The sequence below is a fragment of the Sinohyriopsis cumingii genome, chromosome 5 (genome assembly GCF_028554795.1).
Source record: "Sinohyriopsis cumingii isolate HCF-2022 chromosome 5, ASM2855479v2, whole genome shotgun sequence".
NCBI lineage: Eukaryota > Metazoa > Mollusca > Bivalvia > Unionida > Unionidae > Sinohyriopsis > Sinohyriopsis cumingii.
Window position 1 is genome coordinate 9659108 of NC_142965.1, and position 278344 is coordinate 9937451.

General features: G+C 36.1%; 2 protein-coding genes and 1 long non-coding RNA gene across 3 annotated transcripts; 2 read left to right on the forward strand and 1 right to left on the reverse strand.

Moving 5' to 3' along the window:
• The first annotated feature begins 6375 nt into the window (after window positions 1–6375).
• LOC149798612 (uncharacterized) lies at window positions 6376–28058 on the forward strand. The gene is made up of 3 exons (XM_089957439.1): window positions 6376–7268; window positions 19634–19786; window positions 27678–28058. The coding sequence occupies exons 1-3, from the start codon at window positions 6896–6898 to the stop codon at window positions 27989–27991; spliced, it is 840 nt and encodes a 279-aa protein (XP_089813565.1). The 5' UTR covers window positions 6376–6895; the 3' UTR covers window positions 27992–28058.
• Window positions 28059–47918: 19860 nt separating this feature from the next.
• LOC149798613 (uncharacterized) lies at window positions 47919–211001 on the reverse strand. The gene is made up of 11 exons (XM_089956951.1): window positions 210064–211001; window positions 178224–178330; window positions 162647–162825; window positions 146495–146634; window positions 141983–142223; window positions 138136–138285; window positions 101462–101604; window positions 99014–99104; window positions 58166–58300; window positions 57225–57429; window positions 47919–49288 (listed from the first exon to the last, which is right to left on the reverse strand). The coding sequence occupies exons 1-11, from the start codon at window positions 210241–210243 to the stop codon at window positions 49147–49149; spliced, it is 1713 nt and encodes a 570-aa protein (XP_089813077.1). The 5' UTR covers window positions 210244–211001; the 3' UTR covers window positions 47919–49146.
• LOC149798614 (uncharacterized) lies at window positions 70295–81544 on the forward strand. The gene is made up of 2 exons (XR_016420998.1): window positions 70295–70376; window positions 74659–81544. It is a non-coding gene; the product is annotated as an uncharacterized LOC149798614 (long non-coding RNA).
• Window positions 211002–278344: the final 67343 nt, after the last annotated feature.

Genomic DNA, 278344 nt, shown 5'->3' on the forward strand with positions numbered 1-278344 from the left:
ACAGTATTTAAAACTAAGTCCTAAATTCTCAAATCCAAATATATGAAGTGCCAATTGAATTCTAGCGTTATTCCAAACAAATTACAATAGTAAACGTGTTGATGTCCCCGTAGTCTTGAACGTTCTAATGGCCTGGAATGCGGTGATGTGTTAACAGTCTTTTGATGGATGATAATAATATAATCCAAAGATCCTTCACTGAATTGACTGTAATTTCAATTTAATGTTTAAGTCCAAGAATATTACTGAGCAATTTATAATTCTTGTGAACAATAATTTGAACAAATATCCACCCAAATTAAAAACTGAACGCAACAATAAGACTGATTTTGCTTGGAATGTTTGGGCAATAATGAATAATCCTTAAGAAAACACGTTTAAATAACCTTCTAATTAACCTAGGTTTTAATTACCATTTTCTAGAAATATGGATGTAATGGAAAATTTATTTTCTGGAACTTCTAAGGTCAAAATCAAGACTGCATTTTTAACCAAACTGAAGTAAACATGATGATCTGAATATTTATATAATCATAGATGAATAGTAATAAAAACATCTCCTGATTAAGAACAAAAATCAGATTTATACAATAAACTTTTGTTTTACACATTAGTGAAATATAAGCTAAAATTACACAAGATCATGTCCTATGAATGACGCAAAATATACATGAAGTAATTTAATACTTCTATGCACTCGAAATTGCATCTGCAATTAGATTATCTTTTCCTTTGATCTGTCTGGTGTTAATATTCTATTCCTGAAAATCAAACTCCACCTTAATAAACTCTGGCTTTTGTTATTCGTCTTGCTAATGAAAATGAAGGCCAAGTGATCACTGAATGCAATAATTGGAGAAGGAGCTTATTAAAGTAACACAATATTGCAAAACCACACATTCCTTCTCGATTGTGGAATATTTTCACTGGTGCTTGTTTAATGTTTACAAAAATAGCACACTGGATGATATACACAAATTTTGAATTGTTGAATCAATTTTCCACTAACTAAATCACATGCATCAACCGACATTTTATATGCATGACTGAAATTTGGAGTTGAAAGAACGGGTACACTCTTCAATATGACCTTTAACTTATCAAAAGCCGCCTGACGTTTTCCAGACAAATGAAACTTGTTTTTCGTGCTCAACAAATTGGTCAGAGTTTCTGCAGTTATGGAAAAATTCGAGCAAAACTTTTGATAATATTCATTTATACCCATAAATCACATCAGTTGCTATTTACTGATCGGCACAGGGAATTCAGAGACAGCGATGATCTTAACTTCTATAAGTTTAACCTGGCCGTGTCCCAGATAAGTCCTATAATTGTAATACAAGCAAGGCACAATTTACTTTTGGCTATATCGATTGTCAAATCTGAATCGCAGAGTCTATCAAAGAATTTTTGAATGGTTTCCAAATCATCTTTCCATTTGTCGTCGTAAAAAAGATGACGTCATCGATGTAAGCGTTACCATTATCTAGATGAGATATAATCATGTTCATTAAACGTTGAAAAGTATATGGTGCACCTTTCATCCCAAACGGCATCAATTATATTGCTAAGGTCCATCTAAAGTTAGGAATGCCGAAAGTTCCTTTCCTCTTTCCGTCAGTAGAAACTGACTGCATGTTTGACAGGACTATCTTTATGAACATGCTCTTTAACATAATTGTATGGCAAGTTGTTTTAGTCTCATGTAATGCTTTATTTCGTTTCACTATATTATGATCTCTATAGCAAGCATAACGCGGTCGTATTTGCTCTTCGATGCCTACTTTGCGTGTAAGCTCGCTGTCAGCAAGAACGCGTCTGCCATAATCCGGCTCACGACTGGGATGCAAACCCTTGAGACCTATTGGTCTTACGCAGATATTGATTGGAAAAGCTTTGGTCATACTTGCACGAGGGATACACAATATTAGTTCGAATGATACTTAACAACATCTTAGTAACGCTCAAAAGTATGATGGCGGGCGAATTGCGATTCCCACTGACACAAGTAATTTGTCAGTGGAATTACTTTATATCTGGAACCTTGACGTGAAGATATTCACATCAGAACTTAATTATGTATTTCAGAACATGAATATACTACGCTAAATAGTGTAAGAGGACTTTAAAGTGGCCAGAACACAACGACTCAATGAAACAACTTGGACTACCATTGACAGTGGGAGACAAACCCTTACGAAGTAAGTGCCAATCACAATCACCCAAAATGACAATATAATTATCATTTAAAGTCACTACTCGTAATATTAAAATATTTTTACAGTTTTTTTTTATTCTGCCTAGCGACCCTACAAATCCTTTATATCCATGCATGTATTAAAATGTAGCCCATACTGTTTACCATTAATATAGACATACGAAACACTGAAAGTTAACATTTAATGCTGAGACTTGTGAGAATAATTTTTAAATGAGACACACACTATGTATATTGTATAACTCCAGAATTTATTACATTGGACACCAGATCTGCTCCACTTGAATTTAGGACCTGCAAGATAGTATAGGAATTCTTTTAATGAAACGTCTACAGCTATTCATTCAGAAAAAATAGTGATAATTTTAAAGATGACCAATATGTGATAATTTTAAAGATGACCAATGTGTGATAATTTTACAGGTTACTAATATGTGATAATTTTAAAGATGACCAACATTTGATTATTTTAAAGATGACCAATATGTGATAATTTTAAAGATGACCAATATGTGATAATTTTAAAGATGACCAATATGTGATAATTGTAAAGAGAACCAATATGTGATAATTGTAAAGAGAACCAATATGTGATAATTTTAAAGATGACCAATATGTGATAATTTTAAATATGACCAATATGTGATAATTTTAAAGATAACCAATATATGATAATTTTAAAGATGACCAATATGTGATAATTTTAAATATGACCAATATGTGATAATTTTAAAGATAACCAATATGTGATAATTTTAAAGATGACCAATATGTGATAATTTTAAAGATGACCAATATGTGATAATTTTAAAGATGACCAATATGTCAGACACATTATACATCAGGTCGATAGCATGTTCATTTAGAATCATTAAGGAATGGCGGACATCTGAATGTCAGCATGAGCCTATCTTCAACTCGGAGCAAATACACATCATAAGAAGTCTTTTGATGAAATCTTCATGTCAATATGACTTTTCGTTTAGGAGGGGTAGTGATTACAGCAGAACAGAAACCATGGCTGCCATGTTGGATGTCTGAGTGGCACCATTTTCATTTTCGACCAACTTGATCAAGGGATGTGTGTGCAAAGTTACATAACAATCCTCAAAGTAGATTATGGAGGAGTAGGGATTACAAATGTGTGCTAACGGATCGGCTGACGGACAACAGAAGACAGATTACCGACAAAAGCCGAATGATTAACATTTGTTGCTGTCAAGGTGAAGTTTGCTCATCTTAAATGAACTGAAAAGGTAAATAAATCAGTTTTTAAATATATCAGTGAAAAGGTATTTGAATATTTCCTTGTTTATAAAAAAAAGCTTGCGCATGTGCTTCTTTCATACGTTTAGGAAATCTCAAGTGATTCAATAACCATTGTCTCTATGCAATCTCTTGACATGTTGGTAAGTATCCTTGTCTACAGACAAAATCTCTTCATCTATAACGCAGGTCATTTCATAGGAATATCTACGTTTAACATCAATATCAGTTTATGTCAGTAAAGTCATTTTAGATGTATTTAATTATTGATCATTAAAGAGATGAACGGTACCAATAAACGCTAATGGACTTGAATTGTATTCTTTATTTGCCTGGTATACAAGCGATGACCAAAATGACATTTAGCTTAAGGTTCTGTTATAATATAAAATTGGTTGTCTCATGTGGATCACTGTAATTTTTTTAACAATACATTTAGCACAGAATGGTATTCTATTGCAAAATGTGACGCCATGAACACTACCATATGACGTCATATTAATATAAATTTCAATTATCGGTTACAATTTAAAGTTTTGAAATGCTAATTAATGTTTTGCCGTGGTATTCTCTGAACAACGTCTTTTCTGAAACTTTGCACATTTTGGGGCCCAATCGATGCCTTATGGTACCAAACCTCTCTCTCAAAAAGTTGACCCAAAGTGACCTTTATGCTGTTTAAATGAACTAATTAAAGTCACGTTTTGCTCATTGAAAGTACACTTTCGTTGATGTGTATCAGCTTGTTAAATTGTGTTGTGAATGACTCGGGTTTGTTTGTGCATATTCATTCTCTCTCTCTCTCTCTCTCTCTCTCTCTCTCTCATTATTTCTCTCTCTTTCTCTCTCTCTCATTCTCTCTCTCTCTCTCTCTGTCATTCTCTCTCTCCTCTCTCTGTCATTCTCTCTCTCTCATTCTCTCTCTCTCTCTCTCTCTCTCTCTCTCTCTTAGCATTTATGAAATATACCAATATTGGCAGAAACACACCCAATTGTATGTCATTTTCCAACTCAAATTACTATTTTCGGCCTAGTCAAACTTATAATCAGTGATCATAAATTCTGGCCCCAGATGTTTCTTATAGATATTTTAGTATAAAGCGTTTTGCTTATCCACCATACAGGTCTCTGACTCATCGAATCGATGCGACACATTTTCAGAGTTTGTGATATTTCAGTATGATCAGGTTACCTTTGGAGATAAGCACATAAATTAAAAGTTTCGAGGTCACAAATACTCTTACCTGGAGGTGTAAATGACTGGGATTTTGAGATATTGATAAATTTATTTTGACATACAATTGCGGGTCAATATTTTCATTTATGAAGTAATCTTGAATTACAAATCCAAACAAGCAAACATTACAAATAGTATTTACAGAAACCATGACAACAACTCAAACTCTCCTCATTTAACGGGGCTCTGTGTCCTTGACTGACTCTAACACTTAGTAAGGTAGGCAAGATGTTCATGATATTGATCGATCGATTGATTGACTGTTATGTTTATTTCCTTCATATATAACAAAGATAACAATCAATAAGAGATTTAAAAGAAAATCAGTATAAAGATGGTTTTTCATATTTTTAAGTGGTCATTGCATATTTTTCTCACATGTTTAATTGGTCATTGCATATTTTTCTCACCTGTTTAAATGGTTATCGCATATTTTTCTCTTACATGTTTAATTGGTCATCGCATATTTTCTCTCACATGTTTAATTGGTCATCGTATGTTTTTTCTCCCGTTTAATTGGTCATCGCGTATTATTTTCACATGTTTAATTGGTCATCGCATATTTGTCTCACAAATTTAAGTGGTCATCCCATATTTTTGTCACATGTTTAAGTGGTCATCCCATATTTTTCTCACATTTTTAATTGGTCATCCCATATTTTATCTCACATTTTTAATTGGTCTTCCCATATGTTCACCACATTTTTAATTGGTCATCCCAAATGTTTCTCTCACATTTTTAATTGGTCATCCCATATATCTCTCACATTTTTATTTTGTCATTTCATATTTCTGAGACAGAACGGTGCTAAATAACAGTTAGAATCTGTAAACGTTGACCGACAGTACTTGTGCCCACCTTTCCGGAAGCAATCAAACAAACAAAAACCAAAATGAAGATGACATTTTCTCTGCAAACCGACCAAATGTAATAAAAAAAAAACAAATTTCAAAAGAAAAATGTGCATATAAGCTTGGTTGCTATTTGAATTTCCCCTGAATGACGTGCATTATATACAAATCATCTGCAGGTACAGGTATGACATGCATTAGGTGTAAATCATCTACACGTATATGCGTGACATACCTTGGATGTAATTCATCTATACGTATATGTGTGACACGCAATAGATGTAACTCATCAACGCGTATGGATGTAACACGCATTAAACATACTTCATCTACGAGTGCGACATGCATTATATGTAAATGACCTACACGCATGTGTGTCTGACATAAATGTAATTCATTTACACTTATTGGTACCAAGAATCTGTCTCGGCTTTTGTGTTTGTAATATTGATGTAATTTGTTTCTTTCGTTGAAAAAGAGTTTGTCTAGCTCGAAACGCTGAGAAACCGTTTTGAATTTGCGCCGTTATCAACGTGTGTGTGAGTATATATATATATATATATATATATATATATATATATATATATATATATATATAGTTCAGTGCATTGAGCTATCTTGAGGGTTTTAAAAACTAATAAAAAATATTAAAAACTGTAGTGAAGCTAATTAACTGAATATATCGATGTACAGATATATAATATTTTCCAACGTCGTGTATACCCCCAGAGGTAAAACCGTTCAGCTCTGTTGATTTTAAGATATTGCCCCATCTGTACTTCATAACAGCAATGTTGGCCTTGTGGACATGTAGACATTTACCTGTCTACTCGCTAACTCATTTCCACGCTTGACAAAGCTTACGTTGTGAATATTAGGATTTCGTGATATACTATTATTGTACAGTTCGGAACTCGCTTTACAAGAAGCCCTTAATCTTTGTATCGAATTTCTAGTATTCATCAAAGGGAGAGCATGAATTATATTCATCTCACATGGCTTCAGTAGCATAAAGTGTCAGGTAGGTTATTATAAGAGTGACTACCGTGCAGAAATAAAAATAATAATTGTGTTGACAGCTTCTAAACACGCTGACGAGCCTACATGTATATAACTGTTTCAAATTCTGATGAGTGCGTCATATTACTTGGCATGGACTTTTCATGAGTTTTGCGTGTTTTATTTTACTCAGGACAGATTATTGCGATATAATCCCATGATTGTTGTTATATGTTGATATATAGACATGTGCGATAAGTACTGTATACCATATACTTAGCTCCAGTGCGATCGTACCCGTAGAAATTAGATGAAGTGACAGAATGGTATCCTACGACGTGCATGGAAGGAACTATGACAGGCACGTGTTTAAGCTGATTCTAGTGCTGGCAACAATTTTCCTGACCGTCTATATTCTTGGAATAAGTATTCCATATTGGTTCGTTTTACAAGAGAACGTGGCAAATTTTAGCAAATGCATTAGCAGCCACAATTACAGTGACTACAACTCGATTCGAAACGGTAACAATGACAATGAGATGGACGATAACGATGTGATGCTGACAGTGAAGTCAAGCCTGTGGTACCTACTTATCCACGTTCGTAGCAACGGTGGCGATGCTTCGGCCTTTGTGGTGTTCATAGGCATTCATTCCTCGCCATATACAAAGCAAGAGGGGGTGATATTAGTCAATGGTAATCTCTCTCTCTCTCTCTCTCTCTCTCTTCTTCTTCTTCTTCTTCTTCTTATTCTCTCTCTCTCTCACGTTAAGATACTAACTAATTTTGGTATGTAGTTTTATTTTCAAAACATAATTGTGTTGTGAAGTTTTATTTTCTATGTTTAAACATATTCTAATTTATATATTTTACTGCTGGTATTATTTTATTTATTAATTTGCTGTTGGAGGTTATTCACTGGGCTTCATAAGTAATGAATTCCCTGCTTTCGTGATTTTATTTTTCCGTTGCATTTGTTTAATTTATCTTAAAATCATCAGAAAATAGAGGAATTAAAGAATATCAATCAACCAATCTCTCTCTCTCTCTCTCTCTCTCTCTCTCTCTCTCTCTCGTATAGGAAAACAATCTACATGGTATTCCAATAAATTATTTTATTTTTATCTTGTATACGTGAAATAAAGACTTAAGATTCCAAAGATTCACCCAATAGATAATCGTCTAATCAAAGAATGCGATTCCACTAGAAGTTTAGTTCAGGCATTGTCTGGCTCTTTATTTGTCTGCTCATCCGTCAATCTGTCTTCACTTTAGTTTCTCATAATACAGTTTTGACACTGAACAATATTGGTTAATCCTAATTCGTTCTTCGATTTATTCAGCTCCAAGTTCCATTTAAACAAATTAAAAAACGAAAAACAAATTAAACATTTAAGCGTTTGGAATAAATATATTTTACGTTCTGACCTTTAAATTAGGCTGACACAAAGATTTCTCACCTATATAGATTATCACCTGCATAAAAGGTATATTCAAATATCGATGATTTATCTTTCTGTTACCCTCATTGAAAGCCACACATTTGCATTGAATTGAATTGATAAAAAAGTTCGACAATTGGCATAACTCGACTGTTCCGGTAGACTGGTTAGCTTTTAAAATGCTGGTCACATAGCAATTTTCAGTTATAATAAAAGCTTTCACAAAGCGAAACCAAATACAGGCACCAGGCCAAGGAAATAAAATACGTGATGTGTATCGCAATATCTTAAGTCTAGAACTAAATAAAATAAGGAGCCATGGCAGTAGAAGAAAGATTAAAAACACAAGCCTTATTAAAATATAAATATATTTGGTCACAAATACAGGATCGTAAAAATGTGCAGAGTTCAAACGAAATTGATTAAGCTAGTCGAACAATTATTGCCTTTTACATTCCAAGGAAAGGAAGGCTAGGGCAATATTAGACGAGATTAATAAATTTCATTTAGAATGAACACTAATGTTAAATTCTATTTTTCAGATAACAAAATCTATTGGCTATTATTGGCAAATAAAACATAATGTAGTCAAATGAATCCGAAATAATGTTGTACATACGTCACCATTTGATTATGGGAAGTCGGATTATGGGAAGTTGGTTTTTGGGAAGATGTTTCTCAACTCGAGTAATTACCCAATTTCAAGGAGCAGACGACATAATCATTGACTTTGCAAGACCTTTAGTCTCGTGAATTGCACCATACTTTCTTAACTTATGGAATTATCTGAATATTTCTAGTAATAATTGTTTATTAATTCGAGAAAGGACTCCTTGTTTTGCATTATATGTTTGGGTCGTGTTTTGTATTGCATGCCGTGAAGTATTAATATTCGGCTCCAAGAGTCTGAGTAAAAATTCATACAAATATGAAACAACTTGCGACTATGAAATTAGGGTTCCATAATGTGTAGGCATTATTTGATCAGATAAAATTAATGTATAATTTGCGCGTTTAAGAATCGTCAGTTGACAACGACAGTTGTCTTGAGGCCCTTGGAAACAGGGGAAACTTGGACTATCAAGCAAGCGTTTGATTAGCTCGGTATGAGACCCTTTGTCTGTAATAATTCACTGGGAACTCATGGTCACTTAGCATATATGCCAAATATAACGCTATGTGTAACTTATATATATATATATATATATATATATATATATATATATATATATATATATATATATATATATATATATATATATATATATATGTATATATTGCATCTTCCGACAGCCTCGGATGCGAGATGTCACGGGTTCGACACACCGGCCGAGTCTTAACAGAGACTTATAATGGTACGACCTCACTAGGCGTTCAGCATTAAGAGGTTAGCTCTAGTAGGACTGGTCGGAATGGTGTCGTGTTAATGTGACTGGGTGGTACATGATGCTGCATATCTGCGGCATGATGACCCAGTGCTAGACATCGCTATAAACAGCCACACTGCAGCCACATATGACTGAAAAAGTGTTAAAGCTACGTTAAAAATCCAAATCACACACACAGACACACTGCATATTCCATATCCCTTCCCTACCACCCAGCATTCATCCCTACCCACAGTGACCCAGGGATAATATTGCAATATCCATCATACACATGGCACCTCTTCCTTCTATGAATGCTAATAATAAGTTTTGTCCGAAAATACTTGAAAATGTCCTTGTTATTGAATTCTTTATACTTCTTATCTTAAACTTTCTCATACCGACCATACGGAAGGGAACCAAGGGAGACAATCCTACTGCAGATGGTTACAATAAAGGGCAACATAACAAAATTTTTTGTAATTCTACCCAACGGTTTGGAAACTTTTAACGAACAGAAGGACGGTCTTATAGACGAGTGCATCAAAATTAAACACCATTTAAAGTGTGGTGAAAATTAAATATCTTTTTGGACATTTAATGCATAGTATTGTTTTAAATTAGAGAATAAATGTTTTATCATGTTTGACCTTCTGATCGTGTTGTTACCATTTTAATATACATGTTATGATTTAATATTTTTAGGAATTTTTATACAATGCAATTTTTTAAAATTAAAACTGAAACCTTTATTATTTTCAATAAAATTAGATTTGTAAACTGAAACTTTTATTATTCTCAATAAAATTAGATTTGTAGTACTTGAATACTACAGTGTTTCACATTGTGGAATAAACATTAGTGATCCCTCCTATAATAATTTAATCATGCTGTCAATCTGAGTTACATTGCATTTACTGTGAGAGAAAAAAAATCATCCATGGCTGATGTACACGCATGCAAAATGGTATGCTAATATTTTCTCATATGGTGTGTATTGTAACATGTGTGTAATAAAGAATTTGTCTCGTCTTGTCCTGTATGTCACGCTGTGTAAGAAACTTTTAAGTCAAGAAAGCTGCATGTATCATCAGCTGCATTCACATCATACGTTACTGAAACCATATAATAATGTTAGGAGGTCGTGGATTCTGAAGTCAGGTGGCGTGATATTTATCTAACAGACAAAATTGCTGTGGAAATGAAAGGCATATTTAACAGACTATGCCCTTTATGGAAGAGAGATGCACATTTCAAGCCTTCCAAAATTGGATTTAAAAAAAAAAAATACACAGCGCAAAGAGCTCGTTTAAGTTATTACACTACTGTGGCTTCAAAATTCTGACTTTCTTTTGCAGTTCGAACCTAGTACTTCTCCTTAACCCCGGGTGATGTAAACAAACACCTTCACCCCCCGGCGGTACATCTCCACAAAAGGAGGCTAGAATGTCATATTCTGTCTTTCTCTTTCGCTCTGATAGAGCCCATCAATAAATGGGAATGAAAAAGGGAAACAACCTAGTAATTGGTAGAGAAACTAGACCATAACACCCAGTATCAAAGAATATAACTCCAAAATCCAAACATAACAAGTCAAATCACAACATGACCGCTCTGGTGGCCTAAGTGGTTTAAGCGTCTGATTCGCATGCGGGAGATAGCGGGTTCAAACCCCGGTCGAGTCATATCAAAGACTGATACAATGGTACTAGCAGCTGCCTCGTTTGGCGCTCAGCATAAAGAGGTTGGTTTTAGGATTGGTCGGTCTGGTGTCAGGATAACGTGACGGTGGGACATGATGTTATATGTCCGCGACATGATGCCCCAATGCTAGACATCACTATAAACTGCCACACGGTAGATATCATAGCAATTGTTAAAGCTACATTCAAAATCCAAAATCAAACACCCAACCCACCAAAACACAACATAAAATATATATATATAGTGTAAAATTATTGATAGAGATAATGTGCTAGATTTTAATATAATTAAATGCGTTTTGTTCTGATTACTTTTAACTTCCCAAACATTCCCTCAATCCATGTAAAGGGGCATCTAGATTTGGTTATGTCCATTCGTTTGAACGCTTCCTTCCATTCATTTCGGGTTCTTGTCAGTACTATTACAGAAAGGCTACTAGATAAAGTCCAATAAAAGTTAATAAGTTTATTCTGTTCCTTTTAAGCTGAACGGTTTAGTTTTGTGCTGTTTGTGCCATATTTAAAGGACAGGGTTGGGTTGTTGTGTTCATTCTTTGTGTTCAAAGTCTTTTCTTTGGACGTAAATCTTTGAGCGATTTAGTTCTAATATCAATAATAATAATAATAATAATAATAATGAGGACTTTTTATTGCGCCTAATCTTCAGAAGCTCTAAGAGCTTTACAACATTAGACAACACCTGTAACATAAAAACATATATAATGATATTATTACAAAAAAAACACCATGAAATTAGAAAACATAAAAACATGCTGTAAATATTTAAGGTAGGGAACATTATTAGGTCTTGAAGCTTTTTCTTGCAGTCGAAATAAGTGGGTTTAAAGAGCACTTTTGAATGGGATCATTATGTCTTTGTGTCTAAGTTCATTCCACGTTGCTGGGCCCTGGTATGCAAAAGAACGCTGTCCACATGACTTTTTCATAGTGGGAATAATGAGTATACGATTGTCAAAAGAGGAGCGTAATTATCTTGCTGGTGTGTACACATGGGTGAGGTCGGATTGGTATGTTGCATTGGAGTCCATCAGTGAAACGTAGCACAGAGAACACATTTTGTATTTGATTCTGGATCGAATGGATAGCCAGTGTAGGGTACAGATCAGCGGGGATGTGTGCTCTGATCGTGGTACTCTAAGTATGATTTGAGTAGCTGTGTTTTGAACTTTTTGAAGTTTCTGGAGTAGATATTGAGATGAACCAGACAGAACTGGGTTACAATAGTCCAGTCTTGAAAGTACTAATGAACATACAAGTGTTTTAGTGGCATCAACTGAAAGATATTTGCGAATGGAGCTGATGCGTCTCAGCTCGAGATATGAAGTCTTGCATACGTTCATGACATGTTGGTGCAACGCGAGAGTACTGTCCAGAGTGATACCTAGGTTTCGTACTGACTGTGTGAATTTAATGTTATGTTAGTGATAATTATTGTCTGATGTAAAGGATGTGACTGAGAAAGTCTGCGTTGTGATCAGAAGGGTTTAAGTTTTATCATCATTCATCTGTAGCTTGTTATATGTCATGCATGGTTTCGCATGGCAAACCCTCTTCTAGTAGGCAAATAAAATGAAGCAAATATGCTTATAGAAATAGTAACAGAACTTAATTGGATTTTTCCCCCTCCATTTAAATGGGAATGTGTATTTTTAAGCAAGGTTTTATGACGTTTGGATTTGCACTACTTGAAAGCATGATTATGTAGAAACTGCTTCACCTAAGTACATGCGGTTGGTTACATGTTTCTTTGCAATATATCCATAAAATGTTTTATTTGATTTTGCCATTTAAATACTTTTTGTGAGGTTTATTACCTTTCTGCTGCTGGGCAATATATATATATATATATATATATATATATATATATATATATATATATATATATATATATATATATATATATATATATATATATATATATATATATATATTATTAGTTATGAACTAGTTTTATGTGGGTGTTTTTAATCATGTTTTGGGTTGTTTTAGGGATTGTCGGAGGTTTCATTCTGGAACTATGAATGTTTCATCTAATATTTTTTACTGTTTGTGAGAACACACTATATCTGTTTGGTAATACAAAAAGTATACGATGTCGAATAAAGTTGTACATACTGTTTGTGAGAACACACTATATCTGTTTGGTAATACAAAAGTGTACGATGTCGAATAAAGTTGTACATACTGTTTGTGAGAACACTCTATATCTGTTTGGTAATACAAAAAGTATATGATGTCGAATAAAGTTGTACATACTGTTTGTGAGAACACACTATATCTGTTTGGTAATACAAAAGTATACGATGTCGAATAAATATGTACATACTGTTTGTGAGAACACTCTATATCTGTATGGTAATACAAAAGTATACGATGTCGAATCAAGTTGTACATACTGTTTGTGAGAACACTCTATATCTGTATGGTAATACAAAAGTATACGATGTCGAATCAAGTTGTACATACTGTTTAAGAAGAAGACTCTTCCATACAATGGGTATTTAAGATCATCTTTCGCTAAACGTTAATTTGGCTCACAGAAGTTGTTACTGGTGTATGACTGTACACCTATGAACTTACTTAGAGTATTTGTTCATCTTATGCTTGTGGGTTAACGTCATTTAACCCGGGAAAATATCGGAAAAGAACTACCGACCCACGGCATGCTATTAGCAAACTTTCTTGCCTACTCGTCTTGGCCGAGTCTGAGACTCGAACCTACCCTGACATATGTGAGATAAGCGAGCAATCTGAGAAGGCTAGCGCCTTAGAACACTAAGCCACCAGGGGCCTAGACTTAAGCAGACTAATTAATTTGAAACGTTTAAATATGCTATCTAATTAAAGTTAAACAGGTTTATGCATACTATCTAACAAAATTTAAACAGGTATACATAGAGTATCTAATTAAATTTCGGTGATAATAAAATATTTATCTTTTAACATTTATGGGCCGCTATGAACAATAATATCTTGAACAAGTTCAACGCGTAATTTTCTGAGCAATGCTCACTCCCAAGGTCGTATATATATATATATATATATATATATATATATATATATATATATATATATATATATATATATATATATATATATATATATATATATATATATATATATATATATAATGTATGTGTGTGTGTAATTATAGATAGATAGATAGATAGTGTGTATGTGTTGACAGTCACGAGCGCTTTAGGCTAGTTAAAATCTAGTTTTGTTCTGTTTGTTGTCAGTTTATTGCAGTTATCTTGATCTTTCACCAGCACGCACAATCCAATGTTGTTTCCAGTGCACTCGAAAGAACTTTTGTTCGCCATATATTCATTTATATAAAAATACATGTATCAAGTATGGTAGATAAACAATATTGAGGTTAGGACGATACATTTTCCAAAGGATTGAATTTTCTTGATTGACGGTCGATGTTTGATCTCAAATTTCATACCAAAAAAAAAATGATTGCACGATTTCAGGTGCTCTTGCTAATTTACTTCCGTGGCGGGGGGGGGGGGAATGTAATGGTGAGCTAGTAAGTTTTACGGATGTAGGCCAAAACATGTTTTTTAGAGGTGAAATCCGGAAAGGGGGGGGGGGGCTCGTCCATACAGGCTTTTGCAGAATGGGCGAAGTAAATTAAATGATAATAAATACAGATGTTGCCTCAGAAACTCTAATGCATAGACTCATGTGATAATATCTCCTTTAAAATTCTCTGTTTATAACTGCTTGTTTATTTTTGTAGCAGTTGTTGTCTATTATCTGAACATCGACTAATAATGCACAGATAATAGCAGGCACAAGATGTCGAAAGAGAATGTTTATATCCACTAGATCAGTGGTTCTCGAAGTTTTTTATTATTTCGCAAGCGACTTTAGCATTGCTAACAGTCTCGGCGGATAACTTAATGATTGGTGAGGGTCTCGGCGGACCACGAATAGTCTCATATTTCTAATGCGATGTATGAGCCTGTTTTTGAACAAAGTTCAGGTTCTCGATTTTTCCGCAACCTTTCCGCGGACCACCTAAATGAAGTTCGCTGACCTCGAGTGAACCGTGTATCACAGTTTGAGAACCTCTGCAGTGATACAAATTACTGTTACAATCTTGTATGTCGAGTATTGCAGGCGCGTGTATTTATGCCAAAGACTTCAATATTTATAGGTGTCTTTTTTATTTATGCACGTTCCAAGCTCTGACAGGCATGTACTCTTTTTCAAATATCACGCAAAGTGCCTTTTGCCAGCAGTAAGTGTGACCCTTTCTGTACAGAAGACCGCCTTTCAACGTCACCATCTGACAAACCTCACTGTTTTGTATCATACCCGCCAATGATACATATGGAAGTAATCGTAAGCATGTGTCCCCAGTGGGGATCAAACCCAGGTCTTCTGACATTGTTTCAGCAACTAGATCAGCAATTTATGAAATCACCGCATTGCACCACAAACATATGCTAATGAAATGACGTCAGCCAAACATTTTTTATGACGTCTGTTTCAGATTTAGAAGTTGATATGATCAGAAATGTTATCCACTTCATATTGATTTTAGTGAATTGAATAGCTAATGTCAGTAATCTGATACTGATCATATCAACTCATCTTGTTTACTGTATAAAATAACATTGAACACCCATAGCATTTGCAGTACTGTAACGTGATGGGTTCAGTAATAAATCCATAAAACAGATCTCCTATTTATACGTTTATTTACAATTAACACTATGTACACTCCTGTACCCTTGTTTTCCATTACACAAGAAAATCTCTGAATTACAATCTATATCTTAAAACTGACGGAGAAAATCAATTAACTGAAAGCTAAATAGCCCTCCTTCCTCGCAAGTCCTTGAGTCAAATAAAACCACTTTCCCGGTCCATAATTCAGCCTAGTTAAAATCTGATGCTTGACACACGAAATCAGCAGATAAGGATCTTCGTGAGGGTCACTGCCCTTAGCAAGATGATCCAGTTATAGTGTATAGCCCTAATTGTTCAATCCATTGCTATAGTGAAGACACAACTGCCCCATCATTAAATCATCACACTCCATGAGTATCAAATTTCATCAAAATACTATTGAACTCTCGTAACTGTACTAACCGTAACTGTACTATAATTTTAACTGCAAACATAATTATCTCCCTTACTTGTGATAATATCATCCGTAAAGTCAATTACTACGCTAGCCGCAAATGTAATAAAAGTTACCGTAAATATAATAATCAGTCAGGTACTGAACATTACACAACAGTGTTATAAAATGATCCAGTACTTATTACTTTGCGACATTTATTTATATAGAAAGTTTATATTTGAAGTTTTCTTACCCATGTTCTGCCATATTTTGATAATTATTGTCAACATCAATTTTTAATTCAAACATGTTTTCAATTCCATCACATTTTTCGACTGCATTATTTTCAACTTCTTCCTTGACACAAGTAAATTTACAGATGGAACAATGACACTCAAATGTATGCCCATTGCATATAAAAATGTGTTCATAAGCATCTCTGACAAAGTTCCTATCAACTTTTTTTTATTGGCGAAAACACCATTACGTGAACTCTTTTCAAAACTAGTGAAATATTTTAAGAATAGCTATAGAAAGTGTGGACAAATTACAGAAAGATAGAACACTAACGCTACGTTGGAAATTAACGATTGTTCTCTTATTAAATCATTTATGGTTAGGTGTTTGTATATAGCGGGAAGAAGAGCAAGACCGAGGAGACGGATAATGGAATTAAAGAATGAAACTACAAGTTGAGGACTTCAGAATTAAGGATACAATAAAAGCACACTCCATGATTTTGTGCTACAGGCCACTCTGAGTTGAGTGACTTTCAGTGAAGATTGCATATATATATAACACAGAATTCAACAGGTATACAAAAGTATAGTCAATTTATTACTATATTGGCTGTAATAGGCCAAATGGGTATCTTTATCGAGCGAATCCATCAGTCGCGTGAATTCTGCTTTTAGTCATTTGTTTCCCCTTATTTCCAATGACTTCCCGACAACAACCGTTGTCTAATGGAAGTTATGATAACGCACCAAGATTATATTAATTTTCCTCTAATCTCTGAATGACCACAAAATATCCCAACTTCACATTTGCATCCCAACTTTCTCCTTATTAGATTTTTGCAACGTAGCGTCATTACTTAAATACAATAAAATACAATAGATACGGGGGGGAGAGGGTACCTTCCTACTCTATCCCTGGGTCGGTCGAACCACGATTTCGAGCCTCATGTCACAGGAGACTTTACACCAAATTTACCACCATACCAGTAATGAAATGTCTCTCCAGATAAAGTTACAATCCCTTCTCAATTATTCCACTGTACAAAATATCAGTCCCTATCACAATTATTTCACATGGAGATACAAAATCAAAGAACACAATAAGATTTTAATAGAATCTGCTTGGTTTCATGCCCACGCTTTTCCGCCTCCTCTGACCTGAACTCAACCACGAAGCTAAATCATGCATGAAATCTCATCAACACTGCACTCTGTGATCTTTGCCCCTAAATACTGGCTAATTAATCGGGCTGAGGAATATTTCCCTAACACAAACTTCCCATAATCAAACAACCAATCACTAAAGACTAATAAATCTAAAATTAAAAGAAGACAGAAAAACAAATGGCAAATACCCTAGGTTTGTTACAGGCATAGCTTCACACCCATGCGCAGACGCTGCTGGTGAAATGAACGAAACACTATAGTCGAATGATCGAAAGAACAGAGGGCGCCCCTGGATTGTAACGGGGGATTACAGCCAAGAGCGAAGATATTTCAAATTAGCGCATGACGTATGAGAACAGGTGTTAATTAACGCTATAATGCTTCTCAATGAAGCGGCACATTTGTTATCACGAAGGAGGCTGCTACCGACCATTGCGACGTCCCCATTGCCACCATCAGATCGCCCCTGCCGACGACTATAAAATCCCCCACGTCACTATCAGGATCGCCACTCCAATGGACTCACACTTTTCTGTATGTCTATAAACAGGTGTACACATTAAATTATCATGTGCTGAGATATCTGGTTACAAGACAAATTAAAACAAATGTTTATATTGGTAGAACCGTGTAACCTAACTGTCTCATCGTTTTACGAATGAGATGTGTTTTGTAATTTTGACGGCTAGAGCGTTCCGCAGAATGTTTAGTTGATCATTTTAAAGTGTTTAACTTTTTTGTTACAATTTTTGAAATATACAGATCTTCTACATTTGTGGCTGCATTCAATTCAAATGTTGCAATAGTATTAAAGCATTTATGAAGTTTAAATGCAGGTTTTCTTGTAGTTCCTGTCTTGCCTGTCTATTCTCCATAAGCAGGAATATGTTTTATCGTTGTAATAGCAATGGTAAAGCTTGGTAATGAAACGTTTGAAAGTTTCATATCTTGTACATAAATTGAAACGATAATATGAATGAATGCTAATAAATCTGAAATGGACAATACTTATTAAAACAAGTACTATAGACTGCTTGTTTCATTCATGTAAATACCATTTACTTCGTTTGGCGTTTGCTTGTTTCATTGATATGTTGTTTGATTCTAAAGATATTTGTCTGTTTTTTTTTTCCCTCGTTTTTTTTATATGGGTATTGATCTTGTGTTTAATTTCGTTTGAAGTTTGATTGTTTCATGAATATTTTCTTTATTTTAGTTGAAACTTGTCTGTTTCGTTTGTGCATCCATTGTTTTATTTGAATATTGATCTTATTGTCCGAGCTTTAATATTTATATTTTACAAGCATCTTTGTTTCATTGTAGCTTTTCTTGGTTTATTTTAAAGGGTAGGGGCAGATAAAATGGGTCCCAAAATCCAATTATTTTTTTTTGGGGGGGGGGAAGATGGTGTTTTCTGATTTTTTTCTCGGGTGGAAGGTGGGCAGAATTTGAAGTTACGCCGATGACAGCAGAGGATTACTTAACCTGAATATCTTTTTATCGGTTTCCAGCCAGTGGAAAACTTGAGAGCCGTCGGCAGTCTTTATTTAATATCAGGTTATATCTTGCAGTGTGATTCAAAAGGAACTGGGTGAAATAACGCGGAGGGATATATAGATCACCAGTCACATGACTCGCACCTAAAAATAAAGTGAAAAATAATACGTTTAGCCACGCCATTTATTACAACAATCCACAACCGTTTTTCTCCTCTAGATATTTTTTTCCGGAATATAGTGTCTCGCTTCCTCTTTATGCCACGTTTTCTTCTACAGAAAAATGTTTTTTTTTTTTTTTTTTTTTTTTCTGTGCCATATCGCAGTTTACAGCTTTTGAAAGTCCATTTGTAATGCGCCCTGATTATACTGAGTTTTAGTTGTCAGTTATGTTAACATTGTTCCCGTTACCGTTTTCTACGCATGACACATGTCATACGTCACGTTTTCTCGCAGACGTTTTAAAATATTCGGACCTCCAATTGAAATGTGTATTATAAAAGAAAGCCATTTCACATACCACTGCCTGTGTTTCCATTCCAGATAAACAGATTGTCACCAGTGAACAACCAAATAGTCTTGTATGTTTGATGATGTTTATTCTTCTCGCATTTGGACTCGTTTTTGGATGGAGAGCGTCGATGAAGCCTTCAAGACGCATTTTCTACGGAATCTCTATCATCTGTATTGTTTTAGGTATGATTAGAAATTTATTAATGTGTCAGAACATATTTGCTTTAGAAACAGGAAGTGAATCATTTACATGCTAACTTCAGGAAATAAGGGCAAAACACATGCACGAATACACTACAAACACACATAGGTTTAGGGGGTTTTATTTGCCTCGTTTATCAAATTGATATACCTCCATCCATCCATGCATGGTTTAATTTTTTTTGTCGGGGGTATTTGTTTTTTTATTTGTTATATCGTGAAAATGAAACACCAAGTCTCGTGAAAACTCGTAAGGATTAAACATGTAGTTTTTTAAAAATACTTATATGAATTTAGTTCAGTTCCCACTAATCACTTTGTAATAAGGCCTTTGTATTTATTAAATATAAAGCTGAGTACCAATTTATTGAACCTTTCACTGTTAACCTGCATATGAATAATTTGTTGCATACACTGAATACTGGCATATACATAAATGCATCCCCTTATTTAATATTATCTAAATAAAATGAAACTAACGTTGTACACAAAGTATGATCATTCGACTTCATGTGTTCAAAGGGGCGCATGCTCCAGTCACTCTTTCATGAGGTGATTGTGACACTATCTTTTGCCAGTTTTTTTTTTGCTCCAACAAAGTCCGCTCTAAATAGGATGTTTACAGTGCAAGTTATAAAGCAGCTAGATTATATTTAACATTACCACAATAAAAAATCCGATGCAGAGGCGAAGGAGCGCCAAACAACCGGAACGTTTCATAGACCACGTTTGTTTACAGTTTAGATGGCTAAAACTATGCAGGATTTTAAAGGTGTCCCCCCCCCTCAATCTATCCCACAAACCCCATCCCTACTTGTTTAACACACACACACACACACACATACACGTTATTTTTGGATCCGTTACCAAGATGCGCATATGACAACACTATGGGAAGCCGGGGCTAGCTGATACTGGAGCAAGTTGATACAAGCGGTATTACTTCCTTAGTTATTTTCAGGAAAGCTCTATCTTGTATCTATTTTCAGATGCACGCGAGATATCTACGCTGCATTTCTGCAAGCCGTAAACCTCGTTGGTCTTCGAGTTATCGGATGTTTTTAATTTGCGAGTTGCGTTGAAAACTTTTTGAAGATTTCTTGCTAGCATTTTGCGAAAACACGGTAAGCACGACAAATATAATTTTAATACTATTTTATGCATAGATGTTTTCGCTTTTAAACAGAAAAGTGTCGTTCAGTTCCTGCTCTTCCATGTAAAGTAACAAAGAAATTTAGCATGGCCTACCTATCGGGGCTGATTGATACACATGTGCCGGGGCTAGTTGATACTGTGTCAACTAGCCCCATAGGCTTAAATGTGTACATTATTGCAGGGCCTACATGTGTACATTAAAGCATTTCATTAATTTATAGAAATAGGCCTATGTTTGATGTGCTTCAACGTGTTTGATGAATTTGATGTGATTTAATTTTCATATTCAGATTCAAATTCATACTCGAAATCCACCGTGTTCATATTCGTATTCTTAATCATTCATATTCATATCCATTTATTTGTGTTAATTTATTTTATCTTGAGTGTTGCATACATGTATGCCTAATGTGAACATGAATATGAATATGCATGGTACTTGACAGTTATTTACACTTTACTGTTTTAGATGGTACGAACGTATAAGCGGAAAACCACTCGAGGAGCTGGGCTAGATGTTTTGGAACGTGCTTCCGATGAAGTTTTGAACCAGAACCGACCTCTGCGGCCAGTCGCTGATGCATTTGGAATAGATAAGATGACGCTTTATCGATTCTGCAAGAAGAAAAAAGAACTGGCAGCTTCTGGAGAGGATGAAATAAAGTGCGGCTATGCTCGGCCAAGACAACTGTTGTCCGACGCTGAGGAAAAAGAGTTTGTAACATATCTGCTTGATGCATCTAAGATTTTTTTGGCTTGTCACCAAAAGAAACCAAAAAACTGGCTTATGAATTAGCAGTACACCTCGGCAAAGAGATTCCAAACAACTGGAAAGCTAATCTGTCAGCAGGTGATGATTGGTTTTCAGGGTTTATGAACCGCCACAGCAGTGTTCTGTCAGTGCGTAAACCGGAAGCCATCTCCATCGGTCGTATCACCAGTTTTAACCGTACAAGTGTAAATTTGTTTTATGACAATCTGGAGAACTGATACAGGCGTTTCCATTTTCAACCACAGGCCATATGGAATGCTGATGAGACAGGCCTCACAAAAGCATAAAATCCTGGCAAAATTTTAGCACCAAAAGGTGTTAAACAGGTGGGAGCTGTAACAAGTGCTGAAAGGGGGACTCTTGTAACTCTGTGTTGTGCAATAAATGCATTGGGCCATGCCATTCCTCCGATGTTCATATTCCCAAGGGTGAGGTACCAAGAGAGACTTGTTGATGGCGGTCCACCAGGGTGCATTGGAAGCTGTCACAAATCTGGTTGGATGACAAAAGAAAACTTTCTTTTCTTTCTTCAGCATTTCGTTAAACATACCAAACCATCCATTACCCAGCCAGTTCTTCTATTATTAGACAATCATGAATCTCACATCTCCGTTGAGAACATCCATTTTGCAAAGGACAATGGAGTGCACTTATTATCTTTCCCACCTCATTGTTCTCACCGGCTTCAGCCTCTTGACTGCACAGTTTATTTTCCACTGAAACGCTATTATAATGCACAGTGTGACACCTGGTGCAATGCCCATCCAGGACGGCCCATGCAAGCACTGGACATTCCATCTCTATGTGCTCCTGCATTCAAGTCAGCCATGACACCAACAAATATTCAGGCAGGATTTGAAGTTACAGGAATTTATCCCTTTAATCGAAACAGAATTTCAGACGACGCTCTTTTGCCATCGTCAGTTATGGATAGACCAGATCATAGCAAAGTATCAGAAGGATTGATGTTGCCGATTGAAGAATCATCATCACCTGCGTCGGCACCAACTTCTACCGCTCGACGGTCAGCTGCTGAATCTTCCACCGATGAAGGCCAAGAAGTGGTAGGCCAAGGTCAACCTGCACAATCTGAAGAAGAACCACATTCGTCAACGTCAGAAATGGTCTGTTCGGTTGAGGGAACATCAATACCATCAACGCTGCATGTATCAAATGACCACATGGAATCATTTGCTGAACCAGCTGCAGCAACCCCTACTGCGACTACTAGTAGGCTTAATGATCCAGAACCATCAGCGTCTACGAGTCCAGGTTCTTTGCATATGATTCGTCCACTGCCTAAAGCCGGGCCACGGAGTGAGAAACGGACAATTAGGAAAAGAGGTAGAACACGAATTCTTACTGACACTCCAGAAAAACAACTGATCGAGCAGGACACTGCAGCGAGAAGTTTGACTAAAAAGTCCAAGCAAAGCACAGGTCTGAGAAATAACGACAGTCAAGCAAAGAAAGATGGTGGCAAACAGAAGCGAGATAACAACCAGGACAAAAAGACAGCAAACAGGCGTAAAAAACAGCAGTAGAAACAAGAAAAACTCAGACTGTTATGAAACAGCAGTCTCGCAAGAGATGTCGTAGACCTTTGTTTCAGAGTGAGAGTGCTAGATCTGATTCTGAATCAGAAAATTTCTGCCTCATTTGCACTGAGCCATATGGCAACAGCAAGTCACGAGAGCGTTGGGTTCAGTGCATTGTTTGTGAGATGTGGGCACATGAAGCATGCACTGATGGAAGTTTGAGCTTTGTCTGCCAGAACTGTGACTCTAGTGATGACATGTGACTGTGCAGGCCTAACTGATCTGACAGTGACAAACATGTTTTTAAATTTCATTCACATTTTTCTGATTTTCATAACTTTTCAGTTTCTTGCACTGGTAAGGCACAGTGCTGAACATTTCTTGTAAGGCATGGTGACTATCAATCATGAATGTGTTTGATTTTCAGCTATCTCAGTTATGTAACAGGGTGCTCAATTGCAGTGGTTAATACGACTAATGATGTCTCAACTTGCTCCATGTACTGTATCAACTTACCCCAGCATGGGACATGTTGATACGAATCGGAGGGGGTTACTTTTCACCAAATTTCTTCTTTATTTGTTTACTGGAGAAAATATTGTTATAGATTATAATGCCCATATACATGACTGAAAAATGCAGTTGTCAGTTTAACTTGTAATATTCTTTGTTTCACATTTATTTTTATATAAGTGAAATTGGTATCAACTAGCCCCTGTCTCCCCTATTATAGATTTTAATGCAAACAACAGAAACGTTGTCTAATACAAGTGTTTCTTTGCAGTTTAGATGGTAAAAATTATGCCCTGACCGCTGTATACAGGTTCGCCGTGTAAACTTAATTTGTCCCGATTATTGTTATTATTATTATTATTATCATTATTATTATTATTATTTTCATCATCATCATCATCTTCTTTTTCTTCTTCTTCCTTTTCTTCTTCTTATTATTATTGGGGACCCCGAATGGCCGAGTGGTCGAAAGCGCTCTCCGTTACGGATCACTGCCATCTCACCTCTGTCTGCGTGGGTTCGAGTCTCAGATATCGGCCAATGCGGGTATGTGAGAAAGCTTGCCAGTAGCTTTTCGTGGGTCAGTGGTTCTTTCAGGGGTTTTCCAGGGTTCTTCCTCCACCATTAATACTGGCCATCATGTGTAAGCCTATCGTGTGCTGAAAAATGGCGTTAAACACCACCACAACATTATTATTGTTATTATTATTATTATTATTATTATCAAAATTGTTTGATGTGCACTGTAATGCAATATCGTAATTACTCACGATTATTGTATCCGGCTAACTTTAATCTATCGTATAAGTGAAATCATCGTAGACTTAAAAATATACACCGATCATTGCTTGTTCACGCTGTAAAAATATACACCGGCCATTGTTTGTTCACGCTATAAAAATAATATCTGGGTTAGTCAGTTGCTAAAATAGTCAAGTTCGAAAGATAGACTGCTTATGAGAGAAGCCTGTTATGAACTGAAAAATGAAACGAAGCCGTATGGCTGGCTATTCTTTGTAACCGATGTGAAACTTCACCTGCGTTTACATTCACGTTTTGAAATTTGAATGACACCTGGCCAAGTGAAAATCTATGCAACTCCAGTTTCTTCTCAAAGACAATTTTTTTTCATCAGATGTAACTTTGATTCAGAGGCAAATAGATGAAGATATCCAACTATACCTATCACACTGGCACAAATCCAGCAATACCTATCACACTGGCACAAATACAACTATACTTATCACACTGGCACAAATCAAACTATACCTATCACACTGGCACAAATCCAACAATACATATAACACTGGTACAAATCCAACTATACTTATCACACTGGTACAAATCCAACTATACCTATCACACTGGCATAAATCCAACAATACCTATCACACTGGCACAAATCCAACTATACCTATCACACTGGCACAAATCCAACAATACCTGTCACACTGGCATAAATCCAACTATACTTATCACACTGGCACAAATCCAACTATACATATCACACTGGCACAAATCCAACTATACATATCACACTGGCACAAATCCAACTATACTTATCACACTGGCACAAATCAAACTATACTTATTACACTGGCACATATCCAACAATACCTATCACACTGGCACAAATCCAACTATACCTATCACACTGGCACAAATCCAACTATACCTATCACACTGGCACAAATCCAACTATACCTATCACACTGGCACAAATCCAACAATACCTATCACACTGGCATAAATCCAACTATACTTATCACACTGGCACAAATCCAACTATACATTTCACACTGGCACAAATCCAACTATACATATCACACAGGCACAAATCCAACTATACATATCACACTGGCACAAATCCAACAATACCTATCACACTGGCATAAATCCAACTATACTTATCACACTGACACAAATCCAACTATAACTATCCCACTGGCACAAATCCAACAATACCTATCACACTGGCACAAATTCAACAATACTTATCACACTGGCACAAATCCAACTATACTTATCACACTGGCACAAATCAAACTACACCTATCACACTGGCACAAATCCAACTATACATACAACACTGGCATAAATCCAACTATACCTATCACACTGGCACAAATCCAACTATACCTATCACACTGGCACAAATCCAACTATACCTATCACACTTGCACAAATCCAACTATACCTATCACACTGGCACAAATCCAACTATACTTATCACACTGGCACAAATCCAACTATACCTATCACACTGGCACAAATCCAGCTATACCTATCAAATTGGCACAAATCCAACTATACCTATAACACTGGCACAAATCCAACTATATCTATCACACTGGCACAAATCTAACTATACTTACCACACTGGCACAAATCCAACTATACCTATCACACTGGCACAAATCCAACAATACCTATCACACTAGCATAAATCCAACTATACCTATCACACTGGCACAAATCCAACTATACCTATCACACTGGCACAAATCCAACAATACCTATCACACTAGCATAAATCCAACTATACCTATCACACTGCCACAAATCCAACTATACCTATCACACTGGCACAAATCCAACTATACATATCACACTGGCACAAATCCAACTATACTTATCACACTGGCACAAATCCAACTATACCTATCAAACTGACACAAATCCAACTATACCTATCACACTGGCACAAATCCAACTATACTTATCACACTGCCACAAATCCAACTATACCTATCACACTGGCACAAATTCAACTATACTTATCACACTGGCACAAATCCAACAATACCTATCACACTGGCACAAACCCAACTATACCTATCAGACTGGCACAAATCCAACTATACCTATCACACTGGCACAAATCCAACTATACCTATCACACTGGCACAAATCCAACTATACTTATCACACTGGCACAAATCCAACAATACCTATCACTCTGGTACAAATCCAACTATGCCTAGCACACTGCCACAAGTCCAACTATACCTATCACACTGGCACAAATCCAACTATACCTATCAAACTGACGCAAATCCAACTATACCTATCACACTGGCACAAATACAACTATACTTATCACACTGGCACAAATCCAACTATACCTATCACACTGGCACAAATTCAACTATACCTGTCGCACTGGCACAAATCCAACAATACCTATCACACTGGCACAAATCCAACTATACCTATCAGACTGGCACAGATCCAACTATACCTATCACACTGGCACAAATCCAACTATACCTATCACACTGGCACAAATCCAACTATACTTATCAAACTGGCACAAATCCAACAATACCTATCACACTGGTACAAATCAACTATGCCTATCACACTGGCACAAAACTATACCTATCACACTGGCACAAATCCAACTATACTTATCACACTGGCACAACAGGTGACTTCAGTTTCTGCTGCAGTACAACGAATTGTTTCGACATTCTACTCAGATAAATAAAACTTCATCACTTCGAATTTGACATATTTATACCTCTGAGTTACACTGCAGAAGTGACAGGAGTTAGTTACAAGTACAAACGAGTTCAGAAATGTTTGTACATCGATTCACATACTATTCCTTGATCTCAGCAATACTTTCCACATGGAGCTGAACGGAAGACATATATACGTTTACATATACACAACTGTTTCTTGTGCCATAATTTATTGATTCCGTGCGACAGTCTGAAGTACCAAAGGGAGTGAAATTGTTTAAGTGGTAATGGGATTCATGAAAGGATGAAATTTATATTGCTATTTTAATTTCCGTTTTAATCGAAGAAAACAAATGTCTTAACTAGTGATCTACACTAAAAGAAATCTTCAACTATGTGTCTTTATTTTATGTTTTCTTTATACACAGGCACAACGATATGGATAACTGTTGCCATGCCAAACGGAAAAAATAGCGTCATTTTAGTTGCTGTCGAACACTGTTCTTATAGCGGCCAAGTCTTGACTGCGCCATTTCTGCACCTTCTAATGGGATCCTTAGGGATACTAGCCCTCGTATTCGGGCTTTTACTTATTTATCTTTCGACTTTGACAAGTTTTTCTATCCCTGATTGGACTGAACATTATCCCCACATCGTTGGAAAGTCTCAAAAGAGTGCCGAGGGCACTGATGTAAGGACTGTTCACATAAATATTCCCGAGTATTTCTATAATAGTAATTAATTAATGCAGCTGAGAAATATTTTGTTTAATTATTAAATTGGAAATTATTAAATCAGTACTTTTGCTTCGTTTCTTTTATACTGCGTTATTTTTATATGCTGTAGTTTATGCAAGTATATGTATATATCACAACATTGTAAGATAATGTGCCGTACGACTCCGGAGTGATAGCTTACATAGATCAGAATGGGTCGATGTGCGTGCGAATTTGCTACGCACGAATGCCTATATATATATATATATATATATATATATATATATATATATATATATATATATATATATATATATATATATATATATATATATATATATATATATATATAAACACATTCACTAATACGGGGTAACCTCCTTCAACAAGCATTGCTGGAACAACCTGGACAAGGAAACAGTCTAACAGGTGGGCCTACCCGGGTATGCATCATTGTAAATATATACTGTAACGGTATGAATGTTGAAGATGCTTGTAATGCACATGTGTCAGCGTGACGTTTGGTGAATTTGATTTTACTCCGACAGATGGCATGGATACGGCAGACTAATGAGGACTTGATTGATTCTTAAGGAGGTCCGTACGATAAGTATGCCAGGTGAATTGGTCAGGATGAGATGAATTCGCTACGGTAAAAAACAAAATGCCAAGGATTAATATGTTGCAGAAACAGCGTTTGTACTTGCTGAATATTTATCCTAATTTGAAACTTTCCAAATATTGGTTTATTAAGGGAAACTCAAAATATGTGAAATTTCCAAACTCTGGATGGGCGTGTGTTAATTTAATCCTACCACCGGACCAGCCTGGGTCAGGTATCTTGGTGTGTCCTTTGGCAAGGCACTTTATCTAATGTTGTTGTTTTGGGTTTAGGGACATGTTTCAGCGATTTGCTGGACATGGCGGCCAGTAAAACTGGTGGAGGAAGAACCCTGCAAAAACCCGGTAAGAACCACTGACCCACTGGAAGCTACTGGCAATCTTTTTGCATTCCCACAATGGCCGTGCTTGAGACTCGAACCCACAACTCGAAAACAACGGTTGTCTACTGGAGATTCAAACAATACGCATCGACTATAAATAATTTTCCAATAATCAATGAATGTCCACAAATATCACAGCTACACATTTGCATCAACTTCACAAGAGAATGGCAATCTCAGAACTGCACGGCTGTCCTTGTTTGATTTCCGTAACGTTGCGCCTGTACTTCACTTCGAAGAAATATAAATACAACTCAACACCAAATACAGGGAACTATTTTCCCACTCTACCATCCCATCGTCAATCAAATCATGATTTTAAGCCACATTTCGCATAAAACTCTACACCATATTTACCATAATAGCAAGAATAAAAGGCATCTCCAGATAATGGAACAATCCATTCTCAATCATGCCATTGTACAAAATATCAGGCTCTATCAAAAATAGTTCACACGGAAATACAAGACCAATCAACACAATTAGATTTTAATAGGAACTACTTGGCTAAAGCCCCACTAATGCGGATGTGACCTGAACTCACCACAAAACTAAACCATGCCATCATGAAATCTCAATAACAATGCACTCTGCGACGTTTGCCCATAGCAAATGGTTAATTACTCCGGCTGAGAAATGTTTCCCCAACACCGACTCCCCCTAATCAAACAACTAAAAAAATTCTACTAAATCCTTAAGATGGAGACGTAAATACAAATGACACACACCCTTGATTTATTACATTATTATCTTGACACAGTAACTGACCTGGTAAAGGTTCGAGTCTCGGATTAGGCTAATGTGGGCATGTGAGAAAGCTTGCCAGCAGCTTCTCGTGGGTCGGTGGTTCTTTCTGGGGTTTTCCCGGGTTCTTCCTCCACCATTAATACTGGCCGCCATCTATAGCCTATCGTGTGCTGAAAAAATGGCGTTAAACCATACAACAACAACAACGACGACCTGTTAAAGAGAATGTCACCTTCCACTTTAATTCGTCACAGGAAAGTCAAAAATTCTATTGTGAGAATGTTTATGTTCCGTTTGTTGGCCTGATACTCATTCGCTGCTAATTCTCTTCCTTCCTCATTTACTTCTCTTCTTCCTTCTGTATGTCGTGCTTCTTGTTTGCACCCTGGAAGTTTTCAGGTTTCCTTCGCCTCCTCATTTATGTCCCCGTCCCTACTCATTCCTTCTTATTCTCTCGGTGTCGTCACTACGTCCAACCTGGGAATCTTTCAGCGCCGTCTCTCACGAGCACCCTTGGAGCGTCCTAAAAAAATTATAAAGGACGTACACTCTTGGCTCCTTTCGAAATCTACCACGCTCCCACGGACCATCCATCAGACCAATGGGCGAGAACTTTACCAGGCCATTTTACACATGCTAATTTTACCAATCTTCTACATACTTTGCTCTCTACGTACCTATATTATCAATGAATCGTTTTGTAACACACGCACACATCATCGAGATGTTGATATGTTCATCTACCCATCGTTAATAAGTAATCGTTCCTATTGCATGCATACTAAGAATTACATAAATTTTTATACATATAAATACATATGCACATAAATCCGACTCAGTCTAATGTCACATAGTTCTCAGTCTACAATCTGATAAATGTAAGTACACGTCATTATTCAAGTTCTGATAAATTCAATTATACGTTATGATTCAGTATTTTAATAAATGCAACTATCTACCAAAATCAAGGACAAAGGCCCAGCCAAGATACTGTCTTACCTTTACAATCTTGTTTTACCCAGTTCAAATTCCCTTATTTCACGAGTTAAGTCGCGGAGTGGCTTGTAACTAGAATTCCCTCATATTTCCCCTCTACTTCAGACAACACGTTTCTATCCTCTGAGAATTAACAGCGCACTAACGTTTTTCTGTGCGTTTAAGAATAAAAATGACGCACTTATCTGCCAAAAGGACCAGCACCTCCCACCGGTAGATTTAACTTCTCACATCCTAATTAGTCGACACGCCGATCGTTTGATTTTCTTTCCGCTTGAATCCAGGTTTTTCACTCTTTTTTTGGGCGCCACGGGCTATCCGACCTGACTATGCCCTTAGCAATAGCCCTGCTATTCAATGGATTTAAGAGCTTTGAAGCCAATTTCGAGATACGTTATCATGTAAGACGTTAAGCCCACATGCAATGACTTCCGCAAAATTCTGCCCTTCATTTCATTACCCAGAAAACACATTGTTTTGGCAAATATGATTATTATCTCTCTTTGCTAGAGACCTGGGTGACCCTGAGAGCACCATTTTGTTTGTTATTTTATAACCAAAAGCGGTTTACATTTGTGTCATCGCTTCAGTGGTCTTCTTCTCCAAGATCGTCGCAAGACGGGTCCGTACAGTAAGACCCGCTTTAGAAACCCTTGCCTCTCCACGTTAATTCTTCTTTTCCATATTTCTGTGTCTGTGATCCTAGAACTGGACTGCGATGCCCTTACGTACATGTGGTAGTCTGGGTTGACACTAGTCCACATCATTCTTGAGTTGTCTTGAGAACAGGTGTAACCATAGTAAAATGCACTTACATACGTAATCTGGAGTAGATTGAAATAGACTGAAATGTTTAACCAGTCAAAAGGGTCATTTGAAAATTCAGAGAGTGGAGTATCTCTTCCAATCAAAAGGGAATGGTCGCGTCACGTCACTGTCAAGATATAGGCGCACCAGCGTTCCTTCGATTTACCATTGCTGAACAGTTTTAATACCATGCCTATGGCCGAAAATATGAAGACAATGTATTGGGGTACAGCTGCTAAAGGTACATCGAACACCCTGATAGATAGTACTATGACTACGTCTGCTAATGCAGTTGTAACCAGTATTCTTCTTCCAGAAGAGGATGACTTCAGTTTAGGTATAGCTTATTGTTTGGCGTCTCCGCAAGAATTTTTGCTTGCAACTGTATTACTACCTACACCTTCTACTCAGTTTATGCCATGGGTGGATGATTTTATAAAGAGACAGAAAGGAGAATAGGAGAATGTTTTGCAAGGACAGAGATAAGAAGAAGTATTTATTTAACAACAGCATGAAGTGCAAAAATGAAAACAAGAAGAAGTAGAACAAGAAGAAGAAGAGAAAATACTGCTATCATTACCGCAACAGTAACACGAACAGGAGGAATAGGACTTGGTCGTGGAAAGTTATCAATGCAGTTAAAGCTGACGATATAAAATCCAACATTTATTTGTGATTTAAAAAAATAATAAACGCCAACGGTTCGTTTCATGGCCACTTAAATTCCTTTCCCCCATGATTCAATGATGTTGGTGTGTGAGTGTTTTATCCATACAAAAAGTTAAACAAAATCATGACAAAGGCTCAGAATCACAATGAAAATTTAATAACACATCACAAACGTCCATTGCGTTCTTTATTTCATTCTTCCACTGTCAGTTTCCTGTTTTTTTTAAAACTGTTTTCGCTGGCATGGATTTGTCCTCTTCATTGTAGTTGTATTGCCTTGTTGCATTTTTTGGCGGGTAAGGGTTCGTCATCTGTTTGTAACTCTGTATACGCCTTCTACTTGTTCTCTTTTTTAGGGGGGCCTCGAGTGACCGAGTGATCTAAAGCGCTTACATCCTCTGCTACAAGACCAAGAGATTTTAGATCCACCAAAAATGAAAGTAGTTCTTTAACTCCCGAAGATTATTTTCACATTCTCGTTACACAAATTGATTTCCAGAAGAGTTAAAACACCGACTTTTATATGCAAGGTGAAATTTATAGAGTTTAAATCTGAATTATCACCCGAGAAAAGTAGCAATTTTTATCACAGATTTGTGGAATATATTGTAACTGACATTGAAACGACAACGTTAAGTTAAAGACACGTTAGTATGAGACTCTCCTTTACTCGCGAACGTTTGAAGTCGTCTGTCTGGATCGAGTTAGTATACCGGTAGAATTAACACCCTTCAAAAGCAGTGGATAAATAATATCACGTTCAACAATCCAATGATGTGTTTGACATCTTTTATGGAAACGCCTTTCCTCACATGACCCGCTTTTCACCTCCTAGATGTAGCAGACCACGCAGAAAAGTGTGGTGGACGAAATTTGCAGTACCAAACTCAGTATCGTCCAAACCTACAATTTAAAATATCAAATGTGCTTAGAACTTTTCATCCACCTTATGTGGAGAACACTGAGACCGCAGAATGGAAAATATCATTAAAATTCCTTCGACAATTGGTAGAGCCTAAACAGAGAACTTCTTTTGAAGCAAGCAGGCTTTTTTTCAAAAGAGACCTCGTGTGGCGTTGCTGAAGTGCAAACCATCAAGACCTTTTGTGTCCTCGTTATATGTTGAAAGTATACTTTCACATCGTTTTCTGAGCTCTCGACTTTTTCGAGAATCAGATTCCCCAGACATAAAATACTTTCATCAAGAGCATTTCGATGCTGTTGTCAGTATCATGAGTTGGCAGACATGCTTTAGATCGTAAGATATCAGTATCATGAGTTGGCGGACATGCTTAAGATCGTAAGAAACGTGACCAAGGATTGACCTATCAGGACCAGCACATTCATTGCGGAGGGAAATGTCGGGGTTACTTAACATCCAAACCATGTATTCCGAAAGGAAAAAAAAATGAATTCATTCCTGTTCTTGCATGTGACCATTTGTCAGTTCCACATCGTTCGAACAACATCGCATAAACCAAGAAAAAATTGTTTGCGACTTATTGAGATTGTGTTCCACTCATAGACATCTTATTTGAACCAATAACTCGTGTACACACGTTTGTCCAGGAAAGAAAATATGCCTTTTTACCAAATCGTAGACTTTGAGAATCACTGCTACATTAAATAATATGATAATGGAATTGAGGAAGTCTTCTAGTGACACTAGTACACGAACAAAAGAAACAAGTGGATTTTTGTCGGTTTCGACTTTGAATATACTGAAGAGACTGGTATATTCATATTTCTAGTGTCTGTGTAGCTCATTCTGCTAGTGATAGTGCATAACAGAACATACACTATTATGTATATCTATATTATGTATTTAATTTCTTGTCCATGATTCTAGATTGCATGGCTCGTTTTGTAAGCATCATTACATAGATCCATGTTTGTGGGTTGCACTTTATGATAGTTTGGGAAAACATGTTTACGTCGCCTTTTAACCTTGAAAGTTTCTAGAAGTGATCTTGTTGACGAATTTGATTAGAAAATAACCCTCATCTTGGTTCTCTTATTGTGTCTTATTTTTGTATATAAAGGTAGTGATAAACATAATTATTTATCCCTATCTCAACATTTGTTGCGAAATCAGTATTTTAGTTACGTTAAGTTTTAAGAGGATTTATTTAAATTATTCACTGGAATTAGGAAGTGCTCAAGGGAGTGATCAAGGGAGTGCTCATTGATACTTAAGACTAAATCACTATTTTTGAATTATGTGACGTTAGTTAAACACATGCTGGACTAAATCATTGTGATAAATCAAGATTGTTAGCATATTAACAAATTCCAGATTGTTGGTATATTAGTATATTCAAAAGTGGATTCCATTCAGAACACTTTATACTACTGAGCTTTTGATGAAACATTTTTGACTATTGTGGTTATAATTCGCAATGCACGAAGTTCTATTTAAATTTTCACTTTTTATTCTAGGGAAATAATTAATTTGTTGAGTTATTTACAGTAAAATTTTAGAAGAAAGTGAAAAGGACATTTGGGGACCCCACACTCTAGCAGTGTATCTTGGTGTCCCTACTGATGACAGTTTGAAGGGACGTTCAGCGTTAAGGTGACTTTCATTGATATGCCACAATAATGTGTCACAATAGCTCGGACTATGATAGAGAATTTATTTCGAAATACTATTCAAAACAAGGCCCCGAATGTCTTACAGTTACTCTGAACGGAGCCCAACATATCTGTTCAATAACGAAGCTAATCAACACGTAATGCAGTCCCATTTGCCTGATGTTTACGATTACGACCCTGACGGATTGCACATGAACAACGAGAAGGATTCTGTGCTTAGTACCACTCCCACTCTTAAAACCCGTTTGACCCTGTCCACAAATTGAAATATTGCCGATCTGATGTGGACATTTTGTCGTTTCGACAATTATGTCTGAACTCTGAGGTATCGATCCTTTGAATAATGCATTTAAATTAATGTATCGAAAGGAACAAACCAGTAATGATACCTCCTCAATCCTATCTCTCTGTCAGCGGTCAAGACTCCGCCAAATCTTTACGCAGGCTGCATTACTGTCTGAAAGTGAAGACAAATGGATACAATGCGCGAGTAACCGCAGGGAAAAGAAAGCTAGAAAAACCCTAGAGTGTCTACAAATTTTATGAATGTTTATTTCACGGATGCCTTATTTCACGGATGCCTTATTTCACGGATGCCTTACGTGGGTTTTTTTCAACGAAACTTTAATAGCCATTCCTCAATGTTCACTACATTTTAACGATCAAACATAACAACGATGACTGAGATGAGAAAGTCACGGATATCAAGTGATAGAAACATAACAACGATGACTGAGATTAGAAAGTCACGGATATCAAGTGATAGAAACATAACAACGATGACTGAGATGAGAAAGTCACGGATATCAAGTGATAGAAACATAACAACGATGACTGAGATTAGAAAGTCACGGATATCAAGTGATAGAAATGTGGGAGCACGATTACGATCTACGTTTCAAACAGGATCAGAATGTAGACGCGATTTCCCAATGTTAAGTTATGACAGATATAGAATCTTCGAATCATCGCGACTCTTTGTATAGGGAACGAACCGATGTAACACGTTTGGTGTACGACGTGGACGAGTCTAGAGTCGATTAATTTTTTCTGGCTATGGCAATGAATTTCTCAAACTGAAGATATAAAAAGCAAGTGACTAACTAACGTCTTATCCAAAAGCAACAACGGTACGATGCATAACCTTGGAATGAATTACCTTGGAACACGTGGGAATGGACGAAAGAAGGATCGTGTCCAAATTTTTGTCAAATTGTTTGTATGGAAATCTGGCGCAGAATCTGATATTACCCAAGGGGAAATACTTGGCAGATCCAAACCGCTACGTTTAGTTAGTGGGCGACAAAAGGGTAAACTAATGAAACACGTGGAAATAATCTGTGAAAATTTGACCTTGGCAAATACAGAATAAGAGACAGATTTTGTACTCTCCAACGCGTTTGAAAATGTCATCATTACAGCGTACTTGACACTCAGTACTCGTTTGAAATTGTATGATGCTTTGGAACGTTTATGTGATCGAGTCATCTACTTTGACACTGACAGTTGCATGTGAATCAATCGCCCGTAAAGCCATCTCCCAAATATCCATGGGGGCCGACTGGGTGCATGGATGGATGAACTCCAAAGGCATTAGTGCAAGTTTTGCTATACAGGGAGGAAATAATAATATATACAAAGCCAAAGGACTGACACTCAACAATCGACTGGGACAATTAGTTAACTGATGGCTTGAAAGATGATTTACAGTCCTCACAAGATGAAGACATTTACTTGAAAACGTTGTTGTTGTTGTAGTAGGGTTTAACGCCATTTTTCAGCACACATGGCGGCCAGAATCAATGGTAGAGGAAGAACCCGGGAAAACCCCGGAAAGAACCACCAACCCATGGGAAGATACTGGCAAGCTTTCTCACATACGCACATTAGCCGAATCCGAGACTCGAACACACGCAGACAGAGGTGAGATGAAAGTCTCCGTAACGGAGAGCGCTTTAGACCACTCGGCCACTCGGGGCCCCCACTTGAAAACGTTAGATACTCACAACATCGTAAGTTTGCAAAACGACCAAATCGTCAGTCATCCTTTGGAAAAAGCGTATCAAATTGTGTAACAGAAACGAGTGTGACTTCCAAACCACAACACTTTACCGTGCGGACGTAATGACCGCCAGTATGAAAAGGAAAGTTAAAAACTCAAATTTCATTACCAATACAAACATCGACCGTGAACGATGATGAATAATTGGACACTGCAACCGAATGAGGGACCCACAGTAAACTACGAGTTCAGTTTTGAGCCAGCACACTTTCACCGATACTGACAAACTCGAGTGAACGGCCTACAGCGTACAAGTACTTCGGTAATGAACTCCTTTGCGATGCTGCGCTTTCCGACCAGAGTCTTTGCATTACCCTCCAACATCAGCGATCGAGCACGACCTTGATGCTACTCTTCCACAATCAAAAACCATGCCTTACAGCTTTGCTAGCGAAAATGCTGCCGTTCGACATTTCTGCCCTACTGGAATTCGTGCGTGTACCTATATATGGCTCTCATCCATGCACTCGCAAACCACTTTGGATACCACTAGCTCATGGAGATGTACAAAATCATAGGTTTATACACCTTTCCTGTGGCCTTCCATTGCTAATGGGTCTTTGAAAGTCGACTCAAGTTGTTAAAACAATTTTCTAAAGAACTGGATGAAATGCACATGCCGGATTAATCGACTTGGGACGAGACGACCAAATACATTGTTTCTGTTGTGGTATTATTACAAATCTGTGGTCTTAAAATGAGTAAATGAAAAGAGTCAGAAGCAATACATTTTGCAAATTTCAATAAATAATTTATTTCCCTAGGGCACCAAGTGATAATGTAAATAAGGAACCTTCGGTATAGCGAATTAAATCCCAAATAACACTAAACTTACATACATAAGTCCTAATGATTAAAGTTATGAACAACTTTAGAGTAAATACAAATTGAATCCAACCATGGAAGTGCTTATTTATTTGTGGTGGCCCATGTAGTGGTGAAGTGCCAACGGTCTTTTGTTGAATCACAATAATATAATCCAAGAATATATCTTTATTTGAAATTTCACTATAAATGCAAGTCTCTATTTCAAAGAATGTTATTTTTGAAAAAACATTATGTATTTACAGTAAGCATATACATTTAAATAAATAAAATTCTAGCCCAAATGAATTACTGGACATGATAATAATATAATTGATTTTACTAATATCTGAAAGCATGAAAGAATAATTTCTAGAAAAACAAAGACTTCATAAACTTCTACTTGACCTCAGGTCACAATTAACATGTTCTAGTATGAACTTTGACCTAATGACTCAATTTGCCCACGACGCTGCTTGTCAGTAATCCAAGAAAAGAAAATAACTTAGAAGCAATGCAAAACGTGAAAATAAAAATAGAGAAAATATTAGAAACTGGAAGAAGAACCTAAAACAGGGGAAGAAATAGCACGTAAGTATCATTGTACAAATATAAAAGAATGAGAAAGAAATTACATTCCAGGAGAAATTTGAGACAATAAGGCAAGGAGCGTATACATAATCTTCATTGGAAATAGGTAAATTGTGAATACTTGCTTATATGCAGCTTTGGTGATTTTAATTGTTGTGCCTTGTTGATGTACGGAGATATTTATGCATTATGTATTTTCACGTTTTAATTATTTAAATGTAAATATGTTTTTGTGCCTACACAATTAAAAAAAAGAAACATTAAACGTGTATCACATGTATAAAATGCCATGTGTCATTGATTGTATTCTCAGAATTCTCAACACCAAAATTAGATTATTATAGTTTAATGGCATTGTCTCTTCGTCACCCCCTTACCATGTGGATTGCTGGACCATGTTGACTGCTTGACCATGTTGTTTACTGGACCATGTTGATTGCTGGACCATATTGATTTCTGGACCATGCTGATTGCTGGACCATGTTCATTGCTGTACCATGCTGTTCACTCAAAACCGAAATTGTCAAACACTTAATGGAGAAAAAAAATCACGTTTTTTTGATCGTCCAAACCAACATAACGTGTAGCGTTGAAATGAGTAGCAATCAGCTAACATTACTAGAACGTTAGGGAAAATCCATTTCGTTTGTAGAAGCATTCTTCGCGAAGACGATCTGTTCATTTTAATTAACATGTTATGAGAAGACAAAGAAGATATTAAACTTTGGTCTACACGAAACAAACATCAACATAATTCCAGTATCATTTACAGTACACAAAATTTCTTTCAACAAAAAGCGCATCGCACAACTTTTGTTAATTCCATAATGTTTTATTGTTGAAACGCACATGAGATAAATCTCAAGTGCAAGTCTTATCCAAACAGGAATGTCTCGGCTGATGCATGCGTTTACGATGCCACTCAGCTCCACGTGCGAATTTACTTATCCATTTGACGCCGATCACTCCCGATTATTGTATTATATTATCACTCACTAGAAAATGCACAAGTCCATGCACATTTGTTAGAAGTCAGTCTGAAAGAAGTATTACAAGGTTTACTTTGACAGTACGTCAATATTATACAAGATGTCATTCGCATACAGCATCAAACAAAACGCTTTTCTGAGAAATATCAAGTAGCATTGTCACAACAGGCAGATGATGGACGAGGTTTATAATTTAGTCATGCTGCGAAAACCAAATATAAAATTTCTCGATTGCCAGTTGTGCATCAGTGGTTACAAGAACAATGGACGTGCATAAACAGAGAAATTCTAAAAAGGATCTTCTTACTTGCTTGAGTTACTAAGAGTGACCAAAGCGAAGACGTGTTTGATCTCGAAAGCATTCTCAATCAAAGAAAGTGGGCAAACTTCGGCATGGGGAAAGTGCGTTGTAATGGATATCCACCTAGTTTTTATTCTTGGATTGCTGCTTTACAAGTCGTCGACTATAAAAAGAATAACCCAAGATCGTGTCAATAAGCAAATCAACTACTTATTCTTCTCAGAGTTCCTTTCTTCATGAACCACAAAACCAACCTCTGTGGATGCAGGACGTGATCCCAAAATTCAAATCGTCTTTTTGTCCCATATCTTTGTGGTGTATTGTGTCATTGTAACAGTGATTGCCAACATGAGTTAAAAAGGGACAAATAGTTGTGGACAAGTTCACAACGTTATTGTACTGATATTTCTTCCCTGACATCCTGAACGAACAAGTTCAAGTACACTCGGACAGAACTTATCCAGTCATCCATCGTCTTTAATTGCAATTTTTGGACAGTACAATAAAGTACATCACCTTTTGTCGCGTTCTTTTTTTCATTCTGGATGGACACAGTGCCCTCTCTCCTATGAAAGACTTTACAAAACGATCTAATTTACAAAAACGATGGGGGGGGGGGTCGAGTGGCCGAGTGGTCTAAAGCACTTTCCGTTACGGATCACTGCCATCTCACCTCTGTCTGCGTGGGTTCGAGTCTCTGATTCGGCCAATATGGGTATGTGAGAAAGCTTGCCAGTAGCTTCTCGTGGGTCAGTGGTTCTTTCCGGGGTTTTCCCAGGTTCTTCCTGCACCATTAATACTGGCTGCCATATATAGCCTATCGTGTGCTGAAAAATGACGTTAAACCCTACAATAACAACAACAACAAAAACGATGGAACGGTCCTGTCGAATTGAATGAAAGACTGAATTGATTATTTGTGAACTCTGTAGCTGAGTACAACTTGGTTGAAAACACAACTGCCCTGTTACTCGGACTCGTTCTTTTAGAGTGGAATCTGTCATTACTGCTTACGAGGAAGGTGGAAACACGTATCAAGTTCACCGTGAATTTGTAAAGCCTCATTATATTCATGTCAGTATGTCTTATTTTAACAGCATCAATATTAGTATAAAAGGAGCTCTTGGAAAAACTATGACATTCTCGAGACAAAAAATCAGGTTGAAACACCAATTTTGTAAAAGATTCTCCAGCGAATTGAGAATAAAAAGATGTATCCTGTGGAAGAAAGAGTCACTCGACAGCGAGGACCTAGTTAAGGAGATATATTAAAGCCAACTTGTAGTACGGAACCAACCATCTTAAAAACCAGTCTTAAAAACCAGTGGTGAATCAATGATTGTATGTTTTAAAAGATGCTGCTTTAACGCAATGAAACGAATTTCATCAAACGTCCTCATTGACAAAGTCCAAATGAAGCCTTCCTTAGAGCAAGAAAATAATATATTGCTTCAAACTTTAAAAGATTTTTTCGGTCTTCAAGACATTCCTATAGATTCGCTTCACACTCCTAACCAAGGCAACGCTTATTTGTCTACGCCACAGCAAGGACGATGCAGAAACAGACGTCGAAATCCCTTCAGATTTCATAAACGCGTTCAGTAAAAGATTAGAAAAGAAGAACTGGAACTGACATATACTATTTTGATTGCTAATAGAAAACATGAAAAATGATGAACCGAGATTCTAACGAATGTTTCAAGTCAGAACTCGATCTGTTTGCCATGCCACTAATAATCACAGTAGGTAAATTTCATCTTGTGTTGTCTTTGACTATCTCAGCCTCTGTCGACTTTGAAATAAAAGGAGAAATCGAACAATACATCTATATGAGTAGCAGTTACTTGTACATGAAAGTCAAAGTTCTCAAAATGGACAACACCAATCCAGTCGCCGATGGCAGAGTAGCTTCCGTGAACAATATACTGCATTCGTTGTTCAATGAAGAGGATTTGAACTTGTATAAGAAACTGATGAGCATAAGCATGGATACTTAGCGAGTGTACCTGGAAAATCTCTCGACCTACGGAAAAGAATCCAACAACACCCATATGGATGGCTCCGTGGTATGGAAACCTGACACTTTAGACAAGTCAAACGACATAGCGTTTTTTTGTAAATGATTATGCAGACCACAATGTTGGATCTAACGACCTTCGAAAGAAATTTAAATGGTCCCAGTTTAGATGGATCGTTTTCATTTGGACATGTAGTTGCAAGACAAGGATTCGTTTGAACAGAGTGGATGTACGTCTGAGGCTGAACCGAGTTTTATCCGTTTTCTAATTGATGGCTAATGCTAACGAGCTCAAAAACATCATCAAAGACGCCAGACTTGACCTGAGCCGTGTGGATGTTTTACTTAAAAAGGGAAACAACATCAGTTACACTTTGAACAGAACTACAACCTAGTACTCATTAAAATGAGTGATAATGAAAACCTTCTCCATTGCCTCTGGACTCTGATCCAAGATAGAAGATCATGATTTCCAGGTACAAATGTTTGCTTTTTTGTATCGTCAGCACAGCCTCAACGGAGCCATCAATAAAATTTCTTTCGAGTTGCACTACTTCAACGTGTCCAAGATAGAAGTCACTTGAGATGACCATACCTTTATGAACATAGCGTTTTCCCAGACAAATTAGTTGCGAATTTACTCGACACGGTTTGAAGCCACATGACAGTTAGGTACAAATAGCATCCACTCTATTTAGTACCAGGATTACAGAAGAAAATGTGCTTGTAGGGCTTTGATTTAAAACAAGCCAAGGCATCGACGAAGGATATTTGAAACGTATAAAATCGGGTCAACGTCTCGATGAACTTCAGTTTGCAGGCTAACAAGGTCAACGTCATGTTTATGCAGAATTGACAACGCTGTGATCCTAGACTATTAGAAAAGATGGAACTCAAACAATCTATGGACATTGGTGAAGATCATGTTTTTGATCGAGAAGAAAAAGACAAAATTATAATCATGATGTCAAGATGATATGAATAAGATAAACATTTAATCACCTGTTTTACATAGGACTAGACTGAAAGAACTCGACTTTTAAACAGTGAACATTACAATAGATGTCAAAACTGATCATCGTTGTCAGACACAACACGACAAATGCGCGATGACATGATGATAAGTCAAGACGAAATGTTGGACGAGTATCTAGAAGAGACATAGACTCTGGTCTTATGAGAGAAGATTTTGAGAAAATGGTATAAATATTTGTGTAAGGATGCAAATTTATGTCGATCGATGAAGAGCGCATTAATATGGGACAGAGAGCAATTAATTAGATTTATGGAGACAGGTGCTTGTTAAATCGCTATACTGCAATGATTTATAATGTCTGTGTCAGGAGAGGAAGTGATTCTTAATTAAGCCTTTGTTTGTTTAACCGTTAGACGACTAGAAAAGAGAAGGTTATCTTCGATTTTATATCGGAACTGTCAGATTTGAAATTTTCCAGATCTGTTGTTTGGAATTCTATAAGTCATGCTGACCGCAAATTTGGCGTTTAGTTATGAAAGGCGGTAAATATATTTAATCCTGATTGTTTACGCTAAATAAGGGGCTTGGTTCCCACGCGAAATTTCTTGGGGTTAAATTGCCCTCATCGAAAAAATCGATTCAGTCTGCAATTTTCCTGAAAGAGTGATAATATAAGGATTCCGAGAGTACATTTGGAAGAAATTTTCTCGTGAAACATTGGTCAAAGGGACCGGATGTCTGGAAAGTCAACGGACACAATTTTGGCGGTAGAAGCGAACAAAGCTTGAAATCACAAGGTATTTGCGTCAATTTCATGTCGTTCGTTGATACCAATATAATGATTTGCTTGACTTTATATTTGCATGAATTTGTTAAAATCTTTAGATCATTTCTCTTGATATGAGTGTAACTGTTTGAGTTCATCTATCTAAATTAGTACAATGGTCTTTATATAAGTTGACGAATTGTTTGAATTTGTCGCTTTGATTGTTATAGGAATCTAAGAATTTCATGTATTACTTTAATTGGTATGCGTTACGAGAATCCGTTGAATTCACCGATCTTAGATGATTTCATGTATGCTAAAGACTTGAATGTGTGTATTCGCTGAAAATAACGTAGTTAAGGCTTGTAATGAATTTCATTCATTCATTATGTAATAGAGACGAGAACGGAACTGTTATGTCTCCTGTAATGTTAATGGGAATCCGTGATGAAATAGCCATTAGGAAGTACATTAATCCTGTGAAACTAGGTTTGTTTATGGTCTGCTACGTTTAGCTTGACCACGAAGCCTTTGGTCTGTTTAAATTCCGATAGAACGATATCTGACATAACGAGAGGCGAACAATGATCTGTTCCCAGTAGGACCAATAACAGAAGATTTAGGTTGCTTCTCGGTTTATTTGAAAGGGGAAATAGCTTCACGGACGTATCCACATACCTGCTTATCCAAGTATATACGTACTTACGTATCCTCCTACCCACACAAAGTTTGAGGGCCGAAAAGAGGCGAGACAGTAGGAAGGTCGGAAAAGGGAAAAAGCGAAAGGATCTGAGGGAACCACCATAGTGAAGTTGGAGTGGACCGGAATAAGCAGGTTATGATGTTGTACAAGGCAATGACTTCAATAGTTCACTCGATTATATGATGAACCAATTCTATCATTTAAACAGATCGGCTATTTAGATAAATATATTTGTGTTTGAAATTCGGTGAAAGATTTATTCCAAAAAGAAGTGTATATTCCTAATGTAATGTATTATTCCAGTTGTTAATGTAATTGATTATATTTTTGTTTTTCCATGTACAAGGGGCTTGTGTCATTCTGTTCTATATATCTGCTCAGATCTCTATTTATTCGATCTATAAGTTTCACACTTTATTTTAATATTTACTCGATCCGGGCAACAATACCGGGTGCGATCACCCTCTGGATAACGACAGCCAAATAGAGCGTACACCTTGTAAGAAGGTACAACCTTATAATACCATACCACCTGTAGCAACCGCTACAATTTGCATGACCACTTAATACATATATTGACTTCTTTGGAGACCACACGTATCGAAGCTCTCTTGCAACAGAATACACCGACTACTCGCTGCACATCGACTTAATTGACAGAACATTCCGAGGAAAACGACAGATGTGAATTGATGACTTATTACCCAAGTAAAGGAAAAAGAAAATGAATGGATAACTTGTTATCTTCTGAGTCACTGTTTGTACACACAGCATCGTGAAATGGTATAGTGTGTGCTAAAGATGAAACAAATGATAGGGAACTTCGAAACTCTAAAGATGTTTAAGCTCTCATCAACACAGGCAATAATCGTCGACTAGGAACCTATTGGAAAACGGTCTACTTTCTTAACGATCACAGTATGGAATACTTTGATTCATATAAATTATCTCCTTTGTAGATCGACCGAGATTATTGACTTTATGACAAGAAATGTTGCGTTAGTTATAATGTGAGATTACAAGGGTCATATTCCATGGTGTGTGCACACAATTGTGTGTTTTGCTTCTTCACGAATTTCCCTTAGAACATTTAGTGACTCTAGAAATGATGATAAGCTATAAAGATGGTTTTGTGAACTTTGTAGTTATCTCTTTTCTTTGGTTCAGAAACAAAGTGTGCCATTGATTGCAAAATTGAAAGTCAAGTTTGACTTCGCAGAGTTGTCATTGATGTAAATACGTTCATGTTTAATGTTGTTTCTTTGTATTCTGGTTTTGTTTTTGTTGAAACAAATGGTGTTTTCTTTTTTATTGAAACATAATTGTATTGACACCGTCTTTCATATTTATCTATATCTATCTTGGTCATGTTTTCTTTCACGTCTGCGTAACGAATAGGAGGGATGCTTTTCCTTTACGTCTGTGCTTTTTCACAAATAAAGCGATGCGTTCACCAGTCTTTCGATTTGACCTTGCACATTTGACTCCCTCACTTGCACTACTTGCAACAAAAGTACCGAATGATACCGTTCCTGAAATGACTAAGAATGAAATAAAAAAAAGCAAATGAATTATATCGCTTGATTCCGGAAATATACTTTATTAGCGTTCAGAGAGAGAGAGAGAGAGAGAAAGAGAATAACGACGGATAACCCAATATGTATGTATGTATGTATGTATGTATGTATGTAGAACCGCTCCGGTTGCCTAGTGGTTAGAGCGTCTGCCTCGGATGCGGGAGGTTGTGGGTTCGATCCCCGGCCGAGTCATACCAAAGACTTACAAAAATGGTACTAACTGCTGCTTCGCTTGGCACTCATCATTAAGAGGTTAGTGTTAGGACTGGTCGGCCTGGTGTCAGGATAATGTGACTGGGTGGGACATCATTCTACATGTCTGCGGCATGATGCCCCAGTGCTAGACATCACTATAACACTGCCAAACTGCAGACATCGTAGCGATATGAATAAAAAAAATTGTTAAAGCTACGTTAAAAAAATCCAAATCACGCTCACACATGTATGTATGTATGTATGTATGTATGTATGTATGTATGCATGTATATGTGTATATATATGTATGTGCATGTATGTATTTATGTATGTATGTATGTATATGTATGTATTATGTATGTATGTATGTATGTATGTATGTATGTGTGTGTGCATGTATGTATGTATGTATGTATGTAACCTTATTAAGACATGGCCAATTTCAACATATTCATCTTCAGATATGCAGCAAAACGTTAACACTCTTTAATTCTACTCCGATTAAAACGAACACTATTTGTTCCCCTCGAACATTAAGTCCGTCTAGTTACTGTGTATTAAGACAATTGCTATAGTCAGATACGTTGTGAATTCGCCAGTACGAATGACTTTATTATAATATTCCCTAAAATATTATAAGACATCCACTGTATACTAAAATTCAATCGGGAAAAAATCACGGCACGGCGCATGCTACAGTTAATTAGTATTATTCTCCATAGTCATTACTGTCATCTTCGTCATGGTCATCTTCTTCTACCCTTGGAACACAAGTTTCACTGCCCAGTAGAGCTATTTGTCCACCCACCAGATCCCTGCCCCTACCTCGAATATCTTGTATACAGTAACAAACAATACCTATCACTTTTATTTTATATTTTTACTTAATATTTTATTGTTCATAAGAAACACTTCATAACGTCAAATCCCTTTTCTTTGACATGTTCATACAGTACGTACTAAACGAAGAACATTACACAGATATTTATTCTTCAAAATACATTTAATTCTTGCAAATTTTTATTTATTAGATATTTGCAAGATTTGTGTCTGAGATACTTCTAACAGCATTAATCATTTTTCAGTTGCATTGCATTCTTCGACTTGAAAGCAGTGACATCGCATATTTCAATGTCCACTATACATAAACAGTCAGGCGTAACTACACCTCTTCATCTCCACAATAAAACGTCAGCGAAATATTTAATATTGTTCATAAACATTAGGTTCCTAATTGTTGCTTCCATACACGTCTGACTTATGCAAATATATTTTTAAATGAAGAAAGGACATATAATATCATACATATCCAAAAATCATTTAAAATCGAAATCACATTTTTATTATTTGGTTTTTCTCTTAACTCGATTAATGATAAAGGAAAATAAGACAATACACATATATCAAGCAGAATGTGGCAAAAGACTATTAAAACATGTATTATTTCAGAATAATATTCAAAGGGCTTTTTTCCTTTAACGGGGTTTTATTAGAGCAGTTTTCTTGAGAGTTATTATTAATAACTTTAAATAAAATATGTCTTTTATGTTATTGTTTTATTGGTAGCTAACCAAAACGGATCAGAAGCTTTACAAACGCCGAGATCGCCATGATATACCGAGAGCAAAGTTGATGGTTGATGTCGTTGCCCAAAATGTGCTCCAGTCAATATATTTACTTGTCTCTTTATTGTATTAGCTTTGATATTAAATAGTATTCAGCTGGGTTATATGTGATAACTTTAGTCATTCAGATTTCTTATATTTCACTAAAGTTACAGATTTGACGGCAGTTCAAATGACCATTATTCAAATGGCTTTCTAGCATCTGATAGAAAAGACCGTGGACATTCCGATTGCCAGAGGCACCAAACGGGTAGTGAATGTCCCCAACTAAGAAAAGCGACACTTACACTGTAGGAAAATAAATCAAATTCTTTTCTGCCACCTTTCTTTAGTAAATAAAATTAACATTTTCAAAGAACGATATTCTCACAAATTCAGACAGAGTAGAAAATACGAGAGTAAAGTTTTGTCTGGCTAAAGCAATAACACTGTCAATAATCGTTATGTGGCAATGACGTAAACTTAATTACAAGCCAATTAGATTCTACTGAAGTTCTGCATGTATCTCCCCACCCCCCACCCACCCGCCAGATTTCATAGAATTATGTTATTTGGAATGTGTCGGTCTAATTTTATTACCGCAAGAGAATTTTTTATGTTAAAATAACTTGAAAATTCTTCATTTTATTGATCTTCTGCTGTAAGAAGGACAAATGAAACGCATTGAAAACGGGAACTACGATGTTTCAATCTTCTATGGCTTTAGTGCAATCTTTTCCACCGTCCACATTTAGAATATTAGTATACACTCATCGTTTTAGGTAGACAGTACCACTTTTGACACATCTTTCCCAAAGACTTCAGCTATGACTAGCTTAACGTATTAACCCCTGGAGAGTTTTGTCATTTTTGCACGAAAGGCGAGTAGGAAACACTCTTTGGGGACCACTTCTGAATACATCCAAATAAATCTGCTTCCAAGAGATTTCGTTTAGTCTGATGCCTAGTTGTGCTAGAAACGTCATTTTTCATTGGCTATTTCTCTCGCGCATGTGAAGAAGGTTAAAAGTTGGAGTTGTTTGTTTGTTTTTGTGTTGTTGGGTTTTTTTTTGGTGCTTATTGGACCCATCATTTTCGTGTCCTGGCCACTTTATACTCCAAATCCCCAGCTTATCCTACTTTTTGCAAAGATTCGCCTGTCTGTGTGCAGTTCAGACCGGTTTGCCTTAGATCTGAGGCCAGAAAGTCTAAAATCAGGACACATGGTCCGATTCTGACAACGGGCGAATTTTGGTATAAAAGAATAGGGTCACAAAAATAAGTTTTTCCCTCTCTATTTTGTAATGCGAGTAGAAAGTCTAGATTATCTGGTATCATTGTAGAGCTACTTCTATCTGCTTTTCTGTAATACCACCCACTTTGGTGTAACTTCATTGACCTTGACATTACAGAGCTCTGAAGTAAGGTACTACCTCCTGACGCACAAACGTAGAGCAAAGGATGAATGAGTTAACACTGACGAATGAATGATACTTTTTTTGAAAGAAGGGCAATCCTCGCAGCTTTCGCTACATTCAATTAATCACTCGTGACACTTTGGAAACGAGAAAAAAAATTCGAAGGAGACAAATTTTTAAACAAATACTATTATACTGAGCCGAGTGTTCTAATCTGTCAATTATACAGTCAGAATAACACTCAGAATCCTAGTACCGTAAAAAAACACAGTCTTAATAACACTCGGAATGCTAGTACCGTAAAATAACACAGTTGTAATGACACTCGGAATCCTAGTGTTGTAGCTGGAATAACTCATTTCAGAAGAGTGGCTGCTGTATTGGGGTCTCAATACTGCTGTTGTCGTAGCATAGACTAGTAGCCTCCCATACAGCGTCGGCGCTCTCGCTATGATGTGTTTGGTGCATGATTGAGTTCGTCCGTCCCGTCTCGATGCTGGGACTGAATAAAATATAATAACACGTATATATGTATATAGGTTCAAACACGTATTGCTATACATTATTATTATGGCTAGGGTCAGTATAATATATACATTTCAGCACACATGTGAACAGTTAATAAAATGTTCTATAGGATTAAAAAAGGGCTTTAATAAATAAACTTCTTACAAGAAGAAGAAACAATCTGGATGTATTCATGATATCCATGAAACTATAGATTAATAAAAATTGATTTAATGAAAGAGATATATCTTCAAAGCTGAATGTACAAATCTAATCAACAGAAGTGACATAGGTAGCCATGAGAAACTTCATTTAATTCCTTTCGCTACAGCATCTTACACAGCTTTATTTACAACATCCCAGAAAGATTTCTCTACAGCATCTTATACAACTTTCTCTACCGCATCTGACACAGCTTTCTCTACAGCATCTGATACAGCTTTCTCTGCCGCATCTTATACAGCGTTCTCACAGCTTTCTCTACAGCATCTTATACAGCTTTCTCTACCGCATCTTATACAGCTTTCTCTACAGCAGTTTATACAGCTTACTCTACAACATCTTATACAGCTTTCTCTACATCATCTTATACAGCTTTCTCTACAGCATCTCATACAGCTTTCTCTTCAGGTTCAAATAGCACTAGTTGAAATGATACTTTTCCTTATAACTGAGAAAATGTCAGGATGACTGCAAACAAAAAATAAAATCTGGCCACGTAGAGTTGATGTTAATCATGACTATAAGGGCACGCATTCTTTGAGACTTAGTCTGGTCTGAAATAAATTCTGATCATTCTAGAATGTCCCTTGGCACACAGTGGGCTCGTTTGGGGATGCAAATTCACACTACCATAATTGACAAGGATCAAATAATCTGATGGCCGTTAACTACTGGTGTGCAGCAACTTAAAACAGCAGTGTGTCTTATTTTCAAAGAATTACTGACCGACAAGCACAACCCAAGAGGAGACTGTATCCCTTTACGTGAGAATATAATATTATAAAAGTACAGAGGGTATATATAATGTCAAAAGCTACACCAATTGATACGCATAGTAATTTGAAAGGACTAATGAGTGTAGCTAATGCTGAAATTAAATTGCCTGAGCAATGGTGTCTTTGAAACATAACAAAAAGATTATATAACTCTTTCGTCTTAATAGGTCCAAAATACGTTATGTAATGTTTCGAATACGCACCCCGAAGACTCGGAATAAATTATTCGAGTTAGGGATCGTGTTTGAAAATAATGTATGTAAATTCGTCGAAGCATATAACAAAAAGAGAGAAAAGTCATTATATGATAGTGTGCAAGAAATGTTTAAGTCGCTGACCTAGTGATGACCACATTGTAATGACAACTGACATTGACATCGAGAACAGCAATGAACTTCAATCAGAAATATACTTTTGACAATAGTATAGAAATGTCATGGTCCGCACCTTATGTGCAAGAGGTATACTAATAATAATGGTAGTCTCTCGAGTCGAGGAAGACAAGTTGTGCGATCTCATTCAACGGTGGACGCGCATGTGGCTCCTGAATCCAAATTCCGATGCACACAGGCGGTTGCAGGTGGGGCATGGGACACCGGTGGTTGGTGGTATTTGTGATACAGTTCTGTGACGTCTCTCCCGAGTTGCAGCAAGACGCTGGCGGCGGTCATCCTCAAAGGTGGAACAGGCTTTTCTGGTCAGCGCTCGCCAATGGCTTCTATCTAAGGCAGCGAGCTCGAGCTGGCGGGGTTGGAGGTCTGTCCATTTGATGTTCATCTTGAGGCTGTCTTTATACCTCTTATGAGGGCGGTCTTGGTTTCGGTTTCCATGGGCTAGCTCGCCATAGAACAACTGCTTTGGGATTCTGCTTTGATCCATGCGGATGACATGGCCAGTCCAACGAAGCTGGGCCTGGATTAGTTTGGCTTCGATGCTTGTTGTGTTGGCTCTGTCAAGGACTTCCTGGTTGGTGATTCGGTCCTGCCACTTGATCCGCATAATGGATCTCAGGGAGCGATGGTGGAATTGTTCCAACTGACTGATATGTCTTCGGTAGAGTGTCCACGTTTCACAGCCATACAAGAGAGACGTGAGGACAACTGCATTGTACACTTTCATCTTTGTTGACAGGCGTATGTCCTTGTGCTGCAAAACCTTGGTTCGAAGTCGTCCGAGTGCTTGACTGGCTTTTTGGATCCTCGCAGTGATTTCTTTGTCCAGGGAGCCGTCACTAGATATTGTGCTGCCAAAGGTATTTGAAACTGTCCACATTCTTCAGCTGCGTGTCGCCAATGGTGATACAGGGTTGTGAGGGGACAGTGGTTGGGGCGGGCTGGAAGAGGACTTCTGTCTTTCCTAGGCTGATTGTGAGTCCAAATAAGTTGGAGGCTTCAGAGAATCTGTCCATGATTGCCTGTAGGTGAGTCTCTTCATGGGCCATGAGGGCACAGTCATCTGCAAAGAGTGCTTCAATGATGAGTCTTTCTAGCGTCTTTGTTTTTGCAGCTAGGCGACGGAGATCAAACACTGATCCATCCAGGCGATACCTAATGTAGATGCCAATGTCAAGGTCACGGATGGCATGGAACAGTACCTGTGCGAAGAAGAGGTTGAAGAGTATCGGAGCAAGTACACAGCCCTGTTTGACACCATTAGATATTGGGAATTTCTCAGAGGGTTCACCGTCTGAGAGAATCTCTCCAGTCATGTCAACGTGGAGGAGCCGAATGAGGTTGGTAAACTTCTGAGGACAACCAAGTTTCTTGAGTACTACCCACAGTGCGTCTCTGTTGACTGTATCAAAAGCCTTTGTCAGGTCCACGAAGACAGCATACAGATTCATGTTCTGCTCAATGCACTCCTCTTGGACTTGTCTCACTGTGAAGATCATGTCAACGGTGCTGCGGTCTGGGCGAAAACCACACTGAGACTCGGGGAGGTTATCTTCTGACACTGCCGCAATAAGCCTGTTGAGGATGATGCGAGCAAGTATTTTGCCAGCTATGGACAGCAGGGAGAGGTGTACAAACGGATCTACAACACCGCAGAAGAGAAACAGTGCAGACAATGGGAGAAGTTCTCCGAAGCCGTTTCTAAATCCTAATAATCAAAAACCACAGCTGAGATATACAAGCACTCGAAGACATTTGCTATTGCAGGATACACCCATACAATATCTGGCCGTATTCGAGTGGATGCATTAGGCATTGACGTGTCATTTGCGTTCATCTGAGCCGACACCAATTTGAAAGCAATCCTATTCACACTCCCCCTAAAAATGGTTTGTCGCTTGACGAACTCCGTAAAATCCTAATATAAATTCTATATTTTGGCCTACGGATTCATATACTGTCGTATGCCAATGAGAAGATAAACCGAATGCGACTGGAAAAATGGACCAGTTTAACAATGATGCTCGTATACAGAAAGTTAATTGGCATTCGGACACAATTATTGCAAAAATGTGTGCTTTGAAAACGTGGTCTCTGCTGCAGAACATGCCATATATCGATTTATTCATTATATACGTCTATATAACACCAGTAAATCAACCCAAACAATTCGCGCAAGAGTGTGGAATAAACATATGAAACGGTATGAGAAAGGGAGTTATTCTTGCACTATTAGGACTCTAAGTTGATCCGCATCCAACCATGAAGTAACTTCGAAAAACAGCAGCGATGGGGTGTTATTGGCGCCGTAATCACGCGTGAGGTTGTTGATGTACGAGATCGCTGTCGTATCTCAGCTGTTATCGCCTTCGTGAATGATCGTAAACGATTACAAGTCCCTGAGTTTAAGTTACACAAGCGAGTATGTGATTTCTTTGATTTTCGGGCATATATCCTACAAGCGTACGAACCAAGCAGCAAAGCCATGAAGCACATTTCAAACATGCGTCTGAAAATCATATTAACATTACGGCAGGCGGGCACCTCCAGGTTCAAATGAACGTCACTATTTGCTTTGTGGACTTTATTGTGCCGCTTTCGCAGGTTACAAAGATGTGTTTAATATTATGTGAGGACACCTTTACAGATGTGCCCGTGTGATCTTGAGCCGGCAAGAAACCGAGGCCATCAGTGATTGAATCAACAAAGGATTTTCAATATTCTCAGAAAGTTTGACGATTGCACCAAGAAGGTCTGAGATAGACTCTTTCTTGCATGTGTGGAAGTTCACGGTGCTATTTGCCTGTTTAAGATTGATCCGGTTAAACTCCAACGGTAGCTCCTGTATCCCACATCTGGAAATCTGAACGATTAACCATGATATCGTTGTTTATGGGTTTACTTTAAACAGTGGTCGTCTGCTGATTGACTATCTACACGTGCAGGCAAGCAGACTGGTGTATCCCCTGGTCTTGTCACTCGGTCCAGAGACGTGACAGACCCGCTAGGTTTACTATTACATGTGGATAAAAGAGTTTCCCAGAATAGTGTACCGGCACAGCATCTGCGATGGTAGGAAATTTCCATTTTACGTTATATGCATGTAGTCACAACGTAACAGCTGTTTTACGACCATAACTTTTACTGGGCGGAGTCAGTGAGAAACCTTAGCGTAAATTGATGCCAGAATTCGGAAAGATTATTCTGAAAGTCCCTGATATCATATGTGCGGCCTTCAGATACCTGAATGTTCCCTTGGAAAACCCCATGCATTTTTGCTACATTATTCTTAGATATGACGGAGCAACAGATCCGCCATTGTTTTGTTGCTTTAAGGATTCAGTTGAGAATATTACTAAATCTTTCTAGATGAGAACAAGATGGGTTCGACAACAGCTCTCCTCGCCCAAAGACACGATTATGAACCACGATGACATGCGCTACTTTTCTGAGGTCACTCATTATTCGATCTGTGAAGGAGCTTTCAGTTCCACCTTGACTTGAAGTTCCAAAGATTGTGATCACTGCCACAACACTGGCACAAAGGAGACGCACAAAGCCCATGCAACACACAAATATGAATTGACTCTAACAAAAGAATTCTGGTTGTGCTTCATAACCTGCGCTGGTATCATGATCACTTTATCATGCAAAGAATCGTAACGGCATCAAACGCTGAAATGAGGGCCGTTCCCAACAATATAGAAAAATAAAATACATGACATTTCAGTTGTACATGGACAATCTTGTCAATACTCTTTCGGCGGAAGTCCACATTCGCTATATCGATAGCAATTAGTGGAGCTGGAGGCGCTGGTGAAACTATGTCATTACGACTGAATTAACCAATACGTGTCTATTCGGATGTTAAAACGATTACAATGGCTGAGTTAGAAATGGCGCTGACTGAAATAGAAAATCATCGATGACTCCGCGCATAGACAAAGAACCGGAGCTTTACCGACCCAAAACAGGTAGCTAATTTACATAGTGTATTTATCTGCGGTATCGCGATACAGGGCGCCTCATGGATTACCATCGTACGGAAAACCCCAAGTAGTTAAAAGTCTGGTTATAGAAGTGGTTTATGGATTGGGAGCTGTGTTAGTCAGCCAATATTATACCGCTAGTATCAATCTCCTCAAGTTTTATCACATACATACACACACCCATACAGGCAGTGGAGAGAAACGAGTGATCTGCAAAGACATTTGCCAAAGTCCACTCCGATACCTTATAATATTATTCCAGAATTTTTAAAGACGACACTCTTTCTATCATACATGATTGTAACAAGCTCTCAATCACAGAAAGAAATGCAGGGGTAAAGAAAACATTCCTTCAACCCCTTCGAAAAGAAATACACCTAAAGATTTTCTTAATGTGGTTTTTAACAGCACAATAATACACGAATTTTAATTAATGCCAGTGCAATCAATCTCCGCCCATTTTGTTAGTGATGGACGTTGTGTGGGTCTGATGTCACCGGTTTATTAAGATGTGCAATTTTGCTGCATGCAGATCTTTCCGGAACGTACCTGTATAAAGTTTAGACGATTACCGGTGTTTGGTAACAGCCATATCTAGTGCGAAATTCAAATCAGCTACAGCACCACATAGGGTTGTGCTATTCCACGTGGCCTTAGAAGTCGGCAAACAGAGGATTATCCGAAAATAGTATCTACACATCTCCAAAAGGACCCTTCAGCCGGCGGTAGCTTAACAGCTGCGACAAATACCGGTAAATGTTCATCGATGTATGCAAACAATATTTTCTACTCATTTTTGTAGGTTTTATAGAAAAAGCGATAAAACACCAATGTCATATAGGTGTGGGGTTAATTTATCGGCTTAATACCGCGGTAGCTAACCCGGATTAATCTGATGATAGGACTTGAACTGCTACCCCTTTCGGTCGTTGGCATGGCACGCTTCCTAAAGAATAAATAGGTTGAATGTTGGACTAATCTTGTGTGTTTACCTAATTATATTCTAAATAACACAATATGTTAATTGCAGTTTAATTATCTTAAATTGAAATTTTCCTGCGTACCCTAATTATATCTTTCTGTAAAACAGAGTTTAGCTATTTGAAAAAAAGAATCTGCAATGGCTTTCATTACGTAAGAAGAGTTTAGAGATAACGCAGATCTTATATGTCAGAGTGTTACAATTCAAAACTCTTGCGACGTTCAATATTCAAAGTACATGTGTGCGTGTGTGTGTGTTGTTATTGTTGTAGGGTTTAACGCCATTTTTCAGCACACGATAGACTATACATGGCGGCCAGTATTAATGGTGGAGGAAGAACCCGGGAAAACCCCGGAAGGAACCACCGACCCTCGAGAAGCTACTGGCAAGCTTTCTCACATACCCACATTGGCCGAATCCGAGGTGTGTGTGTGTGTGTGTGTGTGTGAGAGAGAGAGAGAGAGAGAGAGAGAGAGAGAGTATAATACTGAAGCTTTCAAACAACTTCATGATATTTTTAAATTTCCTTCAGTACCTTATAAGATTACCGTTTATCTCGGGATAAAAACTAGATAAAAGGAAAAACATTTGTCTGTAACACGATGTCAAATGCATGTTGAAATAAAAACAAAATGCCGATAGCCTTCAACATAAGCCTTAAACTGCTTAATAATACCGATTTAACTTAATACTTCATATGTATGGACATACGTTCATTCTTGATTGTCCATTTTTATCAAGTGTACCAAAAGAGAAATACAGTTATAGGTAACAATACTTTGACACCAAGATCGTCGACGTACCAAATTTCAGGCTATAAATATAAATGTATATATATTTAGCTGCATCAAATTTTACTCAGAGTAAATATTGCCACCGCAAAGTGCAATCCTGCCTTTGGTACGGAACTGGAAGTACAAAAGAAATTTGTTGGTAATGGTCTTTGATTCGCCGTATTCATCAAATTGACATGACAATGAGGGTTACTCGGATCTTATTGTTGTAGATTCAGAAATATAATATGGAAACGGTTTGTCAGCAATCTTGTTAGCAACGTTGAGGCGTTGCCAGATTTCATATTTCCTTTGCATCTGGCTCCGTAGTCATGCCAGTGAGAATTTTAATGCACAACAAAAAGCTAAGATTCGAAAGTTCAAAATAAAAAGCAAGTTTAGAGACCCTTAAGTCAATGAAATTTGTATGCTTGTACAGATACGAACAATATGATAATGCCGAACTTTCATTGATTCTAAATTAACTTGAAGCACAGTTATAGAAGATTAAAATGTTGCAGTTTGAGTGTATTCAATATTTGTTCTGAGAAACTTTCTTGACTGCAGGATCTGCACATCAATGTTTTCCCTTCAAAGTAAACAAACCAACAAAACCCAAAACATCAAAACGCTGACTAAAATATAGGTAACTTCAAACTTGTACCTGTACAAAGTACATTACATTTTCCTGAAATCACACAGTGTTTGGTTTTAGATCATGAACTATGTTGCTGTTTGTTTTTTTTTTAAAGAAGAAAAGCTTCATATAAAATCCAATGTCAGAAAATTGTACTTGCCATGAACTTAATCTATGTTGACGGTATCTCAATCGTTTCCATGACAACTGCTTGTAGGTCTCATGCATTTTGCAGTAGCAACCAGTGAGTACGACAACAACTATCAATATGGCAGCACTGAGCGTACCGGCCACGACGTAGAGGTTGTGTTCATGTCTTAGTCCGGTCAGCTCACGACCTTCCAGAGGAGGGGCAAATATGTCCACTGAAATATGACAAACATTTCGTTAACATAATGAAGCTTATATTTCTGAGTGTCCATCCACTCTCATGCAACATATTTATTCATTTGAAAAATGGTATGCATACACTCGAATAAAAACATCTCATTCGTGAAAATTCAAGTATTTGATACCAAATTATAATAGTCTGAAGTAATATTTCGCCGTTTGGGAACTCATCAGTGGCAAGTATAAAGAAGTACAGATTAAAGGAATGTAAGAAAGAAATCACCCTTAATATAATTATGTTAATCTGTAGTTATAAATATGTACCGGCATCAGCCCAAGGTTTTACCTTTCATGAACATGCATAGCGTCAAGTGGGAATAATGCACTTTGGATAGCTTTAGGTCAGGAGGTATGGGAAACAATTCAGCAATATGTGCTTATTGTGAGCTTGTGAAAATGTCAATCCTGAGCCGCTGTTCCATCTGGTGCAAATGTTGCACTGGAGCTGTAGCGATACTGTAAATATTTTTCATTAACCTATCATAAACAAGCACACACACACACACACAAACACATTTTAAATATGTTAACAGTATGTTACACCTAAATATTTCGATACTTTATTACACTTCTCATCTTCATCGTTATGCTATCGTCGTTATCTTAATCAATGTTGTCATTATCACTGCAAGTTATTGTCACCACTTTTACCGCCAACAGGTGAGAAAATCGTTACCATCGTCATTATTATCATCTGTACCCTTTACTTACACATATATTCGCAGTGGACCCCAGCGAACGTGATGGGGCATACACATTCATATCCGTTGATGAGATCCAGACACGTTCCGTCGTTCACACAAGGGCTGGAGTGACACTCATTGATATGCTGAGTGCATGTTCGACCTAAAACAGAGAAGAAAGAATTAAGTAAGTAAAAAGGAGAGAAAAATCCAGCAACACCAACACAGCAGTCAACAGCTAACTGAAAGTGCTAGACCAATCCTAATTTGGGAAATTATAAATCTCGTATCACAGGAATACTCTGATCCCTGCAGAGTTTTTCGATATGGTGCTGTCTTTCACCTTGATATAAAACGGGTATGAAAACAACCAGCTAACTATATTCACATCGTAAAGATTGGCACAAACATACATTATATTTCATTAAACAGCTGTCAGAGAGGTGATGTAAATATTAATGATTTTAACGTGAAATTAACAATATCTGTAAAAAGAGATAATGAGTATTTGTTTGCAGGTTTAGATGGAGTAATGTCTGGTCACATAAAGATTTGTTATAAAGAGAACACGAGAGAATACAGACGTTTGATTTTTTTTCCAGCATCAAAAGAAATTTATTTATAGACATTTTAATAGTGAGAAAGCATGGAAATATAAAATTTGATGAGGGAAAAGAGCTTTAAAACAAATTAGTTAAGGATTTGTTGGTAAAGGAAAGCTTTGGACTCTTCTCATCTTGTCAAAGCTAATTGCGAGATATAATAACTCTCATCACAAATCAACACTCCTGATTCCAGCTGAAAACAGATCAAGAGTGTGGATCAGTGGAGAGTGTGGATCAATGGAGAGTATGGATCAATGGAGAGTGTGGATCAATGGCTGCCTAAAAACTATTACTTTTAAAACTCCTAAATCTGTAATGGATGAAATAATCAGACAATATTTGCAAACGACTGCCTGTCTAACTTTTCCGAGGACTAGTCTAAATCAAGTAAATAATACCAGGTCATCCAAATTTTATGATGCAACATGGTAGAGGGAAAAATTGCTAGCAAGATTTATCTTTGTGTATGACAAACAAGTTGACATATTCGAAGTCAAACAGATTTTGAAAACAACGGACGGAAGTCGTAAAGCAAAAAAGATATGATGAACAATTTACGAGTTGGAAACGCGCTATCGTTGAAACTCCGGCCATTAAATGAACAAGCAGTCATTATAATGATATTAACAGTGTCATGACCTGCTATGATTTTACTGTTGAAATAGTTTAAGAATTTTTATCGTCACTGATACCGTGTCTATATCTTTGATCCAATTTGTTAATAACAAATTCATTAATGCCACAGCGTGATCAGACATGAAACGAACAATTTGGTCATTACTGTTAAACAACCATTGTATCACTCTAACCATATTTGTTTTTATTAATTTCTAACCTGAGAATTTGTACCTCTTTTTTCCTAGATACTTGTACTGGTTCCCTTTGTACAAATAGAGGTTCTGTCTCTTTACCAGGGCGTACGCCTGCAAAAACCGTTGCTTTTCTATGTGTCATTTTCATTTGCCCAAAAAGTAAAGTTTCATTTTAGAGCTGATAATATAAAGTACAAATCCCTTACAAATCATGTCGTCAGAGACCGCAAAATGATCACATTTAAAGAACAACATGGCGATATTTTCTCGGCATACAATCCAATCCTAGAAAGGCTTTAATTTACTTTCTGGCTTATCAATATAATATACGAAGAGGCAAATGTCGATTGAAATTAAAAGCACGCAGTGCTCCTACTGTTGCCTACAAAGGCTACTGAGATTTACAAGGGTCAATCATCAACAAAGGATATTAAAAGAGTTGTAAATCTAATTGCAGTTGACTTTGTAAATGCACGCGGACATCTACCTGATGCAATTGGTACTCAAGAAATGCTGTAGCATCTGCAAAGTAGAATTGCACGGAATCTCTAGAGGAGAATGAATGCGCCTTCGGAGTTACCTTTTTTGAGAACTTCTGGACCAGAGAATAATAGCAGTTTTGCGTTGAAATGCAGGTATACAAAATTGTATTTTAATTCAAAAATCGCGTCGAATATAACATGTAATAACATTACAACCTACAAAAATTAAACCTGTTACAACTCACGAATCTAAGTTGTCATTGTTTATATATTAATAGCACATCTATATATGAAAAAGTACCAAGTATTCCACCTTGCGCTGGGTGTCCTGTGCTTACGTCAATGAATACGGCAAGAAGAACTCCCGAAAAAAGATCGGCAAGTGTGATGTTGCACACACTAGGGACAACACCAGTTACATCTTACGATGCTTATAGACAATAACGGTCTTACGTTGAGCTGCAAACATCTGACAAAATGGAACAAGAATCCGTAAAAGATTAAACGAGAATATAAATTTGTTGAGTGCGAGATCCAAGTTAAAAACAAAACTTTTAAGTATAAGATGCTTAGATTTGGTCTCACTATGTTTCCTTGACTAAAGAACATGCATATATGCACACACCTTATTAGTCCCTTTTATGATAAATGGAGAGCTATATGACATCCCTGATACACGAGCGTAGCACCATGGCACAGCTTGTGCATATCCCGGTCTACAGGCAAAATGCTTCCGAAATAAACGTAGTCAACCTTTACTGATTTTGGGTCACTGAGACGAAAGTGATGCTTAAAATTGTTGATTGGCTCTAGTTTTAATGATATGATACTGAGTCATTATACACGACCCTGGACTTGGAAATGGCGGAAGATAAGTGAGTTTAAAGGGAAGGGATCTCCATTTAAACCAGAAATGACTAAAATACATCTTTGACTTGATCTATGAATAAATCTATAAATCTATGACTGGGTTTGGAAAGTACTTGCTTTTAGGCAAAATATTGAATGACGCTATCTGTAGCTGGTATTGCATCATACATCTATGAACTGCATCATGTTATTCCTAAAAGTAATTGATGATGCAATCATAACTAAGCTTATATCACTCTGCTAAACAAATTGCCCAATATCAGCTTTAGAAATCATACAGTGTTGTGATCTCTTATTTGTCAGTGTTTGATTTTGCAAAGGGACACATTTATGTTTAGCCAAAGTGAGCAGAAATGCCCCGTACTTGTGTGAACAATGCAGATAACTTCTGCAATGTTCGTGGTGAAGAGACTTTTGCATCACAAAAGAGCAGCATAACCACTATGGTTAAGAAAGTGCATCACTTTTATTTTGGCTGCAGAATTGTAGATCAGGACAAGAGGTGGGCCCCACACATCCTTACAACACTTGTGCAAGAAATGTTCGCCAGTGGTTGAACAGGAAATGGAAATCTAAGCCCTTTGCAGTGCCAATAATTTGGAGATAGCCAGCAGATAATATCAGCAGTTGTTATTTATGCATGGTGCCTCCAGTTTGGGAGAGGTGTGTCAAAGAAGAAAAGGTAGACTGTGCATTATCCAAACATTCCATCAGCTATACGCCCAATACCCCACGGAGAAGAACTGCCGGTTCCTGATGCACCATAATCATTCTCACTTGAGTCGTCAGACGAGGAATAGGAAGAGGATGACACTTCTAGTCTTGAACCATCAATGTCACATGACCCATTTTTTCTCCCATCATCCTCCTCTGAACTACACATCATAACACATGGTGAACTGACTGTCCTTGTCATGGATTAGGAACTATCAAAGAGTAAGGCAGAGCTTTTAGGCTCCAGACTACAACAGTGGAATCTACTGGAGGGTTATGTTAGGGTTTCCATGTTCCGTGACTGTAAAAGTGATCTTGTCCCATTTTCCTTCATGGAAGGTGATCTTGTAGCCTGCAAAAACATCGATGGTGTGATGGCAGCCCTCAACATCATTCATGATCCAGATAAGTGGAGACTGTTCACTGATTCATTGATTACGAGTCTTAAATCTGTTTTGCTGCGTAATTGCCATATTTTGCTATCAATTCCGGTTTTTCATGCAGTCCATATGAAGGAACCCTATGAAAAAATGAAACAACTTTTGAGGTGCATAAATTATGATCATAATCAATGGCAGCCTTGTGGCGATTTGAAGGTTCTTGCTCTCTTGCTTGGTCTGCAGACTAGATACACAAAGTACTGCTGTTTTCTCTGCGGATTGGATAGTCGTGCGAGAGATTCCCACCACATCGAAAAAGTCTGGCCACACCCACAGTCATTGGAGCTTGGGAGGAAAAGTGTTCAGCATCCATCACTTGTTATATCAAGGAAGATTTTGTTACCACCCTGGCACATCAAGCTGGGTCTGATGAAGAACTTTGGCAAGGCCATGAAAAAAAACACAAGCAGCTTTCAAGTACCTCGGCGGAAAATTTTCAAGGTTAACTGAAGCTAAGATAAAAATAGATGTCTTTGTTGGTCGTCAGATTCGTGAACGTCTTCGAGATGATTCATTTGACCGTGCACTTCGTGGCAAGAAAGACTGCATGAAAATCCTTCCAGTCAGAGGCAACAAATTTTCTCGGAAACAACAAGGTAGACAACTGCAGCGAACTGGCGGAAAACCTCCTCAAAGCATACAAAAGCCTTGGTTGCAACATGTCACTAAAGATACATTTTTGCACTTTCATCTAGATTTTTTTTCTACCGAACTGGGGAGCAGTGAGCGACGATCCGGGCGAGCGATTTCACCAGGATATTTTAACAATGGAGACACGCTATCAGGTCAAATGAAGCCCATCAATGCTTGCATACTATTGCTGGACAGTGACAAGAGATGCTCCATTTAATAAATGCAAGAGACAAGCAAAGAAGCGACGAGTAAACACTGAATAAGGACTAAGGTATGTACTTATAGACACGTAATAGTTTTTTGCCTTTTGTTTCATAATACATTTAGTTATATAACCCTTATGCTGTTTTTTTAAAGTGTTATATAAACATGACAGGTGCAATATTATCATGTAAAGCCACCATAAACACATGAAAATACCTAGGTTTACAATTTATGATTAAAACTCTGCTATCTATACACTATACATAGACGTAAACTCTAAAAACTTAAATATCTTGGAAACAGTAGCCAATCGGTTGTTTTGATTATCATATTTGAATTCAGCGCATCAAAATCCATTATAAATTGCACATTTTATCTCCGAAGCTGACGACATCTAAAAGAGTGTAGACCAGTGAAAAATGGAAGCATAATGATCAGTGTTACCACATACTCTCTACCTCAGAAAAAAAAGAATATTTTACTGATCCATTTTATAAAAGAAATGGGGAAAATAACTCGATTTCTTTGCAGAAAATATATTTTTTGACGTTGATATAACTTCATTTCAGATGAGTACAATACAAGATATTCTACTGCATTAATGATAAGCACGAACAAATAGATGTTTTAATATATAATGTTTATTACAAGCTCGAAATATACTTGTACAAAGTGTAAGAGGGAACGAAATCAAAATGTGACAACAAAGTCAGTGTAGATGTTGAATATTTAGACACATTTTGCGATGTACATGACGAACCACAACGGATTAAAAAAAAAGATATATATTTGCAAGGACCTACTTAATCTTGTATTCTCTATGCTTGTTTGAAACCATCAATGTATACATTTATCTCAATCGACACAATCATACACACAAAAATAACTCAAAGGTATATCATTCGTGTTTCCTGGAGTCTTAACCCTTTAAACTACATTTCATAGCCACTTTCTTTCTAAGAATATTAATGGCAATTACGAGCAATTACAAAGCGGTTCATATAAGATGGAAATGTCATGAACGTTCGCAGTATGTACGGTTTTTGAAAAGATATACGGAAAGATTTCACGAGTCAGGTAGAAAAAAAAACACATTTCAAAATGTTTCGACTTCACACCTTTCTGTTATCCATTGTTTTCAAGCACGATTGTGATGCGAGTTAAAACTGCTGCTTAAAAATTGTTCAATATTTAATCACGAGTTTGTTCTACCTAAGAAATGTGTACTCATTCTTATAGAGTATTGCAGGTATGCAGTACTGTGGAGTGACACATAGCAAAACGTCATGTTAACTAAGTCTCAAGAGTTTCCAAATTTCATGTACAAAACTAAAAATGAAAATGCTAATACCTGAAGTAAACTTTTGGTTCTTTGAAGTTCGTTGATAGGCATTTCTCGATGGCAACTCTAGACTGCATAAGCGTACACTAGAGGGCCTACAATTTTATAAAAGTGTAATATCTGTTCATCCTGACGAGAGAGAGAGAGAGAGAGAGAGAGAGAGAGAGAGAGAGAGAGAGAGAGTAAAAGAAAATGGCATAAATATGGAAATACGGGTCTGGTTAACATAACAAGCGTCATATATACTTCCTACGTGGAAAACGAAAGTAGCTCCAAGCGTGATATCTCCACTGTTGATATAAAGATGTTATCGCCTCTGTGTTTATATAATTTTTTCCCACTGATATATTTCAACATATCACATGGAAATATTTAATAAAATATCATATCTGATATAAAGCATTTTGACAGATATGACGATATCTATAAGAAGTCCTTGTGAACTAGATTTGGCTATGATCGTTTAGACAACAACCATAGGAAACCGATACAGCATTATGTCTAACAAATAACACTGTATTAAACCTCGTCAATAACATTATTAGAAATCTTGCAGATTCGGGACAGAAATCTTACGCAAGTAGTATAAACTGTGTAAGTAGTATAAACTGTGTACAAAAACGAGTTAATACTCAATCACGTATGGCAATAGAGCATAATAACATGAGTGATGTTAAAACGTGGAGGTACAAATTGACAATAAATTATCAGCTTTTGAAGAGAGTAGTAGCACAAGAGCGAACATAATCTCAGTAAAAACAGATAGAAGAAAACAGGAGTAATCTTTTCTAAGCGCATTAATTATTAAGACAGAAATTCAGTAGTTCCATTACTGCTGTCGAAGACTGGCAACTTTTATGGGAAAAAGCAGATGAGATACAAACGTTCGACAGTATATGCAGCCAATTGGGAATAGGATAAACAGTGAGACAGATGCTTTGGACACTGACATGGAAAATGTATCGAAGAATATTACATTTATAATCACGGCTTGAACAGTTCTAGGGAGATTTCAAAAAGAAAAGTCAACAAAATCACCAGAAAATTAAAACGGCAATGCAAGACTGTGGCAAAAATAATGATATTAAGGTCTTTAAAAAAAATTACTTTTACTAAAACCTTGTGAACGATGCCAGCTAAAATGAGGATTTGACAGAGAAGACAAATAGAGAGAGAGGGCGTCAGACATAAAAATGAGTATTAATGAAAGCACGATTAGATCAGTCAAAACTACTTAAATTTTCTTCTATTAGAGATTTGACTGAAAAGATCAAACAGATAAAAGATGTAACCTTAAATGACTTTTACAACAAATTACTTGCTCAGGCTGAACAATTTAAAACAGATACGAAGTAATAATGATATTTTTTTTCCTTTAAAAGAAAAACATTGGTTCAGTGCATTTTAGCTATCTCAGATTAGAGAAGATGATGAAACAAATTAGAAAGATTTCATTTTTTGTTACATGTAAAATAGACTCTTGGTTATATTTACAGAACAAACATCTACAAAATAAATAATAATACAACTACCAATGGGATATTTGAGTAACCTTTTTATTTTGGTTTTATTCTAGCCAAATACCAGATCTATGCAAAATGATTAGATGGGCTGGCAGTTTGTTTCTAAAGATCACCTTAATTTTTAAAAATATATTGCAGCCAAATCTGAAAAACAGGAAACATTTATGCTGATGTTGTAACCATTATTCTACCAGTAATTAAGAAACGTGTGTTATAATTTAAATGCACGTTTTACAGCATGATGGGTATTATAGTTGATATGCGTTATGTATATTTAATTTATTTGTTTGCTTGTTAGTTGTTACGAGTCTATGCTCTTCAAATAAGTAACAGAAAAGAATGAAAACAACAAGCTTTGTAAAATTTAACAAATAATTTATTTCCCTAGAATACAAAGTGAAAAATGGGAAAAAAGAACTTACGGTATAGCGAATTAAATCTAAAGTATAATCCAATAATTAAAGACACAATTCCTATTAATAACACGTCCTGAATTAAACTGAGTTCAGTCCCGATGAGATTCAAAATTGAAGGAAATGACGCGTCTGTTATGGTCAGCGAAGTGCTGATGTGTCAACAGTCTCTTGTTGAATCTCATAAATAGTATTCCAGGTTTTAATTCAGTATAAATTCCAATGAATGTCTTTATCCAAGAATTTTGTCAGAAAACTTTTGCATTTTCAAAGAAAATAATTTAATAATTTGAAGAAAATAAAATTCAGCCCAAACTGGTCACAACATAATACAACTTAAAGTGTCAGATGTTACAGCACGACAGGTAAAATCCTTACAGTCACAAAATAATATAGTTCTCTGCTTGACCTCAGGTCATGTAAGCATTTTCTAAAAACAACCATTACCTAATGGAAAATAACCTTCTAGAATGATCTTAATGAGCCTTGTTTACTTACAGCACAATAACCTTTTAATTCAAAATGGGAATCTCCAAACCCCTGACCCCGATCAACATAATTACTCCTTCTTATTACCTGAGTAATAGTTTGGTTAATAAGCCAATACACATAGAGAATAAGGAAGCCATTTTAGTTGTTTACGTAAATGAAATTTAAAAAAATACAAAAGTCAATCAGGTCAATCGGAAATGAACTCGGGTTTTTGACAAAGTCAAGTCCAGCAAACAATGTTACATTGCAATAACACGTAATGATATAAAAATACTTTTGTAAATTTACAGACAAACAATTAAATTGAATATACATAACACTTTCCCTCATAAAGGAAAAGATCTGTGCAATAAAGTTTTCTTTTTACAATTAGTCAAATACACATGTGGTAGAAACAAACGATGAAACCTTATGAATGAAGTAAAGTATACATGAAACAATATATTTCTATAAACGTGAAAGTGCATCTGCTATTAAATTGTCTTTTCCCTTGATATGCCTCAATATTATGTTCTTGCAACAACAAACTCCACTTAATAATGTCTGATATTTCTTTTTTTTTTTTCTTGCCGATGAAAGTAAGGGATTGTGATCACTAAACACAATAATCGGAGAAGGAGCTGAACTAATGTAAATTTCAAAGTGTTGTAATGCCAATATCAAAGCCAAACATGCCTTCTCGATTGTGGAATAATTTCTCTGGTGCTTATTTAATAACTTAGAAAAATAGCACACTGGATGATCCACACCATTGTTATCTTTTTGAAGCAATACTACTCCAACCCCAACGTCATTTGCATCAACAAACAATTTAAATGATTGACTGAAATTTGGAGCTGTAAGAACTGGATTCACTCTTAAACTTGGCTTTTAACTAATCAAAAGCCTCCTAACATTTTTCAGACCAATGAAACTTGGTTTGTTTGCTCAATAAATTTGTCAGAAGTTAGGAATTATAGAAAAAATGGAACAAAATTTCCAATAGTATCCAGTTTTACACAAAAGTTCATCAGTTGTTTTTAACTGATAGGCACAGTTTGTCTTGACCTTAGCATCTATAGGTTTAACTTGTCCATGTCCCGAGAAATGTCCTTGAAATGTTACACTAGCACGGCAAAACTTACTTTTGCATAAATTAATTTTTAAACTTGCATCAGTGAGTCTGTCGAAGAATTTCCGAATTGTTGCTAAATGATCTTTCCAGGTGTCTTTCTAGATGGTGACGTTATCGATGTAAGCATCACATTTATCTAGACCAGATGTAATCATGTTCATTAAATGTTGAAAAGTACTTGGCGAACCGTTCATCCCAAACGGCATCATTTTATATCGATAAAGTCCATCTGGCATCACGAATGCCGAAATTTCCTTTGCCCTTTCCGTCAGTGGAATTTGCCAAAAATCTTTCAGAAGGTCAAATTTGGTGACCTACTTTGCATTTTCAATTTTAGCAATGCAGTCGTCGATTCTTGGTAATGGAAATGAATCTGTTTAGTCACACTGTTTGCCTTTCTATAATCAGTGCACATGCGGAAGGTATTATGTGGTTTAACATCTAGCACTTTCAAGTTGTATTATGTTGTGACCAGCTTGGGCTGAATTTGTTTTCTTCAAATTAATGAACTCTAGTGATTATTTTCTCTGGAAATACAAAAGTTCTCTGACAAAATTCTTGGATAAGGACATTCATTGAAATTTATACTGAATTCAAGCCTGGAATAATATTTCTGTGATTCAACAAGAGATTGTTGACACACCAGCACTCTGTATGCTTTGACAGATATGTCATCGCCTTCAGCTTTGGATCTCTTTTTGGATTTAATTCGCAATACCGTAAGTTCTTCTTTTTTCTCATTTTCACTTTGTATTTTATGGAAATAAATTATTTGTTAAATTTTACAAAGCTTGGTGTCTTTCACTCTTTTTTGTTACTTATGTTAAGAGCGTAGACTAGTGACATATAGTAAATCAGACACCATTACCCCAAATCTGTATCGATACTGATGGACGATTGTGTTGGTCTGATAGCACTTATTCATAAACTAGAGGAACCATTTCTTGACAAATCTGTTCGCATCATATAGGTATAGAATTTAGACCCGTATCGGTAGTTCTCATGTCTCTTGAGTTGCCGTTTATTGAAGGGTTCTTTTAGTAACATATACATAACATTTCAAGATCAAATTCTATGTTTGACGACTTGTAAATCCACGTGGAATAGCACAACCCCATGTCGTGTTGCCATTCTGAATTCGTGTTAGATATGGACTCGGGTCACAATTACTACTTCAGGCTCAGTACCCTGTCTACTTTTATAAAATGTTCTCCTCTCATTTTTCAACGAAGAGTTAGATATAGGAATTCTTCGTATTGATTTAAAGGTAATTATTTATTCTTTAGAATTTGAGCATTATAGTGTGTATTTCGGAGACAGTGCACTAAGCGACGAGGATTTAAAGCTGACCCGGAAATGAAGTTCTTGACCCATTACACATTGCTTTGTTTACAGTTCAGCCTCTCAAAAAAATGCCAGATAACCTATAACAAGAATTTCACCGTATGTTTATCTTTGAAGGTATTTTATACTAACATATGATGCTTGAGGATTTGGACGCAAGGGAAAGTTCATTGCTAAGAAACAAATGTAGGGATCATATAAGAAATCAATTGTGATCTGAGTCCATATGGCTGTTACCAAATGCCGATAAGTGTCTAAACTGCATGCAGGTGTGTTCCGAAAAGATTTGCTTGCAGCAAAATTGCACATATTAATGAGCAGGTGATATCATACCCATTAATAGATCAGCAGCGGTAACACATATTTGGGGTTCTGATTTATCATACTACATTATAGTGTATAATGTGTTTTTAATATATAATGTAACGTCATGCTTGATCAACTGATATCATCACTGATCAACAGATCTCTCTCTCATCTTCTTTCATCTTAGAGTGACAAGAAATTATCGTCTTGGAAGATATATATATATATATATATATATATATATATATATATATATATATATATATATATATATATATATATATATATAAGCGTGAGAAATTTATAATAATAATAATAATAATAATAATAACAACAACAGACAGACCTATTAGACAGTTCAACAATATACAATTATTTTCTTGTTGCCAAGATGTAATACAGTAGTTTGTCTTGGAGTTCTCATAATTGAGTTTCAGAGGTGCACATGCGAAGAATGAAGAGAACGCCAGACAAAAGTACTATTAGCTCAATCTGGTTAAAATCAGATCTCCGCTGTCCTAGGCGAAGATCTGACAGCAACTGCTTAGGGGTCATATTCTGGAGACCTTTAAATTAACCAATGGAAATGCAGGTTTCAGAAATCACGTTGGACAGTGGAGATCTCGTTTTAATCAGATTAACAATCAGCTATACCTCTTGTCCATTTGGTTTAATTCAGAACTAAACCGTATTACAAAGTCAGTCGATAAAAGTGAGAAGACTGATCTGAGATCAGCAGAAGTTTTTTTTGTGTTTTTTTTTTTAACTCCCCCCCCCCCCCCCCCGATTTTTACATACAGAGTCTACAGTGTTCCGCACTGGTATTGTAGTCTTCCGTTGGTGTGTTCAATACAATAGAACTTCGTCCGGAAGTAGTCGTTACGTCAACATTGGTGCTGAATTATCGACTGTACAAGAGACTGTATATTCTATTTAATTGTCATGGTATATATTTCAAAATTGTAATAATTGTTCAGTTTCATATATCCAAAGCCACAATTCATGCATAGTCAACGCTGTCACTTACAAACTGAGAAAGCCTCCAAAACAAATAGCAAACGACTATTATGTACATTATAACTTGATCCTTCAATCCACCACTTCAAAATTCAAACTTTTTATGACCAAACAGTTACCAAACTTTTTATATGTCTCTCAGACATATTAGTTATTAAAAATTTGTAGGGCATCTACAACGTACACTATGTACTAGATTTTTTCCGATTGTTAGGACGTAGGAAAAGTTTACAACTTGGTTTGATTTGACCCAATTGCACAGGTGACTAACACATTATTGGCTAGTCCTACATGTAAGACCTGACTATGTAGGATTAATTATTGGCATGTTTTATTGTCCATTAGTACAACTAGACTAAATTTGACTAAGTACAGGCTCGCGTTCTTGGGAGTGCACTACATCCATGGCTGGCTTGCCCAGTTCCTTGCCTCTTGCCTCTCTCGGACATCGTATAACGGCGGAGATGCGGAACAAATTCCACCCGCCTAAAGCTAGGTGCCTCGATGTGACGTCATCGTTGCGACCAATTGCAACGGGCGTTACATACTGCTTGGTTCGACACCTAGTACAGTGAATAACGGACTGAAATCAACTCTTTGTTAACATGAGTGTGTGTTGGGCACATTCTCACTCATGAAAGCCCTTCATTCAGGTCGTTAGGGACATATAGTCCAACGACCTGACGGCTAAATTAGCAGTGCTTCTTGAGCACATAAACGCCTGGGGGATGTGGCACTAATTCCTTCCCCCAGGAACATTTAGCATCCTGATGTGCGGGAATAAACCCGTCGCACATGCCCTTTTGTAGTTTGGGTTGCATGGCTCGCTTGGGCTTTCATAATCATGTCATGGAGAACCAAACCAGGGCCAGAAGAGACAGTAAAAAATAACAACAACAATAGCCAAATATGGGAATAGAAATAAGGCACCACATGTTGTGGGGCGCTGTCAAAGGCTAATTAAATTGACAATGAGAAACAAAGCATGCAAAAATGCCATTAACAAAGGTAAAATGTATTTTTTATAAGTAATGAAGAATATTCTAAATCATTTATGGGCATGTTAGCCAAGCGTCTTATATACTTACAACATTCTAAAGTGATGGGAGCAAACAAGGCCTTTGAAATTCTATAAAAGTAGGAAGAAAATGGCAGAATACCAGCATAGGATATAAGATAAGATAAGAATTTTTTATTTCAGACTGCATTGGCCACACATCTAAATTAAAATATAGATAAAAAGTAAAAACATTGTAAACATAAAAGAACATTTGTGTCATATGTACAAGTATACAGATACAGTCCAAATTAATGTATTTCATTTCTATAGCCCGATGCATAAACATTACATCTTTTCAAAGCTGTACGTAGAATAGGCTGACATATCGCAAGTAATGAAAACACAGGGATGGTATCCCATGTCTCCAGAATTAATATTATTTTGAACATAATATTCTGGTGACCATTGCCTCTTTTCAAATGGTATGCATTGCAGTATTTCATTTTTGTCAATCGGTTGAATTTGGTATGTGTTTTGCTTCAGTATTGGAGATCGAACCCTTACGTGCGCAGAAATGCCAGACAGCATCGTGTGTGTGTATGTATATACATATATATATATGTATGTATGTATGTATGTATGTATGTATGTAATCATCCATCAGTATCAACACTGATTTGGTGTCTGATTGTTTTGGCTCAGTTTTCAGCCATTCAGAACATCAATGTTACAAATCATGCATTGTCTAAAACAATGCAAGAAACAAAGCTAATCATGCATTAGCCATGGTAGCATGGTTGTATTGTTGGAAGTTCCAAAATAGTCCAGTAAAACTCATTTTAAATCTTACCTGACAAAATTTAAGTTTGACTCCATTTCCAAAGTCATATTGTAGATTTATTTATTCATTTGTCTAGGTTAGGTATGGTTTGTACAATATTTTGAATGGTGTCAAAAATATTGTATCCTGCATCATTATCCGCTTAGAGACATATATATATATATATATATATATATATATATATATATATATATATATATATCCCCCTCTGGTGCTTCACCATTTTCTAGAATTTCAAGGGTCTGTGGATCAAAATTTCTTTGCCTCATGTATATCCCCCTGTGATATTCTGCCATATTCTTGAATTTCAAGGGCCTGTGGATCAAAATTTCTTTGCCTCATGTAAATAAACCAACAAGGATGCAGTTTTCACCAAATTTTACCCAAGCTGCAAGCAAATGACATCATAAAGAACACCATTACCTGTACAATGCATCAGTTTGATTGGAATCAAGATCTGATATGTAGATCTGACAGGTACTAATTAAAGCTAATGTTCTGGTGACCTTGGGAATTCCCAGTACACTTAATTTTAGTACCATAACAAAAATAATGCTGCAATTCATATTTTGGAGTCTTATTGCTAGAAATGTTATGTCCTAATTGACTATTTTACTTTCAAGAATGTGGAAGCTGTACTATGATTGGTAAATAACCTTGTTTCTGTGTCTGTCAGATCTCCATTTTGTTAAAGATCTCAGTTCTAAACTGATTGCACAAAACCATGGTTTTGAAATGTACATTTTTCTCAGTGATGGATGTTGCTGAAAAGATTTATAATGACAGTACAGGATCTGCTAAATTAGGCATTGCATTTTCTGTTTTAGCTGTTATCTTTGAAAAATTCTTGCGAAAGCAGTGTTGAATTGATCAAATGCATTTCTACAAGTTTGTAGTAGATTTCAGTGTGTGGTGGTAGTGGCGTATATCTAGGCTCTAAGGGAAGGTAACTGTGAGGAGTATACATGTTAATCAGACTGATATCAGTAAATATTGTCAATACTGATATGATCTGGACAGACTGATACATACTTCTGGACAGACTGATACATAAATCTGGACAAACTGAAGACTGACTGATACATAAATCTGGACAGACTGAGACATAAATCTGGACAAACTGAAGACAGACTGATACATAAATCTGGACAGACTGATACATAAATCTGGACAGACTGAAGACAGACTGATACATAAATCTGGACAGACTGATACATAAATCTGGACAGACTGGTTTTGATGACCAAAGGTGAAGTATTTTGCCAAATAATCTTGTTAGGTTGCTAAGTGTTATAACCTACAAATACTTCTGGACAGACTAATACATAAATCTGGACAGACTGAAGACAGACTGATACATAAATCTGGACAGACTGATACATAAATATCTCTGGACAAGGTTGCTCAGGTGCTTTCTAAAAGTTCTGCTGAAAAAACATTTTACCAAACTGAAAATGATAAGTACAGGCCTTAGCAACATGAAAACCCAATATTTTTGAACAAGGAAATGAATTTCAGTTCTTTTAAGAAGCATGATTTATAGCAGATAATGGCATAATCAGAAATTCCTGTACTGATCAGCCATTATTGCAAGTCATAATGTAAGTAATCTTCTGTACATCACTGTGGGTAAAATTGATATTATGTTTTATTTAAATATCATGTATGTATCAGTGAAAACTTGTTCATATAATAACCTGATACCAGCCATACCCATAATACCTTGAAGGAATTGCCCACAATCACTTTTGTAAAGATGGCACCAATTCACTTAGAAATCTCTGTTGTTTTTGCCGTCATCTGTTACAAAAATGCTTCTTGCTTAAATTGAAACCAATTTGCTCAGAATAATTGGGACTCTCATGTTGTCAGGGCTTGTAGTTGTCATTTGTAATTTTTTTGAAGTATTATTTTGGCAGACTTAAAGGATCCGACTCGGAGAAGGTTTTGATACTCAGAGAAGGTTTTGATGCATGTTGTATAGTCCAGTGTAATTGCTTTAGGATTCAACCTATATTTAAGGTTGTGTGGTTATTCATTGAAAGCAAGTCATGAGATTAGAATCTTCCAGCTAACTTTGAAACTCAGGAATATTGATAACTCTCGGCACTGAAATTATATTGAAAATTCAAAATGAATTGAAGTATTAATTTTCAGATGGTGTAGAATTAAATTCTTACCCTGTGAAATACAAGAATAGACTTTGTTAAAATTGTGAAGCATCTTTTGCAAAGATTACAAAATTATTGTTCATTTTTTTGTGGTTTTTGAGATTTTCTTATCATCACAAAGTTTTAGGAAACCAAAGATTGGTAATTGAATTAATTATCTGTGACCTTTGTATAATATTCTTTAAACTTCTTTTACAGTGACCTTGATACAGCAGACAAAGAAGCTGACACAAGAAATTCTCTTAATCAGTACTTTGGAAAGTAAAACCAGCCTAGAAGTTCCACCAGATGTGATTTTTTGAGAAAATCGTATTTTCCAGCAATTTCTTTTGCCACCTGAAACCAGTTATTTTGATTGAAGCCAATTTTAAGTCATGAGGCAGCTGAAAGGAAAGGTGAAGGAGACTCGCAAAGAGAAGAGGGAAAGAAAACTTGAAAACTTGAAAAACAAAGAAAAAGTGTTGAGTGTTGTTTTGCCTGTATTGATAAGTCTGGCAGTACTTATAGCCATCTACGTTTATATTAGTGCAAACTCAAAGATTTAGAATCCTGTTTGCAATAAGAAGAAAAATATGTGCAAGATTATTCAAGCACTACTGTCCAAGGTGATATTTGTTGGTACAAAAAAATGTATGCATGCATGAAAAGTTTACAGTTTAATGTTTTACTTATCCAAGAGCTGTACTACTTGATATCCTATTTTCAAGTTAATTTTGAAACTCATATAAATTTAACATGGTTCAAATTGTTTACATACAATGCATATGTCTGATTCTTATTATTATATAAGGGTAGGTTATTATGCTTTACTTATCTATAAATAATATCTGTCACAAAAATGTAGAAAACAATGGACTGCAGTAGAAAACAACAGACTGCAGTAGAAAACAATTATATAAGGTAGGTTATTATGCTTTACTTATCCGTAAATAATATCTTTCACAAAAATGTAGAAAACAATGGACTGCAATAGAAAACAATGGACTGCAGTAGTAGAAAACAATGGACTGCAGTAGCTGCAGCAGTTCAGTCCTCCAGATTACTTAAAATGTTTTGGGTATTTCACTCATAAAATTAAAATTGAGTAAAATTTAGTTTTTTGCAAAAATAATTTGGTATTTTTCATTTTTAAATGATTTTTAAAGTATGTGGTAAAACAATCAATTCAGCACACTCCTTTCTGTCATGTTTATTACTTTGCTTTTGATGGGTCTCGGTTACTTCCAACCAGAGCAGTCACTGTCATCAAATCTTTTTGATGAGACCTTGTTTCCATTGTGCTTTTTTTTTATTCAACAGGGGTCAATTCAACAATTATTAATTATTGATAACAATTATTAATTATATTGAAGAGAATGCTTATACTGTTGATGTTGATGATGGATTGTCAATTGGCTGGGAAAGAAACTAACAATTGTATGCACTTTTTGGTACAAATACAGTCTATGCAAATATTCTTCATTACATTATTGACATTTTGAGCATCTGCTATTATCTGCAAACTTGATTTTATGTAATAAATGAGAAAGCAAGCAGCCTGGCATTTACAGCAGTAAAAGTTAGACTGGTTTATCATACTTGTTGACATGCTAAAAATGTTCTGTTGTATAGTTTGTTTCATTGATAATTTGAGGGACACCAGACAAAAAAATTGACAGGAAGTTTCAGTTATAAGTTTTTTTCACATATATGCACAGAAATATTCATGTTTTTAGGGAAAGATAGAATGCTTGCATATCTGGTACCTGTACTGGAAGAAAACATAGGTATTTTACCATTTTAATTGAATGAAATACATGGATACAGTGCTTATCTGGGATATTGTCCATTATAATATGCATAACACGCAATGCAGTTTTCAAACACAATATTGCAGTGTCAGTGTATCAAGGGACATAACTCAGTCAAGTAAAGAAAGAATTTGTTACACCAAATGTAGAAACTCGTGTTTTGGAGAAAAGATGCTAGTTTCAGGATTAGATGCTATATATTGGAATTTAAGTGTTTTACTGTTTAAAACATGATGCAGATGTAATGCAGCATGTAATACTTTGGACAGCAAAATGTGCATTAGAAAAAGATGTTCATTCATTGCTCATTATGAGTGTTTTTTCAGTGTAATGTGTTCACTTATATACATGTAACATATATTTTTTATTCAGGATTAACAGAATACATACATATTGATCAGATATTAGGTATAATCACTCTTTTTAGATGTTTCTTTTTTATCCCTATGTGCTTTTATGTACAATGGATACTCATTACATGTTGAGTCCAACTGCATACAACATAGAGCCTTTTCTGCCATTGCATACTGTGCTAGCAGATGAGGGTCTGTGTTATTTGTCAGACTGCAAGGACCCAGATCTGTCAGCACATTATGCCGCAGCAGATCTGAGATGTGCAGTTTGCAGTTGAGGTCATCTTATAAATAAACAATATAGGATATATACAGGAATCAATGGATCTGATGACTTGGATGTAAGGCAAAAAAAGGAGCCAGCTTCTGTGACTCTTTCTCGGATTTTTCATCTAGCAACTTTGTAGTAAGCCATGACAGCAAGATGCCATAAGTGAAGGAAAATATATGTTCTGGGTAATTCAACCATGTTTCTGAGGTGGACATGTTCATGTTTTTATCATATCCATGATGCCAGATTCTGTGACAGTTCTAATGCATGAATAGTTCTTTTGTAGCACTAACTGGCCTTTTTTTAAAGTTGTCTTACAAGATAAATACTTGATAAATGAATGTGAGCTATCTTTTTTGGGGGTTGAAATGATAACACTTGCTTGTTGATTGTTGGATTTATTACAAGGTGAAATGGTATGAAATAAACCTAAAACAATACAAAGCGCATACTTAGAATACAAGACAAATACAATACAGAATATAACCGACACAAATACAATACACAGTATACAACCCACCCATTGACATTTATAATTTTATCACACAAAAATATAAATGATACCTTACCAGACTCGAAAGGTATAATTTTTCGAAATTATATTCAATCCCTGGTCTTTCACTTGCATGAAAGACAAGTGCTCTTCATCTTCACAACTCGTACTGCGCGAGGTGTTGTCCGTCTCAAAAACTAGAGTAGGAATGCCAGAAGCTTTTGTTAGTTTGGTGGGGAATTGATTTTAATGCTCATTAAGCACGGGAATCATGCACCAAGATCAATCACTCATTTGCTCACTCATGACAACCACGCACATTGGTACACGATGCAAGTCATGGGCCACATACTCCCACCCTATGTGTAAATGTCTCCTGACATTTAGCAAATTTGTGCTTGCCACGTAAAAGGTACAAGAACAATAACCATTCAGAACTATCCTTCAAGTCTTTTACAAAAAACAAACAAACTATTAATCATACCTGTGAAATGATTACAAATACAGAGCTTAACAAGTTTACAAGCTTATCACCATGCGACAAATAAAATCTATTTGATACGGTAGTCACTGTGGACCCACTATCAATAAGGGCAGTAACTGGAACATTGTTTAGATAAACAATACTAGTGTTGGAAGAACCAACCAAGTGCTGAAATAGCGTATTCTGGCCTTTAGTATGGTTACCGGCCCCTGTATGACCATCTACAGAGGCGGTCACTCTTTTAACTGCTGCACTCTTCTACCATAGTCATGCCCTCGGTTTCTGTTATCTCGGTTACAGTTCCCCCCAATTTCCTCAGTAGTTGTCATGGTCCCTATTGCTATTGTGGCATCAGTTGTTATCTCGTCATTTAGGCCTGTCTGTTACTGTTATCCTGCCCCTTGTTAATTCCAATCAGTCCTCTGAGGAGTAGCGACTGTTCATGCACCTGTTTAGCAAGAGCATTGATTTGAGATTCTAATCTCTCCTCTGTTTGTTGGATCCTTGAAGTCAAAATCTCTCCACCTTGCATCTCTCATGGCCGCTTTCTACCATGGGCTGGTGGTGTACTTGGGGGGATTGGGCTAGCATCCTTCGGCGAGTTCAGCTGCTTGTTGACCATCCTAATTTTTTGCAGTAGCTCTTAATAGTTAGTGATGGAGTCGAACTTATGGTGATTGTGGCTCTTGAGGAGTTCACTCCTCACTGAAGCCCAAAACTTCTGTCTGAGGAGGCCATCCTTATCCTCTTCTCTGATATGGCCTGATTCCCCTTCTCTCTGGAAAGAGTTGAAAAACTCTTGCATAATCATACCTTGAGTTGACATATCTCCAAAGGCAGTATCTAGGTGCTTCAATATGGCTTCAATGGATGCTTTCTCGCCTAATGCTATAACGGTATGTCGCGCCCTCCCCCATAGAGACCGTCTAAGAGCCTGAATCATGATCGTTTTGGGATATTCAGGTATAAGACATTTTACCTTGAATCTCCACTCGTAATATGTAACATCACCTTTCTGTGTTGGGTCATCCCCCAAAAAGAAAGTGATCTTAGGTACTATGGCAGAAAATGGTTTGGGGTGTTGGTAGCATTGGCTGCAGGGGTACCACCAGATAGTGCTCAAGCACCTACGTGAACCTTGGGTTTGATGTACACCAAACCGCATGAACGAGCCCCTCCCAATTCCTGCAACTGGAGTGTTTTGTGACCAAGGGGTAGACAGGGGTATATCTGGTTTGGCTGCGGTTACAATGGGTTTAAGTGGGGCCCCCACAGCTTACCAACTGGCATTCAATGCCTGTATCATTTCCTTATCTGTCATCGGGTTCGTACTTGTAGCCATCTAACTACTGCAAACAAATTGTACGTCATCGGTCGATTGTATAACCACGATTCAGGAAAAAATCAAACTACTTACCAACTCTAAAAGAAATCAATAAAGGCATATGTCTTCTTTAAAGTAGATATTAATATCACTTCAGAGTTGCTTTATATATCGAAATATGCTGGCAATTCTAAATAGCTCCCTAGAAACCATCTGGTAAGCCTGAAAATATCAAGCGCAAGCTTTTACATATAATAAACACATAATGGTGTATACATATATAAAAAAAAAACAAATATAAACAGTACTATCACCTAGCTTTCTGCCACTTTCACTCGGGTGTTGAAGCGCTGTAAAATTTTGTTAATGGGGTTTAAATCATAGTGGTATGTTAGATAAGGAGGTCAGAGAATTGTCTTGTCAAATCAACAATCAGTGATCTTTAAAACCATGTGGTGGTCAGATAATCTAATCATAATTCACACCAACCTGTACATTTTGCAATAGACTAAACTGATCTACTCTCTCTAAATAATGCAAACAGAAAGGAAACCTGCATATTCATGGTAATTGCTATAAATGTCATTGCAATGTCCATTGAATTAATGCTGAATCATATTTTGGTAACAAGCCAGTCCTTGCATTTGCTAAAGGTTATGCCATTCGCATGTTATAGCCAATAGGTCAACAGGCCGAATTCCTAACAGTGACCTTAACCTTGATTTGACACAGTGATTTTTATGTCACATCTAGCAAGTGGGTCAAACTGTGCTGCTACTATGTGTTGAACTAAACGAATAGACTGTTCATGCAATGTTAGCAATAAGCTCAACTATAGAGTTAAAATGTCAAAACTATTGTATGCAAACGACAAATGATATTTTGAATAAACCAACAAAAATTGATGGAAAATAACACAGCATTTCCAAATCCAAGAGTCCTCTCTTTCAAAACTATAACACTAACTTAACAAATAACACATAACTCAAAACACGCTTTACTCTGCTTCCTATGTATACTCAGTTAAATGTTCATTAGCTATGAAGATAATTGTCTCGAATGTCATCAGCATTCGGTTTTCATCTCCCGAGAAACACTATGAACATAAAAAGTATGTACACAAGTTTCCTGTTTGGGCCCAGAAAAGAACACTAAATCATTTGGAAGCATGCATTAACATCCTCCAGTATGCTGGCACTTCCCAATGCAGACTCCTTTTCGGGATCCCTTGGAGGCAGCCCTTTGGTCTGGTTTACCCATCAAATACGATCTCCCCATCCCATGTCCCACGGTGGTTGCCAGATGTGAGCTGTCTTTTATTTCATACCATTTCATCTTGTAATAAATCAATCAATCGACAAGCAAGTGTTATCATTAAAGCCCAAAATTATACATATCTGTCCAGTTTGATTTATTTAGGCCGTTCATTGCAAAATGTTGGGCTATTTACTTCATGACCTCTGCCTTATAAAATGATTTTGATTATTATGACGTGTCTTACAACATTATTTATGTCCGTTTTATTGATGTCAGTATTATTGATGTCAGTATTGTTGATGTCAGTATTATTCGTGTCAGTTTTATTATTGATCAGCCAGTGTAGTGAAATCTAAATTGTGACTTTTTTTATATAATGAAATAGACATAAAAATATACTAGATTTATTTAAATTTGAAATTTTGATTGCATTTATTTTCTTTGCTTTGTCAATAGAAACATGTGTCAAAACTACATGTGCTAGATTTGTTTTTGGTAACAGAGTGTAACAATAACACAAAAAACCTTTTAACATTATTGACTTGGTTTTACAAGCTTATATTAGAAAACTTTTTCACAAATTGAAAATGATTGACAGTGGTAATTATTAATAATGACATAATTACCCAGTAAAAGAAACTTTTATGCATTCAAGACATTTGTAAATTTTATATATATATATATATATATATATATATATATATATATACATACATACATACATACATACACAGTGGAACCACAATATATAACACAATGATTGGGGTCCAGAAAATGATATTGTATTATGTACCATATCATGCTATAGCTGAACAGGTCAGTTGGCTGTAGAATATGGTGCATACCTCCACACAAAGGAATATTGTGTGTAAGGGGGAAATGGGTGCAAAATACTATGGACTTCATTTACATACCTATCAACTTGTTCTATATTACACAATAAGTACTTAAAACAGTTATTGTGTATTTAGCATTTATTTTTATGTATACGAAATCTGCAACATAAGCATAATTAGTGTAGTAGATGTAATCTCTTTTTATCCATAACAGTAATTTCGTAAAAATTGGCATAAATAAGCATACTTTATATAATAAAAAATTTGCTTGATCTATTCAAGTCTTGACATTTAATTTCTTGCTAATACATTCACACAAACTTATGAAACCGGTGGTGATTTTCCACAATGTTCATATTTACTGAACATGAACAAAGAGTATGATTTCAGACTGACAATAAAATGCAGGTGTATACACATGTAAACTGCCTGAACCCAGTTTGAGAGTAAACCATTCTGTTGTATGGGATCAGAGCAAATTCCCTCAAAATGTTGAGTCATTCTCAAAAAGGACAGGAGAAAAAAAAATAAACTCGGGTGTCATTGAGTCATTTGTTTTATAACTATGACTTTGCTTTACTGCAGAGCAAAAAACAGGGAGTGGAATGTTTGATTATAATAGCCAATCTCTCAACCCCAATAACTGAAATGGTTTGTTCCAGCAAGTGTTAACACCAGAAGGACAGTTTTCTGTTTATATGGAAATGACTTTAAGCTAGGAAATAACAAGGAGTAAGATTAAACAGAGTGGAGGTTGTTTTATATTTGTATGCAGGGTTCATACAGTCTTTGACAGTTTTGGGAAAATGAGGTAGCATTTTTAAGGCTTTGAAAGTTTGGGAAAATTGAGCAGATTACCCTGAGATCTTTAAAAGTCTATGAAACTTGAAATAAACCCAGACATTTTAATTTCTTCCATAATCACAACTAAATTTGTCCAAGGTTGTCAGATTTGAATGTAGTCCAGTTTTCCTGGTTTCTTTCTTTTGATGACCCATTCAATTTCATTTCAGCTTTAAACAGTATTGTGATATTTTTGCAGTCGTTGTTTTCTCATATAAGATAACTTATATACAAAATGTTAATGAAAATAAGTCTTGAAAATCTATGTTTGTGGTCCTTGAAAGTTTGGGAAAAGCTTTGAATTTATCATACAGAAGTCTGTATGAACCCTGGTATGGCAATGTCCAAAATTGCTGACAGTTTCATCAGGTTTGTATGATGGTTAATTGAGCAGGCATCAATAATGAATTGTTTACCCTTAAAATAGTAGGTAAATTAATTGATGTGTAAATTTGGGTTACAAAAGAAGCTTCTTTAGTGCACACATTGTTTGCTTGTCTTGTGAACACTAAACCTCAGGGCCATGCACAGTCTATTGTGTGCTGAAAAATGACATTAAACCCCAACAACAACAACAACAAATCTCAAAGTCAGTTGCTTTTATTTTTACCTATGGACTTAATCTTGCCTGGGGCTTCAGACTTTATGTTTACTGTAAAATCTTCACATTTCTGTCTCCCAATATCTGTTGTATATACCCACTAATTAGGACTTTGTCCCCTTTTTGTTTTGAACAAATGGGGCAAGAATAATTGTTAAGGAACAATGGTGTCAGTTTTATAAGAAGTGCAGAATAGTATTTATTGGTCTCAAACTTTTTTAAATTTTTGTTATAAATCCTATTCCATAATGACTACAACCTTTAGTAGTGAAATTAACTTTGATGATTAGTAATTACTGAAATTAATTGATTTTATTTTATGCTAAGCAGTGAATTACTTGATTTTCTAATTAAAGTAATATTGATATTTCACTGTAGTGAAAAAATAATAACATTTTTTCACTACAGGAACTACTTTTTGGGGTCAGAACATACTTACCTCCCTTTGATTTTCTGTCAGTGAACTACTTTTTCCTTATGTAATGGTTGTTTTCTTATTAATAATCCCTGTCTGTTATCCTTGAAACTTGTAGTTTGTTATTTTGGAAATATCAGTTTATTTTTATCAATCTGATGTGGAACTAATTTTGTGCGCAGGTATACATAGCACAGCAGAACATGTACGGTAAACAGCTGACATTACCGTAAGAAATCTGCTAATTCACTGTCACAAACTTTAGGTAGCCAACGTGTGTGAGCATAAAATAAAAAGAATATTTGGTTGAAACGAGTGAATAACGGATACATTTCATCTCGTGGGTGAAAAACTCTAGTATTTTCATCCACTCGATGAAATATATCCATTATTCACTCGTTTCAAGCAAATATCAGATAAATTGGGATGGGAATCTTTTCTTTCTGTTGTGCAAAAATCACGTACAGAATGCATTGAAGAAAAATGGAGAAGACTTACTTGCATTATTGTTCATACTGTAATATGATTAGACGAATCAGCTTTTTAAAACTAAGCTCTGATGAAAGGGCAGTGATCGACTACTGACACATGAAGTTAATATTTGCAAATAAAACTTTGAACATCTTGATTCTTATAAAGCACATGGTCTTTTGCATGATAAATATATTACGAAAGATATGGGCATGCTTAAAAGCATACACTTTGTTAGTCCATTTTAGAACTGAGCTATATTACAATTGATAGACTCTCAGAAAAAGAAATAATTCTCAACAATCCAGTTGACAACAGGAATGATACACTGCATTACCTAACATATTTTCCTCTGTTTACCACACAGTTTCATATGAATTTAACAGCTGTATCTTTTACCTAATGACAAGATCCCAACAATGAAAGTTAAATAACTATGGATGTTTTGCAACCTCGAAATGCACATGGATATATTAAATGGAATCACTGCGGATGGTGATACCGAATTAAACGTAGATGTTGAATTTTTTAATCAGAGCTAAGAAGTTAAAATAACAATAAAAGTTGTACAGAGTACACGTGGCTATACAAGTACCTAATGACTTAAAATTTGGTAGAATTCGATAGGCACATGGCTATACAAGTACTTAATGACTCAAAATTGTTAGGACTCGATAGGCACATGGCTATACAAGTACTTAATGACAAAAAATTGTTAGGATTCGATAGGCACATGGTTGTACAAGTACTTAATGACTCAAAATTGTTAGGATTCGATAGGCACATGGCTGTACAAGTACTTAATGACTCAAAATTGTTAGGATTCGATAGGCACATGGCTGGACAAGTACTTAATGACTCAAAATTGCTAGGATTCGATAGGCACATGGCTGTACAAGTACCTAATGACTCAAAATTTGTTAGAATTTGATAGGCACATTGCTATACAAGTACTTAATGACTCAAAATTGTTAGGACTTGATAGGCACATGGCTATACAAGTACTTAATGACAAAAAATTGTTAGGATTCGATAGGCACATGGTTGTACAAGTACTTAATGACTCAAAATTGTTAGGATTCGATAGGCACATGGCTGTACAAGTACTTAATGACTCAAAATTGTTAGGATTCGATAGGCACATGGTTGGACAAGTACTTAATGACTCAAAATTGTTAGGATTCAATAGGCACATGGCTGTACAAGTACTTAATGACTCAAAATTTGTTAGAATTTGATAGCCACATTGCTATACAAGTACTTAATGACTCAGAATTGTTACGATTCGATAGGCACGTGGCTATACAAGTACTTAATGACTCAAAATTGTTAGGATTCGATAAGTACATGCTATACCAGTACCTAATGACTCAAATTTGTTAGGATTCGATTGGCAAATGGCTATAAAAGTACCTAATGACTCAACATTTGTTAGAATTCGATTGGCACATGGCTATACAAGTACCTAATGACTCAAAATTGTTAGGACTCGATAGGCACATGGCTCTATAAGTACCTAATGACTCAAAATTGTTAGGATTCGATTGGCACATGGCTATACAAGTACCTAATGACTCAAAATTTGTTAGAATTCGATAGGCACATGGCTATACAAGTACTTAGTGACTCAAATTGTTAGGATTCGATTGGCACATGGCTATACAAGTACTTAATGACTCAAAATTGTTAGGATTCGATAAGTACATAGCTATACCAGTACCTAATGACTCAAATTTGTTAGGATTCGATTGGCAAATGGCTATACAAGTACCTAATGACTCAAAATTTGTTAGAATTCGATTGGCACATGGCTATACAAGTACCTAATGACTCAAAATTGTTAGGATTCGATTGGCACATGGCTATACAAGTACCTAATGACTCAAAATTTGTTAGCATTCGATAGGCACATGGCTATACAAGTACTTAGTGACTCAAAATTGTTAGGATTCGATAGGCACATGGCTATACAAGTACCTAATGACTCAAAATTTGTTAGAATTCGATAGGCACATGGCTATACAAGTACTTAATGACTCAAAATTGTTAGGATTCGATTGGCACATGGCTATACAAGTACTTAATGACTCAAAATTGTTAGGATTCGATAAGTACATGCTATACCAGTACCTAATGACTCAAATTTGTTAGGATTCGATTGGCAAATGGCTATAAAAGTACCTAATGACTCAACATTTGTTAGAATTCGATTGGCACATGGCTATACAAGTACCTAATGACTCAAAATTGTTAGGACTCGATAGGCACATGGCTCTATAAGTACCTAATGACTCAAAATTGTTAGGATTCGATTGGCACATGGCTATACAAGTACCTAATGACTCAAAATTTGTTAGAATTCGATAGGCACATGGCTATACAAGTACTTAGTGACTCAAATTGTTAGGATTCGATTGGCACATGGCTATACAAGTACTTAATGACTCAAAATTGTTAGGATTCGATAAGTACATAGCTATACCAGTACCTAATAACTCAAATTTGTTAGGATTCGATTGGCAAATGGCTATACAAGTACCTAATGACTCAAAATTTGTTAGAATTCGATTGGCACATGGCTATACAAGTACCTAATGACTCAAAATTGTTAGGACTCGATAGGCACATGGCTCTACAAGTACCTAATGACTCAAAATTGTTAGGATTCGATTGGCACATGGCTATACAAGTACCTAATGACTCAAAATTTGTTAGCATTCGATAGGCACATGGCTATACAAGTACTTAGTGACTCAAAATTGTTAGGATTCGATAGGCACATGGCTATACAAGTACCTAATGACTCAAAATTTGTTAGAATTCGATAGGCACATGGCTATACAAGTACTTAATGACTCAAAATTGTTAGGATTCGATTGGCACATGGCTATACAAGTACTTAATGACTCAAAATTGTTAGGATTCGATAAGTACATGCTATACCAGTACCTAATGACTCAAATTTGTTAGGATTCGATTGGCAAATGGCTATAAAAGTACCTAATGACTCAACATTTGTTAGAATTCGATTGGCACATGGCTATACAAGTACCTAATGACTCAAAATTGTTAGGACTCGATAGGCACATGGCTCTATAAGTACCTAATGACTCAAAATTGTTAGGATTCGATTGGCACATGGCTATACAAGTACCTAATGACTCAAAATTTGTTAGAATTCGATAGGCACATGGCTATACAAGTACTTAGTGACTCAAATTGTTAGGATTCGATTGGCACATGGCTATACAAGTACTTAATGACTCAAAATTGTTAGGATTCGATAAGTACATAGCTATACCAGTACCTAATGACTCAAATTTGTTAGGATTCGATTGGCAAATGGCTATACAAGTACCTAATGACTCAAAATTTGTTAGAATTCGATTGGCACATGGCTATACAAGTACCTAATGACTCAAAATTGTTAGGACTCGATAGGCACATGGCTCTACAAGTACCTAATGACTCAAAATTGTTAGGATTCGATTGGCACATGGCTATACAAGTACCTAATGACTCAAAATTTGTTAGCATTCGATAGGCACATGGCTATACAAGTACTTAGTGACTCAAAATTGTTAGGATTCGATAGGCACATGGCTATACAAGTACCTAATGACTCAAAATTTGTTAGAATTCGATAGGCACATGGCTATACAAGTACTTAATGACTCAAAATTGTTAGGATTCGATTGGCACATGGCTATACAAGTACTTAATGACTCAAAATTGTTAGGATTCGATAAGTACATAGCTATACCAGTACCTAATGACTCAAATTTGTTAGGATTCGATTAGCAACTGGCTATACAAGTACCTGATGACTCAAAATTTGTTAGAATTCGATTGGCACATGGCTATACAAGTACCTAATGACTCAAAATTGTTAGGACTCGATAGGCACATGGCTCTACAAGTACCTAATGACTCAAAATTGTTAGGATTCGATTGGCACATGGCTATACAAGTACCTAATGACTCAAAATTTGTTAGCATTCGATAGGCACATGGCTATATAAGTACTTAGTGACTCAAAATTGTTAGGATTCGATAGGCACATGGCTATACAAGTACCTAATGACTCAAAATTTGTTAGAATTCGATAGGCACATGGCTATACAAGTACTTAATGACTCAAAATTGTTAGGATTCGATAGGCACATGGCTATACAAGTACTTAATGACTCAAAATTGTTAGGATTTGATAGGTACATAGCTATACCAGTACCTAATGAATACGAGACTGCTTATTGTTTTCTGAAACCTAAGCATATATGCAGTTATCTCGACCAAATCATGAGCACAAAGATCCTTTTCCACGCTAACCATTTTATTTTGGTACAGTATTTGCTTATTAAAAAGGTCATTTTTCATGTCTTAATTTCATAAAGTGTTAATAGTCACTACCAAAAAGAATAAAGTAGGGGTACAATTAACTGATTTTATATAAACATGAAAAGATGAACACAAACAGTAACAGATTTCATGGTATGCCTGCAAAGAATATTTTGCACATAAGATCAATGACATTGTGGAGCACAAATGCGATATCTTCAAATGGTCCCTGTGAGTTTTTATCTTTAAACATTGATGTTAAAACGGACGAGAAATATGTTGTATTAACTCAAATAATAAACATCGACCTGAACAATTCTACATTACCAATATAGCAGATTCTGAACAAAACTAAAAGTAAAGTTCTTGCCCTATACTGTGAAAAATCCAACAAAATATCAGATCTGCAAATAAAACGATTGATGAGTGCATAAAAATAATTTTAGATACTTTATTTTCAGATTTACAAGGCTTACAAAGAGTAAAGAACAGATGACTCAACACAAGTCGTGCAATTTATACAACCGATCGATAAGAGATTAGACCCTGAAAGACTCGCTTTAGCAAGAAGCATGGAAAAAATAATGCAGAATCAATGGAAGGTCTTCGTACTCTCCATTCACAACATAAACATTTACGTAAGACTCCAATTATAAAAACCAACAAACCGATAAAGAAATTAAAAATGCAGTAAGTGATATTAGCAGAACAACGACATTAATGACTTGAACAAGGTAGCTGATAGCATTAATGCCCCGTCAGAGCTGTTGAAAAAGAAATGGGGACCGATAAATACGTAATGGATTTTGATGATAGAATCAGGTCGATGCATTTATGTATATTGATCTACGATTTTGCAGTGCACCTAATAATAAGTATGTAAATAGCATGGTAATTAAACGCCTAAAAGGTGAAATAAAACGTTATAGAAAGAACACCGTTAGCACCTTTTAGTTTACATGTTAGCGAAGAAACAGCAGGATAGTTGGCCATTTTTAAGTCTGAAAATTTGTCCTATACAAAGATCAAGCATTGACTATGAACCATCACGTTTTGCTGCATGGATGTTTTGTGTAATATATGCTTTACGGAAATGGCATTAAAAAGACAACAAAATTACAACAGGTTTATACAGTTTATATAAAGTTTTGTTTAAACTTGTTTGATACCAATGGTTATATTGTTTGATCATACATACATTTATATTTAGTATTCCAGGAAAACAATCAACGTACTATCTGTAAAATAAATTTGCGTACGGAACATTAACATTCTTTTAGATTAAACGAATCAAAACCGTATTACCTGAAAGAAAACAATATGATGTAAACATTAGCAGACAATGTTCTCGTCTTATGAATCTTTCTTTTCGTTGTGTCCATTTGAAAGGAATAGAGATTTGAACTTAAATCCCACACACTCTTTAATGTGAAACAGTGCAACTCATCCCTACAAATTTCAGCAATTGTTTTATACATTTGTGGCTTAAAAGCTACATTCTTGTCTTATAGAAAGTGTCACTGAATTTGCTGTTGTAATTTATGTCATTGTACAGGTGTTCTGTCTTAGCGAATATATATATATATATATATATATATATATATATATATATATATATATATATATATATATATATATATATATATATATGAATCGGTATCTGTCAATAAGAATATCATTTAATCACCATATTTGTTTTCTACCGTTGAAAAAAATTATACGTCACCGTTTTGGAAACTTCTAACAAACTAAATCAATCATAAAGTAGTTTGCTTAATTTGCTTTTCTTGGTTTGCCATTATTACATCATCGTCTATAATTATTTTCATTTCCCTCAGATTTTCTTTTTTGATATACGAGATTAAAATTATTGCTCATTATGATAAAGAAAATTCTAGAAATCATTATAGATTTTTGGCTAAACCTCTGTTAAGCTTGATGTACGGCTGTTAATCAAACAAGATACGCATGTGTACCTTTTAATCGGTTTATCCCTTCATCACGAGAGTTTTGCTTTTGCACGTGTCTTACTGAAACGAGGACTGTTATTTCCATAAGGATATGAACGAACAATGATATGTAACTTTTACATTTGACGTTCTCAGTTACATTTGTCATGTCCTTGAGATGTATTTTTATCTGTTAAATGGTCACGGTTTCACACTTTATTGTTTGCAGTGTCTTATTTCAAGCATGTGACAGGCTAGCTGAAGTAAAATCATCCGTATATTTCTCTTTGACATCTAGAGGTCTCGCAATTTTCGGTCACTTTTCCTTTTAAACTTTGAAATTATAGATACCATATCAAAAATATATTTAGACAATCTGTGACTGTGTCAGCTTTCGGGTTGCCTTTCTTGTACATTCCTTTATGGCACAACCGAACACCTGATGGTAAGTGTTTGGGTGTTTTCTTCTTTATTTATTTCTTTATTTATTTATTTAGTTTTTATGTATTGTTGTTGTTGTTGTTTGCTGTTCTTATCCTTATTATTATTATTATTATTATTATACCATTGAACCAAATCTAGATGGTTGAACCTCAAAGTCGGTATTCGTTTAAATTGCGACTGAATGAAGTTGTATGTTTTTCGGTTTTAATTTTAATCAAATTTAGAATATTCATACGTCTCAGTTCTTTTCTAGTTGAAGCACGTATTAAAGTGTCTTTAATTGGCTGTTTCTAACTTGTTTCATCAATTTTATATTTAAAATATATTAAAATATATTTGATATTTTGATTTAGATCGATTGTGTTGTATATATATATATATATATATATATATATATATATATATATATATATCACTAAAGAAACAACAAATAAAATTTACTTTTAATTTATTTAAGAACTAATAATTTACACACACACACACACTACAAGCAACCAGCGTCATCAAAAGTGATGCATTCCGGGATTTTTAAGCCGCCATGATGGATTTTCGCTTTAGTTGAAGGTACGTTTTGCTTTAAAGTCTGTCTCAATCAATCCTTTTTAGGTAAGTGATGGTGGGCTCCAAAGACAACATATTAGCTGCCAATCTTTGTTCGGGTATTGTACGACATGCAATTTCTTCTAATACGTCGGTTGCCGTGTTTGGATTTGGCAGCAGCGCTTTGGAAAAATATTTAACAGCGATAATACTCTGAGAACCTGCTGACTCTGGTGCACTTGGTATTCTTGTATGAAAACTCTCCAAAATACGCATACACTATAACAACTTTACTCCACAAGGAAGGTGAAATCTATATTTATAACTATTTACAACCAAACCGAAATCATATTATACTTTTAACTTGTTCGTTGCATCAATCTTTTTGAGTTCTCTGACCAGCGTTGTAAAATCATTTTGGGTTTTTAACTTGGGTAATGCGTCATTGTTTCTGTGTGACGCAGGACGCTTCATGTTGTGATGTGGTCCATACTATAAGACATATCCCACCGTCCAGTCCCCCACCCCACCCCCGTGCCACTAATTAATTTAATAAAAGATGTAGATAAAGCATATCGTCTACTACAGATTATGTTCACGGTTTAGGCAGAACAACACATGATGTATTTAATGCTTCAGTTGGCACTGTAAAATTTCGTATTTTGTATAGGGGTAGAATTTTACAGAAAAAGAATTTCCCTGGGTTTCCGCACTGGTTATACATGCATTTTAAAAATGAAATTGTATATCATAGGTATTGTTCAAAGAACCTTTAATTCCTTTTATTTTGATGATGATTAATGGGTGTAATATTGATTATAGAATATACAGTTTGGCCTTACTTCACATGTGCATCTGTCTAAAAACTGCTAGCTCCGCTTGGTCATTTTCACTTCCTGGTATATCTAGTCTGGCAAAATTAATTTTTCATATTTTAATAGCTGCTAAAGACAGTGTTCTTTAAACTAATTCAGGCTGTTACTTTTACCACAGGGGAGCATTCATTTGAGTTAGCTCATCATGCTGTTGTTGTTGTTGTTGTTGTAGGGTTTAACGCCTTTTTTCAGCACCAGATGGGCTATACATGGCGGCCAGTATAATTGGTGGAGGAAGAACCCTGGAAAACCCCGGGAAGAGCCACCGAACCACGAGAAGCTACTGGCAAGCTTTCTCACGTACCCACGTTAGCCGAACCTGAGACTCGAACTCACGCAGACAGGTGAGATGGCACTGATCCTTAACGGTGAGCGCTTTAGACCACTCGGCCACTCGGGGCCCCAGCTCAACATGTACAATTTCCACAAGTACAATATCCAAATAAATGTCTGCCACAGTACATGAAAGTAACATAGAGGTATACCAACATTTCATATATTGTGTATGTTACAAATGTAAACAACTTCACCTTACACCCACCACTCTTCAGAAGTTCATAATAGTTGTAGAGCGTTCACTTGAGCAGCTTGGTCAAGAGAAACCACTCCTAAAATCATAATTGTAACACTCCCAATGTTCCAAGACTTATATCCCTTTACCACTTAGATGGTGTTATACTCGTAGTTTTTCACAAGAAAACAAAAACGCATTTCAAACTAATTATATTAAGGATTTGTTAGTATTGCAATCAACTTTGAGATGAGAAAAGACACTCCGTGATTTCATGGCCAGTATTTTACATTCATTAGGGGCAACCGCTTTGTCGTTTGCTACGCGACGAGGAGAATGTCTTAGTCACTCATTACTTGCCTAAGACGAAATATGGTCTTGCTACGCGCATGAAAACCATGAAATCTGTATTGTGGCAGACGTTAACTGTCATCATAGTGGTCTAGAAATTATAATGACTGGTACAGCAAATGTCGTCATGGTGTGAGTGCTCAAGAAATTGTAATGATTGGTAAGAGTAACTGTTTGAGTGGTCTAGAAATTGCAATTAAACGGTACATTAACTGCCATCATGGAGTGTGTGGTCTAGAAAATGTAATTAACCGGTACAGTAATTGTTATCATGGTCTGTGTGGTCTAGAAATTGTAATTATTTGTACAGGAACTGTTATCATGGTCTTTGTGGTCTAGAAATTGTAATTAAACGGTACATTACCTGCCATCATGGTCTGTGTGGTCTACAAATTGTAATTATTTGTACAGCAACTGTTATCATGGTCTTTGTGGTCTAGAAATTGTAATTAAAGGGTATATTAACTGCCATCATGGTGTGTGTGGTCTAGAAATTGTAATTATTGGTGCAGTAACTGTTATCATGGTCGGTGTGGTCTAGAAATTGTAATGATTGGTACAGTAACTGTTATTATGGTGTGAGTGGTCTAAAATCGATGTGATTGGTTGTTGTTGTTGTTGTTGTTGTGGGGTTTAACGCCATTTTTCAGCACGATAGGCTATACATGGCGGCCAGTATTAATGGTGGAGGAAGAACCCGGAAAACCCCGGAAAGAACCACCGACCCACGAGAAGCTACTGGCAAGCTTTCTCACATGCCCACATTGGCTGAAGATGTGATTGGTAAGGTAACTGTGTCGTCCCTGTGAATTATAACATTCCTTCAAGAGACGGTAATACACAACATTTCATGAGTGGTCTAGTAAACTGAGCGGTAACATGTGCTTCTAAACCTACACATGATTCGTAAAAACATTTCTAATTCAGCTCAAATACATAAGTTTTGGTCCAGTAACTCTAATGTCTTTTTTTAATAAAAAAACAAAACAAATACTAGTGATCCAGAAATTGTTTCGTATGCAGATACAAGAATTAACATTGCAAAATTAACTTTCTTTCTAAAACCGTATTCCCAAAATGTAAACTGAAGCTAAAACCGTAGTAAATCGTCTTAAACTGGTTGTCAAGTCTTAAATTTTCACAAACATATCGTATTCTATGCGAAGTTCTTAATAATTAAAGGTAAAAATGATTATACATAAATATATTATTCCATATATTTTCAGACAAATATATCTAACATTCACATATTTCATATGATTACTGTCCATTATTGTGATCTTGAGGAAGAATAAAAATGAAAAAGAAATACATGAAGTCAACTTAGAATAGCACGGCCTTCATTCCGTTTAATGCCGGTTTTCGAGGTTAAACTCAGTTGTAATACGCATCCGTGATTTAATAAAAAGAACATTAAAATACATTTTTCAAAACAACTATAAAACATCATCATCTAATTTTTGACCATGCATAGGACGAAATTCTTTCACTGATAAATATAAAATCTTGTAAGCAAATGCCAATTTTCTCGTCTCTATATCATGGAATAAGATAAAATTGTATTGATTTTTTTATTACGTTGAATTGTATTGATTTTGCCTTCCGTTTGCTTTTCCTTGGAGAAGATTAGCGGTTTACAACCGATTTGGCACACCAGCCTCCTAATTTGATCGGACATCTCACATTTTACGTATAATAACCCCATACTGGTTCTTTTCGAATTAAAGAGTAAGAAAACCGACTTTATCCTTACATTAAGTTGGATGTGATATCCATAAAGTACTTCCACTTGAAAACAACCGCTGAAAGTCAGTTAGAGGAAGCTTGGAATAACATCGTTAGTTTCTGATCTTAACGGGTTCAAATGAATACTCTGACTTTTTGACAAATTGGCTTTACTTTAGTTAACAAATAGAAGAAACCAAAAAAGGACACTATATCTTAACAGAATCATTTTATATTGCCAGTTTTTAATATGATGAATGTGCATTTGTGGCAAGACGTTTCCTATTTCTGTTTCTACTCTTCGAACGAATACATAATATAGTCTTCCTTTATATACTCTGGAACCCGCCCAATTCAGATACAAGGAGTCTACACAGATAGGACATGGAGCTGAGAGCGCATGTGTATAAAACACAAAACCCGTACTTCTTCTGCACGTATAGATGCATAATTCAGATAGTCTTGCAGGTATAATACATGTCATTTGTCCCACACAAATATAAATCTAGTCGTGCACATATTGCAGATACATAACACATCGTTTGTCAAACACAACGGTAATTTTATTTAAATCAGCTTGGTAATCTTACAGAAGTGAGAAGCGAATTCAAGTTTAAATACTGTTTTGAACCCTGGTTCCCTGTCCATATAAACTTATACTCGGACATGATTTCAAACTATGTCTCATCAGATCTGTGTAGACCTAATAATAAGCCATTCCCGTGCATCAGTTTACATACGCGTTCGGGTATGCATGCGTGTGTATACTTTCATGTGAACATACATGCATGCGTATTAAGACCCTGTGTTTTTAAACCAAATAACAGAAAATAGCGAGAACCAACCAGTTTTTTTAAATTCAACAAATAATTTATTTCTCTAGAAGACAAAGTGAAAATTTAAAAATAACTTACAGTATTATGAATTAAATTCTAACTAGTTCTTAAAGTCCTAAAGTAAAAAGTTACAAATGAATTCCAGTGGTGTTCCAATTAAATTCCAATCTGGAATGTGTTTATTGCTAACTTGCAAATAGTCTGGAGTGTGGTGATGTGCCAAAAGCCTTTTGATTTAACCTAATAATATAATATAAAAGATATTTTTATTTCTGAATTTATTACAATTCCAAATTAATATGTTGGCCGAAGAATATTAATGAGCATTTTGTAATTCCAGCGATAAATAATTTGAATGAATAAATCGAACCAAATTAAAAGTTGAACACAACAAATGATTCTGCTTCAGACATTAATGCAAAAATGGGTGATTCTCAAGTAAACAACATTATCCAAGAAATAAAACCCAATAATAGAGCCAAGATGTAGGTCAGTCTCTTCTCGAAAATATTCAGTTGTCAACAAGTTTAGGAGTTTCCAATGAAAAACTGATGTTCTATTCTTGGATTCAAATAAACATGTGTACCTACATTACTAATGATCTGAATGTTTACTCTACAATCTTAGAGAAATATTATGTATGTATTTTGTCGTTTGCAAAATTAATGTCACTGGTCAGGTACACCATTAACTTGATTTTGGACAAAGGTCAAGTACGAAATACAGATGTGCATAACATATAACCGTTGAGAAAATCCAACTAACAATTCAGGTTAAATATGTATAACATTATATAGATTTACGCCATATGCAAAATACCCACGCGTGTGTTTGATCCGTTAATTTCAAACATTAACACATAAATTAATTAACGAGACTATTTTTAGAATTTTAGCATAGCTCAGTTTACACAGTGGGCCTACCATTAGACATATGTGTTAATTATTGCATGGTTAAACAGTAAGTCATGGCTAGACAGAATAAGTAGCAATTTCAATATACGCACCCACTTATACATGTGTTAATGTCAAATCAATGGCGTTTTTGCCATGACATAGACTATGATATATGATAGATAGATTGATGAACGATAAAGTAATTGGTTGGTGTATGTATGTATGTATGTATGTAAATACGTATGTATATATGTATGTATGTATAGCCATATATATATATATATATATATATATATATATATATATATATATATATATATATATATATATATATATATATATATATATATATATATATATATATATATATATATATATCTTTATCCAAAATCGTAGATCATTCTCTTCAACCATTGTTTAAACTTTTAGAAGAAAATATTTGCCTACACTGTAGCACATAATTCGGGGTACAATTCAACCAAACAATACCATTCTGGCCGGGTAGAGTGTTAAAATGAAGGAAACCAGTGTAAGATGGTGGTAATTGTCCTTTTGGTTGATTTAGTGTATTCTTGTCATCAAAAATGAAATCAGGTGCCATTACGCTAAGGCACCGGCACGCTTTTGTGAAATATTTATATTTATATAACTGTATTTAAAAAATGTATAAAAAATTGGTCAGTTCGGGTGTACTATTCATCACTTTAGTACCTACTCGGTGGTCATATTATGGATCCATGTATTCAAAACAAGACTTGACGCAATGTACTTAATTGACAAAATACTTTTGTCCAAATCTGTAGACTATGATGTATCATTTTTAAAGTCATGTTTTCATCGAAGAGACGCAAATTCATTCAAAAAGGTGACAGGAAGTAGCATCAAACATTAAATGCTATATAGCTGTTACAGTTTGCCCTGAATTTATATATCTAATGTAAGATGATGACTCGAGATGACTTCACTAAGGCATGTTTCTATCCAGACCTAGCTCCGGTTCAACTTTCGGTATTACTCAGTATAACCTGGCATTTTCTCTTCTTATTCTATTCTTTTTCAAAACTCACTAATTGATAAAAGTGGTGTTTACATATTTTTAGATTTATTTCATCAATTTGTCGCACGAAATTGTGTTCCTTTCATTATTTATTCTACACCCGCGGACATCGGAGACTTCTAATATACACCACATCCACGGATATCAGTGACTTCTGAAATACATTGCTCTTTCGGTCATCAGTGACTTCAATGCACACAAATATGTAGAAAACAGTATTAGCACCTGACCTTTCAATCTCTAGAATTTGTTACTTTTATTTAAATGAAATGCCATCTGAACATTTTGAATCGCCCAGTGCGATTTTAGTGAAAATAGTGCCACCATAAAATTGTGTGTGTGTGTGTGTGTGTGTGTGTGTGTGTGTGTGTGTATAAGAGTGTAATCAACGAAACTTGAAAAACTATAATTTAAAGCAACGATGCATAGTTCATATAAACGTTGATGCAACTATGAGCAAAAAATTAAAATTATTGTGCTCGAAAATAAAAAAGTAAACAAATAAACAAATAATATAAAACTCAAGCTTTTGATTATGTTTCTGCTTGATATTCATTCTTTGGTAAAGGTGCAAATAAGGATAAAAAAGGAAACCAGATAAAGAATACATCCACCCACCCCCATATCACACACGCATGTGCAATAAGGCATGACTGAAGACACCGCGTTTTCAAAGTTTTAAGCGAGTCAATTAAGACGACAAAAAACAGATTGTCGTTGAATCCCTAATTTCGTGTTTTCTCCACGACATCACAAATATTACTGAGACCAAATTTATTATAGAACTTAACAAGATTTAAGACCTGACTTAAATCTTGTTAAGTTCTATAATAAATTTGGTCTCAGTAATATCTGTGATGTCGTGGAGAAAACACGAAATTAGGGATTCAACGACAATCTATTAAGCCGAACTCGGGCCATAACATAGTTTAACGTGGACAAACAAATGTTAAACTGAAATTAATCTAGATTTTTTTTTAAATTAGCCTAGATCTTTATTATGTCACTCTACCCATTTTTGTTCAATTACCTGAAACGGAAATGAAATTTGGACGTATGGATAGACCACCAAACATCTCTGAACATCATAGCTGTAGTTCTAGAATTCATTTCACTAACGAATGTCGATGAAAATGGTGATTATGATGGTGGTGGTTGTGGTAATGGTGCTAGTGACCATCATCAATATCACTGAGGTCGTCATCTTCAATCTCGTCACTGATATCAAAAGCAATTGTCCATTACATATCGATCTTATTCCAGTATGATAGCTGTATCTTTTAACCGATAAGAGACACATGTGTTCCTCCCTCAACATAATGATGTATGTTTAAACAGATGTGAACATGTCATCAGTACATGCCTGTGTAAATACTTACAAATGCACACACAGCATGTCAGTTTTGTGTACAATAACGCAAAATCATGTCTGCTTGAAAGTAAAGTTGGCCAACATTGTTATTCGTTTCCCAGTAAGTATATATAAACTTTAATTTGTGTCCTTTGTCTTTCTTATGTGTTGTTGTAATATTACAGATTACAGTACTACATCTTATTAATGTCTACATCAATAATACATCAACAGTGGCAATGAAAATTACGCCAGACCCCGTACGTGACAATTTTACGGGCACTTAGAACCCACGATAGAAAAAAGGGAGTTATATGTCTTGTAGATTCAAAATCTTCTGGGTGGAATCAAACTTAAAATATTATGAGAGGGCTTTGATTCAAACTTTATTCTAATTAAAACAGGAAAATATTTAAGATATATAAGAATGAACTTTTCCTATTCCGTGCGTAAAAAACGTTTGAGAGCAAAGGGTTAGAAATAGACCATAAGTATGTACAGAACTCTTTATCAACAGACAAACTTCATACAATAGCGTTTACCTGTGACTCCAAGCGGACACAGACACGTGAAATCATGACCTTCGTCTCGACACGTGGCGTTGTGGCATGGGTTTGGAACACATAGATTAACCTAGGAGGGAAAAAACAACAAGCATGAGTTCAATTACTTTTAATGGGAAAAATAGACCTTTCTACGCCGTATATGTTTGATAATACCGCTATATAGGAATAAAAAATAATATTTGATTTACGGATGAATCGATTGTATCGAAGACTGACAGCGTGTGGCCTGGTTACGAAATCACCATTACGCTACCATTTAGTCCAATAATATCACTGGAAATGTTCGTTCTATAAACACAGAGTTTGACGGTCATGTTTTCTTAAATGCCTGCTGGTAAATGCTTTAAGTTGAGCAGACAGGGGTACAATGCTGCGTGATATCCGAAGTTAATACTTGGATTCGGCCACATTCACACGCCCTGTCCAAAAATGCCGCGCATGCATTTTTATGTGATAATATTAGTCAAACATCACGTTACTATACAAAGCTTCAGTATTCTAAAGTCTGAAATAATTATAATTACAAAAGAAATTTGTTATAAAGACTTTGTATCAAGCATTTATATTTGTTACAATCACATTATGTGACAAAGAGAACTTGAAGCGATGCATTTATAACACCAGAAAGAAACTATTAATGTTTATACGCTCTGTTTGTGTTCATTGTTGATTGTATTTGGAAACAATCGCAAAAATACTATTCTTTTAATTATTTCTTTGATATTCATTTTGACTTTTACAACTATTTGCACTTATACGAATTAAATTTTATATTTAACGGGATACATGAAAATCGATTTCACACATGGTATCAACGACTTTCGCTTGTCAATACGCTTACGCAGTGTGTAGCCCTTTTGAACGCATTGTAAAATATGATCCTTAGTTCTCAAATAACTCTAGGAGAAATTACTTACTTCAGAACATTATACAAGTTATCCATAAGTCTTCACACGACATTGCTTATTGTGCAATATACATTAAAAGCTAAAAATTAATATATAGTAAACAAAGCAAGAAAACCAGATCAAGGTGTTATTCTCTACAGGTTTTAAATTTAGAACTATTAAAAGTGTCAACAAAAACGAGTCACAGTCAGCTGTATATTTATTAGGCAACGTTTTTATTGAACAAGTGATAAGACTGTTTGCAACGGAAGTTGTGCCTTAATTCATGTTTCTAAGCCGTGATTTGACAACAGTTGGATTGGAAAGTATTTGTCCTTTTGTTTGCTAGTTAGATATGCAGGAATATGGATGATGATGATTTACAATGTATTTATACTCACTCAGTCAATTTATCTGTCTGTCTATATCCATGTATGCCTACATATCTTTCTACCAAGTAACCGCCTACATGTATCTCGGGGGTAACTGATACTATGAAAAAATTACAGTTGTTATTTATGTATATTTAATTGAATTGTTTGTTCGTAAGTTTTAAAAAATAATATTTTTATTTCATTACATGCTACTGTAATGTAGAATTGTATGTTGGAATTGACCTTGTCCAAAAGTAAATTCATTTCTCCGATACCTGATTGACGTTTTTAATTTTACTTTGTGTAAACAACTAATATATGTCTAAATTATTCTCTGTGTGTATGGGCTTAATATCAGATTAGTATTAATACAAGAAGTAAATATGTTTATCTGGGTCTAAATTTTGGAATTTCATGAGAGTAATCCATGTTATGGTTTTGATTTTGGAAACATCAGGATAATACTAAAAGGCTATTTTCCATTAGGTAATAGCTTACGTTTAGAAAATGCTAATTGTAACCCGAGGTCAAGTAGAGAACTATGTATACTAGAACTGAGAGGATTTTATCGTTCGTGCTTTAAGATCTAGCACCTTAAGGTTATATGTTGTGACCAGTAGTTTTGGGCTGGAATAATTTGGTTCAATTTTTTTTTAATTCAAGTGATTATTTTCTCTGGAAATACAAATGTGCTCTGATAAAATTCTTGGATTAAGACATTCATTGGAATTTATCCTGAATTCCAACCTGGAATTATATTAATGTGATTCAAATAAAAGACTGTTGACAAATCAGTACTCTATCAGCTATAACTGACACGTCATCGCCTTCAGTTTTGGATATCTTTGGGACTTGTACTGAGTTTTATTCAGGGCTTTAAATTACTAGGACTTGTGTCTGATCTAATTTTTTGATTATTTTGGGATTTAATTCTTAATACCGTAAGTTCTTCTTTCACATTTTCACTTTGCATTTTAGGGAAATAAATTATTTGTTAAATGTTACAAAGCTTGTTGTCTTTCACTCTTTTCTGTTACTTATTTTAAGAGCATAGACTCGTAACACAGATTTGTTAAGACCGAATAATTTGATAAGCTGAACGATTCAAGACCGAGAAGGAAGAACAAATTGAAGAACTTATTAAACTTTAATAGAACAAAGACCTTGATTTCGCAATTCTTCCCTGTATATCCATGGGAGCATCTGCACTCATATTTGTCCAGTTTATCCACACACGTGCCCCTCGCCTGACACGGGTTGGACATGCATTCGTTGTACTCTTGTTCGCACTGTTTCCCATGATAACCTGAAATGAAATAGAAGTTTGATTTTTAAATTTTCGAATAATAACCACTGGAATTTGGAAATAAGAATCATATCAAGATGTCCTAACAGTAATTTTATATTCCTATGCTACAAAAAAGAAAGAAAGCAAAACAAAGCTAAGAGTAACTTATCAAACATGTATACAGCCATAATTTATTTGTTTGTCTGAATGTCTGTCTGTGTGTGTGTTTGTGTTTGTGCATAACTGAAGCTAACATATTCGAGGTTCATAGTCTAATATATCCTTCATTATAATCATAAATACCACACAATTCCGTCGGTGACATCAGCAGAGGATCGGCTTGTTGATACATGAACTTCAATTATAAATACGTGTATCGTTACTTCTAAACCTTTAGCATAACGAACCTGAAATGTGACTAATATTTTAATTCTGAGAAGAAGATTGATTTTAATAAATCCATCAGTACCCGCTCACTTTTTAGTGACTATTACCGGACATGTTATCGAAGAATGATTTCATACTAAATTGGATACAAATGAAGCCCCTTTGAGATAAACACGTAGTTTGCACTTTCCTTTGTAGGTATTCCCATCGTCTGAATTCTTGATTACACAAGCAGACAGACTTTAAAAAAACCATATAAATGTAATAAGCTGAAGTACTACAAAGTTACTTTCATTCAGTTCCGACATTCTACGCATACAAATGGACCGATAGTTCTAAAATGTCGTGATGTTATGATACTTTTACCAGTCAAATACGTACTTTCTGAAGTGCCCAAGTGCTCCGGTGGCCTAGTGGTTAGAGCGTCTGTCTCGGATGCGGGATGTCGTGGGTTCGATCCCCGACCGAGTCAAACCAAAGACTTACAAAAATGGTACTAACAGCTGCCTCGCTTGGCACTCAGCATTAAGAAGTTAGTGTTAGGACTGGTCGGCCTGGTGTCAGAATAATCTGACTGGGTGGGACATCATTCTACATGTCTGCGGCATGATGCCCCAGTGCTAGACATCACTTCAAACTGCCACATTGCAGACATCGTAGCAATATGACTGAAAAATTGTTAAAGCTACGTTAAAAATCCAAATCACATCTGAAGTGCCGTTAAATTGTTACTTTTTCAGTAAAGATGGGACTCAGTGAAACAATCTGAGTCCCTAAGTAACTCTAATTTTCTCTCTCAATAAATGAGTCCCGAAATAAAAAGAGGCGGCCAGATATGTTCTCATATATGTTCATTTGCGACTTTGATTTATTTAGTAAAGTGAAAATTATCAGTTGAATTAGAAAAATGGCACCCGTCTTTTTATTTGGAGACTTGGTTATTAAGGCATAAGAATAAGAGCTTAATCTACAACGAATTGTACGAAATCCGTTAAATCTACAACGAATTGTACGAAATCCGTTAAATCTACAACGAATTGTACGAAATCCGTTAAATCTACAACGAATTGTGCGAAATCCGTTAAATCTACAACGAATTGTACGAAATCCGTTAGATCTACAACGAATTGTACGAAATCCGTTTAATTTACAACGAATTGTACGAAATCCGTTAGATCTACAACGAATTGTACGAAATATGTTAAATCTACAACGAATTGTACGAAATCGTTAAATCTACAACGAATTATATGAAATCCGTTGAATAAGTACGTGACAGGTGTGACATGAACTCTTGTCTGTTGTAGGAATCTCTTCAAGACATCTTTCAAAGCAGAAGGAAATCTCCATCCATCATCAAAAGGCGAACTCATTAGGGGCTCCGTTAAAATGAATAGATTTAGGGTAGTGTTGTGACAAGTCAATTTTGTATTTTTTGTGTTGATTAGAGTTTAGTTGTTTTTTTGTTTTTTGTTTTGTAACATAGAAGAAATCGCCCCACCGACTCAAGTAGAATTCGGCATCTTGGTAAAGATAGCAAATTACACATATTTTGTATACATAGCCTGGCATCAGGAGATAAGTGATATAGGATTGTCATCTTACTTTTAGAAAATGTATCAGTTTAGCATGATACACGCGCATCAAAACTCAACATACATTAATCAATAGTCTCTAAACGTCGGGCGTCAAAACTCAAATACACATTAAACAGAAGTCCCGATGTATCGGGCATCAAAACTCAAAATACGTCACACAGAAGTCCGTATATGTCGGGCATCAAAACTTAATAAGCGCTAAACAGAATTCCTTATACCATCAGAACTCATTATACACACTATGCAGAAGTCCTTATACGTCTACCACCAGAACTCATTATACACACTATGCAGAAGTCCTTATACGTCTACCATCAGAACTCATTATACACACTATGCAGAAGTCCTTATACGTCTACCATCAGAACTCAATATACACACTATGCTGAAGTCCTTATACGTCTACCATCAGATCTAAATATACACACTATGCTGAAGTCCTTATACGTCTACCATCAGAACTAAATATACACACTATGCTGAAGTCCTTATACGTCTACCATCAGAACTCAATATACACACTATGTTGAAGTCCTTATACGTCTGGCATCAAAACTCAATATGCATTAAACAGACGTCCCTACACATCGGGCATCAAAATTCAATATACACTGAACTGAAGCCATCAACATTCAATATACAATGAACAGAATTCCCTTTACGTCGGGCATCAAAACTCAATATACTTTGAACACAAAAGTGCATTTACGTCGGGCATAAAAAGTCAATATACATTAAACAGACGTCCCTATACGTCGGGCATCAAACCTCAACATACAAAACATGAAGTTCCCGTACCTAGGGCTTATAAAAGCAAAAGAATTTATAGTAATACGATTGTACGTGTCCCAAAAAGTCAGGTTCAGACCAAATTTTAGCATGCATTGTTTGGAGATATACTTTATCTTTATATTCATGTTCCTAATGTTAGTGCCAACGTACTTGAATGTTTGAGCAGCGTTTACAAATACTCTTAAGTAGACTTCTGAAGTTCATTTGCTTATTTGTCCATTTCATTTAAGGAGAATTAACTGAAATGTTGCTGTTTATATAACGTATACTCTGCCCTCACTCACTTATTTGCCTAAGTGAGACCCACCCTCACTTATTTGGATAAGATATCTTTCCTAACCTGACAAACATTAAGATTGCCTTTAGAAATATTTCATTTTTTATCAAAATAGATTTTCTCATCAATGAAAAAATCTTATAAGCAAAAGTGTTTCATACAATTGTAAGTAGGATATTACTGGCAATATAGCTAGCTAATAGCCTTTCTGTTTAGACTTCAGACTATCAGATGAAGGGATGCTGAGCAATGATGACAAACATGAAGGGATGCTGAACAATGATGACTAACATCAGGGAAGAATAAATGGGTTTCCAAACCTCCATATGTATCCAAGTTATACAGCCCACTCAACAATTAAATGTAAAAATGAAATTAATGTGTATAGCTATGTTGTGTTAAAAGTTCTCTTTTGTCTTTAACACATAACTAGTTAAACTAACTATGTGTGTGTGTGTGTGTGTGTGTGTGTGTGTGACCTAAAATCATTGACAAGTATTATCGATGTAATATGCGTATAGAAAGGTTTTAATGTATTATGAATTCTGTGTATGACTTTCCAACTTCTAATATAATGAGTTATGCCTTTGTATCATGGGGTATATGTCTTTTCAAAAATAAAAGAATTCCTAACCAGATAGATGTACATAATATGAAAAAAACTGAGGGACACGAGGACTGGACTTACTTTGGATTACCCTGATGATAATGATATAAACTGAGGGACACGATGATTCGAATGCCATTTGAATTATCCTGGTAAAAGTGTTAAACAGCTTCCGTACTGACCGTGAAGAACGTTATTTATATATAATTTGTTCAAGTGAGTGAAAAGCAAATCAAAGAGCTAGACACCAGTACCAAAAAAAAAAGTTTTTAAAATATCTTTATCACAATGAATTAATGAATCAAATAAATTAACTAGACAGTAATTGTGTTGTTAAAAAGAGTGCTGAATACAGCACTAGAGGCAATGATCCTTTCATTAAAAAGATATTCTGGTCGAAAAACACCATAGCATTCATGTGTCCGGGAAAGGGATGCAATTTTGTCGATGAGCTCATCGATATTGCAAAATATGATACAAGTTCACATTAGTAACGTTATTATCGTTCAGTTAGTTACGTGCTTGGTATAGATCTGACGAAAATCAGTTTGGTTTTAATAAACACAGTTCACAGAGTGACATTACAAAATAAAAATGAAATTAAGAAGAGAAACATTAATTTGTTCGTCAACTCTTATCTCGAGGGAGGAGCCCCATGGGTCCTCTGGTGACCGCGTGGTTTAATGCTCTTGTCTTTACAGATCACTCACATAACTCCGCGTGATTTTCAGTCTCTACTGGACCAACGCGGATACGTCAGAAAGCACACCGATCAGTACCAGAATATGGGTGGTTCATCAATGGGTCTTTCCTCTTCATCCTCCACCTAATACACTATCCTCAGTGTTAAATCTGTTAAGTACTGGAAAATGGCGATAAAACCTACAAAACCAAACCTTACTTCGACAAACTGAGAATATTTAATTGGAACTTTATCAAATATATACTCGACAAGAAACTATCTTAACTTTCAAACAATTTTGAGGCGAGTCGATATTTAATGTATTCCTGGACATGCTGCTATATATAAACTTGAGATTTTAAAAAAAAAAAATGCATTATTACAATACTTACCCCATACTTTAAAAATTTTAAAAAAGAACTTTGGATGAATTATCCTACAGACGTTGCTCGGCAGATTTAATAGTACAAAGAATGCAAGCAATCGCCAGCAGAGATTAATCTGCAACGACGTGAACGGAAATTTAGTGCTGACTAAACAATGTACCAGTTGGGGTGGGGTGGGGGAGGTCTTCAGCTTCCAAACTTTCTAGATGTACAAAATTATTGATGATCTTGAAAGAATCGTCAGATTCTTTATGACGTCTAGTAGATAACTTAGTTCACTGTTTGGTCTGAACCCAGCGGTTTGCTGCTCCTTTTATGAGTCAGATTTAACCTGTTTCCCCCAGTGGTGTTTGATTTCTTATTTGCTTCACACTGTTACACTGATCAGGTGAGGTCAGTGGTTTTCCACTCCTTTTGTGATTCGGATATAAACGATCTTGCTAACAGTGTTCAATTTCTTATTTGTTACATTCATTACTTGCCTTTCCTGCCTCACGAACCGTTTGGGAGTCTTCTCGCACAGGTTCGAGAGGCGTTAAGACTAAACTTGTTCCAGACCTGTGACCAGATAATGTCTGTCTCGAAATTTGGGATTGTTTGTTCTCCACTTTAACCACGTTTGCGAAGGATTTGCCGGGAGTATTCAGTGGAGTTGATGATTCGACAAAATTTCTGGCTTCAGGATAGCTCGATCCTTTCTTCTGTTTCGCGCGTTGAATCTCCTTCCTGATTTTCCACCTAAGACAATCTCCAGAGTACGAGAATTATGTCACTGCATAAAGACAGTCCTTTTCCGAACACAATTAACAGACCGGTCTTCATTTGCAACCGTCTTTGCTGTGAGCAAAAATCTGGCAGTTAAAGCAGCGCAAGGAATTTGAAAAAATCAACGTGAATCTTCGGTAATCTAGATTTCATCGCTGCAGCCAAAGTGGCGCATTCGATCACCTATACGCAAACGTTTGTGACATTTAACATGCCCTTAAGGCGAGTGCTGTTTCCTTTAACTCGGGAGACTTTCTACATTCTGCGATTTCAGGTTTTTCAGTCCCAGTGCAGCCAACTAAAGCAACTGAGCAAATGACACCACTACACCAGTTATGAAGTTTCTGTGGAGACTTGATGGATTTCTCCACAAACAACTTTGAGCAAAGTTGGCTCTCATAGTGGACTTTGTAGCTGCACTCCAACGGTAAATGCCACGACAGAAGACTTTTTTAGTTATCATGTGTCATTCCAGACAGGTTTTAAGTTTCTTTTACTGTCACGCAAGTCGAGAGATTATTCAGCGTCCGATTCTTATCAGTTGACACAACGATGAAAAGTGAAGATCAACCTCCATGACTCGAAACGGTTTCTTCCTGGGAGTCATTTAATAAGTTAATCCTCCTGAATATCATGTCTCCAATGAATTTTATTTCTTTTCTTATGTTTTCCCATAACGGATCACAATTGCTTCGTCACCCATCTTCCATACGTGTCTAAGAGCCCAGAAAAGAGATATTGATTTAAACCGATTTAATGCGTTTTCATGCTAGAACTATTCCATGTGATATGCTCATTTAGAAACTTTATTCGAGTGTTTCGTGCCACCGTACGCACAGACATTATCAGTTTTTAACATTCCAAACAAACTCAGGGGACATACAGGAACTTAAGCTGTCACCGTCGTAACACCTGAGTGTAGGACTGAACGAATAGGAGTTTATCAGATATTGCCCTTCTTTCCCCATCAGTCCAGCATGGAAATGAGGCCTAAGTAGTGTGCTTTATTGGACATGCAACAACTCTGGCTCTTCTCTGCTCAACAACCAAGATCCGAGACACACACAGAGGACGCAACCTGTAGCAAACACATTGCCTCTGTCAGTTTCCTCTTCTTATCTGGACTTAATATAAACTGGGCTTAATCGGACCTAATCTAATCTGCGAGCTCGCAGAGTGGCAGTAAAGAAATCAGAAAACAGCGTGTTAAATATTTTTCATATCAGGAAATGGTCTATGGCAACAGTTGGACATAGGGGGTTGAAACTTAGCGAGACATATCTATCTTTTATGTTCTTTAAAATAATATTCAATGCAAGAAGCCATATACAGTTATTACAACTGAACCACAGTTATGTACTCGAAAGGAGAGGTAGTGAGGTATTAGCAGGCTTACAAAATCAAAGATATCCGCATCGCCATTGTGGGACGTATGGCATCTAAGATGTACAAAATCAACGGTATGTTCACTGCCAGCGAGGGATGTATGGCATCTCAGATTTACAAAATCAAAGGTATATTCATTGTCAGCGTGGGATGTATGGCATCTCAGATTTACAAAATCAAAGGTATATTCATTTCCAGCGTGGGATGTAGGGCACCTCAATTAACTACAGAAAGCAATGATCACACGACCCGAGCGGCAGCCTAAAATGCTATTTATTCATAGCCTTTGCCCCACAACCAACTTCAATTCTTAAAGATGATCCAGTAATATAAGACTAAAATATTGGCATTTCATTGCCTTCGTTAATAGTTGAAGTATTTTAAAGCCATTTTAGCTGATGTGACTTCCAAGCTCTTTTAATTAGGTGATTTCGTAATTTCAATTTGTTATATGCTCTTGGAAAGTGCAGTAAATATAATCTTCACTTTTGAATTAAATGGATGGGTTCGAAGTTATCAGTCCATTGACATTAAACGGAAATTAGCTGCTGTCCATTTTCTATGCTACACTGATTCCAATGAGAAATAAGAGGCGATGATAATGGTTCGACACGCTCGATCATATGCTGTAGGAGGCAAGTATGATCATCCTAACAACTCTACAGTTTCAATGATTTCAAAATCATTTGTTGTTTGAGAGAGAGACTCATTCCTGGTTTATACTTAAATGATAAAATTTTGGTATATTATTGACATATGATGTTTTGCTTAGCACAACAAAAAACGAAACATGAACCTATTTATTTTTGAGATTGTCACTTTTCGTGGCTGTACAAAACAACGTGATTTTGGTAAGTACCTGGTTTTGTAGCTGCCTAGGAAAATAAGGATTTCCTTCTGTCTCCACAGATGAATCATTGTATTTTAGGTCAGTCAGTTCATAGATACAAGCGAATTTACAGTTTAATAATAGAAGGGTCCTTGTAATTTCCAAAAATAAATTACTGAGTTAATTTTTCATAGCGATGAACTTATTTATGTATATTTCTTTGCATCTCCCCTCCCGATTTCGTTCCAATGGAAATTAGTGATTTAGAAATATTGGATGCATTAAAACACACGAGTATGGATATCGTAATACAAGAAGAATGAACAGAGATTAGCATGTGCAAAGCATAGCAGCTTGACATGTGGAGCTGTTAATTAAGGACACAGTTATCCTAATCTTATTGAAAGTTTCAATGTCTTTCCTATCCAAATCAAAAACACCGTAAAAACATACTTGAACAACAAAAAGGGAGAATTGTTTAAAAGCTTATATTGCCCGTTACCTTCGAAACCTGAAATATATTAGCTCGAATGTCATTTATTCATGCAGAACAAAATGTATACTGGAAACTAAATATATTATTGTTTTTGATGCCATGTGCTTGTTCTATTTTTATAGCTGCTTGACATCTGAATTTCCTTATGGTTACTGTCGAGCTCTGCCGAACGCCCTTAATGGTTAAGAGTTTAGGATAAACGTGAACTGACAAGACTCGGGTGGTTAATTGGGTCAAACGATTGTTAAACTACAATATTTATTTATTGTTGACCATGTCAATTAACATAAAAATAGCTGTAAGAAGGCAGGGCATAGTTATGCAAGAACGTTATTTTCTGTTGGTTAATGCCTGGCCAAAATCCACTTCCTTGTAATTTATCTAAATGAGAGTTTATTACTTTGCAACATATTTATAAAGATAAACATAAAGCTAATTTGATGTAAAAACTAATACCGCCATTTAAAATACTAAGTACAAGACAGCGCTATAAAAAGAACTGTACTGTCTATGTACCGGAAGGTTCCCTGTTTGTAGCATGTTGGCTTGATTGATTTGAATTGTCAGTCAATTCTGCTCTCAAACGAATCAAAAGCATACGTTGCTTTCGAAAATGAAGGAGCTGGGATATTTATGACAGAACAATCTATGAAGGCAATTTTGTGTCTTGTCCCGAAATGTTAGTCAGGCGGTTTGCCAACACTAAATATGTAGTCAAAAAGTCAACAAGGACTATACTAACTTTCTGTATTTTGTAAAATGTTGAAAAAACAATAATTTGAGGAATATTATTTAAACAAGCTTGTTTACCAAATGTGCTATAAATCCACTTTTGGTACTGATGCGAGCAAACTGAACTGCGAATGAAGAAAGAACTACACGTTTGCATGTGGACAAGGATGTTTTATTATGTCACGTCAACAAAATATTTTAAGAACTTGACAGCTTAACTATCCTTGGTAGCTTGTCTTTCGTTGTTGTTATTTAATTGGTTTGTGAACTATAATTTCTAATTAAATCATCTTGCTTTGAAATTGAAAGATCTAATTATCTACTTTTACTTTGTTATGTATGTTTAACATGTATTATTTTGTCGGCTTTTATTAATGGCTTTTTGTTAAGCATATCTGTATTTTGTGCTTCACCTTTGTCCAGAATTAAGTTATGGTGTACTTGACCAGTGACATTTATTTTTTTAAAGAACATAATACATAGACAATACTTTTCTAAGATGATAGATTATATATTCAGATTATTGTCAATGGAGTTAAACATGATTATTTGACGCTGTTCGAGTCTAGGACGTCAGTGTTACACTTGGAAATTCCTGAATTTGTTGACAATTTCGAATGTTTCTATACAGGAAACTGACTACATCCTGGCTCTATTATTTTGCATGAGCTTTTTATATAATGATGCTTACTTGAGGAGTTGCTCATTCGTGCCTAACCATCTAAAGCAGAATAAGTCGTATTGTTGAGTTCACTTTGTGATTTTGGTGGATTAATTTATGCAAATTATTATTCACTGGAATTACAAAGTGCTCAATAATATTTTCGGATTAAAATATTAATTTGGAATTATAATGAATTCAGACAATGATATTTTGGATTATATTATTGTGATGCATCAAGATACTGTTAGCACATTGCCACAATTAAGGCCATTGACACATCAGCAAATTCAACACTACAAGCAAATTAACACATTTAATAGCCGAATTTATATGGAATACCAGTGTTCCATTCGAGTCTCGGATTCGGCTAATGTGGGTATGCCAGTAGCTTCTCGTGGGTCGGTGGTTCTTTCCGGGGTTTTCCCGGGTTCTTCCTCCACCATTAATACTGGCCGCCATGTATAGCCTATCTGGTGCTGAAAAATGGCGTTAAACCCTACAACAACAACAACAACAACAAAACGTGTTGGTTAACACTATTTTCTATTATTTAGTTTAATACCATATAGTTGTAATAAAAGCACAAAGTTGCATACTTGCATGCATGCAGACACGCGCGCGCAAGAGTATGTGTGTGTAATGGAAAAGCTGACATAAAGCTATCGTGCAATTTTTCAAGGCCCTTATTATTACAATAAACGTATTGGGGTATCTCATGGATAGTGTTTCGTATAAGATTTAAAAATCCATAAAGCTGACTTAGCTATGTGAGGGTGGTACGGAGAGGGGACTATTTTGCACCCAATTTTTCGGATAACAAAATGACTCGGGGTAAAATTTCTCTGTATTACTAGACCAAACACCACAGCATGCCATGTATGTGTGTGTGTGTGTGTATGTATATATATATATATATATATATATATATATATATATATATATATATATATATATATATATATATATATATATATATATGATATATGATATTACTCATAAATTCATCCACAGATGTGAACACAAATGTAACTGACATGCAGTATTTTCCATGGTGGCATCTTTTTTCTTTATCTGAGACAATTTAAACGAATCCAAATTGATATTAGGTTTATGAAAGAATCCTGTTTTTATACAACTAGGACAAAATCGATGGCATCACGTACGGAAAGAACATTAGTCTTTAAAAGCAAACGTGTTTTGTTCCCATATTTTTTGCCATGTTTGCTGTTTACAAATCATCTAAAAGAAAGCAACTCTATATTGAAGCACGCTCTGTTTACACTACATACATCGTAATGGTAGTTGATGTTATTGTGGGTGTAACGCCATTTTTCAGCACAAGATAGACAAAAACATGGCGGCCAGTATAACCGGTGTAGGAAGAACCAAGGAAACCTATGGGAAGAAATACAGACCCACTGGAAGATACTGGCAAGCATTCGCACGTCCCCACATTGTCCGAAACTGGAACCCACGCAGATAGTGGTTAGATGGCAGTGATCCATAACAGTGAACGCTTTAGACTACTCTGCTACTCGAGATCCTGATTGCAATAGTAAACATTAAAACAGCATTGTTCTTGTTACCTCTAGGCGGAAAATTTATATAATTGGGAAAAAATGGCTAAATCGAATGAAATTAAATATCTCGCTCTTGGGACTGGTTTGAAGGCACAAATCTGGCTATTGGGACTGGGATGAAGGCACAAATCCGGCTAGTGGGACTGGAATGAGGTTTCATATCTTTCTATTTAGACATGATTAAAGGTTCTTTTGACTGGCACAGATTGTATGATGCTTGGTACAAGTGCCATCCAAATACAAAGTCAATTTTCCATTTGTATATTTAATCTTTGTATATTTCTGAGTTGTCTCGAGCGATTCTATTCTGGTAGTTATTTCCCCTTTGTCCTGATCAAAAGAAGTCGATCTATAGGATGAAAGCAAAGAAATGTTTCCATAGCAACCGAGTAAAGCGAGTGCTACAACATGGATGAAACACTTTTTAGAATCTCCTTAAATGACATTTTGATAAATTTCAACTGTTCTTTAGAATGATTCAGTTGCTGTACAAAATTCCCTTTTAAACATTTATCATAACTGCACGAAATGACACTTCAAAATGAAAATGACAGCGTAGTTCTATAAGTGACATAATTTTACAGCTTGTTCAATATTGTTTTGCCTCTTCGTATAGGAAATTTTTTTTTTCCTACGCTAATACCAAATATACTTTATCGTGTGGTAACAAATACGTGATATTTTAACGAGTGGCGTTTTTGTTACCATAAGATGAAATATATCAGGTATTAACACAGGAAACGAAAAATTTATTTTTATTATATGTCAAACTTGTTCCAACAAGTCCTCATTCGTAGGGCCAAAAAGTCAATATTCTGAGGACCAGCAAGTCAACATTCTGGGGTGCAACAAGTCAATATTCTGGGGACCAACAAGTCAATATTCTGGGGGCCAACAAGTCAATATTCTGGGGGCCAACAAATCAATATTCTGGGAACCAACAAGTCAATATTCTGGGGACCAACAAGTCAATATTCTGGGGACCAACAAGTCTGAAGTTGGATTTTGCCCGAATTTTTTTTCCATTTCATTTGGCCAACGCGTTAGAATACGTGATTGGTGTCAAAGATGTGATTAAATGATTATTAATATAATTATATTTGTCACCATTAATGTGTGATGTATAAAACCGTTTTGTCAAAAAAATAATCTTTTAAAACTATTTTTTCATGAAAAATGAAAATACGCTGTTAATATCATTGAAATCATAGCAAGATTCCTCCGGGATTTCCTTGCCTTCCTTACCGATGTACCGGTACAGTGAAAAAGTACCGCAGTAATACCGCATACCTCTAATAAATATACGTGACTTAAGAAAACGGTAGGATTTGGTTTACCTAATCTGTCGCAGTAAATTACATTTTTGTCAATTATTAACTATTTAAACTTATCTGAAAGCAATGCGTCACAGTGAATTTGTCGCTTTTGTCAAGGAACCAAAGGGAAATAACTTCACTCTGTGTGTGTGTGTGTGTGTGTGTGTGTGTGTAATCTTTTGTATTTTTAACGTAGCTTTAAACAAAATTCTGTCTAATAGTTACTTTGACTGCTGTGTGACAGTTTATAGGGATGTCTAACATTGGGCATCATGCCGCAGACATGTAGCATGATGTCCCACCCAGTCACATTATCCTGACACCAGGCCGACTAGTCCTAACACTAACCTGTTAATACTGAGCGCCTAGTGAGGCAGCTGTTATTACCATTGTTATGTCTTTGGTATGATTCGGCGTGGGATCTAACCCGCAACCTCCCGCATCCGAGGTGGATGCTCTAACCACTAAACCACGGGAGCGGTTAACTTCAGAGAGAAGCGAACGGCGTCTCAGTCAAATTTCTTAATCAAAGATTAATTTCCATGTCTCAGATGTAAGGCAGTTTCTATTTATTTGTGCTAGCTCACAAAATACCCGTTTTTGTTGCTGTTGGTACAACTGTTTGTAAGCACATACAATCAAGCAGCGCATGGCATTATGGGAAATTTTATATTTTTCACAAGTGAAAATATAAGAATGTGAACATACATGACTGAACATAATATGAACACTAGTTCGCCAATAAGTCTCTGTATGATTTGACACTTAAATAAATAATACAGTATTATTAAAAGCAATGTTACAATCTAGACAATGTCAGTATTTTAAGCTTCTCACCGTCTGGATACCAGCACTAGGTGTGGGTTAGTTTTGTCGCGAATGGTCCTACTGAATTTACAAAATGATGAAAGAATCATGTTAATCAGAATGCATCCTGACCAGATTCAATTTTTAAACGCCATTTTCGGGAAATTCAAAACAGCATTGTCGAAAGAGCTATTGCTTTCATGTGCTTCACAATGATCAAAAATATGGCTAGTTAGTTCTTTAACAAGCATCGTTGCAGATAATGCATGTATTTTCCAGTCAAATGCGTCGACTCCAGTCATTTTGATGTAATTGAGATCGATTTACCTATTTACCATGGCAACACAATTCAGATGATGAGTACATTTAATTACGCCTCCTTGTGATGAATGTGTTTCTTGGCGAGACGATATGGTAACTTACTTTACAATTCCAAAATATATAATAAAGTTTTTTTAATTTTTTTTAAAAATGATATTGTCTTGAAAACGTGAACTGCATTTGGAGTATATCATTGGAATATTCCAGTGTTTTGGAACGTTCCATTGGTCATCTATAATAATATGTCTTTAGGAGACGCAGCAGTTAATCTTTGTATTTTACTTTAACGAAAACTATATGATAGAGACTTCGAGGACTTGTATATTAAAAACAAACATGTTACCCAAGTCATTTGACAAGTAAAACCAACGTACTTAAAAATCTGAAATTTTGTGTTACATTGAAGAATGTTTTCATTTTTATCGTGGGAACTTTAGTTCATATCTTAGATATATTTTATTAATTATAGCACTGAATTTAGAGGCCAAATAAATTAATTCGGATTTGCATCAAAGGTATAATATCTATGATATATGCATATTTTTGGATTGTAAGTCACACAACATTGCAAGAAAGTAAGCGAAATGTTTAAAGTGGATCAATCGCTCAATGAGGCAGTTGGATGTTGCACATGACGATAAGTTCTTGTCTGCGTGAAATGAATAGTCTCAGGAATAACCAGTAGCGTTATTATTAAGGATCGACCGAGCTAAAATGGATGAAAAATTTTCATCATGCCGATCGAAGTATCACAAGGCTTGAAGCTGTTCCAGGTGGTTGCAACTTCATTAAATCCCGCCACATATTTCTGTCTCGGGACGAAGAACTGGGCGCCTTAATACATGTCAATAAGTCATGCTGTCAGCGTCTTATTATGCTCGGATCGCTTGATTAAATTGGTAGTCACTGAGACGAAAAGCGTGGGGTAGTAATACAGACGTAAAGTACATAATTAGTCATCAATGATTTAAGAAATGCCGATGCAAACTACCTAAGTTTGATTTTCTAACTCATGTTTAGGTCCTGACAGTAAAAATGTAGGACGTATTTATCAGATTTTGTTCTCTCTTTGATTGGTCAATCCCTTTGCTATCACTGGTCAATGACTTTTAATTGTTCTGCTCTTATATTTTATGCTGGAACTAGTGGGTGTTTCAAGAGAAGTACGTTTGATAATTCCCTGGGTGAATTTTAATGCTATTTTTCAATCAAGAACATTTTTTCAACAGACTTCCTTGTACATTACTGATTGTTGTGTACAAGAACGAATATGCCTCTAAGTAAACTTTGAAGTTTTTGTTTGAATATCAAAACTTAGATTGTTCAAATCGTATTGATACACCATGTACTGCGCTAATTTTGATCAATTTTAGAAAATATTTAGCTCTAATTTCAAACCCTTAAAGTAAATGTCGATGTATCAAAACCTAAAGGAAATAGTTACGGTATAAAACCAATATAGAAGATAACAAATGAATTCAGTTTTCTTGATCGTTAATAAAAGCTCTCCTGGGACACATCAGTAACATGCTAATGAATATGCAAAGATATGGAGATATGTGTTATTAAGATGAAATATTGCTCATAGCGTATGGTACAATGTCATTTTACGACCACGGCATGCGTTGTTAAAACTATTTACATGATGTACGGGCTTTAATGTCTGATCGCTTCACCTTTTGCTGTGGGAGAGATTGGTCATGTTTTGTTACATGTATTACTTTAGATACAGTCAGTTGGGTTGGTGTGAAGACGTTTTCATCAATAAATCGCTAACTGCAAGACATCCTTTTGTGAGAGTGTTTGTAATGTCTCCTGTATCATCTTTTAATGTGATTCAGTGTTTCAATCGCCAAATATTGCAGAGCAATCTTCTTCAATACATGCATATAAATGATACAGAAACGTGGTTAGACTGAATTTGTACTTTAAGTTGGGTATTTTTTGGCTAATCTATTAATTTCGTCTCTTAAAAATAATTTTAAAATAACATTTGTTTGTTTTGGAGCTTGTTGTCAAATAAATGGAATTCTTTGTCACTAATCCAAAGGACCTATAAAATGAATTCACAACAAGGAGACTTTTAGCATAAAGCTGAAAACAGATTACGTTCAGAATCGCAAAGATTTAAATCAATGCAAAATTAAGCTAGCTTCGTGAATTGGGCAAAGTCTATATATCTACTTGCAACATTTTGGAGGTAATGATGCAAATCCCCCGCAATTTGTTTTAATGATCATTAGGACAATTTTGCTTTAAAGTTTAGAAAATCAAAAGAGAATTTAACTTTAAAATTTATGTGCAAGTTAGTAATCGATAATTATTAGTTTCATATTTCCCTATTTTTTGTATATGATAGGTACTTATATTACACTGGACATGTTCTAATTGTCAAACTGTAATTAAGCAATTATCCTTGACTATAGCTACTTATATTACACTGGGCATTTTATAATTGTCAAACTGTAATTAAGCAATTATCTTTGACTATAGGTACTTATATTACACTGGACATGTTCTAATTGTCAAACTGTAATTAAGCAATTATCTTTGACTATAGGTACTTATATTACACTGGACATGTTCTAATTGTCAAACTGTAATTAAGCAATTATCTTTGACTATAGGTACTTATATTACACTGGACATGTTCTAATTGTCAAAATGTAATTAAGCAATTATCTTTGACTATAGGTACTTATATTACACTGGACATGTTCTAATTGTCAAACTGTAATTAAGCAATTATCCTTGACTATAGCTACTTATATTACACTGGACATCTTCTAACTGTCAAACTGTAATTAAGCAATTATCCTTGACTAAATAAGAGGCATTATCCTGTCTAATAATGAAATTACGACGGAGATATGAAATGACTTGAGTGCCTTCTTTTTCTTATGCGCTGCCGTTCAAAGAGATCCTTCACACGTTGTTTTTGTCACGGTTTCCTGTATAACACGAAGGGTACTATAAAGCGGATTGTCGGTGTGTAATATTATTATAAAAACTATGATAAACGGTATTTTATTGAGCTGTTTTGAAATTAAATGTAACAAAATAAGACAGATTTTACATCCAGTGATATTTTGACGAGATATTTCATTCGCATGAAATGAAACTATAATTTTATCATCAATGTCAAGACTTTGTTTTGTAGTAATGACTGTATGGAATCATCAATGTCAAGACTTTGTATTGCAATAATGACTGTATGGAATCATCAATGTTAAGATTGCATTTTATCGTAATGACTGTATGGAATCATCAATGGCAAGACTTTGTTTTGTAGTAATGACTGTGTGGAATCATCAATGTGAAGATTGTATTTTATCGTAATGACTGCATGGAATCATCAATGTTAAGATTGTATTTTATAGTAATGACTGTATGGAACCATCAATGTCACGACTTTGTTTTGTAGTAATGACTGTATGGAATCATCAATGTCAAGACTTCGTTTTGTAGTAATGACTATATGGAATCATCAATGTCAAGACTTTGTTTTGTAGTAATGACTGTATGGAATCATCAATGTCAATACTTTGTTTTGTAGTAATGACTGTATGGAATCATCAATGTCAAGACTTTGTTTTGTAGTAATGACTGTATGGAATCATCAATGTCAAGACTTTGTTTTGTAGTAATGACTGTATGGAATCATCAATGTCAAGACTTCGTTTTGTAGTAATGACTGTATGGAATCATCAATGTTAAGAATGTATTTTATCGTAATGACTGTGTGGAATCATCAATGTCAAGACTTTGTTTTGTAATAATGACTATGTCCCTTAAGTAAAATGTTTAACTTATTACTGATGGGATTGTCGATAAATAACTTACGTTCATTATTTCATAATAGTGATTCAAATGTTGTATCAAAAATTGTGATGCGCATTGCTGAAAGGACTAAGTCATTCTCACAGCGAATTTAAGGCGAGACATCTTCAAATTCCATTTTATAAAATAGTTGAAAAACCACACAAGGAAAGTTTTGATGCTCTTGTACACGACGTAGAACAATATGAAAAGTACTAAATCTCCTGACACGTTTTGATCGCACAAAATCGACTGCAATTAAAAATGCATAATGTGAATTATCAATGGCGGAAAACTGATTTAATAAGCAAGACAGTTATATATTAAATGAATTCATAGCAAGAAAATTTTTATGTATTAAATGAATTCATAGCAAGAACACTTTTATCATTGCACGGGCTTACATGAATACATAATTCAGCTTGCAGGCAATGAAGCAACTGCCACCTCCGCATTCCCATTCCTTTTCCGCTTTGGGAACGGATAATTCCTTACTTCACTATGTAATAATCACATATCCAATACCTAGAGTAACTTGGATAGCTCGCCATATCAAATTTGCACGTTGTTTTTCTTTCGGCATAGTCCTTCTCCCTAAGCCACCCTGGCTTTCATCTCCACTTTGAGACAGCGAATCTGGGCTCATAACGCTAAGCCTTTCTCCTGTGACGATATTTGTGAAGATTGACTAGAATATATTTGAAAATGTCATTGTAATTAAAGTCAGGTACATCTGACATTTGACAGGGACCTCAGGTGGCTGAATGGTCAACGTCGCTCGACTTTACAGATAACTCGTATATCATATCTGTCCCCGTGGGGTTCGAGTTTCGATTGACCAACGTATGTATGTGAGAAAGCTTGCCACTAGCTTCCCTTGGGTCCGTGGTGAAAATGAATATATACCCGTAAAGTGTCAATTAGAAATATCTAAAACAAGGGAGCGCAACCTGTTTTACATAGAGTGCCACTTTTTCTGGATTAGTTACAAAATGTTCGAGCGCGTGCCACCAGTAAAAGAGTAACACTGTTAAACTCGAGATTTTTGGATGCCCTTCGCGTGCCACACAAAACGTCTTGACGTGCCATCTTATGGCACGCATGCCGTATGTTGCCGACCCCTGATCTAAAACAATACAATAGCCTAGTCAGAACCTGTCCGATTGTGACTGTCGCGAGTTGATGAGGCATTAATCCAGATTAAAACATAATATTGGGGGACATATTTGCCCAGAATGGATTAAAGGTAACAGTTCAAACTACAGTAGTGTTTGTACATAGATTCTCACTAATGAGATAATCTATACAACAAAGAGTAAAGGCCTTGTCGATAACAAATTTACTGAAAAATGAAACAGTTTACATGGGTGCGATCCAAATATTTAAGGAAAGGCAGTCGTCTGTGTGAATGCCTAGATAGTTTTTGAAAGGTTTTAACAGACAGTTATACCACCAACGTAAAATATTTACTCATCACTTAACGATTGAAAATCCCATATGATAATTATCAGTATTTATTCGATGATGTGTAGCATTTTATATTAAATGACGATTCCTTGTATTTATTTGATGCTATATAGCAATTGATATCAAATGATGATTCCTTGTATTTATTTGGTGCTATATAGCATTTGATATCAAATGATGATTCCTTGTATTTATTTGATGCTACATAGCATTTGATATTAAATGATGATTCCTTGTATTTATTTGATGCTATATAGCATTTCATATTGATATCAAATGATGATTCCTTGTATTTATTTGATGCTATATAGCATTTTATATTGATATCAAATGATGATTCCTTGTATTTATTTGATGCTATAGAGCATTTCATATTCATATCAAATGATGATTCCTTGTATTTATATGATGCTGTATAGCATTTGATATCAAATGATGATTCCTTGTATTTATTTGACGCTATATAGCATTTGATATCAAATGATGATTCCTTGTATTTATTTGATGATATATAGCATTTGATATCAAATGATGATTCCTTGTATTTATTTGATGCTATATATCATTTGATATCAAATAATGATTCCTTGTATTTATTTGATGCTATATAGCATTTGATATCAAATGATGATTCATTGTATTTATTTGATGCTATATAGCATTTCATATTGATATCAAATGATGATTCCTTGTATTTATTTGATGCTATATAGCATTTCATATTCATATCAAATGATGATTCCTTGTATTTATTTGATGCTATATAGCATTTCATATTCATATCAAATGATGATTCCTTGTATTTATATGATGCTATATAGCATTTGATATCAAATAATTATTCCTTGTATTTATTTGATGCTATATAGCATTTGCTATTAAATGATGATCCCTTGAGTTTATTTTATGCTATATATCATTTGATATCAAATGATGATTCCTTGTTTTTATTTGATGCTATATAGCATTTCATATCAAATGATTAGTCCTAGCATAATTCGATACAACGTAGCATTTCAAAGTGTTTATTCGATAATATGCATCATTTAAATCTTCAAAAGCCTTGATATATAAATGACTATTATGAAGACAAATAAATTGTTGCTATATGATATTTTGGAGACGTTTGGCAATGTTTGTACTGAACCGTTCTGATTATCTTATAGTTTCTGTATCAATGCATGATGCACTACTATAGATGTCTGGTGTTGAGCTAAAACTGTATACAGACTATGAGATGGTCGATTGATACCACATACGTATATACATACCAACTAAAACTACTGGGACCCCGGGTGGCCGAGTGGTCAAAAACGCTAGCCTTTAACAATCACTGCCATCACAGTCCGCGTGGGTTAGAGTCTCAAGCTCGACCATTGTGGGTATATGAGAAAGCTCCCAGTGGGGCGGCGGTTCTACTGGGATTTTCTCGGGTTCTTCCTCCACCGGTTATACTTGCCGCCATACATAGCCCATCTTGGACTGCGAAATGGCGTTAACTCACAAACAGCAACACCAACAAAAAAGTATTCACTTGGACAACGATGATAATACAAAATTAAAACAGACGTTGAGCACCAAAAGTCAAGACTTGGGTCATTCGCTGTATATTTTGACTGTAATAATCTTTAGGGGTATGACAAGAGACAATATATTCTGACAAGAAAATTAGATGGGGGATTGGTGAATAAATTACAGAGATAAGTATTTCCTCAACTGACCTGATGATTGTGATGCTGGTTACAATTTAGAAGCGATTTGGGGTTTTAGTACACGTGCATAATAACTGCAAGGACTGCCCATCAGCTCCAGCGCATCTAATTCCTTATATAAACGATTTATCAGGGTACAGGGGTTTAAAACGTATTGTGCAAAAAAAAAAACTATTATGTACACTGAAAAGAAATATAAATATGCAATTCTGTATAGAAAACAATAGCTCCACATTCAGATAGGTATACAGCAGGGTTGTTTACTTTGACCATCGTCCCTGGTTGAAATTATGCAAAGAACTAAATAAACACGTAAAAAGGCAACAACTGATATTTAGATGGAGACTCAAATGATGAATAGCAATGTGTCTGGTAATAAACTGAAAATGTTAGAAAAAGGATCACAGTTAAAGCATACACATACGTAACTAAATTTGTCAAATAACAAAATAATTTATCATTTTAAGTGAGAACACATATGAAAGTTGATTGGTCAGTTTGAATAAAATCAAATTAACAAAACATGTTTACGGTGGTATGAGGTGTTAGCTTCCACAATTCTACTACAATACGTTCAAGAAATTCTTATTATGAATCTACGGTCTTCAAACAAGCAAAGGAAAAGAATGAGTAGCAACAAGCTTTGCAAAATTCAACAAATAATTCATTTCCCTAGAAAACAAAGTGATAATGTATAAAAAAAGGACTTACGGTTTTGAGCATTAAATCCAAATAATCATATCATTAGGAACAAATCCTAATGATTAAGTTCTGAATAAACTTTAGTGGAAATCCAAATTAAATCCAACGCTAGAAGTATTGATGTGCCTGTGATGATCCGTGTTTTGTTGATGTGCCAACAGTCTTTTGTTGAATCACAATTATACAATCCAAAAATATATCGTTATTTGAAATTTCACTATAAATTCAAAAGTCTCTATTTCCAAGAATGTTATTTTTAATGTGCACTTTGTATTTTGAGTAAATAAATAATTTGAATACATAACATTCCAGCCCAAACGATCGACTGGTCACAGCGATAATACAGTTGATTCTTTTCAGATCTTAAAGCACAAATAAATAATTTTTCGAAAAATAATATCATAGAGACCTCTACTAGACTGTAAAATAAAACTATTACCACAATGAAAATAATTTTCTAAAAGGTTCCTAAAGCTGCGAAATATAATTTTTGTTATAATTAGAATATAAATGTTTCTGATAAGATTGATAAGATTATTAGAATATAACGTGGTAAATACAAATGTTTGTAACTCAGACAAATATAATAATCCTAACAGTTAACCATTGCCCATCCGAAGCTATTTACTACGACTTGGTCTCTGCAAATTTAAAAACAAATATGCAGGTCAAAGCACAATTTTCTATAGCATATAACAAAGCACAGAAGATAAAAATGTAACAAACAATACAAATTAAATATACATAACACCTCCCCTCATAAAGAAAAAGAAAGATTTATGCAATAAATAAAGTTTGATGAAATCTATATAACGCCTCTTGTGTTTCAGTGTTAAAGGCATAATACTTGAATTGCTGGATGTCTAATTCATGTATAACTTGCTGGAAAATTCCAGACATAAAGTTTGACCCTTGATTATGTCAGACAGATTTCGACTGGCCCAATTGTATAAAAAAATCTTACTATGGTTTTAGTTTTAATATTCCTCAAAAGAATTGTCTCTGTGAATCTTGTGGAACTTATTGCCGGACTTGGTCTTAGATAAGCGACCGACACAATCTACCATTATTCTGCACAAATGGTTAGTCAAATGCAGGAATAGGTTGCAGATGATCCTTAGGTATCTTCTGATTGGCTTTGCCTATCATTGGACAAGTGTGACAAGATCGACATCATTTGTAATCATCGCTTTTAATTTTGCAAAATAAAAGTGATTCAAGATCATATAATAAGACATATTTATCCCCAAACGACCGGCCAATGGAGTTTCATGGGCAGGACTAAGAATTTTCTGTCTATACGACTTGGGAACTACAATTTGATAGCTCACCGACCACTCGTCACCACCAGGTACCTCAGGTGGTCTCGATTGTTTCATAAGAATACTATTTTAAACAAAATAATAAATAGTTTTGTGTCTTCAGTTTCGCTGATAGCCCTCTGAAACAAAACAATCTCAGTTTCTTTTTCATGTTAGACGACAAGTGATTGACGTTTGTCACTCTGATTAGAATAAAAAGAAAGAATAGTATAAAGAAGATCAGTACATTTTGATTCATCCAAACGAACTAGCGTAACCTCATGAAATTCCTGACCAATACATGTGTCAGCTAAAGGATTACTTTCCTGATCAACATCATTCTCAGGAGCTTTCTTTACCCTAGCTCTAGTACCTGCACAAGCTGGGTAAACATCGGGGATTCCTTTCGGAATAAGATAGACTTTCTGATCCAAACAAGGCTTGTCAATGACAAGTGGATGAACCACAGGCTTATCTCCAGCTAGGCCATTGCCTAGTAATAAATTAATACCATCAATGGAAAAAAATCACTGTTCCAAATGTCACGGGTCCTGAGACTAAGTCTGGTGACAAATTTACACAGTGGAGAGGAATATTGGCAAAGCCACACTCGACTCCCTGAATAAGAGCACTTTCATTAGAAGAAGACTTCTCAGAAAAATGTAAAGTACCTGATAATGACTCTAAGAAGCTCCTGATTCTCTTAAAATTTTTATAGGGATAGGATTGGCAGAATCACTAATGAGTGATAGAGAATCTGTCGACATGAATGGTTCAAAATTCTCCTAATGAAATTAGACTGGGTTTTGTGTGACCCAGCTAATGTAACGCTTTCAATGCATGACCGTGACCTTGAACATTTGGAATAGGTCTTTCTAATTCTCTTGCTTATGTTTCAATTTGTAGCAATCAGAAATAACGTGCCCTTTAATCTTGCAATTGAACACGTAGAAAGAGATAAGGATTTCGGATCAATCTTATCAGAAACATGATTTCTAAAATTTGTGCCCGATTGAGATTTGGACGAGCTCTTATTCGACGGAAGTAGTATTTTAATAGAAGACTGCTGAGTGGAAGACTTACTGACAATAGCAACTTGACGAACTGTTCGACCATGTGCTCATCACTGACACAATTCCTAAACTCTTTAACTAATATGAGTAGTCTTTGATGTTTGTAATATTGACAAACATTCTTGACTAAGCAACACCTATGCAATAATTGCTCTTTCTCTTGCGAATTCGGCATGAGTTTTCTACTTGTTACGTGTTTAGGTTTTTTCCAACATTAACCAGAAAAGAGCGAAGACAACAAGCCTTTTAAATTTAACAAATAATTTATTTCCCTCGACGAACAAGGCAAAAATGAATTAAAAAAACGAATCAAATCGAAAAATAATCCAAGAATAATCCAAGAATTAAAAAATAGACGTCCTAGTAATAAAAAGTCCTGAATGAAACTGAGTTCGAATACCAATGAAATCCAAAATGGAAGCCGATGACGTATGATGTGGTCAGTGTTGTTCTGATGTGGCAACAGTTGTTTCCTGACTCACAGAAAATAATATTCCAGTGTTCGAATTCTCTGTAAATTTCGATAACTGTCCTTGTCCAAGAATTAATTTAGAGCGCTAAAATTCCAAGGGAAAACAATCTTGAAATCCAAATAATTTGAAGAAAATAAAAATAATTAGCCCAAACACTGGTCACCACATAAAACACTTTAACTTCTCAAATGTGAATGCACTAATAACTATTCGTTCTCCAAAACATCAATAAGAAATCTAGCTACGACGCCCGGATGTGGGTCAGTCCACTGGAGAAACGTAATTTATACATGTTATTTGTCACGTACTCCAAGTGCCAAATCCAGTAAATAAAGTTACATTACGATAGCATGTTATGGAATAAAAAAAGTTAAAACTAACAAACGAACAATTAAATTAAATCAAATATACATAACAGTACTAACCTAGTACTTTTAGTAACATCAAAACGTGAATTAGTGTGTAAAGTGGAGATGTGTTTTCACTTGCCAGCCCTAATTCTTTAATCTAAGTTAAAATTACATTTCTTCCTTTTCTCTTTCCATCTGCATTTCTCTTTCTTTCTGTCTTTCCTCTTTCTGAAACTGCATTTTCCTCTCTCTTTCCTCTTTATTCAATTGCGTTAATTTTATTATTTCTTTCTGTAGCTGCGATTGTTTTGTTTTTCTTCTTTCTGAACTCAAGCAATTTCTTAGCTCTATTCCATTCTTGTATTTTAATTGTAAGTTTATAATTTTTAAGTTAGAATCAGATGGAGACTCGTTAATCAAATCCAAAACCGTTTTATCCCAAACCTTTTTTAGTGCCAAATACTGGACCAAAATATTTGTTACTTCTTTGTTCGTTACAAAGACGAATTTAAATTGTATGACCTAATAGAAAATTATTTTTACAAAGAAGCATAGGCCATTCAAAGTAAATATACAATATATTTTTACAGAGACAGTGACTTTTAAAAAATAATCCAAATCCAGAGGAAGTTCAGCTGAACTGAAGAAAATGGTGGTAAACATTTTAAGCATCAAGTTTCAAGAACAAAAATGCGTGGAAACAAATTATGAATGCATAAAACAATAATGATATTGCAATCAGACATCGAGAACCTACTTCTACTGTAAAGGGATAATTGAACGATAAAATAAATAGTCTTAGAGATACAACTATGATCCTGTGCAATATCCCCTTAAACAAATAGTTCTAGATAGTCAAACGATGAAAGTACACATGGACATAAGGATGGAAACAAAAGACACAAATGAGAGATTTGCTCAACAGATACGAGAACCTGACACTACAATTCACGAATATCATAAAACAGCTGAAGTCGTGGACTCTCGAAAGCAGTGGAAACATTATTCACTGCTCGAGAGGAGATAGAGTGAAGGATTATATAAGTACTGTTTGTCAAATATAAAGACAAATATTTACAAATTGATGTTGAAACATGCATAAAATAGATTGTAGAGTTCTGATTAGAGGCACTCCCAAAGTAAGATGTGTTAGTAGAACGACTGGAAATTGTTAAAAGAATAAAAGCACAATTACTTTGATATTTAACTCAGTTGGAGAGAGTTCTTAGAGATGGCACTGAAAGTATATTTAACAATTTAGGAAAAAGTTACAATTAGGAAAGAGGTTGTGAATCCATGTTTTCGTATACTTTGAAGTCAGGCATATCCGGCTGCCACTGATCATCCACTTGAAAAATATAATCCGTTCTTTCAGAAATTTTGTATCGTCTTCTTGTGTAATTGATACAAAGTCTGGTAAGTTACCCATTATTTATTTCAGAGTAATTTTGTTTTCTTTTGTCCTTTTTAAATTAATCGCACGGTTGAATGATGTTTGTGTAAGGAACTGACTTTCAGATCGAAGGAAAGACGTCGTTAATAGTGTTCTTTGTCAGTCATTTAAAATACTATACAAGCATCAAGAGATTAAGACTAGCATACTGTCTTTAGATGCTATCAACATGTCTGCATGAAGAACCTCAAAAGCTAATACTTTTATTTGCGAAGTCTTCAACGTTTCTTTCGTATCATCAAGCGTATGAATGATTTCGTATTTATGTTAAATGTTGCTATCCCTGTTGCTGAATCTGATGCAGCCACTTTCTGTTTAAATCAAAATTTGATTTTCATAATTTTGTCTGTTCTATTGTTGATTCAATGTAGACTGATCTTGTAAAATTCACGAGGCCTCAAGTTGTACTGTAAATTTAACCCAATACAAACTTGCACATTTGCCCACTTCAACTACTTAATTACTTCTCTAGTCTTAATGAAGTGTAAGTATTTTGCTGTCGCGGCTGATATTTTGTATCTCAATGTTTTCCACACTGAAAGTAACCAACAATTCTGAATATTTTCTTTGTGAAACATTGGGATATATAGTTTTATGTAAAATACCAACCAATGTACAATTTCATCCTTTTTGAATGTTACTCTTGAAATTGTCAAGCTTATACGTCTCTTTTCTTCCGTCCAAGCGTGTAAGCAAAGAGGAAGTATTATCTCTTGATAAATACATTGTTGCTTTCATGTTAAACTGGTAAAATAGTTACATAACCTTTGAAAAATGACTTTAGAGCAACGTAATTTAAGACAAAATGTGTAATGTATAAATATTTACTTTGAACGTATATGTCGCTTTTTATTACGTATATGTACGTCATTGTTTATTGTATGCGCATTCCTTATCGTATACAGTCTACATATAAATTATCGTATATATATATATATATATATATATATATATATATATATATATATATATATATATATATATATGTCGTCGATTTATGAGCAGTGAATCTGGAAATACGTCATCGTCATACAGCTCATGTGGTCCAGGTCCGGCCCTAGGGCAAGGCGAACGAGACAACCGCCATGGGCCCCGCGCTTACAGGCAATTTATCAATAACAATATTTTTGTTCAAAACTGCAGGACTGGATTCACAGATGCTTCGATCAGCATTCCTGTCTACATAGTTTGGCGTTGCTTACTAATTCATTTACGCTAGATACTTTTTATCTGGCAGATAAATGCCAACAGATGAAATTATACTACATGTACTCCGTTTGGTTACTAACAACAATATAAATAGTCAAGTATATTCAACACGTATGCTACTAATATACTATGCTTTCTAGAAATTCATAAAAAGAAATATTGAGTCACAATAATAGTCTTTTGTACCATTACCAACCGTTATTTGCGCGCGCACCAACATACACACAAAAGCGCACCGCCCAAGGACAACATGTCATAAATATGCGCTGGATTGATAATTAACATTTTTAATTCGGGATCGTAAGAAACAAATATGCAACTTTAAATCTCATTACAAATATTGGCTTTGTTAAAAAAAAAAAAAGTAATGTCAGCTTGACATGGAATCGTCCCGATGAAAGGATGTGCAGCATATCTCAAAGTATTACAAATGTCAATAGGCACTGCACATATACATATAATGCAAATGTTTATGCGGTTATCATTGCTTCTGTTAGATAATGTAACAAACAGTGAATTCTTGTTTAGAGACTGTTTTCACCTAGCGCCCCTTCTGACAGAAGTAATGACCCGTCCATTTGACCGTCAGATCTGTATAGACCCATAAACAAACAAAACAATAACAACTATATCATATCCGTATTATAAGGTTGAGGCACATAAAGGAATTAACCTTAAAAACCATTAACATATTAATTAAATAATCGTTCTAATTTCCAAATCTATATCATAAGTCTGAGTAAGACTGTTAATTGGGTTAATAAACTGTATGTGGGATATCAGGAAGAGAGTCATTCGTTAACATGTGTTACGAACTGGGTCGTTTAAGAATTAGATCCGCTGTACTCGCCAGAAACTGTAAAATGATAATCGAAAGAAACGTTAAAGCAAACAATTTTACGATAAACACACTGCCGACAATGGTGGGAATATATATATATATATATATATATATATATATATATATATATATATATATATATATATATATATATATATATATATATATATATATAAAATCCACTTTTATTGAGGTAAGCACAACATTGTGTACGAACCAGACATCTGGTCGATTTAATGGCATAACGCGATAAACACATTTTGTGAAATTCATCCCTACGTATATATTCGCAGGTACTGCAAGACGGAATATTTTCTTAAAAACATATTTTATTGTCGTTTTACCAAACAATATGGAATTGTAGACGATTTAACTAACTCATCTATGTCCTCTCCTAGAACGTAAAAAGTAAACTCCAATGATGACATTCAATTTACACAACAAAAAAAACCACAGCTGCAACAACATCAAAAATCAGCAAATCTGAAAACTAGGTCAAACATTACATATATTAAAAGTCACATAACATTTGGAGCAAAAAAATATATACTTCTTTAATTCAATGAATAAAAAATTAATAGACATGCAGGGGGAGGGAGAGAAAGAGAAAGTAAGACGTATATAGAGAGAAAGAAAGAGAGGAAGTAAAGAATAGACCTGACGCAGCCTTCTGCACAACGATTCGACTAGTGAGTGCGGGAGCTGTGGTGACCAAGGCTGGTTAGCATGGCGAGCTCACGAGTGAAAGTGTTCGTGGGTGGGATATAAGACCATTCGATCAGTCTGGCTCGGAAAGCGTTGTAAGCCCCTGTGTAAATCACATTGCTTCAGTTCCATCGTTACTAAACAACATAGTTGTGCTGATATGCAGTAAACAAACAACAACAAAAAAAAAAAAAACAACAAGCGACACCTATTATAAAACTGCTGCCCCTTTTCTCATCTACCTCTAACATTTTTTTCTCAAAAGCGTAGAGATCAAGAAATTAAAATTTCATTCATAATGTATTATCAAGTGTATTTTGACGCCAACTTTAAACATTTTTGGTCCAATAAAAAATATACCCAGTGGAATACATTTATCCAACGGTGCATCTGGGTGAGTTGTCAAGACGCTCGCCTTTACAGATCGCTCACACATCCCACCTTTGTCTGCCTGAGTTCGAGTCTCGGCCCGAACAACAGATGTATGTGAGAAAGCTTTCCAGTAGCTTCTCATGGGTCAGTGGTTCATCCCGAGTTCTTAATCCACCAACTACACTGGCCGATATATATATATATATATATATATATATATATATATATATATATATATATATATATATATATATATATATATATGTGTGTGTGTTTGTGTGTGTGTGTGTGTGTGTACCTTTTCATTAATCTAAAATGCCCTTAACCCCCCCCCCAAAAAAAGCTGGTGCATCATTTTTTTCTCAGTAAGATCGGCATTTCCTTGATAAATAATTAGATAGTATCCACTATTAAAAGTTATGTATGAATCGGTCAAAAACTGGACACCGTCAGTTACAGAAGATATCGGCTGTCCCAAAATCAATCGTCACACGTCTTTACCTCCTAGAAATGAATTTTAAAAAATGAAAAATTATAGTAAGTCTATCTGAACGTCAGGTCTCGCTAATACATACATAAATTATGAGAGATACACGTACCTAAATAAATCTAATTATAATCCATGGTCTATTCTTTACATTAAAAAATTGCCTTCTCCATTTGAGAAAAAAACGGCAGTTTTCTGAAAAAAAAGGGTATTTAAAAAGAAATAAAGGCAGGGCTTAAAAATATATGGCCTAGTTTTCGCGCATTCTGTTCATATATCTGCGCGACTTGATTTTCAAATTAGCGCCAATCTAGCATTTGTATGTCAAAGAATAAACTCTGCTGCCGGCAGAAAAGTGGTCAAGTTGAACTCGACTAGATTAAATGCTAGCACATAATTCTGTCTTGGAACGCTGCAATAACCCCACAAGATGAAATGCAAGACGTAATTGCTGGAGTGAATAAGTGATGCTGTCAAACCTTTCATCTTTTATACATCAGTTTATGAAATAAATTCGCTGCTGTCAAATGTTTTTGCTTTTAAATGCAGATACATAAGTAATTTGTTACTTAGTGTGGAACTTTCGTTCAAGGAAAATTACACAAGAGATATCAGCTTAAGATTTCTTTTGCATATCTGTTGAACACGATTTCGACTGAAGTCTTTTGTTCGAAATCGCGCAGCAAAGGTTTCATCTTTTTTATGCATTCAGACTTTATTTAAGTAGTAATTGGTCACCTAGGTTCTTTGTTCCTCATTGTTGCAAGTCAAATGTTCCATATAAAAAATATAGAGTCATCCATGACCTTTGTCAGCATCATTTGGAGTAAAAGAAATGCAAAATGCAGCACGACCTTACAATGTTTTACACTCTAGTTTTAACAGTGCTAGCCCGTAGGAACATACTCATTTCTTCAAGGACTTCATTGACTAGTTACAACCATATAAAACAGTTTCCTAAAACGTATGGCGTGTAAACACATAATTTATGCCCGACTACCCACATTGGCCCAGCCAGAGACTCGAACCACGCGGACAAAGGCGAAATGGCAGTGATTGGTAAAGAGGAGCGCTTTAAACCATTTGGCCACCAGGGGCACACACACACATAAACACGCACACACACACACACACACACTGTGTGTGTGTGTGTGTTTATGTCTGTAGCTGTATGTCTGTAGCTGTGTGTATGTGTGTGTGTGTGTGCGTGCGTGCGTGTGTGTGTGTGTGTGTGTGTGTGTGTGTGTGTGTGTGTGTGTGTGCAAATGTGATTCAATATCGAGTAATGAATTTCCGTCCCGTGTTTCTCCCGCAAGATCGCTTTAATGTCGCAATACTGGCAGTTTTACACCATTCAGTCATACAATTCGAGACACACTGTTTGTTATCGGTACATTTTCTGGTGCTGATAGAGGGAGACTAAATTATTGCATGATATTAAGAATCATTACCACGCCACTAATCTTCTGAAGCAAGAGTCTGATAAAATGAATATCCACGTGTTTTCCTCGTGTATTAAGATGTTAAAAAATGTAAATGATTACATATAAAAAGCTATGTTAATCCCGAATTCCATCATGTAGAAAATCCGTGAAATGTTAGAGAAGCCCGTTGTGTTTCAGTATAATACGCAAAATAATTTTCAAAGCAACTTTTGAGTTATAGTTTTGGAATTTTAAATTAGACTGAACCTTACAGATTGACTCATTTAGCTATACTAGATGCATTGAAGTGCATAGGTATGGGTGTCGGCAAAAATGGGAAAGAATAAAAAATATATACGATTTTGGTTTGTTTTCATAAAATAAAATTCTTCCCTGATGAAGTGCTTGATTATCTCCATAATGTATATATATATATATATATATATATATATATATATATATATATATATATATATATATATATATATATATATATATATATATATATATATTCAAAATTTAATGTATGGGGATGCGAGACTGATATGATCCATCCATTAAATACTATTTTCCGGCAGCGGCTTGTACCTTGTTGAGAAGTTTATTGCTAAAGTAAATGCAAATGCCCATACTTACGTAAAATAAAAGTATCAGTGATAATTGTACCTTCTAAAGCTAGGTATGGAAGTGCCTTCGTTTTCATATTAATCGTTCTATCTACAGCTAAGTCCGGTAGTACTTGCATTGTCATAGCAATCGTTCCGTCTACAGCTCGGACTGATAGTACCTATGTTTTCATGACAATCGTTCCATCTACAGTGGCAATTGCTACATGTCCAGCGAGGGCCGGTAGTTCCTGTGTTCCGTGGTATTTGTTCCATCTACAGCTATCGCCTGAAGTGCAAGTGTTTTCGTGGCAATTGCTCCATACAACTTTTGCCCGTAGTGCCTATGTTTAAGTGGAAATTTTTCCATATATAGCTAGGGCCGGTCGTGCCTATGTTTTTATTGCAATCGTGCTGGACATAGCAGGATGGGAATGACATGTCTATAATTCATACTTCTTCCATTATGTTTTAAACCAAAAGACACTCCTAAATGACGAGGTAAATACTGGTTTGTATATTAAATTAGAATGATTATTATCACGTTCTGCGTGCGGGAACTAGTCCTTCGATAATTATTCGGACAATTTTGACTAAACAAGACTAACCGGTGGAAACGAACAGCAATTATCGTTTCCGATTGTCTTCATAAAATGGGTATTACGTTAGATGACGCCAATTAATGAATGAAGTATTACTCGCACGAATAAAGGACATGCCCTTCTTTGAGCTACATCAATAGGGACAAGAAAGAAACTCCACCTTTAGAATATGTAATAGATGTGTATGATGATAGATGACGCCAATTAAGAAAAGAATTATCACTTGCAAAAGCAAAGGACAAGTTCTTATTTGGCCTATATGGGTTGGTTCAGAAACGAAACTCCATCTTTAGACATTTTTAATTGCTCGAAATCGATTATAGTGGGAAAGGCATTCCCTTCAATTGGCATTGATCGATGTATCACTAAATCTTAAACTGATTTCTTTGGACGAAATGATAAATAAAATTAAATCCAGCGAAACTGTGTTTTGGATCGTCATCTCCATGGAAAGTCTGCTCAGCCACTACATCCATCGTTTGAAGCGTGAATAGCGTCATGTATAATTAAGTTTATCAGCTAATCTTAGATTTATCTCTACGAAGGGAACTCGAGTTGTCTCATCAAATTTATCTTTGCAAAGTACAAACATTTTACATGAATATTAAACAGGATAATTATTTTTTCAAGAAGTTTGCCAATTAGACATACTAATTAGCAATTATCGGATAAGGCTAAAACATCTTTCAGAATATATCATGCCCGAAAGGACTTGAACGCGTTTTGTGCACGTGCAAAGATTGTATAAGTAAAAGTTTGTATTTATATTCCAAGCTAACAATAAATAGCATAGGAGGTAGAACCTCGTCAGTGTCCAAGTCAATAATTATGAAAGCTTTCACGCACTCAAGGCCTTATGTCTTACAAAAATTATATTTTACACATATGTTATATTTTCATTCCCGTCCAAGGTAAAGACACAATGATGACTGCAATGATACTGACAATGTCAGATTAAGTCAAAATACCATTTAAAATTGTCCTAGGTCTAGGAATTGGATAAATTTTCGTAAGCTACAGAATTACGTAATATGACAATGAATGCAAACATTTCACTGGGTTTGTTTTTTACTAAGCTGTCTTCTCCTCAAACTCATTGACATACATAAACTAAAACGACGTAATGTGCGAGAGATATGCGTCATACTATACTAATGGCACAATGTTTCACAAGCAATGCAACTCATTATGAAATAAAAACCACGCCTTCATAATAAAATGGATGGGTTATGTCACATCAGGAAAAATCTGATCAATCACTACATGCAAGTCTTGTAGCATATACAGTGCCATGGGTGATAAAGTTTATCAGATCTCATATTTTCTTCCACGATGGGAAACTCGAACTGTCACAACAAGTTTGTCACTTCGACGTAAATACTCTTTACAGGAATGCTTCACAGGAGGTTTAATTTTAATAAAAAGTTCACAATGCTGACTAGAAATTATCGGGAAAAAAATCACTAAACAGTATCACAAAATTTCTCTAAAAGTACATGGTATATCAGTATGAAAAGACTTGAAAGCGCTTTGTGCACGTGCAAAGATTGTAAAATTAAAGTTCGTATTCATAATTCAGGAAAAATAGCAACAAATAAATATTAGTTGAGGTAGAATCTCAGCAGTGTCCACGTACGTAATTAGGAAAAAGCGTCCATACAATCAAGGCCTTAAGTCTTACAAAACTACATATGTTACACATTTAAAATTGCTACAGTTTTCAAGGTACATTGCCTTTGATGGAATAATTGTCCTAAGCTATAGACATACCTAATATAATACAAGAAAATGTTTTTTCTACTTTAAGCTGTCTGTCTTCGAACCTGGTATAAGATGTAACATTGCGAGAGGTATGATTCATCGCATACTAAGTAATGAAACTCACGAGGGAATAAAAACCACGCCAATACAGTAGGAGGAATGAATGAATGTGCCATCCTGCGAAAAATAGATGCTGATAACAAAGATAAATGTTTATTCCTGGAGAGGGGATGGTGTGCATTTAGATTAGCATGCGTTAAGGTCTGCGGAGTGCGTCACGACGTTAACCTATTCGTATTAAACAAGAAACACAAATGTACAAAATAATCGACATTTATTGTATATTATTGAAATTGATGAGCAATAAAATAACATTTATATCCTATTTATTACCCCAAAGATCGTACCGAATGTGCAAAGGCATAGAATTACCCATTACACGGGAAGAAAATCTGAACTACAGTTATTATATAATGCAATTTTGCGGTAGAAGAAAGCACTTAATTGACAGACATTTACTTAAGCTGTGCTGTTCGAACTTATAAAACTCCATCAAAGAGAATTTCAGATCCTTTCTTTTGCAAGCAGAACGGATGTAGATATATTCGGCTTCATTATCGTGCGCTATATAGGGTCGTTTTGGCGATATTACCATCGGTTTATTCACATGCCTTTCAAAGTGACATAGACAACGAGCAGAATAACGCCTTCGAATTGACTTTACTGTCTCCGCTATTTAAATATCAAAGCATTAGATAAAACTGAAAAATGTGTTCAGTGGACGTGTATAAAAAAAATAGATTCGGAGCTGCATAATAGTTTACGTCAAAGGAATTTAAGTAATCTGTCTGACATTTATGTTTGTTGTTTTTTTTTATATTTAAAGGCCATCCAAATTGCTATTTTTGGTTTCATTTGCTGCTATTAGGTTTGGAGATTTTGAGTTACGTACATGTTTGTTACCCAAAATTATTTTAAAAAATTGATTCATAAGAAAATTCAAACGTATCATTAAATGTGGGAAGATTGACAAAGATCACTTAATGAAGGAATCGGTAGTTCCATTAACAGTCACGTTACTTCCCCTGCTTGAAACATCATAAAAGCTGGACGATGTCATCGAAAGGAGGAAATGACCACGTCAAAATCAATCACAATGTCCTGGCTTACGCCAGACTAACAGTAACAGGAAAACGAGTCTTCCTTACGATTAAGTCACAATCGCGCTAAATGGATCGTAATAGAATGGCATTCCATCATGTCAGCACTGATTCATTTATCGCCAGGCGTAAAAACAAATTTAGTTAAAAGGTAGGATTTAATGAAAGTCTCATATATCTCCGTCTTGAGACGAGGGAGAGCTATTGCGATATGAAGTTGAAGAACTATCTACCAAAGCCAATGCCAGTTCCTCATAGTACAGTGTTTACTCGGTCGATTTAATTAAACCTTTCACCGTTGTCAGGGAATACGTCTGTAGAATGCTAACAAGACATGCACAAATTAATCGGGAATTTACACGCTGTTGTAGAATGGAAATGCAAAGTTTCGTTTTCAGATCGTTAAGTTTTAAAGAGGAAAAGTGCCGTAGCAGAGAAAGGGACTCTTTCTTTTGAATGTAAGCGACATTTTTTAAAACACATATTGGACATAATTTCGACAGACTGTTCTTTTATTCAAATAATAGAATCCGGTTTCTTCCAAATTTTTATGTGTCGGCATACCCTTTATAAATCCCTATATTTCTCTATCTTAAATTCAAACCATTAATCCGAAAGGCGTTTAAGTATCATCCTTACTGTATAAAACGTGTCGTGCAACTTGTATGTCAAATCCAATTTGGTCACTCCTAACGTTGATATGATGGATGTAATTCAGGTGAAAAGTGGATCCCGGGTTTTCGTATTATCGGACACCTCATTAAAATTCGATCTAATACCTTTTTTTTTATCTCCTCTGCCTTTCATTGCCAATACAACTATAAAGAAGGCATCACACAAACACAGATTCGGTTTAATATCAGTAAATCGAAGAATTACCATTAATGTTGTTTATAAGGCATACTTATTCCATTCAAGAAGGTATATGGTAATTTAAATTTATAAATTTCCTTAATCACTAATTTTTAAATTGATATGAACTTAGTGCCTATGGAAACACAATGTTACTGAAAAGTGTATAATCAAAGAGGAAGAGTTATATCAATGTAAATCGTTTTATTAAAAAAATGCCTAAGGCCAACAAGGACCTTTATCCGGCTTTCGTATTATTGCTGGTAACTCTCGAGCCAAAATATATAACAGAGTAATACTTGTTACCTTCATTCGTAGTTAGAGGAATCAACAGTTCAATAATAAGATAGTGTATATCTCCTACTTACGCGGAATAAAAAAGCGTGGATATTCGTACTGCCCATCAGCAGCTAACCCGGTATACAGAAACACTAATATCCGTTTTCCCTATATGCCACATCCCCGGTATACAGAAACACTGATAACCGTTTTCCCCGTCTACTACTTACCTGGTATACAGACACTCTGATTACCATTTTCCCTATCTACTACTTACCTGGCATACAGAAACACTGATATCCGTTTTTCTTATCTCTGCATACTCCGTTGATGCAAGGATTAGGATTACAGTCATCAATGTCGTGTTCACAATATGTACCCGTTGTACCAGCTGGACATAAGCAACCATACGAACTCCCGTTTACCTCTAAAAAGAGAACACGTCTTTAATCCAATACACTTTAATATTAATACATTTACCAAGTAGAAACATATACTAACATGTATAAATAATTTGTGGGTTTTTTTAAGAAATTTATAATAGCATGTCTAAATAATTTGTGGTTTGTAAAAAACTTAGACTGTCTTGATAATTTGTTTTGCAAAAAGAAAATAATAGTTTGTCTAGATCAAAAATGTATGTACCAAAAATCGTTGAATAGTATGTCTATATAATTTGGGTTTTTTTGTAAGAGAAAAAACCCAGCTCCCACAATTACAACATATCTCTGCTAAGTATTCACAGCCACGGATTTTCATTAAATATGTTGACCGATAAATACAACATTTTAAGGTTGCATGAGAAAATAAGAAAATACATGGCAAATATGTTGCATGTTTTTCTTTTCTTTTTTCATTATTTGTTCTTTTAGCTCACTCTCGACGATCTATTTTCATGATGCTAATAAAAGTAGTAGTAATAGTAGTAGTAGTAGTAATAGTAGTAGTAGTAGTAATAGTAGTAGTAGTAGTAATAGTAGTAGTATACAAAGCCTATTGCAATCAGTAATAAAAGGCATTAGTTTAGTTTCAACATTTTATTGCCAAGAAGATCACAGGAAGTGTTTCAACTTGCAAGTTCTTCTCCATTATAAACATAAATAACTATTAACGAACATGCAGAACAGATTTGTGAAAATAGTCATGACATGAGACGTACCTAAATATAATTAATAAAGAGGGATGAAGCAAGAAAAAAAAAGCCGAGTGATATGGGTAGTGGTACAGGTCCATTGGATCCGTACACCATGGAATAAGACGCTTCTGCAGCCACGAGTCTCCCAGCTATGGGTAAAATAGTGTGCTAATAGCACAGCATCACTGGATGGAAGTCTTCCTCGATGAAATCAACGGCCAGGGCAGAAGGGCTCCAAGATTAGCTCAACGACCATGTGCTAATGGCCAGGGCGTGCCACACTATATCAGTGGATTGTGGCTGTCGTCATCCAGTCTGGAGAGGGATGGGCTCTGCCAGGCTGTATCTTGCCCTTGACACACCACATGATGACAACTAACAATTCTTCCATACCGGATCGGTCGCAGCCCGGGTCAACGATGACCGCGCCTTCCACTGCACACCTAGACGGAAGTGACAAATATGCTACTGGTGCCCCCACTACCAAGATCCGTGGGAGAGACAACATCATCATGAAAGAACTTACAGATGAGTTACAACTGGAGCATTATTGGCCTCTGCGAAGTGCGCTGGAAAAAACTTTGGCAAAATAACAACAGATGAAGGGCATAAGCTCTATTCAGCGGAAGAGGGGACAAACACAATCATGGCGTCGGTTTTCATTGTCCACAAGGGCATTGTGAACAGAATTATGGGTTGCTGCCCAGTCTCAAGCTGGCTCATTACCATTCGCCTGAGGGCGACTCCCTTCAACATCACAATCAAACAGGAGTACGCATCCACATCTAACTATGATAATAACTAACTGGACAATGTTTACAACCAAATGCATGATGTCACTGACATCTCACGCAAGAAGGACATTATGTTTTGTACAAGGAGACTGGATTGCAATGGTGAGAGTTGACTCACAGACAAACTGGAAAAGCACATGTGGACCCTTCTGCAATGCAGAAACAAATGACTCTTGTGCTAGCCAACACGTTCGGCCCTCACAAAGCATCTTGAAGATGGACCTGGCACAGTTCAGATGGACAACATCACAACCAGATTGACTACATCTTGGTGAGAAAACGATCCTGCACAGGACTGAATATTGGCAGAACACGAAGTTTTCCAGGAGCAGATATTGGAAGGGACCATGATTTATTAATGACAACGATTCGCCTCCACCTGAAAATGATTAAAAGCCTAAACAACCAAGAATCAGATTTGACCTTGAAAAATTGAAAGATCCAAACGTCGCAGAAGCCTTTTAAGCAATGATAAGTGGTAGATTTGCACTTTTGATAACTCTGGACAGCCAAGACACCGATCTCGAGTCTTTAACAACCACATTCAACACAGCTATGAATAGCACTGCGCGCCACGACACAGCCTCCACAACATATGGTATTGAGATTAGCGCCGAAAAAAACAAACTGATGACTAACAACATCAATGGCATCAGTGAAGAAATAAAGGTCAGTGGACAGAAGCTGGAACGAGTCGCAAGCTTCAGGTACTTGAGATCAATTATCACAGATGAAGGCTCCAAACCAGAACTACTTTGCAGGATTGCCCAGACAACAACAGCTTTAACAAGGTTGAGACCAATATGAAAAGATACCAACATTTATTTTGGTTCCAAATTAAGGCTGATGCGCTCGATTATCATATCCATCTTTTTGTATGCTTGTGAATTACGGATGTTCACATCAGATCTACAAAGAAGTCCACAACAGGATGCAACGAGCCATCGGATCCTATGAAGATCTCTTGACCACTGTAAAACAAAGCGTAAACTTAAGTGGTACGGTCATGTCTCAAGATCATTTGGACTGGCAAAAGCAATCTTGCAATGCACAGTGTGAGGGTGCAGAATAAGAGGCAGACAAACAAAGAGGTGGGAAGAGAACATTAAGGAGTGGACAGACATGGGATTTGGAGATTCGCAAAGGGCGGTAGAGAACAGGGAAAGATGGAGAGAGTTGGTTGTAAAGTCAGCTGTGGTGCCCCAACGACCTCATGGGTTGAGAGATTGATGATGATGATGATGATGATGATGATGATGATAATGATGATGACAGTGTTCGGTGAAGTTTCGTACGTACAATTTCTAGCTATGATCATATAACCCTTGTTTGTGAATATTTTCGTTTTCGTAACAAATTTCTGCATTTCCTATAGCACCAGCATGTTTCTTCCTGCAGTGTAAAGTTCCTTGCCAATAACAATGTATCAGAATCAATAATAATATTCACGTTTTTGTAACCTGTCAGAAAACTCATTTCTTGCGTTATTAAACAGCCTGCGTTCAAAACGAAAATGATTGTAGTTTTCTGTAGGAAATCGACAAGAAAAGGAAGCAACTTCGTGGAGATCACATCGTAATAAACCATCAAAGATTATTTAAATCAATACTCAATTACAAATTGTTTCTCATTTTGTCCTGTTGTTTTCTATTTTATTTGATGAAATAGAATATCAGTCGAATAAGTTGGGTGTATGTGCATATTTAGCACCTTTCTGTACACTATGCTAATCTCAAGCAGGGCCGGATAAAGGGGGAGGGGACAGTGGGCACGTTAACTGCACACACCCCCCGCAACCCACGGCTGCCATGAATAAAATTAAATGTGTTTAAATTATATATATATATATATATATATATATATATATATATATATATATATATATATATATATATATATATGTGTGTGTGTGCGTGTGTGTGTGTGTGTGTGTCTAAATCATCTAATACTGAGACTAATATGGATATAATAGTTATAAACTCATAAAAGACAGTTAAAGTATTTTTCAATGTGCATTTTTAGAACTGTATTGAATTCCTCTCTCAAGTGCCCCGCCCTCTACACCCAGCTTAACCGGCCCTGAATTCGACGTGTAGATATGCATAAAAGTGTATCGACAGTGGTTAATTTTCACGTTGAAACAAAAGTTTACATCACTGCTAAATATAGTTTTACGTCATTTTAGATAGAAGTACCTTTTATATTATCCACTATGTCGCTGTTGGAGAAGTCATCATCATCATCATTATCCACTACATTCGTTTGATGTTTTGTAGAATTTTTCGTGTCATTGAAAGATAATAGAAGTCCGCAAATTCCGCCATTTTGGCACACGATTCTACTGCAAGCGTCAGTATCTATGCACGGTTCTTTTGTGCAGTTTAACTGGCAGTAATCTCCTCTGTAGCCTTCGCAACAACGGCAAGAGTAATAAATCTAAAAATAATTTTGATAAATTTGAAAAAGGACTGGATACAATTAATCAGGGACTAATACAAATACATGCTCTTTCGTCACAATGAAAATGCAAGTTTTCGATATTTTATAACGCAGGTTCATTGAAGTTTACAAGTTTTGCACAATCAAATATTTTTGCACAAATTTACAAATAACTACACGGAAGAGCAACTTTGATATTGTATTAGTTTGTTTATGAGGCTTTTAATGTATAAAATTTCTGGATTTGTATGTATTTCTTTCTCTGTTTGTTTGTTTCCATTATCCAATCTGCATGCAGTTCAAGTTACTAGTTGGAGAGTTTTCATCTCCCATGGAAATTTGTTGTGCTGTAACATTTTGCTCAGAACAACAGACCATTTCGGCACTGCCTAATAGTTCTACCATTCCCGTTTTCAAAACAAAAGGAAAAAATAATGTTTTACAAAATTAAAGTAGATAAATACTATTCTTAATAACAATGGAGATCAGTTAGTTTTGCAAGTAAATACGTGCAAATTTTATATAAAAGCATTATTTTTCAGACGAAAGTAAATCGGAAACGTCCTGCACAAATCGGCCATTTTTGCAAGTCATTGTGGGTAGATTTCTGCAAGGTATTATTTTTATGACTGGTATTCCAGTCGTCTATGAAAACAAGTTCATTAAAGCAGAAAATATCCTAGTAAAAGTATAGCATTTATCATTTATCTTATTCACATCATCCCACAAATAAGTCTAAGAAAGTTACTCTGCAGATTTGTACAGAAATTTCCGTTAATGCCAATATCTTCTATATTTTGAACTTCTAACTGAAATTTACATTTGCCTGATCAAGTAAGTAAGTAAGTAAGTAAGCTCTGATGTTGATATGGTTTGCAGTTATTATTTTGATTTCGGTGAAGTATTTTAATTTTAGAAAACTGGAAGCTTATGACAATTTAACACTTAGAAAATCATCGGCCTTTTAAGGCCCCAGTTAAAAGAAAACAGCTGATTTAAATAGGCGGCATAATGAACTTCTCTTGTGCCCATTGTTGATATAAATTCGTAATAGCCTTATTTATTTCACCACTATTCAATGGAGTGACATCATCACTTGCAACTTAAGTAGTACTTTGAATTTAGGGAAACTAAATCGTTTCTCCATATTTGTATTCATTTTGTTCCAGGAAATTACTATGAAAATTAAACATTGCAGGTATTTCATCGATGTTTTAAACGTTGCGAAATATTGTTTATAACATCTATCTTTCAGTAAAAGGAACTATGTTTCGTATATAGCCATATGTTCCTCCGCTGTAAACTTACTAATTTTGTTCTAGAAATCGATTTTTTTTTCGACTTTTATCGGAAAGAGACGAGGGCGATCTTAAACCATGATGAGTTTTTGGCATTTCAACTCACGTTTCTGTCTGTGTTTGGATGAATTTGTTAAGGAAAATAAAAATGTCTTAGCTACAAGTCAAATTGGCAGTGAAACTGGTTTAATATTTGCTATTAGAAAAATATCTAATAATTGATTCTTATTTTGCATTAAGTTATATAACAGTGATCCTATTTTCTCTATTTCAGGACACTTTTAATAACAAGCTGAGATGAAAATTTTCCAGAGCGTTGTAATTTGACAGTACTTGATCCAAATATAGAATATGACAGCTCTGTCGTTGGGTTATGGATATGGTTAGTATAACGCATTTGTTTAGCACCTCTGTGGTCACGGGTTTGATTCCCTCTTTTCATACTTTCAGTGGAAAGATGTTGCCATCCAAGGTGAATGGTTACCATAGAAATCTCCGATTTACTTCACCCAAAAATGTCTCTGCATAATGTTGATACTTACGTCTTACACCGAGTTTTAAATACAAGGGGGAAAGCCTAGATAACGACATCAGCATAACATGGGTTTTCGACTTAACTCAATTTTGAAAGGAAAAAAAAATTATAATCATTATATTCACAGTTCAATAAAATAAGCAAATGATTTTTTTTAAAGTGACAGGAAAACTTTCTAAATAAGAAAGGTAACCCTCCTTAACAAGATGAATACCCAAAGGAAGTAAATATTGCTGGAGTATACGTACAATGAATTCCTTTGAAAACTATATTTGTTAAATAACAATGTAAGATAAACGTTATGGCGGAAAGGCAGTGATAGTTTCATACCGTCTGTGAGAATGAGATACGTACAGTCTACTAAAACCACATTCAGTGGTTTTCATCGTTTCTTTCCAATTCCTACTAATAACATCGACTCTCTGAAAGAGATTCAAAGGTCATCGTAGTGATACCTTCCAATTTTGTATTATTTAAGGAAACAATGTATCCGCACAAAATAGACAGGAGTTATAAATAATACTTGACGAAACGTTTACAAGATGAATCTAATGTTATTCTTGTAGCTTTGATGACGTGTTTGAAAACAATGTTTGGTTTCAACTGTTTCAATCTATTGATTACGTTGTAATTATTGACGAAACATCATCGATTTGTTGTGACAACAATTAAGCTATTTTGATGTAGCAAAAATAATAGCCTTGAGGGCAGTTCAAAATAACCACTATTTTCAATTAAGTTATTTTATCAGAATTACACGGGAAAAACAGATGAGGCCAGTGTATATCGACATCTAAGCTGTCGAAAGCACATTCATTAAATTGCGAGAAGATGTGTAATCGAAGTAAAACAAAAAATGAAGACCAACGTTTTCTCCATATTTGTTAAATATAAAAACTGGATTTGCACCTCACAATTTTGCCAGGTCCATACCTTCATTTATTGTTATTAATGTGCTTATTACTGTGCTTTTCTGAAGATGTTACATTGAACTATTGCTTCAGTTGAATTTTGTTGAGAATAGTTAATATTTTTGTGCATAATGTATTTCTTAAATTCTATAATGTATTTGCATCATTTCATTTTATAGTGTTTGACAATCCATTTGTAAGAAATGGCAAATCGTCAGCCACAGCCATTGGCCGCAGCGATGTGCTTATTAGTTTTTTTCTTTTTTTTTTCCAAAGCGGAAGTCAAAACAGATCGAGAAAAGAGATGTCTAATAAATCATTATCACAATATAAATACATGTGTGTGTTTTTTCAGAATATTAGACCTAAAACGAAATAATTTAATTAATTGCGTCACACAATGTAAGTCAGCAGTGCTCTGTAAGTTTTGTCTCTATTAATGATTTTTATGTATTTAATTCGCCAACTTTGAGTCAGACATCTGCATGAAGTATTATTCAATATTTTGTAAACAAATCAATGCAATATACCCACCAACATTCACCTAATCCTCAACTGCTAAAAAATCGCAAAGTTTACATTTTATTTATTTGCTTTTGTACCAAGCTATTCACGCAGCTTTGCTGCAGTTTTCTTGCTTCAACAAAGTACAGAGCGACCTTTGTGATATCGTTGTTCCGATCAAACCAGACAGTATAACTTAAGGATAATAAATGATATTTCACGAGCTACTGGTTAAGTTAAAATTCTGGCATCACCGGTAAATAATTGAATCTGCACCAAAATGATTTCAGTGATACAGATAACTAAAAATGGAAGGCTAAATATTGACAAATACGACAAAATTGCCTTCAATTAGAAATGAATTGAGTACGTGAAATACTATATAAATATAGAAATCGTGTACCATGTATATGTGGTTATAGACATTCACATTAATTATTTACTGTAAACAAATTAAGGAAATTTAAAAGAGACATGCAAACAGTGACTCAATCAAGCCTTACAGACCTTCACATGAATCGCGTTGGATATCCTATGTAAACAGTTTTCAACCTACGTAATGTAAACATTCCACTATCCCTCGCATTCATCAAAACTAACCAAGTGTCACTGATTTCAATTAAAAGCAGTCGAACAAAACTCTTCCTAAATGAGTTGCTGCACATGCCTTGCAACGACAAAGTTGTTTTGCAATTTGATAAAATGCAAATGTAAGCGACAAAGTATCTTCAGACAAACTACTACAAGAAAGGTCCATGCTTAAAATAATGTAATGTTACTATGCTAACTTGATTTATTAAACAAATCAATTCTTTAACATTTCTGATATGCCATTTTGAACAAAGCTTTGTCATTGTTAATCGTCTGTCAGATTGCAAGCAAAATACTTAGCTATCGTCGCAAATTATGTGCAAAATCTAGATAACTTCTCGATGCAGGATGGAACTTGTCAGTTTGTTTTCCTTCCTACGAATCACATCCTACTTGTGCTGTTAAAAACATTAACTGATTTGTAATTACCTGATGCATATTAGTGACACAGTGTCCGCCACCATGACAAACATCATGTCCAGCCTTGTCTATGCAGTCTTGATCGCGTACGGTAATGTTGAGACGGTAGCCCCTCTCACACGTTATGTCGGTGTCATTGTTACTGCTCACTGCAAGTATGTACCAAAATCATCGTTATGCGTCAGCGGACTATATCAATATTTATTATTCAACTAACTGGGTTAACTAACTAAGTTTATTGCCCGTCCTAGGACAGGAATAAAGTAATAGAAAAAAAAATTGAAAAATTAGCGAGTTTAAAATAAAGTGTGAAGATAAAAATACATAATAGTATTTTAAAACATTTAAATGCAGCTGAGAGTTTCGAACTCACGACCTCTTGTTTGGCAAGCGTCACACACAAAAAAAGAAAGACAAATGTGAGTGACATATAATACTAGAATTGAAAAGAAAGCTCATGATACCTATACGAGTATGAAGTTGCGTTCTCAGTCACAGATTAAGATCTTAAATACAGAAGCATGTAAACCAAATGGATTCCCCATGTTAGTCCTCCACAAATTCCTTGGTTCTTTATTTCAATGCGTCCTTAAACGGTTTTGGTTTTCCTGCAGATACTTGTGGAAAGATTTATGACACTGATGTTACTGAGCAAGTAACTTAAGGAAAATATACTAATAAAATACAATATTTCCACTTCATTCGTGAAATATTTCCTTTTATTATAAACTTACATGTGAAATATAGAGACTTATTGGCGAAATAATTTTCATATATTTTCATTCGTATATTTTTGCACGTGAAAAATATATCCTTATCCTTTCACGTGTAAAAATAAAAGATTTCCCGTCATGCCGTGCGAAGCTTGATTGTATATACCTACAAAAGTTGTGCCTGCTACAACAAAAATAGAGTACCTTGTGAGCTAGAACAAATAAATAGAAACTGCCTTACTTTTCAGATATAAAAAGTAATCTTTAATAATGAAATTAGAGCAGGCTATGAACGTGACGTGAATTTAAGTGAATTTACGAAAATGGAGTGCGGTGCGTGTAGTGCGAAGAGCGAGTTTAATCTTCTAATCTTCTATTCTTGATCAAGTTTCTTTTCCTACGTTAATACCGCATATATTTAATCCTATGCTGCCAAAAACTATATAACTTAACACGTGGCATCGCCTCTCGTTACAATATCACGTGTTTTTGGCACCACACGATGAAATACAACAGTATTAACGTAGAAAAAAAACTATCCTCTATATATCAACTCAAACATTTAGTTATCCTCTATCTGTCTGAGCGGCTCCATTTTATGACATCAACATATAATGTATCTATCTGATCTATTCCGCTTCATGACAGCAGCATGTAATGTGACCTATTAGCGGTTCTGTTTCATGACATCGACATATAATTCTATCTTTCTGAGAGGTCCAGTTTCATGACACCAGCATGTAATATGACCTATTAGCGATTCTGTTTCATGACATCGACATATATTTTTTTCTTTCTGAGAGGTAAAGTTTCATGACACCAGCATGTAATATGATCTTTCTGATCGGTTCCATTTCATGACACCAGCAAGTAATGTGTTCTATCTGATCGGTTCCATTTCATGACACCAGCATGTAATATGATCTATCTGATTGGTTCCATTTCATGACACCAGCATGTAATATGATCTATCTGATCGGTTCCATTTCATGACACCAGCATGTAATATGATCTGTTAATATATGAGCGGTTTCATTTCGTGAAACCTGCAGAAGACTTTATTTATCAGAGCGGTTCACAACTCTAGTTAGCGGAAAATGCACCAGTGACTTCAGTTGTTTTCTTTTTTTTCTTTTCAAAGAACACACGTTTGGCCTTTCCTCTAACAGTCATAACTTCGAAGTAGCTCAAGGCTGATGTATTGTACTTTACCAGTTTTCTGTTCACAGGAGTTAGATGTAAAATGTACTTAGAACAAAACATACCTTAATATTGAATTTTATTTTAGGACACCTAATGTTAGCATGAGAGAATAACTGGCAACGGTTGTTGTTTCATATTGTTTGTCCTTCGAGCTCGACGATCACCATGACATCTTTCACTGATTTGGTTTATGTTGGAACTCGACCTGAACTGTGTCTGGCACATTGGACAGCAGAGGCCGCTTGGGTTTGCTTCATCAATAGAAGACGTGCTCCAGTTCTTAGATTTAAGCGGCCCGTGCTTCTGCGCTGCCTCTGTACTTCTCCCTCGCTCAAAGTCTGTAGCTCCAGTATGGATGAGTATGCTCCAGGTGGCTCAATCATGTGCCAGATCTTCCCAAGACTCAGAGTCAGTACTGAAGTGCTTCAAGGAAGACTCCTCGGAATCTTTGAACCGATTCTTTAGACCACACTGAGACTGCTTTCCTTCCATCAGATTGCCATATAAGATCTTTAGTAGTCACTCTTCTGACATCCTGGTGACGTGGCCTGCCGATCACATCTGTGGATGCTTGAAATACCTGACCGTGTGAGACCTTCTGTCTTGCAATCGCATTCTCTCCAATTTCCTCAGGCAGACCATATCAAAATGTATTAGCTTCCTGGCATGGCGTCTGTACATTATCCAGATTTCGCATGCATTCAGCAGGGTCGGTAACAAAGTGGATTTGTAGATCTTGGGAGGGAGGTGCATACTGATGGAGAAGGTGTCCACTGTCAGTAGTGTTTGGTTTTTAAATGTGATGGTAGGTTTTATGTAAGGCTTTCCTGTACGATTCGTGCATCTCCTCTGCCTTCTTGATGCTGATTGTGAGATCGAAATCGTCACAAGCTGAAAAGAAATAGTTCATACTCTGTTGTATGTCAGATTCCGATTTGGCATTCAAGGAACATTCGTCAGTCAAATGGAGGTAAGAAACAGTAGCTTCCTGTAAAATCGTCTTCGGCTCTAGTCTCCTCAGATTGAAGAGCTTGTCGGCAGCCCGGTATCTGATGTTGATCCCAGTGTCATAGTTGCGGAATGCATCAATTAGCATGACAGAGAACATCATGCTGAAGAAGGTTGGCCTAATACACAGCCTTTCCTGACTGATGACTGGGAATGGTTAAGATGAGTCACCGTAGTCCACGATACATGCCGAACTATAACGATGAATTTCTCCTGGCAAACAAATTTTGCCATTGTCTCCTAAAGTTTTCATCGACTGCCTGTGTGAAAGACGTTTATCAAGACGATGATGTTGTGTACTGTTTGGAGATTTTTCCTGTTATTTCTCGGGGGGGCTGACGAGCTACAAACACAGTGTGTGTTCCCCATTCTATCTTGAAGCTGCTTTGAGTCTCAGCAAGGAGTCCTTGATCAGGTCTTCATAAAATTTGCCTTTGATCTCATCTGGGTTGGCGATGAAGGGTGCATAGAATCCGGTGATAGATGCATGTCTTTTCCAGACTATGGGAGACTCGTTTTGCATTAATCTGTCATTCGCGCCCTTTCAAAGATTTGTGAGCTTGCTGGTTAGCTTTGATTTAATGGTATACCCACACCAGTTTCATGTTGCTCCTCTATTCTTCAGCCACTCCAGAAAAAGGTCGAGCAGGCTAATACTTCGGTGAGTTCTCCTTCGTGAGCTACGCTAATTTCGCACTGGGTTGGATGTTGGATCTTGCCAGTTTTCTAGCTACTAGAACTTTTTTCCCCTCTAACCTAGCTGCTGATGTACTAGCGATTATTGTGCACATGTTCCAGGCACTGATGATGACTTATATCACCTTTTGTCCTTGTTAGAATTTCCTCCCCTAAGGTGGGATTCCGGTCAGTTGCGATATGCTGATGACGGTAACATTGAAACGGGCACTAATTAGTGCACCTTTTCTTGCTCCAGAGATGCGCAGCGTTATTCTAAAAAGGGCTGCTCAGTCAGCAAGTGGGTTGCATTGTTCCACTGCTGTTTCGATCCAGTGAAAAGCCCGCCTGTGTGCAGGTCTAAGGCTACAGCTCCAAGTGCATCCACACCTGCTCGTTTGCCACTTGTCCATCGCCACAGGACACTATTATGTAGGGATGGAAATGATCTCATGAGTTGAGCATCCGTTGGATTGAAGTGAGGGAGTGCAGTCACTCTCACTCTGTTGTCCAGGCCGCCGGAATCCAGTGACACGACAAAATGTCGAGACGTCTGTAGATGAGTCCGGATGCAATGGAAGGCCATCAATTCCCGTTGCGCTGAGATGATGCCCTGCGATAAACACGCAACTCTTGCATTCTGCCCTCGCAGCCAGCGTACCTGGCACCTGAAAGGATTTTTCAGAGGAATCCAGGTGTAGCTGACCCTACGGGGCAACATTCATAGTTAGTACCGTCTACTGTTACTTACAATAGTAGTTGTAACCTGACCTGGCAATAACGGAGCAACACAATAACTTTCAAAGATAATCTCGTTTTCTATTTCGCAAAGACTTAAAGTCATTTCTTTTCCAGTCGCATGATCATTAAATTCGCCTTTGCCTAATATAGTGGAAGTTATTTTGATCTATTGTAGATTAGTCTTAGAGTAGAGTCTGTATTTGAGCAATCAAAAGCATATACATGGTTCCCTCATTGACGTACTAATGTGCTAAAAATGACGCACATGATTCCCTCATTGACGTGTAGAAGAAGACATTCCCGTTCAAATAGGATCGAACCAAAACATCTAAAACAGTATCATTCGCAATGCATCAAATCTTTGATGATACGCACTGTTTTAAAAATTGTTTCCCAAATAATATAATAAATATTTTTCATGATTACGCATCCTACGTCGTCATTTTAAAATAAACGAATTGATGAAAATTACTTTACTTATTGAATAGATGGATGGAAGAATGAATGACGTAGGAATGAAATATATCAAATAATCAATCAATTGATCTGTCAGTTGCAATAAATTGAACCAGCAAAGTTATCAAGCAGCCATCAATAGATGTAAGTTTAGTCCTTGTTATTGAGATCTAACCTTCCGTCAACAATTTTTTCTTAAGTGCGGTTTCTTTAGACCTTCCAAAGAGAATAAATCTTTGCCCACCCCCACCCCATTGCTATAAATGCATAAAATCATGCATGAATTACATTCTTGACTGTCACATGCACGACAGAGTTGGTGTAGAAATTAGCCTTTCAGCTCAGTTAAACTTAGCTGCACTTTATTCAACTTGTGTGGACGGAATGTAAAGCCACTTATTTCCAAGGCTTATATTGCTGCACACCGTACAGTAATAAGCAAGCACGATAAACAGTCGCAGTAAAATACAGACAAAAGCATATAAATGTAGCCTTTTTTCATTCATACATATTTATAAGTGTCAGTAATTATATTTAAATAACTTTTTATTGTAAAGAAAAATTAATGCAGGAAATTACTTCTAATGTCTGAGAAGGAATATCGATGGAGGCCATTGCACAACTTCAGCAATTATAAACATGCTTATAAGACTAATCCAATTGCAAACCGCACAGATCCATCTCTGTGTCTGTGCAGTTTGTTAGGAATAATCAGTATAACAAACAATATAAACCCTGATCGACTGGCGCATTGTACAACAGCAGATCAGGATCTTTGTTGTTTGCTGTTCGACTCGAGTAATAAGCGAGTATATACGGTAATGCAGACTAATACCGACATGTTTTGGGGTTAATGTTTCATATTCAATCACACAATATTCCTGATAATAATAACAGTAAAGGAAAGTTACGTTTTGTTTGGGCTTTTCATTTGATTGCACATTACTTTATAATTTATCGTTTAAAAATTATAATCGCAGAACAGAATACAAAGGTTTAGACAGTTGTGCGGGGGTTATTATCTGAGAAGAGCTATTGTAAGAACCAAATAATGGTTTACAAGCATTCAGTATTCTAACAGCATGTTGATCAAGTTTACAACGTTACCTAGCCAGACAGTCACATTGGTTCCTTCTTATCTCAGTCGCACTTAAGCTTCAAAGTTTTGAGGTTTTAATTCGTTTCCAAGTAACAGCGTCTTCGTTTGGGCAAAAATGAACGTATTTTTGTTAGGATCATGCGTATTTAAGTCGTGTCTGTGTCAACATTAATAATGAGAGTGGAAACTTCCTCTGAACCAATAAAGGAAATGTTGAATTTATGAGATAGTGGACGCAGTGATAATGGATTCTCATTACACACAAACTATAGGTAATAGATCAACTATCAAGTACATCCAATGAATTAAATGTCACATTTATCTCAATTAACGCGGAAATTAAACCGATATAACCAAGATTTGGGTATAATTCAGAAAATGATGAAGTAATCCGTAGAGATTCACCATACAATTTTTACTCAGAATCCATGCGTTAGTGAGAACCACTTGTTACACATTATAGTGAGCTGTAAATAGTCTGGAAATGTGGAGACAAAACAAAATCCGAATTCTAAAGCGAAAAAATCGTATACTGCATTAAATACATCCATTTTCTTATACTAAGTCAATTTTGTCTTTAATCTTTGTGGATCATTTCACATTTGCAATTTTTAGGTTTGTTTGGCAAATACTTTTCTTTAGATCACACGAAATTAAATTATTTGGTATAATGCAATGAATGTAGCTTTTTAAACAGGTACACTTGAGATCTATACCTGCAACGTACTTTAAGCCTTGAAAACTATAGAGTTTATGTAACGGAGAGATGTACTTCGTTATTACCTACATTTGTTGTCGAAGCAAATGTGTACCATTATGTTCAGCTCGATGTGTTATTAGACGGGTACAAATATAATAATTTGTTTCAGCATGTAGAGCGTCATTACACGATAATTACTCCCGTAGTAGCATATTAACTGTGTGGATTTTTTGTTGTTGTTGTATTTTAACGCCATTTCTCAGCACACGATAGGCTATATATGGCGGCCAGTATTAATGGTGGAGGAAGAACCCAGGAAAACCCCGGAAAGAACCACTGACACACGAGAAGCTACTGGCAAGCTTTCTCACATACCCACATTGGCCGAATCCGAGACTCGAACCCACGCAGACAGAGGTGAGATGGCAATGATCCTTAACGGAGAGCGCTTTAGACCACTCGGCCACTCGGGGCCCCCAAACTGTGTGGATACACCATTGTAACCGTGTGGATACACCATAGCAACTGTGTGAATGCACCATTATAACCGTGTGGATACACCATATTAAATGTGTGGATGCACCATGAAAGTCATGTAATACCATAATAACCGTATGGATAAATTATACATATATGTTATGCAATAGAATTGTAATTGTATGGATACACTATAAATGTCAATGAATAGCACAGTAACTGTTCGGATGCACCATAAATGTCATAGAATAGCATAATAACTGTATGGATACACCATACATGTCATGATTTAGCATAATATCTGTATGGATACAACATAACTGTCACGGAAGAGCATAGTAACTGTACGGATGCACCATAAATATCATTCCATAGCATAGTATCTGTATGGATACACCATACATGTCATGATCTAGCATAGTAACTGTATGGATAAGCCATACATGTCATGATTTAGCATAGTAACTTTATGGATACGAAATACATGTCATGAATTAGCATAGTAACTGTATGGATACACCATACATGTCATGATTTAGCACAGTAACTTTATGGATACACGATAAATGTCATGAGTTAGCATAGTAACTATATGGATACACCATACATGTCATTCATTACCATAGTAACTATACGTATATGTAATATATCTCATAGTATAGCATAATAACTGGATGGCTACACTATACATGTCCTTGAATAACATAGTAACTGTATGGATACACTGTAAATGTCATAGAATGGTACATTAACTGTAAGCGTATACCATAAAGGTCATTCTATAGCATAGTACCTGGATGGATACGCAATAAATGTCATGGAATAGCATAGTATCTGTGTGGATACACCAAAAATGTCATGGAATAACGTATTAACTGTATGGATAGAACACGAATTTCATTCATTAGCCGAGGATGCAGGGTACCAATAGCATACGCAGTAATTACGAGAAACTTTCATAAGAGTGGAATTTTAATGATTGGATAAATTAACTAGTATTGAAATATTGTCATTATCAAAGGAATTTATAATGTCACAACGATTTGCTTTTGATGTTGGCAGCAATTTTCAAAGGTCATTAAACTATGAAAAATATATATTGATTTATCTATTTATTTATTTTAATATTTTAATATTTTAATTGTTTATTTGCCTATACACGTATTTCTTTATTTACCTATACATTTATTTACCTCGGTATCAGAACTTTTCCCCAGCGTTATCTAAATTTCCAAGACAATTCCAATTCATTAAAATTTCAGAGTAACCCGGTCTATATCACTATGTTCCTAAAACGAAAGAGCTGAGTATACACTGAAGAATGAACCATAAACTGACTTGTAAACTAGTTCTGCCCCTTTAACAGGGACGAAGCTGATTGCATTAAAACTAAATATAACAAAATATTAGAGTTAATATATCAAATTTTAGCATGCGTAATGGAATACAAAATCAAGTGACTTTCATTCGTGAATATTTTGTGTTCCAAATAACGTTGTGGACAATGTTGACATGCTAGTGAGTAACGCGCTCAGAATATAACTTGGTGTAGATATTTGTTGAACCAACTAATTATGTTACGTCACTTATGAGAAAAGACATCAAAATCTTCGGGGAACAGTGTCACTGTATTAAGATAAATATTATACACTTCAGGGTTATAGATGGATGATATATACACGGTACAACAGAGTGTTTCAATCATGCAATATCCGAAATAAATGTCGAACTTTTGGTATCCAATATAAAAGTAGCATTTTTGTATCTTCGATGGTTTTAGAATCTGCAACTGCATATCTCAGTTTCAGTATTATAAAGGACTGATATAAAATTGACAGCATATCACATGCTTTATAGTTTCAAAATATTTGCTTTAAGAAACTTTGTACCAGCTTGGCAATCCCAAGACAACACAAAATGAATATCAGAATATGCTATGGCCCTATTGTGCATAAATCGCTTGAAGATGAACATTGATTGAATTCGTCTGTGGCTTGTCCAGACCAATAAAAATTTATTATGCGCTTCAAAGCAGGTAAAAGACAAGCGTGTGTTACAAAAGTCTGCCTATCTGATTACTGCAAGGAAGGTGACATTATTCATTATTGTTCTGAGAACCTATCCAGCTCATCAAGAAACAAGAAACGATCTAAATAATGGAGAAAAGACAGGAATGACTTGTGGTCACTCCGCGATGACACTGGCACACCTTCTTGAAATGCTTATAATATTCAAAATTACTTGTTCATCTGCCAAAACGTTCTTACCCCGAGCGCTTTGGGCGCAAACTGAGTTTTTGTCAAAGGAAAACACAACATTTAGGCAAGATAAGAAATTCTTACTTCTCCTACAGTCCTTGACCAAACTCTTACACTAATAAAATTAGAGTACATGCGTAATGTTGTTAGCCGTGACAACAATCTGCCCGTGTCACGAAACAATATTTGTCAGAAAAGAGTTTTCAGTATACGACTAATTTAGACTTGAAATGGTAACGATAATATTAGAATACACCCAAATGGATCTCACAAATACACTCTTCTGCAAAAGAATTTGTTTGTTGAATTCGCTTTTGGATGATCTCAGGCTAATACACAGTTTCCTTTATGCCTGTATTTCCACAAGGAAAAGTTATACATGTGAGCTTTCTAAAAAAGAAAGCATTACTTTGTTACGAAATTTACGCAGGACTTAATGGACTTTGTAAATTGAATTTCATTGTGTGATAAACACAATACCAGCTTTCAAGTATAGCTGACAGCTACAGAGCTCCACAAAGTGACTGTAAAAATTATCGTCTCCGTCCATTACGCATGCTTGGAAGAGCTATTATTCAAATGCTTTTCACATAAGCAGCAATTAAGTCCGTCAAATACTTTTCACATAAGCAGCAGTTAAGTCCGTCTTTTCCTGGCCAGATATAATACTGCATATTTCAAAGCTGCCGGATGTCAAGTGCCCATTGCAGCAGAAAACGAACTTTATGTCCACGTGGAAGGTGAAATATTTCTTTATTGTAATGACTACTGGTGAACCTCGGCGCTCTGACCGATCCAAATTATGCACGTACTTCGTTATAAAGGAAACAAACACGAGCGACATACAGCGGTTTCAAGGTACTCGAGGAAATCCAAATAGCAAATCTACAGACACAAAGCAAATATGAAACGACCATGAGATCAATGGGCAAACTCAGAAAAGGCAGTTTTCGTTTACGTGATCGGTTATTAATAAAGACATTCTGTATAATAAGAAATAAACTTAGTTGCCTCCAGTAAGCAATATGAATAGGAAATAGTAATTTAGAAGGGATCATCAGATCATGCTGCAAATTCACCTACAGAATGTCTTCCAGAACAGTTAGTTTCCACACGTGTGATCGTTGAGAATGGTCTTATTGTATATAAATTAATAAACTAATTAATCAACGAATGAATTAATCAATCAACGAATCAATCACCGTCTTTCTTGTACCAATTAATTCAACTAACCCATCAGCAATGAATAGTCATGACATCAGTTTGCAAATTCTTTTCTACCTAATATTTTTAAAGTACTGGGTATTCATGCTGTGATTTGCTTGAAATTATTGCAAGGTATATAAAAATTAATTTACAAAATCAATACATTGGTGAATGGATCAATCAATTAATCAATCAAATCAATCAAAAAGTATCTACCTTTTACCAAGTCATGTTAACAATCACCAATAGAGAATTAGACCATTTTCTTACAATATCCATTTCTTCTAAACAAACTTGCCAGAGGCTTCTTAAGCATTGTTCCTGACTTGTGGTTCATTAGCTTTCCAAGTTAGAATTAGATTTTGACAGCAAACTGTGGAAAATCAAGTAATTTGCTTTACAAGTTAGAACAATAGCTTGGCAACAAACGCATCGGAAAATCATGTCAGTAGCTCTGTAAGTTAGAACAATAGCTTCGCAACAAACGAAGTGGAAAATCAAGTCATTTGCTTTCCAAGTTAGAATAATAGCTTGGCAACAAACGCAGTGGAAAATCGAGTCATTTGCTTTGTAAGTTAGTACTATACCTTGGCAAAAAACGCAGTGGAAAATCAAATCATTTGCTTTCTAAGTTAGAACAATAGCTTCGCAACAAACAAATGCAGTGGAAAATCAAGTCATTAGCTGTGTAGGTTAGTACCATAGTTTGGCAACAAACGCAATGGCACATCAAGTATATAGAGAAGCAAGGTATTTATGCAATATCGTTGTCCAGAAAAGAAAACTCGTTTATGTTATACTGTATCCACATTTACTTAACTGGCATTTTTATGACAACACATATTTATTATTATTATTATTATTATTATTATTAGGCGTATTCTGATTTTAAAACGAAAAGCCCCCAGACGAATAGCCTACTTGTGTAAGAAAATGGAAGAGATTAAAAAGGACATGGCGAATTGCTGTCGTTCTTGTAATATCATATAATCAAATACAAAGTGCTAAGAGAGAACACGTACAACAATTGCCATTGTCTACCTTTGAAGATAAATGCAAGTTGTCTTCAGTGCTTATATTGGTTTCGTAAGCTTCTCGTTTCCTTTTTAGGATATAATATCTATAATTCTGACAAAAATATTTATATCTCTGAAATTTAACGATGCAATTTGTGATTTGAACTTTATTAATAGGTTAATAAATATTCCAGAGATAAAATTTCCAGGGATAAAAAAATCAAAATATTTTATTAAATATATTGGAAACAGTGTTATTCCATCAGCCTTAAATACCAAGTGCAAACAAGTGATAGGCAGTGACATTTATCAAATATTATATGAAAACAATTTATAATGACCAGTAACTAAAAACGCAAATAAGAAAGAGTACACACGCACGTCACGTCTAATAAGTAAGAGAAACAAGCAACACGAGATTATGTTTGGGTAGTTATCTTCAGAACTTTACAATATACAATGATATATTTATGGTTTGGAAGATCGGGACGTGATTGAATAGTCACAGTAAAATGATACTGGAGGGTTGATTACATTTAAATTGGTTTTGTCCAAAAGATAAACAGATAAACGGATGAAAAATTCAAGATTAATTTTTAATTGCGGATTTCGCTTTCTATTACATAGTTATATATATATATATATATATATATATATATATATATATATATATATATATATATATATATATATATATATATATATATATATATATATATATAGAGAGAGAGAGAGAGAGAGAGAGAGAGAGAGAGAGAATTAAAAAATATAGATATTTCAAAACTACTAAGCACACATCACCAAACAATGATGCACGAGTGCATATAACACCGTCTCAGTTGCATCATTTTTTGATGTTGTGCGCTTAGTCGTGATGGAATATGGGCTTGTGTGTGCAGGCAAGGCGATGTGTGCCTCGTACCCGCGGCCGAAATTCATTTTCTTTCTCACTCCAGATTACTGTGTATTTTGTCCCTTATGCATGAGAAAGACGAGGGGGAGTCGAAAGTAGAAAGGTTTGCGATGAAATTGTGTATAATATTAAATTCTTTTAGAACACGGGGATTATAAATACTTGTTATCGTTATTTTCATACGATATATATATATATATATATATATATATATATATATATATATATCGGCCTGGCGTCAGGATAATGTGACTGGATAGGACATCATGCTACATCTCTGCGGCATGATGTTCCAGTGCTAGACATCACTATAAACTGCCACATTGCAGACATCGAAGCGATATGACTGACAAATTGTTAAAGCTACGTTAAAAATCCAAATCACATCACAACACACACCCACACACCCACACACACACACACACACACATATATATATATATATATATATATATATATATATATATATATATATATATATATATATATATATATATATATATATATATATATATATATGCCTGAAAAGAGGCTAAGACAAGTTTACCATAAAAGATAGAATGATTAAGTCAGTTTATACCAAATGCATTTGTCATAGGCGATATCATAGTTTGATCTCTATTATTATTATTATTATTGCTGTTGTTGTTATTGTCAATAATTTGGTCACAGGAGTACATGCCATCCGCCTTCTTGTATCATATATTATATGAAAATGTAATACTGCTTAAACATTTCTCATCTAGATGATTGAAATAAATGAAAAATGTCAATAATGAGCTGTATTTGCTTACAGTAAAATATCAGTGATAGTACTGCTTTTGTCTTATGTTACGTTTTTAGGCTCGAATAAACAGTAAGACAAGAAAGAGTGAAAACAACAAGCTTTGAAAAATTTAACAAACTAATTTTTTCCCTGGATAAATACTATAAAAATGAAAAAAATATGAACTTACGGTTTTAGGAATCAAATCCAAAAATAAGCCAAGAATAATCCACGAATAAAATGTTAGAGGTCATAATACTGAAATGTTCTAATGAATTAAAGTTCGAGTCCCGGCTAAGAATCCAAGATGGAAGGTGGTGATGTATTCTGTATCCTGTATTGTGCATTGTGTTGTGGTCTACAGTTCCTTGTAGAAACACAAGTAACACTCCAGTGTTGGAAATCCGAATACAGTTTTTAAGAAATGTCTTTGTTCAAGAATTCTGTATGAGCACAAAAAATATTTCCAGAGAAACGAATTATTCTCTTAGAATCCAAATAATCTGAAGCATAATTAACATATAACTCGAAAACTGGCTACAACAGAAGAAAACGACTTGACATCAAAACATTTTTTAAGCCCAGACTGAGAAATCTCTCTCTAAGCAATGCTTTAAAACTTGAATAATGCGTAAAACAGATGCCTGGATAAGGGTCACGTGATCATGTTTACATATTAAAAAAATCACGTAGCTCCTATATGTCCTTGATAAGAACCAATCATTTTATTCAGAGAATAAAGTTGTTTACTTCACTAAAATGAAACTATTTACAAGTCGAGGGTCACGTATCCAAGACAGCCTCGATCTTAACCTTATTATTCCCACAATAAAATTTTTTTAAAAAGAACTTGTTCACGTGGCTGTTACTAATTTTGAATTAAGGATAAGGAACTAGGTCAGCTTTGTGTTTATCAAAGAAACTGTCACGGTCAAACTATTTTCTGGAGGAAGAAAATTCCAAATCACGTAAACAAGATTATATTGTAATAGCATATAATAGAATAATTTTTTTAAAGCAGACAAACAAATAAAATTAAAATAAATATAAATTTAATCAGATAGACGTAACATTTGTTACCATCAGAATGTCAATGATAGACCTGTATTTGCTTATAATAGAATGTCAGTGATAGCACGATATTTTAATTACAATACAATATTAATGATAGTACTGTATTTGCTTATAACAGAATAGTAGTGATATTACTGTTTTTGCTTACAATAGAACGTCAAAGGATAGTGCTGTTCTTCTTTACAATATGACGTCAATGAATTAGGAGCAAATTGGAAATGAAAATTGGAAGATGTTCCATGCTAAATAAGTCTACTAGAGAAAAAGAGATTAAATACCTTTTGATCAATTCTAGACGATAAATATTATTTTCTCTTTAAATTTCTATTTTATCTAGAATTTTTGGGAAAACACATACGCGTGCGTAGGATTGGAGAAAACCGAACATGTCGAAAGGTGTCACTTTCATATCTAATTCTAATGAAGGTCTTGTTAGGACGGTACGGAACTTTATTTATATAACTTTTCACTTTAGACTGATGCTTTACTTCAGTTTTCTGCCTAAAGTGTATGTCAACTTAGTAAATGTGGACACATTTATTCAACTTAAATTACATATTAATTGTTATTCTATAATATTATACTAAACTAGTTTACCAAAGTCTATTCAGTCTTGGCTATTGCAATGGTCTGCACCATAAAAGACATCAAAAACTTCCAGACAAAAATTATTAATCGCTATGGACTTTTACAATGGGAGCTAGATACTAAACGAGTCAAGAAAAGTGGATATCCTACATTTTCATTACAATTAACAGGATAATGCGAATTTGTTTTCAACACACGCTGCTTTCATTGTGACATCACATCGCGCAACCCACCTTCCAGTTGACCTCGTCCAAAAATGTCCACGTAATTTAATTTTGATTTGGACTTTGTATTTCTCGGGACGTGTAAATCATGACCGTAAAAACGAAACATGTATGTATAAGGATCCAAATAAAGGAATAATCGCCATTTAAAAGTATGTGTAATCAAATTCGGAAAAACCATTTTCGTTACTGAAATAGTCGATTCGGAACACTTACATGACCTGTATGACTTTTACGATAGATTGATACATTAAAACAAATCATAAATATCTTACACCAACAACTAATAATTGTAAAGCAATATAATCTTACATTGACAAATGTAATAAATGTAATGTAATACTATCTTACATTGACAGCTGTAATAATTGTAATGCAACATTATCTTACACCAACAAATATAATAACTGTAAGACAATATCATGTTACACCTATAACTGCAATACTTATAATGTAATATTATCTTCCACCTATAACTATAATAACTGAAATGCAATATTATCTTACATTGACAACTGGAATACTTGTATTGCAATACTAAGTAACACAAATACTTGAATGTTAACTTATCTTTCTCCCTATATGAGATTTTTGCGAGGTCGCGTTCATATATATATATATATATATATATATATATATATATATATATATATATATATATATATATATATGCACGCTAAAGGGCCAATAGACATAATAATCAATAATAAATTGCAGATAACCAAACTATTCTTCTCTCAGCAATAAATGTGGGCACTACATGACAATATAATGGTAATGTCAGAAACCTTGCGGTGTGCGCTTATCAACAATGTACATAAATGTCTTTGAAAAAGCAATTAAAATTCCTTTGAATTTTGCTACATTGACTGACAAAGACAACTGACCTACAACTGACAAAGACAACTAACCTACAACTGACAAGAGGCATACAAAATAATATGTAATGTGTATATGACGATGTGGGTTTGTCAGCGGTGTTTGTGCTTTTATTTCCCAATCGCCGAATAGCATGCACTTGTAAATGTTAAATTGTAAACTTACATATGAAGTAATTGTAACCGTGATAGACTCGGATGATCGGAGAGGCTTCACCTGAGTCTGATGACGTCACAGCTTGAAAGTAGATATCAGATGTGTTGTAAACACATGATCTGAAAGCGGTCTCTGTGACCTTGTAAAGGTCAATAGCTGCTGCCGGTTGCTCTTGCACTTGACGGAATCTATAAAACAATACAGCAAATACAAATTATTATGTCGATCCCTGAAGCTTAGGCCATTAGTTGATAATGGTAGTTTGATCATATGTGCAATAATTAGAGGTTACTGCATTTGTATGGGTAAATATGAACGAGTGGTTTGGATAAAAATACTGCATAACCTTTGGAGTGCAGTATATCGATCCGACAAAACGAGTTCATATTTTCCAATACTTATTCTACCTAAGGCTTAATTATGTAAACAAAAATACACATCAAGAAACAAAGTAACTGAATGTATGCCGTTGTGGACAATGTTGACATGCTAGTGAGTAACGCGCTCAGAATATAACTTTTCCAAACTAAATACACAAGCGCAGAGTGTTTATTGCACAACAACAACATTATTAATGCGCAAATAATTCCGCCCAGATAAATTTGAACTTAATCGCGCGCTAGAATATAACTTTCGAATAAAAATGGCATTTTGGTCTACTTAAAATTGAAATGTGGAGTCATATTGTGAATGAATGCACATTGCAGCAACTTTTCCATTTGATCTGGAAAGAATAGAATTTGGTATTTTTGTCGTTTCTACGAAATTTTTGTCATTATGGACTGGCTTTATCAGACAATTAAACATGAAGTACATCCGATTTCAGCGGCGACAATCCAGCGTGTTGACATCTGCAAGTGTGTTTCTATTCTGTCACTGAATGTTTGAAATCATAATGTTGGAAAAATATGAAGTCTTTAATTGCAATTATCAGAAAGACGCCATGAAATATAATGTTTATTTCATTTTGAGGGCAGTAACGAGGGTATAATTGCACCTGGAATATTGTCGAAATTAACAGCACAATTTCGAAATGTGTAATCAAGCTTGAGAACCCGTAACATGGCTCATATAATTTGGATTTACAGAACTAAGAAAGTACATTTTGAGGAAATTCAGGATGTAAAACTGTAAGTATATTTGTTTGCCATTCTTATTACCAGCTAAAGAAGACAGTATATGCCTTGTCATTTGCATGCTATTTGTAGGAACCCAGCAATTTTATGAAATCTGGCGTCTATCGCCCGCCTAAATCCGAAACATTGCATCAAAAATGTTAACGCGGAATGTAGCAAAGCGGCTGGCATGTGGAAGTCCACGAAACATCTGCTTTAGTTCATTCAGAAATAAATTTAATCAACCAAAACATAAAGCGCCTACTAAGTGAATGTAAATAATTTGTTTACAAATCAAAATTGCTGGCGTCTGCGTCCATTGTTTGTTTACGGTAGAAATTAGTTCCTTTATGAGAGCGATATGAAGTGAGCTTGAGTGCAATATCGTAAAATACTGAACGAATGTGCCGGTGTAAAGTTAGCGGAGAAAAAAATGAGCATATAATAAAGCATATTTCTGAGTTACTGACTGAAGTGTCTATACAACCATGACTTTCTTTGTAATTTAGATGATACGATCGTTAGCTCTTATGTCAATAGAGACCTAATAACTTCAAATTTTATACAGTAAAACACGCAAACAAAAACTATTATGATGATATGTTCGTTTGATTTATAAAGCTAGGCTGGATTTCCCACCCTATCTCATTTTGAAGACTGGTTTGTAAGATTAATCGTAAGTAAAACCTAAGACAACTAGTGTTCATTTTGTAACATACAATTATGCGTGGCTCTAGTGTTCATTCCGTAACATACAATTAGGTGTGGCTCTAGTGTTCATTTCGTATCATACAATTAGGTGTGGCTCTAGTGTTCATTTCGTAACATACTATTAGGTGTGGCTCTAGTGTCCATTTCGTAACATACAATTAGGTGTGGCTCTAGTGTCCATTTCGTAACATACAATTACGTGTGGCTCGTGTCCATTTCGTAACATACAATTACGTGTGGCTCTAGTGTCCATTTCGAAACATACAATTAGGTGTGGCTCTAGTGTTCGTTTCGTAACATACAATTAGGTGTGGCGCTAGTGTCCATTTCGTAACATACAATTAGGTACGGCTCTAGTGTTCATTTCGTAACATACAATTAGGTGTGGCACTACTGTCCATATTGTAATATAACCTGGAAATAGTGTTATCATATTTATTCAAGATGTAATTTGCAATCGGAAACTCCACATCTATAATATGTATTCCTACTGCAATAAATAGTGCACTCAAAATATTAATTTACGTCAAAATTAAATTGACCTACAAAATAATTTTGATATCTATGACTCAACTAAGATCACTAAAGCATTTAAGATGGAAACTGGTGTAAATTTGGCCGTGTTAGCCATACATTATGGAAAATTCACAATGTACCTACAAAATAATACAATAATAACTACATTTTTATGCTTTGTGAAATATCCTCAATGCGAAGCACTTATAATGCTTCTATTCGTCAGACGTTTTGTGATGTTTTAGAAAATCATACTTCTTTGTGAAATATGCTCGATGTAAATCACTTATTATACTTCTTTTTATCCGACGTTTCGTGAAGTATAATCGATATAAATCACATATAATACTTCTTTGCTTGGCGCATCGCAAAAATGTTATACGAAAGTGCTTGCCTATGATTAAGAGAGAGAGAGATGTTGCGAAGCACGGAGAAATTGCATAAAAAGCATTCATGAAATTAGTTGCCCTCAATGTATCCTTATTTTTTATTGTCCAGAATTCATATATATTGATACCAATATAATCCAACAATTAAGACATTTATAATTCGTTTGCTTTAGATACTAAATTTATAGTGTGTACTTAAATTTTGTCCATGGTTGTAAGTTGTCAACAGAATGTATATATATCATTTCAGTTCAAGGCCAGTCTTATTTAAATGAGACTGTGTGTCTCCGTTGGTTTGCTTCAATTTCATTTACGACATAGGTCCAGTAAAAATGTGCATAAATAGGGAATTGATGAACAAATAATTATTTCCCAATTTAGATCAATCCTAAGGGAATCCATTTTGTGATCAGAGTTTACAGTTGTGCTGTGGATGTCAGATATGATTCGAGATGAATTCTTTATTTATAATATTTATTGAAACTATTATTAAAGTGCTAATTGACTTTTGGCTTAATACAATGCGTTGGAATTTTATAAACTCATTCAAAGATATTCTGGACTGCATGGCAGGGTTATATCGGGGCATTCAAGGCTATTTGAATTATTCGGAGCATGGCATAAAATGGACTTGTGACAGGACATTTAGAATTAGTTGACATCACGTTCACACTATTGTGTTTTTTTGGAATTTTCATTTTATATTGTAGAGAAATAAAATGCCTCTTGTTTGTGCTTAATTTTCTGGTTTCACTTTCTTTCCGTTACGTATTTAAAACCCATAGCCTCAACATATTCTAAGCAAGAATCCAATCGAGATGCGAGGAACGGCACCTATCGCCTAGCCCCGTAGACCAACAGCACCCCACCTCAAGGGGCCCCGAGTGGCCGAGTGGTCTAACACCCCTCCTCAATTTCTTAATCCACTAAGATATGATGGAACAAAGTCGAAGGCAAAACCTTCACGTGCAGGAGAATTCGCTTACTAAGCCAAGCAGAATTAAACACTCATCTAAGTCAATAAACCCTTTGGTTTTCAATTCACTACACCCATCCTTCCCTTCTTGCTTTATTATGTTCTTAATATTTACCTTATACAATTCGAGTAATGCAGAAAGTCAAACACGACCAGATCATTAATTTTAAATAATGCCCTACATGGTTTTGTTTTGTATCGCCTCCTAGTTGGGCTCGGAGTTCATTAAGTCCATCAGCAAGTATCCTCGCTAGTCCATGATGTCTTTGTGCGCCTTGTGCGCAAATCGCACGCACAGGGAGTCAGCCAAAGCCACTGCATTCTAATTGCTAATGTGCCATCATTGCAAATAGGTAAAAAGTAATTCCTGTCAGTCAGACCTATTTTTACAAGAGACACATTAGAAATCGGTATACTGTAACCTTTTTCAAAATTTTATATCCTAACAAATGCGTTTAGCCAATTGTTTCTTTACAAACTTTATCTTTGTCATATACGTATTCACTGAACAATCCCAATAATTTTTCATTCACTGAAGATAAATATTAAACAGCATAACAAAATGATCGTATCACGCCCGTAATGATGACTAAGAATGTTGGTGCCTATTTATATTCTTGGTCTGTCTGAATCGGAAACCTTTTTGAAAGATATTCCCATTTGGCTTGTGCTAAAGTCTTATATGCAACAAACTGGATTAAAGATTAATATTGATCAACATCAACGCACTTTCGGAGTTGATTTATATCTAAATCCTAGCATGAAAGCCAGACCGTATCTGTTTCTTACTCCCGAGAGAAAGCGCACAAAGGCAAGGAAACCCATTATTAATCCAACATCGTTGGCGTCCGTTTGTAAAAACAACTAATGAGTTACCGTGTGCGAACTGTGGTCACAACCTATAATGTACTGCCACTCTTTCAAACTCGTACTATCTATTTACATGTTGTGGTATTTTAAAGGCAGAGGCTGAATTCAAAATGTTACAATATTGTCGGTGTGTTCTTGTAATATATTTAGTTTGGCTGTTTGAATATTAGATGACAACCGTTTTAATTCTTGAGGCAGTAATCAGTAAACAAGGCATGTATTGCTGAATTATGAATACATCTGACTCCGATATATTTAAAATTTTAATTTCTAACTCATATGTCATCAGTTACTCCCCCTTTGAACCAACCGTTAATATTAAAGTAGCATTACAGCACGTCATACACTTCCGGAAGGAAGCTGGAGCTTTTGGAATGAATGACTATAGCATATAAAACTGTATAACTTCCCGTGTGTCTCTTGTTCCTCCTGAGGTTTTCCCGGGTTGTTCTTCCACAAATTATACTGACCAAAATGTACATAGACTATCTTGCGCTGACAGATGGTGTTAAACCCCAAACAACAAAACAGTAAAGAACATCAGCCTTTCTTTAAAGAAGATATATCATCATGCAAGACTGTTAATACAAATACCATTCAGTGTAAAACTGTATCCTTCTATAAAAACAAACTTAATAATTAAATTTAAATTTAAAAGAAGGTTTTGATCCATCAACATAATTGCGATTTTATTTGAAGTAGCTTGTCGGAGGCTTGAACTGAAATATTAACTTCAACGTTCAGTTTCATCAATAGCGGATACAAATTAATCTCGATTCACCAAAAATAAATAATTATTGCAACCACGCTTGATTGCAATTATCATGCGGGTTTATCAAACAGTCACGAGATTTACGTAATAAGCCCTTTGTGACGGGGAGATAAGATAACTGGTACTTTGTTTTCTTCAAAGCAGACGTTGCAAGCCATCTGTAAGCCGAGACTATCTCATTAGTATCTAATTGATGGTAAAACAAATTCAGCCCTAGATAAATTTGTCAGTCCGTTTGACGCATTGCATAGTAAGTTTCATTTGAAAACTGGCAGAAAAATCAAGTAATGCAAAATTATCTGCTTCATGCATACAGTCCATGGGAAGACAAGGACAAGCCCCAAAGAACTGTTAATCCCACGTTTGTCTTCCTCAAGAAAGAGATCGACAAATTCTTAGCTAACAGACTGAAATTCACGAGCAAGAAATTCATACATTGATTTGCATGCAAACCTTGGCATCATAAGTGTAGATATTTCGGAATTAATAATAACCTCGTTTGGTTTCCATGGGAATAAAAACTACACGTTTAGAACCCAAAAGACTTTAAGGACAATGATGTATGACAATTATTCCGAGGTGGGGGGTAGCTTGAATATCGAATATCAACACAGTCACCAACTCTAAATTGCATATATATATATATATATATATATATATATATATATATATATATATATATATATATATATATATATATATATATATAACACATGTCTTTTAAAGTGTTGGCATAAAGCAATTTGATATACCAATACTATTGATATATTAAATTTTGATCCGCCCATGGCGCAATAATACGCATACATAAACATTCTTGGAACTGTGTGCCGTTGGGTCTATTCCTCTAGATCAATGATGAATTTCTACTCATTAATACATAGTGAGGTATGAAAATAACTATAAAAAGGAATAATGATCCCCATTTTCTAAATGAATTTAACAGGGTACACAATTTAATCTCAATCCCTTCTTTTTCTGTGTTCCCCTCCCCTCTCTTGCACAAGGGACAAAATATGCAGAAATCTGGAGTGAGAGAGAAAAAGAAATTGGGCTGGATAAAAAACCTTGAAACTGAAATTGCTTCAAGTAACCTACAAGATCGTTCTTCATAACAGTATGTCTACACTTCCCTTGGGACTTACCTAAAGTGTTTATATAATCAATGATGCAAAGTTGCAATTCCCGGTCGACACAGTAAGGTAATGTCTTGGTCATGGGGCACACCTATGTAATGTATTAAGGCTTTCTTGATGTTGTTGTTGTGTCTTAAACCTATTATTAGGTTCTAAAAATTGATTATTATTATTATTATTAATTAATATGAAAATATCCAAAGGCAGCCCCCTTCTCTCTCTCTCTCTCTCTTTCTCTCTCTGTCTCTCTCTATTTCTCTGTCTCTGTCTGTCTGTCTGTCTATGTCTCTGTTTCTCTGTCTGTCTGTCTCTCTCTCTCTCTCTCTGTCTCTCTTTCTCTCTCTCCCTGTTGACCATCGTATCAAAATAAGAGCGAAAATCCATAAAAAGACGACAATAGAGAATTTTCGCTTATATAATACCACAACGTGTCTGGGCCTATGAAGAATGATGGTAAATGTTAAGTCAAACCGACCAAACGGAGTGAGAGAGCGAGAGAGAAATTTATGGTTGGTAATAATGTAAATTAAAGCAGAATAATGACTTAGATCATTTTTAAATATATTAAAATATTGTAATTACATCTTGTTGGTTCGTCGTTTCGCTTACATTCTATTCCACGCTAATTTTCTTGCGCCTGTACGTCAATGCATTGATGAGCGTTCAGTATTCAAGAATCAATGTTTCTAGTACTCTACTTTCTTCATTAAAACCATCTTTCATGTATAAATCAAAAGTGTAACTTATATTAATTTAATCAATGTGAATAAAAATTGAAACTCTAAAATGACAACAATCAACTTATCAATATGAAAAGGTGATTGTGAATAGGCACAAAAATACATAACTACATTTGGAAGCGGACACACTCGGCAGGGATGTGACTTCATTCACCCAGTCAATATACAGTTGCCTCCTCGTTTCCTTTTAATGAAAAATGTATAGATCTCGTGGTATATCATTGATACAACGTACATACTATATATATATATATATATATATATATATATATATATATATATATATATATATATATATATATATATATATATATATATATATATATATATATATGGTACCATGTTTGGCATAAATATTAGCTTCTATGGCATGCACCAATCAGACTTTGCACATGTATATGCAGCTGCTGCTGCTGCTACGTTTTCACTGCATGGCGCAAAGCATTTCTGAAACAATCGATGCTTGTAAATAGCTCCTATCCGGTGACAAGGGTGGCAGAATGGTCTAAAGCGTTCGCCTTTACAGCTCTCCGACATCTTACATCTGTATGCTGATTTGAGTCTTATACTCTGTCAATGTGTGTATGTGAGCATGTTTGCCGGTAGCTTCTAGCAGGCCGGTAGTTCTTACCGGGGCTTTCGTGGGCTGTTATTACACCAGATATACTGGTCTCCTTGTATAGTTTATCATATACTGAAACATGGCGTTAAACCCAAAATAACAACAATAAAAACCACAAGTTCCGAATCTAGGTATGCGGTAGATAGGAGATATATACATCATATAGTTGAGAGATGCATACAACATTAAAGAAAGAACCTCATCGGCGGTCATTCGGCCTTAATATCTATAAGATCCGAGGGATAGTCTTTATGTGGCAATACCCTCTCGATGGCAAGCTTATAGCCCACAGTCTCCATTTGAGACATTCCCATAAATCGCATGCCATCAATAGAAAAGTATTTTCTCCTTATTAGTATGCTTATCGCACGGAGAAAAATACATGTACATCTTACGTTCTTGAAATCGTTGCGACTCTGTGCTTAACCTGAGAGACAGAAAAGAGCAAAAACCAACAAATATTGTAAAATTCAACATATAAATTATTTCCCAAGAATGCAAAGTGAAAATTTAAAACGAACTTATAGCATGGTGAATGAAATATCGAATAGTCATAATAGTTCTATCACAAGTCCAAAAGGATAGAATATTCAGAAGGAATTCCAGCTCTGTTTCAAATGAAGTCCAGTCTATTGTGCTGATGTGCCAACAGCCTTAGCCTCGAATAGTTTTGATATAGTAGCAGTCTTGTTGTAGCACAACGGTATAATCCAAAACGTCTCTAAATGAATCCACAGTAATTCCAATATGTTTACATAGTAATAGAGTTTATGGTCCACAGACACTATGTGAAAAAACTATTTCAATTGGACTAAAACGCAAAGATTATTGAACTGATTCGCTAACAGCAACCAACAGTAAATGAATACTCTCATCCCAATCTTTTATATTATGAAAACAATACGAAAGGATCATATTTTTGCGGAAATATTTCTGAAGCCTCTTGACTTTTGATGTGTTAGGCAGAAGATCTAAGCTGTTGGTTGCCGAATTCATGCATAATTTTCTGGATAATTCCAGACATAAAATTTAATCCTATTACAGACTGGAAAAATCTGAAATATCCAAAAGGTGTATTAAAAAATCTATATCGAAATTTTTACTGTGATTTTTGTTTTAACATTTATCAAAGGAATAGCCTCTGGACATTTTGTGGACTTACACATGATGGTTGACGAGTATTGGTTGCCTGACTTGATTATAGAAAAGGGACCCACACAGTCTACTATTATTCTGCAAAATAGTTCTGCAGGATTAGGTTGCTGGTGAGCCTTAGGTATCTTCTGATTGGGCTTTCAGATCATTCGACAAGTTTGATAATATCAAAAGTAATTAGAAACAATCACTTTAATTTTCGGCCAATAAAATAAAGGATTGAAGATCTTGTGATAAGTCCTAAATGACCAGCCAAAAGAGTTTAATGGGCTAGACTAAGAATTTCCCGTCGATATCACATCGGAATAACAGTTTGATAGATAACTGACCACTCATCACCAGCGGTTTCCTCGGGTGGTCTCTATTTTCTCATTAGAAGCCCATTTTCCACAAAATAACAGTATAGTACTCGTCGCTAGGTACTAACGTATTACTTACTCTTCAAGATACTTCCTTAACCGCATCATAATTATCACTTTGTGAATTGTCGACAACACTACCAATATGTAGACTTTGTAATAATAAAGTTCAATGCTTTCTTGGCCATTGCAATTTTTTAGCCATTTTATCAAAATGAGGAAAATATTTATCCACTTCCTTTTCTTTAAAATGGGGACTAACCTAATATTTCTGGTAACCAAAAACCCTGAACTTCTGTGTAAAGGGAGATGCTTGTCAGTTCTAATTATTTGAATCTGAATTGCATTTCCCTTTCTTCTTTCAGTATTTGCATTTCTATTTGCATTTCCCTTTATTCTTTCGGTCTTTGCATTTCTATTTCCATTTCCCTTTCTTCTTTCAGTCTTTGCATTTCTATTTCCCTTTCCCTTTCTTCTTTCTATCTTTGCATTAATATTTGCATTTCCTTTTCTTCTTTTTGTCTTTGCATTTATATTTGCATTTCCCTTTCTTCTTTCGGTCTTTGCATTGCTATTCGTATTTCTCTCTCCATTTTGCATTTGCATCACTTGCTTCTGGAGCTGAAACTTTGTTAACTCTAAATTACATCTGCTTTCTTAACTGTAATGCTCTTAATTTCCTGTCTAACCAGAAGCAGGCCTACTATTCAAACCCAAAGCACTTTTATCAATAACACCCTTTACCACCAAATAATTAATTAACCAAAATATTCTTTATTTGTTAAAGAAGCTTTCGCTTAAGAAAGATTATAATGTCTAGCAGGCTAAAGCAGTTCATCCTTTCTGAAGGACCCTAACTCTTCCTGGGACCCTAACTCTTCCTTGGTATGATCTAAAACAACGTTCTCCACTTTAGATAACATCATGAAAGTTTGTTGGTTTCTCAAATGTGTGAAATTCAACTGCCAGGGACTAAGAAAATTCCAAACCTAACTAAATTTAAATTTCAAATGCTGCTGTAATTTCTATGAAATATTTTTTAAAAATTCGTATACCAAAACGAGCTTCCCTATTTTTCTGTTTCGACTATATGATATTAAACATAATAACAAAAAGAAAAAAAAAACGACAACCAGCAAGTGTTATAAAATTCAACAAATAATTTATTTCCATTGAATAAAAAGTGAAAACTTAAAAGGAACTTACAGCATTGTAAATGAAATCCCAATTAGTCCTTAATGCCAACGTTGTTTAGATTGTGCTGATGTGCCAATAGTGTTGATCAGTGTTGATATACTAAATAGTTTTGATGTATCACAATGATACAATACAAAACGTCTGTAAAAAAAAAATTCAAGGTAATTTCATAATAGTTACATAGTCCTAAAGTGTATGAGCACATTGAAATTCCAGTGAATAATTGGAATAAGCAAATGTTCTCAAATTATAACTGAACACAACTAAAGCTGATTCTATTTAGAATGACGTTTAAGATAAAAATAATTAATTCTGATAGTCATTACCTTATATAAAAACTGACACAATTTCAGAACCAGGATTAGGGTAAAAACTTCATTTCCAAATCAGTCTAACGTGCCAGCAAGACAGGTCCTATAAAAGACAGCCAATTAGATATCCGGTGATCTAGTTCTCCAAAAGGGAGCAACCAACGACCTAAACTCAAAGCCCATCAAATTGGTCAACAAGATCAATAGGTCATGTAAACATGCTTGCCAAACCAAATGATCTTCTCTTAGAGTACATACCCACAACGGAAACAATTGAACTACATGCATTTATTAAATATCCCTTACAATCAATAATGAAAAAATCAACACACAATATGAATACGCATAACACTCAGTCATGCTACATCAAACCAATAAAGAGCAGGTCTTGAAATTTTAATAGACCGATAATTTACTCAAAATCTCAAAATAAGATATCTCCTCAGCTTTTCATAATACTTTGCAAGAATGTTTCAGCAGATGCTTCGTGCCAATATATAAAAAATATTCCTACTTCATAAAACTTTTGATAGAATGGATTAATAATTTCTTCAAACCTGTTCGCGTCTTTTTTCTTGAAGTTGTATGAATTCCAGACCGGATTCTTCATTACAGTATAATAATAGTATAAAGCCTAACGGTACTAAAACTAAGATCACGCTTGGTTTATTAGGGTTATAAAGATTGTGGCTACTAAGACCAACGTGAGATAAAATATGGTATATCAGTTCTTCTAAAGATTGTGGTTACTAAGATCAACGTGAGATAAAACATGGTATATCAGTTTTTTTTAAGCTTGTGGCTAATAAGACCAACATGAGATAACGCATGGTATATACAAAAAATATTAAAGTTTGTCGCTACTAAGACCAGCGTGAGGTAAGGAATGGTATATGTTTTTTTTAAGCTTGTGGCCACTAATGCAAACATGAGATAACACATGGTGTATCAGGTTGTTTTTAAAGCTTGTGGTTATTAAGACCAATGTGAAAAAATGCATGGTGCATCATTTTTTTTAAAGCTTTTGGCTACTAAGGCCAACATGAGATAATACATGGCATATCAGGGTTTTTTAAGCTTGTGGCTACTAAGACCAACATTAGATAACACATTCTGTATCAGCGTTCAACGTTTGAGATTACAATCTTCATTATGTTATATATGTCATTAAAGGGGGCCCGGATTGGCCAAGTGGTCTAAAGCGCTCACCGTTACAGATTACTGCCATTTCATCTCTGTTTGCGTGGGTTCGGGTCTTGGGCTCGTCCAGTGTGGGTATGTGAGAAAGCTGACCAGTAGCTTCTTGTGGGTCGGTGGTTCTTTCCGGGGGTTTCCCGGGTTCTTCCTTCACCATTTATATTGGCTGCAATGTATAGCCTATCTTGTGCTGAAAATGGCGTTAAACCCTATAACAACAACAATATCATTAAAGGTTTATTGTGACAGAATCAACCAGAGTTGATAGGTATATTCATGGTGACATATCAAAGTTGGCATGACCTGATAATGCTTCAAAATATTGCCCTTACGTGTAATTCAATCAAACAATTAAAAGAAGAAATAATGTTCTTCTTCTTTTTGTTTCGATTTCGACCGTGCACGTAAGTTACAAATATGTTGAGTAGTACTTGTCCAGTATTGTTTGTTCTGTCTGAAATCGTAAACGTCGATAATCGACAGCAGCCTCAGGAATCGCTAGCTCCACAGGGTTTGCAGCTTTATGACAATGCATTTTGCTAGAATAGTATGTACTTTCTGGTCATCATATATATTTTGTTCCACCGAAAAATGGGTACAGTTACTGGGTCTAAACACATATTTTACGAAACAAATCTAAACCTGATGTAATTTGAAATGCACAAATCGTTCATACACAACATACAAGTGCACACTATAAGACTATTGTATTGCAAGTATGGTCTTGATTTGCCATTATCTTCCTCGGGCAAAAAGAGATCCGTTGAATCTTTTGGCTAAGGAACTTTAATTGTTTCAGGTTTATAAAGACTGTACAAAACGATGATTGCAGAGCAAAACGACAAAATATACGGTTCAGAGATTAAAACAAGCTATAGCGATGAGATGGTCTTCAAATAAAATTCCATCAGGCTTTACAATCCAACAGAAACTAGGAATCGATAGAAACAAAGGAAACAGAACTGTTTATATGGTCACCAAGGAATGTATATTCGATACAATTCGTCAATTGAAATGGCCTTCTAAGACAGGCAAACATTAGACTGAGCCGCAATGATAATCATTTAGGCGTATTTATGGTACATCAGATTAGATTTTAGTATTTATCTGCAATCTCTTGCTGAAGTAATTTTAAGCTAATCCGCCAACGATAGACGTAATCTTTCTGGTGCTTTTTATTTCTATCAACAGACACAATTTCTTGAACGCATCACAGTGAAGCATCCCATGAGTCAACTGAAAGTAATCAATGGACAAAATCTCTTCATTCCATAGGTGTGTCATTTATTGGCTCTTGACAACCTAATGTGACCAGCGGATGGAAAATGATTATAGGAAAGCAGAGAAAGGAACAGAAATAACGTAACAGAAAAAATTGATATGAAATATCAATATAAAAAGACTGTTGAAACAATAATTATACTCTCAGTTTGTCATTTCTTGTAACTTGGACAAAATAAATGCTACAGTTTTATAATGAAATGAATATGACATATAAGAGATAGGCATAACTCTGCATTGGACATTATCATTCGAAGAGAGCATCGTATTGGTCCTTCGCTTGCATGTGACAGCTAACACTACTACCCATGTTACATTCTCTCCTAACTCAAAACTGCACATCCACAATCGTGCAGAAAAATATATTCTTGTTTTTACCTTTATCCAAGGAAATTGCAAAAAGCAATGCAAAGCGCAACTGATCTAGCACTGTCATATCCGACTCTATGGCCTTAAACAGAGTATATAAAAGGAGAGAAACCCAACAAGCTTTATAAAATTCAACAAATAATTTATGTCTCTAGAATAGAAAGTGAAAATGTAAAACGAGCTTACGGTATTGCGAATTACATCCGAATAACCTAGGAATGTATAACGCAAGTCCTAATGGTTAAAGTTCTTAATAAACTTTAGTGGTTTTCCAAACTAAATCCAAAGCAGAAAGTGATGATGTTCCTATGATGGGTGTGTTGGAGTTATGTACCATCAGGTTTTTTTGTTTAATCACAATAATACAATCCAATAATATATCATTATTTGAATTTCACTGTAAATCCCTCTCTCTCTACTTCCAAGAATGTTATTTTTGAGCACTTTGCATGTCCAGACAAAAATTGCTTGAATTAAATAATTTGAATAAATAAATTCCAGCCCAAATGAAATGCTCGGCACAACAATACAACTGACTGTGCTCATATTTTACGGCGCGAATAAATACTTTCTAGATAAACAAGATTATATAGTCCTCTACTTGACCTCAGGTCACAGTTGGTAATTTCTAATAAAATAACACAAAACAACTATTACCTGATTGAAAATTTCATTCTGGAAAGGTCCAAATATGTTCAAGATGACATCGTAGTTATAATTAGAAAGTCTGTTATTGAAATTATATTTAAAATGTGGAAAACAATAGATAGATCTGGCATTTTGTGGGGAATTTCCAGTGCTCTGGACTCAGACTGAGATAAACATAATATTTACAAAACCAAAATCAATGATCCAGGTAAGGTAGAAAATAAATTTTATTCTGGACAGGGTCAAGTCTAAAATACAGTTATCCATTGCACATAAAGAATCAAAACCTAACAAAATGCAGATTAAATATACATAACAAAATGACTTTATTGAAAACCCAGGTCCTCCCGGTACCAATGGTGCTGTGCTGGCAGAGGCGTTATTTAGTAATGTCATTTAAGGAGTATTCTGAAATGAGCCGCTTTCAAAGCATATAGGATTGATTTGGCTGATTGCATAATAGCGTTGATGACATTGAAATAAAACATCTCCATTTATATAGTACATGGATTAATTCAACTTATAAAATTCAGAAAACATTAAAATGGAAACACTCGAGGGCTAAATAGCATACATTCGCCAATGCATATGGTAACCGTATCAAAGTGAAAAGAAAAAGCAAATCTGATATTATGGATCCGTAAGATCGCATTTTACCCTGGAAAGTTAATGTTTCTGTGTTGCGTATCTAATTAAATTTCCCTTTAACTATTTATACCTGACTTTAAATATCGTATCGTATTCTACAGATGATTTCAACTGATATCCCTTCAGAGAATTCCATATGAAATATTTTAGTCAATCGTCAAAATGGCAGTCTTTTTAGACACATTCAGATCTCAACGTTAGGCGGACTCCGAAGGAATTTACTAGTGTCACTCTTTGGGTCACCTTCCATTTGAATGTAATTAATCCATCACTCTTATCTTTCAGTATTTGGCGTGAACGTGCCTTTTGAGAATTCAAGACTTGGTCTCGTTTACAGAAACTTTGATTGTGAAAGCAAATACTGAAACAGGGAACCAACACGAGGAATAACGTTCATGTAAGTTCCGTTTGCATTTTTTTATTATAGATTCATACTATTTGTGTGACATATTTTAGTTCTAATTATGGAATGATGTTTTCACAGGTGTCATCAATAGTAACATTTAAACGCAACACTACTTAGAATATCGCTAGATTGTTGTGACTTTATTGGTTTCTCGATGATGATACTTACTTGATAAGTACGCCAGTCTGGAGAATGACAGGGATTAACTGTGGGATGACAGCAGAAGGAGGGGGATGGAACTTGTCAAAGCATTCCTCAACAGTCTGGCACATGCCCTGCAATATGATCAAATATATGGAAAATATTCACAGAGAGACAATCAGAAATGGGAGCCACGACAGAACAGTCGGTATAGTGTTGGACTCGTAATCCAAGGGTCGCAGGAGGTTCGAGACCCGCCAAGGACAGCATGGGTAGACGATCTAAGTCTATGGTTAGACGATGCATTTAGCAGTCATTTCACATTTCATCGGCATGATATAATCAAATGCATATTATAACTTCTGTTAAAAGCTAAGCAAGAAAAGCAGAGACATAGATCTTGTATGGCTGATCGGATGGATGGATGGAATATAAAACTTTCTGCAGTGAAAATAAATACGAACGAATCAATTAATCTTAAGCTAAAAGTGGCCCAAACGATATCCAGCTGTGAAGTATGTTCCTGTTTATGTTATGAAGGTTTATCACACACACACACACACACACACACACACATATATATATATATATATATATATATATATATATATATATATATATATATATATATATATATATATGTGTGTGTGTGTGTGTGTGTGTGTGTGTGTGTATGTGTGTATGTATAAATGTATTAATCTTTCTTTCTCACTCACTCTCATGTATATATATATATATATATATATATATATATATATATATATATATATATATATATATATATATATATATATATATATATATATATATATATATATATATATATATATATGAGAGTGATTGAGAAAGAAAGATTAATACATTTGCAATACGTCATATGATCGTGAGGGTTCCCATAAAGGCATAATTAATGCTACTGTGTAGAGTACAATATCATTTTTATGGTAATTGCGAATATCCCAATAAAATATCAAACGAGAATTAATTATCTTTACTAAAACAACTTGCTTTCGTGGTGGTCATGTGTTTACAAACTCATGGACATCGTACTAGTCAAATGTTTACAAAATCATGGACAATCGATGAGAAAACTAAACGAAGACAACGAGGACACTGGAAGTATAATAATGATCTATAAAAAGGTGTGTGTGTGTGTGTGTGTGTGTGTGTGTGTGTGTGTGTGTGTGTTGGATTTTTAACGTAGCTTTCAGAATTTTTTAGTCATATCGATCTAAAAAAAATGGAATACCTGATATATTTCACACGACTGACGATAAAACGATATATGAATAAATATCAAGATCATTGAAAAAAATGAAACTTTGCATTTAAATATCTTCTTGACAGTTAAGAATGCTATCTTGCAAGGTATTTATTTTAAATAACGTTTTCAAAAAAGAAGCGTTAATTGTATTTCTGACTCAATGGCTATAGTTATTTGCCTTGTACCAATAATAGTCATAATTAAATTATCAGTCATACAGATTGATAGGTAGCACATATTTGAACAAAGACAATTAATTTTGACCGCTATGCAAGTTAGTGAGTGGCAATATCCGCAAAAGTTCGCTTAAAAGTTCTCTGTGCTTGAGTTCCTGTAACATGATCTATGAAAAATATATATTTTTTAATGCTCTTTCTCTCAGAACTCATTTTGTACAACATTGGCATAATAATGTAATCATACAACAAACACAAAAAACCATATCAGAGAAATTGAACCTCTTGTATTAAGCAATCACAAAATTCCATTAGTAATTTCCATTATTCATGAGATATATATCGATAACGTCAGATAAGCTTGTAATATATATCAAACGTATTTGAGCCCAACATTACTTCCATCAAACATAATATTTTGGACCGGCGAGACTGTTTTTAGCCAATGATATATGGCAATCAATTAAATACTTTTCGCCTGTATATGCCATGTATGCTCCTTTCTAATTCCACGATGATGAATGCCTGTTTTAGGAACATGTCAGTGTTGATGTTCGATCTTTAAAGAATCGATAAATTAAACTACACCAGTCTTTAATATCGACAGATATGTCAATATAGCTTCTTGTTAGAAATGTTATATGACAGTTGCTTAGCTCACATCGATTGTGTTATAAAAAAGAAGTCGAGTTTGTCAGCTGATTCCTAGTAATTTGAGGGTTAATGTATATTGAACTTCAAAAGATGTTCAATGTTATGCGTCATTTACAGAAAGGGGTAACAAACTGCATTGTCAGTTTCCACAGGATATAAACAAGGGTTCCAAAGGGGTTTTAAAAAATTCATATGTGGTCATGCGCTAAAAATGCAGAAACATAATCTACACTAGTAAAATGTGAAATGTAGGTCACAGTGACCATCTTTTGTTGCATGGTGCAAAATTAATATAGATGAATAAAGGCATTAGTATTGGTGATTTTACGACGAATAGAGCATGATAAATAAACGTAAATTACAAAATTAACAAAAGTCAATGAAGCTTCACATATGTGCCACGATGATCGATTTTGTGATAAGTGTGTAGTACCTCTTAAGATGTGTGATTTCAGGTATAACAGAATGTGTGCGGGATACAAAAATAGTAGAATAATTGATAATTAAGCAAGTATGTACATCTAATGTGTACATATATCTACCAAGTTATCATGGTTGTCATGGTTACCAAATTATCATGGTTTATCGGTGTCTCTTCAAACTGTTGTCTAGCGCTTAGGAATAGAAGAAAGGGTAGATAACATGTAGTGAGGCTCTCCTTATATATTCTTTACTATGTGGCGATGACGGGGTGAGGTGCAATAGCTCTTCTTCGATCCGCACAGGCGCACTGACAAGCAAGCTGGTAAAAACTGCAAATCAAATAAACCCATTTCTGTCTGGGTCTATGCAGTTTGTTAGGAATACTTACAAGAACAAAGAATGTAGATCCTGGTCATCCAGACAGCAGATCAGGGTCTAAGATTGTTGCCATTTGACCAGATTTGTAAACGAGTATACACGGTATTCATTTTAATTCACCAGGGATACAAAAGAAGATACAACAAAACACTATTTGAAGATAAAATAGTCTTGGACGTTGACCACAATTTTGATATAAGTAATAAGTGTAAGCTCAGAATAGCAACATGGTAAGAAAAGTTGTCCGTTCTGAAGTTCTCGGTCACAAAGTTAGTTAACATAAAGCCTCTATTTAGAACAGTAGTGAATGGGGGCGCTTTACGGACAATGGGAATTAGCATTAAAAACACCCCTGGGTCACTTTACGGACAAGGGAAATTTAACATGGAGAAAAATCGTGGGTCACTTTACGGACAAGGGAATTTAACATGGCAATAAATCGTGGGTCACTTTACGGACAAGGGGAATTGAACATGGCAATAAATCGTGGGTCACTTTACGGACAAGGGGAATTGAACATGGCAATAAATCGTGGGTCACTTTACGGACAAGGGGAATTTAACATGGGATTTTTTTTTTTTAAAAATTTAAAAAAAATTAAAAAAAGGGGTACGCAATTCAAAGACTATCTCTTTTCGAGAAATATGGCTGGCCCTGAAAAGGGCCTTTGGGTTTTATGTTAATGTATTCATTAACATAAATGGCACCGCATTGGTCTTCTTCTTGTCCTTAGGCTGCGTCTTACTGTTGGTCCGTACATCAGCACTCTTTTCAGGCATCCTTGTCTTTCGACGTAGATCCTACGTATCCACAGGCTGGTGTTTGTCCTGTGGACAACGGTCCACTTGGATCGGACATACATGAGCAAGTCTGTCCGAAACATCATGGAAGACACAAGAGTGGATGACTCAACTGTAGTCCACATCTTGAAGCGACGAGAACAGGTGAATCAATGCATTGAACGGCGCTTATTTATAGGTACAGAAAGGATTGAAACGGATTGAGTTCATTCACCAATCCGAACACGCGTTACAGAATTCAGTCAGCTCGCATCCAATCCGAAGAGAGCAGTCTGTGACGTCACGTAGTCAATATAGATTCGCTAGCGCTTGTGTGCATTCAGTCTATGCGACAGTGATTCAACATGACGGAAGCTCAGAAAACGATCCATTGGGGTGCACCAGCAGGGGAGACTGCCCAAGGGAACTCGGACTTACTTTCAGAAGAGGTGAATTGGGATTTTGTGGATTTTCTCTCCTCGCAAGAATTTGTTCCGGAACCTTCGTTACCTTCTTCATTACCGCAAGTGGAGAATTTTAGACAGAGACAGAAAGAAGAATTGGAGAAATTTATACAACGACAAAAGGAAGCGGAACAGGCTTTTCTCCTACAGCAACAGCAACAAGAAGAAGAGGTAAGAAAAAAACAACAGCAAGAAGAAGTAGCAGCAAAGAAACAAGAGGGTGAAAATCAAACGGTCACGGTACTGTTGGACATTTTAGCGGAGTTAAGAAGTCTGAAACAAATGTATCAGACTTCTTTATCACGACCGAAGAGAATACGACCTTCCCGAGCTAAACACGTCAACCCTGTGACTAAGCCTACCGTACCACCCTTAGTGATTTCAACCCAATCATCATCAACATTACGCAGTCCAGAAGTAGGCCTTGGTCGTGGCAAAGGCATAAGGCAGTTAAAGTTGATTGGTTAAACTCACCCCTTCACCATGAAGAAAAAAAGGCCCTTTTCAGGGCCACCCACATTTCTCGAAAAGAAATACAATTTCAATTTGCCAATAACTCAAAAAAAAAATAAACCCCACCCATTTTACCCTTATAGTACGTGTCTGTGTATGAGTGCGTGAGTGTAGCTTCTTATTTTAAAATCAAAACTCAAAGACTCTTACCTTATATCATTCATTTATTCTTTTCTCCATTTTTTACAATCCAATTCACAATTCACAACACAACACTTTAATAAAAAGTTCATTGATTTCTTCTTTTCTCCTTTTTTAGTCTCTCTGTTTTTTTAATTTCTTCACCGTCACACTCTTTTCCTCTTCTTCCTCCTCGCTTTCTTCCCTTCTTCTTTTTTTCTCCTGTTTCTTCACCTGTCTTCTTTCTTCCTCAGAAGAATCCCTCTCTTCTTCTGAAGAATTCCTCTTTTCTTCTGACTCCTCTTGTTTCTTTTTTGGGCAATCTGGAGACCAATGTCCTTTTTCTTTACAATAATAACAGGTATCTTGACTTTTGTCTTTTTTATCCCCTGTTTTTTTTCTTTTTTGACGGTCTGGACACTCTGAAGACCAATGCCCTTTCTTCTGACAGATATAGCAAGTATCTTGACTTTTATCTCTAAAGGAAGGAGAGTAGTCCGTAGGCTGGTCTGAAAAGAATTTTCTAATGACCCCTCGCAAAGCTCTGACGAAACGTTCCATCTGGTCAGTCTCTTCCATCGTTGTGCTCGGCTTGAGAGTGAAATGAATAGTGAAAGGACAAGACACACACCCTTTTATATACGCTGGTCTGCTATGACTATAAAGTAGTTTATGGTGTTTGAACTTGAGTCATTTGACTTTTTGCTTTCAAGATGAAACGATCGCATTCATTCGAGAAGAAAGAAGAAGAAAGAAGTAAGAGGCAGAAACGTGATCTATCGCCTCGTACCAGGGCTGAAATCTTGGCACAAATTCATGCCAGTGATTTTGAAGAGGACATGAGTGAACCAGAATCCCAACCCTCTAAACCAAGTTCATCACCCTTTGTCAACCCTGAAAAGTACTATTCCATTCGAGAGACGGAAAAGCGCTCCTCTAGAAAATTTAGAACCACGGCTTACAAATACACGGTGAAGTTTAAAGATTTCAAGGCTGAAGTGCCGTTAGAGAAAGCAGAAGGGTTCATCACTGAGGTGTGGGATTCTTTGCTCACTGCACTCAAGCGACAATGTCAACCCAAAGAAGACGATCGCTTGAGACTTTCCATACAACACGACGGTTTGAAATCCCCTGTTTGGATCGAGTTTAGCACCCCTGCAGAATTGACTGCTTCCAAAGTCATGGACAAGATTCAACACGTACAACAATCTAATGATCAGTTTGACATCACCGATGGTAAAGCCACACTGGACATGACCCACGTCTCTCCTCCTCAAGGGACAGGACGCAAAAAGATGTTATTGGTGGACGACCTTCGCAACACCAAAAAGAGTCTCGTCCGAATTAACAACCCTCATGACCAGATGTGTTTAGCCCGTGCCATCGTGGTGGGACGAACCTATGCCAACAAGAACGACACGGTAGAATGGAAAAGAACCTGGGACACTATTCAACGTTCCGATCGAGCCAAACAACGAAACGAAGCAGAACTCCTGTTACAACAAGCCGGACTGTCCAAAGACACACCCTGTGGCATTTCTGAGATGCAAAAATTGCAAGATGCCCTAGCTCCACGATACACCTTGAAAGTGCACCCTCAAGAAGTGCGCGGACCTCTGTTGTTTCGAGGCCGAAATTTTAAGGACGGAAAATACATTCACCTTTATCATCACGATGACCATTTCGATACCATTACCAGTATCACTGGATTCCTGAGATACTGTTATTATTGTGAGAAATGTGACCATGGTTATAACAATCGAGAGCAACACAAGCATTGTGGATCGAAATGCTCAGGATGTTTGGCCTCTTCACCCTGTCTGAGCGAAGGGCAAAAACCAGTGCCTTGTTCCACTTGTCTGCGTACGTTTGTCAGCCCTACCTGTTACCAACAACATCTGAAAACGCAAGGTTCACAGAAGAAATGCGCTTGTCAACTCCTGAGATTGTGCCCTACGTGTGGACAAGGCATACGTACCAATAGTACCAAGGCACACGTATGTTCAGGAAAAAAGAAATGTCACATTTGTCATCACATCGTGGACTTGAAACACCAATGTTACGTGCAAAAATACCAACCCCCACCAGAGAAAGAGGACGGTCACAAGAAGAAAGGCAATTTCATCTTTTTCGATTTCGAATGCATGCAAGAAACCGGCATTCACATTCCTAATTTCTGCGTGGCTCATCGAGCGTGCGAGAAGTGCATTCAAGAACCTATCTTCAGTCATTGCCCTCACTGCAGCAAGATACCCGGAGGGCGTGAAAAAATCTTTCGGGGACCCAACACGTTAGCCGATTTTGCCCAATGGGTCTTAGACCCCGTCGACAAGACGTGGAGCCAAGAGGACATCGAACGTTACCGAGATTGTCATCGCCATGCCACAGTGATGGCTCACAATTTCTCCGGATACGATGGACAGTTTCTTCTCAGATATTATACGGAACAAGGCACCGAGCGTCCTAAAGTGACTTTGAACGGAGCCAAAATCATTTTCATGCAAGTGGGACAAGTACAGTTTAAAGATTCGATGAGCTATTTGGCCATGCCTTTGAGTCGAATGCCTAAAACGTTTGGAATGACAGAAATGGCTAAAGGGTACTTTCCACACTTTTTCAATACGGAAGCCAATCAACACGCCGTTCTACCCCATTTACCCGAGGCTCACTATTACGACCCCGACAACATGCGTACCGAACAACGAGAAGCTTTCTACGCTTGGTACCAGATTCACGCCTCGGACCCCTTCGACTTTCAGGAAGAAATGCTAAAGTATTGTCGTTCCGACGTGGACATTTTACGGCGTTGCTGTGGAAAATTTCGAGAACTGTTCATGGAACACGGAGGGGTCGATCCTTTGAAAGAAGCTTGCACCATTGCCAAAGCGTGTTCCTTAGTGTATCGACAACGATTCATGCCTGAAAAGACCGTGGCTGTCATCAGTCCTCAAACGACCCACTTTGTCAAACGTCAATACTCGGTCAAAGCCCTACGTTGGTTACATTACTTGTGCGACAAGGAAGACAAGTGGATTCAGCATGCCCGCAACGGAGGGGGCGAAAAGACCATCGGAACGTATTCGGTCGATGGCTGGGACTTAGAAAACCCCAAGATCGTGTACGAGTTTAACGGTTGCTTATTTCACGGATGTCCCGTCTGTTACCCTGACCGTGGCACTAAAAATCAGTTTTTGCAACGAACCATGGAAGACTTGTACCAGGACACTTGTCAGCGACGCCTAAAGTTAGAACAGCAAGGATACCAAGTGGTGGAAATGTGGGAACACGAATACGATCACCGTTTGAAAACCGATCCCGAGTTTAAACGCCTCGTGGAAAGTTACCAGTTCATGGACCCGCTGAACCCGAGGGATAGTTTGTACGGAGGAAGGACCAATGCCACCTGTTTGCTGTACCAAGCCGACGAAGAGAAAGGAGAAGAAATCAAATACTTGGACGTGTGTTCGCTGTATCCCTACGTGTGCAAATATTGTCGCTTTCCTGTAGGGCACCCGCAATTGTTAACGGAACACATCGACCTGAAAAACATTCGACAATACGAAGGCTTGATCAAGTGTAAAGTTTTGCCTCCCACGAACCTATACCATCCCGTCTTACCTCACCATTGTCAAGGCAAACTGATGTTTCCCTTGTGCCGTACTTGTGCCGAAACGTGCAACCAAGACCAACCTTGTCAGCACAGCCAGGAAGAACGGGTCTTGACGGGAACCTGGGTCAGCGTAGAATTGTTCAAAGCTCTGGACATGGGATACCAACTGTTAGAAGTGTACGAAATTTGCCACTTTCCCAAGACAAAACAATACCACAAGGGTGATCCCAGTCAGAAAGGCATTTTCGCCGACTACGTGGATGCCTTTTTGAAACTGAAGCAAGAAGCCAGCGGCTATCCTTCCTGGTGTCACACTCCCGAAGACCAAATACAATTCAAAGAGAAATACTATGAACAAGAAGGCATCACTTTAGACCACATCGAGAAAAACGAAGGCAGGCGATCGTTTGCCAAAGTGATGTTAAATTGCTTGTGGGGTAAAATGGCACAACGACCGTGTTTACCCAAGACGGAATATTTGACAGAACCTTCCCGCTACTTCCAGATGATTCACGACAAAACCAAATACATGAAACACGTGGACGTCGTTCGAGAGAATTTGATCTTGGTCAATTACGAAGAAGATCTGGACTTTGTGCAAGACGACCCTTTTGGAAATGTCATCATTGCGGCTTACGTGACAGCCCATGCTCGCTTAAAATTGTACGAAGCTTTAGAACTGTTAGAAGAACGCGTCCTGTACTTTGACACGGACAGTTGCATTTACATCCATCACCCGATTCAACATCACCCTAACATCGAAGGAGACCGTTTAGGAGCCTGGACAGACGAACATCCCGACGACAAGATTCTAAGTTTCGTCAGTGGCGGTCCCAAAAATTACGGCTACGAATACCGGGACAAACAAGGAGAAGTGCACACGACGTGCAAAGTGAAAGGACTGACTCTGAATTATCGTACCAGTCGAGTGGTCAATTTTGGGGTATTGAAAGAAGCCTTGCAATCGGGAGAGGATGGAAACTTTAAAGTGACCACTTACCAACCGAACAAGATTGTACGTTTACCCACTCACCACATCGTCAGTCGACCCCTGGAAAAAGTCTATCAAATTGTGTACCAGAAGCGAGTTCGACTTCCCAATCATTTCACCTTACCGTACGGTCACATCGGTATTGGTCTGTATATAAAAAAGGAACCCTAGGCAAGATCGATAGTTCATTGGGACTACCAAGACCGAGCGAACAAGATGAATACTTTGAAAAAGACATCGTTCCAGTTTGGGGATTGTAAAAAAGCTGTATCTTCCTCTAGTGTGACTAATACTGGATGGATAAGACCCATGCATTGCGACGGAAAATGTCCGGAAGGAAACTGCGATTGTCCATGTGGTTACCATTGTAATTGCGTAACGGAGTTTGCAGACGAGTGCGATTGTGAGCCTTGCGATGGGACCGATGCTGTACGTTGTGACCTGAGCGATGCCGTAAAGCATCATGGGAACTTTGTTCTCACTACCCCTGTCATGGAAAGTGATGCTGTGCGTGTCAAACCTGAGGGATGCGAAAGCGATGCTGCTCGTCCTCTTGGACATTTTACTGGGTTTCGTTTTAAAGGGGAATGTCGACCTTCACGTTTACCTCCCTACGGATGTCATCCAGCCCTGAGCAAACTCCTGCCCATGTCACTCAACCCTCATCGAAACGAACCTGTGAAAAACGAATATTCGTTTCCTGTGCGTTTGTCGGAATACTGCGACTTTGAAAATCGTCTTCAATCGTTCAAAGGAAAATGGCCTAAGTATCTGGGAGGACCGACCCCCGAAGAATTAGCCAGAGCCGGATTTTTCTACTTGGGCGAAGGAGATAAAGTCAAGTGCTTCAGTTGCAGTGTGTCACTTCACCACTGGGAACCGCAAGATTCGGCCTACGTAGAACATGCTCGATGGTCACCGAATTGTCATTACTTACCTTTAGTGGGACCGAGACATTGAAGTAACTTTTTTACCATAATAATCTGTTCATGGATACTTTACAAGAGAACATTCGTGCTTTGCCTGTGGAGTTGAGAGAACGCATTTATCGAGAACTGGTCAAAATACAAGTGAAACGTAAAGAACAATTGCATCCGATACGTCACCGGTGTTTGGACCACTGGTACCTGAAGGCTATACAAGGACTGATTCAATTGAAAGTGTTCCATTGGACAGACATTGATCAACGACCTCCTGGTTATAAAAAGGAATGGTTTGGTATGAACGATTTTATCTACTACATTGTAAACGTACTGCATCGAATTCCAGAGGAAGAGTTAACGAATTACCAACATCTTGAACACAATGTCAACTTGGTGAAAGAGGAAACTTCTGAACGAATTGTAATGTGTAGATTAGTGACTCAACGATTTAAATTCGACACTGAAGTGAAACCATGTTTGTGCAAAGAGTACATTTCTTGTGTCAGACCAAAGAGGATTTAGTATGACCTATTCATGGATACTTTACAAGAGAACATTCGTGCTTTGCCTGTGGAGTTGAGAGAACGCATTTACCGAGAGCTGGTGAAAATACAAGTCAAACGTAAAGAACAATTGCATCCGATACGTCACCAGATCTTTAACCACTGGTACCTGAATGGTATAAGAGAACTGATTCGTCAGAAATTCTTTCAATGGTCAGACCTTGTTCAAAACTTTGAGGTCGCTAATGATCGACATGTTCATGATTATGGTTACTTCGAGATTCACCTACAGCAATACATTGAGGAAGACAAGTTAAAGGATTACCAACATATTTTACGTGGAATCTACTTAGAGGAAGAGGAAACACCTAAACGAACTCTGACGTTTCGGTTACAGTATGCAAGATTTAGATTCCCTACTGGAGAACGAAGATCTCTGGCTAGAAAGTACGTCTATTGCATCCGAAAAAAAGAGAATATAAAAACAGGCTGTCATGCCACGGTTTATGTCACATGTCATCCAACAGATTCCGTGGAAGGAACTCAATGACCATATTCAAACCGTGGATCATTACCATCAATTATTACAAGAACTGTATCCATTCAATTTGGGACGACAAGTGGTGTGTGTCTTAGTGACTTGTTTTCTGGGATTTCGTTTACCAGCCGATTCTTTGTGGACTCTTTACGATCAGTACTTACCACCTCCATGGCCTTAAATGGTCACGAAAAACTCCTTTTGTTCAAAGCCTTGCGTTTTCATCTGGATACTTCTCGACCTCAACAGGAAAAAAAGATTCGTCAACTTTTAGCGACCCAAGACGTGTATGACGATGTGTGTGTAGCTTGTGACTTACACCCTCATTGGACAGATGTTCGTGATTGGAAAAAGGGGGGTTTTGAGGCTTGGACCCAAGAAGTGGCCCAGTATGCACAAGAGTTGTTCAAGGAAAAAAGTTACTTTTCAACCTGTGTTAGTGACGGTGCCAGAAGAACCCGTCACCGAGAACAACCACTCGCTTCAGGACAGGACTGTCATGGACATGCCTGAAAGGTCATTCCGAGAGGACACTTGTGTGACAATACCTCATGTAGAGACTGTAAGAACATTACACACGGTGCCTAGGACATCTTGGTTACCCAAAACATGTTGTACAGACACTTGTTTATATTCCACTTTGATCGCTTTGCTGTGTTTTATATTCCTGTACATCACTATTTGGGTTGTATGTATTTTTGTCTTTCGTGTTCATATTTGAAACATTCAATAAACGTGTTCTGAAAAAGTATATAAACTCTTGTCTTGTTTGTTTTCGTGTCACAAGTGACATTTCTCATACCATGGCTACCTCTGCTGTCTCTGCTCCCTCTTCCTCTACTGTCAAAGTCATCGACGAACACTTAGATCGTGCCAGTTGGGAGGCTTTGTATCTTCGCCATCCCTTTAACATGCTCATTGCTGGACCTAGCGGTTCAGGCAAAACCGAATTCGTCAAACGTTTGATCGAACATAAACATCATTTGATCGATCGGCCCCCTCAACGGATCGTGTGGTGTTACAAAGAGTGGCAATCGGCGTACAGCCTTTTGCGAGAAAGTCAAGGCGATTCCATCGTGTTTGTGGAAGGCATTCCTAAAGAAGACGACGGCATCGTCTCTGACTCCCGTCTAACCCATTTGGTCATTTTCGACGACATGTTAGGAGAAGACGAAGAAGAAATTAAATTGTGGTTCACGCGCAAAGGGCATCACCGTAATGCCAGTGTCGTTTACATCACCCAAAATTTGTTTCAACAAAGTAAAGCCCATCGCACCATCAGTCTCAATGCGCATTACGTGGTCTTGTTTAAAAGCCCTCGAGATAAATCGCAAGTGCAAGTCTTAGCCAAACAGTTAGGAACGCCTTGGCTGACTCAGGCGTACGACGATGCCACTCAAACTCCACACGCCTATTTACTCGTCGATTTGAAACCTACGACCCCCGAGGATTTGCGATTTCGTACCCACTTGTTTCACCACTGGTGCCAAGACGGAGGGCCTGTCCTGTACACGTCTCCGTCCTCGACTTCATTTCACTCCCCATGAAAAAAATCTATAAAAACCTCAGACCCTTTTTCGTCTGTCTCACACTCAGTGCGAACATGACGTCCCTTCAGTCGCATCTTCCCGTCAAATTGATTCGTGCCTTGTATGGCATCAGTCGAGAAAAAGATCCACAAACACGAGCTCGTGTCTTAGAAGCTAGTCTCAAAGAAGTCTTACGATGGTTCACGGTGACGGCACGTCAATTACTCCAAGGAATCATTCAGATTCCTCATCAAACCCAACGCTTTTTCGATCGAAACAAAGTCGCTTTGGTCCAACTGGCCGATCCCCGCATCGACACTCAAACCAAAAAACAAATCATTTTGAAACCTGGAGGGAGCGGTACTCTAGGAGGGGTCATCATTCGTTCACTCTTAAGATGGGATCCTAATGCCCCCAAAGTTATCCCCAAGACAAAAGTTCAACGAAGCCCCAAGAAGAAAAAGAAAAAGACCAGGTCCCCAAGAAGAATAACCTCTCCAGTGGCAGGACCCTCCTCTTACCAGACACCACCCCGGAAAAAGAAAAGAAGCCCCCAGAAAAAGAAACAGAGAAAAAGTCCCCAGAAAAAGAAAAGTCCACAGAAGAAAACTAGTCGCAAGAGAGGCACTTCGGCCAGGACGCAACCTTACACTCGCAAACCACGACCTGCCACAGCAGTGACTGCGTCTCCGGCATCCTCACGTTCATCCACTTCTCCGTTGATGACACCCAGAACTGAAGAGTACTTGGAGACGTTGATCACACCAAGAACATCTCCGTTGATGACCCCCAAAAGAACTTCCCCAGTGGCAGAACCCTCCAATTTAGTGGCAGTGGCTGCTGCTCACAAAGTACCTTCTCCCAAAATCAAAGTCCAAGAAAGATCGGGCATGTTACAAAGTTTACTGGATTTGTCCAAGCAAGAACTTTCTCGATTTAGTCCGTTGCGTACCCCTGCACGACGTGTCATGCCTGTCCTCAAACTGATAAAACGTAAAGACAATCAGTGGCGACGCGTTCCAGTATAAAAAGAGCCTGTGACCAAGTCGGGGTATCAGTGAACTTGTAAAAGATGTCACCTCCAAGAAGCCACAAAAGAAAGAGACAAAGGCAGACGCGTCATCCGACAAAACGCTTAGCCAAGCATCGACATTACCCTAAGAAAAGACACAGTCGTTCCAAGAAAAAGAGGCGTCAACAAAGGGGAGGATTCCTTGGCGATTTTGGGAAAAACATTGTCACCTTTATGACAAAGCGATAGTCCCAAAAAAAAGATAAAAGGGTGTGCGTTAAGTCATCGACGTTAGTGTCTGTTCGGTGAATGTCCCGGAACCCACAAGCAAAAATGTCACCCTCCAGAAAACCCCAAGGAAAGAAAAGGAAAGGACTGCCACCACGTTTAGCCAAACATGGGGACATGTTATCTGTCCTGTCCAAAGCTTCTCCACCCCTACGAAAAAAACTCATTCAAACGGCCTCCAAAGAGGTCATCGATACCGTGTGCGAATGTTGTTTGAACGTTTTGAAAGGCACGATCCCTTTGTCCAAACACCAGAAACAATGCTTAGGCAAACATCGTCACGTTCTTCGCCAAATGGTTCGAAAGAAAATTCCCATTCGTCAAAAAAAGAAGATGTTGGTTCAACGTGGAGGCATTTTGCCTCTCTTGTTAGGCCCCATACTGAAAGGAGTCTTGGGAACCATGTTGGGAGGACTGGTGGGAGCAAGATAAAAAGGCCTTCGAAAGTCCCAAGATCTCAGAATTGACCCCTGACAACCCCATGGAAGGACGAAAACTAGCTTTAGTGCCTTACAAACGATGGATGGAATACCATCGGTGGCAAGAACAACGCACCCCGCATTTACCTCCCAATCCCCATTTGAGCGAGATGTCCCAGTTACAACACGAATTGCAGTCCTTGATGGATCGCCAAGATTTGTCCGAAACAGAAAAATCGCAAAAGTACGGTCAACTCTTGCAACGACTGCAACTCTTTCACCAGAAAGCTTTAGACGAAACAGCTTTACCCACTCTAAAAGATTTTAAGACCTTGATGAAAAGTCCAGCACCATCACCAGTACCAGTACCAGTACCGGTACCAGTGGTCAAGAAAGAAAAAGGAAAAGAAGAAGAAGAAGGGTTTCAAACTCCACCAGAAAAAGTACGCAAGTTAACAACACCACCTACCTCCAGAATTGGATGGATTAAAAAGATGATGGCCACGCCTTCTTCCTCACAAGAGAAAAAGAAAGTGAAGACAGAAGTGAAACAAGAACCGATATCCCCTGCTCAGACATCCTCCTCTTCGACACCTATTGCCGGTCGCACACGCAAAGCCTTGCAATCCAAGAAAATACCCCAAGAGAAAAAGAGTAGCCTCTTCCAAGAGTGGGTGCCTTATTAACACACCAACACAAAAATGGAAAAAGTCTTAGCCAGCATTTACTACGATCCCTCGCATCCTGCAGGTTACGCAGGAGTTCAAAAATTGTATCGTGCTGCCAAAACTCGACTGAAAAGTCTCCGTTTACCTCAAGTGCAACGATGGTTACAAGAACAAGCTACCTACACTTTACACAAACCCATTCGACGCAAGTTTGCTAGAAGTCGCACCCGAGTGGAAGGCATCGATCATCAATGGCAAGCCGATTTAGCCGATGTCTCTCATTTGGCCAGCTACAATCGTGGTTACAAATATTTGTTTTGTGTCACCGACGTCTTTTCCAAATTTGCCTGGGTCGTGCCTTTGACTTCCAAATCCAGCAGCGAGTTAGTGCGAGCCCTGCAACGGGTGTTGAAACAAAGCGGTCGTCGCCCTCTTCGATGGCAAACGGACAAAGGCACCGAATTTCTGAACCAAGCTTTCCAAAAAGAATTAAAGAAACGTGACATTCATTTTTTTACCACCGAGAATCCCGAAACCAAAGCCAGCATCGTGGAACGTTTTCAACGCACTTTGAAAGAACGCATGTGGAAATATTTTACGCATCACCACACTCTGAAGTACATCGACATCTTACCGCACCTGGTGCAAGCGTACAACCAATCTTACCATCGAAGCATCGGACGTGCCCCGCAAGACGTGACTCCCGACAACGAAGTGCTGGTGTTCGAGCGCCTGTTCGGTACGTCCCCGACGAGGGCTGTCCCCAAGAAAAGTGGAGAGTTGACCGTAGGAGATTGGGTGCGCATTGGCAAAACCAAACGCACTTTCGACAAAGGTTACTTACCTAACTGGACGACCGAACTGTTTCGCGTCACTGGACGAGTGCATGGCCGTCATCCTGCCGTCTATAAATTGGAAGACATGAACGGAGAAGTACTCAAAGGAACGTTTTATTTGCCCGAGTTACAACGTGTCACCAAAAAAGAAGACGACGTGTACGACATCGAAAGCATTCTCGAACGCAGAACCCGTAAAGTGGGCAAACGACGTGTCAAAGAAGTCAAAGTACGTTGGAAAGGATATCCACCCAGTTTTGATTCTTGGATCGACGCTTCGCAAGTCATCGACTATAAAAAGAAGAAGTGACCATCATGCCCTTTCACACAGCAGCAGACGCAGCTACGTCGACCAGTCCTTCTTCCCCTAGTTCTTCTGTGCAAGATTTACAAAAACAACCCTTGTGGGTGTGGTGTGGAGAACGTGTGCCTAAAACGCAAATCGTCTTTTTCTGCCAAATCTTCGTGGTGTATTGTGTCATCGGGGCAGCCATCGCCAATTTGAGTTTGCAACAAGGAGACAAACAATTGTGGACCATTTTATTGAGCAGTTGCATCGGTTACCTGCTTCCCAATCCCTCCCTGAAATTCTCCTCGAACGGGAACGTTGTGTCCAGTGCCAGTGCCAGTCACCACTCCAACAACCACAACCAGAACCCCATTTTGGGCGGAGACACGCCTCTGACATCCACTAACCCCTCGGACAGCCACAGAACTCTGGAATTATGAGTCACCAAAACCAATTTTACTTAACCTTACCCAGTGACAGTTCCATGGAGGTGTTTCCCAACAACACGTTGTGCTGTTACACGGCCAAATTACCTCAAGCCATCCCCTTAGATCACGAAGCCCATTGGGAAGTGGCTTTGGTAGAAATAATTCACCCAACCCAAGTCTTCAATGTCCTTTCCAATCAGAGTAAATTTACGGTGGAAGTTTATGACGAACCATTGCAAAAGTGGATGAATGAGAATAACAAATATCCCCATAAAACAAAAAACAAAGCCAATCTAAATTGGATGGACTATGAGTTGTTCATTCCCTCGGACTATTATTTTAGTGGTCAACATTTGGTCAGCGCCATAGCCTCCAAGTTTAATGGCGTGTTTGGGGAAGCTTTTAAGACTTTCAAGTCCAAAGCTGTCACCCTGGAATACCACAAAATAGCTCGTCGCTTCCTGATGAAATTTCCTGAGGGGGAAAAAATCTTGGGTTTCTATTTTAATGATGAATTGTTTGACATGTTGGGTGGTAACGTAAAGATGAGGAAGAAAGTAGAACATACACTAAAACAAAAAACCGTCATTTACAGCAACGAGACTTTTGGCCAGTATTTTCATGCCCCGGTAGAACTGAACCAAGGACAGAATTTGATCTTTGTGTATTCCGATGTGGTGGAATACAACGTGGTGGGACACACCTCCGTGCCGTTACTGCGTGTCATTCCTTTCAAAGTGGACTCTGCCGCGATCGCTGACGAAGAAGGTGGAAACACTTACCACGTTCACCGCGAATTTGTCCATCCTCACTATTTGCCCGTCAGCAAGTCGTATTTGGACACGGTCAACATTACTATAAAAGGAGATTTGGGACAAGATATTCCATTCACCAAAGGAAAAGTCACGGTGAAACTCCATTTTCGAAAACGGTTCTCTCACGACTCGTAAGTAAGTAAGTCATGTATCCAGTGTACCGAGGGGTTGCTCGACAGCGAGGACACGGTTTAGGAGACATGTTAAAATCGGCCTTTCGTTCGGTGGCTCCAGTCTTGAAACCGATGGTGACACGAGGATTGCACGCCTTGAAAGATGCGGCACTGACACAAGGCAAAGAATTTCTCCAAAATGTCATCATCGACAAACAAAACCCTAAAGAAGCCTTCATGAGGGCAGGCAAAAATGTCTTGCTGCAAACGGGCAAAGACATTTTAGGCCGACGAGACACACCTATAAATGCCCTGCACGCTACCGAGTCAAGCATTCAGCAAGGACAAGGCAGAAAGAGACGACGAAGAAGAAAACACCCTTTCACCAGACTTCAAGCGAGAAAGGCCAAAAAAAGAAGAACCGTTCGAGACTTAGACGTTTTCGATTATTGAGACACAACAAAAAATGATGCACCGAGAGTCTTGCGCCTGTTCCAAGACGGAACTGGATCTGTTTGCCATGCCCCCTACCATGATGACGATGCAAGAATCCCAATGGGTGGAATTTCATCCCGTCTCCTCATTGACAGCCTCAGCTCCCATCGAGTTTGAAATCAAAGGACAGCCCGAAGATTACATCGATCTGAATAGCAGTTACTTGTACTTGAAAGTCCACGTTCTAGATCAGGATAATGGTGGAGTAGATGCCGCTGATGTTATAGCTCCCGTCAACAATTTCATGCATTCCTTGTTCAGCTCAGTGGACTTGTACTTGAACAACAAACTGGTCAGCAGCAGCATGGATACTTACCCTTACCGTGCCTACCTGGAAAATCTCTTGACGTACGGACCTGATGCCAAGACAAGTCATCTCAATGCCTGTGTGCTGTGGGTAGATGACGAAGCGGGCAAGTTTAAGATAGCTGACGCAGGTGACAATGACGGCTTTGTGGCAAGACGAGACAGAATCGCAGGCAAAAAGAGTTTAGAACTGATGGATCGTTTGCATTTGGACATGTGGTTGCAAGAGAAATATTTGCTGAACGGGGTCAATGTGCGCCTGAGACTGAATCGTAGCAGTGCCGCTTTCCATTTGTTGGCTAATGGTGATGCTACTAAGACTGGCCATCCTAAAAGCCAAATCGAAGTGGCCAGACTCTACGTACGGCGCGTGGAAGTGTTACCTAAAGTGGGAAACGAAATCAGTCAGACGTTGAGCAGAACGACCGCCAAGTATCCCATACGACGTGTGGAAGTGAAAACGTTCACCATTTCTACTGGACTGCAATCCATAATCGAAGATCATCTGTTTCAAGGACAGTTACCCAAGCGTTTGATCCTTGGTATGGTCTCGAATGCAGCCTTCAACGGAGCCTTCGATGAAAATCCTTTCAACTTTCAACACTTTTTAGTGAAGAAAATCGAAGTCAGTCGCGATGGCAAGACCTTGTGTACCCGACCTTTCGAACCTAGCTTTGATTCCACAAAGATGAATTACTTGAGATCGTACTTGTCCCTGTACGAAGCCACCGGCCAGTTAGGAACCAACACCAGTCACGGCATTGATTACGATGATTATGCAGGAGGCTATGCTTTGTGGGCTTTCGATTTCACTCCAGACCAAGGCAGCGACGAAGGACATTTCCACCCTATAAAATCTGGCCAGATTCGTGTGGAACTTCAGTTTGCAAAGCCACTGGACCAGACAGTGAACGTCATCCTGTATGCAGAATTCGATAATACCATAGAAATCAACAGTTTGAGAGAAGTCATTCTAGATTATTAGAAAGCCATGGAAGACTGTTATCCCTCTTTACCTAGTGGAGAAACTTTGGAGATGGAATGTGAGGAGACCGTGAAAGGAGAAGAATCTCAAGACAAAGACGAAGAAGTTTTGATGAAGTCGAGATGGCCAGAACAAGAAGCCCATTTAGTCTGCTGTTTTGCCAAACACTTGGTCGACAAAATGACGGAATTGATCAAGAAAAATTGCTATGGATGTCAAAACGATCATCCCAGTCAAATTCAACACGATAAATGCCTGATGTTGAGTCAAGAAGAAAAATTGGACGAATATCTGGACGAAGCTTGGAGCCTCATCTCGAACAAAGACGTGTTGCACCAGTGGTATAAAGACTTGCGTGAACATTCTTGTCCACCATTAACCACTCAAGAGATCCATCGTATCGAAGCTCTCCTGAATCAGAGTGAGGAAACAGAACGAATAACCGTTTATTCCTCAGACATTTTCAAGCAAAAAGTCAGGATCGAATTGACGACGTATTATTACCTGTGAAGAAAAAAACACAAAACAATGGATACCTGGGAACTTTATTACCTTTTGAACCACAGTTCGTATACGTCTTCTTGGAATCCCGTCGTCTGTGCTAAAGATGAACTCCCTCATCGCAAACCTAAAGACCATCAAGCTTACGTGATCAACACGGACGACAGTCATCTCCCAGGAACCCACTGGGTAGCCGTTTACTTTCCTCAAGAAGGATGTGTGGAATATTTCGATTCGTACGGATTGCCCCATTTGGAAGACGATACCATCGACTTTATGAGAAGAAATGCTCAGACCACCCGATTCAATAATGTGAAATTACAAGGCACAGATTCCTTGGTGTGTGGACAATATTGTGTGTATTTTCTGCATCATCGCAGCCTGGGCTATTCCTTAGAACATTTAGTGACTCATTTTGATCCTCGTTCTTCTGCTAGAAACGATGTGAAAGTAGATCGATGGTTCTGTGACCATTATGCTTATCTTTTGTCTCAAGCTAGGAAACGTAGTGTCCATCAATGGCCTAATGATTTCCAACAGTGGAAATCACTATTTCATTCACAACGTTGTCAGCCCTGTTCAAAGTAGTTAGTAATTGAAGAAAAAAATATTTGTCATTTGAAAAAATATTGTTTGATGTTATCATGTTGGATTATTGTTAGAGTTGTTGTTAGTTAGTGTTAAGTGATTTTTGAATAAAAAATGTTGTGTTTAGAAAAAAATGCCTTTGTGGTTTGTTTAGCTATAAGAATGTTGAATTGATGCTCTTTCATTTCTTACTATCCCTCTCATGAACGTTGCGGCTCGAAAACCGTGTGGGGATGTTTTCCTTCACGTCCGCGCTTTAACTTTAAGAACCGGGTTGTTCCCAGTCTAGCCATCCATTGTCGACTCATCCTCCTAAGAAGATGTGCTCCAAACTAGCTAAGCTCAACGAAGCCTACGTGAATCTGCATAGGGTCAGACACAGTCTGATACCGAAACCAGAAGAAATAGAGAATGTGAGAATGTTAAAAATCACTGAAGACCTGATAGAAGAGCTCTTCCGAGAAGAAATGAACAGGGAAAAAGAAGAATGGACAGAGAAGTACAGACTTCAGAGACAGCAGCAACAGCAGCAACAACAGCAACAACAGCAGCAACCTGAAGCTGACAGAGGCTTTGTCGATTGCCGTATCGACACCAAAGAGTTCTTCTTCTCTTTCCGAAGAAGCAGACCTATCGCCAGAAAGTCTATCCTCAGAGGACATCGCATTCTTAGAAACTAAAAAAGAATGCCATAGCAAACAAAAAAACAGCCCTTTTCAGGGCTACCCCAATACTCTAGAAAAGAAGTAACGATAGATTTGCCAATGTGAGTGTAGGTAGAGTAGTGTGAAAATAAACACTAACTCTTTTCTTAAAAAATGTGAGGGTATGTGATGGTGTGTTAGTTAGAGATAAAGTAAGTTGGTATGGATAGTAGATTAAAATGATGTTTTTTTGGTATTTGAGGTGTATATTTGGAGTTAGATTGAATTGATTTGCGTATGTGGATAGTCCATTGAAGTGATTTATAAAAAAATTTTAAAATAGTGATGGGTAGCATAAAAAGTGAGTGAGTGTTTCTTTTAGGTCCGCGTTGTTGTTGTTTTTTGGTCATGATCTAGGTAAGATGAATTTTATGTTATTAGGGGGATGTTTTCCTTCACGTCCGCGCTTTCAGTATAAATTGAAACTCGTTCGGCAGTCCAGCTACCCTTGTTGATTGATCAACACCAAAAAATGAACACGAGACTTGAGAAACTGTTGGAGCTTCATGTGCATCTGGAATATGCCAGGCGCATATTAAATGAACTGGCCGCGGAAGCCATTGTCGAGGAGGGAAGGATAAGAGAGGAGGAAAGAAGAAACAAAGAAGAGGAGGAGAGAAGATATAAAGAAGAAGAAAGAAGATATAAAGAGGAAAGAAGAAACAAAGAAGAGGAGGAGGAGGAGGAAAAGGAGAGAAGAAATTTCAAAATCCCAGAGAGCGAAAATTGGGATTCTGAAGCAACATATCCTGCCTCTGCTCTCTCCCCCCAAAAGGTAAAAAGTAACTGGGGGATAAGATGTGTATGTGGCGCCAGGCCTGGAAGGTGCCACCATTAACCAGGTGTCCATGAAGTTCCAGACAAAACAGCCCTTTTCAGGGCTACCCAATACTCTAGAAAAGAAATAACCATCCATTTGCCAATGTGTGTAGGTAGAGTAGTGTGAATATAAACACTAACTCTTTATTAATAATGGAAGTGTATGTGATTGTGTGTTTGTGTTTGTGTTAGTAACTAATAAAGTAAGTTTGTGTGAATAGTAGATTATGGGTTTCTTTATTGTTTCTTAGCGTATGTGGAGAGTATAGTTTGGGTTTGATTATATGAAATGAGAAAGTAGGGGGATGTTTTCCTTCACGTACGCGCGATGTTTGGTCATCATCTAGCTAAGATCCATTTTATGTTTTAGGGGGATGTTTTCCTTCACGTTCGCGCTTTTCGTATAAGAACCCACAGTATTCATTGTTCAAACCATTCTGCAAAGAATACAAAGAAGATGGCGTCAAACCAAATGGAGAAATTGCAAACCTTGCAAGACGTTTTAGACAACTTAGGAATAATGGAACAGATGCTATTAAGACTGGTTGAAGACCATTATTCCTATAGTCCCCATCGTGTGAAGATGGAAATTAATAACTTAAGGAAAGCAAAGGACAAGATTAGTGGTGTCATGAAAGAGATCAAGGAGGAGAAGGAGGATGAAGAGGAAAGAATAAGAATAAGCAATTGGAACGAAAAAATTGAAAAAGAAGAAGAAAATGAAAAGAAGAAGAAAGAAGAGGAGGAAGAGAAGAAAGAAGAGGAGAAGAAAAAAAAGAAAGAGAAGAAGAGTGTAGGAGATAAAATAAGAACTTGGTGGAGGAAAAGAAGAAATTAGAAGAAAACCCAAAGGCCCTTTTCAGGGCCAGCCATATTTCTCGAAAAGAGATAGTCTTTGAATTGCCTACCCCTTTTTTTAATTTTTTTTAAATTTTTAAAAAAAAAAAATCCCATGTTAAATTCCCCTTGTCCGTAAAGTGACCCACGATTTATTGCCATGTTCAATTCCCCTTGTCCGTAAAGTGACCCACGATTTATTGCCATGTTCAATTCCCCTTGTCCGTAAAGTGACCCACGATTTATTGCCATGTTAAATTCCCTTGTCCGTAAAGTGACCCACGATTTTTCTCCATGTTAAATTTCCCTTGTCCGTAAAGTGACCCAGGGGTGTTTTTAATGCTAATTCCCATTGTCCGTAAAGCGCCCCCATTCACTACTTAGAACCATCTTAGTGCCAGAAGCTTCAACAAGAAATGAAGATCTTTTATAAATAAATATGTGAGGGTTAAAGAACAAATCTAGATGAAAAATTCTACAGTGCAAATAATAGATGTTTATTTGTCCTATTTGAAAAATGTATGTACATATTTTAATGAGCGTTATTTCCATTAGTTTACATATATATATATATATATATATATATATATATATATATATATATATATATATATATATATATATATATATATATATATATATATATATATATATATATAAGACAAACTCCAACTATGTATGAGTCGAAAGTGGATTAAAAAAGATATAGTCTTTTAGAAATGATGATCTTACTTTTTTTGCTGTTGCTATTTATTAGTAGTAGTAGTAATAGTAGTGATTTTCTTTCTGCTGTTGGGGTTGGAACTTGATTGCCTTGGTTGTAGGATAGTCATTAAATTTGGTTACACAGTGTATGGAAAACAAAGATATATCGGGCTTCAGCCGCTCGAGGTTTATCTTCAGACACATAAGCAACCCACGCATTGCTATTACTTACCTATTCTTTAATCAGTTTGACTTTTATATCATTTTGACTGTTACATCATTTTGATTGTTTTATCATTTCATCTGTTTTTATCATTTTGACTGGTGTATCATTATTATTATTATTTTGACTGTTTTATCTTTTCCACTGTTTGATCATTTTCAATATTTGTCATTTTGACTATTATATATTTTTCACTGTTATATCATGTTTTGACAGTTCATAATTTTCACTGTTTTAGCATTTTGACTGTTTTGAAATTTTCACTGTTTTATCATTTTTACTGTTCTATCATATTTACTATTTCATCATTTTCACTGTTTAATCATTTCATCGTCATTTTGATTGTGTTATATCATTTTCACTGTTACGTCATTTTTGACTGTTTTATCATTTTTGTTTTGTTTATCTATTTGGATGTTTCATCATTTTTACAGTTTTATCATTCTGACTGTCATACTAATTTCAAAATAAAACTTTTAAAAAGTGCTTATGGAATCAATGTATACCAAACATGTTACCAAAATTCCTGACACAATTTAATTACTCGCATAATCGGTAAAATACTTGATGAAAAATATTTATTTATTCAACTTTTTAATATGCCATAACGCCTATTATTGTAGTTATTGTTTTTGCCGTTCAATTTGCTCAGCTTAATCCAAACGGCAGCGCAGGCGTTACCTCATCACGAACGCTCTTATTGCATCTCGCACCTAATCTGTTATAAAAAGATACAAGTTTCGCCATTTTTTCAATGATTTAGCTGGTGTAATTTGTCTCTGTCAGAGCATATTAACGTCATAAGTAACCGTTGGATAAACGTCAATAGCACCTTGTGAAGGCTAACTTTAATGAGCTCAGTAATATGTACTCAACAGCTGCTGAGCTCAGTAATATGTACTGAACAGCTGCTGAGCTCAGTAATACGTATTCAACAACTGCTGAGCTCGGTAATATGTACTCAACAGCTGATGAGCTCAGTAATATGTACTCAACAACTGCTGAGCTCAGTAATATGTACTCAACAGCTGATGAGCTCAGTAATATGTACTCAACAGGTGATGAGCTCAGTAATATGTACTCAACAGCTGATGAGCTCAGTAATATGTACTCAGCAACTGCTGAGCTCAGTAATATGTACTCAGCAACTGCTGAGCTCAGTAATATGTACTCAACAGCTGATGAGCTCAGTAATATGTACTCAACAGGTGATGAGCTCAGTAACATGTACTCAACAGCTTATGAGCTCAGTAATATGTTCTCAACAGCTGATGAGCTCAGTAATATGAACTCAACAGCTGATGAGCTCATTAATATGTACTCAACATCTGATGAGCTCAGTAATATGTAATCAACAGCTGATGAGCTCCGTAATATGTACTAAACAACTGCTGAGCTCAGTAATATGTACTCAACAACTGCTGAGCTCAGTAATATGTAATCAACAGCTGATGAGCTCAGTAATATGTACTCAACAACTGCTGAGCTCAGTAATATGTACTAAACAACTGCTGAGCTCAGTAATATGTACTCAACAACTGATGAGCTCAGTAATAAGTACTCAACAGCTGATGAGCTCAGTAATATGTTCTCAAAAACTGCTGAGCTCAGTAATATGTACTCAAAAACTGCTGAGCTCAGTAATATGTACTAAACAAATGCTGAGCTCAGTAATATGTACTCAACAACTGCTGAGCTCAGTAATATGTACTCAACAGCTGATGAGCTCAGTAAGTTGTATTTTATAGATGACGCTTTTGGCCAGAATCAAAATACATTGTACTTCAGAGTTGTCCACTTTTAACATTTGAAATAAATGCAAAATATGTTGACATAGAACTAATTAATCTGGAGTCTATTAAAAAAAATAATCATCTTTAAGTTCTTATTCTTATTACTAAAACATATAAAGAAGCGATATTTATGTAACATACTAATGCGTATAATTAAAAAGAACCATGCCAATCAAAAGGCTTCTTAAATTTCAAAATCTGCTTCAGTTAGGACACGGGATTTAGGCATTAGTAATACTTGGTTTGTTATGATCATAAAACATTGAATAAATACAATGTGTGCATTATCTCGTGATTTATGCATTCTGCATATACGCATGCGCGATTGGAGTTCATCATAACAACAACTGAGAATTCTGTAAATTGTGTCTGCTTATACCAAACAAAAAAATGACAACGCGCAATGTTTAATACACAAAGATATTCTTCTCAAAATCTAACTGATAGAAGAAGAGTAACTACAGAGTTGCTTTGATCGGCACCAAATTGTATATGCTTATTAACGGTACACAGTTTGATATTTTGATTAATCGGCATCCAATGGTATATGGTGATGCATCAGCATCCAATCGTATATGGTGATCCATCGGCATCCAGTCGGATATAATGATTTCCTACTGAAACAGCATCCTAGTCTGTCACTGTCAAACCAGTAATAGGAGTTGGCATGCAAGCCCCTCCTGGTATACCAACAGAAAAGGTAAATGCCTAAGGTCTCATTCTTGGCATACTGACAGGAGAGGGCAATACCCACGATCTTAGATGCCACGATTAATCTGCTGATTTTACTTTCCTGACATTAGGTGGGTTGGATACTCACCATCAATAACAAAGGTTTTTTGGATTCCCCCATCATACTCTCGAGGTGACGATACCTTTGGCCATACCTGCATCTGACTGAAAAGTTTGTAGGATCTTACACCTGAATCATTTGGACGTACCAGTCCACAAGGGCTCCACCACTGCGAACACAATCTCAAGAATAAACAGTTCATCAAGTTATTCCAAGCCATATGCGTAATGGATAATTCCCTCAATAAGATGGGTGAATTCCAAGCCATGTACGTAATTGAAAATTACCTCAATAAGATGGGTGAATTCCAAGCCATGTACGTAATCGAAAATTCCCTCAATAAGATGGGTGAATTCCAAGTCATGTACGTAATGGAGACTACCCTCAATAAGATGGGTGAATTCCAAGTCATGTACGTAATGGAGAATTCCCTCAATAAGATGGGTGAATTGCAAGCCATGTACGTAATCGAAAATTCCCTCAATAAGATGGGTGAATTCCAAACTGTATACGTAATGAAGAATTCGCTGAATAAGATGGGTGAATTACAAGCCATGTACATAATGGAGAATTCCCTGAATAAGATTGTTGAATTCTACAGTAGGCAAAGTAGTAAATGTTAACTTGCCATTGTAGTTTTGACTTTGCAACTACTAGCTCATTGGGTAATTTGATTATATATATTGTTTTTTAGATTATTTACAACTGGATTGATTTACAAAATGAACTAATCAAAACTGAATGAATAAAAAATTTTGACTGGTTTTATATCGCTATTTGTGTGTCCAGTAGCAATCAGAACAAATAAAAGCAATGATGATTCCACACAAAATTGTCCTTGCCAATGATTTTTTTTTTAATCAGTGTTTACTATCACTTGAAAGTATGCTGCTGTCACCAAATAGGCTGAGGTGATGATTATTAATAATGCAGCTACTGTCGATATTTCGACATTCACTGTAAATGGTGTCTTATTACGTCATACATTCCTCTATCATGATGGGTGTTTGAGAAGCTGCCACTCAAACAGAGACAATTTCAACAGCACTACCTGCCCAATTAAACCTGAAATCATGGTGAAATCATTACCCAACCCTTCTGTAATTACATTTTTTCACTTCTGCTTCTATCGTAATCTCCTTAAAGTGATTATAAAACATTCTCGTAGTGCGAAAAGCGTAATACTTTTATGTCCTATAACAAACAGAGCCATCACTTCATCTAAACAACTAATGTGTCCAAAATACTATTCTTATCACACATTTCATGCATATTAACCTCTGTTACAACTTTGTTATACGGCATTAGTGGGTTCGAACTCCGGCCGAGTCATACCAAAGACTTACAAAAATGGTACTAACAGCTGCCTCGCTTGGCGCTCAGCATTAAGAGGTTAGTGTTAGGACTGGTCGGCCTGGTGTCAGTATAATGTGACTGTTTTGGACATCGTGCTACATGCCTGCGGCATGATGCCCAGGGCTAGACATCACTATAAACTGCCACACTGCAGACATCGTAGCGATGTGACTGAAAAATTGTTAAAGCTACGTTAAAAACCCTAATCACACACACACACACATACACACAGACACACATACGCCATTAGTCTTACATCGTCTCTTGGTCCAGTATCAGTTTTTTTTTCTTTATAAATTCACTGCAAACTTATAATATCAGAGAGTTCTGCAGCTTATGTGTATTTTTGGCATTTATTGACATTGCAACACATACTTAATTTTGTAAATGTAGAGAGCACTAGAATATATCAAGATGTTCAATCAATTCATAGTTTTCTTGATTTATAATAAAGGCGAGAGCATTGCTGTAAAATTTGTAAGCTGACATTTGTATGCGATTTATGGTACATCATAGTGCATTTTTTTAGCATATGTTTCTTTTGGTTTTGGATGTGCTTTGTCTGTGCTACAGATCCCCAAAGCAATTATTTTGTATCATGCATTTATGACACTCGTTTGCTTTCAATATTATATCGACTATGAATAGCAGTTTTGGAACACAAGTAAAAGTGTTAGTCTCTATTAAAATGAAGACAGGAATCTAGTTATTAGAGAAATCTATGACCACTAACACAAAACAAGAACAGTTCCGTATATCTATTTCTACATCATAAGACACCTTTTCTTATTGTACAATGTGTTCATTAAAGTTGTCTGGAAATGAGTATTGAACAAATTTTTAATATTGATAAGTTATACACTTCAACTAGTCTGTTCTATATTAGCATTAACCCCATGTAATTGAGGTGTTCCTTAATTGTTGAGACGATTATTAGTTCTTTTTTATGTACGAACAAAACGTCGCAGAGAAACAAAAGCAACAAACGGTTGGTTTAGGCGATGAAAAACATATATATATATATATATATATATATATATATATATATATATATATATATATATATATATATATATATATATATATATATATATATATATATATAACAGTTGAATCTGTCAAAAGAATGTAGAACAGTCAACATCTCGCTGCGAGTGAGACGCCAAATACATACACGTGTGCGCCAGTCTGTTTGTTTGTACGTATGTGTCTGTTTTTATTTTTATAAGAAACCAATCAAAATATCCAAAAAAATGTTTCCAATTAGTATCAATAAGAGAATAAAAACTACCTACAGATGACATTTCTCTTCTCCATAAATTTTTCATATATACTGAACCTGATATTTTAATGATACAAAATAGTAATTGTATTAGCTTCTTTTCGGGAAGACCACTCCGGTGGTCTAGTGGTTAGAGCGTCCGCCTCGGATGCGGGAGGGCGCGGGCTCGAACCTCTGCTGAGTCATACCAAAGACGTATAAAATTGGTACATCATTAAGAGGTCAGTGTTTCGACTGGTCGGCCTGATGTCAGGATAATGTGACTCGGTGGGACATGATTCTACACGTCTGTAGCATGATGCCACAATGCCAGACTATAAACTGTCAAACTGCAGACATCATAGAGATATGACTGAAAAAGCTGTTAAAGCTACGTTAAAAATCCAAAACACACACACGCACACACTTTTCGAGAAATAGTCATGATAAATCCTTGGACGTAATAACGTTTTAAGTCCTTTCTTTGTGCATAACAAGTTTATTTATCAAAACAAAAAGAAACAGAAGAAAACATAAGTGACATTGCTTGCATGATATAAAACATATTAGTGCCACATTAAGAGAGGAAAAATATTTAAATATTTCAATCCCTGATCAACATTAAGCGGTGATTGAAAGGTTACGAAGCAACAACAAAAACTTTATATCCGTCTCTAAAACATTTCCCATCAGTTTGGAATAAAGGTAACCTAGCCTTTGTCCAAAGAAAACCACCAATTGTAATATCAGTGATAAAGCCATCGCCCTATGAAGATCTAAGGAAATGTACAGCAAAATACATGTGGTTTTTTTTCTTGCTGCTTTTAAATTGTAAGTCTTGTTAATAAAAATAGTATATCAATTAAACTTCACTGTCTATATTCGTCTAAGCTCGACTGCAGTTCTAGCATTCCTAAAAGAAATCAGTATCTTAGAGATTCTTGATGAAGGCAAGTATATATATATATATATATATATATATATATATATATATATATATATATATATATATATATATATATATATATATATATATATATATATATATATATATATGTGTGTGTGTGTGTGTGTGTGTGTGTGTGTATGTACGTACGTACATACGTACATACATACATACATACACACACACACACACACACATACATACATACATACATACATACATACATACATACATACATACATACATACATACATACATACATACATTATCCTAACTGAGTACAAATAAATAAGTTCGGATATATCATACAGGTAAAATATAATTTATTAGAATCAAATAGGATTTCCACTAATGTATTTTGTATTTCTATTTTTACTACATTCTGTTGCGATCGACATCGTGATGGCAACAAAATAAGTATCTGTAGAAATGTGTATTTTGGAAAATGCATGATATAAAATATGGAAACGTTAATGAATGTGTATAAGCTAGAAAGTATCGTTTTCTCTATCACCTGAGTTGTCCTATCTCTGTGATTGAAATCTATTAGCTCAAATATTACACTTCAAAATATGCAATTGGATCACAAAGATTTGTAAAGCTTCTATCATTACTCAGATGGGGATGCGATTTAACCAATTATGTTAGCCATACCTTTCATTCATCGATGAATCTGTGTTGAATGCTTGCAATTCATATATGTAATCCTGTCTAAATACTTACAAAGTTATTAACTGTGGGAGAGAAATGGTTGACGATACTTTATTTAATTTTAGTTCATTTAGACACCTTTCGTTTCCTTCAAAGATGTCTTTCAATTCGTCGAAGATCTAAGTGTAAGAAAATTTATCTTTAGGTTAAGCAAATACTCCTTTGTATATATTTCTTCTGTTGTAATTTGGCATAAAATATAAATGAGGTTAGACCCGTCTAAATGACAGAGTTTGCTGATTATGTAAAATAAAATACAGTTTAATTAATTAACTAAAATGGTTAACCACCAAACACAAGGTTACATTTAAAACGTTATGATTTTCATCTTATCTATACTATATCAGATAAACATATATACTTCCAATGTTTTCCTGATTGGCAATTATTTCAATGTTGGACATATGCCAGCAAATGATGAGTTTTGTATAGGAACCTTCCGGATGGTGCGAGTAGCCAGTCTCAGTAGCACTGTCACTTTAGAGTTTATTTACAGTTATCTTTTATAATGACACCCAGAAATCTTCATTGTAATGACACCCAGACCTTTATTGTAATGACAACCATACCTTTATTGCAATGACACCCAGAGGACTTTATTGTAATGACACCCAGACCTTTATTGTAATGACACCCAGAGGACTTTATTGTAATGACACCCAGACCTTTATTGTAATGACAACCATACCTTTATTGTAATGACACCCAGAGGACCTATTGTAATGACACCCAAACCTTTATTGTAATGGCACACATACCTTTATTGTAATGAAGCCCATACCTTTATTGTAATGGCACCCACAGGACTTATTGTAATGACACCCATATCTTTATTGTAATGACACCCAAACGTTTATTGTAATGACACCCATAGGACTTAATTGTAATGACTCCCAGAGACCTTTAGTGTAATGACAACCAAAGAAGTTCAAAAATAGAAGAGAGAAAAAAAAAAAGAGGCAGAATAATTTTCCATGTCCTGGTACTTAATGAACCAGGTACTCAATCAAAATTTTGACTGTCGCTAGGGCCGACAGGAATAAAAATGTTTGCAAAACGACATTAATACAAACTGCATTGACAAAGAATTAAGATAAACAGACAGACTCACCTCTGAATTTCCAAGATCAATGGTAACAGTGGTATTTACATCCTCTCCGAACCATGGAACTGTCCCCGGGGGTAAATCACAGGGAGGACCATAAGGAGGAATGGATGTAATCCCTGGATATAACAAGACAGCCAAAATTGCACAAAATATGTTATGCTTGCTTTGCATAAAGATTTTCATGGTGTTAGATTCCGTGTGTAGAAATGATACTAGACCTGATGAAGAACAGAAGTCACATTAGCCTCTTGCACAGAGTGTCATGATAGGAGATTAACGTTTTCCTCGGATTTATATTATAATGCACACAGTTAGTAGCAGTTGTTTGATTAGAGACAAAGTACAAGTTCAAATACTTCCGCTGTGAAGCTGATATAACAAAACCGTGGAAATTAAAGTTTATATTTCGAAAAATAAACCTTTAGCAACTTTCTAATCTGGAATAAGACGTAAAATCGATAATTCCCTTTTTTCCTTGTAAAGAGAGAATTGAAATTAGAGAAACATTAACATCGAAAAAGGTCTATTTTAAATAAAAACGTAAATATTGATCAATCCAACACCGATCTCCATAAGATATTTGTTGTTTGAACACATTTAGCCTGTTGTGGTATCGAATTGTATAACGAGACGAAGGGTAGTGAGTATTAAATAAGCTCAAAGACTGATTCCAATGCGTCGTATCTCTCACATAGCAAAATAAGTGAATAAGTGTCCAATATTCAGCTCTCTATACAGCTATCATTTCGATCCATACTACACAACGCTATCATTTGATTTGTGCCAGTGGGAAGATCTCCACGTAACTGAGGTCCTAAGTGTTTTCCGTAAGCTGCTGAGAGTCTCCCGCCTGTGCTTCTGCTTTGGTGTTAAAAGTATTACTGTTTGTCTTACTTCTCTATTCTCTATGTTATTTTTGTTCCCTTGATAATCCGACACAAAAGCTGCTCCAAAGGGTTAATTTGCCTCAAAACCTGAAGGGAAATGAATATATATGTATATATGTATATATATATATATATATATATATATATATATATATATATATATATATATATATATATATATATATATATATATATATATATATATATATATATATATAAACGCATATATTCTGTGGTTGATTTCAAATGTATAACAACCAAAATGTCATTTACTTGACGAGTGTCCCCTAGATCTAATAAAAACCAGGCATAATGGTAACAAATTTAGCGGCGAGAAATAAAGTAAAACATTAGTGATCTATTCAAGTATCATTCTATGAATCTGTTTGCACGGCAAAAAAGAACTAAATAATTTAATAAATAAATAAACAAAATGAAAGTGTTCACTTGGCAAAGGAAACACATTTGCTTCCACTGCATCTTTCGTTATTAAATTTAACATCGCAATATTTGCGTCATCCAAATCCATGCTGACATGTACATGAAACAGTGCCCTGGATATTCATATGTGTGTAAAATGCGTAGTATTAGAATAGAAAGAAAACTACAAGACTTTATATATACTATCGACCTCTATGCCGACACATAAATTTATTCATATCACGTGCAGCCTCCTTTTGGTCGACCTCTGATGCATTTATTCTCATTATTAGCATGTACAGATTTACACGTGCAGAGTGTTAATTGAGAAAACTTTATAACAACGTAAATTAAACAATCAATAATTAGTTTCTATAACATCTAACATGGTTATCGTTATAGATTTCATTTAAATTATTCTCCAATTATATCCCATCATTATTGTTATTATTATTGTTAGTAGTAGTAGTAGTAATAGTAGTAGTTTTAGTAGTATTAGTATTAGTAGTAGTAGTAGTAGTAATAGTAGTATTGGTAGTAGTAGTAATAATAGTATTAATAATAGTAGTATTAGTAGCAGTAGTACTAGTAGTAATAGTAGTAGCAGTACTAGTAGTAGTAGTATTAGTAGTAATAGTAGTAGTAGTAGTATTAGCAGTAGCATTAGTAGTAGTCATAGTAGTAGTAGTACAAGTAGTAGTAGTAGTAGTACTAGTAGTAATAGTAGTAGTAGTAGTAGTAGTATTAGTAGTAGTAGTAGTAGTAGTATTAGTAGTAGTACTAGTAGTAGTATTAGTAGTAGTAGTACTAGTAGTAGTAGTATTAGTAGTAGTACTAGTAGTAATAGTAGTAGTACTAGTAGTAGTAGTAATAGTAGTAGTAGTAATAGTATTAATAGCAGTAATAGTAGTAGTAGTGGTACTAGTAGTAATAGTAGTATTAGTAGTATTAGTAGTAGTAGTAGTAGTAGTAGAAGAAACAAGGTTTGATGCCAATGGAGACTATTACAGATAGACAAATAAAAGCGTAAGTAATATTGGAACTCGTGAAGATGGTTATTAATTATTAAATAGATAATAATACATGAACAAATCTGTAAATGGCGAGTAAAATTGATTGGTAACTTACTGAAACATATAATATCATATTCATTATTTAAAACGTAAGGGGAGTTTATTCCAACCTATTTTTATGGCGATAGTATCTTTTTCAAACAACAAGTATACCTAAAACAATAAATCCTACAGGATCCTTACAATGAATTGGTTGTCAAAAACTCTAGAGCACTGAGGACAATGTTTGTCCTTAAGTCGAACAACATTTATAGATTCAACACGACACAAGAATCTAAGTGATTCTTCATGGTACAAAAGTATGCAACTAAAGGATGCGTACTTAACTTTAGCGTATAAGAACTAGATCAGTTGTCTCATGCATCGCAGCATAATTGAATTGGTGTCTAATTCCATTGACTTGACAATATGTTACTAAAACGTGCTGAACACCAGACTTTTTCGGTTTCTGCCAATGAAAGGTTGTGCATTTTCAATCGGTGTTTTGAGAAGTTTTTGATGCCGAAAGGTGTCTTGTCTTTATAAACACTTCACATTTGTAACTCGGTTACCTCTCTCCACCAAATATCCACGGATCATCTCTTGAATATTCTTGCACATGAGTAGTATGCAAATAGGCCATTTAGACTATGCTTACCGCTTTGCCCCCTTTTTTCCCCTAATGTGCACACGCGAGTGAAGAGCGAACTTATTCTCGTCATGTTCCTTGCGAGCGACGCCATTGTGTTTTGTACAAATTTCAAAATAGAATTACTATCTACAGGACCTACCAGAGCAGCAACAGTTTCCTTTTATGTGAGTATATTATATTTAAACAGTTACAGTTGATTGGTTCATTCATTATTTCGCATCAATAACAAAGACTGTGCACTAGGTAAGTTGCGTGATACAACATCCATGGATATTACTGTTGAAAGTTCGACGAGTTGAATTATTGGTGTGCTCACGCTGAATAAAGTTGAACAATATAAATCAGGTGATATAACAGATACGGAGAATGAGGTTAAAAATTAGAAGAGCTTTCTAGTGCTAAAGATTTCAAATGTGTCTGGTACACGTGTTGATCACGTACACCAAGAAACAAAATATGGACAAAGTAGGTTGACAATCGATGACATTTTATCACAAATCACTTAATCTCGTATATTGAAGTTTTGTTGTGATGACAACACAGTTAGTCTTAAGCATTAGGTTGTGTTAATGTGACACTGGATACAGAACGAAACAAACATCAGCTATTGCAGGGATATAAAGAAACAATAAAAGACCAGCAAAGGCTGTTAGAATAAAATGCACTAGGCCACAGATCATGATATCTCAACAAACAGAACAAAAACAAGGTGCCTAACATCACTCCGAGAGTGGACAAATTACCTTAAGGCTTTTTCGTGTGACGCATTTGAGCACCTAACTATATTTCAAAATAATAAATAAAAATGCCACAAGGTATAAATATTTCTGTTCCAAGGGATGTATGTTAAACTTGGATAACTTCAATTAAAAAAAGAACATTAATGACATTTTTAAAATTACGAACCATCCTTAATTTTCTACATCTTCTAGGAAGTAGAAAGCGAGAGGAATACAAGGAAAGCATGTAAAAATGATTTTGTTCAAAGAGTACATGTCACATTCTCGTGAGGCAATTTGGTATACAATTTACACTTATGTACTCCCGGAAACGTAGTAATAAACGTTTTGTTTATCAGGAGGGACGCATCATAAAAGGAGTAAACAACCCACAGAAATAGAAGTTAAAGAAAAAGACAAAGCCTCGTTCTACAAAGAAGTATGTAATGTTTCAGGTAAAACATTGCTAAACTAAATCAAGTCAAAACCGATAAGATGAAATTGAGTTAAGCAGGTAACATATTCAATGTCCAAGACATGAACAAGAACATTGTTGTAAAAGCAAATGAGCTAGTTAACGAAATTACAAAACCCGTAAGCTAAGTAGCAAGATATGGCATAAACGATCCACTGGACACAATATGACACAATATAGATGACAACAAACTTCTCCAACGTTTGTACAATTCATTTGGCTATTTTACAATTTGTCTTTCTATGTACACGTTGTCAGTGGGTCGGGTAGGTATCGACCATTTAAATGAGGACTGCTTGTCATTTGTGAAGTCAAGACGTCTGCTGAAGTGTGTGCTTCACTGATATTTTAGTTTCAAAATAAATATTTAAAGTTGGAGCAATTCTGCTTTAAAGTTGCTGATATGAGTATTTTATTGGTATAGTTTAAGTATATTTTAAGTATATCTGAGTATATTTTAATTAGACAAAACTATTTTAGCATGCGAAATCTTCCATTTTTTAATTAATCAAACTTCATCAAGCAAATTGTGGATTGCAATCTAACCATGTCATGTTCTTCTTTACAATGGCATCGTCTATTGTAGGTTATACTCAAGCTGTCTTAACCGATGTCAATAAAACATGTACGCTTCGACATTTATGCTACTACTGTGTGGTATCGTAGTCTACTTGCTAGTTCTAACTAATAACTGCGCCCATTAGTAGCTGAAATATTAGAAAGGGGCTGCTCCCGTCATCCATTATGGAAGCTTGTTGATGTGTACTCAGAACGTGTGTGAATTAATACTGTTTGTGTAACAACTTGAGACTCCCTCCATTTCATGACATGGTGTCAAATGCGACTCCAAAAGATACATAAACTTTTGCGGTGAGTGAAAATGGCGAAATTCCAGGCACCGGAGAGCATTAACTTTGGGAAGCGAATGGAGTTGCCGGATTGGAAACAGCGTTTCGCGAGCTTTAGGATCGTCACCAAGCTAAATAAGGAAGATGAGGCAGTGCAATTAAGTTCACAAATATATGCAATGGGTAAAGAAGCAGAACAAATATTTAAATCGTTTGAGTTTGCAAACAACGAAGATTCCGACAAGTACGCACCAATTTTGCAGAAATTTGATGGTTACTGCGTCCCCAAGAGCGTGTTTTCACCAACTTGGTCAAAAACCAGAGCGTCTGTGGAGGAATTTGTAAGAAACCTGTAAGAAATTGCCGATCATTGTGACTTTGACGCACAAAAGGATGAAGCAATAACTGATCTTCTTGCATTTGGAATTCTGGATAAAGAGGTTTCGGAAAAAGCTACAAATGGAGACCGACCTTACCTTACTGAAGGCCATACAAATAGCGAGACAGTCAGAACCGGTAAAAAATCAGATACCTGACCAAAGTCAGACGGTCAAAGATTTGGATGAAATTTCAAAGCAGAGTAAGGCATCAAGCACTAAACCAGGATCAACCAACCGAAATAGACAGCGTCAGTAGCGAAAACTAAATCAGACTGGTGAAACAACAGCACAACAAACATGCCACAAATGCAACAGAAGGCATGGTAGAGGTGAGGGATGGCCTGCTAAAAGAAAACGGTGCAGAAGTTATAATACTTTTTTACCACTTTGTCATTTTCTCTCGCTCAAAAAGAGTACATGAGGTCACATTCAGTTAAACTACCAGCTACAGATTATGGAGAATACCAAGAAGCAGTATTCCTTGGCTCAGTAAGTATGTAGGATGATGATAATGAGGCATGGTTTGTGATTTTAAACATTTGTGGAGCCTCAGTTCACTTCAAAATACACACTGGAACAAATGCAAAAGTTATGTCTGAAGTAACATACAACTCTCTTCCAACAAAACCAAAGCTGAGACAATCGGAATCCAAGTTGTGCAGCTCTGGAGGGATTCTGGATTCATGAGGCGAGGTTATGGCACATAGTACCTATAAGAAAGTATCGTACCAGTTTAGGGTATTTGTCATCAAGGGACCACGTGCCAATAATCTCCTTGGACGTGCAATTTCACAGGTAATGGGTCTTGTGAAAAGAGTTGAAGAGATCAGTAAAACAGCCTTTGGGCTCTTTGACCTGTTGACGTGTGAGCCAGTAAAGATCATACTCCATGATGATGCCAGGCCATACAGTATAGCTGCACCCAGGTGTGTACCATTTCCCTTGTTGTCTAAGGTGAAAGAAGAACTGCTCCATATGCATCAGGAAGGCACCATTGAGGAAGTAACTGAACCCACAGAATGGTGTATGCCTATGGTATCAGTCCCTAAGAAAAATGGCAAAGTCAGGATTTGTTTTGACTTGAAGAAGCTCAATGAGTTGTCAGACGGGGAAGATATATATTCCCTACTCAAGATGATATATCACCCAAGCTGATAGAATTCATTGTCTTCTCCAAACTTGATGCAGAAAGCGGATTGTATCAAATACCTTTACATCCAGAAAGTGCAAAACTGACAACATTTTTACACCGCTGGATCGCTTCTGCTTTAAACGAGTCCTATTTGGTATTACCTCGGCACCAGAATTTTGTTTCAGAGAAAAATGACAGAGCTGCTGACCGGCAATAAACAGTCAGAGGCCATTAGGGATGATATACTCATTTATGGCAGAACCTTAGAGGAGCATGACAGACGCCTATATTTGGTACTGTAAAAGCTCAATAAGAGTTGTCTCAAGCTCAACAAATAAAAATGTGAATTTAGGAAAAACAATCTGGAATTATTCGGTCACGTGATCAGCTCGGATGACATACTCCCCAGTCCAGCAAAGGTTGCTGCCAGTGAAAGAGCTACCTGCTCCATTAAATATCAGTGAGCTTCGTCGCACCATGGGCATGATCAACTACTTTGGTAGGTTTCTCCCAGACGTGTCTAAAATAATTCAACCAATTATGGACCTGCTGAAATTGGACACAGCCTGGTATTGATTATGCCTTCACGAATGTCAAGGACATGCTGACATCCACACCAGTATTAGCAGGTTATGACCCTGGCAAGTTAATAGTTGTCAGCGCTGATGCCAGCAGTTATGGAATTTGTGGCAATATTCCAACAACATGGAGAGAAACTCTAGCTAGTTGCCTTTTGTTCCAAAACACTCACCCCTGCAGAGGTTAAAAAATGCCAGATAGAGAAGGTGTGCCTTGTATGTGTGTGGGCCTGTGAGAAGTTTTTACAATATATTGTAGGACTTGGCTAGTTCAGATTGCATACTGACTATAAACCTTTAGTGCCACTGATCAACACACATGATTCAGATAAAGCTACTTTGAAGTGACAACGACTGTTGATGCGGTTGAGACGCTTTCACGCAAAGGCAGAGTATGTAGCTGGGAAGCTTTTGTTAGTTCCAGGCACTCTTACTCGGAGCCCTCTCCAATGCCAGGAAGACACATACTAAGAGGAAATGGAAGTTTTTATAGAGCCAAGTCAATTTCCTATATGAAGTTAGAACAGATAAAAGAAGGTTACAGGAGTGCCCACCATCTGCAGACTGCAATGACCTTCACCAGAAATGGATGGCCGGATAAGAAAAATAGCTGTCCCGTAGATGTTCATCCATACTTTGCTGTACGCAGTGAACTCTCAATGCAGAACGAGCTATTTCTCTTCGTGGAGAGAATTATCGTACCTAGTCTTTAGGCCTGGTATTCTTGATAACATTCACGAGGGTCATCAGGGATTAACCAAATGCCGTGAGAGAGGCCAACGTTGTGTATGGTGGCCCGGAATCGCGAGACAGATCCAAGACAAAATAGAGACATGTGAATGTTGTCAGATTAGGAAGCCAGCACAGAGGAGGTAACCACTGAAGACAACCCCTCTACCAGAGAGACCATGGCGGAAAATTGCATTGGGTATTTGTGAAGCCTAACAAGAAAAATACCTGGTAGCTATTGACTACTTTTCACGCTATTTAGAAATTATGCATCTAACAAAAACAACCTCCCAGCAGGTCATTTTTTGGACAGCTAAAGAGTACCAGTCCTCACTACCCACAAGCGAATGGTGAAGCAGAAAGTGGTGTCAAAATAGCAAAGTCCATACTTAAACAGGATGATGTATGCATTGCCTTGATGGATTATAGAGATATACCGACAGCTGTCATCCCGGCCCAAATGATGATGGGACGCCAGATGAGGAACACCTTGCACATTATTGAAAAGAAATTAATTCCCAAGTGGCCAAACCTCAAAATCATCAAGCAGAGAGGCCTCAAGACAAACCAAAGATGTGAATTCTTTAACAACCGGCGCCACACTACACATACTTTACCAGATATTACCGAGGGAGAGAGCACCAGAATAAAATAGCATTGAAATGATAACAAGTGGTCAACACCAGGCATAGTTATTCAAACCGACAAAGATCGAAGAAGCTACTTGGTAAAAACTCCCCAAAGGATTTACAGGCGCAATCGAATCCATGTACTACGGATGAAAAGCCCTGAGAATCTACTTCCAGTCAATACAAATTAGTCTAGAGACATTGCAACAAAGTCCACACAGTGTCCCGTCAGGACTCATCTGGAGTCCAGCACAAAGTCTCTCAATAACATGGACCCCCGTGCCATCATCTGATGATTATACCACCCAGCGTGACCCAGTGCAGCCTACCCCCAGCAAGCCAGCTGTACCCAATAGACCCAGCAGTCCAAACACTCCAGTGCGGACGATAAGTGGGAGAGTCGTCCAAAAACCAGCCATATTCAGTGATTTTGTCTTTAAAAAAAAGTGACTTTTATAAATGTGCTAACGCATAGTTTAGTATTCGATTTCTGAATTATTGCAACAGAATTGGACATTTAGGTTTCTATAGTATTACAATCAGGACTATCCTGTGCAAGTTTACAGTAGCTTATTATATAAACCAATTTCGTCAAATTCTTTCAGTGGACAGTTCAGATATAAAGACATTACACTCATTACTTACTTATTTAATGTTTCATATTGGCTGAATTAATTCATTTCTTTTCTTTTCTAATCATAAGCAAAATGTTATGTTCGGATAATCTCGAATGAGATGAGATGTGTTGCATCGTAGTTTACTTGCTAATTCTAACTAATAACTGCTCTCCTTAGTAGCTGCCTTGTTAGATAGGGACTGCTCCCGGAGACAGGGGGCTCCGCGATCCTTCATGGAAGCTTATAGTTGTGTACTCAGAACGTGTGTGGATAAATCCTGTTTGTGCAACAACTTGAGACTCCCTCGTTTTCATGACAGTGCAACACAAACAAAATTCCATCAAATAAATGTATTCCTCGTTCTATTATATCCCGCACTGTATCTATACTGTAGATTGCTAAGGAACGATTCCGGGACCTAATTTTCTTTTTGATGTAATTATATCCTACGAGAGGTTTTACCAGTTTATAGTTATTTTATTTAATTGTATTAATTACACATTCCCTCTGTTTACTGAATCAGATTAATTAGCTTTTGGTGTTTATATGACTGAGAATATAAATATTTTTCCTCACCTAATTGTCTTCGCCCTTAACCAAAGTTGTAACAATAAAGAAAGATTTAAATCTTGCTTTTACAGGCTCGGTACCGTTTGTTTCATTTTTTACTTGCATTTCTGGATAGAGGCCACATTCAACGTACAATCGTTTTAATGGAAGAAAAAAAAAACGTCGATTGAGAAATTACCATACATAGTCTGACTGAAATTTTTCTTCACTGCAAGTAAATAAAAATGAGTAAGAAACTTTGGGGGATACAATCTTGACATCATCTTGTAATAAATCTCTCATTACCTTGGTAGTCTTGGTGGAAACTGGTACTGAAAATAATGCGCCAACCACCATACAGTTAACAAGTTACTAAATATATCTTATGCAATCCAACAGATTCAATGGTTATCGCGATTAAATTGAGAAATTGATAACATATATTTTAAAAAAGCACTAAAAGAAAAGCCAAATAGAAATTTCATACAACGTATACATAAAATCGATCACTCTATAATTAGCAGATTTAAATATAATTGTTATTGAAAACTGGTTGCATTCGTTTGAAATTAATCGTACTCTTTTTATTTAATACCTAAAATTTACACTGATTCCTGTGATTAAAATGTAGGGATAAAAGGGAAGCATCTTAGTTTGGTAAATTGCGCAGTGCAAAATATTGTCTTGATGCTTTCATGATTCTTCTCGGGACACGTAGCAAGACATATATTGTTATATTAGAAATCTTTTCGTCGTTTCTGTACAATAGATACTATTTGGTTAGGATAATAGGAGAGAGTTCATGTCGATATACTAACGAACAACATACTTTGAAAAAGGGATTTTTTTAGAACAATTGAAAAGGGCCCCAAAGATGGATTTCTGTTAAAATTATTATACATTACCGCAATAATGTTGCCCCAAACTCTGTGAACCTTTCGCCGTCTCACTTGATGAATCAAGTAAATTTGTCCAATTTAACGTTTTCCAAAATATGAAACAAGATTATGTGTCATAGATAATGAACAACAATTTATAAAACGATTTCCATTGCTTTCTATTGCACTTTTTCGAAGAAACAAGGAAACGTGTTCTTGAAATAGTGTATTGTTACTATGCAGTTAAATGTCTGAAAACGTTTAAATTTTCAATTACGTAATATTTTGCCATATCATTATGAACATATATCAATTGGTTTCTAAATCAAACTTGCTTCTTTTGTACTTTCCTTGTAACGAAAATGGACATAAGTGTGAGAAAATCCTACAAAAATTGAAATTTATAATTTTGAAGAAGAAAAAAAGCATGTGCAACCCATTGATATCGGATTCTGTTTATCCTGTCTTTTGAAAGGTTCCTAGAAGGCCGATGTGTATGTACAAAAGAAATGGCGTCATTTTTTCTCTAAATATCTCTCACATCTCTTCAGAAACTATTGAATTGACAGGAATGGACAAAATTCTAATTATCTAGTCATTTCACTTGTTAAACTAATCAAGTCTCTAATTTGGTTTTAAAAATCGATACACTCCAGATTATTGTATGAATATACAGTTGCTCCTATTTACGGTCTCAAAAGCACTCACAAGACCAGCCGTGTCTCTAAATAAACTGGAGTTTTCATCAACATGCATTCGTAGCAGGAAATGAAATCTTCATAGTGTCCATCCTGCTGCAAATGATTTCAAAAGTTGGTTTGTCTTAATGCACAAAATTGGAAACGTGGTGATTTTGGAAACATTTCCTAAGCAATGGGAAGTTTAAAAATACTTGCGGATCAATGCGAAGATTTAAAATGCAAGCCCTGTTAATGGACTAGTGATTAGAAGGCATAAAACATATTACATTAAAAATTGATAGTTCTACTATTTATCTCAAGAACACAACAAACCCCTCAAGAACACAACAAACCCCCTACCTCACCCCAATCAGTAAGGGTCAATCCCTATATAATGCAAACTGACAAAATTCATAGGCAGTTTGCTTTTAATATAGATAAGGCAACTTACAAACATAAATTAATCACAGGTATGTATGTATGCATGTATGTATGTGTATGTGTGTGTGTTTATGTATGTATGTATGTATGCATGCATGTATGTATGTATGTATGTATGTATGTATGTATATATGTATGTATGTGTTTATGCATGTACGTACGTACGTATGTATGTATGTATGTATGTATGTATGTATGTATGTATGTATGTATGTATGCATGTATGTATGTGTGTGTGTTTATGTATGTATGTATGTATGTATGTATGTATGTATGTGTGTGTGTTTATGTATGTATGTATGTATGCATGTATGTATGTATGTATCTATGTATATATGTATGTATGTGTTTATGTATGTACGTACGTACGTATGTATGTATGTATGTATGTAAGTATGTACGTATGTATTTATGTATGTATATATGTATGCATGTATGTATGTGTGTGTGTCTATGTATGTATGTATGTATGTATGTATGTATGTATGTATGTTTTATTTATCGTTATCCTATAGCTTGTGAGAGTTACTAAATTAACCCTCTTCAGAGTATTGACGTTTTCATGAGGGTAGCTTTTAATTAGTCTATACGTTAATTAACTTTCACTCGTTATGATTATGATTACGATGACATGCAACATCCTCTATTTCATCCTTGATTAAATGATCGCAGTATTGACGAATCTTCTGAATTATTAAAAGCTATTCCACGCACTTGAACAGACGAATAACAAAAATGTAATCAGACGCTACGTTCAAACTTTGGCTGACCGAACTAATCAATTATTGACTAGAAATAACAGAACAAACTACAAACATTTTGCGATTTCCCAGGACAAGACAAAAATGAATGGAAAAGTTTTAACTATTTCGTTTAACTATTTATACGAGTTGTCCCCAATGGACTGTACCATTATATTGGAATGCGGTGTGCTTCCCCCTTAATCAACCAAAAGTAACCCTCCCCAACGATGATTTATCTTTTGGCTTATAAAAAGAGAAATCGATACCAAAACAATGTTGATTTAGATATGCATTTCTTTATAAATCAGGCTGTGACACGGTATATCACTTTGTGAGATTTTTTATTTTTAATACGAATTTTACAAAATCACTGATAAAGAGAAAAGTAACATATATGTGTTTTTAAAAATTTCAATTAGCTAATTAGCAAAAATGTGACGGATTTCAGAGTATCACTGTTGCCTGTCTTAAACTGCGACCTTCATCGACCCTGACGTCGCAGAAGTCCTTTGCTTCGCATGTTACACACAACACTATGCAAATTTAATATATTGCCGCGAAAATAGTAGTTAGATTATATATTAAACTTCCCTACTGATCATTTTAACCGTATTGTTTCATTTGAGTTTTATAGATCAGATTTCAATATAGTATGCACGTACTTCGTGTGCTTTTTACTATGTGTCAAATGAAGTAATTACTTTTCTAAATTTGTTAAAAATCTCGATCGTTCATATTTAGACACATTTTTAATTTAAATGGTTATCGTCGGAAACTATTTGAGGGGCCTTTCCATCTTTTTCTTTCGACAAGTTTGGCCAAGCGTTACTGTTGGTCTAATGCATTGTGCCCGCATGTTGTGTAATCGAATGCATTACCCGTGATGTATATGGACACGGAAGGAAACGTAATCTTTTTCCAATGATACAGAAACTGTTTCAACAAATCTTATTCTTGGAAAGTAACTTCTTGCTGAAGTGCTAGCAAAGTCTTCCGAATGCTGATATTATGTTGTTTTAAGAGTCGATAAGACGAATACATACTGCTACGAGGCTATGCTCTTAAAATAAAAAACAGAAAAGTGTAAAGGAACCAAGCTTTGTAAAATGTTACAAATAATGTATTTCCCTAGAACACAAAAGTGAAAAATGGGAAAAAAGGAATTTATGGTATTGCGAATTAAATCCAAAAAAATCGAAGAATTAAAGACACAAGTCCTATTAATAAAAAGTCCTGAATAAAACGCAGTTCAAGTCCCGAAGAGATCCAAAATTGAAGGCGATGACGTGACTGTTATGGCCTACGAAGTGCTGATGTGGCAACAGTCTCTTGTTAAATCACAGAAATATTATTCCAGGTTTGAATTCAGTATAAATTCCAATGAATGATCTTATCCAAGAATTTTGTCAGGGCACATTTTTATTTCCAGAGAAAATAATCACTTGAATTCAATAATTTGAAGAAAATAAAATTCAGCCCACACTGGTCACAACATAATACAACTTAAAGTGCTGGATGTTAAAACAGAACTGGTAAAATCCTCACAGTCACAAGATAATATAGTTCTCTGCTTGACCCCAGGTCACAAATTAGCATTTTCTAAAAGCAACCACTACCTAATGGAAAATAACCTTTTAGAATGATCTAATGAGCCTTGTTTACTTAAAACATAATAGTCTATAAAATTCACTTCGGAATCTCCGAAACCCTGACCCAAATCAACATGTTTATCTGAATAAACAGTCGGTTAATAAGCACAAACATAGAGAATAATGACGCTATTATTAGTTGCTTACATAAATGAAATACAAAAAAGGTAACCATTTCAAACAGAAATGAACTCAATACTGGACAAGGTCAAGTCCAGCAAACAATGTTACATTACAATGACATGTAATGACATTAAAAAATTAAAACTAACAGACAAACAATTAAAACTAAATATAAATAACAATACTATACAAGGAAGAGCGTATTCAGGAAGACTGACCATGGTTGGTGATAGCGACACAAAGTTAGTTATCAATGCAGGACGTTCAACACGCACCAAAATAATACATATGTGACAAAACATAAGGTTTTGCATGAATTTGAAAGCGATCTCAACTGACATAACTGGGTGAGATCCTATAAACAGTGCTGCAAGACCCTCTCGTTTTTGCACGAGTATGCCCACATTTATAGCGAAATATTTATTCGTGACTGAAATAGACCTATGTACAATCCAATGTATTGTTGTCGACAGTTAGGAGATAAAAGGTTATGATCTACACCTAATATCAATATTAAGTTAGGTATGTCAGTCCGTATAAGATCCCAATGACATCAAAGCTAAGGGAAGTAAACGGCTCAAACTTTAGAGTTTTATATAACAACGGTTCTTGGGAGATACACTCGATTCCTCTTTAAACATTCAACCAGGAATCACATAGCAAATACGAACCTTTGTACTGTAAGAAAAATAATAATAATTATTTACCAATATTAAAAATATGCTGGAGACTGCGTCATTTCATGCTTAAATATTCTAGAACGATCTACGCCAAAAACTGAAAAATAATCTTTGCACAAAAAAATGTAGTCATAAGCTGCCATTGTTCCGCTGAGATCTGAGGTGAACTGGCAATTTGCTGCATGTCATCCTTTTTCGCCTATACTTATCTCGTTTCGTGCATTTCTTACAACAACAAGAACGCGCAAACTAGATGGAGACAAGGAAAGACGGGACAGTTTGTGGCCAACAGTCACAGTTCAAAATTGTTGAACAAAAACTGGAATACAGTATTTGTACATTTCAATGAGAACCAGAATTTCGAATCGTCAGTACAAGTGATAAAACGATGCATCCTACAGTTTGTCAATATTCCCTCTCCAGAGTAAGGACTGAAGAGAAGTCGTCCTCCACGTTCGATTAAAAACCTAACATTTAGACAATAATTATAAAACATTCATACGATCTAATGAAATTTAAGAAAGAATAATGTGCAATAACTTGAAGGAATCCGAATGCAAGAAACTGCTAAAGTAAACTAAAGACACAATAGCAGTAAATTTTCTAAAGCAAATTGGTTTTAGAAGTTTGATAATTTATATTGTATTAAAGTGTGGTTGTCTTCACAATGATCTGGGTTTTCTCTATACCTCTTGTGAAAGACAATTGTTTGTGCGAGCAGGATAAGTCCCGGATGTCCGTAAACACATGCACATACTATTTTATTGTGGTATAAATATGAACTGTAAGCAAATGGAACTATTTACAATGATGATGTTTGGAGGCCCCGAGTTACCGATTGGTCTAAAGTGCTCACCGTTACGGATCAGTGCCCTCTCACCTCTGATTGCGTGGGTTCGAGTCTCGGAATCGGCTATTTTGGTTATGTGAGAAAGCTTGCCGGTAGCTTCTCGTGGGTCGATGATTTTTTTCCGGGGTTTTCCAGGTTTCTTCCTCCACCGTTTATACTGGCAGCCATGTATAGCTTATCTTGTGCTGAAAAATGGCGTTAAACCCTACAACAACTACAATGCTGATGTTCAACACTGTTGAACTATTTTGCACTATATTCAATTTAATTACATAAAATAAAAAATCGAAAACTATTTGCTCTGAATGCAAGAGACTATAAAAACCAGATCAATTAACCTTCTTCATTGGTTATTATTATTGTATAAAATAACAAACCACGATGGAGTGTTGCTCCAAGTTTGTGGTACTGGATGAATTAATCAATCATAACATATAAAAAAATAATACAAATAAAATTATTTGTATCATATCAGTCTTCATCACTTAGACCTTTGGCTCGTTTTTATTTTTAGAGTTATTTTATTTTCCTCTCGATTAAATTTAAGAATACTTTATGCAAGCTTCCGCAAAACTTACAGTAATGATTCTAATAAAGTAAAGCTTTTTTATGACGCTTCTGTGTTCTGATCGGGCACTCAATTAAACATCCTTTCACACCCATTTCATAGATGATATAAAATTCAACATTTTGAAACACCAGCGGAAAAATGTAACAAACAGTTCAAATATGTGTATGTAACGGTATACTATGACAACATACTGACAAAATATAATGACAGTCTATTTACATTGCCTTAAATCAATTATAAAGATGAGAAAATACAATGTACCAAAGAGCAACATACCTGAATCAGTGGCTAAGACACAGATCGTGACAAAATGTTGTTAATCCATGTCGAGACGTGGCTTGTTTGATTTGTGCTAGCAGACAAATTTGAAAGTGATGTTATGTGTGGTTTGGGAATGCTGAAAGAATTGTTTCAGCATGAAATGTCACTGTTTTGTCTAAGATATCTCCGGGGAGACAATTTTGTTTAAGATCGCTTCATAGAGGCGAATTTGTCTAAGATAACCTTTCAGAAACGATTTCAGTACCAAAATAATGATGTGCAGCAAGTTTTCTTTTTTTTTGAGAATAATTTACTATTCTAGTTTATCCGCTTTTATTCCATCAATTTCAGTGCAAGTATGCGAGGGAAAAAATCTTGAAATATCTGCACCAACTTTCAGCAAACTTATGATGTTAATTAATCAGTAAAAGTAGTGTAGGAAAAAGAAACATAAGCCAATATCCGGTTATGAACAATACTAAGTTTATTTCTGGGACATCTTTCTGGCGAGATATATTTCAGTATTGTAATTTTATTTTAAAACACCCATCATTTTGTTTCTACAATTTGGTAAAAGACGCAAAGCAATTATATCACATGTACACAGAGACATGGAAATCGATAAAAACCATAGCCAATCATGAAAAAATGTATGAATTTCACAGAAGAATAAAACGTTGAGTACGAAATAAATGAAAACTAGGAAGCTTGTTAAATCTATACCAATCTCCACTTTGTCTTTGAAAAGTATGTATCTTAAATTTGAGGGCAGCCAGAAAGACACTGCCTCAATTCTTCAGAAACAGAAGAGATGATGATACAAAAGCTTATATGTGATATTATAAACTGGTTATTGACGTCATGTTTTATCTATGCAGTAAAGATCACATGGAACTCAACGATGTTTGCAAAGTAGATGGGCAGATAACAAAGCGGCGTGGCTGAATATAGGCCCGCGGTACATAAGCACACATAAAACATAAAATGATGTTTACATCGCACATACTAACTGTGTCACCCCTCTGCGCCATAGCCGCTAAATAAGCGACTCTGCTATCTGGCGATTTACTTTCCAGTTTTGGATAGTATCCCCACACCGACCAGCTAGGTCACGTCTCTATTTTAAGAGCAACAAATTAGTTCCAGACACTTGGCCCCATTACTTTGTTAATTTTCATTGCTTACTTAAGTGAGTCTAATGCATCTTTTGGAGGTAATTTTAAGCACAGTTCTTTGGGGTTTTTTTAAGTGTTGATATGTATTTTTGCAAAGCGCAAAATTGCCAATGTTTATTTCAGAGGTAGGTAATTTTACACTAAGCTAAAGCTCTTCAGTTTCGGAGGTAAGTAAATTTTGCTTGCACGTTAGCAATCCCATAATACCTAAATAGAAGCGATCGGTTTTCAAAAGAAACCGAAACTTGTGAAGTTTTCTGTTTCACACTCCCGGTGCGCGTGAGACCGTGTGTAACTAGTATTTTTTTTATCGTTTGTAAATTTACTTTCTGTCCCGTAATGCATCGCATTGATGTGAATTTATCAGCCATTGATTGCAGTTCAGGGTGAAATTTCCAAACTAGCTGCTTAGGGGATGGTGTGCCTGTTGTGAGAATGGCGTCACGAGTTATTGGGCTATGATAGTAGCTTGACAATTTAGGCCGGGTGCCAGTTAATACCACGTGATGACTGCGCCACGCACTGTCGAAAGAAACGAACTACACTTAGCAAGAATGAATCCATGAGAGCGCGGTCGAGGCCTTCGAGTGCACGTTTCAGGTTAAGATATTGACATTCGCATTTGTACGTGGAATATAGAAGGTTTGTAAAATACCAAATTTGCTATTAACTTTGTGTTTTTAGCAAACTAAGTTTTACACATGCGCCTTGTGCGAAACGATGGGAAAAGTCCAAATGTCAGTTCGGTAATCATCTGGAAGGATATTCAAATGTCAATAAATGGGAAAGAAATATAACGCCTTTGACAGATATTTCATTGGGGTTAACCGTTGTAATCAAAATGAGTCTAGTCGAAAACAACATTGTGCAAAGAATTTATTTCGAATTAGAGGACTAGATATTTGCCTGATTCGAAAGAGATATCTTAGATATATATTAAGATATTGCAATTTATTTGCTATGCTTATGATTTAAAGAGTCCTTTGTTGATGCCTCGTTAGATACAAAGGAAAATGGAATTTACATTATTTGATGATTGAGTTTCAAACTTTGTATCTTCGATCCCAGATGTATGTCTCATCCTAGCTGGTGATTTCAACAGCAGACCTTGTAGTCTCATAGATTGCTTAGACAGTGACAACGTTGATTCTGTTATTAAATACAATGCAGTTTACGAATGATATGACTTTGATGTAGAAATAGAATCAAAAGACTCGGTATGTGATGCATTTGGATACTCACGGACTCATTCGTTAATATTATATATTCAAATGGTATTGAATGTGTGTCTATTATAATCAAGTACAAGTAAAATATATTTGTAATTATCAAACTTTTAAAAACTTTATTCTTCATATGTTGTGAAATTATAATAAAAATAATTTTATTTGTCGTTTTAAGTTTTTAAAGATTTTAGAGTTTTGCTACCACTTACTGTCTGTGCTCTTTTCGTTTTAAAACTTTAATGATCTGAATATTTCCAATTTATTATCCAGAATCGTACGATACAAAATATAAACAAAAATAGAATGAAATACATGATTACACTGGAAAAACAAACTGTATTTTGTACTCCTACATTTCTGTACCGCTAATCCTTATATGAAATGATACAGAATGACTTACCAATTACTGAAACGAGTCAGTAGTAATGAAGTTCTTAGATCCAGGTTTGTTATTATTGATAAATTCGTTTACGATGTAATAGAACCGTGTCGATTCGGCATTTCTGAGTGAAACTTATCTGTTATTATAAATAAAGAATGTTTCAATAGCTTGCGCACTTACTAACAATTATTGTAGAGAATAGAACTTAGTTTCTACATATTATTATATGGGGCAACGTTTCTTGTAAATATGTTGGCGTACAGAGTCAATTAAAAGAACACATCTATTAATCATATTTTCCTCAAATAGGGTTCTTACCACTGTAGTAAATATGTGTAGAAAAAAAGCAATTTTCCCATCTCGTATAAGGTCCAATAAGGGTACCTCAAAACGAAGGCAAATTTAAGACATAGTGCACCAATGTATTTTTTTCTTAATGCTGAATCAACAAACAACGACGACTACTGGACTTAATATTTTTATAATCTTTTAACCGTGTCCATAGCTTTTTTGCATAAAAAAATCGATACTTGTAGGACTCTTGTATGAATCCATCTCCATTGTCCATGCTTATTGGAACGTCTTCAAAGCGAGGCATGCTATCAAGCAAACACGATAATTTCACTAAATGTATTATTGGCAGGAAACAATACATATCTGTTGTCTGGAGCCATCGCATCTAATTAAATCTGAAAATAGGTATCGATGTCTTTCGTCCGCATAAACCTATAATCCTGCCGATTCCGATTTTTTTCTGCAGATAAATGGGTGGATTGAGGTTATTTTGTACCATAATAAAGCCTAGTTGATACCTTAGTATCCCTGAAAACATGTAAAATATGCACTTTCAAAACAAAAAATTTATTAATGGCAGCTTAATTGATTACTAATTGGTATAGGTCATATGGTGTGTACACGATGATTAATAGAACAAGAAGCAATGTGGCATATGACTAGCTCATAAGAAGCCACTCGTGTACATAAATCTATCACATTACTCCACAGAATAATTTATAAGAATCTTATAAATTATACATTAGTTTATCAAAGAGGGTTTTTCTTTATCTAAAGGTCTAGACAGGTATCAATTATGAAACAAGAAAGTCTGGCGTTTTTATTGTGAACTTTACATTTATATTTTAGCATAATCATTTTTCAAAAAGAAACTTATCAGATTAGATATGTCTGAAATGCAGCAAACTGACGTCTTATAACATATTTTCCACTGAGAATATACGAACGTTACTAAGTCGGTACGCTAATGTGATTTCAAGATTGGAAACTATATTCTGAAGTCCCACTATAAATTTTCTCTAGCGTTAATTATTTGTCAAGTTGGTTAATCTCACGTCATGAATAATTAGGAAGTCTTCGACATACTAGCTTGGGAATAGAAAAAATCCACCACAATCTCGGCCAACAAATTGGTAACAAGCATTGATTCTGCAATATTTTGAAGGTGCATGGCACAGTACTATTTGAAATACAAAGGATTTTGTATTTTTTTATAATACTATGCAAGCTAGACATCTCAGGAACCAGTTTAGCACATTTTTCGTTGAAGCTCAACACTTGGGTTATGTTTCCAAGAAAAATTGGAAATACACAAACATTGTTGCTGAAAATGGTGTTAGATCTGTTGTAAGAAAACAAACAGTTAAATGCTAATTGTGTCTAAATTAGTGATGCAATATGCGAGTTTCACCTGTTTCCATAGTTATTATATTCGTAGTGACTATTAAGTCAACGTAAATTGCGGCTAATATGAACAACAAAGTCGTACTGACGTGCTTACGTCAATCCATGACTAAACTATAGCTGTTATTCTTACCAGGAATTGAAAAAACGAGTTATTGTTAATCACAGCATGCTAGTTTTCACTTTCTCCTGGCTTTATACTCCGACCATTAAAATACATTTTTATTATATACTTAATATTAAAATATAGAGATAGTGTGGTTAAATGATTTTCCCATTGTTCCATTCCTATATTTTCACATGTGAAAAATATATCCTTATATTTTCACGTGTGAACATGTAAGATTTCCCGCCATGCCATGCGACGCTTCATTGTGCCTACAAACGTAATACCTGCAGCTACACAAACGAGAACTTTGTGAGATTGTGTCACGGAATGGTGTAAATGTTGTTAATTAAATACATGTACTCGGGTTTCGTTTCTTTTCTCTGTACAACGATACCCGAGGGTGATTATAATATGGTCTATGTATTTCGAAATCGTGAGTACGATTCGTCCTGTGCCACACGTGCAAGGTGCCTTTGATAAAGAATAACGAAAATTCTAAAGGTATAAATACGTTACTACATGTAAAGGACCTTTACAATACTAATGGTTTTGTCAGCAAGCGGTCTGCTAAAAGGATTCGCACAACTCCAGCTGTAGGGCTGAGTGAGTGTTTTGATGGTAGGAATATCCGGGGTGTCCGGTGTTGTCAGAGGGTAGAAACGTCCGTGTGTCCGGAGCGTTTAAGGTGCCGGAGCGTCTAATGTCTAGCGTCCGGAGTGTCCAGAGGGACTAAGGTGACCCAGCTGTAGAGCCGTCAAAGGACCAGGGGATCCGGAGGGTCTAATATTTCAAGTGTCCGGAGGGTCTAATGTTTCAAGTGATCATAGTATTCCGAGGGTCCGGAGTCTATATTGGTTGTGAAATTGATTCGGAGGAGCTGTGGAGCGGATATGGTGCACGGGTGACGGAGTGCATCTCCACACATGTATTTTTAGCTGTATGCTAATCTTGGGTTAGTAAGACCCAGTGTATTATTCAGGACGGGAAGGATAGATTGTATATCCGTTCTTGTTTAGTGACATAATTTCGCTACCTGAGCGAATACATTTTTTTTACTATGTGTAAACGCTTACATTGTTTACTATTTGAGTGAACTATATTCATCTTTCCATTATTGAATCATTTGTGAAATCATTTATCCTGTGTTTTAGGGTTACTGAACTAAATTTATTTGTATATTTTTTTCATCTTTGAAACTGTGCGTTTTTTGTTAAATAGATCCAATATTTGGATTATAAATACGCACACATCTTCATAATCCACTACTCATATAAATCGCCACATTAAACCATATAACTGTGTCGTCAAAACGTGTTCTGTTGTTAATCCGAAATATCCCACCCGGTTATCTTGTTACAAATGGTGTCAGAAGTGGGATCATTTCGGATATAACAGAGCACTGAAATTGTTTTATTATATTTGTATGCTTTTTGTGTGTTTCAGATGCGTTTGACAAAGCACCAAGGTTAGGTAGATACCTAATTTTACGTTATTTTTTGTATTTAATATTTTTGTTGCATTTCGTGAAAGAAAATACGGTTTGTGGTAATTACGTGGTTTGTATAAAACTGCACTTTAAGGTTGGTCACCACCAAACTTTTGAAATGACTTCTATGAAAGAACTGGTAGAACTGGGGAAACAGTTTGGTTATGATGGGGAGTCCCTTAGAAATTTCGTTCGTGAAGAACAAGCCCGGGAGAGGGACCAAAGATTAAAGGAGAGGGAATTAGAGAGGGAAATAGAAAGGGAAAAAAGGGAAACCCAGAAGGAAATGATAGAATTAGAGAAGGGTAAGATCGAACTAGAGAAACAGGCTGAGAGGGAAAGGATAGAATGGGAAAGGGAAGCAGAGAGGGAGAAGTTAGAAGGGGAAGATAGAAATCGGCAGAGGGAACATCTAAGAAATTCTGAGCTATTGCAAGCTAAAAAAGAGGGGGAACACGATGTTAAACTGAGAGGTCCAAAATTGCCCCCATTTGAAGACGATAAAGATAATATGGATAGTTATCTAAATAGGTTCGAGAGGTATGCTACGGTACAAAAATGGAAGAAAGACGATTGGCCGCTCCATCTTAGCGCGTTATTGAAAGGTAAAGCGTTAGACGTGTATTCGCGTTTATCCACGGCCGATTCGCTCAATTACCCCGTGTTGAAAGAGGCACTTCTCAAGAAATATGAACTAACCGAGCAAGGGTTTCGCAAGAAGTTTAAGTATAGTAAACCAGAGAGAGGCGAAACATTCACTCAGTTCGTCAGTAGGACTTGCAATTATTTGCAGCGATGGGTGGAATGTGGTAAAGTCGTCAAGACATTTGAGGGTCTTGTCGATTTCTTGCTTCGTGACCAATTGTTAACAACTTGTGGCAAGGAGTTATATTTATTCTTGAAGGAAAGATCCTTCACAAATGTACATGAAATGGCCACACAGGCGGATTTGTTCGCCGAAGCTCGGGGAGGTTCGCAGAATGTCATCACGCGAGATGTCAAAGGTGGGAATCAGGTCAACGACAGAAAACCTAGGGAACCTGAAAAATCTGGTAGGAGTAACCAGGGGAAGCGGAGTGACATGCAATGTTTCATTTGCAAGGAAGTGGGTCATATCTCCCACTATTGTCCTAAGCGGAAGGGACCAGTCCAGAAAGTAGCGGTAGCCATTAGAGGCAGAAGATCGGTAAATGGAAAACTTAATGTTTCCCAGCAAGTTAAGCGGAAAGCGGTGCGTGAACCGGTGGTGCGTTCAGAGATCAGTCGCGATGTGATCCAATCAATCGGCACGTGTATTTTTCCAGAGGCACGGGTGCCGACCGCAAACGGCACTGTTAACGGACAAGAAGTCGCCGTTCTACGAGACACGGGATGCACTACTGTAGTCGTGAAACGGAGCTTAGTCCGCGATGATCAATTGCTTGGGTTTAAATCACCTTGCATGTTGCTTGACCAGACAATCGACCACGTTCCAGTTGCAAGGATAATGATAGATACACCTTTTTTGACCGGGACTGTGGAAGCTTTATGCGTAGCCAACCCGATCTATGAACTGACGATTGGCAACGTACTGGGTTCTAGACTCCCAACCATAGCAGATTTCCGATTCCCTATCATCCAGGCAGTGCAAACTAGGGCTCAGGTAAAGGAGGAAAATAAACCTTTGCGTAAGTTAAAAGTACCGGAAGCCATTACTGATATAACCCGCGAAGAATTCCAAAATGAGCAAAAACGTGACGCGTCTTTACGTGCAACCTCTGAGAAGGCATTAACGGGTACCGTGAGAAAGTGTAAGAACGGGGGTTCCTCTAAATTCCTTGTTCGAAAGGGTTTAATGTACAGGGAATACTCTACATCGGATAGGAAGTTCTTGCAATTAGTGGTTCCCCAGAAATTTAGGGCACATGTACTAAAGGTCGCGCACGAGTCGAGTATGGCAGGTCATTTAGGCGTAAAGAAAACAACGGATAGGGTATTAAGAGAATTTTATTGGCCTGGCGTCAATAGCGACATAGCGCGGTTCTGTCGCTCGTGCGACGTTTGCCAGAAGACGATCTCTAAGGGCAGGGTAACTAGAGTACCGTTAGGTCAGATGCCCTTGATAGATACTCCGTTCAAACGAGTAGCCATCGACATTGTAGGACCAATATTTCCGCATACAGATCGGAAAAACCGATACATCTTGACACTGGTAGATTACGCTACCAGATATCCAGAAGCCATAGCTTTGCCATCAATTGAAACCGAACGTGTAGCCGAAGCGCTCGTAGACATGTTCAGCAGGGTCGGAGTGCCCGAAGAGGTTCTTACGGATTGTGGAGCGCAATTCACCTCAGATCTTATGGCAGAAATTAGTAGGTTGTTGTCCCTTAAACAGTTACGCACAACACCTTACCATCCTATGTGCAATGGATTGGTCGAGAAATTCAACGGCACATTGAAGCAAATGTTGCGGAGAATGTGTGCGGAAAGACCGAAGGATTGGGATAGATATATGAACGCCCTTCTGTTCGCATATCGTGAGGTTCCTCAGGAAAGCTTGGGTTTCTCCCCGTTTGAACTATTGTACGGTAGGACAGTTCGTGGTCCTATGCGCATACTTCGTGAACTGTGGACAGACGAGGTCGCGGACGAAGAAGTTAAGACCACATACCATTACGTAGTTGATTTGCGCGAAAGATTAGAAAGTACTTGTCAAATGGCGCAAGACGAACTTGCGAAATCTAGTCGTAGGTACGCCAAGTACTACAACCGAGGAACTCGGAGTAAAAAATTTGACGTAGGCGATCAAGTGTTGGTGCTTCTCCCAACGAATAACAACAAGCTGCTAGTCCAATGGAAAGGGCCATATGAAGTCAGACAGGTGAAAGGCGAAATGGATTATATCATTGATATGGAGGGGAAGTCCAAGACATTTCATGCCAATATGCTTAAACTCTACGTAGCGAGACCTGGACAAACGATTGATAAAGGGATTTTGAATGTAGTATGCGTTGCGGTGATAGAGGATAGGTCTGGTGACGAAGCGGAATTCGTCTCCAGCACAGAAATACTCCTTGAATACCCCATGGACGTTGGTAAAGAAAGTATTGACCAGATAAATGTATGCCCTGAGTTATCGGAGGGTCAACGTACACAGATTATCGAGGTTTTGTCCAAATATCCAGATGTGTTCACGGACAGACCAGGCTGTACGGGTCTAATTCGACACGAGATCAAATTGAATACCACTGAGCCTATCAGCATTAAAGGATATCCGATACCCTTTAATGCACGGGAGACAATCAGCGAAGAAATGATGAAAATGTTAGACCAGGGAGTGATCGAACCTTCAAACTCCCCATACTCGTACCCCGTGGTGTTAGTCAGAAAGAAAGACGGGACCAACCGGTTTTGCATCGACTTTCGGCAATTAAACAAGATCACCGTGTTTGATGCAGAACCAATGCCAGATATGGAAAGTGTATTTTCAAAATTGGCAGGTCATAAATACATTTCCAAATTAGATCTAAGCAAGGGATATTGGCAGATACCCATCGCCGATAATGTCCGCGAGTTGACGGCATTCGCGACTCCCAAAGGACTGTTTCAATTTAAAGTTATGCCTTTCGGTTTAGTCAACGCCGGTTCGTCGTGCGTTCGTCTCATGCGCAAATTATTAAACGGAACGGAAAACGTCGACAGCTTCGTAGACGACATCTTTGTTTACACGCATACATGGGATGAACATGTTAAGGTATTACGGGATCTGTTCGATAGACTTCACATTGCAAACCTTTCAGTTAGGCCTACTAAGTGTAGCATAGGGTATTCCAGTCTGGAATGTTTGGGACATCTGGTAAGTGGACTAGGCCAGTTGCAACCTCATCCAGATAAAATAGGAGCAATCAGGGATGCCCCTAGACCAGAGACAAAAAAACAAGTAAGGTCTTTCCTAGGTCTAATCGGGTTTTATAGGAAATTCGTCCCCAACTTTTCGGCTATTGCCAGCCCATTAACGGATTTGACTAGGAAGGGGCAACCGAATAAAGTTTCATGGGGTGTATGCCAGGAAAAAGCGTTTAACACTCTAAAACACAAACTGGTAAGTGCACCAATTTTAAAGTTGCCGGAAATAGATAAACCTTTTGTACTGAGGACTGATGCGTCCGATACGGGTCTTGGGGCTGTTTTGTTACAGGAGCAAGGGGGGGATGAAATTGCCCATTGCTTATGCAAGTAGGAAATTGCTCCCTAGAGAGGAAAAGTACTCCGTGATTGAAAAGGAGTGCCTAGGTTTAGTATGGGGAATAGGAAAATTCCATACATATCTTTTTGGGAGGGAGTTTACCTTGCAAACGGACCATCAGCCGCTTTTATATTTGAATAAAGCAAAGGTCACCAATGCAAGATTGATGCGTTGGGCGTTGTCTTTGCAACCATACAGTTTTCGAATCGAGGCAATTCGAGGGTCAGAAAATGTGGGAGCTGATTTTTTAAGTAGGGTGTAATTAGCAAATCATTTCGTTCGGTCTGAAAATTGGAAGTTTTAATAATGATTCATTGTTCACATTCCGTGATTGTTCTAAAAGTGATACCACTTTTTTTTAGGGGGGAGGTATTGTCACGGAATGGTGTAAATGTTGTTAATTAAATACATGTACTCGGGTTTCGTTTCTTTTCTCTGTACAACGATACCCGAGGGTGATTATAATATGGTCTATGTATTTCGAAATCGTGAGTACGATTCGTCCTGTGCCACACGTGCAAGGTGCCTTTGATAAAGAATAACGAAAATTCTAAAGGTATAAATACGTTACTACATGTAAAGGACCTTTACAATACTAATGGTTTTGTCAGCAAGCGGTCTGCTAAAAGGATTCGCACAACTCCAGCTGTAGGGCTGAGTGAGTGTTTTGATGGTAGGAATATCCGGGGTGTCCGGTGTTGTCAGAGGGTAGAAACGTCCGTGTGTCCGGAGCGTTTAAGGTGCCGGAGCGTCTAATGTCTAGCGTCCGGAGTGTCCAGAGGGACTAAGGTGACCCAGCTGTAGAGCCGTCAAAGGACCAGGGGGTCCGGAGGGTCTAATATTTCAAGTGTCCGGAGGGTCTAATGTTTCAAGTGATCATAGTATTCCGAGGGTCCGGAGTCTATATTGGTTGTGAAATTGATTCGGAGGAGCTGTGGAGCGGATATGGTGCACGGGTGACGGAGTGCATCTCCACACATGTATTTTTAGCTGTATGCTAATCTTGGGTTAGTAAGACCCAGTGTATTATTCAGGACGGGAAGGATAGATTGTATATCCGTTCTTGTTTAGTGACATAATTTCGCTACCTGAGCGAATACATTTTTTTTACTATGTGTAAACGCTTACATTGTTTACTATTTGAGTGAACTATATTCATCTTTCCATTATTGAATCATTTGTGAAATCATTTATCCTGTGTTTTAGGGTTACTGAACTAAATTTATTTGTATATTTTTTTCATCTTTGAAACTGTGCGTTTTTTGTTAAATAGATCCAATATTTGGATTATAAATACGCACACATCTTCATAATCCACTACTCATATAAATCGCCACATTAAACCATATAACTGTGTCGTCAAAACGTGTTCTGTTGTTAATCCGAAATATCCCACCCGGTTATCTTGTTACAGATTGAAAAGCTGCCTTACATTAGACACATAGAAACTAATCTTTGATAAAGAAATCTGACCAGACGCCGTTGTCGTCTCTCTCAAGTTATTTCCCTTACCTTCCTTGAAAAGAACGACAAACCCGCTGTGATGCATTCCTGAATGGGACTTTCATTGTTTTCAGATAGGATCACATAGCTTACAAAATGACAAAAATGTAATTTACAGCAACCCAATCCTACCGCTTTCTTAAGTCACATATTTTTACATGACCAGCCTATGAAAGGGAAATGAATTTACGAAAATATGGTAGTGGTGAGCCTGTTGTGCCAAAGATTGAGTTGAATCTTCCAAAGTTCGATCCTGGAGCAAGCCTGGTATGTAATAAAAAGTAATTGTCTTTTGATGTCTTAATACTGGATACATGGTATCGTGTGTCACCAAAACCAATATATATTTAACTAGTGGCTTCACCAGTTATTAAGATATCACGTTGTTTTGGTGACACACGAAGAAATATAACCAGTATTAACGTGTGAAAAGAAAATGTCCGGTATATAGTATTTTTTATTCACGGGAGGTTCCGAAAATGTTTATTTATTTATTTATTTATTTATTTATTTATTTATTTATTTATTTATTTATTTATTCGAGGTGGGGGGTAAACAATTGGGCAATGGGTTTATGGGATGAAACTCTTTATGTGTGCCCAGGTGGCAAAGATTTCAGAAGTTTCTCCATTTTAAGCAGATCCATGGCGTAATCTGGACCATCTAATTGCAAAGAAAACTTACTCTAAACTTACTCCAGAAAGCACATCGATTGTTATGCGCTAAATTTTACTGCCGGGAAGGAGGCTACCCCTGTAATTCCATTTTCGATACTACAACAAAGATTTTCAGTATTACTTTATGTCGGATTCATGCTGTCAGTAAACGGTGACATATATGAATTGGTCGAAATGCCCTGAATCATGGTACACTTTATTAACCTATGGTTGTTGATCCAGGTCGATTCACACAGAGCCTTGGCGTAGTCCAACTGCGATTTGAACAAATGCCCTTTGGCTGATATAAGACTTACTGCACGTAGCAAGAAAAACCAATATGTGAATGAGGTAAGATTACTGCAGTATTATGTCTGAATTGATTTCTATTCAGAATCAAAATACAAACTTATTGAAAGTCCCTTTTTTGATTGCATAATTTCTAACATTGTCTATATGTGTCTGTCACTGTTCTGTTGGTAAAGATTCTCATACAGTGTTTTCTTGCAAATCAACCACAAAATCAAATAGAAATAACATGTAGATACCAAATGCATAATAAAATATATCTTTATCGCTCATAATTTGCTGAAATAAAAATTTCCCCGTTTTGATGGCAAAGTAGGTTTTACAAGAGAGAGAGAGAGATAGTGTGTGTGTGTGTGTGTGTGTGAAATTCTTAAAAATAAGAAACTTACAAGTTACAAGTTTTGTTGCCTATTGAGTCCGCTTTGTTTAATCCCAGCCATCTTCGTATGTAAATGAACAAGCAATCTGATTGGCTCGATTTATTATTTCCATCAGACGATAGATACTGTTGCCGCTATTGATATGTCAAGAGTCTAAAAAGAAAGAGTGGATGGAAGACATTTATTTGAAGAAGATTGGTACATTCATACACTTTAATAACATGATATTCGACTGTGTTCATGTTTAATTCATAAGACGGAGAAATGTGAGGTGTTGAAAAAGACGTAAAATGTATATTTTACTAAAACTAACTAACCCTTTATTATGATGTTTTAGTTTATAGGACGTTGCAAAGAATATAATAAACAGACACTGAATAATTATTGTGAAATACAATTGTTATATATATATATATATTGTCTGCTTAACATTTCTCATGATTTTAGGTTGTAGATCAAGGTTAATTGTATACAACCCTTTGCCAGGAAAACAACATGTCATAATCAAGGTAAGTCGTGGACTGGTGCAGATGAAAGATATTTTTAAGTATTTATTCATTTTCTGTTTAGATTAAAATATTTTATTTTACTTGGGCTTGGAAGAATGGTTTATCGTCAAACGTATAGTCTGTATAACATTTTTAATATAAAATACATATAAATAAATTTGATTTGCACCCTAAAGTTCTGATATTTTTAAAAAAATAATTTTATGATTGAAAGTAGCATCGATATTTTAAATTAAAATGCCGCTCGTGTCAACTCAAATATGAAGTGTTAGAGGAAATTTGAGTATTAATCGTAATCTGCATAAGTTATAAATGGGATTTTACCCAAAATGGTAATGATGCATTTTGAATGTATAAACAATATCCTATTCCACGAATACAAAACTTAAATGCATGAACTTCTATGAAGTTAAGCCTAGGGATAAAAACTGACAGTATTTTAATTCTTCCATAGTTTAAAATTTCATATCTTCGCAACCAAACGTCCTATTTTTAAAGAAATATCCTGCTTTCTCATTTTTGATCAACGCGTTTTCACTAGTAAAAGCATTTAAAATAGAATCAAGTATTAATATACGACAACTGATTGCTATATATTTTCTTTTTCACACCTGTGACTGGTTCTCGTCTTTATCATTTTCTCATCTGCTCCGGAAGGTGTAACCTTGTTGCTAAAGTCCTTAACTGTCCTTCATTTCTTCTCTTTACATTTTTTTCTTCTAAAGATTTCCCATTTTAATTACTCAAAGTATGTTATCAAATGTGAAAGGATGAAAGAAATCTTGCCTTCTTTAGATGGGCCAAATATTATATATATATATAATAAATTAATAAATTACTACGAAACTGTTCTCCCTATTTTGTACATAGTTTTGTAATTTCAGGGACAATTGTGCGATGATGCCATCTTCAATTGTAAATTTTTATATTTATATTAAATTCTAGAAACTTGCAATGATCACCATCTCCTAGGTTCAGCTGGTCATCCTCAATATTGCGGTATTCATCTGGTCAACCACAATACTGCGGTATTCATCTGGTCAACCTCAATATTGCGGTATTCATCTGGTCAACCTCATTATTGTGGTGTTCTTCTGGTCAACCTCAATATTGCGGTATTCATCTGGTCAACCTCATTACTGCGGTATTCATCTGGTCAACCTCATTATTGCGGTATTCATCTGGTCAACCTCAATATTGCGGTCTTCATCTGGTCAACCGCAATATTGCGGTATTCATCTGGTCAACCACAATATTGCGGTCTTCATCTGGTCAACCTCATTATTGCGGTGTTCTTCTGGTCATCCTCAATATTGCGGTATTCATCTGATCAACCACAATACTGCGGTATTCATCTGGTCAACCTCAATATTGCGGTCTTCATCTGGTCAACCACAATATTGCGGTCTTCATCTGGTCAACCTCATTATTGCGGTGTTCTTCTGGTCAACCTCAATATTGCGGTATTCATCTGGTCAACCACAATATTGCGGTCTTCATCTGGTCAACCTCATTATTGCGGTGTTCTTCTAGTCAACCTCATTATTGCGGTGTTCATCTGGTCAACCTCAATGTTGCGATGGTTATCTCTCCGCGAAGACCAAATAGCTTTGAATCAGAAAGGAAAAATGGCGTGCAATAATCATTCAGCTTTTGTATTATCAGCCACTCCTATAACTCACAGTTTAGCTTCCTGTTTGGCAAGAGAACCTGCTTGTTTGCTGTTGCATCCATATCCAGCAGTACTTAAAGACTTCTTTTATGTCTCAAGAGTAAGAATCTGTTATTGGCTTCGTTAAGGAAATGTTTGTCAGAAATGCTCTCAGACCTGAGTTAACTGAACAGTGCAAAAACCAATAAAAGCAATATATTCGATGGATATCCCTCGCCATATTTCGAATGTAACATAGCTATGAACTCTCCAAGCCAATTATTTATGTCACCAGTTCTTTAAATTCCGGAATGTGACAAAAAATGTCCTTGTCATTAATTTCCAAATGTACAGCATGCCTTTTTCGTTGACATCTGTGGCTTCTTTTTCTCCTCACCCATAACTAGCTGAAGATCTCTGAATCTTTCGCAACAATCGATCAAAGTATAAATATTCTGGAACGAGATCAGAGGAAGAAAAAACATTATTACTATTATTATTATTATTATTATTAATGTTTACCACAAATTAGCTCCATCGTGAACAACCCATACACCCCTCCCCCATACACATTCAGTGTCAAGTATACATGCTTTGCACACTCGTGCTGTCGTCCTGATTCTATAAAAAGGAATATTTAATTTCTATTTAAAAATGTGATGAAATTCATTGATTACAATTACGGTAAACAATGGAATGTATCCACTTACACATGTCACGGCACCCCACCACCTCCCTACGCTATATGTAAACTAACTAATAAATGAAAGAATCAATCAATCAATCAATAACGGCGTGAATGTTCTTACCGTGTCCGCTTCTGCCCCATTAGTCTTTAATAAGATGATTATCCATGGCAAACCTTGCTTTATCGCTGCCAATTAAGCTATCAGAAACGGAAACATTGATGTCCTCAAAACATCCTCTATAGTAAGGTCCTTGAACTGGAATTTGCTTTCGATTAAAATCAACACTGTGACTACTATCATCTTTGTTGTCGTCAAATTCTGTGTGGACTCCATGACCACTTCCGAAAGTATTCACTGAATAATCATGGTTCATGCTCTTTCAACCCAGTGCTATTGTTTTAATTACCGCTTTCAAAGCTTTAAACTGTTTGACTTTTTTCTTCCAACCACGTGTCATTATTTTCATTCGTCCGTTCAACCACGTGTGATTTATTTCACTTTTTCAACTGTGACATTATTTTAACTGGTTCTGGCTTAATTACGTTACTTATGTAATTGTGGACATTACGACATCAATCAAACAAATGTTATCTCCGATTACATGCAATATAATTAGTATACATATGATAATTGATTCTTTATATATGTATGTGATAATCGATACTTCATATACTAAAGGTGTCTTATCGTGTTTCGTTTATACATAATCGTGTTTAGTGCATACATATTTTGTTTCATAAATTGTTAGTTAACGATTCCAAGATTTGCCAATAGAAGCTAAGGATTGAAACCTGTGTCAATGGCTCTTTCCTAACCAATCTCTGCAGGGAATTGTGTATACAACTGAGAAAATAAGGAAGAAAAAATCGGAAGAACTAAAGAAACTACTCAGCTATCAAAACAATGTAATTAGTTATATTTTTGACATATTTATCAATATCGTTAAGGGATTATTTTCGCCTTGGTTGTACATCCATATATGCTTCGGTAACGATTTCTTTTATGTTTTCTGTAGGTGAAAATGGTATAAAATGTCTTGATATAAGAAAGGATGTTCAACACCGCTGAGAATTCAATTTCCGTCGTTCATTAAAAGTAATAGATCTAACAACGTTCAAGAGTTATCAGTGTAAAGAGTGGGTTGATTAATGCACTGGTGAAAGAAAACCTCATCACATAATGGCTTTATGTTTTGCTTCGTTGTCGATTTAGCATATTGAAGTTAAAGTCATGTTTTACAATTATTCTTGTAATCGCCGTATCAGTACCAAGATTTGCACTCCGGGGGTCTGTAAAATAAGTCCACCAGAATTTGATTAAGTCAATACGCATTCTAAACAACTTTGATCACGACCGTGTCGCATTTGGAAATGAATCATTTCTCCCATATACATTATGAAACCACTGTTCGAATCGCCTTCACGACCTATCCTATCTTATTTGCGATAAGATTGCAAGGAAAGACCGTCAAAAGAAATGAATTGATTGCGCCAATTTTCAGTGGAGATCAATAGCAAGAATTCTGACAATTCAATATACATGTATCTAATTTTGAAAACATACTTTCAAGATTCTAGTGCGAAATAGAACGGTAGTATGAAATGTCTGGTAGATTACGAGAAGAAACTGTCGAGCTAAATGTGTGGTGCGTGTGTCTGCTATAGGAAGCTGTAGAATGATGGTTCTAATTAAGATGAATATGATCGGCTAATTGGAATAGGTTCCGCGATAATGTGGTCGAGATTGAGGTAAATGAAAAGCATGCGAAAATATGTGAAAATGATATTACTTCACTCTGACTTGTTTGCTAGAGCATGTCTAGAATTAATTATGAAATTGACATGAAGTCACTGCGGACATGCGCACGACAAATACTGCCATCTCAACATTGGATAATGAATATAATCAAAACACGACGGAGTAGCTAACAATTTAATTAGGATGACAGAACCTCTTGAACGAGACAAGATGGACACTTTTGCGAAAATGTCCGTAATTGTCATGTTGAATCATGTTAGCATATATATATATATATATATATATATATATATATATATATATATATATATATATATATATATATATATATATATATATATATATATGTATGTATGTATGTATGTATGTATGTATGTATGTATGTGTGTGTGTTTGCGTGCGTGCGTGCTTGCGTGAATATTTTATATGTTAATAAAATCCCTAAACGCAACTTGAAACCTTTTAGCATTAAACCTAAGCCTGGATACATTCTGATACAATAATATACGCAAGACTATCACACATTTTGGTATAAACTATGTAAGCAGAGACTACTCGTTGTCACTACGATCACAAATGATAATATGAATTCTTCGACAAGACGGAAGGATCCTGGAAGTTTAGCTCCCATGCCATGTTAATGCAGTTAATTGTTTTGAGCGAGACATTGTGAGAGTCTCCGGCGGTGACTTGGCATTGGAATGAAATAATTATTTTGACAGTTATTTACAGCTGTATTGGACAATTTGTTGGAGCTTGATGATGCAGATTTGGTAAAGAGGATGCTACTAATTTCTTTTGGCATGTCAAGTGAGGCTACGGCATTGTTGTTCAATTGTAATCAGGAAACTTCGAGGAAATGTGGCTCCAGCCTCGTTGAGAGTATAATGGCAACGAAATCAGAAACTGACAGGAAAAGTGGTTCCAGCCTCGTTTGAGAGTATAATGAGAACGAGATCAGAAACTCACCGGATCATTTGCCTTCGTCAGGGGAAATGATAGTAAACTTTTGTCTCATTCTGGAGTAAAAAATGGATAGGTATACAATACAATTACGTATTATGCACTTTCCTAATTAAACGCACGTGCACAAGCTGTACTGGATCTTTGAAACCATCTCAACAGAAGGAATATAAAAGTTCTCGCTACCTAGGTTCTCAACATTTTTCCATTATTAATTTCATTTTCAAGCCGAATTAAATGCACCACACAGTCCACCACCATCTCTAAGAAAATAAAATAAACAATCGAATCTTAGCACAATAGCTCTTTATTTTGTGTAGTCTTTCTTAAGGATAATTGGGATTAACAAACAACATCTATAATGCTTATAATAAATTTCAATAATTATCTTGGAATGTTTGGTTTGCACTCATATACCTTATTGTTTTCAAATGTTTTCTATTCAAATTAATACCTTCATTTCATTTCAAGTATACATTACTCTAGTACGGCAAGCATGGAAAATGACCATGATATGTTCTCATACTCTTCATGGCATCGTATTGTCTGAAACTTTTTTGGTTACGTCACGTTTTTTGACTCACCTTCCAAGACTGCATCTCTGTATAAAGCAAAGCAACATTAGTATGACAGAACAAAAATTCTTACTGAGAAAATCAAAGAATGAAACTTAATTTATAATTTTTTACTTTTATTATGATTTTGGGAGAGAGTTTACATTCCAAAGGTAATAAATCGAATTGGTAAAAGCCCAAAATGCTAAGACATTTGTTTTTATTTTCAGTTGCAAGCAAAAAGATAAGATTTAGGTTGTGAACGATTACAAAACTGAATGGGTATATATAATATCTATCTCTTAGATGCACTGTTTTGGAGCTCATCAACTTACTCTAATTTTCACAAGTCATTTCTCTCAAAATAAAAGTATTCAGAGACAAAACGTCTGAAGTTAAAGAGAAGTTATTTTTTTCTTCAAATTTGGATCATTTTTACTACTATCTGCAATTAAAGCAGTAAAACGAATGTATTGTGTACGCACAGTTATATAGCTTTAACAATATGATGTTTTTATGTAGCGATTGTGTTCATCCAGCGAGGGAGAAAATAGGTCCATTCAGGCATCGGGTAAAGTTCTTTTAAAGTATTCAAGTACAAATACAAGTTCTTTTATTTTGCTCTGCTCAGTTAGAGTAAGAGTACTTCTGGTGGTCATCATTTAGGATTACGAGTATCACTAAATTTCAAAAAGTAATCTGGAGTACAAATGGAGTACTGTAATAAAAATAGGTATTTGCAATTTGTATTTACGTTTCCGTTGATAGCTTTGTTATACTTTAGTGATTATTTGTTGACTATGGGGAGCCGGTTTTGGGAAGATATTTCTCAAACCCAGTTATCAGCCAATTTCCAGTAGCAGACGTCATAATGTACAGTGGCAGACGTCATAATGTACAGTGGCAGTAGTCATAATGTACAGTAGTAACGAGACTTCATGGTAGAGTGGATTAGTTTCGTACATTGGATCCTTCCTAACTTATTGATGTAGGGAATACATTTTTACTAATTTGAGATGGGAATAAGTATTTGTATTAGATGTTTGGGTCAAGGTTTGTTGTGCAGGGAGTGAACTGCTGATCTTCGGATTGGAAACACTTCCTGATGAATCATACTAATGTGATACGACAAATTTTACGTGTGAAATTAGATTTTCGCGAAGTGCACTTATTAGGCCATTAGAAAAAAAATTAATGTAGCATTTGCATGTTTCAGAACCCATCAGTTGACAACGAATGGTGTCTTGAGGTCGTGGATATTAAATTAACAATGGGCCTCAAGCCAGACTCGGGCAGTTGCTGGTTCATTCGCTTAGAATTCAGAAGCCTGACACTATTATTTGAATGAAAGACACACAATGTAATATCATGGTTCACTGCATACCAGATTATGTTATTCTACGTTAGAGTTATTTTTCAAAACTAATTCTCTTTTTATGTTTCAACTCATATGATTACTGAGTAAGACAAATCATTCATTCTAATAGGGTTCATTTAATAACCATTAAGTTCAAGAACATTAGGCTCGAATGACCATTATTAGTGTGAAACTCAACGTGAATCCTACGATTGAATACCATACTTCTGCTAAGTTAATATTAGACTGAAACTGTTAACATATAAAATTCTATGTTTTTACTGTACTTCAGGAAAGTTCACCTCCATGTTGAACAACAGTGATACTAAATCTATTTTACAATCATGTATTTAAGGCACATATCTGGATATATTTTTTTACCGCTCCAGTGGCCTAGTGGTTAGAGCGTCCACCTCGGATGCGGGAGGTCGCGGGTCCGAACCTCAGCCGAGTCATACCAAAGACTTTTTTAAAAAAAATGGTACTAACAGCTGCCTCGCTTGGCGCTCAGCATTAAGAGGCTAGTGTTAGGACTGGTCGGCCTGGTGTCAGGATAATGTGACTTGGTGGGACATCATGCTACATGTCTGCGGCATGATGCCCCTGTACTTGACATCACTATAAATTGTCACACTGCAGACATCGTAGCGATTTGACTGAAGAATTTTTAAAAGCTACGTTACAAGTCTAAATCACACACACACACACACACACACACACACACACACACACATGGATGGATTTTGAAACTGATTAATTATATTTGCCTTTGATCAATTGAATAAGATATATATTTAGTTGGATCGAGTGCAATAATATATTTTTCCACTCATACAGCAAAAATATTTTAGTTTTTCTTGGTTGTTTGTTCTAGTATTAGGCAATTGAAAGAGTTTGAAAAGTAGACCCATTGATTGAATGATTATATCGGACTTCAATAACTGTATATCTAAGGAAGTGTTTTCTAATTAGCTCTATATACAAACGTGTGTACAACAAAATGTAATAAAAATCAAACATCTGTTTTAATGCTGAATGCATTATACTTTAAATTAAAAACACTGGGTTCACATTATTTAGTTTCTCGATCAAGTTAAATGACCCTGATGACTAAGACAAAGAATGGAGTGTCAGTCTGGTCTAGTCAATGTATTCATATGCAATTTATGGCTAAGACAAAGAATGGAGTGTCAGTCTGGTCGAGTCAATGCATTGAAATGTATAGTAATCCGTCTGCTACCTAATCCCTTTGAAAGTACTCTCTCAATAACAACATATTTGATCTCATCTTCAACTAGCGTTCCTTTGGAGGTAATAACCATTACTCTCGGAAACATTCTGATGATTAATTAGTTCACACACTAGTTTAATTACAGACTCATTCCCTTTACTCTGAATTCGCACATTTCGTTCCTTGGATAAATTAAGTGTCAGGTCGGTTAATCGCATGCTATGATTAAAGGTATCCCAAAATATCTGGTCTGCAGTGGAAAATAGTATACGGTCATTCACGCTGAAATTCATTTGCTTAGACGGAAGGTCCCAGTATGTATATGAAGACATAATAAAAAAAAGGACAGACATCAATGTAATTTATTCCTTGCTTCCTTGTAACTAGAAAAAAGAATGAAACTATTACCATTGTACTGGAGTTAAGGCTGTTGACAACAAAATGGTCTTAAGTAAAGCATAAATAAAAAATGCCTTAAAGAGTTCTAGATCCGTGGGAAAACACCAAATAATGCAATGCGGAATCATCAATGAGACAGTTCAAAATCAGACTCTACGTACATTGATAAAGAAAACACCACAACTGACAGACGAAATATATGCACAGCTGTTATTATTTCAAATTTGTTTACTTGCTACGAACCATATTATAAAACAGGGTCTGCAAAACTTTCGAAACTTATTAACTACCCGGACTCAAAGAAGAATCAATGACTGAGATGTTGGTTGTATGTATCCGTTCGAGGTGCAGTGGCATCCATTTGACTAGTGTCTGTTCCGGTGGATATTTTTCACACTTTCTAAAATGGTCAATGTCTTGTATTCGACTAGTTTCTGTTCGGGTGGGTTTGTTTATGCTTATACTTTCTAAAACCTTCCATGAGTGAGTTTTGACTAGCTATGCGGGTGGGTTTGGTTATGCTTATACTTTCTAAAACCTTCCATGAGAGAGATTTGACTAGCTACGCGGGTTGGTTTGTTTTTGCTTATACTTTCTAAAACCTTCTATGAGAGAGATTTGACTAGCTATGCGGGTGGATTTGTTTATGTTATACTTTCTAAAACCTTCCATGAGAGAGATTTGACTAGCAATGCGGGTGGGTTTTTTATGCTTATACATTCTAAAACCTTCCATGAGAGAGATTTGACTAGCTATGTGGGTGGGTTTGTTTATGCTTATACTTTCTAAACCCTTCCATGAGAGAGATTTGACTAGCTATGCGGGTGGGTTTGTTTATGCTTATACTTTCTAAAACCTTCCATGAGAGAGATTTGACTAGCTACGCGGGTTGGTTTGTTTATGCTTATACTTTCTAAACCCTTCCATGAGAGAGAGTTTTGACTAGCAATGCGGGTGGGTTTGTTTATGCTTATACTTTCTAAAACCTTCCATGAGAGAGATTTGACTAGCTACGCGGGTTGGTTTGTTTATGCTTATACTTTCTAAACCCTTCCATGAGAGAGATTTGACTAGCAATGCGGGTGGGTTTATTTATGCTTATACTTTCTAAAACCTTCCATGAGAGAGATTTGACTAGCTATGCGGGTGGGTTTGTTTATGCTTATACTTTCTAAAACCTTCCATGAGAGAGATTTGACTAGTTATTCGGGTGGGTTTATTTATGCTTATACTTTCTAAAACATTCCATGAGAGAGATTTGACTAGCTATTCGGGTTGCTTTGTTTATGCTTATACTTTCTAAAACCTTCCATGAGAGAGATTTGACTAGCTACGGGGGTGGATTTGTTTATGTTATACTTTCTAAACCCTTCCATGAGAGAGAGTTTTGACTAGCTATTCGGGTGGGTTTGTTTATGCTTATACTTTCTAAACCCTTCCATGAGAGAGAGTTTTGACTAGCTATTCGGGTGGGTTTGTTTATGCTTATACTTTCTAAACCCTTCCATGCGAGAGTTTTGACTAGCTATTCGGGTTGCTTTGTTTATGCTTATACTTTCTAAAACCTTCCATGAGAGAGATTTGACTAGTTATTCGGGTGGGTTTATTTATGCTTATACTTTCTAAAACATTCCATGAGAGAGATTTGACTAGTTATTCGGGTGGGTTTATTTATGCTTATACTTTCTAAAACATTCCATGAGAGAGATTTGACTAGCTATTCGGGTTGCTTTGTTTATGCTTATACTTTCTAAAACCTTCCATGAGAGAGATTTGACTAGCTACGGGGGTGGATTTGTTTATGTTATACTTTCTAAACCCTTCCATGAGAGAGAGTTTTGACTAGCTATTCGGGTGGGTTTGTTTATGCTTATACTTTCTAAACCCTTCCATGAGAGAGAGTTTTGACTAGCTATTCGGGTGGGTTTGTTTATGCTTATACTTTCTAAACCCTTCCATGAGAGAGAGAGTTTTGACTAGCTATTCGGGTGGGTTTGTTTATGCTTATACTTTCTAAACCCTTCCATGAGAGAGAGTTTTGACTAGCTATTCGGGTTGCTTTGTTTATGCTTATACTTTCTAAACCCTTCCATGAGAGAGAGATTTGACTAGCTATTCGGGTTGCTTTGTTTATGCTTATACTTTCTAAAACCTTCCATGAGAGAGAGTTTTGACTAGCTATGCGGGTTGGTTTGTTTATGCTTATACTTTCTAAAACCTTCCATGAGAGAGATTTGACTAGTTATTCGGGTGGGTTTATTTATGCTTATACTTTCTAAAACATTCCATGAGAGAGTTTTGACTAGCTATTCGGATGGGTTTGTTTATGCTTATACTTTCTAAAACATTCCATGAGAGAGATTTGACTAGCTACGCGGGTGGGTTTGTTTATGCTTATACTTTCTAAAACCTTCCATGAGAGAGATTTGACTAGCTATGTGGGTGGGTTTGTTTATGCTTATACTTTCTAAACCCTTCCATGAGAGAGATTTGACTAGCTATGCGGGTGGGTTTGTTTATGCTTATACTTTCTAAAACCTTCCATGAGAGAGATTTGACTAGCTACGCGGGTTGGTTTGTTTATGCTTATACTTTCTAAACCCTTCCATGAGAGAGATTTGACTAGTTATTCGGGTGGGTTTATTTATGCTTATACTTTCTAAAACATTCCATGAGAGAGATTTGACTAGTTATTCGGGTGGGTTTATTTATGCTTATACTTTCTAAAACATTCCATGAGAGAGATTTGACTAGCTATTCGGGTTGCTTTGTTTATGCTTATACTTTCTAAAACCTTCCATGAGAGAGATTTGACTAGCTACGGGGGTGGATTTGTTTATGTTATACTTTCTAAACCCTTCCATGAGAGAGAGTTTTGACTAGCTATTCGGGTGGGTTTGTTTATGCTTATACTTTCTAAACCCTTCCATGAGAGAGAGTTTTGACTAGCTATTCGGGTGGGTTTGTTTATGCTTATACTTTCTAAACCCTTCCATGAGAGAGAGTTTTGACTAGCTATTCGGGTGGGTTTGTTTATGCTTATACTTTCTAAACCCTTCCATGAGAGAGAGTTTTGACTAGCTATGCGGGTTGGTTTGTTTATGCTTATACTTTCTAAAACCTTCCATGAGAGAGATTTGACTAGCTATTCGGGTTGCTTTGTTTATGCTTATACTTTCTAAAACCTTCCATGAGAGAGATTTGACTAGCTATTCGGGTTGCTTTGTTTATGCTTATACTTTCTAAACCCTTCCATGAGAGAGAGATTTGACTAGCTATTCGGGTTGGTTTGTTTATGCTTATACTTTCTAAAACCTTCCATGAGAGAGAGTTTTGACTAGCTATGCGGGTTGGTTTGTTTATGCTTATACTTTCTAAAACCTTCCATGAGAGAGATTTGACTAGCTACGCGGGTTGGTTTGTTTATGCTTATACTTTCTAAAACCTTCCATGAGAGAGATTTGACTAGTTATTCGGGTGGGTTTATTTATGCTTATACTTTCTAAAACATTCCATGAGAGAGTTTTGACTAGCTATTCGGATGGGTTTGTTTATGCTTATACTTTCTAAAACCTTCCATGAGAGAGATTTGACTAGCTACGCGGGTGGGTTTGTTTATGCTTATACTTTCTAAAACCTTCCATGAGAGAGATTTGACTAGCTATGCGGGTGGGTTTGTTTATGTTCATACTTTCTAAAACATTCCATGAGAGAGATTTGACTAGCTATGCGGGTGGGTTTGTTTATGCTTATACTTTCTAAACCCTTCCATGAGAGAGATTTGACTAGCTATTCGGGTTGGTTTATTTATGCTTATACTTTCTAAAACCTTCCATGAGGGAGATTTGACTAGCTATTCGGGTGGATTTGTTTATGCTTATACTTTCTAAAACCTTCCATGAGAGAGATTTGACTAGCTATTCGGGTGGGTTTGTTTATGCTTATACTTTCTAAAACCTTCCATGAGAGAGATTTGACTAGCTATTCGGGTGGATTTGTTTATGCTTATACTTTCTAAAACCTTCCATGAGAGAGATTTGACTAGCTATTCGGGTGGGTTTGTTTATGCTTATACTTTCTAAAACCTTCCTTGAGAGAGATTTGACTAGCTATGCGGTTGGGTTTGTTTATGCTTATACTTTCTAAAACCTTCCATGAGAGAGATTTGACTAGCTATTCGGGTTGGTTTGTTTATGCTTATACTTTCTAAAACCTTCCATGAGAGAGATTTGACTAGCTATTCGGGTTGGTTTGTTTATGCTTATACTTTCTAAACCCTTCCATGAGAGAGAGTTTTGACTAGCTATTCGGGTGGGTTTGTTTATGCTTATACTTTCTAAAACCTTCCATGAGAGAGATTTGACTAGCAATGCGGGTTGGTTTGTTTATGCTTATACTTTCTAAAACCTTCCATGAGAGAGATTTGACTAGCTATTCGGGTTGGTTTGTTTATGCTTATACTTTCTAAACCCTTCCATGAGAGAGAGTTTTGACTAGCTATTCGGGTTGCTTTGTTTATGCTTATACTTTCTAAAACCTTCCATGAGAGAGATTTGACTAGCTATTCGGGTGGGTTTGTTTATGCTTATACTTTCTAAAACCTTCCATGAGAGAGATTTGACTAGCTATGCGGGTGGGTTTGTTTATGTTCATACTTTCTAAAACCTTCCATGAGAGAGATTTGACTAGCTATGCGGGTGGGTTTGTTTATGCTTATACTTTCTAAAACCTTCCATGAGAGAGAGTTTTGACTAGCTATGCGGGTGGGTTTGTTTATGCTTATACTTTCTAAACCCTTCCATGAGAGAGATTTGACTAGCTATGCGGGTGGGTTTGTTTATGCTTATACTTTCTAAACCCTTCCATGAGAGAGATTTGACTAGCTATTGGGGTTGGGTTTGATTATGTTTATACTTTCTAAAACCTTCTATGAGAGAGTTTTGATTAGTTATTCGGGTGGGTTTGTTTATGCTTATACTTTCTGAAACCTTCCATGGGAGAGATTTGACTAGCTTCTATTCGGGTGACTATTTTCTACGATTATCGTATTCTAACCTTGTCTGAGACTAACGAGAGTTAGGAGCCTAAAAGCATATGAGTCTACAGGCACAAAAATGCATTGAAAGTGACGGTGGGAAATAGCTGAATGCATTATACACTTCATCGTCTCATAATATGTAACAGTGCAAGTTGTTACATAAGGATATACAGCCTATAACAACTCATATGCTGTGAGCCAATAGTAAACTATGTTTCGGAATCCACCCCTGAATTGTTCCCAGTTTTGTTCAGTTTCTGATTATTGCGAATTCATTCAAGGAAATTCAGGGTTACATCATTGTTATGCATCAAGTCTGTTATCACATGTCTCTCTCTCTCTGTGTGTGTGTGTGTGGTTTGGATTTTTAACAATTTGTTTGTCATATCGCTACGATGTCTGAGATGTGACAGATTATAGTAATGTCTAGCAATGGGGCGTCATGTAGCATGATGTCCCACCCAGTCACATTATCCTGATCGAACCCACGACCTCCCGCATCCGAGGCGGACCCTCTAACCACTAGGCCAACTGAGCGGTTCTGTTATCACATCAGTTCTTTCATGAATATTGATAGATCAGCACATTCAACATTTGGATTCATTCGGAACACTCTGTACTTTTAGACTTGTTATACAACGTTCAGGATGATTGGAATTTAATTAACATTAATGTTGATTAGTCATATATTTTGACTTTGTAACTTAAAGAAATAAATTTATTTATATATATATATATATATATATATATATATATATATATATATATATATATATATATATATATATATATATATATATATATATATATATAAACTGGTTGTTTTCGCTTCATTCTGTAACTTAATATAAGATCATGAGAAGGACGTTATTGTTTTGTGGAGTAATACTTGTTAATTTTTTATTTTTTAATTCGCTTTCAGTTTTGAGGTTTTCAGGTAGGTATTTCATACAAAGATAAGATTTGTTGGATATTTCAAGTCTGGCATTTAATAATTAACGTTTTGTAACTTACGTAAGTTGTATATTGATGTTTCTTCAACCAATGGAGGAAACAGTTTATTTAAATACTTTGGTGAATCCTTATAAATAATTCTATGAAAAATTCATAGTTTGGGACATTTTCTTCTTTCTTAGAGCGGGACCCAGTCTAATTTCTCATAAATATTGTCTGCGTGTGCACTTCTAGTTACACGTGTGACTATCCTGGCACCCACTAACGGAAATCTATCTAATCTGTGTTTGTTTTTGAACATCCATTACAAACGACGTCTGCATATTCTAATATCAGCCTTATATATGATAAGTACTTTCTACTCAGCTTGTATCTAAGGGATCTTAAAATAGTTAGCAATTTAGATGCTGTCTTAAGTATTTATAGCTTACTGCATTTGTATGGAAAAATATGAACGAGTTTTTTTGGATGAAATACTGCACGACCTTGGGAGTGCAGTATATCCATCCGACAAACGAGTTCATATTTTCCCATAGAAATACAGTAATCTTTTTACATATATGATCAGTTTTCTTATTCTACCTAAGGCTTAATTAAATAAACAAAAATACACTACAAGAAACAAAGTAACTGAATACATGCCTTATTCCAAACTAAATACACAAGCGCAGATTCATCATTAAACAACAACAACATTATTAATGCGCACAAAACTCCGCCCAGATACATTTAAACTTAGTCGCTCTTTAGACATAACTTTTCAAAGAAAATGGCGTTTTGATCTACTTAAAATTGAAATTTAGATTCATATTGTAAATGAATGCACATTGCAACAACTTTTCCATTTGATCTGGAATGAATAGAGTTTGGTATTTTTGTCGATTCTACGAAATTTCGTGATTATGGACTGGATTTATCTAGGCCAATTCTACATGAAATACATCGGATTGAAGTAGCGAAGGAGAAGCATGTTGACATCTGCAAGTGTGTTTCTGTTCTGTCATTGAATATTTGAAATCATAATGTGGGGAAATTATGATGTATTTCAATTGCAATTATCATAAAGATGCTATGGAATTTAATGTTTATTTCATTTTGAATGCAGTAAGGAGAATGTAATTGCACTTGGAATATAGTCAAAATTACAGTACAATTTCAATATGTGTAATCAAGCTTGAGAACCCATGACATGGCTATAATGTAATTCGGATTTGCAAAACTAAGAAAGGAAATTCAGGATGTAAAACTGTAAGTATATTGTTTGCCATTATTATTACCAGCTAAAGAAGACAGTTTATGCCTTGTCACTTGCATGTAGGGACCCAGCAGTTTTATGAAATCTGGCTTCTCCCGTCTAAGTCCGAAATATTGTATCAAAAAAAATTAATGTGGAATGTAGCAAAGCAGCTGGTATGTGGCAGACCACGAAGCATTTGCTTTAGTTCATTCAGAAACAAATGTAATCAACTAAAACGTAAACCGCCTGCTATGCGAGTGTACATGATTTGTTTACAAAAAGTGCTGGCTATCTGCGTCCATTGTTTGTTTACAATAGAAAGTGGTTCCTTTATGAGTGAAATATGAAGTTACGCGCGAGTTCAGTATCGTAAAATACTGAACGATTCTGACGATGCGAAGTTAACGGAGAAAATAATGAGCATATAATAAATCTAAATATGCTGACTCCAAGTGCATGCATTACTATATGCAAGGACCCAACATGTTTGTGATTGACAGCAAATGAACGTGATTCATTTTGGAACTTCAGTTTAGGAAAGAGTGGGTTATTCTTTTCGATGAAAAACATGACCAGTTTTTGCTGGGTTGAAGCTTAACAATTATTAAAGTGACAATGAGGCGAAATGCTAATCACACACCAAAATTCAATACCACTGAAAAAAGTTCTCCGACATCTGTGAAATGAATAAATCCGCTGTTTGAATGATGGTGAACTAATGAATTCTAACGATCACACTTGCAAGCTGTTGCTCATAATGAAATGATGCACATGCATCCGAATAACAAAACTGAGTATATATAATCTACTGCGCATTATATCGCTTAATCTTAAACAGTGAAGCGCAAGACCAGAAAACAAGACATTATTTGCTGAATATACAAAAGGCCATTATCAACCTCAGGCTGTAGATTCAAAATCCAGAAGTTTGTCCGGAACGAATATTACAAGAGCAACATGAGAGAAAACATGCTGATTCACCAGTGTCTGAATCAATCCTCTTTGAATCTCAGTTAACGTATACAGTAAGTACATAAGGGAGTACTCAAGTAACAAAACCAACACAATCTCAGAACTCAGATGCAGAAACCGTGTCAAAACACAACGAATAAAGTTTGACTGAACTGAAAAATATTAAACATCACTCTCAGACTAAACAAAGAAATAATAAAAGGATAAACAAAGTAAAATGACACCAAAAAGAAACAATATAGCATGCAGTTTAAACTGTGAATACATTGACAAGTAAATTCAAATTCAGGAATGATACATGGAACGTTTGCATTGACTGGTTCCATGGAGATTGCGTAAGGATCGAAAGTGAAGATCAAATTACATTCTAGCAACGCTTGGACTATAGAAATTTATCTGTCAGGTCAATAAAAGAAGAAACTAGTGAGCTCTCTGCGTCACAAATGGTATTCTTAAATCCTGCACTTAATGAAAACATACACAGTATCATTGATCCACTTACTACACAGAGCATGCGTATATCAATCCAAACTCATATTTTCGCAACGAATCTTGATACCAGTCATTTGAGAATAAAACTAAAAACACAGTCTAAAAAAACACAGTCACTTGCAGATAAACTAAGAAAAGTTAAAACCAGTCCCTCTACCACTCTTCATCGTTTGCAATACTAGCCACCACTACTGTGTTAGAACCGAATAACAATGTTGCATGTGACATTGGATTTGATCACTACTCCAATAAATCAGACCCAAAAATATGTGTTCATATTGATGGACTCTTTGTGGGTCTGATATTGCCTATTCATAAAATCAAGCAATTGTTTGCAGATAGACATGACCATAATCTGTAGGAGTACATTGTTGACATTTACAGGTATTTATTGCGTCTTGTGAGCGATCGGCGGTCGAAGGGTCCTCTTGGCAATATGTACTGATCAAATCCTATATTTGACGACTTGTAAACGAACGTGGAATAACACAACTCTATGTCATGTGGTCGTTTTGAATTTCGTGGCTACATAAGGCTGTTACCAAATACCGGTCAGTGTCCAAAATATACGTTGACATGTTGGGTTAGATGTGTATGCAGCAAATTGCAATTGCACATGTTAATGATCAGGTGACATCATATCTACCCATAGTCCATCAGTATCGACACAGATTGGAGGGGGTGATTTATCGGACAACTTGATCACCACCAGCAAGATGAGCATCACAAACTTATAACCTCCGAGCAGAAAACTCTTGTTATTTTTTGTTCCATTCTTAAATCTATCACGCTTACTGGCTTACAATTTTTTATCTATGTACATCCAAACTGGAACATGAAAATGAATCTAGCTAACTTTGGCAAAACATTCAAGTATGCCCGGGAAACTTATGAGGATTAATGCATGAATCAAAGTACATTCACACCTTTCAATACAAGCTACTCATTAAGTCATGATGCAATATAGATCTAACAGGTGGTTGTTATCGTTGGAGCCATGGCCAAGTGCATGATGGGGTTGCTGTTAGAAAGGTGATAGCAAGGAGAAAGAAACGACAAGTGAAAAGCGGTCCCAACATCATCAGATTGGTAAGAGCGGCAGTACACAAAGGCAAACGGCTGAAGGAAGAGGCATCTTGACAACAGCGCAGGACTGGAAAATGAAAGCAGATTTGAAAGGACATCTGAAGTTCCCAAATGAGCATATTAACACCAGCTTCAGACCTGATATTGCACTGTCGTCAGGAAGTACCTAACATGTGATTTTGTTGGAAATGATAGTGCCATAGAAAGCTAGAACAGAGGCGGCCCATAAGGGGAACTTGGCCAAGTATTAGCCACTCATCCGTGTATAGCAGCAAAATCGATTGAAGGCCTGGAAACGACTGGTAACAATAGTTTGCCTAGACTTTGCAGCACATAACTTTTGGTGTGCCACGGGGGACATTGGGATTACAGGACCTAGCCGAATGAACTTAGTCACCAAGGATGACAAGCAGGCCGAGGAAGCCTCACACTGGATCTGACGAAAGAGAGAGGAACAATTGAAAAGCTGTTCGGTTCCGGGCTGAGTCTTTTCAACTCAGTCACCCCTGGAGAGCATTGAAGGTCAGCGCCGAAATGTACATGGGAAAACAATCCCCACCTGATGATGGAACCGGTTGCAGATCAGAAATTTATTCGTTTATAAGTCGATTTCAGCAAGTTGCAATGAGATGGTTTCTGACCCTATTCCAAAAGTGTTCATAATGATCTATTAGATGTAAAATGCATTCATAATTACATTTCATACTTGGAGCAGGAGAAATGATATCGATTCTTTTCCAGAAATGCAGAGCTCATTTGAGAAATGAGGATGTTTTATTTCTCCTCATCCACATCATGCAACATATCATTCACACGCGGAAACCATAACAGTCAGTAGTGGCCATACACGGAACGATCACGATACAATGCTCGTAATAGACAAAACAGCCGTAATCTTATCGCATACAATGAACGATCCAGACACAATCATTTCAATCAAGGCCATATCATGACTAGATATTGTGGACATTTTGATTCCTACAGTCATGACGCGTCTGTTTGCTGGCATCGGAACTTCAGCCCACACAATGAATGCTCAATACAAATGCATTACAGTCAAGAATAGAGCTTGACTAGATAACGTACACATCGCTGCTCATACAGTCATGACGTATCTGTTTGCTGGCATCGGAATTTCATCACACACAATGAACGCTCAATACAAATGCATAGCAATCACGAAAAGAGCATGACTAAATAACGTACACATCGCTGCTCATAGAGTCATGACTCATCTGTCTGCTGGTATATCAACCTTGTCACCGATTCGGCCTTGATCAAGAACCCTTCAGGTACCTTACGCAGACTCGTTTTACGAATGATTATTTCCACTTGACCCGGTAGGAATTATCTAGAGATAATCTGATATTAAATCTCCGGAAACAGTGTTATATCGAACCAATATGTGTGTTAGACATCACTTGATGACACCAAAGAAAAAGGACTAGATGAAATCTCACCGAGAATATTCAGTCTATCAGATCAAGGTGAAGGCCCTACAATTGCTAGCTTGATAAATACGCTTTTTTCTTTAGGGAATATTTCTAACTAACTTGAAAGTATCCAAAGTGTTTCCAGTCTTTAATTAAGGTGATATATCATTAGCAAACAATTATCAACCTATACTAACGTTGTCTATAAATTTAGAAAAATCGTGGCCTTTCGTCTCCATAAATTTGCAAAGAAATATAATCTTCTACATAATTCACAATCAGGAGAAACGTCTTCATGTCAAACTGATCACACACAATTGGTTGACACAACCTTACATGCCATGAATGATACAGTCATTTCTCTTGAAAAACAATTATAAGAGGGCATTGATGATGTTATAATATGGAGCGAAACCAAAAACACACAATTTAACAGAAACACTAACTGTGTGACAATTGGATCAAGGCAAAGAATAAAGAAAGTACGGGATATCGATATATTTGTTCAGAGAACTAACTTACGAAATTGTTAAAATTAAAAACTAGCAGATGTGATTACAGACTGGTATTTATCCTTGGAAATTCAAAGAAAATGCATTCCTTCTGCAGTATCATACATAATAGCCTTGTTGAAGAAACTGTCTTCGTATGTACCAGTATCCTACATCACTGCCTTAATAAAGAGACTGTCTTCAGATGTACCAGTATCCTACATCACAACCTTAACGAAGAGACTGTCTTCAAATGTACCAGTATCCTACATCACTGCCTTATTGAAGAGACTGTCTTCAAATGTACCAGTATCCTACATCACAGCCTTAACGAAGAGACTGTCTTCAAATGTACCAGTATCCTACATCACAGCCTTAACGAAGAGACTGTCTTCAAATGTACCAGTATCCTACATCACTGCCTTATTGAAGAGACTGTCTTCAAATGTACCAGTATCCTACATCACAGCCTTAACGAAGAGACTGTCTTCAAATGTACCAGTATCCTACATCACAGCCTTATTGAAGAGACTGTCTTCAAATGTACCAGTATCCTACATCACAGCCTTAACGAAGAGACTGTCTTCAAATGTACCAGTATCCTACATCACAGCCTTGGTGAAGAAACTGTCTACCTATAAATCAGTATCCTACATCACAGCCTTGGTGAAGAGACTATCGTCCTATGTACCAGTACCCTGAATAATAGACTGTACTGAATGTACCAGTATCCTACAAAACATTGCTACACGCATTTAAAGGTAAACAGAGCTCTGTTTATACACTCTAAGCCGACGTCGCCGTCTTACCATTATGAAACTTTGACTTCGATAAAAAAAATTATTTTCAGATGTTTGAATGAGCTTCAAAAGACTGAAACAAATATTTTTTATCAAAGATAAAAAAACAGAGTTTTAATCCTTTTTCATGTACATTACGAAGTAGTGATCCTTTTATGGAAGATGTTCGCATCATATCAGACACCAATATATGACATTAACGATCGATATGTCGCACATTAAAGACCAGTATATTACATTAAAACTCAATTCATCTCATTAAAAGATCAGTACATCACATTAAACATCAATGCATCGCATTAGAGACCAGTGTATCACATTAAAGATCAATATATTGCATTAGAGACCAGTAATGCACATTAGAGACCAATGTATCACATCCAAGATTAGCATATCACATTAAAGATCAATTCATTTGATTCGAGACAAATACATCACATTACAAGCCAATAAATCACATAGAGAAATTATATCACAATAGAGACCAGTGTATCACATTAAAAATCCATATATTGCATTAGAGACCAACAAATCGCATTAAAGATCAGTATATCACATTAACGAACAAAGCATCACACTAGAGACAAACAGATCAAATTAGAGACCAATACATCACTTTAGAGATCAATAAAAATAAAACAGGATCGAGAGTGCCGAGAATTATAGTCCTTCATGAAAGAACAAACGTAATTATCAGTAAGGAAAAGAAGACTCAAATGATGCAACTAAATAAATACAATCGGCTGTGTTTGCAAATATGATAAAGAGATATCAAGCTTGGCCGTTCTCCTTATCATGCTACCATCGATGAAAGTCTTCCGAACGATTTTATTGAACAATGTTTGCATTGTACACCTATTAGAACACAAACCCAGCTGATATTCGGAATTTAAATTTCAAAATTAGGTGAGGATTAACCCTACCGACGCCTCTATTTAAGAAAAAATCTGATGATTCACCATTTTTTCACTATTATATATATATATATATATATATATATATATATATATATATATATATATATATATATATATATATATATATATATATATATATATATATATATATATATGTGTGTGTGTGTGTGTGTGTGTGTGTGTGTGTGTGTGTGTGTGTGTGTGTAACGTCAATCAGTGAATCAGTGAAGTCACGTCAAGGACAAAGTTTATTTTGTTTTGTTGTTTGTTGGTTTGTTTGTTTTTAGATTATTTTGTATTTCTCAGGAACCATCTGGTGTTAAGTACATCATTTTCGACGTACGGATGACTTACTCATACCTAAATTTTTGCCACGTTCGACCTAAGCTGAGCTGGTAATTTAACTTACATTGTCTATTTTCCCCGTAATAAAAGTTAGTTTTGTGATAAAATTAAACATGATATATGTAATTTTTGGTATTACCGTTATGACTGAGAAATACCAGAGTTCCTGAGACTCTATTGACATAGTGACAATTATCCAGACATGCTTGTATTTAATACCACTTCCCATCCGTTATATGAGCTGTTGTCAATTTCTGCGCTTAACATTCCTTCAAGGCCAATTCAAAAACTATCAAATGCTGATTGCATTAAACATAACATAATGATAAAGATATAAAAAATAAGGACTAATAAGAAATGCTATCAGAAATGACATGACCATCCAGCCCATACAGCAATATTCTTTGGAGTTTCTATAAATCAAATTATATGCCTAACATTAGTATGGCATGGTTGCCTATTATATGCCTGTAATTTGCATGGCATGGTTGGTCATTTATAATCCTGCAATTTACATGGCATAGTTACCCAATTATATGCCTGTAATTTGCATGTCATGGTTGCTCATTTATATGCTTGATATTTTCATGACATGGTTACCTAAGTATATGCCTGTAATTTGCATGGCATGGTTGCTCATTTATATGCCTGTAATTTGCATGGCAAAGTTGTAGTTTATTTCAAATCTAATAATATGTTTGGGCGGTTTAGAGTGACTCTCAGGAACTAGGTCATAATTAGTACTTTCTGGTCAGTACCCACGAATGTAGTTCTAGTCTATTTTTAGAACCTTTTTTCCTCTCTCATTTTTGTAGTGATAGAAGAGTTATATTTATGCATTTTTGGTAGGAATTTAAAGGTAATTGTTTATTCTTGAGAATATGAGCTCAGGATGTGGTGTTCCGTGTGTATTTCAGCGACAGTGCACAGTGTGTAATAAAGCCTTGGTGATGATCCGGAAGTGAAATATGTGTTCTGTTTACATGCTGCTCTGTTGACAGTCCAGCCGCTCAAAAAATGCAGGTCAATATTTGACAAGAACTTCACCGTGAAGTCATCTTTGAAGGTATTTTAGATTAACATATTATTTGTATTGATCAGTACTGAGAAACAAACGTAGAGAACATAAAATTAATTGTGTTCAATGTCCTTAAAGCTGTAAGTTAACGATGCATATGGTTTATTGCTCAAGGGCCGTAACTCTAAGAATATGTGCATATTATGCCCATCAAATTCATCTTAGCTTTAGTTGAGATCAAACTGTACAGTGAATTTGATTGAAAATTTAATTATGACTATCACAAGGCTATGCATAGAAGAGCAAATGAGGGGCAATAACTCTAAGAACATGTGTAAAACATGTCCATCATCTAAATTCTCTGACCGTTTGCTAGAACGAAGCTTGTCAGCCAAATGGGCTAAAATCTGATAAATAAATTGTAACTTATCGTTCACAAGCTTGTGCACACAATGCCTTAGTTGAGATAAGCAAATGCTCAAATTATAAATGTGTGAGAAGGAGCTCATCATCAAACTCATCCAAGGTCTTTGAAAGTTTCTCAGAAAATGTGGGTAGCATTTTATTATAAATGTTGAAACGAGAGCATTCACACGGTTGTGATCTAGCTATTTGATTTAGAAATTCATAATGTGATCAATGTCCATAACTGTGATAAACATGCGCGAAATGTGATCCTCATTGAAATCTTTTGAGATTTTGTTAAGATAAAAATCAATGTACAAGCTAGACTGTTCACAAGGGGGGTGTTAGCTATGCCAAAGCTAAGAAGATTAATAATGTTAGAAAGTATATATTAATGATGTGCCAGTCATCTGAGCTGTTAAATATAGCTTAGCAGCAAATTTGGTTTAAATTTAAAAATAAGCGTGGATGCAAAATCATTCACAAGGCTGATAACCAATGGACAGACGAAACAACGGATATGATTTCTTTAGCCCTTCACCTTACCAACGGGAACAACTAAACTAAATGTTGACGTTTTAAAGAAAAATGAAGACACCCATACTCAATGGTTGAATGAACACATAAAGTGAAAGTATTTCGAAATCGAAAACAAAGCTGAAATGCAGTAATATAAGTTCACCTTTGCTGCATTGTAGAGATGATGGACGAAAGAGTAATATAATCCAAGGAACATATTTTTCAGCAGATTTTTACACAATCGCAATAAATAATCCAATTAACAAAAGAAAGCGGTATCTATAGCAACGCACGCTTGGCGTAGCTATAAACTGTATTTAATTTTCACCAATATTGAACTCTTGCCAATGGCCAGGTTCTGTTTTGTCGCATTCTATTAGCAACGTGCAAATTTAATAGAAATCGTCTACGTTTGATCATTGACTTTTCGGCCTTTGTACTCAGATTTCGTTCAATATTCTAACAATATAGCTAAACAAGATGCATAATTGTAACGTGCGTATTACTAGAACTGTCAGCTTTTAGAACAACTTAAGGTTAAACTTTTAGCACACATTCATGAAATAGCTGATTTCTCGATTAAAATTAATGCAGCCCAAAAGTATTTACAGTAGTCGTGTTAAGTGTCTTATGTTGTCTATTAATTCGAACGTGTGCAAGAAAAACCTAGACCTAAATCGAATAGTTGCATACAAAAGGCAAGGCCTATGGTTATGTGTGCAAAGAAAAAGTCGTGACTATGTTGGATAAATGAAAATAAAATGATTGACTGTTTTCCTAATCTGTATGATAGTATATTTATTTCAATAAAACAAAAATAAAAATAAATAAATAAATAACAAATAATAATTTCAAAGACTGAAAATATTGTTTAGTGTACGAGGAAAACAAGTCATTCTCGATATTTGATAGTTTATATTTGCAAAGTGTGTGTTCTTCGCTATGGTATTTGGTCACTATTTTTTCGGTTTGCGGGTTATGGATCCGAAACTACGCCACTGAGCAATGAAGCTGGGTGGGTTTTATTTAATCATATGGTCCTTTCCACGATAACAATTATAAAACTTCAACAGTAGATACCTAAACATTCTTTGTCATCCAATCATATATTGGCCTATACCTTTGTCATGTATCAACTCTTCCAATCATATATTGGCCTATACCTTTGTCATGTATCAACTCTTCCAATCATATACTGGCTTATACCTTTGTCATGTATCAACTCTTCCAATCATATATTGGCCTATACCTTTGTCATGTATAAACTCTTCCAATCATATATTGGCTTGTACCTTTGTCATGTATCAACTCTTCCAATCATATATTGGCTTGTACCTTGATCATGTATCAACTCTTCCTATCATATATTGACCTGTACCTTTGTCATGTATCAGCTCTTCCAATCACATATTGGCCTATACCTTTGTCATGTATCAATTCTTCCAATCATATATTGGCCTATAAATTTGTCATGTATCAACTCTTCCAATCATATATTGACCTGTACCTTTGTCATGTATCAACTCTTCCAATCATATATTGGTCTATACCTTTGTCATGTATCAACTCTTCCAATCATATAGTGGCTTATACCTTTGTCATGTATCAATTCTTCCAATCATATATTGGCCTATAAATTTGTCATGTATCAACTCTTCCAATCATATATTGACCTGTACCTTTGTCATGTATCAACTCTTCCAATCATATATTGGTCTATACCTTTGTCATGTATCAACTCTTCCAATCATATATTGGCTTATACCTTTGTCATGTATCAATTCTTCCAATCATATATTGGCCTATACATTTGTCATGTATCAACTCTTTCAATTATATATTGGCCTATACCTTTGTCATGTATCAGCTCTTCCAATCATATATTGGCCTATACATTTGTCATGTATCAACTCTTTCAATCATATATTGGCCTATACCTTTGTCATGTATCAACTCTTTCAATCATATATTGGCTTATACCTTTGTCATGTATCAACTCTTCCAATCATATATTGGCTTGTACCTTTGTCATGTATCAACTCTTCCAATCATATATTGGCTTATACCTTTGTCATGTATCAACTCTTCCAATCATATATTGGCTTATACCTTTGTCATGTATCAACTCTTCCAATCATATATTGGCTTATACCTTTGTCATGTATCAACTCTTCCAATCATATATTGGCTTGTACCTTTGTCATGCATCAACTCTTCCAATCATATATTGGCTTATACCTTTGTCATGCATCAACTCTTCCAATCATATATTGGCCTGTACCTTTGTCATGTATCAACTCTTCCAATCATATATTGGCTTATGCCTTTGTCATGTATCAACTCTTCCAATCATATATTGGCTTATACCTTTGTCATGTATCAACTCTTTCAATCATATATTGGCCTATACCTTTGTCATGTATCAACTCTTCCAATCATATATTGGCTTATACCTTTGTCATGTATCAACTCTTCCAATCATATATTGGCCTATACCTTTGTCATGTATCAACTCTTCCAATCATATATTGGCTTATACCTTTGTCATGTATCAACTCTTCCAATCATATATTGGCTTATACCTTTGTCATGTATCAACTCTTCCAATCATATATTGGCCTATACCTTTGTCATGTATCAACTCTTCCAATCATATATTGGCCTATACCTTTGTCATGTATCAACTCTTCCAATCATATATTGGCTTATACCTTTGTCATGTATCAACTCTTTCAATCATATATTGGCCTATACCTAGATAAATATCATTTACTCACCTCTCTACCACTGTCTACTCCCTCCTCCCGAGATTCTACCTGCCATGTGAGTAATCTATTTATCCATCCATCCATTCATCCATCCATCTATCTATGTATCTATCTATATATACATCCATCCATCCATTCACCTATCTATCTATCTATCTATCTATCTAACTAACTAACTAAGGGCACAAAATCAGCTGGATAATCGGATAGAAAAAAGAGAAAAGTCCGGGAGTGTATGTTAAAGACAGGCATGTGCAGTTCCTTCAGGGTGCTTGCCAAATGAGAAATTTTTAAAGCCAGACCCTATGATGTAAATAAGTCGCAGGCTGTAGTTTAGGAGCTGAAATTAATTTCGAAATTCCACAGACGGTGTAACTTTGATCGTTGTATTCTGCATGTTTTTTTATTTCTTTTAGTTTTTGCTCTCAATTTTAATACTGTGCTAATTTCATTTCTTTTTTAACTGAACATTTGCAAGATCATTGGTATAGATTCAATCGCATCTATGTATATCTATCTATCTATCTATCTATCTATCTATCTATCTATCTATCTCTTTGGAAACTTTAAAAGATATAATAATATAAATTTGAAATGAAAGAGTGTTACTTGTTTAATCAGTACAATATTCTAAGAAGGAAACGATGATCTAACATTCTCTAACACTGGCTTGCATTTCTTTTTAGATTTTTTTGTGGACCATAAAATTATAGTTCGTTAAGATATGAATGTGAAACAGACAAACAGAAAGAGACAGAGCGATAGAAAATTCTTTGCAACTTACATTTAGGAGGAGCTGATGAATCTTTGACAGTACAAAGCGTCCGTCAAAACAAGTTACATTGACTATTGATGTACGGTTTGTATTCAATACACTTATCTAACTCACTTGTATTACTTTAAAGTTTGGTACTACCAATCAATACCGTCGCTGACAGTAGAGCAGGATGCCACCTGATGCACCGAGCACGATCGCTGGCAAAGTTATTCAGTTAGGATCTCGTGCAGTATTAAATCAATATTGCTCCAGCGAGTGCGTCTAATTCAGTCTACAAAGTGCTTATGTAAGTAAAAAAAATTATATCGAAAAGTCAATCAAGTTTTGTCAGTATCTATCAGCTCACTAATGGTTTTACTTAAAAACTACATGGAAGGAACCGGAATTTCTGTTTATTTTCTTCTTCGAAAGTGCGATATTTCTATTGTCCTTCAAGGATTTGCTTTTAGAAAACGAACAAATATAACCGACCAAATGGACAATTGATGAGATATCAGTCACCACATAGGCAAAGCAATTAGCAATTATGAATAATATTCCCTTTTATTATTCTACAGTGAAAATCTGTTTCTTAAGATGCTGTTATCTATCTGTCTATCTATCTATCTATCTATCTGTCTGTCTGTCTCTATGTCTGTCTATCTATATGTATGTCTATTTATCTGTCTGTCTGTCCATTTATCCAACTATCTATTCTCGATCCGTGGTAGCTCTGTTGATAAAGCGCCATGCTCGTAATCCAGGAGTTGCCGGTACGATACCCGCCAGGCAAACATGTGGCCGGCTGCTTCGGTGTGTACATGAATGAGGCACGTGGTTCTTGTTTCCTGGAAACTATATAGTCAATTATGAGCTATAAGTGCCGTTATATACTCGAAGCCTGTCGCTCCATATTGGTACTATTTTTATAAATACCAGTTAGTGACATAAAATATACTGGTTTGCTATGTGATAGGCACAAGAACCCGCTCGTCTATTAGTTGTGCACAACTTTATATTGTCGTTATATCTCGTGTTGTAAATTACCCCTAGTGAGGATCCTAACACGCTGGAGTCCAGAATCCTAGCATGCTGGAGTCCAGAATTTCTCGTCAATTTTGTGTTATGTGCTTGTTTTATAAGTTTTTTCCCTGACGAAGACAGAGCTTGTTTAGTTCGAAACGTAGAGAAACCGGTTTGAATGTACGCCGTTATACATATATATATATATATATCACGATGGAATTGTCGATATTTTTTATGAAGTGCACTTTTTAGCATTGTAATTCAACATTGTATACCTTTTATAAAGACTATGATTGTTAAAATTGTTAACCCATACTGTAAATCGTTAGTAGAGATTACTATTGTTCTTATATACCCCGATTCCCCACCCAACTTTGTATAATGGTAAATTCAGTGGGCTTTTTAACCCATTGTTGTAGTCAGTTTATTTGAGTAAAGTTCTTTTTTCATCCACAATTTATTGATGGGGTAACCCTCAGAGAGAGAGAGAGACAGAGACAGAGACATCATTCTTGTCTCTATTTTGTGGGCGGTGTCACTTCTACGATGTGGGTGTTTAATTGCTAGTATGTGCGAAGAGGTACAGGGTTCGAACTGGAAAAAGGAAGTCAGAACCTGATGTGTGCAACGTAGCAGTACTTTATTTAAATCAAACATCACTCAATATAGAAAAAGTACACACAAATCAAGTTATACATTTAAGATATATAATACAATTGTTATATCTTTTAAAACTTACCAACTTCACACGATCCCGTAAATTCTCTATTTTGAAATTAAATTCCAACTATTAGCAAATTATTTGAAATAAACATATTTTATTGAATGATTGTTCTGAAAAACCAAACTATTATTATTTTTTATTTTTTTTTGTAATTTAAAAGGTATTTTGTTTCTAAATTAAGTATGAAGTTGGGAGCAGACCATTGCTACAAAAGTCAATTCGATCGTATAAATACAAATTTTTTTATAAAATTTAAACAATCCATGACACATGATATTAAATAAATAATATTATATAATAATAAAAGATTACAAAGCTTTAGAATTGAGTGAAATACTTGTTAAATATGTATATTCTCAACTGTCAGTTGGGAAAAAATATCTCTAAAAAAGACTATGTACATTACTCTTGCCTGTTAAATTGAAGTCAGAACCGGAAGTCTTCAACGTAGCAGTTCTGACTAGGCTGTCGAGAGTGGACTGTATAAATTTTCTGACCTGACAGTAGTTTTGCTCTGTCCGTAAGAGTTTAATGGCTTATAACACCTAGCTGCAACATTCGGGTTCGTGGAGCTCGGTGAGCCGTTCATACTTCTAAAGAACTCCGAAGTCTTCTCCAATTTGCATTTCGCTTCCAAGAATAATTTGCCGCGTCCAAAAATTGCTTACAACAACACATTTCTAACATTCATATTCTTTTCAATGGTATACAGTTTTCAATTACACAATACAAAAGTTCCAACAATCATCATCTTTATTAAAATTATACCATTTTAAATGACAATACTACGAACTGCACTTTATAAGAATTCCTCATAATGGTAGAAAATGGTGCCCAAATACGCGTAGTTTGTTTCCCTGGAAAAGATGTTAATCTGAATATTTTTAATTGGTAGTCCTTGGGAACCATTGAGAACATGATAATTCAACAGATGCATGATATTTTCTTGATATCGATTTTATTCCGTCTCTTTCAAAGGGTATCGGGTTTGATCCCCAACAAAGGCCAGCCTAGGTCGACTGTCTCGGTCTGTCGTCAGGAATGCACTATGCTCCTATTTCCTTGACATGATATAATCAATAATATTATTAAAAAGCCGTTAAAATTTTAATAAAATTGCATCCATCGGTAGCTTAACTGGAACATTTTCGACACTGTCATCTTGTCATAACGAGGCACTTTACCCGTGCATAAATAACACTATATTTTCTTCATTGGAGAAACTATCACGTGTCACTTTTAAATACTTTAAGGGAGGATATATACAGCATTTAAACAGAAATGTCAATCACGTGACACTTTAAACAGCAATGCCAATCACGTGACACTTTAAACAGCCATGCCAATCATGTGACACTTTAATTCGACTACTTTTTCAAAGTGAAGAAATATGCAATCGGGCAGTAAGGCAATTTTTTTTACCTAGAGCAGTAACAAAACACATGTATTATATAATTCTTAATAAGACATTGAAATATACCAGTGGGAGAATAATTATATCGCCAAAGTGGCGATACCACCTGTTTGGCCACAGGATCGATATCACGTTTGGAACAACTTTATTTTTCCATTCTGGAAATATGTTTTTTCTGCTTTTCCTCTCTCTCTCTCTCTCTCTCTCTCTCTCTCTCTCTCTCAGAATGATTACACTCTAGTATTCATGTAATTTATGTAATCAATGAATGCACTCAGTCAGGAATGCATACAAACGAACACCAGAAACATTAAAAAGCAGGCCTCAAATATTAACTATTCAATAATTAGTTTTCGATAATTAGTTTTCGATAATTAGTTTTCAAAAATTAGTTTTCGATAATTAGTTTTCAATAATTAGTTTTTCCACCTGAATCATGCAAATTGTCAGTGACTGAACATAAATCACACGTCGCTATTCAACATTACAGAATCGCTTACAATTTACACTCAACGACATTTTAAGAGAAAGAAAACAATAAATAACATGCAGCTTGAAATTAAGTGACAATCGAAATTAGAAGAATCTCTCGCCGAAAGAGATTGTTAGCCTGCTATCACACAAAAATATACATTATGAATGCAGGAATTAAAATGATACTAGTCAAAATGCTTACATCCAAACTCACAATCATTAAAAAATATTGTTTAATGAAGTTATTCTCTGAAGCCTGTTAGAGCGTTATTTAATGTTGCAACAGTGCCCCCACCCCATCAATGTTTGTTCGCAATGTTCACTGTATCATTGCGTGCAAGACATTTGCTAACAGCAAAAACAACAACAAAAAAACTGTTCATTTGCGCATGAAAAACATTGATAATGTCACGAAATGCACTTGACAAAAATGCGCAGATTGGAGCAGTATATATTTATATATACAAACAAAATGTGCAAAAATCGATGTCCTGAAAGTATTTGAATTTTTCGGAACTTCCTTTTATCATTTGAGTTAATTCAGTCGTCAATCGCTTTTCTTCCGAACTGAGATCTAAATCCATGCAAATTGAAAGTTTTTGCCTTAAAATATATAATGAAAGAGACAATTTACGTATTTTGAGTAGATATAAGGAAATATGTCCCTCGTGAAGTGGAAACATTTTGTATTTTCACGAGTGGCGTCTGGACTCGTCACAATACAATGTTTCCACTTCATTCGTGAAGTATTTCCCTATATTTTGCAGTATTTAGAAATAACTTGCATGAAATAAATACAGCACACAATTTTTGGCAAGGTAGTATACATATGTTGTTCATTAAAAGAAAATGAATGGTGAGGTACCATTTGTCTTTCTGTCTCTATCTCTCTCTCTCTATCTGTATGTGGTGGTAGGGAGGGGAAGTGAGTTGCGTACTTAATATGTTCAGGTAGTCATAGGTTTCCCTGACATTTTCCATCCCATGTTACATATGTAAATTATGTTGAAGTGGAAAGTCATACAACATCCTTATTAAAGAGTTGGAATTCGCCAAAAACGTACGGTAATGACATAAGGTAGTCACTTACTACCTGGCCTAGTAGCAAAATTACCTCTAGCCCCATCTACATTAATTCGATAGGAAGATGATTCATTTTCTTATAAATAATAATTGAAACATATTTCATCTCTGTACTAAACCGCCATTCGAGCCAAGAAAAACGAATTTACAAAATGGACCTCGTAAATGGCCATTTCTCACATTGTCTCACGTGATCCATTCTTGCGGCCTGTATTTATTTTGACCTTTGAGATCAAACGATCATGTGACACAAACATCATATATAGGAAAAGGCCTATGATCATTCCCTTTTTGGACAGCCCGAACCCAACCAGTGCTTGCACGGTGTGTTTCTCAAACGGTACAAACATACACTTAAAAAGAGCTGCCTAGCGATAAACCCCAACCTTACATAAGAAGGTCTGTGCGAGCCTGACGACCCGTTCAATATATCCCCGTCAACGACGACAAGCCCGAGGAGATCTGTTTGACTGACTGCTATGTTTTGATGAGAAAGTAACGCCATCCTGGTATTGTTATCGACATTCACAGTAACGTGGTCTGCATGTATAAACCATACCAGTGCAGCAACATACATTAAGAAGTCCTTTTGCACATTAGGGCTGTAAACAAGGATGTCTACACTTTTGATCAGCTATACGTTAAACAAGTATGTCAGGGCACAGCCTTCAACATCAAAGACCAGCGAGCAGTTCAGTAGTAGGTGGCCACATCCCAGCAACGACGAAAAGACAGTTTTGACGATGGACTCCGCCGACAACATTGTGAATGTCTTCCACTACTAGGAAGACAGCACAAGAGTTGTCTTTATTACAGGCGAGTATGCCAAGGGTCCTAACTGCACAAAACCGAGCTCGACTATTTGGTATTCTGCAACGGCATCTTGGTTTCTCCGCTCCGTTAGCAATACGCTCGCCACCGTTCGGAGTGCTCAACATGACACAACTGGGGGCGACCAACCAGACGATCTAAAGTGATATGCTAAAAACCGTTATTAGCAGGTCGTGCAGTGGGTCGAAACGTTCTCCAAAGAAGTTACCTCAGGGCTGTGCTCTCACACCTCAGCAAAGACATGCTTGCCCTAGTTGGAAGTTAACACCGAAGCCCGAGCTGTGGACTGCTTTGCACTCAAGACTTGCCAAGGGCATCAATGTTATTGGTGTCAACGTGGCCAGTATATGCTCCGATGGCAAGCTGCAAGCTTTGTGTTTATTATCCAAGTTTGATTTTTGCAAAAGAGGGCTCCCGTTTTCTAAATGCCGGCTCAGAAGGACCTGAGTGTGGATGTACACTCGCTCATGTCTGCTCTCGAGAATCAGCAGCAGATCGCAGTGGATGATAAATACGAGGAGAACAGTGCTGAATAATTGAATCCGACGCACAGCGAAAGTAGACCGTGGAGAAACTAGATGGCTTCTTAGTATAGATTCTGGGTAAAACTTTTGAAAGAAATGAAATAGAAGCTCTCATGACTTAACTTTTCACAGGTGTTGACACGTCGCCACCAAGGATCGGCCCATCTCTAGTTGTCAGAGCCATTCCAGAAAATGGCAACAGCAGCTTTGCGTTTTGCTGGGCCCAGTCTGGAGCCAAAGGTCTAGTCACGGTTGCCTCTTGGAATGCTCTTTCTGATGAACTAGTTAAGTAAGGTTTTAACAAGGTACGGCTGCACATACCGCTAGATCTACGTCCCACAGGTGCAGAAAACGACATTACTTTTTCACCTTAAGTTCTCGACGGCCACGACACCATTTGTTTTGACGAGATCTACTTGTACACCACATACCAACTCGAGTGGCTTGCTGACTTTGTCCAAAAGAAATAGGACGCGCTTGTCATCCCTGCCTGCTGAAATCCAGCCCTGGACAAGCTCGTTGAGCATGTACTTGACGTTATCTCGACCAGTACTATACTTAGGTCCTACCCCAAGCCGAATCCATCTGCCCTATTAACGGATATTCAGTGGGAACGGGTTAAATTTGGGTGTGGCTATTTATTGAAGCACCCGGTAGGCTACAGTATATCTAAAGCTGTGAGTGTTTACATGACTCACTGCTATCTCTGCAGTTTTATGGGTCAATATTAATAAAAAGGACTGTGGTAAGATCATTTTCTGACAATGTATATCGTATTAATTAGTCATCCATTTGGGCAGGTTGCTACAGAACAGGTAATACACAATTGTCCTGGATGGTACATCAATTCGGAGGCGCTTGGAACAACAGATTTCTTGAGAGACCGGCCCAACCAGCAATCTGGAAACCATTCTCCATTTCCGATGAGTATTAAGGCATGGATACGCTCGAAAACGTAATGCAAGTTTCCATTCCTGAAATAAATGTGGAGTATAACTCGTCGACCTGTCGGGTCCGCATCACGTGCACCGACCAAACAACGAGATCTGTCTCAACAGCTCACCTTTGGATTCAAAGTACTAAGAGAATTCGTAATGGGAAAACAGGAATGGTTAGTATTTGATTATAAAATAGGTTATCCATAGTTGTAAATGTAAAGTTTTAATGACGCAAGGCAATTCTTTTATATTCCATTCTCTTTAACTACTTACTACCAAATATGCTTGCTTTTGTAAATTATGCAACATTTAATTGCAGTTTAATAAAGCAAAACAATTGATAGGTGGATTAAATTACCTTAGGTTTGCTCACAAGAATAGCTAACTGCATAAAGTCATTATTAAGAATGAAGCCATTTTTATACAAGAATGAGAACCGGGTAAAATGCCACGTGTTTATTGATATAAAAATACAATAAAAGAAGTCATAATTCTAGGAAATGAACAATAATTCCCTTCACACATGCATACTATCCCTCTTACCTACAGAAATAAACAATTTTAAGTCGCCTCAGACATGGATACTGTCTCACATACCTATAGAAATAAATAGCAGTAGTAAGTCCCCTCGGACATGGATAATATCTCACATACCTATAGAAATAAATAGTAGTAAGTCCCCTCGGACATGGATAATATCTCACATACCTATAGAAATAAAAAGTATTAAGTCCCCTGGCACCCATCAACTAGTTGGATTATTTCGAGATAAAAATGACTAATATAAGAAGACATAAATATATATAATCATTTATCATATAGAAAAGTATACGAACTAAAGAAGTTTGCTAACTAAACATTGAAGATAACAACATTTATGTGAATTTTCGTAATTTCTCATGATAAGAAATACAAAAATGTACCAAGATAAACCAAAGATTAATTACTATAGCTAAGATATATGCTGGTGTAGTATTAGGAAAGTCAGTATTTCACATACAAAAGGAATATAGTATCACTACCCTTTAAGATACTATAACATGTATGGTAGAAACTTACTAATGAATGCAAAGAGAACGACTCATACAAGAAATGGAAAAATAATACAGAGAAGACAGACGAGAAGCTATCGGAATGGTATAAATATATTCAAGGCAAATGTTATAGCGAAATCTAGATTGAGGGGAACTGAAAACAACCGTGACGGCATGTTGTTGATAATAGCCAATGTAGCAATAAAGAGCATCCTGGGTTTCATAACTGACTCGAAAAAACAATAACATATTCCATGTTAGATAGACAGAAGGCAGTGAACCGAATTCGGATGTAAAAAAGAGACTTAGTACTAATGATGAACGACCAAAAATTGGTCTTGTGTACAACTTTAAGTGTTTTAAATACAATCTATGTCTTAGATAATTCATTATGTCTCAGACAGTTCCTTAGATGCCTTAGATAATCCTTTAGACAGTGATCGGGAAATTATAACTCTAAACTAAGTCGGTAGTACGTATTCAGAAACATGTGATTGTAGAAATCTACTGGTATCACAGAGACATGTGATTGTAGAAATCTACTGGCATCACAGAGACATGTGATTGTATAAATTTACTGGTATCACAGAGACATGTGATTGTAGAAATCTACTGGCATCACAGAGACATGTGATTGTAGAAATCTATTGGCATCACAGAGACATGTGATTATAGAAATCTACTGGCATCACAGAGACATGTGATTGTAGAAATCTACTGGCATCACAGAGACATGTGATTGTAAAAAATCTACTGGCATCACAGAGACATGTGATTGTAGAAATCTACTGGTATCACAGAGACATGTGATTGTAGAAATCTACTGGTATCACAGAGACATGTGATTGTAGAAATCTACTGGCATCACAGAGATATGTGATTGTAGAAATCTACTGGTATCACAGAGACATGTGATTGTAGATATCTACTGCTATCATGCTTTATTCCATCACAATACATGTTATACTTGACTATGCTACATGTACTCGCAGAATATATCATTATATCCACTCCATTAAACTGCATGCTGATTAATTTATAATTCTTAAAACAGGACACTGTACCATTCTTACTGTTGTTATGCTTCTTAAAACAGGACACTGTACTGTTCTTACTGTTGTTATGCTTCTTAAAACAGGACACTGTACCATTCTTACTGTTGTTATGCTTCTTAAAACAGGACACTGTACCATTCTTACTGTTGTTATGCTTCTTAAAACAGGACACTGTACCATTCTTACTGTTGTTAAGCTTCTTAAAACAGGACACTGTACCATTCTTACTGTTGTTACGCTTCTTAAAACAGGACACTGTACCATTCTTACTGTTGTTACGCTTCTTAAAACAGGACACTGTACCATTCTTACTGTTGTTATGGATAGGTTAGCAGGACTACTTTCATTAGATGGCGTCGTTTGGCTTTCATTTATATTGATAGTTAAAATTTAAAAAATAAACCACGGACGTACACTTGATGACTGTCATATCATAGGCGTTTGTATTATGCGAGGAATAGTCCTGTATCATACAAAAATATTATGTGGCACCAAGAATTTGTTTTATTTTTATACAGGTTTTAAAGGCGCTTTAACGCATCATAGGCAATATGATGCCAAGGAAGTGAGAGCTACGCACCTTTCTCAAGGATACAATCATCTGTTCAACCCGAATTCGGAAACAAGATAGTAAAGCGTTCATATAGGGCACATAAAAACAGGAAGTACTGGGAAAAAGGAAAATAAAGATATAATAGTATAGACAAATAGAACAAGACCAAAAACAACAAGAACATTAAAGCGAAGAAAACCAAAATGAACCACAACACTAACATGAACAAATATAAACTTAAAAACAACAACAACAACAACAACAACAACAATATAAAACAAAACAATAAATTGAAGATTCAGAACAAACATGTACAAATCACGAGGACACAAACTAATAATAATAATAATAATAATAATAATAATAGATGGATATAGAAAAGAAAAAGCAAATAAATATCAGCATATGTTTAACCAAGGAAATAAATAAGGTAGTTGTTTGGATAAATTTTATATCTCTCAAATAGGCATGAAAGCTACAAAAGTACGTAATATATAAAAGACAGATATATCGGATGCAACAGGCATAGTTTTAAAAAATGAGAATAAAAATAAATGAAAGCAACTTTTATGGAAAATTAATTACTCCGT

What these genes read in the sequence shown, in the direction of transcription:
- LOC149798612 (XM_089957439.1), top strand. Translation starts at nt 6,896, where the DNA reads ATGGTATCCTACGACGTGCATGGAAGGAACTATGACAGGCACGTGTTT. An exon ending in GGGGGTGATATTAGTCAATG is followed by an intron (nt 7,269 to 19,633) that starts GTAATCTCTCTC and finishes TTTCCATTCCAG; the next exon opens with ATAAACAGATTGTCACCAGT. An exon ending in TATCATCTGTATTGTTTTAG is followed by an intron (nt 19,787 to 27,677) that starts GTATGATTAGAA and finishes CTTTATACACAG; the next exon opens with GCACAACGATATGGATAACT.
- LOC149798613 (XM_089956951.1), bottom strand. Translation starts at nt 210,243, where the DNA reads ATGAAAATCTTTATGCAAAGCAAGCATAACATATTTTGTGCAATTTTG. An exon ending in CAGACTGGCGTACTTATCAA is followed by an intron (nt 162,826 to 178,223) that starts GTAAGTATCATC and finishes ATTGTTTTATAG; the next exon opens with ATTCCGTCAAGTGCAAGAGC. An exon ending in GGTCCACTGCGAATATATGT is followed by an intron (nt 57,430 to 58,165) that starts GTAAGTAAAGGG and finishes GTCATATTTCAG; the next exon opens with TGGACATATTTGCCCCTCCT.